Genomic DNA, 238,734 nt, shown 5'->3' on the forward strand with positions numbered 1-238,734 from the left:
GAATGACATTTCATTTAAGTGGATTTCAATAGAAAATTAAATAAGTTGAAAGGACTGTATAAAAATGACTATATTTATACTGTTTGTCACACTGTGTATTCACATAGACCTACTGTATTCTTCACATAGCTCATTGTAATTTATCTCGGGCTATTGCTTTACATTGATTACATTTTGTTACACTGTTTATTATTTATACATTGGATTCTCGACATAGCTCACTGTATCTACTGCTGTCCGAGGTGACACCACAGGTCCCAAAGTAGCGTGGCAAAAATATAATACAATTCTGAGGCCCGTAGTTTTACCTGATCTGGTAACCTAAGCAGGTAAAACTCCGGACCTTAAATGGCATGACGTAATTCATCTGTTGTAAAAAGGTTTCATATGGGCTATGATGGGACCAGAGTTTTTCTAATCATGTCAAAGGGTTTTAAAAAAACTCCTGGAAAAACTCCTGGCCTTGATGAGTATGAAAACCCTGTCAAACTACAGCAACCTTGTATTTGTTCATATTAATTATACATTAATTACGTTTTAAAGGACTAGGGGGGGGGGGGGGGGGGTTCCTAGACACAGACACAGAGAAAGCAACATGATTGGACAATAAAACTCACATGGCTGAGCTTGCTTTAGGCAGGTTTGCATCGTGTAGTACTGCCCAGTGGTAGGCATAATTAAACATGTATTCACAGTCTATGACAGCTATTGTGTTAATTAATTCCCGTTAATCCTTTTGGATCGAAAAAGTATAGATAGCCTAGTCAGCCCAGGTTTGAAGATAAACCAAATGTAATCCCATTCACGTTCTCACAAACAAATGGGCTATACATATACAACGTTTGATAGCGCTTCGTTTACCCTGGCCAGAGAGACAGGGCGCATAGTAATGTTAATGTTTAGGTATTTAGACTGCTTTATTTATGTAACAGTTAATGCTTGTGTCGGCATTTATGTAACAGTTTTTGCTTGTGTCGGCATTTATGTAACAGTTATTGCTTGTGTAGGGGGAGTGATGTGTTATCAAGCTTGCTAAGTACCAGAGGAAAGTAGAGAGCGCGCCTTGAGCTATCGCGCGACCTGCGATTTTCGTGAATCAAGACACGCAAAGCGCTGCAGCAGCACTCCGATATGAAGGACATAACAATTGTGTGCGAGTTGACAAATCTTTTTAATGCTAAGCGTCGATATATTTTATTAAACTAAATCAGTTGCCTCTACACTTGATTAAAAAGTGTTGTGGCAAATACCGCCTCCTCCTCGCCGCAAGTTTTCCTGTGGCCCTGACTGCTGTAGGTCTCTACATATCATTCTAAGTAGTCTATATATTTATGGTGTATATAGGCATAGATTGCATTTGGATTACTGATACTGTGTTATTTGGGTTGTCAACTGGATTCGTTCTTACGTTCGTGATTTCTTCTTTTGAATATTATTTATGTAGACCTACTTGTTAGACATTTTTGCTGCACTGTTAGGCGCTATAGTAACACAAGCAATTCCCTGCACCCGCTAACATCTGCTGCTGGGAAGCAATCACTTCAAAACATTTCAGTAATCACACACATACTCATTTATATCTTTCATAAAGACAAAACAACATCTTCCGATTCTACACTTCCTAAACAAACACATCCAGAGTATCACACACCAATAACGTAAGATATGTCTGGAACGCAGTCCTTCACAGTCAACACCATAAACTAGTAATGGCAAAGGCCCAACTATGTTGACTCAGTGTAACACCTCATACTTTGCTCAGGAATGACCACAGCTGTCTCTTTAGAGAAGAGGAAAGGTGACGGATGACAATTCATGCTAATACACATTGAGGAAACAAGCAGAGAGAGCTGGAGTCACCAGTTTGTCGGCATTATGACAGCTCTCTCACGACATCACGTATCTCAGTAGCCAAGACAAGGAGGGACCCAGGGTGCATTCTGCTACCCGTGGTGTGTGTGTTTGTGACTTATTTCTGGTTTGCTTTTTATGTGGTTGTGTAAACATGGGCTTAGCTGATAAGAGAAAAGGGAGGGTAAGGTAAGGTATAAGAAAGTAAATACTTCCCAGTTACAGTCGGAAATCATCAATCAATTCATAACCAGTTTCATAACGCCAGATTATGAAAATTATTAAACAGTCCATCAGCATTTCATAACATTTTGAAAAAGGACAAATAAAAAAAAAAAATCAGTTTCCCCATCAAATTGTTGTTGATATTTCAATTCAGAACAAATTCATCAAGTAAAAACATATATATTTTACTAGAGACTATGACGATGGCATCAACATCTAATCAAATCAAAGTTTATTGGATACAGGTGTACAGTAGTGAAACGCTTACTCTAACTCTCCTCGACAATTAAGTACAATATCAATATCAATCAAGAATCAAATGCCAAATAAAAAGTCAAAAATAACAACTATTAAAAAAAAGCTGAAGGTGAAAAAAGCTATTAAAAACTCTTTGAGATGTATTATATACAGTAGGATTTATAAAATATGCTATGTCAAATTATGATGACTTTTATACAAGTAATAAAGTGAGACGTGACTTGGTTTCTCTGTGTACATCAATGATGTTGCTCTTGCTGCTGGTGATTCTCTGATCCACCTCTACGCAGACGACACCATTCTGTATACTTCTGGCCCATCTTTGGACACTGTGTTAACAAACCTCCAGACGAGCTTCAATGCCATACAACTCTCCTTCCGTGGCCTCCAACTGCTCTTAAATGCAAGCTAAACTAAATTCATGCTCTTCAACCGATCGCTGCCCGCACGTCTAGCATCACTACTCTGGACGGTTCTGACTAGAATATGTGGACAACTACAAATACCTAGGTGTCTGGTTAGACTGTAAACTCTCCTTCCAGACTCACATTAAGCATCTCTAATCCAAAATTACATCTAGAATCGGCTTCCTATTTCGCAACAAAACATCCTTCACTCATGCTGCCAAACATACCCTCGTAAAACTGACTATCCAACAGATCCTTGACCTCGGCGATGTAATTTACAAAACAGCCCCCAACACTCTACTCAGCAAACTGGATGTAGTCTATCACAGTGCCATCCGTTTTGTCACCAAAGCCCCATATACTACCCACCACTGTGACATGTACGCTCTCGTTGGCTGGCCCTCGCTTCACATTCGTCGCCAAACCCATTGGCTCCAGGTCATAAAACGCTAGGTAAAACCCTGCCTTATCTCAGCTCACTGGTCACAATAGCAACACCTACCCATAGCATGCGCTCCAGCAGGTATATTTCACTGGTCACCCCCAAAGCCAACTCCTACTTTGGCCGCCTTTCCTTCCAATTCTCTGCTGCCAATGACTGGAACGAATTGCAAAAATCACTGAAGCTGGAGACATATCACCCTCACTAACTTTAAGCATCATCTGTCAGAGCAGCTTACCGATCATTGCACCTGTACATAGCCCATCTGTAAATAGCCCACCTAACTACCTCATCCCCATGTTATTTTTTGTTGTTGTTGCTCCTTTGCACCCCAGTAGCTCTACTTGCACATTCATCTTCTGCACATCTATCACTAAATTGTAATTATTTTGCCACTATGACCTTTTTATTGCCTTACCTCCCTAATCTTACATTTTCAGACACTGTATATAGACTTTTCTATTGTGTTATTGACCGTAGTACGCTTGTTTATCCCATGTGTTGTTTGTGTCGCACTGCTTTGCTTTATCTTGGCCAGGTCGGAGTTGTAAATGAGAACTTGTTCTCAACTGGCCTACCTGGTTAAATAAAGGTGAAAAAAAGAAAAAAAAAGTAGCTTACATAAAGTTATAATGATAATAATAATAATACAAGGTAACACAACAAATAGCAAGAGGGGCGATACAATCTATTTAATTGACAAAAGGATACAGCAGGTGTAGAAAACTGTTGTTTAGTGGAGATATTCTATATTTGGTCCAAAGTGCAAGGGATATGCAAGAGGCACTCCCTGACAAAACAAACCAGAATTTTCATGAGCATTCGTGAGACTGACTAATGCATGCGTGCATTCATGAGGCGAGCCCGCACGCCAATGTACACCATAGCTAGAAGCGTTCCCACCCACATCAACTTTGATACACATCTGAAGACTGCATGAGGACACAGGTGAATGTGAACTTCCATAACCTACAGATGTAGGATCTTAATGTGAACTATATTGGTCACAGCAAAAATAATCTGTTGTTATTAGCTTGCCAAAAGTAGGCTACATGAAAAGTGCAAAACTGTTAATATAACAGTGTGTTAGTGTGTATTTTCAGTGAATTTATGTAAATCACAAAGTTCATCTGCATTTCCTAAGGTGCAGGAAAATTCTCAGCAACAAAAGTGATCAAATTAAGATACACTTGTAGGATGAGATTACTTATTAAAATCTCAGACAACTCCTGCTGAGAAACTGATGGTCGAGGTTGTCCGATTCCTTTTTCCAGGTACAGCAGCTGCTCTTGACTATTGATTTCAACCTGCTAGTTTCTCCTACCGCCCATAGTTTCTTGTCAAGAGATTCCTACCTCCAATGGTTCCAATCGACACTCATGTCACTAGCAACAATAGTGACATCTGCTGGACAATAACGTTGGAAAATGTACATAAATGAAGATTTATTTTCTTCATATTTCATTATTTATTTGGATAAATATTCAACTGTCGACCACATGGACATCAACGGCATGCGAGAATAGGAGTGACAGTCCATTAAGCATTGACAGTACAACATGTACTAGAGCTAGACACTTCTAGTAGAAACAGAAGAGTTGAAAGGAATAGGCACACAGAGGTTCAGCTGAATATGGTTATACACTACAGCAGGGTTCCCCAACAAGCAGTAGTTTTATTTGCCCCCCCCAAGCTCTGAGCAAAAATACAAATATATACATTTTTTATTGAACATAGACTGTACAATTTAAGAAAGGTTTGCAAGGTTTGAAATTATGTTTTAGTCAGACATATTCTTGCGGTCAATTTGCAGACTACAAATGATTTGTAATTATGTTCCGCCCCCCCCCCCCCCCCGACCATACGCTCACGATAACAATCAGCCCCCAGCTGAATCTAGTTGATGATCCCTGCACTACAGTATACAACATGAACAATCTGAAGTAAAATAGACATAATAAAACCAACAAACATGTAGGAAGGCTGGTGAGAAACTTAGTATGCAAGATTTTAATTATGAGAACTCGGAGGAAACTAATACTCATTACAAATGGAGGATAAATAGATGTTCACATCGTGAGAGAACCGACAAACAAACAAATTGTGTACAAGGAAAACCTAAAATGGTGGATAGATACATTCATGGATTGTAGATACTCACATTCACGGTAATATTTAACAGTATAGCTGTTACATGTACATAAGTATTCCTGACTTGGATAGACAGCAAAAAATACAACTGTGGCTTTAATGCACATCAACGCATAATCACCTTATTGTGTGCATGTAACCTTACTCATTGTATGCCATTTAGCAGACGCTTTTATCCAAAGGGACTTACAGTCATGTGTGCATACATTTTTCATATGGGTGGCCCCAGCGGGAATCAAACCTTTAGCCTTGGCGTTGCAAGCTCCATGCTCTACCAACTGAGCTACAGAGGACTGTGTCTGTGTGTCTGTGTGTCTGTGTGTGTGTGTGTGTGTGCATGTGCATGCATGTGATGAAACTCCCATTAATCATCCACTAGTCAATTAGTATCACTAAAACTTGTGCGTTTGGGCATGTTTCAAGGTGGAAGCCTGTGTGTAGAATACATGAGAGTGTGTGTGCATCTTTGAAAGTGTGTGTTTGTCTGCTTGTGTCTGTGTGTACATGAGACCAAAGGATCCACTAACTCCACTCACTTGAGGTCCACCAGTATCTCCCTGGCAGTGTTCTTCCTCTTGCAGAGCGGTCCAGTCTTCAGCTTCACCTTGTACTGGATGCTGTGGAAACTGACCGTGGAGCCCCGGGGCTGCAGCTTGTTCAGCTCCACCATGGTGCTGCTGGTTATGACCTTGGTCCTGGGCGTCCCGTTGGTGGATGTGACGTCTTCAGTCATGGCAACGCTGATGTGATTGGCTCGATCGGTCATTATCTGCAGGGGTGAGACCTGTGGGGATTGGTCAAGGGATAGGTCTGAAATTGATACACTATTTTCCTCGTGTAGTGCACTACTCAAATCAAATGTTATTGATTGCGTGCACATACTTTGCAGATGTTATCACAGGTGCAGCGAAATGCTTGTATTTCTAGCTCAGACAGTGCAGTAATATCTAACAATACACACAAATCTCTCAAAATAAAAAGAAAGGTATTAAGAAATATCATGACGAGCAAGTCAGAGTCCGGAATATAAATATATATGTATATGATAGTGTGTATAAACATTATGGACAGTATATGAATAGAAAAGGTGTGTACAGCAGTAATTATATAGGATGATCCTTGACTAGAATACAGCATATACATATGAAGTAGGTAAAACTGTATGTAAACATTATTAAAGTGATCAGTGTTCAATGACTATGTACATAGGGCAGCAGTCTCTAAGGTGCAGGGTTAAGTACCGGGTGGTAGTCGGCCAGTAACAGTGACTTAAGCTCAGGGCAGGGTCCTGGACAGAGGCTGGCTAGTGGTGACTATTTAATAGTAAAAAGGTTTCATATGGGCTATGATGGGACCAGAGTTTTTCTAATCATGTCAAAGGGTTTTAAAAAACTCCTGGAAAAATTCCTGGCCTTGATGAGGATGAAAACCCTATCAAACTACAGCAACCTTGTATTTGTTCATATTAATTATACATTAATTACGTTTTAAAGGACTAGGGGGGGGGGGGGGGGGTTCCTAGACACAGACACAGAGAAAGCAACATGATTGGACAATAAAACTCACATGGCTGAGCTTGCTTTAGGCAGGTTTGCATCGTGTAGTACTGCCCAGTGGTAGGCATAATTAAACATGTATTCACAGTCTATGACAGCTATTGTGTTAATTAATTCCCGTTAATCCTTTTGGATCGAAAAAGTATAGATAGCCTAGTCAGCCCAGGTTTGAAGATAAACCAAATGTAATCCCATTCACGTTCTCACAAATAAATGGGCTATACATATACAACGTTTGATAGCGCTTCGTTTACCCTGGCCAGAGAGACAGGGCGCATAGTAATGTTAATGTTTAGGTATTTAGACTGCTTTATTTATGTAACAGTTAATGCTTGTGTCGGCATTTATGTAACAGTTTTTGCTTGTGTCGGCATTTATGTAACAGTTATTGCTTGTGTAGGGGGAGTGATGTGTTATCAAGCTTGCTAAGTACCAGAGGAAAGTAGAGAGCGCGCCTTGAGCTATCGCGCGACCTGCGATTTTCGTGAATCAAGACACGCAAAGCGCTGCAGCAGCACTCCGATATGAAGGACATAACAATTGTGTGCGAGTTGACAAATCTTTTTAATGCTAAGCGTCGATATATTTTATTAAACTAAATCAGTTGCCTCTACACTTGATTAAAAAGTGTTGTGGCAAATACCGCCTCCTCCTCGCCGCAAGTTTTCCTGTGGCCCTGACTGCTGTAGGTCTCTACATATCATTCTAAGTAGTCTATATATTTATGGTGTATATAGGCATAGATTGCATTTGGATTACTGATACTGTGTTATTTGGGTTGTCAACTGGATTCGTTCTTACGTTCGTGATTTCTTCTTTTGAATATTATTTATGTAGACCTACTTGTTAGACATTTTTGCTGCACTGTTAGGCGCTATAGTAACACAAGCAATTCCCTGCACCCGCTAACATCTGCTGCTGGGAAGCAATCACTTCAAAACATTTCAGTAATCACACACATACTCATTTATATCTTTCATAAAGACAAAACAACATCTTCCGATTCTACACTTCCTAAACAAACACATCCAGAGTATCACACACCAATAACGTAAGATATGTCTGGAACGCAGTCCTTCACAGTCAACACCATAAACTAGTAATGGCAAAGGCCCAACTATGTTGACTCAGTGTAACACCTCATACTTTGCTCAGGAATGACCACAGCTGTCTCTTTAGAGAAGAGGAAAGGTGACGGATGACAATTCATGCTAATACACATTGAGGAAACAAGCAGAGAGAGCTGGAGTCACCAGTTTGTCGGCATTATGACAGCTCTCTCACGACATCACGTATCTCAGTAGCCAAGACAAGGAGGGACCCAGGGTGCATTCTGCTACCCGTGGTGTGTGTGTTTGTGACTTATTTCTGGTTTGCTTTTTATGTGGTTGTGTAAACATGGGCTTAGCTGATAAGAGAAAAGGGAGGGTAAGGTAAGGTATAAGAAAGTAAATACTTCCCAGTTACAGTCGGAAATCATCAATCAATTCATAACCAGTTTCATAACGCCAGATTATGAAAATTATTAAACAGTCCATCAGCATTTCATAACATTTTGAAAAAGGACAAATAAATAAAAAAAAATCAGTTTCCCCATCAAATTGTTGTTGATATTTCAATTCAGAACAAATTCATCAAGTAAAAACATATATATTTTACTAGAGACTATGACGATGGCATCAACATCTAATCAAATCAAAGTTTATTGGATACAGGTGTACAGTAGTGAAACGCTTACTCTAACTCTCCTCGACAATTAAGTACAATATCAATATCAATCAAGAATCAAATGCCAAATAAAAAGTCAAAAATAACAAGTAGTAAAAAAAGCTGAAGGTGAAAAAAGCTATTAAAAACTCTTTGAGATGTATTATATACAGTAGGATTTATAAAATATGCTATGTCAAATTATGATGACTTTTATACAAGTAATAAAGTGAGACGTGACTTGGTTTCTCTGTGTACATCAATGATGTTGCTCTTGCTGCTGGTGATTCTCTGATCCACCTCTACGCAGACGACACCATTCTGTATACTTCTGGCCCCTCTTTGGACACTGTGTTAACAAACCTCCAGACGAGCTTCAATGCCATACAACTCTCCTTCCGTGGCCTCCAACTGCTCTTAAATGCAAGCTAAACTAAATTCATGCTCTTCAACCGATCGCTGCCCGCACGTCTAGCATCACTACTCTGGACGGTTCTGACTAGAATATGTGGACAACTACAAATACCTAGGTGTCTGGTTAGACTGTAAACTCTCCTTCCAGACTCACATTAAGCATCTCCAATCCAAAATTAAATCTAGAATCGGCTTCCTATTTCGCAACAAAGCATCCTTCACTCATGCTGCCAAACATACCCTCGTAAAACTGACTATCCTCCCGATCCAACACTCTACTCAGCAAAATGGATGCAGTCTATCACAGTGCCATCCGTTTTGTCACCAAAGCCCCATATACTACCCACCACTGTGGCCTGTACGCTCTCGTTGGCTGGCCCTGGCTTCATACTTGTCGCCAAACCCACTGGCTCCAGGTCATCTATAAGTCTTTGCTAGGTAAAACCCTGCCTTATCTCAGCTCACTGGTCACCATAGCAACACCCACCCGTAGCATGCGCTCCAGCAGGTATATTTCACTGGTCACCCCCAAAGCCAACTCCTACTTTGGCCGCCTTTCCTTCCAGTTCTCTGCTGCCAATGACTGGAACGAATTGCAAAAATCACTGAAGCTGGAGACATATCACCCTCACTAACTTTAAGCATCATCTGTCAGAGCAGCTTACCGATCATTGCACCTGTACATAGCCCATCTGTAAATAGCCCACCTAACTACCTCATCCCCATGTTATTTTTTGTTGTTGTTGCTCCTTTGCACCCCAGTAGCTCTACTTGCACATTCATCTTCTGCACATCTATCACTCCAGTGTTTAATTGCTAAATTGTAATTATTTCGCCACTATGACCTTTTTATCGCATTACCTCCCTAATCTTACTACATTTGCAGACACTGTATATAGACTTTTCTATTGTGTTATTGACCGTAGTACGCTTGTTTATCCCATGTGTTGTTTGTGTCGCACTGCTTTGCTTTATCTTGGCCAGGTCGGAGTTGTAAATGAGAACTTGTTCTCAACTGGCCTACCTGGTTAAATAAAGGTGAAAAAAAGAAAAAAAAAGTAGCTTACATAAAGTTATAATGATAATAATAATAATACAAGGTAACACAACAAATAGCAAGAGGGGCGATACAATCTATTTAATTGACAAAAGGATACAGCAGGTGTAGAAAACAGTTGTTTAGTGGAGATATTCTATATTTGGTCCAAAGTGCAAGGGATATGCAAGAGGCACTCCCTGACAAAACAAACCAGAATTTTAATGAGCATTTGTGAGACTGACTAATGCATGCGTGCATTCATGAGGCGAGCCCGCACGCCAATGTACACCATAGCTAGAAGCGTTCCCACCCACATCAACTTTGATACACATATGAAGACTGCATGAGGACACAGGTGAATGTGAACTTCCATAACCTACAGATGTAGGATCTTAATGTGAACTATATTGGTCACAGCAAAAATAATCTGTAGTTATTAGCTGGCCAAAAGTAGGTTACATGAAAAGTGCAATACTGTTAATATAACAGTGTGTTAGTGTGTATTTTCAGTGCATTTGTGTAAATCACAAAGTTCATCTGCATTTCCTAAGGTGCAGGAAAATTCTCAGCAACAAAAGTGATCAAATTAAGATACACTTGTAGGATGAGATTACTTATTAAAATCTCAGACAACTCCTGCTGAGAAACTGATGGTTGAGGTTGTCCGATTCCTTTATCCAGGTACAGCAGCTGCTCTTGACTATTGATTTCAACCTGCTAGTTTCTTGTCAAGAGATTCCTACCTCCAATGGCTCCAATCGACACTCATGTCACTAGCAACAATAGTGACATCTGCTGGACAATAACGTTGGAAAATGTACATAAATGAAGATTTTTTTCCCTTCATATTTCATTATTTATTTGGATAAATATTCAACTGTTGACCACATGGACATCAACGGCATGCGAGAATAGGAGTGACAGTCCATTAAGCATTGACAGTACAACATGTACTAGAGCTAGACACTTCTAGTAGAAACAGAAGAGTTGAAAGGAATAGGCACACAGAGGTTCAGCTGAATATGGTTATACACTACAGCAGGGTTCCCCAACAAGCAGTAGTTTTATTTGCCCCCCCCAAGCTCTGAGCAAAAAAACTAATATATATATTTTTTATTGAACATAGACTGTACAATTTAAGAAAGGTTTGCAAGGTTTGAAATTATGTTTTAGTCAGACATATTCTTGCGGTCAATTTGCAGACTACAAATGATTTGTAATTATGTTCCGCCCGCCCTGACCATACGCTCACGATAACAATCAGCCCCCAGCTGAATCTAGTTGATGATCCCTGCACTACAGTATACAACATGAACAATCTGAAGTAAAATAGACATAATAAAACCAACAAACATGTAGGAAGGCTGGTGAGAAAATTAGTATGCAAGATTTTAATTATGAGAACTCGGAGGAAACTAATACTCATTACAAATGGAGGATAAATAGATGTTCACATCGTGAGAGAACCGACAAACAAATTGTGTACAAGGAAAACCTAAAATGGTGGATAGATACATTCATGGATTGTAGATACTCACATTCACGGTAATATTTAACAGTATAGCTGTTACATGTACATAAGTATTCCTGACTTGGATAGACAGCAAAAAATACAACTGTGGCTTTAATGCACATCAACGCAGCGTTACATTACTTATAACAGCCTGGAAGCACCAGGTGAGATATCCATGCGAATTACAGTCAAGTTGTGGTTAGCTTCGGTCACTGTTTGTGCTCTAATTTTAGATCAAGTTGTTCTACACCTTCTTGCATGAGTCACTGACGGCATTTTAAAACAGACATTCACATTTCACATATTTGTTGGTTAGCTGTCTCCTTTGTTCATTGTTGCATATAAAGGTTCCCTATGAAAAAGCATATTTGATTACAAGTGCAATACTTTATTTTATATTTTAGCCACTTCATTTCAATAACTAGAGGACAAGGAACAAACTATAAAATAGTGAGCAATTTTAGATTTCTTTCTAAAAAATTTAATATATTTGAACTGTAACACTTAAAAATAGTACACTGACGGTTTTCCTGCAATCAAAACATATACATAAATATAACTATGTACAAAACTCACAAAATACAAATTACTTCTGTACCCAAGTTGAGAACATCTTAAATGCCAGTATGGTTATCAGATATACACCATTTTACACTTTCTTCTGTTGTTCCAAGTCCCTATCACCAAAATAAACAAAGGCTCTCCCGCGTTAAGTTGTTTGACCTGTTTGTTGTCAATAAAGATCATCTTTTGGAATGCTATGGGTTGAAGTCATTTTCGAGCCAAACGACCATGAACTGTGTTTACACTAAACTACTATGTACCATTAGAACACAGCTCAATAGATATTCTCTATAGCTTTACCTCAAAGTGATGCTCCAAAGGCTTTGCATAATTTCACCCAGTAGTTTTGAAAGAAGTGATCACGAGCCAAAACGGGTCACTTAAGATTGTGCACAATTGTGTACAATGTCATCGTACAATCTGTTACGAATTTCTAAGTGCTTAAGATCTATAACTGCATCTTTAAGGCTTGTGCAACTGGGGCATCAATGCATTCTGTGGCTCCCAAGGGCCCAATATGATTGTAGAACAGGGAGAACTAACACATTACATACTGCATGTGCCCATCTATTACAAGACTTTGGGCTTTTGCCATCATTTGGCTGGCTCTCTTTCTCTGTGTATTACAGCTTTTCCTTCTACCATGCTGAAATTATAGAAACGTAGAGATTGAAATAGTGGTCCTTTTAACACGTCTTTACTGCAGTGTGTGTGAGCGTTTTCCTATTAGACGGATATGAATTTGTACATATTGGTCAATGATAACCCTGTACTACAAGCAGCACCTTACTGTACTCAAAATCCCCATTCTGAGAAGTTTGTCCTGAACTCAATACTGACAAGTGCTTCACGCGAAGAGACGACAGACTAAAACTGTTGTTCAGAACAAAACAAAGAAGCACCACAGCACAGTGATATCCACTAACAAGTACAGAGGATGAATTAGACACATTGAAACAAATGAGTTCAACATCATCTGGAAATTAAAAAAGTGCGTTGTTGATTTCTCAGAATAACTTCCTACCAAAAACATTATCCATGACATGCAAGTAAGAAGCACTCTTCCCCAAGTTTTCACAGACAAAGCTAATTAACGTCTGGTTTGCCTTACTTGGCACAATGCAAACTCACTTACACACAATGAAGAATAAGGTAAGTTCTTAGGCTTCAGGCTTCCACCAAGTCGATGGCTTTCTACTGCAACCTGGTTTGCGTCCAAAATGGCACCTAATTCCCTATGTAGTGCACTATGTTTGGCGGTCAAAAGTAGTGCACTACATAGGGAATAGGCTGCGATTTTGGAGGAAGTGAAAAGGACGTGTTCCTTGTTAAGTGCACATAATGAGTCAACAGCCTTTCTGTAGAACAGGCTCAAAACTACGGGATTATTATCAGTAAAATGGCATGTCATTGTTCCTAAGGCATCGGTTCTTGGTTAGCTGTGCTTTTCCCCTGCATGTCTTGAACAGGCCCGCCCTGTGTGGAGACTATTGCACATCGATAAGGTCCACAGGAATATCCCTCCCCATTCCCCTTCAAGTCTGCTTCGATCAAAGTTATCCATAACCACAGAGCTCAGATCAGATTACGCTCCCCAAGCACTAACCTTCACTATTAGGGGTGGGAAACATAAACTGACACTAGATTAGTGTCTAGGGGTAACTTCGTACTAATGACTACCCGGGTCCACCTGTTTAGGCCCAGCGGCCGCTGGACACGAAGCTGCGGCTGAAGGAGTAGCTGGTCTCTGAGTTCTTCTGTTTCCCCCAGGCTCCGAAGGGAACCACGATAATGGTGCTGTTGTCCTCTGAGCCGTACTGAAGCGCCTGCGAGAGGAGAGACACCGCCACCAATAATGAACATTTGTCTCAATGTTTAACGGTTTCTTTAAATAGCCAGGAGACATATTTATTTGACAATCCATTGAGATTACTATACCGTGCCATGGAGTTCCTTTGAACTCATTAATTTGCTAGACTTACGTTACATATCTCTGCTTCAACAATTTCAAAAATCACTGCTGCTCTTTGGAATAGATGTTACCCCTACACCCTAAGTCAGTATTTCCTAAACTCAGTCCTTGGGACCCCAAGGGGTGCACGTTTTGGTTTCTGCCCTAGCACTACACAGCTGTTTCAAATAACCAACTAATCATCAAGCTTTGATCATTTCAATCATTTACATTTACATTTAAGTCATTTAGCAGACGCTCTTATCCAGAGCGACTTACAAATTGGTGCATTCACCTTATGATATCCAGTGGAACAACCACTTTACAATAGTGCATCTAAATCTTTTAAGGGGGGGGGGGGGTTAGAAGGATTACTTTATCCTATCCCAGGTATTCCTTAAAGAGGTGGGGTTTCAGGTGTCTCCGGAAGGTGGTGATTGACTCCGCTGTCCTGGCGTCGTGAGGGAGCTTGTTCCACCATTGGGGTGCCAGAGCAGCGAACAGTTTTGACTGGGCTGAGCGGGAACTGTGCTTACTCAGAGGTAGGGAGGCGAGCAGGCCAGAGGTGGATGAACGCAGTGCCCTTGTTTGGGTGTAGGGCCTGATCAGAGCCTGAAGGTATGGAGGTGCCGTTCCCTTCACAGCTCCGTAGGCAATCACCATGGTCTTGTAGCGGATGCGAGCTTCAACTGGAAGCCAGTGGAGAGAGCGGAGGAGCGGGGTGACGTGAGAGAACTTGGGAAGGTTGAACACCAGACGGGCTGCGGCGTTCTGGATGATGACAATCAGCTGTGGGCAAAAAACAAAACGTGCACCCCTTGGGGTCCGGAGGACTGAGTTTGGGAAAAGCTGCCCTAGGGGCTGTGGTGGCTCAAAGTGACCACCCTACCTGCTCTGAGATCCTCTGGGCGGCCTCTTTGGGGTCGTGGCACTGGTTGATGACATCACAGATCTCCTGGCTGTTCATGATGAAGTTGATGCCGTCTGTGGTCAGTGCCAGGAACGAGTCGTGGACGTGATGCAGCTAGAAAAAAATTCAGTTAATACCTTATTGTCAGACGTCTACAGACAGACCATGACACAAGCCAGAGACTAAGCCAGACAGGCTCCAGTGATAAAGAGGAAACACATTTGCCCTTCGGAGCTTAATCTGTCATTGTTCTGCGCACCCGCAGGCTAAAGACGTGATAAACCCTGCCAAGATGACCCAAACACCTCGGGGGACAAAATGACCCAAACTGAGTGACAAACACTGGCTAATTCCAACCTATTCCCCATACAGTGGACTACTTTTGTCCAGCACTGTGTGGATCTGGTCAAAATGAATGCACTATATGAGGTTCTGGTAGAGCTGGGCGATATGGACAAAAACCCATATGATGATAAATGTACTGAATTTTCACGATAACAATACATTTAATGATAAGTTTATAACAATGTGCACCAGTTACTTTTTTACATTACCCTTAAAACTACTACTACTACTACTTTCAATGTTGTGGCCATGACTGTCCCGTTAGCAATAGCCCATATTAGCAGAGTTATTTTATTTCAAACGTCATATTCCTCTAGTAACGGCTACTTATCGTTATTATCAATATCAGTAACATGCCCTCCAGAAATGGTCGGTATCGATAATTGTCGGTTTTTCTTCCCAGCTCTAGGTCCAGGTCAAAAGTAGTGCACTTCATAGGGAACAGAGTGTAATTTGAGATGTATACACTCTGATACTGCACAGTAGATCATTTCTCCGAGGTGGTGACAGCAGACACTCACTGATATTCTCTTGGTCTCTGGCTCAGCGATCACCCCGGTGCTCTTGAGGTCAAAGTCCCCGATGGCGCGTGTCATGGCTAACCTGCCGTTGACGTGGGGCTGCCCCAGACTGTTCCAGGTCACCCAGCCACCACTCTTCTTTATCCTGGAGGTAGAGACAGACAGACAGGTGGTTTTAAAGCACGGGAGAGGGCTCTTAAATGACTTACGTAGAATTGTTAAAACTTATAGTAAGATCTTAATCCATAGTACTTAGCACATTTCTATTAGTGTCCGATGTGATGGATAAAGCATGCCTCCTGTGACTCCCAACCTTACAGCTACCAACAAATGAATATCAGATCAAGTCTTTCTTGAGCCTGGATATCTGCCGTACCTCTCCTTCTCGTCCTTCCTCTCGGGGGTGTGGTCCGAGGTGAGTTTGAGGGCCTTGGCCTTGCGGCAGAGCATGGCGCGGCTGTCCCCCACGCTGCCCACCACCAGCTCTATACCGTCCCTCAGCAGGGCCACCGTGGCCGTGGAGCCAGCGCTCACCACTACAACACCAGGAAGTAGAGGGAAACACGTCAAGGGGGAAACACATCTGAAGACCACACACACACTCTACACAACAGTAAGGCCAGACACACACAGCTAACAAGCAATACACAGAGTTGACAATCATCATATTATGGTAAACTTGTTTCTCAAAACACACAATGAATTATTCAGATACATGCTCAAAATGTATTCTCACACATTCACAGCATAGGTGGCACGTGACACACACTCACGAGTCATACTCCACAACATGAGAACAGAATGGAGGGGGAGGTTACTAGTCTAAACAAAAAGGATGGCTGAAGAGAGACAGAGAGTCAGACAGACATGCATGTCACACTGTTTTAGGGTTACAGAAACAGAATGAGAGGAACTACAATACAGTCAGTGGAACTTTGGATCTCTGACCAGTGGTGTCATACAAAAATGTCAGAGTTACAATGAGTGACCTAATATACAGTCCTATATACAGTGTACTGGCCCATGGCAGAATACAGAAAGCAGCAGTGACAGACGTGCATCCTTTAGAATCAGATAGCGCTTATCAGGACTATCACCATGGTGATCAAATCTATAGGTGAGAGCTCTAGGCTAATGCCTCTTTCAATAATTACGTGTATAACACTTCAAATTTCACGACTAAGTTTCTATGTGTCATGTTTTGTACACATGGTGATTTGTGTTTTGTTCCCTCTTGGGTGTCCTTAGCAACCATTTGCATGGTAACAGCCTACAGTTTCTGATTTTACAATGATCCTTATACAGCTGTTCAAATCAACTTGTGTGAGAGAGAAATAGAAAAGGAGAGAGAAGAGAGAGAGAGAAAGATGAGGAACCTTCCAGTAGTCCAGGATAGGACCCGCTGGACTCTCCATTATCTAGCCCCCCTTCTCCTTCCAAAAAGGTGCCTGGTGCCTCCAGCTCTTAGCTGGCTCCGCTGCTGTCGTAAATAACATGCACACACACACACACACAGGGCATATTGGGACATTTCACGCCGTCTGTGGTCGACATTTTGGCCACACACTCAAGCTAAACTGATTGACTGTCACCGTCTTGGCGGTTAAACTAGGCCTTTCTCAGAGAAAACGGTCGACATTCTACGATTGCTAACATCTGAGTCTCCAGGCGACCTTTACAAAAGAAAATGGCTGCCAAAGGAACTGAAGGTAAACTTGATCCAGTATCTTGGAAGGGTGCATGCACTACAAGAGGACAACCCTGATTCTTATCTGCAGGACATCCAGTGGAGTTTTTTGTTTAGAATGCTTGTCTGCCACATGCATGTCCTAACCTGTGCTTTGCAGTCTGAGAAAGGTGACCCTGGGTATTAATGTTTAGCTTTCACAGCACTAGAGGCAGCGACTGAAAATTCCTGTTAGCTCCATTTAGGATCGGTTAAGTCATCAAAGCTCTTGGCAGAGCAGTCACATTGATAAGTTAGGCTATTCGTTAATATTTCAACACAAGCTAAAGACTTTACCTTCAAGTTTAACATAAAAACAAAAACTCAGTGCGGTCTACGTACATTGTCAGTACAGAGACAGTCTATCTACATTCCCTGACGTGTAACATCACAGACGGAACCTACCATGAGGGAAGAAGTGGAGGTGTCTTGCCAAGCCTTTGTCCAGTTCAAGGAATGCTTTAGTAAGAACAACTTCCAGATTGTCCTCCTCTGCTACAAGATCCCTGAAATAACACCAAAACACATTCAATCAATCAGATTCATTACCTGCTATCTCAATGGTCTCAGCCTGACCTCTGAAGAGATTGTGCAAGTATAAAAAGGATAAAAACTAAATTGAAGTGCATTTTTTCTCCAGTCCATTCAACAAACATTAGGCCCTAAACTGATCCTACAGGCCAATGCCCTGACTAAACACAGATCATAAAACCCAGTCAGATGACTTACTTAATGTACTTCTCCATGTACTTGTCGCAGAAGTCTGCCGCCTCAGGCCCTCCGTGGCCGTCGAACACGGCAAAGTAGAGGATATTGTCTGTCATCTGAGAGACCTGGAAGCGGTCCTCGTTCTCCCGCCGGTGGCCGATGAGCGAGGCGCAGCCCACCTTGGACAGGCTGACCTTGGGGATGGGCTTGCCGTACTTGATGGAGGGCGACAGGTTGATGGGCTCGTCGATGCGGTTGTCCCAGATGCCGAACGAGTCCCAGGTGGTGGGCTTGCCGCTGCTATCCGGGTCGAAGCGCGTGTTGCTGGCCCGCAGCACGCCCAGGTGGAGCGGCCGTTGGAGGTCATCCTGCAGGGGTAGGACACTCACTAGGGCTGTCTGGAGGAAACCCCTCTGTCGCATGGCCTGAGTCCCCCCCGACCGGGCCAGGTGAATGAGAGCGGAGGCTGACATGGTCACCAACAGCAGCAGACGACTCCTCGCGGGGAGAGAGATCCTCTGGCCAACAACACAGGTTACCCTAGAGCAGAGGTTTCTGGACTGCAAATAGGCTAACAATTGGGGAAGAAGGATAGATAGCTATTAGATTGAATGTCAAGTCAACAAGAGCTCCTAGATAGGTGCTGTAAATTGAATAGAAGAGTTGGACTTGGAAACGTCAGCCAGTTTTCCTAGGCCTGCTGTGTTCTGCCAGCTGCAGAGTGGCTGAGTTCCAATAGATGTCACAGGAATGGATGGTGGCTGGATTGATATTTCTATGTTTGTTGATGCAGGACACTCGCTCTCTCTGTCTATCTTCCTGTGTCTCTCGACTCCATACAACAGAAAATGCATGTGAAATAGCCTACTTAATTAAATCAAAATGTTCTTCTCTATTCCATATGTAGGCCTAGCCACATCTTAAGATATGTCTTAAAACTGCACTATAAAGTTCCAAGTAACCTCGGTCATCATTGGTCTAACATGCCAAGCTGTAAGTGCCAGGATACTTCACTTGCTGTGTTGCCTACATTTCTTATTTTTCACACCTGTCCTGAAGCATTCTGAACATTTGTCAGAATCAGTTGATAAAATAATGCAGTTATCACTTATCGGTAACTGGTGCAGCTAAAGAGCATGAACACTAGACAGGAGTCAACAGCACTTGTTATTTTATTACAGCTGAATAAATAAATATCTAATTATTCAAAATGTTTCAGAAGGCTCATTAACAGGCATGCACAAAAGTATACATAGATTGAAAAAAAAAAAAAGATTGACAATGTTAACGTTAGTCCATTACTGCAGCGTATTTTTCTAATGTCAACACAAACACTTCTGCGAGCAGGCCTTTCTAATCGACCTGGCCGGGGTATCCTGAAATGACGTTGACCTCATCCCGTCAGTAGATGATGCCTGGCTATTCTTTAAAAGTGCCTTCCTCACCATCTTAAATAAGCATGCCCCACTCAAAAAAATGTAGAACTAGGAATAGATATAGTCCTTGGTTCACTCCAGACCTGTCTGCCCTTGATCAGCACAAAAGCATCCTGTGGCGTACTGCATTAGCATCGAATAGCCCCCGTGATGTGCAACTTTTCAGGGAAGTTAGGAACAAAGATACACAGGCAGTTAGAAAAGCTAAGGCTAGCTTTTTCAAACAGAAATTTGCATCCTGTAGTACTAACTCAAAAAAGTTCTGGGACACTGTAAAGTCCATGGAGAATAAGAGCACCTCCTCCCAGCTGCCCACTGCTCTGAGGCTAGGAAACACTGTCACCACCGATAAATCCACTATAATTGAGAATTTCAATAAGCGTTTTTCTACGGCTGGCCATGCTTTCCACCTGGCTACCCCTACCCCGGTCAACTGCCCGGCACCCTCCACAGCAACCCGCCAAAGCCCCTCCATTTCTCCTTCACCCAAATCCAGATAGCTGATGTTCTGAAAGAGCTGCAAAATCTGGACCCATACAAATCAGCCAGGCTAGACAATCTGGATCCTCTCTTTCTAAAATTATCTGCCGAAATTGTTGCAACCCCTATTACTAGCCTGTTCAACCTCTCTTTCGTATCGTCTGAGATTCCCAAAGATTGGAAAGCTGCCGCGGTCATCCCCCGTGACCCTCTAGACCCAAACTGCTACAGACCTATATCTATCCTACTCTGTCTTTAAGGTCTTCGAAAGCCAAGTTAACAAAAACAGATTACCGACCATTTCGAATCCCACCGTACCTTCTCCGCTATGCAATCTGGTTTCAGAGCTGGTCATGGGTGCACCTCAGCCACGCTCAAGGTCCTAAACGACATCATAACCGCCATCGATAAGAGACATTACTGTGCAGCCGTATTCATCGACCTGGCCAAGGCTTTCGACTCTTTCAATCACCACATTCTTATTGGCAGACTCAACAGCCTTGGTTTCTCAAATGATTGCCTCGCCTGGTTTACCAACTACTTCTCTGATAGAGGTCAGTGTGTCAAATCGGAGGGCCTGTTGTCCGGACCTCTGGCAGTCTATGGGTGTGCCACAGGGTTCAATTCTCGGGCCGACTCTCTTCTCTGTATACATCAATGATGTTGCTCTTGCTACTGGTGATTCTCTGATCCACCTCTACGCAGACGACACCGTTCTGTATACTTCTGGCCCATCTTTGGACACTGTGTTAACTAACCTCCAGACGAGCTTCAATGCCATACAACACTCCTTCCGTGGCCTCCAACTGCTCTTAAACGCAAGTAAAACTAAATGCATGCTATTCAATCGATCACTGCCCGCACCTGCTCGCCCGTCCAGCATCACTACTCTGTACGGCTCTGACTTAGAATACGTGGACAACTACAAATACCTGGGTGTCTGGTTAGACTGTAAACTCTCCTTCCAGACTCACATTAAGCATCTCCAATCCAAAATTACATCTAGAATCGGCTTCCTATTTCGCAACAAAGCATCCTTTACTCATGCTGCCAAACATACCCTCGTAAAACTGACTATCCTACCGATCCTCGACTTCGGTGATGTCATTTACAAAATAGCCCCCAACACTCTACTCAACAAATTGGATGCAGTCTATCACAGTGCCATCCGTTTTGTCACCAAAGCCCCATACACTACCCACCATTGCAACCTGTACACTCTCGTTGGTTGGCCCTCGCTTCATACTCGTCGCCAAACCCATTGGCTACAGGTTATCTATAAGTCTCTGCTAGGTAAAGCCCAGCCTCATCTCAGCTCACTGGTCACCATAGCAGCACCCACTTGTAGCACGCACTGCAGCAGGTATATCTCACTGGTCACCCCCAAAGCCAATTCCTCCTTTGGTCGTCTTTCCTTCCAGTTCTCTGCTGCCAATGACTGGAACGAACTGCAAAAATATCTGAAGCTGGAGACTCATATCTCCCTCTCTAACTTTAAGCACCAGCTGTCAGAGCAGCTCACAGATCACTGCACCTGTACATAGCCCATCTGTAAACAGCCCATCTATCTACCTACCTCATCCCCATACTGTATTTATTCATTTATCTTGCTCCTTTGCACCCCAGTATCTCCACTTGCACATTCATCTTCTGCACATCTACAATTCCAGTGTTTAATTGCTATATTGTAATTACTTCGCCACCATGACCTATTTATTGCCTTACCTTACCACTGTATACAGACTTTTCTTTTGTTCTACTGTATTATTGACTGTATGTTTTGTTTATTCCATGTGTAACTCTGTGTTGTTGTGTGTGTCGAATTGGTATGCTTTATCTTGGCCAGGTCGCAGTTGCAAATGAGAACTTGTTCTCAACTAGCCTACCTGGTTAAATAAAGGTGAAATAAAAATAAATAAAATAAACTTGACAAACGGCGCATGACGCAACACCATAACCCATAATTAACAAACTAGCTTGCTAACTAGCAACCAAACAAGCTACTGTTTAGCTAGTTAGATAGCTGCAGTGCTGTGCAGAATGTAAACTAATGGTTTCGCAAACGACCCCTGTTTATTTCATCACACTAACGTTAAATAGTAAGGATAGACGATTAAGTATTCCTAATTTGACACTATTTTTTAGCTCATTTGATAGGTAGAACTATGCTAACAGCAGCTAGCAAAATAATCCATGATTTGCGCAGCCTATCTCCCGCCCTTGGACAACAATCACATTTCTTCGGTATTTCTCTGCAGAAAAGGTTGTATTCTTACCTTTAACTCTTTACAACGTCTTCGTATATGTTGCAAAAGCTGCACAGCGTACAGTTAAATGAATCAAAAGTGTCCTTGTGTTGAGTGCCGAACGCTATCAAACAAGAGGAGGAACTGCGCCTGTCACCCGCGCAGCGCGAATCAGCATGGTGGAAACAATTACGCCTCCTTCCCTCCCGGTTGTCACTAGTTACCACAGCCACAAAGTCATGTCTAAAATTCATGAAAACAGAGAACAGCTTTTTGGTCTTAATTTAAGGTTATGGTTAGGTATGAGGTCAGCAGTGAGGTTAAGGTTAGGGTAAGGTTTAAAGTCAGATTTTACGTAGATAAATTGTAGAAATAGTTGGGATTTAGACATAATTATGACTTTATGGATGTGGTAACTAGTAGCTCGCTCTCTCTCTCTCTCTCTCTCTCTCTCTCTCTCTCTCTCTCGCGCACACACACACACACGTAGAGCCCAATATAGCCAACCTATGTGGACCACACGTTAGTCATCAGTCAATCATCACATCATCATGTTCTGCTGGGGAGACGGTTCGAGTGGACAGTTTGGTCTAAACTTTGAGAATGTGTCTGTTCCTACAGCAGGGAATATATTCTCTGATAAAGTCACAGAAATTACTTGTGGGGAGCAACACACTTTATTTCTCACGGTAGATGGCAGGATCCTATCATGCGGGCGCAACTCAAAGGGACAACTTGGTAGACAGAAGAACAGAGATTCAAAATTACCAGGTAAGACAATTTAATTATATCTGACTATTTGGGTGCAAGGATCGCTATGTAGGCTATTTAGGATTAAAGTACGGCTAAAAGGATGCTTGCATTAGAATTATTTTATTCTTTATCATTATGCTAACATTTTCTGTTCACAATATTGTTCATAATTACAGATTTTATTAAAATGCATAGTAGCCTATATTTAGCCTAGTGAGCTTTACCACAACTTTCAGAAATGGGTACGCTATCCCTCAATAAAACTACAACATAGACTCACAGTTGGGTTTCAGTTTCGTTTCTCAATCAAAATTAGAGGAACGAAAGTTAACTGTTGTTATGTAATTTACGTCATCCTCAAGATTGTGAACTTTCATTTAGTCAATGGTGCCCTGAGGACATAAAATATAAAACTACAAGATACAAGATACAGTAACAAGTACATTACATTAGAACATGTAACATCACAGGTATCACAAACAAATTATTAAAGTCAATCAAAACAATTGCACACCTCGGTGAACTCATTTATCATCAGGGTGTTAAACTGCCCTAGTGGCACCAGGGAATCCAAATGTAATGGTATTTAACCCTTTCCAAGACAGGACTTCCAAATAAAACTGTGTGTTCTACCCATTTCAGCCCCAGTGGAGGGTCTGGGGGCAGTGGTCTCTGTGGCTTGTGGTCAGGACCACTCTGTAGCTGTGTGTGCGTCAGGACAGGTCTACTCCTGGGGGGCAGGGGGTGAGGGACAGCTGGGCATCGGCCTTACTACTGTCTCCAAAGTCCCCAGGCCAAGGCAAGGAAACCTCAACTTCAACTTGAAATAGATCTTGATAGTGAAATATCATCCATGATTTACATTGTCAAGTAATGAGAGCCCTCTTGGATTCCACTGATCACTAACAAAGACAATATGTACTAGATGTCTCCTTTTTTTTACAGACCAGTTCCAATACCTTCGCCCTTGCCGATAACAGTGATACAGGTTGCTTGTGGAAATTCCCATTCTTTGGCCCTGACTAAAGGTATAACGTACTGTACCTACTGATGTTCCTCACACAGACTACATTCCATCTAAACTATGATAACCACATGCATCAGTTAAACTACACTTAGAAAAAAAGGTGGTCTTAAAACTAAAATGCTTATTCAGCTGTCCCCATTGGAGAACGCATTGGATAAGAGTTTTTGGTTCCAGGTAGAACCCTCTGGTTCTACATGGAACCCAAAAGGGTTCTACCTGGAACCAAATAGGGTTATCCTATGAGGGCAGCCGAAGAACCCTTTTGAAACCCTTGTTATAAAAGTGTACATCAACAGGACAGTGAGATTATAATTATTAGGAAAGAATGTAACTCTGGAATTGTGATGTAATTGTAATGTAATATGTAATTTCTTTGTCTTCTACAGGAGGACAGGTGTTCTCATGGGGTTTTAACAGTCATGGACAGCTGGGCCTGGGGAAGGAAGTAGCTCTGCAGCCCATACCTGCCCTGGTGCGCTCCCTCACAGGGGTCCCAGTGACCCAGGTAGCAGCCGGAGGAACCCACACTCTGGCCCTCACCCTCCCAGGCCTGGTCTACTGCTGTGGGGCGAACAAGGCTGGGCAGCTGGGACTCAACCGTGTGGATGAGAAAGGTACTACGTCACTCTACCTCTCTTCGTATGCTACTTGTATAAAAAGCTAATCAGGCTTATCCACCAGCATTTTCTCATTTGAACTTGGATTCCTTTGTTATAACCACTAAGTCATTTTACAGATGTATTATAATGAGTGGGAACATTGCATGATGCTTGTATGATGCTTGTTCCCCCTGCCAGGCCGGTTCAACATCTGTGCTGTGCCTGCTCTCAGAGTCTTGGGGGTTTCCTTCATCAGCTGTGGAGAGGCACATTCTGCTGTTCTCACCAAGGTATCATACTATTACTGTGGAGAGGCACATTCTGCTGTTCTCACCAAGGTATCATACTATTACTGTGGAGAGGCACACTGCTGTTCCCACCAAGGTATCATACTATTACTGTGGAGAGGCACATTCTGCTGTTCTCACCAAGGTATCATACTATTACTGTGGAGAGGCACATTCTGCTGTTCTCACCAAGGTATCATACTATTACTGTGGAGAGGCACATTCTGCTGTTCTCACCAAGGTATCATACTATTACTATGGAGAGGCACTTTCTGCTGTTCTCACCAAGGTATCATTCTATTACTGTGGAGAGGGACACTGCTGTTCTCCAAGGTTTCATACTGTCACTGTGGAGAGGGACACTGCTGTTCTCACCAAGGTATCATACTATTACTGTCTTTTTACTGAAGGCCCCAAGGAAGATGTTGGTGTGAAAGGAGACAAATACTACGGCAGTTCATTAAGTTCAGAAAAAGTATTTAACGTCCTAAACAGTGGGCCCACTGGGAGATAGTTCTGCACACAAAGTCAGCAACCTCTCGAAGGTACAATTCATCACATGTTGGTAAATAAAGCCAGTTATACAAAATGACCTTGAACAGAGGTGAAAAACAAATGATCAAGTGTCTGGTGGGTGTCTGGAAGAGGTAGGCTACACAATGAACCTGTCACGACTTCCACCGAAGTCATTTCCTCTCCTTGTTCGGGCGGTGTTCGGCGGTCGGCGTCACCGGTCTTCTAGCCATCGTTGATCCACTTTTCATTTTCCATTTGTTTTGTCTTGTTTTCTTACACACCTGGTTTCCATTTCCCTCATTAATTGTTGTGTATTTAACCCTCTGCTCCCCCCATGTCCTTGTATGGAATTGTTTGTTTGTAAGAGCTTGTACTCTATGTTACTGGTGCGCGTCGGGTTGTGTACCCATGTAGGTTCTTTTTGTATTCCCGTGGGTTTTGTTTTAAACTGCTCCGGCTATTACCTATTTCTGCTCTCCTGCATCTGACTTCACTGCCACCAGTTCCACAACCCTTACAGAACCATACAAGTTGTTATCATACTAAATGAGAAGTAACAGTTTATTACAGAATGGAATATCACAGGTAATACAGAATATGTCCTGATTATGGCTGTTAATACAGATCAAGCCTCAGGGCTACGAGAGTAAAGGTAAATCCAGTGTGTCGACCCTTATATACCATTAGACTGTCTCTTTAAGAAGTGATATGGGCCTTGACCTGACTAGACCAGGAACAACTCTGGGCCTTGACATGTCAACAACTGGTTCTGGTTCTTTGTGGTCTTTAGGGTGGACAGGTGTTCACCTTTGGAGAGGGAAGCCGAGGCCAGCTTGGGCACAACGCCTCAGCTAACGAACTCCTACCCAAACTGGTAGAGGGTATGGATGGACTGGTCTCACAGATAGCATGTGGCAGGTAATGACCAACAGCATAATGCTACTTATACACATATATACACATATAATAAACAGATAGGAAACCAATCTTGAACATTCTCAGTCTGACTGTCTTTTTGTCTTACTGTAACTCTGCCAGCCATCACACCCTGGTGCTGGGGTCCTCAGGTCAACTCTGGGCCTTTGGCAGTGGGGTCAAAGGTCAGCTAGGGACTGGCAACACAGAGGGCTGCTTGCAACCCACCTCAGTGCTGCTGAAAAGGGCTTCTGGTGGGGCAGTGACAGTCATACACAATGGTACCGGATGCAATGTTTATTTTATTGTCTTTTATTCTCTTTTGTATTTGATTCTATTCAATTATATTATGCAGCTACATACTATGTAGTGTTTGTGTGACTGAATTAGAACACATACTGTTTAACGAGACTTGATGTCCCTTGTGGTGGCTAATTTCTGCATTACCAAATGAAGAGAGTTAAACACACCAGTCTGAGTTAACTACATCTTTAATACTTAAAATACTTTTGCAAAAGTACTTGACCTTCAATAATTCACTCTCTTGAATGAACCATTGAATAAGGTGATTACACAATGGCTACAGAGATATTTTATAGCAAAGATACACCCCCTTCAATGTACATTGACAAACCACAGATACATAGAATTGGTCACAAAGGTTAAGTTTTGTATGACAGATATCCATAAAACACAGCAGGCAGTAACTGCTATGTCAACAGGGTTCATTGTATAGCCCAGTATCTGGTCCCCTTAGAACCGTCCCTCCCTGGTACTTCATAGAACAAAAACACCATTTCACCCAATGGCATATATCAATTGTCAACTCTAGATACTCCCATCTCAAGCAAACCCCCTCTTGACCCCACTCCTGGACAGGCTCACTGGGGGGAGTGAGCCTCTAGGCCATATACTATCACAGGATAAGTGCGATATCTAAGAGAGGACACACAATTCCCAGACACTACCATAAACCTCCCCACAATAAAGAAAAGGAGGGAGTGACTTGCTCACAGACATTGTGGAGACAAGTCATTGGTTCCCCATTAATCACGCCATCCCTTCACATGGTTTAAGAATAGGTAAAGACACATTCCCATGAAGACAAGTCTGACCTCTCCCCTCTCTGGGCCCCAAGTGACTGAGCCCCAGCTAAGGGAAACGTGCAACTGAAACATACCAGAGTCCAAAGGACATTTTCTAATGACAAGTATCTCACATAAGCATATTATACTAATAAAACATCTTAATTATCTATGTTACCCAACTAATTCTGATTCATCCACGACACCCTACAACCTCTTCTTTTCTTTTTTTTACCAGACATGAAGATATCAGTGGGATGGAATTCAAACTTCATTTACACTGCTGAGGTAATGTTTCTGACCTTTTATACCTCTGTAAAAGGGAGACTGGAACATTCTAAATTTCTCAAGCAGCTAATTCATGTTTGAGATATGTGCATTTATTATATTGCTTTATCTGCCTTTGTAGAGTTCTGAAAGAGAACAGCCAATCGGGAGGTTAGATAAAGCCAAGCTGCAAAAATGGCTGACGATGGAGCAAGGAAATGCAGAGGCGGAAAGGTTCATTTATTATTATTTACATTGAATATTAAAACATACAATCCACCATAGACAAAGGTTCTTTGTTAGTTTAAAAAAAAAGATTTCTAGCAAACTCAAAATTAAATAAACAAACATTTATTTTACAGTTGTATGTCTTATAGTATAATTGTACTGAAACATCAAATATGTCCACATTTGTTCCAACAGAGGAATATCCTTGATGTTCTCAACAAGTTCAAGTCTTGTGGCCAGTTTCACCAAAACCAGGTAAGCGATTTTAAAATGGAAGGTTTGGATAGTTTATAATGAACACTGTGTGTGTACAGTATGTTGTGTCAATGATAATGCTATACCCATGCTATTCCCTCTACCAGTGCGTCTCCATCAACTAAAGCTGCAGGAGCTTTGAGAGTGGACCTAGAGGCTGCTAGCCAGGCATTTGATCAGCTCTTCAACATCCCATGGATCAGGAAATCAGCTAAGATTATCTCACTCTTCAAAGACTTAAACCGATATCAACAATCCATTAAATATCAATATATATTTTGAATGGAGGATCATGATAGCATAATGTTACTCTCTTCATGTCTATATATATTCTCCATATAGGTAAATATATTGCCACTGGTGGACACTCTTCGCGATTCAGCAGCTGTCATCAAGTCACTAGAGATCTTTATGATACTACCCACAATCCCTCTTCTCCACGATGACCAGAACGTCATGAACATGGTCATGGCTTTAGCAATAGTTATCGATGAGGATCTGAATGAAACAGCCATGAACAGTTTAAGTAAATAACCTCTGACCTTTTCAGTTTATCAGCAAATTTGGCATCAGTATCATTTTACAGAATTGTATTATAATAGAAGCATAGCTGACACTATGACACATTACCATATATTATAAGATCATGTTTTTTTTGCTCAGGCAATATCATTTACATATTTTGGACTTTTGTATTCTTGTATCATGTTATAGAAGAGTGGTGGTCCTCAATGGAGACAAACATCATGACTAAGCACATTCTGATGTGGAAGAATGCCCTGTCATTCATGCTGAGGAACGGTCTTCTGGTTACCCACAACCCCGGAGTCAAATTCCTGCTGGAAGCCCTCAAGTACCTCCACAGAGTCAGTGTCTATGTCAATCATTTTTATAATCCTTCTGACCATTTTCTGTAGTTGCCGTCTATCAGTATTGTTGATCATGCCCTAACATACTTCATACTGTGAACTGTTCACTTCCTCATGTGCAAGGGACATGTGCTAATCTATTTTGATACTGACATTGTTATTTCAAAGGCAAACAAAAGGGCCGGAAGAACCCAGGAAGTTCCAGCCAGTACCTTTTATGTGGAAGAGATCATTGATAGGGTAATTCCTATGGATGATGTGGAGCTTTGGCGTTTTTGGTCAACAAGGGAGGTAATAAAATAACAAAATCATCTGTAAATTACTAAAATGTTAGAATGATAAAGTGGTGGAATCTGGTTTGACTTGTCCAGTTCTTTCAGTGCAGATTGATGGAACGAGACAAAGAGATGGAACCCATGTAGACTATTGAGATGCACTTTCATTTTTCTTTTGTGTCACTTCTAGGATACAGAGGTGACACCAGTCATCTTTTGCCGTTACCCATTTGTGTTGAATCTGATCTGCAAGATGGCGATTTTCAACAGTAATGCACTTTTTACTAAGGTATACTGTGTTATTCCACTGGCTGTTTTATATCCTTTTATTGAATCTTTTGTTTTCAAGTATACCATAGCCTACCCAGTGGTTTCCAAAGACCAGTCTGTATATCACTCTAAATAGAACCTGGAGCTGCCCCTGTATATACCTTACTTACTTTCTCATGTTCTTATTTATATTTTTTGTGTGTTTATGTTCTACTTAACTTTAAAAAAAAAAAATATATATATATATATATATATATATATATATATATATATATATATATATATATATATATATATATATAGTACTACTGATATTGATTACTGCATTGTTGGGAAAATGCAAGCAGGAAAGTTATTTCACTGTACTTGTGCACGTGACATAATTTTTTTTTAAAACTAGTGTATATTTATATATTGCAGGTGGTTCACAAACTCACCCACTGGCAAACAGTGATGTATCCTTCTGGAACGTTCCCAGACAACCCAGAATCTCCCCCTGCTCCAATCTTCCAGTTGGCCTTAAGGCGCCCGTCACTCATCAAAGACACCTTCAGACAACTGGGTGCTGCAGATCATGATTACTTCAAGAGAGAACTTGTGGTAAAAAATGTTTTTGTCAATTCAAAAGGGACAATAAAGTAACATTCAAATAGTTATCCCTGAGACTGAATGTTACAACTCAACTAATCTTTGCCAAATCAAACCAAATCTCAGCTACTCGATTTAACATTTTAATGTTAGACTTTCACTACCCACTGGGCACAGACTGGTTGAATCAACGTTGGTTCCAGTGAAACAACGTGGAATAGACATTGAATTGACATCTGTGCCCAGTGGTAGAGACTAGAACTCAACCTAAATGTGGCCTATCTTACTGTATCCATCAGGTGCAGTTTGTGGAGGACATGAAGCTGTCGCTCGTCAACATAAGGGACTTTTTCCTCCATGTGTTTGAAGAGCTGTTGGCAGCAGAGTCTGAGATGTTCATGTACAACGACACCAAGACACTGGTCTGGTTCCCTGCCAAGGTAAGAACTTGAATTAGGGAATTGCGATTTCATTACTGTATAATAAATCACTTCACTCTCAAGCAAATTAAAATAGGTGAGTAATGGAATAATATTCTAAAAACAATCAAAAATACTTTAGTCAGTTAATAGCAACAAAAAGAGATTCAACCACTACAGTAGTGCCACTATCTACACTGTATCAATCAATATAGCATTGTGTCCAATTATAATCACTATCACACCCTACTCTCCCCCTGATGTACCAAGGTTTTATAATTATACACATTCACAGCTAAAAGCTGAATTTCAGTACACAGACAACAACATAATACAACAAAGGAGATAGAAGTTAGTTGAAGAAGAATGGTGCCTGCTCTTGTTTATTCTTGATCTCTGCCTTGACTCATGGGCCACCTACCCTTACTACCAGCCCAGAGTGGAGGAGAAGAGCTACTTCCTGTTTGGTGTCTTGTGTGGCATGGCCCTGTACAACCACAACATTGTACACCTGCCCTTCCCTCTGGCCCTGTTCAAGAAGATGGTGGGGGTCAAGCCCTCACTGGAGGACCTGAGAGAGTTTGACCCTGTTGTGGGAGGGTACGTTTTGTATTTTAGAATGTACATTTTAGCATTGAATTGGTATCCCTTAGAAATGGATTAAAATGTTTCAACATTAATTTATTTTCATTGTAATTGAAGGAGTTTGCGGTACCTCTTGGAGGACTACACTGATGATGATGTTGAAGAAAACCTAGACATGACCTTCACCGTATGTATTGTATTGCATTCAAACTTGAGCTGTGAAATATCACTAGATACAGTATGTGAATAGTGGTAAAACTGTTTATTTTCATCAGGTGATCTGGGATGACCAGAAGGTGGAGCTTGATCCCAAAGAAACAGGAAAACCAGTCACAAGTACTAACAAGTAAGTCTACAGCAACATTTACTCCTACAGATGTAAGATCTGAATTTGATCACTCTGTTGCAGGAGAACTTTCCTGCAATGCAGGACATTTTAAAAGTGTTGAATATATTTCAGGTTTAAAAAGGCTTCAGACTTGATTTTCCCTTCCAAAAAATGTGTCAACCCCTATAATTCACATTTCCTGTTGCTGCAGGATTATTTTCCTGCTGTAGCAAACTGGCTCATATTACAGTCTTACATCTGTAATGCATAATACAAGATTGCAATTTTAGAAGTTAGAAATTACAATAAGCTTGCTTTCTGCTTGTTCTGTTTTTTAAAATATTTAAATACAATTCATTATTTTGACAGGAAGCAGTTTGTTGATGCCTACGTGAACCTCGCCTTCAACCGATCAGTGGAGAAGGTGTTTGAAGAGTTCAGGAGAGGCTTCTTCAAGGTGTGTGACAGGGACGTGGTGGAGTTGTTCCAGCCTGAGGAGCTCAGGGGAGTCATGGTGGGGAAAGAGGACTACGACTGGGACACGCTCAAACAGGTCTATATACAACCATCATTCATTACTCAGTGTGGGGCTGGGTGCTGACTTGAGAAATTAGGGCAGAAATCAATCAATGTGTTGATGCATTTATATCGATGGGGGATTTGCTTTGATGTTCAAGTTATGGGCACATTTCTCAAGTTAGGACTGGAACTAGGAGATAATGTGCTATACATTGCCTAGCTATACATGGTGCTTTGTGACATACTGTGTGACGTTGAGTGGTGAATCGTTTAAATGGCGTGTGAGTTTAATATTGTTATATTATTGCTGCCATTTGTTTGGTTTGTATGCCCAGAACACTGTGTATGTTGGAGAGTACCATGCCAGACATCCCAACATCATCAACTTCTGGGAGGCTTTTGAGGAACTGACAGACAACCAAAAGAAAGCTTTTCTCCGTAAGTGTGGCACTAAATTGCTCTCGGTTGAGGAAAACTGGAGGAACCATACAGTCTTTCATAATGCTGGTTCAGGGGTTTGTCTGCATATTTGAACTTTGTGTTCTACAAGAGCATTTACAAAGAAAATGTGTCTGAACACATTTTACATTTTAGTAATTTAGCAGATGCTCTTATCCAGAGCGACTTACAGGAGCAATTAGGTTTAAGTGCCTTACTCAAAAGCACAACAACATATTTTTCACCTAGTCGGTTCGGGGATTCAAACCAGCTACCTTTCGATTACTGGCCCAACACTCTTAATGGTTAGGCTACCTGCCGCACAAAGACATTCACTATGTTTCTTCCCATTCAGTCTTCCTTTCACTCTCTCTCCCTTCCTTCTCAGTGTTCCTGACGGGCTGTGATCGTGTTCCTATCCTGGGCATGGACAAGATCCAGATGACTGTGGCAGTCCTGCAGAACTCTACTGAACTACATTTCCCAGAATCCCTTACCTGCCACTTCCTACTGCTGCTGCCCATCTACCCCTCCAAGGAGATGCTGCTGGCCAGGCTCAAAGAGGCGGTGGCCCACAACAGAGGCTTCTGGAAGGAGTAATGGACACTATATATAGGCTACTGCTGTGTTCATCATTTCATTCAATGTGTTTCTTACATGTCAATATATCTATTCAGTTTAGCATAGGATTTTGGTTGTGTTGATATAGCCTTCATCTAGGTTCAGATTTTACACTTTTTAAAAAACTTTTAAACCGTGGCTTTTTCAAGTGAACATTTTAAATTTACAAATGTTTAGGCTATGTATAGGCTTACCATGTTATTGGAAAAAACTATCCTTGACTTAAAGTCCACTAATTTTGAATGTGAGTTATTATTTTGGCATTTTATGTAATTCTGCATGGGAACATCCTTTTTTTCTGGACACATGTCTGCATCATCTTTGACATTCATGTCTGTACCTTGCGTTCTTTTAACAGAATAATTATTTATGTATCTAAATAATACAGATATTAGTTTCACCTTAAAGTGTTTTCTTTTATAATTGAGTATTCCCTCGAATGCAGAGCAGTCGTGTGGTTTCTCCAACAACCTGCATAACCTTCCTAGCCAGCACATAACGTTCTGAGAACTATATGTTTCTTCTTCGTTTTGGATACAACCTTCCCATAACATTTCCTACAGGATTCCTTATGGTTCTATTTAAAGTCAATTGTTCTGAGATTGTTAAGAATCAACGTTCTTCTATGGGAATTACCATACCTCAGCATAATGTTTCCTACAGGTTTTCTCATGGTTCTATTTAAAATCATGTTTTCAGAACATTAAGAAACAACCTTCTTCTGTGGGAATTTCAGTATTTCAGCATAATGTTTTCTGCAGCTTTCCTCATGGTTCTAATTAAATCAGGGATGGGCAACTTTGATGGGGGTGGGGGCCACAAAAAAAAAACAGAACTCATCATGAGGGGTGACAATTCTGCACATTTTGCCATTGGGCATACAGAAAATGTTGCCTTTTTAACGCAAGTTTACTGCAATTCTACACATTTTGACATGGGGCGGAGAGAAGATACATTTTTTTGATCAATGGGCCCCATCCCGGTCGGTAATTCGACCATACAGTTGAAGTTGGAAGTTTACATACACCTTAGCCAAATACATTTAAACTCAGTTTTTCACAATTCCTGACATTTAATCCTAGTAAAAATTCCCTGCCGTAGGTCAGTTAGGTTCACCACTTTATTTTAAGAATGTGAAATGTCAGAATAATAGTAGAGAGAATGATTTATTTCAGCTTTTATTTCTTTCATCACATTCCCAGTAGGTCAGAAGTTTACATACACTCAATTAGTATTTGGTAGCATTGCCTTTAAATTGTTTAACTTGGGTCAAACATTTTGGGTAGCCTTCCACAAGCTTCCCACAATAAGTTGGGTGAATTTTGGCCCATTCCTCCTGACAGAGCGGTTGTAACTGAGTCAGGTTTGTAGGCCTCCTTACTCGCACATGCTTTTTCAGTTCTGCCCACACATTTTCTATAGGATTGAGGTCAGGGCTTTGTGATGGCCACTCAAATACCTTGACTTTGTTGTCCTTAAGCCATTTTGCCACCACTTTGGAAGTATGCTTGGGGTCATTGTCCATTTAGAAGCCCCATTTGCAACCAAGCTTTAACTTCCTGACTGATGTCTTGAGATATTGCTTCAATATATCCACATAATTTTCTTTCTTCATGATGCCATCTATTTTGTGAAGTGCACCAGTCCCTCCTGCAGCAAAGCACCCCACAACATGATGCTGCCACTCCTGTGCTTCACGGTTGGGATGGTGTTCTTCGGCTTGCAAACCTCCCCCTTTTGGTCATTATTGCCAAACAGTTCTTTTGTTTCATCAGACCAGAGGACATTTCTCCAAAAAGTTCGATCTTTGTCCCCATGTGCAGTTGCAAACCGTAGTCTGGCTTTTTTATGGCTGTTTTGGAGCAGTGGCTTCTTCCTTGCTGAGAGGCCTTTCAGGTTATGTCGATATAGGACTCATTTTACTGTGGATATAGATACTTTTGTACCTGTTCCCTCCAGCGTCTTCACAAGGTCCTTTGCTGTTGTTCTGGGATTGATTTGCACTTTTCGTACCAAAGTACATTCATCTCTAGGAGACAGAACGTTTCTCCTTCCTAAGCGGTATGATGGCTGCGTGGTCCCATGGTGTTTATACTTGCGTGCTATTGTTTGTACAGATGAACGTGGTACCTTCAGGCGTTTGGAAATTGCTCCCAAGGATAAACCAGACTTGTGAAGGTCTCCAATTTTTTTCTTGGCTGATTTCTTCAGATTTTCCCATGATGTCAAGCAAAGAGGCACTGAGTTTGAAGGTAGGCCTTGAAATACATCCACAGGTGTCATGGGCGTCGTAAGGAGTGGACCAAAATGCAGCGGGTAAAGTGCTCATCTTCTTATTTATTAAAGGAAGAAACACTTAAACAAAACAAATGATGAAAACAGTCCAATAAGGTGCACAGACTATTCTGGAAACAACCACCCACAAACACAAGTGAAAAATGAACACACTTAAATATGTCCTCCAACTAGAGACAACGACAACCAGCTGCCTCTAATTGGAGGTCATTGAAAAACACAACATAAAAATAGAAAACTAGAATAAACATAGAAATAGAAAATATAGAACATAAATCAAAAACCCCGAAACACACAAAACAAACACCCCCTGCCACGCCCTGACCAAACTACAATAACAAATAACCGCTTTTACTGGTCAGGACGTGACAACAGGTGCACCTCCAATTGACTCAAATGATGTCAATTAGCCTATCAGAAGCCTCTAAAGCCATACCATCATTTTCTGGAATTTTCCAAGCTGTTTAAAGGCACAGTCAACTTAGTGTATGTAAACTTCTGACCCACTGGAATTGTGATACAGTAAATTATAAGTGAAATAATCTGTAAACAATTGTTGGAAGAATTACTTGTGTCATGCACAAAGTAGATGTTCTATCCGACTTTCCAAAACTATAGTTTGTTAACAAGAAATTTGTGGAGTGGTTGAAAAACGAGTTTTAATGAATCCAACCTAAGTGTATGTAAACTTCCGACTTCAACTGTACTTACGACACGTTTAGATAGCTTGCCGCTATCGGCGTTTTTTTTTTGCTGACATGGGCTAAGTGCGTGACTGCTGATGCGAAACCAAATTTCAAAGTTGCACCTTGTGTATTCTATTATTCTATCTCCCAACAGTAAGTTGAGACTGAGTGAGCTCATGTATTTTTTATTTTTTATATATACATTACTGTTCAAAAGTTTGGGGTCGCTTAGAAATTTCCCATTTTTTGAAAGAAAACCTTTTTTTTTGTCCATTAAAATAACATCAAATTGATCCGAAATACAGTGTAGACATTGTTAATGTTGTAAATTACTATTGTAGCTGGAAACGGCAGATTTTTTTATGGATATCTTCGTAGGCGTACAGAGGCCCATTATCAGCAACCATCACTCCTGTGTTCCAATGGCACGTTGTGTTAGCTAATCCAAGTTTATCATTTTAAAAGGCTAATTGATCATTAGAAAACCCTTTTGCAATTATGTTAGCAGAGCTGAAAACTGTTGTCCTAATTAAAGAAGCAATAAAAATTGCCTTCTTTAGACTAGTTGAGTATCTGGAGCGTCAGCATTTGTGATTTCAATTACAGGCTCAAAATGTGTCAGCAAAAATGTACGTTCCCTCAACTGCCAAGGAACCAAATGGGCTAGCTGGTGTGTTTGTTTGTTTAAAATACTTTATTTACCTGGCCCTTGTCCCACTGCATATGTGTCAGCCTGATATTTTAGTTTACTCAGGCTATGCCCATTGTGGCATAAGTTTCTGTTTGGAGGAAAATGTCAACTGAAGTTTCGTTTTCTTTTCATGCTGTGTTGCTTTTACAGTTGTGTCCAGTGGCGTAAAGTACTTAAGTAAAAATACTTTAAAGTACTAAAGTATTTTTGGGGGGGGTTATCTGTACTTTACTATTTATATTTTTACTTTTACTTCACTACATTCCTAAAGAAAATAATTTACTTTTTACTCCATACATTTACCCTAGCACCCAAAAGTACTCGTTACATTTTGACTGCTTAGCAGGACAGGATAATGGTCCAATTCTGTATACACAAAGATTAGCATGTTAATGTGTTTGGTTCTCTGTCGTTAATAGTTGGTATCTTTTAAAGAAAAGTAGTACATTTGATATGTTTGAAGTAGACAGTATGAGTAGATCTAATCATTTAATGTCAAATCATTATTTAGTCAAAGATTTAAAAAAAATATTTAAAAATCAGTGAAATCTATTTTCTACAGACAGACCTGCTCCAGCTCCTATTGATTGCCTGAATCTAAAGAAGACAATTGCTGTTTCCTGTGGAGTGGTGCATTCTGCCGTTCTGACAAAGGTTCAGAATTTTTTTTAGTAGTAACTGAGTTTCAACTTCAGACCTCACTATGACCCTTAAATACCATTGCAGGCTGTAAGACAAAAAAAAAAAAAAAACACACACACTTTAGCTTTGGGGAAGAGGGTTTCAGGTGGGCGGAACGGGGCAGGCTATGGGGGGTGATCAGTGCCGGAATTAAGCCAGGTGAAGCTACTGATATCTCTCACGAAGTCACCCAATGTCTTCCTAGTGCCATAAAATACCGTCATGAATTAACATGGACTGCCAACGGAGACAACTTTTTTTCTAAGGTGTCAAACTGCCGACACGTTCACGTCACACGTTATGTATACGTAGTGTTCACGTCGTGTAACGTGGCGCTGACACGTCACCTGTCAGTTCGCTTGTAGGTCTATTATGAACAATCTTACCACGAACGCCTTAAAAATGTCTACATGTTACAGGCGTCAAGTTTAAGTGACTGTTTAGTTTATTATTAAAGATCTCAACATGAACGCCTTACAAACATCTACATGATTTAGTAAAAAACATTTTTCATTGCCGGAGTAATCTAATCAATTAAATTTGTCGATTTAGCTAAAATAGGCGCATCACATCAATAGGCTAGTTGATATCGCAGCCAGCCACCATTACTGTGTAGATATGCCTATTTCTCAAATCAATACAGACACAAGTGCTTCTTTGTTGGAGGTGGCCCTATTCAGAAATAAGAGGTAGTCTAGGTCTCTAGTGGCACATTCAAAACAACTCGGAAATCTCTGACTTCCGACTTCAGTGCATTCAAGACAACTGGGAACTCTGGAAAAAAATTTGCTCAGACTGGGAAAAATAGTTTAGAATGGTCATCCAACTCGGAATTCCAATTCAGAAATTCGGGCATCTTTCTCTGAAAATCACTGATGTCATGATTCGACCTCGTTCCCAGTTTAACGGTTTAACTGACACCATGCAATCCTTAGGGTATACATTTCCGTGGAGATATCTTACGGTTAAAAGCAGGGCTTGAATTGAGGGAGTATGCGAGGTTATGGCCTAACCTTTATTATAGAGACAGGTAAAAAGCATATGCTACCCCGTAGAAAAACAACGGTCCAGATTATGTAAAGTGATCTAGGGTATTAACGCCACGATTATTTCCACATAGTCTACTAGCCTATTGAAGGTCTTGCTCAGCCTCAACATAATTTATTGGTAGACCTATAGGCTTATGAAAACATTCACTTTTAAATGAAAAGCAAGTGTTTCTTTCACAGGAAAATATGGTTGTTTAATTAAATGCTCTGCCATGTAGAATATTAGTGGTAGGCTATGCTTACAGCAATAGATCAAAAATATAAAATCGGTATGGGTCTATCCATAGACCAAACAGTAACAGAATTGTATTATATAACACTTTATTATTCAGGAGAATCACATTGAATAAGGCTATTCATTCCAGTGCAGTTGCGTTCTTACTCATAAGCTTAGTCTAAACGGAACCGAAAACACTCCAGCCTGTTTTGATGACAGATCATGAAGCCTGAACATTTCAGCTGTATTTGTCATTGATTTAGTCCACAATCGCCTTCAGATTTGATACACATGAAGGCCTAGATTTTCTATGGATCTGACAAGCAATAGATTGATTAGGTTCCTTTGACTTTCCCCCACATTATATTTGTTCCCAATTAGACTAAATGTAGTCCTATTAATTAGTTTAGAATGTTTTCCTATTAATTTGCATAGACGAATCATTGTGATTAATGATATTTACTATCATCTGCTTTATGAATAAACAGGCATCGGGTTAAAATAAAAATATCATGTCGATGTCCTCCCCACACATTGTTACTTACCTTAGATCACAGTCAGCTAATTTCTACTTCATTCATATGCAATACATTTGATTGTTACATTTACACATTTCAGTAATTTAGCAGATGCTCTTATCCAGAGCATCTTACAAGAGCAATTAGTGAATCTCACATTATGTGCCCAGTATGATAGCGCAAGAACATTTCTTAGCAGATAATGACATGACAATAACAGTAGCTGTAGATGATGTAATGAAAAGTTGCTGGATGGTTGGTAATGAAGGACATCAGGTAGATCCATTTCTGGGTGTTAGGCAGAACCCCCAGGTCCCAGAGAACAGGAGCAGAGTAAAGCGAACAGGGTAGGAGGCAGACGTAAACAAGCAAACAGGTTACAGGCTGATCAGGTATGCAAAAATAGTTATTATATTATTTAATTTAAACGTTTGATTAGACATCCAATATTGTTATTTGCAGACAGAAAAGAAAGGACACCCATCTAATTTTTTATGTCAGTGGGGTTGATGAGGGAGGTAAGGGATGGTCCCTGGAAAAGATGAGGCGAGTTGTCAGAGAAACTCTGGGGTGGTGTCTTCCACCTTAACAGTACCTGGCAGCGGAGGTTACTTACTGTGTCCCAGTGGTTAGCCTTAAAATGGACTATTTGGAGAAACCTCCTGGCCAGTGTTGGTACTGCAGACAGCATGGCGATGCCGCCCACTGTGAGGAGGCAAACGCAAATAGTTACCATTGAGATTTTTATATTCACCTTAACAGATGGTGAACCCAGCTAGGAGCGAAAGAGCAGCAAGGTTTCCCAGGTCTCGCCTTCCTTTCATCCTTCTTCCAAACCAAGTCATTCGCCCGGATGTCTAAGCTCTTGGTCCCCTCCTTGATTTTCCTCCGGTAGCCCTCCTTCTGTTTCTCCTGTGCCTTGTCCATGTTCAATGTCACCTTGATTGATAATATAAATAAATGCAATTTCTATGTCATATTATTACAAATACACTTACATATTTCTTGGAGGGCCAGAAATTAAATTAACAGCGGACAATACATTTTAACCTGGTCAAAAACCTCCACATCCTTCTCAGGCCGTGCCTGAAGGTGGTCCTCCAAGGCCTTCTGATCTGTTTCCACAACTTCCACATCAGGTGGAGTTTCAGTGATCTGAAAGTACATTATACAATAACAGCAATAGACAAACACTAAGGCCATACAGCTGCAGCGCCAGTCCATACAGCTGCAGCTCCAGTCCATACAGCTGCAGCTCCAGTCCATACAGCAGGCGATAGGGTGTGTTCTCTGGAGGCCTGGACGCTGCTGTTCTGTGCAAAGAGAATGAACTTCAGGTTCCCCTCCCACCATGCCTGGAACCCGTCAAGGGACTTGGTGTGGTTGGTCCACTCATCCAAACCTGGAGGGGGTAGGAAAGGGATATCTATTGACAATGGAAGATAAAATGTCGGATTATGTCAAATCATATTTTATTTGTCACATGCTCCAAATACAACAGGTAGACCTTACCCTGAAATGTTTACAAGCCCTTAACAATGCAGTTCAAGAAAACGTTAACAAAAATATTTACTAAATAAAATAACTAACACAATAAAAATAACAGGCTATATACAGGGGGTACCGGTACCGAGTGGAGGTACAGGTTAGTAACCCCATGGAAGTCCTGAGTTCACTGAAACCAGGAGAAGTGTGAAGACAGATGAAAACGTGAATCAACAAAATTAACGTTACTGTGTGAACTAAATTGCCATGTTTGGATTGTTCAAGAGTTCGTAAAGAACTATGAATTTAGATACATTTTATTGTACTGCAGATGCTATGGATTTATAATTACAGGGAAACTGCGGATAGTTCAGAGGGAGCAACACAAGGGTGCGCTCCTATAATTTAAATATAGTTGATTAGATTAGAATCTGGTTGTGTTTTCCCTTTCTTAAATTTTTCCCTGAGCCGCATGTGTACCTGTGACAATATTGTGTTTAGAGGTAGGTGAAGGAGTCAAGCGCAAGAGAGCAGAGATGTCCGAGATGCGTTAATTTAATTGGCAAGTCAACAAACATACAGGCCAGGTACAATACCAAAGTAAACGCCCTTGACAGAGAAACCAGTTACTCACAAAAGGAGAAAAACAGGAACAACGCTCCTAAACTTATACACACTTGGTATAATCCGTGAACCCAACTAAGGCTCAACATCACATGAATGATCCCGCAGGAGCCTAGGCAGGCAACAGGGGTAATTATACACACAGCAATTAAAGCAAATGAAACCACATTATTATTGTAGACTGTAGGCTGTGGTCTATCTTGGTTTAGTTAGAAAAATCTTTGTTTGCGCTCTCTCCCTCGGAGAAGGAACAGTCGCCAGCGCGCCGAAATATACTTTTTGTGGACAACTCCAAAATGACTTTGGAAAGCCACTTTGACTCCGGCTCCTAAAGTGCCACCGTACACATAACTGCTGGTTTTAGGCAGCACTAAAAAGGCAGGGCAGGCCAGGGCTCATGTTTGGAGTATTCATTGCAGCAGGTCAAAAGACTCTGGGCTGAGATAAAATCAAAGCCCGGGTTTGGTGACGTCAACGGTTTAGACATAATTATGACTTTATGGATGTGGTTACTAGTGACGACCCTCGGAGGCTTGGACCCCTCGTTCTGTGCTGCTGATTGGCCAAAGAATGATAAACGAAATTAATGAAAGCGAATCATACTTTATCGATCAGATAGCTGAGCGTTCCTCAGATAAGGTAATTGGGGCCAATCAACGCAAACTGTTTACATTTTCATTATGGGGGTCCAATCAATTATGCAGTGCATACAATCTGGTAAATCAGTGATCATTGATAACTACTGCAAATCGGATTTAATGCCTTCTGATATTTTACTAAAAGTAGCTCACACACAGGCATATGCGCGCGCACACGCACACAGGTAGTGCCCTATATAGTCAACCTAGGTGGACCTCACTTTAGTCATTCATCAGTCAATCGTCACATCATCATGTTCTGCTGGGGAGACGGTTCGAGTGGACAGCTTGGTCTAAACTTTGAGATTGTGTCTGTTCCTACAGCAGGGAATATATTATCTGATAAAGTCACAGAAATTACTTGTGGGGAGCAACACACTTTATTTCTCACGGTAGATGGCAGGATCCTATCATGCGGGCGCAACTCAAAGGGACAACTTGGTAGACAGAAGAACAGAGATTCAAAACTACCAGGTAAGACAATTTAATTATATCTGACTATTTGGGTGCAAGGATCGCTATGTAGGCTATTTAGGATTAAAGTGCGGCTAAAAGGATGCTTGCTTTAGAATTATTTTATTCTTTATCATTATGCTAACATTTTCTGTTCACAATATTGTTCATAATTATAGATGATATAACAATGTATAGTAGCCTATATTTAGCCTAGTGAGCTCTACCACAACTTTCAGAAATGGGTACGCTATCCCTCAATAAAACTACAACATAGACTCACAGTTGGGTTTCAGTTTCGTTTCTCAATCAAAATTAGAGGAACGAAAGTTAACTGTTGTTATGTAATTTACGTCATCCTCAAGATTATGAACTTTAATTTAGTCAATGATGCCCTGAGGACATAAAATATAAAACTACAAGATACAAGATATAGTAACAAGTACATTACATTAGAACATGTAACATCACAGGTATCACAAACAAATTATTAAAGTCAATCAAAACAATTGCACACCTCGGTGAACTCATTTATCATCAGGGTGTTAAACTGCCCTAGTGGCACCAGGGAATCCAAATGTAATGGTATTTAACCCTTTCCAAGACAGGACTTCCAAATAAAACTGTGTGTTCTACCCATTTCAGCCCCAGTGGAGGGTCTGGGGGCAGTGGTCTCTGTGGCTTGTGGTCAGGACCACTCTGTAGCTGTGTGTGCGTCAGGACAGGTCTACTCCTGGGGGGCAGGGGGTGAGGGACAGCTGGGCATCGGCCTTACTACTGTCTCCAAAGTCCCCAGGCCAAGGCAAGGAAACCTCAACTTCAACTTGAAATAGATCTTGATAGTGAAATATCATCCATGATTTACATTGTCAAGTAATGAGAGCCCTCTTGGATTCCACTGATCACTAACAAAGACAATATGTACTAGATGTCTCCTTTTTTTTACAGACCAGTTCCAATACCTTCGCCCTTGCCGATAACAGTGATACAGGTTGCTTGTGGAAATTTCCATTCTTTGGCCCTGACTAAAGGTATAATGTACTGTACCTACTGATGTTCCTCACACAGACTACATTCCATCTAAACTATGATAACCACATGCATCAGTTAGACTACACTTAGAAAAAAAGGTCCTGTCTTAAACCTAAAAGGCTTATTCAGCTGTCCCCATTGGAGAACCCTTTTTGGTTCCAGGTAGAATCATTTTGAGTTCCATGTCAAACCTTAGTCTCAAAGTTCTACATGAAACCCAAAAGTGCTCTACCTGGAGCCAAAAAGGCATATCCTACGGGGACAGAAGAACTCTTTTGGAACATCAAAAGGACAGTGAGATGATATTTATTAGGAAAGAATGTTACTCTGGAATTGTGATGTAATTGTAATGTAATATGTAATTTCTTTGTCTTCTACAGGAGGACAGGTGTTCTCATGGGGTCTTAACAGTCATGGACAGCTGGGCCTGGGGAAGGAAGTCGCTCTGCAGCCCATACCTGCCCTGGTGCGCTCCCTCACAGGGGTCCCAGTGACCCAGGTAGCAGCCGGAGGAACCCACACTCTGGCCCTCACCCTCCCAGGCCTGGTCTACTGCTGTGGGGCGAACAGGGCTGGGCAGCTGGGACTCAACCGTGTGGATGAGAAAGGTACTACGGCACTCTACCTCTCTTCGTATGCTACTTGTATAAAAAGCTAATCAGGCTTATCCACCAGCATTTTCTCATTTGAACTTGGATTCCTTTGTTATAACCACTAAGTCATTTTAAAGATGTATTATAATGAGTGGGAACATTGCATGATGCTTGTATGATGCTTGTTCCCCCTGCCAGGCCGGTTCAACATCTGTGCTGTGCCTGCTCTCAGAGTCTTGGGGGTTTCCTTCATCAGCTGTGGAGAGGCACATTCTGCTGTTCTCACCAAGGTATCATACTATTACTGTGGAGAGGCACATTCTGCTGTTCTCACCAAGGTATCATACTATTACTGTGGAGAGGCACACTGTTGTTCTCACCAAGGTATCATACTATTACTGTGGAGAGACACATTCTGCTGTTCTCACCAAGGTATCATACTATTACTGTGGAGAGACACATTCTGCTGTTCTCACCAAGGTATCATACTATTACTGTGGAGAGGCACATTCTGCTGTTCTCACCAAGGTATCATACTATTACTGTGGAGAGGGCCACTGCTGTTCTCACCAAGGTATCAAAATGTTACTGTGGAGAGGCACACTGCTGTTCTCATCAAGGTATCATACAATTACAGGCTTTTTACTGAAGGCTCCAAGGAAGATGTTGGTGTGAAAGGAGACAAATACTACGGCAGTTCATTAAGTTCAGAAAAAGTATTTAACGTCCTAAATAGTGGGCCCACTGGGAGATAGTTCTGCACACAAAGTCAGTAACCTCTCGAAGGTACAATTCATCACATGTTGGTAAATAAAGCCAGTTATACAAAATGACCTTGAACAGAGGTGAAAAACAAACAATCAAGTGTCTGGATACACAATGAACCATACAAGTTGTTATCTGAGTGCATGAATACAGTCTCATACTAAATGAGAAGTTACAGTCATATTACAGAATAGAAAAAACAGGTAATACAGAATATGTCCTGATTATGGCTGTTATTACAGATCAAGCCTCGGGGCTATGAGAGTAAAGGTAAATCCAGTGTGTCGACCCTTATATACCATTAGACTGTCTCTTTAAGAAGTGATATGGGCCTTGACCTGATTAGACCAGGAACAACTCTGGGCCTTGACATGTCAACAACTGGTTCTGGTTCTTTGTGGTCTTTAGGGTGGACAGGTGTTCACCTTTGGAGAGGGAAGCCAAGGCCAGCTTGGGCACAACGCCTCAGCTAACGAACTCCTACCCAAACTGGTAGAGGGTATGGATGGACTGGTCTCACAGATAGCATGTGGCAGGTAATGACCAACAGCATAATGCTACTTATACACATATATACACATATAATAAACAGATAGGAAACCAATCTTGAACATTCTCAGTCTGACAGTTTTTTTGTCTTACTGTAACTCTGCCAGCCATCACACCCTGGTGCTGGGGTCCTCAGGTCAACTCTGGGCCTTTGGCAGTGGGGTCAAAGGTCAGCTAGGGACTGGCATTACGGAGGGCAGCTTGCGACCCACCTCAGTGCTGCTGAAAAGGGCTCCTGGTGGGACAGCGACAGTCACACACATCGGTACCAGATACAATGTCTATTTTATTGTCTTCTATTCTATTTTGTATTTGATTCTATTCAGATCTATTATTCATCTACATACTGACTATCTAGTATTTGGGTGACTGAATTAGAACACATACATAACGAGACTTGATGTACCTACAACCTCTTCTGTACATTTTGCTTCTTTTTTTAAAAATCAGACATGAAGATATCAGTGGGATGGAATTCAAACTTCATTTTCACTGCTGAGGTAATGTTTCTGACCTTTTATACCTCTGTAAAAGGGAGACTGGAACATTCTAAATGTCTCAAGCAGATAATTCATGTTTGAGATATGTGCATTTATTATATTGCTTTATCTGCCTTTGTAGAGTTCTGAAAGAGAACAGCCAATCGGGAGGTTAGATGAAGCCAAGCTGCAAAAATGGCTGACGATGGAGCAAGGAAATGCAGAGGCGGAAAGGTTAATTTATTATTATTTACATTGAATATTAAAACATAAATCTACAGTAGAGAAAAGTTCTTTGTTAGTTTTTATTTATTTTCTAGCTAACTCAAAATGAAATAAGCAACATTTATTTTACAGTTGTATTTCTTATAGTATAATTGTACTGAAACATCAAATATGTCCACATTTGTTCCAACAGAGAAATATCCTTGATGTTCTCAACAAGTTCAAGTCTTGTGGCCAGTTTCACCATAGCCAGGTAAGCGAATTTAAAATGGAAGGTTTGGATAGTTTGAAATGAAAACTGTCTGTATACGGTTAGGCCTATGTTGTGTTCTTGCTAATGCTATGCCCTCTGTTTCTAATGCTATGCCCTCTGTTTCTAATGCTATGCCCTCTGTTTCTAATGCTATGCCCTCTGTTTATAATGCTATGCCCTCTGTTTCTAATGCTATGCCCTCTGTTTCTAATGCTATGCCCTCTGTTTCTAATGCTATGCCCTCTGTTTCTAATGCTATGCCCTCTGTTTCTAATGCTATGCCCTCTGTTTATAATGCTATGCCCTCTGTTTATAATGCTATGCCCTCTGTTTATAATGCTATGCCCTCTGTTTATAATGCTATGCCCTCTGTTTCTAATGCTATGCCCTCTGTTTCTAATGCTATGCCCTCTGTTTCTAATGCTATGCCCTCTGTTTATAATGCTATGCCCTCTGTTTCTAATGCTATGCCCTCTGTTTCTAATGCTATGCCCTCTGTTTATAATGCTATGCCCTCTGTTTATAATGCTATGCCCTCTGTTTCTTATGACCAGTGAGATTCCACAAGCAGCTGGAGCTTTGACAGTGGACCTAGAGGCTGCCAGCCAGGTTTTCGACCAGCTACTGAACATACCTTGGATTAGGAAATCAGTTAAGATCAACTTACTCTTTAACCCCATATGTTAAATGAATATATATTTAGAACAGAACTAAATGTTACTCTCCTAATTTCTCTGTTATTTTTCCAAATAGGTCAACATTGTGCCACTGGTGGAAAATCTTTGCATTTCAGCAGCTGTCATCAAGTCACCAGAGATTTTTCTGATACTACCCACAATCCCTCTTCTCCACGAGGACCACAACGTCATGAACATGGTCATGACTTTAGCAGTATTTATCAACAACCATCTGAACAAAACGGCCATGAAAACTTTAAGTAAATAACCCCTGACCTTTTCCAATCATCAGCTAATAATCACATTTGGCATCAGTTAAAAATGACTAGAATATTATTATAATTGAACCATGGCTGACACTACATAACCAGTGTATACACTGAGAGATAATCATTTTTTGGCAATATCATGAAATGCAAACATTATTGTAATTTACAATAAGGTCATATAATGCACTTCATTTTCTACTGTATTCTAGAAGACTGGTGGTCGTCACTGGAGCCTTCCATCATGACTAAGCACATTCTGATGTGGAAGAATGCCCTGTCATTCCTGCTGAGGAACGGTCTTCTGGTTACCCACAACCCTGGAGTCAAACTCTTGCTACAACTCCTCAAGCCGCTCCACAAAGTCAGTGTCCATGCACCTTGCTTGTCAATCATTTTTATGCATTTGATCATTTTCTATATTTCTGTCAATAGTTGATCATCCTCCAACATAATTCATTAACCGTTCAGTCCTTCATCGTAAATAATTCATAATTATTGCAGATAATACATTTGTGATGGAATGTAGAAATGTATCATTATGTTATATCAAAGGCAAACAAAAGGGCTGGAAGAATCCAGAAAGTTCCAGCCAGTACCTTTTATGTGGAAGAGATCATCGGTAAAGTCATTCCTTGGGAGGACATGAAGCTTTGGCGTATTTGGTCAACAAGGGAGGTAATAAAATAACATAATAACCATCTCTAAATTTGAAAATGATAACTTGGCCCTCTCAGTTTGTTCTTAAAAGATGAGGGGGAAAAGCCATATGGTGGCTCCCCACTGGGCATCAGCTTTGACTTCAGAGCATATGAAAGAAATGAGATCCATATCAATTGTTGCGATATTACCCCTTTTTTTTGCTGTGTGTCACTTCCAGGATACGGAGGAGACGCCTGTCATCTTTTGCCGTTTCCCATTTGTGTTGAATCTGATATGCAAGATGGCTGTTTTCAACATTCATGCACATTTTACAAAGGTAAACTATTATTCCACTTAAAATGAATATGTCTTCTTTATAACATTTGATTGACCCTTATTTATGTATACCTTACATAGTGGTTCCCCAAGCTGGTATATAATTCTATATACTTAAAAGAGTGTATGTTTATATATTGCAGGAGGTTCACAAACTCACCCACCGGCTAACAGTGATGTGTTCTCCTGGAACGTTCCCAGACAACCCAGAATCTCCCCCTGCTCCAATCTTCCAGTTGGCCTTAAGGCGCCCGTCACTCATCAAAGACACCTTCAGACAACTGGGTGCTGCAGATCATGATTACTTCAAGAGAGAACTTGTGGTAAAAAATGTTTTTGTCAGTTCAAAAGGGACAATAAAGTAACATTCAAATAGTTATCCCTGAGACTGAATGTTACAACTCAACTAATCTTTGCCAAATCAAACCAAATCTCAGCTACTCGATTTAACATTTTAATGTTAGACTTTCACTACCCACTGGGCACACACTGGTTGAATCAACGTTGGTTCCAGTGAAACAACGTGGAATAGACATTGAATTGACGTCTGTGCCCAGTGGTAGAGACTAGAACTCAACCTAAATGTGGCCTATCTTACTGTATCCATCAGGTGCAGTTTGTGGAGGACATGAAGCTGTCGCTCGTCAACAAAAGGGACTTTTTCCTCCATGTGTTTGAAGAGCTGTTGGCAGCAGAGTCTGAGATGTTCATGTACAACGACACCAAGACACTGGTCTGGTTCCCTGCCAAGGTAAGAACTTGAATTAGGGAATTGCGATTTCATTACTGTATAATAAATCACTTCACTCTCAAGCAAATTAAAATAGGTGAGTAATGGAATAATATTCTAAAAACAATCAAAAATACTTTAGTCTGTTAATAGCAACAAAAAGAGATTCAACCACTACAGTAGTGCCACTATCTACACTGTATCAATCAATATAGCATTGTGTCCAATTATAATCACTCACTCCCTACTCTCCCCCTGATGTACCAAGGTTTTATAATTATACACATTCACAGCTAAAAGCTGAATTTCAGTACACAGACAACAACATAATACAACAAAGGAGATAGAAGTTAGTTGAAGAAGAATGGTGCCTGCTCTTGTTTATTCTTGATCTCTGCCTTGACTCATGGGCCACCTACCCTTACTACCAGCCCAGAGTGGAGGAGAAGAGCTACTTCCTGTTTGGTGTCTTGTGTGGCATGGCCCTGTACAACCACAACATTGTACACCTGCCCTTCCCTCTGGCCCTGTTCAAGAAGATGGTGGGGGTCAAGCCCTCACTGGAGGACCTGAGAGAGTTTGACCCTGTTGTGGGAGGGTACGTTTTGTATTTTAGAATGTACATTTTAGCATTGAATTGGTATCCCTTAGAAATGGATTAAAATGTTTCAACATTAATTTATTTTCATTGTAATTGAAGGAGTTTGCGGTACCTCTTGGAGGACTACACTGATGATGATGTTGAAGAAAACCTAGACATGACCTTCACCGTATGTATTGTATTGCATTCAAACTTGAGCTGTGAAATATCACTAGATACAGTATGTGAATAGTGGTAAAACTGTTTATTTTCATCAGGTGATCTGGGATGACCAGAAGGTGGAGCTTGATCCCAAAGAAACAGGAAAACCAGTCACAAGTACTAACAAGTAAGTCTACAGCAACATTTACTCCTACAGATGTAAGATCTGAATTTGATCACTCTGTTGCAGGAGAACTTTCCTGCAATGCAGGACATTTTAAAAGTGTTGAATATATTTCAGGTTTAAAAAGGCTTCAGACTTGATTTTCCCTTCCAAAAAATGTGTCAACCCCTATAATTCACATTTCCTGTTGCTGCAGGATTATTTTCCTGCTGTAGCAAACTGGCTCATATTACAGTCTTACATCTGTAATACATAATACAAGATTGCAATTTTAGAAGTTAGAAATTACAATAAGCTTGCTTTCTGCTTGTTCTGTTTTTTAAAATATTTAAATACAATTCATTATTTTGACAGGAAGCAGTTTGTTGATGCCTACGTGAACCTCGCCTTCAACCGATCAGTGGAGAAGGTGTTTGAAGAGTTCAGGAGAGGCTTCTTCAAGGTGTGTGACAGGGACGTGGTGGAGTTGTTCCAGCCTGAGGAGCTCAGGGGAGTCATGGTGGGGAAAGAGGACTACGACTGGGACACGCTCAAACAGGTCTATAAACAACCATCATTCATTACTCAGTGTGGGGCTGGGTGCTGACTTGAGAAATTAGGGCAGAAATCAATCAATGTGTTGATGCATTTATATCGATGGGGGATTTGCTTTGATGTTCAAGTTATGGGCACATTTCTCAAGTTAGGACTGGAACTAGGAGATAATGTGCTATACATTGCCTAGCTATACATGGTGCTTTGTGACATACTGTGTGACGTTGAGTGGTGAATCGTTTAAATGGCGTGTGAGTTTAATATTGTTATATTATTGCTGCCATTTGTTTGGTTTGTATGCCCAGAACACTGTGTATGTTGGAGAGTACCATGCCAGACATCCCAACATCATCAACTTCTGGGAGGCTTTTGAGGAACTGACAGACAACCAAAAGAAAGCTTTTCTCCGTAAGTATGGCACTAAATTGCTCTCGGTTGAGGAAAACTGGAGGAACCATACAGTCTTTCATAATGCTGGTTCAGGGGTTTGTCTGCATATTTGAACTTTGTGTTCTACAAGAGCATTTACAAAGAAAATGTGTCTGAACACATTTGACATTTTAGTAATTTAGCAGATGCTCTTATCCAGAGCGACTTACAGGAGCAATTAGGTTTAAGTGCCTTACTCAAAAGCACAACAACATATTTTTCACCTAGTCAGTTCGGGGATTCAAACCAGCTACCTTTCGATTACTGGCCCAACACTCTTAATGGTTAGGCTACCTGCCGCACAAAGACATTCACTATGTTTCTTCCCATTCAGTCTTCCTTTCACTCTCTCTCCCTTCCTTCTCAGTGTTCCTGACGGGCTGTGATCGCGTTCCTATCCTGGGCATGGACAAGATCCAGATGACTGTGGCAGTCCTGCAGAACTCTACTGAACTACATTTCCCAGAATCCCTTACCTGCCACTTCCTACTGCTGCTGCCCATCTACCCCTCCAAGGAGATGCTGCTGGCCAGGCTCAAAGAGGCGGTGGCCCACAACAGAGGCTTCTGGAAGGAGTAATGGACACTATATATAGGCTACTGCTGTGTTCATCATTTCATTCAATGTGTTTCTTACATGTCAATATATCTATTCAGTTTAGCATAGGATTTTGGATTTTGGCCGCCTTCTAGGTTCAGATTTGCCGCTTTTTTTCAAACTTTTACATTTTGCCTTTGTCCTTGGCTTTTCTATTGAAAATGTGAAAATTGCAAATCTAGGATATGTAGGCCTACCCTATTATAGAAAAAACATTCCTTGAGTTAATGTCTACTAATTCTGAGTGTGATATATAAAAATAACATTCTTATTCAGTAATATACATTCAGTAATATACATTCAAGAGCCTACTTATTTATGCATGTTTTCTTTATTGATATAGTGTGGCGTTTTATGTAATTCTACAATAGTGTGGCATTTGATGTAATTCTACATGTGAACATCCTTTTTTTCTGGACACGTCTGCATCATCTTTTGACATATGTCTGTATCTTGTGTTTTATTGACAGAATAATTCTTTATGTATCTAATAAATGGAGATGATTAGTTTACCTCAAAGTGTTAGTTTTTTTATCAATGGGAACTGCAGTCAGCACTTCGATGCAGAACAGTGGTGTGGTTTCTCCAACAACGTGCATAACCTTCCCAGCTAGCGCATAACGTTCTGAGAACCATATGTTTCTTAGAGCTTGGTGAGAGCGTGGTTGCCCTATGGTTATTTTGCATACAACCTTCCCATAACGTTTCCTACAGGTTTCCTCAGGGTTCTATTTAAATTAATGTTCTCAAATGGTTCAGAGAATGTTAAGAAACAACGTTCTTCCATGGGAATTTCAGGACTTCAGCATAACGCTTCTTACAGGTTTTATCATGGTTTTATTTAAAGTCATGTTCTCAGAACATTCAGAGAATGTAAAAAAACAAACATGTTCTTCTGTGGGATTTTCAGTACTTCAGCATAACGTTTTCAACAGTTTTCCTCATATTCTATTCAGTCATGTTCTCAGAGGTTTAGAGAACATTAAGAAACAATGTTTTTCTGTGGGAATTCCAGTACTTTACATAACGTTTTCTGCAGGTTTCTTCATGGTTATATTTGAGAACATTAAGAAAACTTTCCATAAAAACAACAAGAACACATAGTAACATTCAAAGAACGTTGGAAGAATGTTATTTAAAAACATTTACATTCCATTCCCAGCATCAACAAAATTCTCTCTATCCTCTTTAAGTGTGTTCGGGTGTGTCGGGTGCACCCACTAATTGGCCACACCTGATCTTAATGAGTGCTTGTTTCCTTTGAAATGGGGTCTGTTTGACTAGACTAAAATGAACAGCTTTCTATGAGTTAAAAAAACATGGCATGCTTGCTCCATCCTAGTGGTGCAGTGGACTAATTCCATGGCTAGAGAGCAGAAGATCATAGGTTTGAATCTCACTGACACCATGCCACATAAAATAATTTATGGGTTTGCATGATTAATGCCTAAGTAAATGAATTGTGCTTGGAGTTCAAAACAGTTAACTTAAACTAGCAGTGTCATTAAAAGTCTTATTGAAACAGTCTCAGGACATGATTTAATTACCCTATAATATCTGTTCTCAGAACGGTAATAAAAACAACCCAGGAACATTTTCAGGGAACCATAGAAGAACCTCCCTGCAACCTAAAAATGAAACTTAAGTTCCTGGAACAGGCAACATTTTCACTTCCATTCTCAGAAAGTTTAAAAAACATTCCTTTTCACTGTCAGGAAACATATGGCTTTGGCCCCAGGACCAATGGGAAACAAAAAAAGTACTTTCGAACAACTTCCAAGGAACCAAATGTGCTAGCTGGGTTGTTTGTTTGATTAAAATACTTTACCCTGTCCCACTGCATATGTGCCAACCTGATATTTTCGTTTACTCAGGCCATGCCCACTGTGGCATACGTTTCTGTTTGGAGGAAAATGCCAAGTTAGGTTTCGTTTTCGTTTGTTGCTGTGTTTCTTTTCAGATATGTCATATGGTGGCGTTCATCACTTTCAGAACGCACTGACTCCCAGGGCGCAGAATGAACGTCATGTGTTCGTTTAAGATTAGCTGATTATGGTTTGCTGATTATGGATACGTTTAGAAGGCGATAATAATAACACATTTACAATGTTTTCGTGGGGAGAGAACACCCGTGATGGCTTCGGTTTGGTAAAGGCGAACACAGACGGTTGCGTAAATTTCAAACACATGAAACCTCCAATTACGCATCTTTCTGCAGGTAATAAAGTGGTCGCGTTCATCAGAAATAATGGGAAACAAGTGTCCGTCGCTCGGATGCAAGAGGACAAAGATGGGAGAAGGATCACAGGAAAACTGAGTAAGCACCTTTCTATATGTTTTTCCACACCACCAGAGCCCACTTCTTCACAGAACTGCTTAAACAAAATGTTTAAAGCGGCAATCAGCAGGTGAAACAATAACAAAGCGTTCTCCCCACCAGTTTCTGTAACAAGCTGAGGCATGGGGCTTGAGAAATGTAACCACTCTCAAATTCATAGATAGCGCTATTGAAGGATTAACCATCCATGGTATCAAAAGTATAGTTTAACAATGTTTTGAGACTATACAGTGTTTGTTTACATCTACATTGTTTACAAACATTGGTGTAAAACAAGCTTATATTTTGAGTTCTGATGGTGTATGACTGTTGAACTAAGCTCATGAGGCATTTCTAAGTTATATTCTTCAAGAATCAATGGGTACATATTATTAAAAATGGATGAAGTAACTGCTGATTGCCCCTTTAAGCTAGATAATACATTTAATTAATATTTCATGTGTGTAGAGGATGTGGAGTGCAGGGAGAAGATTCTGGCTCTGAGTTGCAGCGATGCCCATATTATTTTACTGTCTGAAGAGGGCAGAGTTTTCTGCCTCACCCAATCATCCAATGTTCCCAGGTGGGTGCTTGGCAGACATGACACATCTCTTGGCTTAGGCCTATTCACATTTTAGTGGATTCTGTCAATTGTAGTAATTGACCATATTGTAATGATTACTTTTGGTTGTCTGTGTTTTCTCAGACCTGTGGGTAACTTGAATCAGGTAATTCAGGTTGCATGTGGAGACCAGCATTCCATTGCACTAACCCAAGGTAAACAAACACATTCTAAATCACTCAGTTTGAGAAGGGATATGATAGGAGGCTGTCTGTGCTCTTTGAATGTCCTTTATACCAAATAGTCTCTGTTCCAGGTACATAGATATCAACATGAGAATACTGGAAGATATGGAGACCCGCACGTTGTCCATTTTTTAAAATAAAAAATAAACTGAGGCTTTAATGCTAAAATAGAGATGTTTTATTGGGACATCATCATGCCCAAAAGTTCATAGTGCAGAAATAAAAGGTGAAAAAAAAACAAATGAGTTTGAGAAGTTTCACAATAGACATTTGAAATAAACTACATTTATCACATACCAAGAGAAACTCTAACAATGCAGCACAAAGTGTCCTGTGAGATTTCCTATGTACAAATATTATTTTACCTTCCATTATTTAGATGGTAAAGTGTTCACGTGGGGCCAGAACTCCAGCGGACAGCTGGGTTTGGGGAAGGGTGAGCCCAGCACCTTGTCTCCCCAGCCTGTCAAGTCTCTGTCAGGAATCCCCCTGGCTCAGATCACCGCTGGGGGAGACCACAGCTTCGCCCTGTCCCTCTCTGGAGCCGTGTTCGGCTGGGGAAAGAACAGCACCGGGCAGCTGGGACTGGGGGACACAATAGGTACCGTATACACAAATATTAGGCTGTTACTGTGTTTGGTTTTCATTACTAGTTGGTATCTTTTAAAGAAAACTAGTACATTTGATATGTTTGAAGGAGACAGTATGAGTAGATCAAATAGTCAAATGGTGTATATATAGATTTATTTTTATAGATTTTTCTTTTTACAGTTGTCAAAACAGAAAGACAAGCAAAGAAAAAAATCAGTCAAATCTATTTTCTACAGACAGACCTGCTCCAGCTCCTATTGATTGCCTGAATCTAAAGAAGACCATTACTGTTTCCTGTGGAGTGGAGCATACTGCCATTCTGACAAAGGTTCTGACGTTTTTTACACAACAATATTTCCAACTGATACCATGTTTTTTTCTCTCCCAGTACCATTAAGATCTAAAGAATGTTTGGACCAATGATGTCTTGCTGGTTGCCATCACACACAGTAGAAACATTCATATCAACAACAGGAGCCGAACACATCATCATGATAACTGTGTGAATGGGTTTTGTTCTAGGGAGGTTTAGTGTTCACGTTTGGCTCAGGTCGATATGGACAGCTTGGACACAACTCTCTCAGAAATGAACTACGACCTCGACTGGTGGCCGAACTCTGGGGGGCAAAGGTGACCCAGATAGCCTGTGGAAGGTATGTAGTTACTAGATTGATATGTCATGTGAATCTCTTCACAATCATATATAGTCAGACAAAGATCAATCTTGAAGTGACACTGGGTGTATTCTGGGATATATCCATTCTTAGGGATCACAGTTGATTTGTGATTTTTTTTCCTTTACCTACAATCATGTTTGTCAAATTAGAAACCATACATTGGCGTTTGTGGGCTCCTTCAAAAAGATCTACTCATTTGGGCGTGGAGAGCAAGGGCAGCTGGGAAATGGAGTCAAGATGGATCAGTCTGTGCCTCTGCCAGTACAGCTACCACAGGGTAGTTAAGTCATTTATTTTCCTCTGCATAACGTGACCCATTTCAAACTCAATACAGTACTTAGGCAGAAATGTTGGTATCTCTAAAATGATAAAATAACAGGTTCATAACATCATAACTGTTTTGGTTAACTTTCAGACTGCATTGATGACCAGCCAATTGAACAAACCTTTGCTGGAGGAAACCATTCTTTTGCCTTGTGCAGCTCCGCTAAGGTATTGCGTTTACAGTTAGTTCGTTTTTCTGAGTTAGTCCTTAGTATTTAACATTGTTTTAATACAGTGCATCACATTGTTATTACAGGAATCAGGAAACGGGTTGAATGACTCCCATCTCGGAAAAGTGACTCAAACATTAGACAATGACATAATTAACAGATGGATCTCGGAATGTGACTCAAAATCATGGAAGAAGAAGATACAGAAGTTAGTATGATACAAATAAACCTTGTCCCCATGCGCAGTACAAATACGCAACTCATGATGGTTGATAATTGGACAAGGCAACACAAACATACATGAGTCAGTGACACTAAACAACTACTGAGGAGATGAAGGTCTATAAGAACTATAAGATTCTTCACTTTTATTTTCAGGGAAATCACAAAAACGTTCTCTTCTGCGTCATGTTTAAATGGGAGCTTCCTGGACAAAAGGTAAGAACCCACTGCCTATCCATGAATGTTTTATCACATTATTGAATACTTTTTATTGTTTTATTGTTGCATATTTAATAGTATTTCTTGGTTTTATTACTCTAGTCATGATAAACACTACCAAACCTCACTGAAGCACTCTGGCGTGGACTTGTCATCCGCCCGACTGGCTTTTAAAAAGTTTGCAGAAAAGGACAAAGTCCTGGCTAAGGTATCATTTCCTATATTATATTTATGATCAAATACTTATTTTCAATACTTGTTTGTTGTCCTTGATATTCAATTTGACCAGTCATTGATACTGTAAGCCACGATAAGTCATTTAGTTGTGACCCATAAGCACTCCTTTGGTTCAAGGTTGAAGATGTCGTCCAGCGCATACTCCTTCCCTCCCTGAGTAAGGATCCCATTGGGGTGGAGGGTCTGAGGGTGTACCTCATCGTCCCTGAGCTCCTGAGAGTTATCCTAAAACAACAACGTGGCATAGATGTTACTGAGGCCTTCGCTGCTGCCATCCTCAGACTGAACCCAGACAAGTTCCAGGTCCTTGGTAAAGTCACCATCCAACAATATACTTTTTTTCTTTCTTTTGTCTTGTCTTGTCTTTTCTTGTCTTGACTTCTCTCCTCTTCTCCTCAATTTTTTTTTTTTAGATATAGCAGGTTCTGTGTGCTGTTGTATTAACTAAACTCTTGTCTAATTCCAACAGTGGGCCTATGGTCGACACTTCCAAACAAGTTCTTCAGAACTCTGGTGAAAACATTCCATTCTGTGTCACCAGAGTATTTCTGTATGTTGGAAAAGAAGGGCTATGCTGTTAATAAACAATTTGAAGGGACTGTAAAGGTTATGGAGAGGCTATATGAGGTAAATATCCATTGCCATAATTGGGTGCTTTCAGAAAGTATTCATACCTCTTGACTTATTCCACAATTTTGTTTTTACAGCCTGAATTCAAAATGGAATAAATAGATTTTTTTCCCTATACACACACACAATACCCCAAAATGACCGTGAAAACATGTTTTCAGAAATATTTGCACATTTATTGAAAATGAAATACAGAAATATCTCTTATATAAGTATTCATAATACTTTGTAGAAGCACCTTTGGCAGCAATTACAGCTGTGAGTATTTCTGGGTAAGTCTCTAAGAGATTTCCACACTTTGATTGTGCAAAATTTGCCCCTTATTATTTTCAAAATTCTTCAAGCTCTGTCAAATTTATTGTTCAGGTCTTGCCATGAATTTTAAAGTAGATTTAAGTCAAAACTGTAACTCGGCCACTCAGGAACATGTCTTCTTGGTAAGCAATTCCAGTGTAGATTTGGCCTTGTGTTTTAGGTTATTGTCCTGCTAAAAGGTGAATTTATCTCCCAGTATCTGGTGGAAAGCAGACTGAACCAGGTTTTCCTCTAGAATTTTACCTGTGCTTAGCTCCATTCCGTTTCTTTTTTATCCTGAAAAACTCCCCAGTCCTTAACAATTATAAGCATACCCATAACATAATGCAGCCAACACTATGCTTGAAAATATTGAGTGTGGTACTCAGTAATGTGATGCATTGGATTTGTCCCAAATATAAGACTTTGTATTCAGGACAAAAAGTTAAATGCTTTGCCACATTTTTTTGGCAGTATTACTTTAGTGCCTTGTTGCAAACAGGATGCATGTTTTGGAATATTTTATTCTGTACAGGCTTCCTTCTTTTCACTCTGTCAGTTAGGTTAGTATTGTGGAGTAACTACAAGGTTGTGTAGTTACAGCCTTATTCTAAAATTGATTAAATATTTTTTCTCAATCTACACACAATACCCCGTAATGACAAAGCAAAAACAGGTTTTTAGAAATGTTTTGAAAATGTATACAAATAAAAAAAGATACCTAATTTACATAAGTATTCAGACCCTTTGCTATGAGACTTGAAATTGAGCTCAAGTGCATCCTGTTTCCATTGATCATCCTTGAGATGTTTCTACAACTTGATTAGAGTCCAATTGTGGTGAATTCAATTGATTGGACATTATTTGGAAAGGCACACACCTGTCTATATAAGGTTCCACAGTTGACGGTGCATGTCAGAGCAAAAACCAAGCCATGACGTCGATGGAATTGTCCGTAGAGCGCCGAGACAGGATTGTGTCGAGGCACAGATCTGGGGAAGGCTACCCAAAAAAGTCTGCCACATTGAAGGTCCCCAAGAACACAGTGACCTCCATCATTCTTAAATGGAAGAAGTTTGGAACCACCAAGACTCTTCCCAGCGCTGGCCCCCTGGTCAAACCGAGCAATCGGTGAAGAAGGGCCTTGGTCAGGGTGACCAAGAACCTGATGGTCACTCTGACAGGGCTCCAGAGTTCCTCTGTGGAGATGGGAGAACCTTCCAGAAGGACAACTGCATCTCTGCAGCACCACACCAATGAGGCTTTTATGGTGGAGTGGCCAGATGGAAGCCACTCCTCAGTAAAAGGCACATGACAGCCCACTTGGAGTTAGCCAAAAGGCACCTACTGTAAAGGACTCTGACCATGAGAAAAAACTCTGGTCTGATGAAACCAAGATTGAACTCTTTGGCCTGAATGCCAAGCATCACATCTGGAGGAAACCTGGCACCATCTCTACGGTGAAGCATGGTGGTGGCAGCATCATGCTGTGGGGATGACTTTTCAGTGGCAGGGAGTGGGAGACTAGTCAGGATCGAGGGAAAGATGTACGGAGCGAAGTACAGAGAGATCCTTGATGAAAAGTGCTCTGTAGCAGGTTAGGACCTCAGACTGGGGCGAAGGTTCACCTTCCAACAGGACAACGACCCTAAGCGCATGGCCAAGACAACGCAGGAGTGGCTTTGGGACAAGTCTCTGAATGTCCTTGAGTGGCCCAGCCAGAGCCCGGACTTTAACTCGATCGAACATCTCTGGAGAGACCTGAAAATAGTGGTGCAGCAATGCTCCCCATCCAACCTGACAGAGCTTGAAAGTATCTGCAGAGAACAAATGGGAGAAACTCCCCAAACACGTGTGCCAAGCTTGTAGCGTCATACCAAAGAAGAATCAAGGCTGTAATCGCTGCCGAAGGTCTGAATACTTATACAAATCTGAAATATCACATTTACATATTTAGTACATTTGTAAAATATCTAAACCTTTTTTTGCTTTGTCATTATGGGGTATTGTGTGTAGATTGATGAGGAATAAGGTTGTAACGTAACAATGTGGAAAAAGTCAAGGGGTCTGAATACTTTCCAAATGCACTGTATTGCATGAAAAACAGCAATGTATGCTCCAGTAACCTCTGTTTTGTGCAGGTCAATTGCAACAGACACATCAAAATTTCGGCAAGCAATTTCCACGTCAACCGAGCCAATCGTATGCTTGAGAATGTGAGTAGCCTATCTCATAAAATGACTACAGGTTGGTATCAAAATGGGTAATTATGGGCATGATGTCACTGAAATCTACAAAGAGTGGAAAATGATTTAGTAATTTCTAATCCTCTTTAGATGCTCAACACATTTGCATATAATGACTACAGAAAACTTTCTGAGGTAAGCAATGAAAGTCAACACCAAGCAATTCAAAATAGATTCTTTCACAATGTATTTGTGTGTGTGTGTGTGTGTGTGTGTGTGTGTGCACACACACACTACTGTTCAAAAGTTTCGGGACACTTAGAAATGTCCTTGTTTTTGAAAGAAAAGCTAATTTGATGTCCATGTAGACAATGTTGTAAATGACTATTGTAGCTGGAAACAGCAGATTTTTTTTTTTCATGGGATATCTACATAGGCGTACAGAGGCCCATTATCAGAAACCATCACTCCTGTGTTCCAATGGCTAATCCAAGTTTATCATTTTAAAAGGCTAATTGATCATTAGAAAACCCTTTTGCAATTGTTAGCACAGCTGAAAAGTGTTGTGCTGATTTTAAAGAAGCAATACAAGTGGCATTCTTTAGACTAGTTGAGTATCTGGAGCATCAGCATTTGTGGGTTTGGGCGAAACCTGGAGGGGGGTGGAGATAAGCACAGGTGAAACAGATCAAGGCGTGACACACCTGTTGTATTCGGCGCATGTGACGAATACGATTTGATTAACTGATTTCTTTCTTATACCAGGACTTCTTTTATTCATTTCACCGGCAGTCCTGCGTCTTCAACATAGAGGCTAAATATCTAGTTTATCAATTGGAATGGAAGTACAGAGTAAGTTGTTTTACAAAATGTGGTGTTTATTAAAGTACCACGTTAATTTACTACATTGCTATCAGATGTGAAAAATGAAGGCTGAATGTTGCCATATCTCAAATGTGTTCCTTTTTTTAGGTTGTCCTCTGTGGACCTTTACCCTTTTGCGTCCCTACAATACATGTGAGCAGAGAGACAGCACTGGAAGATGCTTTCCAGCACCTTCGACAAAGTGGGCACAACTTCACAATGCCTTTGAAGGTTGTTGTTAGCTAGGTTTTATAGTTTGTTTGAAATGTTTAGTTTTACTTTGTAGCTATAAAGGAGAACTGAACTTTGAAAAGGGTAGTGATTGAAACAAGTAGTACATACACAAGGACTTTGTACTTACTTTAACATCTACCTCTGTATTAGGCAAAGTATTTTCACTTTCGAGTCCTTATTCAGGAGTAAATAGTGTATTTTTTTGGTCTCCAGGTGGAGTTTGAAGCAGAGAATGGTGTTGATCAAGGTGGTGTTTCACTGGAATTCTTCAGGCTCCTGGGGAGGGAACTTCTCACAATGGAACCAAAGACACTGGAGGTTTACGAGTCTGGACTTGCATGGTTCACAACAGATGTATGTTCCATATTCAGTTCCATAGTGTTCCCAGATTCAACTCAATCTTTCCCCCACAATTTCGTTTTATTTATTAACTTAGAAATATAAATTAGAAATGTATCTGTTATACTGTTAAATATTGAAAGTATTGAGTAGTTTTTTTTAGTTTTTTTTTCATCCATAGGATGGCGGTATCAATGACGAATTCTACTTACTTGGGCTGCTCTGTGGGAAGGCCCTGTTTAGTCAGTGTGTTCTGAACCTCTGCTTCCCTCTGGCTCTCTTCAAGAAGCTTCTGGGTTTGACTACAACATTGGATGACCTTAAAGAGTTGTCTCCATCTGAAGCAAGGTAAAATTATTCTAAGGAAAAAGAAACGGGTAACTGCCAAAATAAAGGAAACACCAACATAACGTGTCTTAAAGTTCCAATGCAACTGTTTTTTTTTTTATCATCACACTATCAAATAATTTCTGGATAACAAAGAACCTTACTGTAATTGTTGGTCAAAAAGAAAGAAATTGCTGAGGTGGGAGGGGAAAACTGAAAATTTGCTGTTATTGGCTCTCTTTCTTATTGGACTATTAACTAATTTACCTCCAAGGTGACGTCTGATCATCCGAGGGAGTTTCGGAAGGCCAAATTTCAGGCAGCCTTTTCAAATAGCTCTTACACTAAATAATATGATGATGTTCACAATTTCACAGTATTATTCACACTTTATAGTGTGGAAATATATTTAACACAGGAAAATCATGTTTTTGACTGCACTGGGCCTTTTAATAGGGCTCTGAGCCACCAGATACAGCCTTGGCATACATTCTAGAAATGTTTGGAACTCTATTGGAGGGATGTGACACCATTCTTCCACGAGAAATTCAATAATTTGGTGTTTTGTTGATTGTGGTGGAAACTGCTCTCTGTTACCACCCTAGAATCTTCCATAAGTGTTCAATTGGGTTGAGATCTGGTGACTGATGGACGCACTGTTAATTACTTAACTCAGGAACCACACATGTGAAAGCACCTGCATTCAATATACTTTGTATCCCTCATTTACTCAAGTGATTCCATTATTTTGGCATTTACCTGTATATGTTCATGTCTTCAACTGCTGGCTGTTGATTTAAAGACTCCCTACTACTGTATCTCAACATTTCAGGAGGATGTTTCAATACTCCAGCAAAGTTAAAGTTTCATCTCCTTCAAGTTGGTGGCAGCTCAGTTGCTACTAGTTTGGGTGTTACAAAGCACTTTATTTTGACAGTTGTTTTATAGATATACTACACCATCTCCTCATATCACATTTATACTGTTTTATTTGTTTAAAATTAGCTGCTTGCAGTATGTGTTGGATGAAGATGAGGTTGAAGCGCTGGATTTGGTTTTCATGGTAAGAGAGAATTGATACCTTTTAGTTGTTTTTGGTAGCCTACACAGGTAACCCCAGCTGACACAGTAATCTTTGTCTTTCAAAGGATAAAGGGCAAGAACTGATACCAAATGGAGAGGAGGTCCCGGTTACCATGGTCAACAGGTATATTTGATGATAGTAATCTTATCAATGTATAAATCTTATGAACCTCTTGAATTAACGAAAGGATTCCACAGGATGTGTTTTATACTCATAAACAAACATTGTTCTGCCATATATCATTCACAGGAAGAACTATGTTGACTTGTACGTTGACAGGAAGCTCAACAAGTCGGTGCAGAGCCAGTTTGCAGACTTTGAGAAAGGCTTCCACAAAGGCTGCCCTATACAAGCATGGAGGATGTTTCTACCTGAGGAGCTGATGACACTTCTACAAGGAGATGACAACTATGAGTGGGACAAGATGAGAGAGGTACAATTCTACCTGTTTAGATAAGTCATTAAAGTACATAAACAATAATAATATGAAAGTTCATACATGTATGGTAGCCTATAAGCAGCTCTACGCTCCCAGTGGTTAAATCTGGTCCCATACTGTTTGGGTTATAGTCTATGGCTATAATACAGTGGCATGGTCTACTGTACATGTGGTTGTTTCATTATGTTTTTCTGTGCACTAACAGAATGCCAAGTATGAAGGATATAGGCCCACCGATGACATTATCCAGAACTTCTGGATAGTTTTCACGGAGTTCTCTGAGGCGCAAAAGAAGACGTTCTTAAGTGAGTTAACAGTCATGAGTTAACTAACTTACAATTATTTATTTTAACATAATTGTATCGCTCCAGAAATGCTTGGTCGGTGGATAATTATTATCCTCTAATTTCTAGCTTTTCTGACTGGAACGGACAGACTGCCCAGAGGACTTAGTCTCTCTAAACTGCAGATGCAAATCACGTCCATGGGCAGTACTGATGCTGATGAATGTTATCCGAAAGCACAAACCTGCTCTGTGACGTTATGCCTCCCTAACTACAGCAGTATCGACATTCTGCGGGAGAAACTTCTCCATGCGATCACCCACTGTGACGTGTTTGGAGATTTGTGAAATGGTTACTGGGAAGCATGTTATATTTTTTATCCTTGCCAGTCAACAATATTATTATTATTATATTAATGTTAAGTCAATGAAACCCATTCAGAGCTAACAACTGACAATCTTCATATTAAGTAGTCTTAAATATAGTTTTTCTATTTAAATGACTTTATTGCGCAATGTGGACCAATATAATTATGTATTTCTTGACATGTACTACTCGTGTTTCCTTCATGCACTAGGATAACTGGATACGTGGAGACCTCTGCTATTTGAATATCTGAACGACGTGCTGTCTTTGTAAATAAAATGGTTTATAACTGCGAATGAGTGCCATAGTAAAAAGAGCCACTGTTAATAAAGATTTGTGGAAGTTCTAGTAAAATACTGTTTTTAGGTAGTTATGCAAATACTAACATTTTGTGCAAATAATTTAGAATGCCCATTGCAATTAAAACGTTGTATATGCCTCTATAGTTGGTTTATTCTATTTTACATATTATATTCTGTACATCGCATGATTGGGCTAGATTTTGCTGACATCAGTCATGCTCGTCACTAGATTCTATACCCACAGTCATAAACCACGCCCGTTTCTGAAATGTCTCTTCATAAAATGTGATTTAAAACCTTACCCTAACCACACTGCTAAACGTATGAAGACAAATGTTTTATTTTCCCATATTTTGTGTCTGTGGAATCTGTGGGTATAGACGTGTAAACCCAAAGTCACATGTTGAGTGACGAAGAGCATCAACCAGCATCACAACTTCCTTGTTATTGTCGAAACGACCAGCTAGTGGAATTCAGGAATGCATCTCTACAGGTAAAACGCATGCTATGTTTTTGCTTTAAATCACGTAGCTACGTTTTGTGCAATTGTTTACATGTCTATATGTGAACGTTGAAGAGTCTGAAATACAGATAGATTCACTAGATTGGCTAAATATGTCACGCTTGCTAGTATTCTGAGAAATGGACGCATTTGTAAATCTCGTTAAGCCCTACCCGTTAGCTGTCGTTTTTATCCGTATAGCTAGTTACCGACCGCTAGCGGAGACGATGAAGTGACACGATTGACTAGCTACTGTAACTATTTTACATAGTTAGAGGCTATAGCTAACTATATAACTATATACAGTAGCTATACAGCCATATGGTGGTCCCGTCCAGACGATATTGGATGTAAGTATAGAGCAATAGTTGGAATCTTACGTCAGCCAAAGTATACCCATCTGCAAGCGCAAGCTCGGGAATCATCCCTTGCACATTCATTCATTGTCAATGTAACACCCTTTCTGCCGTAACCATCAAACTATCATCATCCATAAGGCCTCTATCTAGCTATAAGCCACATAGGTAACTATGACACATGCAGAATGAATGATGTGTCTTGTCTGAGCATGACAGATTGTATTTGCATTTGTAAACTGAAAGTGCCACTTGACTTCCAAGGAAAGGATGTCTCCATGTTTACTTCCAAGAGGGCACCGAACCTTTAGAGCAGTCTCTCTCTCCTCTCTCTGCCTTCACCTTGGCTAACTCTGTCCATAGCATGCACGTTGGGAGTGGATTGCGTTAAGGCAGGACAGTTGGTGCTGCTTAAACAGGGATTACAGAGGCACTGGGCTTATTTAAACAAGCTGGTGGTGCTTCCACCTTTATCTTTTCAGCGCTCATGTCACACACACGCACACCCAGCGCCAGGCTCCACCCCAGGCAGAGTGTTTACCCAGCCTCGCTTCATTTTTAAAACATGATCCAACATATCAGATGATGAGTGCACTGTAAGGGCCAATGATGTGATCTGACTACCATCTGTCACCCTTCTCCTCCTCTCCCCTGTTTCTCCCTTCCAGGCTTGTGATTTACACCAAGGGGAGAAGGCAGGGCCGCCTTCTAGCCTGAAGCTCTCCTCCTTCTTCCCCTCCTTCCCACTGTCTTTCACTCTCTCCTTCCCTCCATCGCTCTCTCTCTCCTTCCCTCCTTCCCACTCTAAGCCATGATGCTGTGCTGGGGCAGTACTGTGGAGGGCCAGCTGGGTATCGGCGGAGCGAGGGACCCCGTGTGCGAACCCCGGAGCTGCCAGGCGTTCAATGGGCGCGGCCTGAAGGAGGTGGCGTGCGGCGGGCGCCATTCGCTATTCCTGTTGCGTGATGGGAGAGTGTACACGTGCGGCTCCAACCGCTGTGGGCAGCTGGGCCACGACAAGCCGGGGGACTCGCCAGGTAAGCTGCCAGTACCAGCCAATTAGCAATCTGCAGATGTTAGCTATCAAGCTAACACTGTTTGATGTTTATTTGTGGTACAACCTGTGTTTGTTGATATTGTGGGTGGATAAAAAAAAATCTGCTATACTGAATTCCCAATCTAGTGGGATATTACGTCTTATTGTACTTGGCTGCAACTCTAACGTGTAAGCGCAGGGAAATCTGCCAATGAGCAGATTGGCAGATTTGTTCTCTACTATAATGAAACGTTATACCTGTGTCACAACGTTTGTTTAGATCCCCCCACCTCTTAATACTACAGTAGCATTTCATCTCTTTTGCAATGCAGACTATATGAATTCATGGTGGATTAGGTTCTATTTACTAAACAGAGGGATAATGCCTGGGAGGAAGGAGGAATGACAATCTTAAAGCTCATGTCATTTATGACATTTAGGAGGCGTCCCAAATGGCACCTTATTTCCTATAAAGTGCACTACTTCTACAGTGTAAAAGTAGTGCACTATAAAGGACATAGGGAGCCATTTGGGATGAATCCTTAATGGTAGCTCACTGGCTCCTAGGCTAAGCCAGGAGAGTTGATAGGTTGGAGGAGCACCATTTCCAGGACTCAGGAGTGTGCTGTCACTCATATGGCTGTTTAATGAGATCTCAGGCACCAATGATCTGCTGTGTGTGTGTGTGTGTGTGTGTGTGTGTGTGTGTGTGTGTGTGTGTGTGTGTGTGTGTGTGTGTGTGTGTGTGTGTGTGTGTGTGTGTGTGTGTGTGTGTGTGTGTGTGTGTGTGTGTGTGTGTGTGTGTGTGTGTGTGTGTGTGTGTGTGTGTGTAAGGGTCATATTTATGTTTAGCCATACAACCATACGCTTGACGACTGCTTCTGGAAACTGCCATGAAACGTTGATTATTGTTGGAAGCACTCCCTTTGCCACCAGTCATTCTCAGAGCACTATTTCATTTAATAGGCCTATTTATTGACCAGTTGGGCCGATAACACCAGCCTTACCATACGCAAGGATACCGTTCTTTCTCTGTACTGAAAGGGATCAGTCTTAACTTGACTGGTGCCATTTTATACTTTTTTCGGAATTATATTAACTGTGGACGGACTAATGGACAAAATACTGAAATATTGTTTTTGAGTGAATTAGCCCTTTAAAGCATCAACCCTTAGTTGAAACAATAACAAAGCAGTCACCCCACCTCTATTTTGGTAAAAAGCTGAGGAATGGGCCTGGAGATATTTAAACCCTCTCAAAATCACAGGCAGAGCAATGTATGAAAGGACTGACCATCCAACATTTTCAATTTATAGTTTTAAGCATGTTTAGAGGCTATACAGTGTTTGTTTACATTTACAATCTTTGCAAACATTGGAATAGAACAAGCTAATATTTTGGGTTCTGATGGGGTTTGACAGTTGCACAAAGCTCATGACTTATTTATAAGTTATATTTTTCAAGAATCAGTGGGTAGGTCTATATATAATTTACAAGTCCAAAAATGGATGCAGCAACTGAAGATTGCCCGTTTTTAAGGTTTCAATGTTAAACTGAGCCAATTTGTTATTTTGTAAATAATCCATTATCAAAACAAGAAAAAAAAAATGTAATCCTTATTTTACCAGGTAAATTGACTGAGAACATATTCTCATTTACAGCAACGACTTGGGGAATAGTTACAGGGGGATGAATGAGCCAATTGGAAGCAGGGGATGATTAGGTGACCGTGAAGGTATGAAGGCCAGATTGGGAATTTAGCCAGGACACCAGGGTTAACACCTCAACTCTTACGATGAGTGCCATGGGATCTTTAGTGACCATAGAGAGTCAGGAAACACGTTTAACATTCCATCCGAAAGATGGCACCCTACACAGGGCAATGTCCCCAGTCACTGCCCTGGGGCATTGGGATATTTTTGTGGGGGACCAGAGGAATGAGTGCCTCTTACTGGCCCTCCAACACCCCTTCCAGCAGCATCTGGTCTCCCATCCAGGAACAACCCTGCTTAGCTTCAGAGGCAAGCCAGCAGTGAGATGCAGGGTGGTATGCTGCTGGCATATAAGACTTTGAGACTAAATGCCCTATAATAGTATATTTCTGCCGCACAGGTAGTTTGTATGACGCTGCAGTACAATACTGTATGCTGTGAAATATGTTTCTCCTTTCATCTTATGACTGGTTTCTACTGTGCTGTGCGTGCCCGCATTCCTATGAAGCTGCTGCTCACTGTTATATCGCATGCAAACCACCACCACCCAACCACTCTCTAGGCTACACGGTCGGCCACACAGATCTGTGTACTGGAACTGAGGCACGGCAGGAGGAGACTTGTTGGGATGCATTATTTAGTCATCACACATGTGTTCTTGACTTCCAATTCTCAGATGATATTTAACTGTAATTATAGGTGCTAAAGTGCTGAGTTAAAATGTATAATGTTAAGGTATATCATTTTTAAGACACAAATGAAGTAATTGAATTTGAAAGCAAAGCAGTCTGATGCTGAGGCCTAATGCTGAAACATATTGTTTTTCTAAATAATAAAGAAGTATTTTTCTCCAAGAGTGATTGAAAATATCAGATAAGAAATGACCGACAGTAACCCATGTTTATTTTGCTCTCAGTTCTTCCTAACATGCCTCCATGATAAGTGAAACTGAAATGTTGAGCTAGATAGTTAGAAAGCACTGGGACATTCCAGAAGATGGTTAGTCAGATAGTGTATCCACACTAAATACTCAAAGTGGGTTTGGTCTTTATGGCTTCCAGACAAAGGCCTAGCATACCCTTCTAGAATGCTCATACCAGCAGAACAGACAAGAGGATACATTGAGAAAAGACACTTCCTTTTCTCATCCACAGTATAGTCTAAGATGCACCCGTCCTAAAACTGGTACAGGTGTAAGATCTTAATTGGACCAGTTTCTCATAGCAGGAAAATAATCCTGCAGCAACCGGAAATGTGAATTATTGTGTGGGTTATAATTAATGGACATTTTTGTAGTGGTTGATACGTTTTTAGTTAGGGCAAATAAAGTCAGACATTGTAAAGTGGAAATGATAAACTTTAGAAGCCTTTTTAAACCTTGAATAGACTACAAGTTTGTGTTTCCTGCAATGTAGGACGTTTCCTGAAACAACCGGGTGATCAAATTAAGATTGTGGATCATTCATTCTAGACACTAGTCTTTCTAGAGAGCCTGGCTAAAGTCTGTCATACCCTCCCCTCCCTCCCCACTCCTCCCTCCCCCTTCGTCCCTCCTCCTTACCCTCTAGAACTGGTGGTGGCCCTGGACACCCAGAAGATAGGGGTGGTATCGTGCGGCCAGGCCCACTCCATGGCGCTGAATGAACAGGGCCAGGTGTTTGCCTGGGGGGCCGGTGGAGGGGGCCAGCTGGGTCTGGGGACCGCTGAGGAGACCGTCCCAATCCCCAGGTGACCTAGCATGCTAGAACATACATTATTGAAGCTTTGCTGAGGAATAGCCTACTGGAAGAGGTACATGAAAACCAATGGAATTGTGAGAACTGCATGTGATGGCTAAATGCTAGGAGCATAGACTTTTTAAAACCAGAGCCGCAACATAGCGAGACTTCCAGGAAGGCTTATGAAACAGACCAGGTTGGGTTTGAGGAGTCAATGAGAGAAGTGAGAAATTCTTGGTGGTTAATTTTCTCGAAATCTAAAGGCACAACTGAGATTTGAGCCAATGTCTTCAGTAGTTGAGCATGTTATTACTCCAACCTCGTGAAAGTGACAAACTGCCGTTTTAATTTTCGTCAAAAACAACTTTATATCGAAGGAGTGCCTTTGATTTGACGGCCTGCACAGTTCGGCGCTAGATGACCGTTCGACCCGATGACGTGTTTCTGCGCATGGGCTTAGCTAGCCAACGTCGCCATGACATCACCTACAGTGTGATTGGGGGTTTCTATTGGAGAAGCAGTTTCTGCCCATCTTCATACTGTACTGTCTTTGCTGGGAGGGTTACAAAGGCTACAACACGTACGGTGTTCTAGATGTTGATTATACAGGGATTGTAAAGCTAACTGTACATTGCATGTAGTTGGTTAAAATCTGCCCAATACTGCACAGTTGTTCAGGCATTGGCCTCACAACTCAATGCAGCTCCTGCATTTCTCAGGTTGATCAAGAAGCTGTGCGAGCATCGCATCTCTCAAATAATGTGTGGCAACAAGCACTGCATCGCCCTCTCTAAAGGTGAGAATGAAGCCAACAGCAACACCTCACACACTTCCACTGATACTGTAGCACTACACACCAAAGTTACTAGCTTAACAGCTAATGCTAGGTTAATGCCAGGCTAATGCTAGGCTAACCCCCTCTTTTCTCTCCCAGACGGTCAGCTGTTCACGTGGGGCCAGAACTCCAGCGGACAGCTGGGTTTGGGGAAGGGTGAGCCCAGCACCTTGTCTCCCCAGCCTGTCAAGTCTCTGTCAGGAATCCCCCTGGCTCAGATCACCGCTGGGGGAGACCACAGCTTCGCCCTGTCCCTCTCTGGAGCCGTGTTCGGCTGGGGAAAGAACAGTGCCGGACAGCTGGGGCTAAATGACAAACAGGGTAGGCTAACTAACTAATACGTCGATGAGACACACGTAGAGAGAAGTAATGCACCCCAATAGACTGAGGAAGCCTGTTGGACTACAGACCCATAGCTATATGGGTCCAAATGCCCAATCGTTTCTCCGATATGTGATTAAATGAATGATGGCTTGTAAGCAGTTCATAAGCAGACCTTCATATAAAGCAATGTGATGTTCTGAAGGTAACACGGAATATGTGTGTGTGTGTTACTTCCTTTCTACAGACCGGTCTGTCCCTTGCCACATCAAGTTCCTCAGATCCCAAAAAGTGGTTTATATCAGCTGTGGAGACGAGCATACAGCTGCCCTCACCAAGGTGAGCAACACAACGGTCTTCCTGTGTATCTGTCATGTGTTTATAGTCACGTAATGAAGCTGTCATATAGTCTTCAGGTGATGGTGGTTTTTCAGAAAGCACAGTACTGAAAAAGGACCTGCTGTCTCGTAAAACCTTTAATCCCTGAACGTGTTCATGCCTTTGCAGAATTCTCATGTTTGTTTTGGAGGGTGAGGAATATGCATGTGGAGTTGTGTTGAGCTATGACAGACTGTCCTTCAGCATTCCTCCTCACATCCTTTATTGTAATTGAAGCCTCGCTCTGTGTTTGATTGACAGGATGGGGGTTTGTTTACGTTTGGGGACGGCTCTCGTGGTCAACTGGGTCATGACTCCACCAACAACGAGCCTCTACCCAGACAGGTGCAGGAGCTGATGGGCAGCGAGGTTTCCCAGATTGCCTGTGGCAGGTACTGCACAACCTAGCCTGGTCAGCATAGCATAGCATAGCATAGCAAAGCATAGCATAGCAAAGCATAGCATAGCATAGCATAGCAAAGCATAACTTAGTAAAGCATAGCCTAGCATAGCATAGCAGTACAATCGAGTACAGGTTTACATCAGATAAGTTATGGTATGACTACTTGCCCTTCTCTGTCCTAGATTCCTCATACTCTCTCTCTATCTTCTCCGTCTCGGTTTCAGACACCACACCCTGGCGTTTGTGCCTTCCTCCGGTCTGGTGTATGCTTTCGGTTGTAACACCAATGGTCAGCTGGGCACCGGGACACGAGGTGACATCAAAAGCCCACTTCCTGTCAAAAGCAGCCTCACAGGAAGTCCTCGTCATATGTCAGGTAACTGGATGACTCACGACACCTGTGGCTCTCAAGTCAGTTATTGAGAAGCCAGCCATGAGATATGATCCTAAACTTTAGATACTATGTCTATTGAACCCATGGAGACGTCTTATGTACAATTGTTCATACTGAAAGTGACTATAATTGGATTTTAAAGAGAACGCATACTAGGACGTTGAAAGGAACAGCACACGAGTGCAAGGACTCGTTCAGATACATCTACAGCTTGTTCAGTGATTCATATAATGTACTGTATATAAAACTATGACTGGAGGGAGAAAGGTCACTAGATCACTATAATACGCTTATTAACCACGCGTATTGAAAAGTATATGAATGGGATAAATTCAATGTTCAAAGAATGAAATAGTATCAAAATATCCCCATGTGGTAAAATGTTTGACATTATTTCAGCAACACGGATGTTTCTAGAGTGACCTGTATTAGGTTGTGAGTGAGTTAGAGGTCTATGAAACAGGATTCTCAGTGTTTAACACACTGATTGGTGGTCTTTGAGGAGGATTGCTTAGTTTGTATTGCTTTCCTGCCATCTAGTGGACTAAATCAACATGTATGGAGCTTCTCGGTGTAGGGCAGCGTTTCCCAAACTGGGGAACCCAGGGGGTGCACATTTAGTTTTTTGCCCTAGCGCTACACAGCTGGTTCAAATAATCAACTCGTCATCAAGCTTTGATTATTTGAATCAGCTGTGTACTACAGCAAAAACCAAAACATGCACCTTTTTGGAGTTTGGAAAATGCTTGTGTAGGGTGAAGATGCCCCTAGACACTGATCTTAGGTTAGCATTTTTCCCCACTAATAGTTAAGATTAGAATTGGGGGGGAAGGTAAGCTGATCCTAGATCTGTCCCAAAGGGAAACTTCACTCAGGAGCTATTTTCTATAAGCATAAACTGTTCCCTTAAGTCACCACAATGCTGTTGAGCTAGCCAATTTAAACCAACAGTCAGTAACTCTTTCCTTTCCTCTTTCTAGGGCCAGATCATTATGCCATTACAAAAATCAACTGTGGAGGGGACCATAACTTCCTATTGTACTCAGATGACAAGGTAAAGGACCTCACATAATCGTTTCTCAGCTTTTGGTCATTAACTGATGTAATAGTACAGGGACCGTATTCATAAAGCATCTCAGAATTGGAGTGATCTGGGATCAGTTTAGCCTTTTAGATCATAAAAATAAGATCACATGCACAGGGGGGGCCCTGATCCTAGATCAGCTCTCTTACTCTGAGACGCTTTATGAGTACAGGCCCAGACATTGAATTGAAAGACATTAGATTTTCTCTTTCAGGGATGGGAAGAATATGCTTTAGACCAGGGTTCTCCACCCTGTTCCTGGAGAGCTACCCTCCTTTAGGTTGTTTATCCAACCCCAGTTGTAACTAACCTGGTTCAGCTTGTCAACCATTTCATTAATAGAATCATGTGTGCTAGATTAGGGTTTTAGTAAAAACCTACAGGACGGTAGCTCTTCAGGAACAGGGTTAGAGAGCTCTGCTATAGACCTAGTAGTGAGGAAGGATGCTAATGTGTTTTCATTAAGTGAGTCAGTTCTAGTTTTCTGCCATTAGGTGGAGCTGTTGCTCCAGTTATTGACCAGCTGGAATGTCTGGACGGTCTCTGCTCTACGGTCTCTGCTCTGGACAGAGAGATCTAAGACCAAGGCTGTGTCCCAATTATTTGTCCTACCTCCCAGAATGTGCACCTGTTAAGTTCCCTTCACTGGTTCGAAAGAAAAGACTGGTATAATAAATATGGTGGAAACTCCCTCTAGCCGATGCCTCCACCAATCCAATGCTTTTAGATTTGTGGGAAGTAATGAATGAGATATTACTGTGATGTAGTAAGCCAAGTAGGCTACATCTGTCTACAACGGATATCCTCCTGTTGATTGCCAGGAATGTGACTTGATAACACCAACACACAGATAGATACTCTCCCTACAATGTACTTGGACCTCTGAGTATTTTATCTGCAAGAAGGAAAGGGAATGAACCCAAAACACACGTCTCTGGATAGCCTTGTAATGTCTACAGTGGAAGCGCTATCGAGAATAACGTTGCTAAATGTAGCCGACTAGCTGACGTGCTACGTTACCTTGACTCCCCCCTGACCCCCTTCTCTCCTCTAGAGTTCCACCGCTCCTGAAGACTTCCGTGTCACTAACATCAGCAGAAGCATCTCTTTGATAAATGATGCCAGTTTGAATACGTGGAGGATGAAACTCCTAGACAACACAGATTCCACTATCACCAAGTAAGTCAGTGATATGACTTATTTGGGGAATCGATTCGATTTATCTTGGAAATATGTTTTTGTGAACAATTGTTTATCGTTTCCTATGCAGAGAATGACATTTCTTTTAGCAGGACGATGATCCTGTGGTGCCCCTTTTTGGCTTCAGCAGCTGGAAGCTCTATACCACTCTGAAGACTGGTATACGTTTTGATCTTGTTTCAATTGATTGATATAATGTCCTGCATTTATGTCTTGGTCTCCCTCTGCTTTTAGTGACGTCATTCTCCTGCTGTCTTCCGCCGCCTGTTGGAACGCCAGCTTCCTGGATGAGAGGTGAGCGTTGATCGACAGCCTATCCAGTTCTTTCACCTGTTTGGAAGGAGAACAGGAAAGGAAGCCATGAGTATTGTGTCACACCCGGTATCTCTCTCTTATGTCTTGTGGGAAAAGGCAGAGCGTTCACAGAGGACAAAATCATGTCCTTGTCCGACCAACACTCATTCCCATCATGTGCCTACATTTCAAAACTGCTGACCTTAGGGGAAGAGACTCCAGGGGAAATACTCCTATCTAGACACACTGTACAGACACACTGAGATTCCATTAGAGATCCGTGCGGAGATAAAGCGCAGATGGAGTGTATGAGGGAGGGGTGGCCATTTTGTGCTGATTCTCCGCCAGATGCCTATCACTTCATGGGAACGACCCCTAGTTCAGAGCCCATCAGCGTAATGGTGTCCTCTAGACTAGAGAAGACCAATAAGCACCTTACTGTATGTCCTGCCCTCTCTGCTAAAGCAGCCTGTCCTAAAACCTACTGGATTTAACAGTTATATAAAACACTGGCAGGTTAAGCCGTTAGCTCAACCGAGAGGGAGAGAGACTATGTATTGCTGGTAGTATGTTATGTTCCCAGTCTCACATCTGTTATTGTTTGTGGAGGTCACTCATTTGTGACCGTGCAGCCCAAGAATGGCTGCATGGTGTTCCTAAAACTAATTTGCTCAATTTGGACCCTTAGAGTATGAAACACACACACAGCATGCCACAAAGCTGCCTGATTCCTGTGGGTACAGAAGCACTGTTCCCTAGCTAGCATAACGCCTCTCTACTTGTTAGTGCTTATCGTTCCGGTCGGAGTTTCTGTTTACCAAACAGTCACACAAAGCCAAAGCTGGTTTATTATGGCTTAATTATTATTTCTTTATCAATATCTGGAGGTTGTCTGTAAATAGTCGCTGTCCTTCATGTGTTTTGTGTTTTCTGGGCTTTGTGGTGTTTCTCTCTCACACACACACATCACCCCTGCAGAGTTCACAAGATAAAGCAGTGAATGTGGTTTGGAATGGGCTTAAATACCTGGGAGGCTCTGACTAGACTTAATATGTGGTCCCTGTTCATCCCTGGGGGGGGTTCTGTTTAGGTCTTACAGCTACTATACCCTGCAGTGGGCTCACACAACATGCCCAGTTAGAATATAAACTAGAGACTATCTAACCCAGAGGAACGTGTTGTGTGTTCTATTCATCAATGGTTCTACACAAAGACATGGATTTAGTCCAGCCATTTATTTATATCTCTGCTGATGAGTTTTAAAAGGGATGTTCTTGTATTTTGAGCAGAACTTCCTTTTTAAGCAACACAGTTAAAACTGATAAAGTCTGGGTAGTTTATCATGGGTTTTTCTGTTAGGTCATTTTTTGGTGGGTTTGGTCTTAAAGGCTCTTTTGTTCTTTGTTTGTTCCCCCAGTGATGACAGCCATTTTAAGACCAACCCTAAAGTCCCTGGCATCGATCTCAACTCAGTCCGCCTGCTGTTTGAGACACTCAGTAAACCGCCCTTCGCCAGACTACTGGAGCAGGTAACAACTCTTGTGTACTATGTCTTATCCCAATACCTGAAAACGGGACCCTCCCTATGCTCAAAAACCTGGGTATGCGTAGTTAAAGTGGCCTCCTCCTTCCATCATCTGCACTGATATGAAAACACAGTGAAAGCAATATGAACGATGACCACTGGGTTTCAGGTCTTTGGTTCTTTCACATAGGAGCAGGTGAAGGAAAGGAGATAAGGAGAAGACACTTTAGACACTAAAGATGCACTATGTAGAAATTGCTCAGCCATTTCCTGGTTTCTAAAATTCAGATAGTTTGCCTGATTTCAGTTTACGTGACAAAACAAGCAAGTATAGTGTAGGTAATCACTGTACCATCTAAACCGCTGTGAAATATATTTTCCATAACCACAAATATCGGTATTTTCAGCTTTTTGAAGCGTGTGTACAAAACCAAAAGTAAAAGAGGCAAAAACTCAACTTAAAAACGGGAAGCATATAAATAGTGCACATAGATCTACCGCTTCTTAACTTGCTTACAATGACAGATCTATAACTCACATTTATATGTACATTTGGTTGGGTCGCCCAAAAAGTTACATATTGTAGCTTTAAAGATGGAATCTGCAATAGGGGGAAGCAGCGCCACTGGCCACTCCACCACCTTCGTTTATTTTGTTGAGCTGAGGACTGTCGTGCAGCATGGTAAAAAAATAAAAATGAGAAAAAGAAGTACATGTGCTCTTCTATCGTGCTTGCAGTGTTGTCTTGATGGGAAAAAACTGTGTTTGCAGTAACTCCTTTGTTGTAATATAGCAAACGGACGTGGCTGTTTCACCATTAAATATTCTAAATTTAATTGAGATGTACCACGGGTTTTGATTGTTAAGCTACTTGGTTCTATCCATCTACTCATAAATGTGTTATGGTTGAGGCCGGTAGATTTGAACTGAGCGAATAATGGCATTTACAAATCCCCTTTACAGGGTCATTGTCATGGCAACCCTATCATACAGAGTCATGGTTTATGTTTTGACTCAAATGCAATATTTGAATCGAAGGACACAAAGCCATGTCTGTCTGTCAACATACTGACTCAATTCTCTAGCCACTTTAATAATAAAAAATGTGATGCAATAAACGTATCACTTTAAACAATGCCACTTTATGTAATGTTTACATACCCTACATTACTCATCTCATATGTATATACTGTACTCTATACCATCTACTGCATCTTGCCTATGCCGTTAGGCCATCGCTCATCCATATATTTGTATGTGCATATTCTTATTCATTCCTTTACACTTGTGTGTATAAGGTAGATGTTGTGAAATTGTTAGATCACTTGTTAGATATTACTGCACGGTCGGAACTAGAAGCACAAGCATTTCGCTACACTCGCATTAACATCTGCTAACTATGTGTATGTGACCGGGGCGGCATTGTAGCCTAGTGATTAGAGCGTTGGACTAGTGACCCAAAGGTTGCAAGATCGAATCCCCGAGCTGACAAGGTACAAAATCTGTTGTTCTGCCCCTGAACAAGGCAGTTAACCCACTGTTCCTAGACTGTCATTGAAAATAAGAATTTCTTCTTAACTGACTTGCCTAGTTAAATAAAGGTAAAATATATATCTTTTTATTTGATTTGTCTGGTTTTGGAACACCCTTTGACCCGTACACTCTTAGAAAAAAGGGTTCCAAAAGGGTTTTTCGGCTGTAGGATAACCCTTTTTGGTTCCAGGTAGAACCCTTTTTGGTTCCAGGTAGAACCATCTGTAAAAAGAGTTCTACATGGAACCCAAAAGGGTTATACCAGGAACCAAAAAGGGTTCTTCAAAGGGTTATCCTATGGGGACAGCTGAAGAATCCTTTAAGGTTCTAGATGGCACCTTTTAGAAGAATGAAAAAAGAGTGTACAGCGTCTGTTAGACCTAGCCAGCAGCACTTTGGACTGAGCTATGTAGTGGAGTAAAATAGGGGTGTTCAGGGTACACCGCCCCCTACGCTTTGTTTTGATGGCCATAGAGTATCATAGGCAACGGCATTGAATTCCCATGCCACATATGAACTATGTCCCCCGTTGACTTCTGAAATGGTACAGCACACATTACACATCATCTCAGTAAGATCAACACATACTCTGCTGGGTTTTGATGGTTTCACGCAGAATGCCTACTGGACTGAGGTCATGAGGTTCAGAGCTAGCTAGCCCACTAAAAATATGTTAGGGATTTTGGGGCTTCTCAACCTATCTTGATTTATTGCGTTCTATAAAGATCAGGCAGCGTTAGCAACCAGCCAGTCACAGGAGGCCTCTCCCAAAACATTTTCCTGTGATGTTTTTGTCCTTTTGCCGAGTCCATCTAATCCTTTCGATTTTGTAAAAAGCTATCCTTGTTCCGACATTTTTTTTTCAAATATATTGTAGCGTTTTGGTACAGTATTGCAAAGTTGAAAATACATTTCTTAATGTCCCAATTCTTCACCAACGGTCAGTTATAGTTTAAATTAAAAAAACTTCAGGTACTCTACTTAACTCCTATCATGATATACTCATTTAGTTAGATCTCCATTAGCAAATGAAAATAACAAGCATTGTGATGTACAGTTAACCGGTTGTACGGACAGCTCTTAGGGGATATTTTGATGGATGATTTTAAAGTGATGTATCCATCTCTCTCTCCCTCTATCCATGTGTCTCTGTCCTGCCAGGCCACTAAGAGTTTTGAGAGCCTGCTGATCCCCCAGCTGCCCTGCTCTCCCCCTGACGTTGAGGCCATGAGGATCTACCTGATCCTGTCGGAGTGTCCCGCCCTGCACGACTCCAAGAACTACATCACCCTCACCATCCCCCTAGCCATGGCCATACTCCGCCTGGATGCCAACCCCAGCAAAGTGCTTGGTAGGGGGGGAACATAGTTGCATTTCAAGCACACACACATGCACTTCAAGCACACACACATGCACAGTCACATGTTAATGTACTATGTACATTGCATGCACACAGACACCCATACGTGCGCACGCACACACACACACATGGACAGGGCTGTAGTGGAGCAGGTCGAGAGCTTCAAGTTCCTCTGTGTCCACATCACTAAGGATCTATCATGGTCCAAACACACCAACACAGTCGTGAAGAGGGCACGACAACACCTCTTCCCCCTCAGGAGGCTGAAAAGATTTGGCATGGGCCCTCAGATTCTTAACGTTTTTAGAGCTGCACCATTGAGAGCATCTTGATTGGCTGCATCACCACTTGCTATGGCAACTGCTTGGCATCCAGCCGCAAGGCTCTACAGAGGGTAGTGCGTACGGCCCAGTACATCACTGGGGCCAAGCTCCCTGCCATTCAGGACCTCTATACCAGGTGGTGTCAGAGGAAGGCCCCAAAATTGTCAGACTCCATCCACCCCAGTCATAGCATGTTCTCTCTGCTACCACACGGCAAGTGGTACCGATGCACCAATTCTGGAACCAACAGGACCCTGAACAGCTTCTATCCCAAAGCCGTCAGACCGTTAAATAGTTAAATAGTAATCAATAGCTACCTGGACTATCTGCATTGACCCTCCTTTGCACAAGCTTTTTTGATTCATCACATACGCTGCTGTTACTGTTTATTATCTATCCTGTGGCCTAGTCACTTTATCCCTACCTATATGTACATATCTACCTCAATTACCTCGTATCCCTGCACATCGACTCGGTACTGGTACCCCGGGTATATAGCCAAATTATCCTTACTGATTGTATATTTACTCCTTGTGTTGTTATCTTTCTATTATTTATTTTTTTCTCTCTGCGTGTTGGGAAAGGCCATAAGTAAGCATTTCACTGTTAGTCCACACCTGTTTATGAAGCATTTGACAATTACACTTGATTTGATTTGACACAAACATGCACATACACGGGCGCACAGACAAATACCCTCATGCACACAAATGTGCTGAACAGTGTTTGATACTGTATAAACTGTACACCTCAGTCTACCACAAATACTCTTTCTCCGTACTGCACAGTCAGTCCCAGGAAAATGGCAGTTATTCAACCGTCATAATGGTATACACTTCATGTGTACAGTGCATCACATGGCACTTCTGCCATACTTCTAAATATACAATGTCACTGCAGGTTCCCTTTAAAAGATGCTGGAATGTGATGTGTTGTCTTGTTTTCTGTATCCCATAGATAACTGGTGGCGTGTTATATTCTGGATCCCCGTAGATAACTGGTGGCGTGTTATATTCTGGATCCCCGTAGATAACTGGTGGCGTGTTATATTCTGGATCCCCGTAGATAACTGGTGGCGTGTTATATTCTGGATCCCCGTAGATAACTGGTGGCGTGTTATATTCTGGATCCCCGTAGATAACTGGTGGCGTGTTATATTCTGGATCCCCGTAGATAACTGGTGGCGTGTTATATTCTGGATCCCCGTAGATAACTGGTGGCGTGTTATATTCTGGATCCCCGTAGATAACTGGTGGCGTGTTATATTCTGGATCCCCGTAGATAACTGGTGGCGTGTTATATTCTGGATCCCCGCAGATAACTGGTGGCGTGTTATATTCTGCATCCCCACAGATAACTGGTGGTGCTTGGTGGACGGCGGTGTGTTCTCCAGGCTGGTGGACATGTATAAGAGCATCGTGGTGTTCCTGTTAACCGGAGGAAAGGCCCTGCTCGTCCCTGTCTTCCTAGAAAACTACACCAGTGCCACGCTAATGCTTCTAGAGAAACTTCATAAGGTAACGTTTCCTGCTAATGCTCATGGGGAAATTTCATTAGGTCATTCTTTACATAAAAGTTTCTCTAGATACTTCACAAGTTAAAGTTTTATACTAAAGCTGGTGGAGAAACTTCAAGAGGTGTTATGATTCCTGGCCTAAAGCATAGGACTACTGTGTGAATAGGATCATTTTTTTAAAGGTTAGGAACACATGAGGTGTCCATTTTTTTTAAAGCATGTCGGTAATGCAAAAAACAAGTTTACAGAATTGTGGGAAAATATCAAGAATATGCATGATATCCTTTTATATATAAATGTATCAAACCGCAAGAGACTTCCTGGTATAAAATAAAGGTAAACAATCATAATGATGGGTGTGTGTGTTCTGAGCAGGGCTGTTGTGCTGCTGTGTGTGTCCAGGTTAACCTGAAGGCCGGGCATGTGGAGTACAACCGCTTCTATATCCCTGACATCACCACCCTGGTGGACATCCAGGAAGACTACCTCAAGTGGTTTCTGAGTAAAGCAGAGATTGTGAGTACTGGAGCTCTTTACGTCTCTCTCTCACCGTCTCTCTCTCTCTCTCTTCTTGTGATGATGTCGTCCTGTGGAATTTTGTGTGTGTGAGTGAGTGAGAGAGTGTCCAATGATCTAATTCTCATCCTAATCCAATGGGATGCTACTCTCACAGACGAGCCTATACCTCTTCCCTCTCTCTCTCACTCCCTCTTTCTCCCTGCATAGTAGAATCTGTCGAACTGTGTAGGCCCTTTCTAGGACGAGCACAGAGACGTTGTTGTCCCCACCCCCATATTTTCACCTTTGTGCTTATAGCTCTGGCCAATGTCTCAGTAAACTGGTATAGCTAGACAGCCATGCCCCTGCCACCAGCTGTCAATCTGAATACACTGTTATGATCCTCTACAATATAGTTTTCATGGGTAAATTGGACAAAACTGAGTTGATGATTATAATTTTGTTTTTCAGAAAATGAGAACACCAGCAGTACAGGTATACAGGCTGTTTTCTAATCAAATGAGCGTAAATGCCACGTTATCTAAATGCTAAGAAAGACATCTCTTCAAACGATAACGTTTCTATTTTCTTCCATTCAGAGCTCAGTGACTTTATGTGCCTACCCGTTCATACTGAACGCCCAAGCCAAGACCACCATGCTGCAAACTGACGCTGAGCTACAGATGCAGGTAACAGCCAGGATTGGAAAATATATATGTACATTTTTACAGATGCTCTTGTCCAGAGTGACTTATAGTAGTGAGTGCATACATTTTCATCAGTAATGGTCTCTCGTGGGAATCGAACCCACAACCCTGGCATTGCAAGTGCCATGCTCTACCAACTGAGCCACACGGGACCATTTATATAAAAGTTTCCCACTGTTAACTCAAGTTTGAAACTGATTTATGTTGACATTTGCCATGATAAAATAACTCGTTTTTACAGACAATGTAAGAATGAATCATGTCCCTTGGAGACCATTTAATTGCACTTGTTTTTTTTAAACACTATGTAAAAAAATAAAAAATAATTTCCATCTCTCCTACACTGGAGAGTGGGGTGGGACATATTTTTGATCGTTTCCCCTGTCTGTGACCTTTTCCAAGATGGCGGTGAGCGGAGCCAACATGCATAATGTTTTCATGCTGCTGACGCTGGAACCCCTCCTTGCGCGGAACCCCTTCCTGGTGCTCCACGTACGCAGGGACCACTTAGTGAGCGACGCCCTGAGAGAGCTCACCATCTACTCTGACGTCGACCTCAAGAAGCCCCTCAAGGTCAGAGTTCAGCACCTCTCAGGGTCACAAAGGTCATGTAGTGTGTCGTAAATAGACATGGAGAGATCTTTTTTAGGAGAGATCTTTGTAATCAAAGAGAAATAAGATAACACCACCAATCATCAATTGTTTGTCAACGGCTGCACATATCACTGTTGTTAGTGCCACTTGAATTACAGGAACTGAGGCCATATCACTGTTGTTAGTGCCACTTGAATTACAGGAACTAAGGCCATATCACTGTTGTTAGTGCCACTTGAATTACAGGAACTAAGGCCATATCACTGTTGTTAGTGCCACTTGAATTACAGGAACTGAGGCCATATCACTGTTGTTAGTGCCACTTGAATTACAGGAACTAAGGCCATATCACTGTTGTTAGTGCCACTTGAATTACAGGAACTGAGGCCATATCACTGTTGTTAGTGCCACTTGAATTACAGGAACTAAGGCCATATCACTGTTGTTAGTGCCACTTGAATTACAGGAACTAAGGCCATATCACTGTTGTTAGTGCCACTTGAATTACAGGAACTAAGGCCATATCACTGTTGTTAGTGCCACTTGAATTACAGGAACTAAGGCCACATCACTGTTGTTAGTGCCACTTGAATTACAGGAACTAAGGCCATATCACTGTTGTTAGTGCCACTTGAATTACAGGAACTAATGCCATATCACTGTTAGTGCCACTTGAATTACAGGAACTAAGGCCATATCACTGTTGTTAGTGCCACTTGAATTACAGGAACTAATGCCATATCACTGTTAGTGCCACTTGAATTACAGGAACTAATGCCATATCACTGTTAGTGCCACTTGAATTACAGGAACTAAGGTCATATCACTGTTAGTGCCACTTGAATTACAGGAACTAAGGTCATATCACTTGAAAATGAGAAAGTGATTGACAGAGTATTTGGGCTCAGTTAGTGCCACATTAATTACAGGAACTAAGGCCCTCTCTTCCCCCTCTAGGTGATATTTGATGGGGAGGAGGCGGTGGATGCAGGAGGGGTAACCAAGGAGTTCTTCCTACTGCTGTTGAAGGAGCTGATGGACCCTGTGTACGGCATGTTCACCCAGTACACCCAGTCCAACCTGCTCTGGTTCTCTGATAAAGTGAGTCATGTACCACTCAGTGGAGGATGGCTCATAATAATGGCTGGAACGGAGCGAATGGAATGGTATCAAACACATGGAAACCATGTGTTTAATGTATTTGATACCATTCCACTTATTCCTCACCAGCCATTACCACGAACCCGTCCTCCCAATTAAGGTGCCACCAACCTCCTGTGTGACCGCTTCTACTGCACAACACTGTACCGCTAACATATGACAAAACATGTATTTTTACTGTTCTAATTACATTAGTAACCAGTTTATAATAGCAATAAGGCACCTCCGCGTTGCGTCGTGCCTAAGAACAGCCCTTAGCCGTGGTATATTGGCAATATACCACAATCCCCCGAGGTGCCTTATTGCTTAAATATAGTGCTGATGTTACTCATAATACTGTGTAAAAAAAATAAAATGCCAAATAAATTAAACACTGTACTTGAAAAGGGATGTAGTATTAAATATTTCTTGTAAGTGCGTTGGAGTATAGTACATGATTCAAGAGAAGTGTATTAAATGCCTTCACTGACCTTAGCAACGGTTGCTAGAGGAATAAAATAAAAAAGGGAAGTGTTGCAAGCGAACAGTGTAGTAGTCTATTGAATAACTGTTTTTTTTTGTGTGTTTTTTTATTTTTTTATGTCTCCAGGTAAGAACACATTCTCTTTTACAGTAATGACAATAAAACATGTCTAACCGTTAATGGGGTACTGTGACATCTTAGAATTGGCTCTGTAGAAAACCAATGTTAGTCTGTCTGATTGCATCCTAATTGGCACCCTATTCCCTATATAGTGCTCTATGCCATTTGGGACACAGGCCATATCTATTGTATGAAGCAACACCAAGGTCATATTAGTTGTCAAATCCCTTCTACTCATGTTTTGGAAGCCAGCCAACCACCTCAACATGTCAGAAGGGTCCATTTCATTATCTTCTAAATCTAAACAACATTATGTGTTTTCAAAGCCGAACAAGGTCACAAACAACGTTTCAAAAATATTTCCAAATGCTCTGAATAGACACGGTTGGTCTTGGTTACCTGCGTGTTTAGCTGTTTACCGGTGTCTCATAACGTCTTTTGTCTGTATTTCAATGACCTTTGTTAACCCCCGACCCAGGCTTGGCTGTGTGGCCTGGCCATTGTGCTGTAAGTTGGATACCTTCTATTGTGTGAAGGGACATACCACTAGGCCAGAAAGGTCATATTTGTTGTTGTGGTTTGTTGAGGGTAGAAATAATTATTGTATTGAAATATGAACCGCTTATGTAATGAGAGCTGTCCTATCGGAGTGAGTTGGCGTAGGTCAGCGTTTTCCAGGAAAAGGGACACCCCATGCGAGGCAAGGCGACATCGGGAACGTTCACTCAATAGCAACCTGGGTCGTGGGAAAATGAATGAATGTCTATGAACCCTTTGACACTCGCAATTGACAGAGAGTAGTGATTTGAAGGAGGAACTCAAACGGGGCTGTAACAATAAAATGAAGTGGAATAGGCTCAGAATAGGTTTGTAGGGTTCATCAACAATATTTTGTTAGAAAGGCATAATAGGTAATTATTCATATGTAGCTTGTAGTTTCAATCAGAAACACAAATGCGTAATGAATGAACAACAATTCTGAGTAGCCCAGTAATACATTTCCCAGATGGTGAACATTATAGAATGAAGTGGTTGAATAAAAACAAATGAAATCTTTGGATGTAAAAACAGACCTTTGGTGGTATGCCAGCCTACATTTCCATCATAAACAAGGTGTACATCTCAATAGTTTCATGTCCTTTTAGTTTTTTTCTCTCTTAATAATGATAAGCAGTTATACAACACTTTCAGTAGGCTTCAATCTTGTTGCTTTCACCTCTCCTGTATTTTCTGATCAGCGAGGAACGAGCAACAAGAAGAGGACGGCTCTTAAGACTATTGCTATGCACCCAACAAAGCATTGCCTCTCTATCTAACTTCCTTGTTGTGTCTCTCCCTGTTTGTGCCCAGTGTTTTGTGGAGCACAACTGGTTCAATCTGATAGGGATCATCTGTGGGCTGGCCATCTATAACAGCACCGTGGTGGACCTCCACTTCCCCCTGGTCCTTTACAAGAAGCTACTGGGCGTAGCACCCACTCTGGAGGACCTCAAGGAGCTGTCTCCAACAGAGGGCAGGTAATGTGAATTCATAGCCCAGCCACGAGGCCTCTAGGCTGGGATGGACTTGCATGCTAACTCCCCCTAGCCACATCTTGTTAAAAGTTCTACATGGAAAGTGAGTGATCTTCATTCATTAAAAACGACTTAGTGTTGAACAATCTTTTTACTGCCATTAGGGATATTGATTGTCCATGCTGTTTGTATAAATGTGTTTTCCTCTTAGGTGCGGAGAGATTTCATACTGGGTTTATTTTTTAAATTCCCCCTTCCCTCCTTATTTGAAAACGTTGTGTAAACTCAACATTTCTTCAGAAGGCAATACTTGAGTGTTGGGCTTAGGGTTGGGCAGCATCCAGATCTTCATACCGTTCCTGTACCATACTAGGGTATATGGTATTACCGGCAGTGCACACTGTTTCTTTCCAAATGCACAAAACAAATTTAGGCAGCAGGGATCTTGATCCAGGAGGAGATTGTTTGTCTCTGCTGTAACTGCTGTGTCAGCGATTACAGCTGGGAGTCTTTCTGGGTAAGTCTAAGAGCTTTGCACACTTGGATTGCACAATAGTTGCACATTATTCTTTAAAAAATTCTTCAAACTCTGTCAAGTTGGTTGTTGACCATTGCTAGACAGCCATTTTCAAGTCTTGACATAGACTTTCAAACCGATTTATGAGTAAAAACTGTGACTAGGCCACTCAGGAACATTCAATATCATCTTGGTAAGCAACTCTGGTGTATATTTGGTCTTGTTTTTTTAGGTTATTGTCCTGCTGAAAGGTGAATTAGTCTCCCAGTGTCTGTTGGAAATCAGACTGAACCAGGTTTTCTTCTAGGATTTTGCCTGTACTTAGCTTTATTCCGTTTCTTTTTATCCTAAAGTCTCTATTCCTTGCCGATGACAAGCATACCCATAACATGGTGCAGCCACCACCATGCTTGAAAATGTGGTACTCAGTGATGTGTTGTGTTAGATTTGCCACTAGCATAACGCTTTGTATACAAGACATAAGGTTAATTTCTTTGACACATTTTTTGCAGTATTACTTTAGTGCCTTTTTGCAAACAGGATGCATGTATTTTGCACTGGCTTCCTTCTTTTCACTCTGTCATTTAGGTTAGTATTGTGGAATAACTACAATGTTGTTGATCCATCCTCAGTTTTCTCCTATAAGAGCCATTAAACTCTGTTTTATAGTCACCATTAGCCTCATGGCGAAATCCCTGTGCCGTCTCTTTCCTCTCCTGCTGAGTTAGGAAGGACGCCTGTATCTTTGTTGTGACTGGGTGTATTAATACACCATCCAACGTGTAATTATTAATAACTTCACCATGCTCAAACGTCTTCTTTTATTTTTTTTACCAATCTGGAAAACCTCTCTGGTGTTTGTGGTTGAATCTGTGTTTGAAATTCACTCCTCGACTGAGCGACCTTACAAACAATTGTATATGTGAGGTACAGTGATGAGGTAGTCATTCAAAAATCACATTAAACACTATTATTGCACACGGAGTGAGTCCATGCAACTTATTATGTGACTTGTCAAGCACATTTAGGCTTGCCATAACAAATGGGTTGGATACTTATTGAATAAATAAATATTTTTTATTAATTTGTAAACGTTTCCAAAAAATTCCACTTTGACATTATTGAATATTGTGTGTAGGGCAGTGACACAAAATCTCAATATAATCAATGTTATATTCCGGCTGTAACACAAAAAAAATGTGGAAAGAGTCAATGGGTGTGAATACGTTCTGAAGGCACTGTACCGTCCGTAACCCAGCGGTTAGCGGTTGGCCTAGGGTCTAATGGTCTGCAGAGGGTCTAATTGTCTGCAGATGGTCCGGAGGTTAGTGCTGAAGCTTTTTATCCTTAGATTACCAGTCTGAGGGCTACAATTAGGGCAGTGCATCGGCCCTTGAGCGTGTCACAGTAAAAGACAGCCTTCTTTAAGGAGTTGGCTCCCTTGGGAGTGTTGGGCCACAAAACAACCCAGACGATGAATAGTGTCTTGTTGTTTTGTCATGGGTTGTGTTGTTTTCTTGGCTTGACCTTTGGGTACGCTTAAGACCGAGGCAGTAGAGAGTCGACACAGCTGTGGGTTTTGAACTAAGTGGTGGTGAAGAAATGAAGAAGGAAGAGAAATGAATGACAGTTGGTTAGTCATTTGGTGTGTTTCTTTACTATAGTATTTCTGTGTACTCCTAGTACTCTGAGTTGAAATAAGATTTTTAAATGTATTTAACTAGGCAAGTCAGTTAAGAACAAATTCTTATTTACAATGACGGCCTACCCCGGCCAAACCCGGGCCAATTGTGCACCGCCCTATGGGACTCCCAATCACGGCCGGTTGTGATACAGCCTGGATTCGAAACAGGGTGTTTGTATTGACGCCTCTAGGACTGAGATGTAGTGCCTTAGACCGCTGCGCCACTCGGGAGCCCAAAGATAACTGGATATCAAATACAGTTGAAGTCGGAGGTTTACATTCACTTAGGTTGGAGTCTTTAAAACTTGTTTTTCAACAACTCCACATATTTCTTGTTAACAAACTATAGTTTTGGCAAGTCGGTTAGGACAGCTACTTTGTGCGTGACACAAGTAATTTTTCCAACAATTGTTTACAGACAGATTATTTCAATTCACTATCACAATTCCAGTGGGTCAGAAGTTTACATACACTAAGTTGACTGTGCCTTTAAACAGCTTGGAAATTTCCATGATGTCATGGCTTTAGAAGCTTCTGATAGGCTAATTGACATCATTTGAGTCAATTGGAGGTGTACATGTGGATGTATTTCAAGGCCTACCTTCAAACTCAGTGCTGACATTTTGGGAAAATGTAAAGAAATCAGCCAAGACCTCAGAAAAAACATTGTAGATCTCCACAAGTCTGGTTCATCCTTGGGAGCAATTTCCAATTTCCAAACGCCTGAAGGTACCACGTTCATCTGTACAAACAAGAGTACACAAGTATAAACACCATGAGACCACGCAGCCGTCATACCGCTCAGGAAGGAGACGCGTTTTGTCTCCTAGAGATGAACGTACTTTGGTGCGAAAAGTGCAAATCAATCCCAAAACTACAGCAAAGGACCTTGTGAAGATGCTGGATGAAACGGGTACAAAAGTATCTATATCCACACTAAAACGAGTCCTATATCGACATAATCTGAAAGGCCTCTCAGCAAGGAAGAAGCCACTGCTCCAAAACCGCCATAAAAATGCCAGACTACGGTTTGCAACTGCACATGGGGACAAAGATCGTACTTTTTGGAGAAATGTCCTCTGGTCTGATGAAACAAAAATAGAACTGTTTTGCCATAATGACCATCGATATGTTTGGAGAAAAAAAAGGGGGAGGCTTGCAAGCCGAAGAACACCATACCAACCGTGAAGGACAACAAAGTCAAGGTATTGGAGTGGCCATCACAAAGCCCTGACCTCAATCCTATAGAAAATCTGTGGGCAGAACTGAAAAAATGTGTGCGAGCAAGGAGGCCTACAAACCTGAGTCAGTTACACCAGCTCTGTCAGGAGGAATGGGCCAAAATTCTCCCAACTTATTGTGGGAAGCTTGTGGAAGGCTACACAAAACGTTTGACCCAAGTTAAACAATTTCAAGGCAATGCTACCAAATACTAATTGATTGTATGTAAACTCCTGAGCCACTGGGAATGTGATGAAAGAAATAAAAGCTGAAATAAATCATTCTCTCTACTATTATTCTGACATGTCACATTCTTAAAATAAAGTGCTGATCCTAACTGACCTAAAACAGGGAATTTTTACTAGGATTAAATGTCAGGAATTGTGAAAAGCTGAGTTTAAATGTATTTGGCTAAGGTGTATGTAAACATCCGACTTCAACTGTACCTACTTCACAGACTACTGTAGTTGAGTACTTTGTGCAGAAAAACTCACCTCCACAACCCATAAGAACACCAATCCAATACACAGCCCATACAAAGCAAGGCAGCATACTCCCATCCTCCCTCCAACTTCAACAGAATGTGAGACATCCCACTTGGCTGCCCTTTGGGTCTAGAGAGAACGAGGAGTTTATTTTCCGCTTGGCACCCTATCCCTGGCTCTGTTACTCCATGCATACTTCCTGTGTTGTGGTAGGGTTGGCTAGCATTTCCCTAGCAAGCATAGCTTAGCGTAGTCCCCCTCCCACACTCTCCATCACTCACGGTCTGTTATTGTCTCCCAGCGTTAACATAGCATAGCCCCAATTCTCCATCACTGTCTATTATTAGCTCCTAGCATTAGCATAGCATAGCCCCCATTCTCCATCAGTGTCTATTATTGGCTACTAGCATTAGCGTAGCACCCATTCTCAATCACTGTCTATTATTAGCTGTTAGAATTAGCATAGCCGGCATTCTCCGTTACTGTCTATTATTAGCTGCTAGCGTTAGCGCTCAAACAGGCTAGCACTACAGGAAGCCTTGTTGTTCCCTCTTCTGTTCTATCCCAGATAATCCAGGTGCTTTGGGGACAGAACACAGCTGGCCACCAGGGTAAGCGCTAAAATGTGACGTTAGCAATGTCACTAAATGCTACTGAGGGCAGAGGCCGTAAAATGGAGAGTGTGTTATCCCCAGCTAGGTTAGGGAGAAAGTCTTTAGCGATGGCTGAGGCTGCCAGGGAGGGATGCCGTCCGTGTCAGTGATGAAAAGTGTGCTAGATGAGTCTTTACCTCAAGACGCAGCTATGTGGGAGGAATTTTGATGATGGCATTGGGCTTCTATTTTTCTGTCTTGCGTTCCCTGTCTCTCTCCCTCTCTTGCATTCTCTCTCTCTAGCCCTCTCTTTGTTTTCTCACCATAGTGAGACAGAACATTCTCTACGGTCATGTGTTAGTGAATACGTCTCTCTTTCTCTCTCTAGGAGTTTACAACAGCTCCTGGACCATGAGGAAGATGACGTTGAGGAGACATTTTGTCTAAACTTTGCTGTAAGTCCTCACAGGGCCCCCCTGTTGTGAATTGTACCAACTCTTGGAGATGTCTGAACCCCACACAAAACATAAACCCACTCCCTCCTGGAACGCTACGTCATCACCCATTTAAAAGATGACTGTACAGAAAGATGTTCACAACATTCAGATGCCAAATCAGATGCTGCAGTAGAAATGGATGATATTTAGTTGCCTGACTGGGTGATATCTAACCCCCCTCCCCCACTGTGTCCATCCCAGATCACCAGAGAGTACTATGGTCTGACGGAGGTGAAGGAGCTTATCCCTGGAGGAGACCGCATCACTGTGGACAAGAACAACAGGTGGGGCCCCTTATATATACCCAACTATAACTATATCACATTATAACAACAACACTGACTTTAAAACAGCACTGCAACCGTAAGCTTCTTCCTCTCTTTTACATCACGGTCCCCAGATCATGTTTTATTTCACATTTTAAGAACAAATTCTTATTTACAATGACGACTTGTCAAACACATCAATAAACAACATGTCAATAAACAATAATTACACTATTATATCTACAAGTATGTGGTCACCTGCTCGTCTAACATCTCTTTCCAATAGCATGGGCATTAATATGGAGTTGGTCCCCCCTTTTCTGCTATAACAGCCTCCACTCTTCTGGGAAGGCTTTCCACTAGATGTTGGAACATTGCTGCGGGGACTTGCTTCCATTCAGCCACAAGAGCATTCGTGAGGTCGGCACTGATTTTGGGCAATTAGGCCTGGCTCGCAGTCGGCGTCCCAATTCGAGGGGGTTGAGGTCAGGGTGAACTGCTTAGAAGGCCAAAAGTATTGGGACAAGTTCACTAATGTGAATTAAAGTAGCTAACAGTTAAGTATTTGGCCCCATATTCCTAGCACTATATCAAGCTTGCGACTATAATAACCTGTTGGATGCATTTGCAGTTTGTTTTGGTTGTATATCAGATTGTTGTGCCCAATAGAAATGAATGGTAAATAATATATTGTGTCATTGCAGTCAGTTTTATTGTAAATACGAATAGAATATGTTTCTCTACATGAATGTGGATGCTAACATGATTACGAATAATCCTGAATGAATTGTGAATAATGAGTGAAAAAGGTAGACGCACAAATATCAAGATATGCTAACCTCTCACCATTACAATAACAGGGGAGGTTAGCATTTTTTTCTGGGGGTAGCAGAGTGCAGAGCCAAAACAACCAAAAATGTTTCGCTGTCCCAATACTTTGGAGCTCACTGTATTTTGAGGCGGCCCTTCTGTCACTGACACAGAGTTAGAGCAGCTTATGGAGGAGTCCATTGAGGTAACAGTACGGGGGTGTACTGGAAGCTTGTGTTGAACAGATGGGGATGTCCCCAACTGGGATTGGGTTCAGAACAACAGCAGCCCACATCTCTCCACAAATCCTCATTATACTTTGACTAGCCATTTGGCCGTGGGGCCAAATCCTCAGGGCCTCCACCCAGGGAGAGAGAGCAAGCGAAAAACTAACCCATTCATCCTGCCAAAACAGTCAGACTACGAAGGCCATTTTGAAGGCTGTCTTTTATGACTTGAAGTGCAGGCATATCTAGAATTTTCAAGTGGCAGATAGCCTAGTGGTTAAGAGCACAGGACCAGTAACTGAAAGGTGACTAGGTGAAAAATCTGTCAATGTACTCTTGAGCAAGGCACTTAACCCTAATTGTTGCTGTGGATAGGACCGTCTACTAAATGTAAATAAGTGAAAACATAATGCCAGGAGTTTTTCCTACTTATAGACTATAACTGCAGCCCAGAGTTTTCCTGGACAGGTCACATGGTCAGGAAAAACTGGGAAACAATGAGTTGAGTCACCTTTCCTCTTCATTACACCGAGGGTTTGTTTATTGTGAGTGGAGTTGATTGGCGTTTGTCAGATCGAGTGTTTTTATTTCTGGCTGTGGGGCTCGCCAGTTAAATCTCTGGAGGGAGAGGCTGGGGAGTGTGTGTGTGTTTGAGTGTGACTGTGTGAGTGTATATTAGCCACGTGTGTGTGTGTTAGTAAGAAAGGGAGAGTAGGCCGAAGAGCAACGTTCCTATTCCCCTGCAGCTCTCCTGACGTCTCTGTAGCTGGCTGCTACAGTATCTGTCAGGAAATCAGGTGGGTGGCCAACCATGTTGCTACACAGAGTTCACACATCCTCCCTGGGCCATGCTGTGCTGAACTCCAGGCCTGACACACACTGCCATCATCATCTTATCCTCCTTACAGGAACCTCACACACCCTCACACAGGGACAGATTGTGTGTGTGTGTGTGTGTGTTAAACATCCTATGTGCAAGGGCACAGTTGACTCTCTCTATCCAGTCATGTGCTGTTTTAAAGATAAAGTTCTTTACCAGTTAAATTCCTGACTAAATGAGGCATGGTTGTTTATTACTAGGATGAAAGTGTTAATGAGTAGAGCTCCAATCCACACTGCAGAATGCACAGTACCCAGCCCCTTAATAGTGACTAAATTCAAGATGGGTGTCTCAGTCCCATGTCATCTGGTAAAGCTTTGGATCTCAATTATAGATGGTTATGGTGATGGGTTATGTATGGTCTATTTTAATCTGTTTTGATTGGCCGGTGCCGTGGCCAAGGGTCTCCGGGTCTCCAATCTGCCCAGTAGAGCGTGTCTCCAGAACACAGAACACCTCCCCTGTGACACCTCCTCCTGGGAGAGACAGTTAGACTGCCTCACAAATGGCACCCTATTCCCTTTAAAGTAGTGCACTATATAGGGGATTGGGTGTCATTTGGGACACAGGCTTAGTGCTGCTCTCACTGCTTTTCTCTATCCGCACAACTCCCTATTCCCCTCCTGAGGGGATAGGCCTGCCATGAGAATGAAGCTATACTGACAGTCACAAGAACAACATGTACAGTCGCAGCCTCAAAGGAAAGCTTTTGGGTGAAACTATCTTTTGGTATTTGTTTCATCCGTCCATTGTTGACATAGTCCCAAAATGTTTTGCTTGTCAGCAATCAAGTTTTCAAGATATGTAATGTTCAAAATACAGAAATCATCCCTGTACGATGAATTTTGCATCATATGATTCATTTTAATAACAAACTTGTTAATCAAATAATAGAGTAATGACAAACTAAATCAAAAGGCCTAGCACTGTCAGAGTATAACTTATTCAATCATCAAACTGAAGCAAAGTCCTTTGTTTAAACAGTTCTACGGCGCTTGGATAGTCTTCAGCAGCTCCTGCTGCTCTCCATGTGGGGAAACCATTCATTTAAACCATAATGAGGCCACTCAGGCCAGCTGACCTGTAGAGCAGTGGGTTATGGGCCATGTAGTCTTCACCATGATGGCCATGTTAGGGCTGATAACCCCTCTGTGTGGCATGGCCGTAGGTGGAGGGGCTTGTCACATCACGTGTGTGTAGTATTAGTGCAGCAACATGAGACAGGCAGGGGTTTAAGCAATAACAAATGAAATGGTTACAAGGAATTACTCTCACTCAAAAAGCATATGAAGATGGCATAAGTCACGGCAAAATGTGCAGAATATCAGTAAATTAGCTTTGAAACTGCAAACGTTTCTATCCACCCCATCGCAAAATGTGTATACGTGCCGGAAATTGGCTTTAAAACTACAACATTTTCTCTCCGTCCCAGGTTAAATAGTAGAATTGCATGAAATTTGTTTCACAACTGCAAAACGTTCTCTCTGCCCCATGGCAAAATGTGTAGAATTGCAGGAAATTATTAAAATGTCAAATGTTTCTATCTGCTGCCAAGAGTGCTTGCATACGGCCCACAAAAGGTTAGGGCTGGCCCTGGCTATTAATTGGATCTCCAAAATTAGGATGGTAAACAGTATGGCCACTCAATATTCTTTGTGTTATGTCTGTCTGTGTGTCTCTCTCTGTGTCAGGGAGGAGTTTGTGGAGGCCTACCTGAAGTACATGTTCAGGGACTCGGTGAGCGAGCTGTACCAGGCCTTCTCCTCTGGGTTCCTGAAGGTGTGTGGTGGGAAGATCCTATCGCTGTTCCAGCCATCCGAGCTTATGGCCATGGTGGTGGGAAACAACAACTATAACTGGGAGGAAATGGAGAAGGTGAGCTTTAAAGCTAACGCTCATGCTAATGGTAGGTGATACGAAGCTAACCCTAATGGTAGGTGATGGAGAATGTGAGTGCTAATGCTAAGCTAACCCTAATGGTAGGTGATGGAGAATGTGAGTGCTAAGCTAACCCTAAATGGTAGATGATGGAGAATGTGAGAGTGAATACACCCCAGGGCAGTCAATCACGAAGTCAAACATCCATGGAAAACACTGGTGTTAACACTACATACTGTTACCAGAGAACATCAAAATGGGAGGGTGTGAAATATAATAAAACAGTTGATACCATACTGCAAAGCACAGTGTCAAAACTAATCAAAATAATTGTTTAAATTGTTGACCCATCACTAAAACGAACCTGCCTTGACCAGGCAGTTCCCGAGGACATAGCCAATTAGACAAAACCCCAGTCAGAAACCAGGAAGTTTGAGCGTCTGCCTGGTCAAGTTCGAACGTCGGGACATGTATGGCTCGCTGAGGGCGGAGCCGGGGAGGGCATGGGGATTAGCCATTGGCTAATGGAGGAAGTTAACAAGGTCAAGGTCACCGTAAGAAATGTGCTCTGCGCTTCTCCTGGATTAGTTTGTTTTTAGCGTGTTGATGTCTTCAGATGATTGTAAGGGGCCTGTGATCTATGTTTACTGCGAGTGTCGTGTGCAGGATATTGACAACATGATGGGGACTCTTGCGTAAGCAGGGTGTTTTCACAGCACTGCTCAGAATGTGGGAAATGTGTATGAAGTTTGAACGCTGGGGTTAGGTTAGGCTAGGTAAAGGGTCTGCACATAAGTGCGTGAGTGTATGCACCACACACACACACACACACACACACACAGCTCTGTGAGGAATTCCACAGGCTGTCACATATGAAGGAATCATGTTCTAACTCTGAATAACACTTAATGATAGTGACGAAGTAAAATGCTTTATAGAAGTCATAGCAGTTGGCCAACTTCAGTTACATAACTGTCCCTAATATAATATAATCATATTATGTTGTTTTGGCTTTTCTACTACAGAATGCGGTTTACAAAGGAGAGTATTCAGCCACTCATCCGACTGTGAGGATGTTTTGGGAGGTATTCCATGAGTTCCCTCTGGAAAAGAAGAAGCGGTTCTTATGTAAGTACTAAGTAGAGCCCTCGGTTCTTAAGTAAGTACTGAGTAGAGCCCTCGGTTCTTATGTCAGTACTGAGTAGAGCCCTCGGTTCTTATGTCAGTACTGAGTAGAGCCCTCGGTTCTTATGTCAGTACTGAGTAGAGCCCTCGGTTCTAATGTCAGTACTGAGTAGAGCCCTCGGTTCTTATGTCAGTACTGAGTAGAGCCCTCGGTTCTTATGTCAGTACTGAGTAGAGCCCTCGGTTCTAATGTCAGTACTGAGTAGAGCCCTCGGTTCTTATGTCAGTACTGAGTAGAGCCCTCGGTTCTTATGTCAGTACTGAGTAGAGCCCTCGGTTCTTATGTCGGTACTGAGTAGAGCCCTCGGTTCTTATGTCGGTACTGAGTAGAGCCCTCGGTTCTTATGTCGGTACTGAGTAGTGCCCTCGGTTCTTATGTCGGTACTGAGTAGTGCCCTCGGTTCTTATGTCGGTACTGAGTAGAGCCCTCGGTTCTTATGTCGGTACTGAGTAGAGCCCTCGGTTCTTATGTCAGTACTGAGTAGTGCCCTCGGTTCTTATGTAAGTACTGAGTAGTGCCCTCGGTTCTTATGTAAGTACTGAGTAGTGCCCTCGGTTCTTATGTAAGTACTGAGTAGTGCCCTCGGTTCTTATGTCGGTACTGAGTAGAGCCCTCGGTTCTTATGTCAGTACTGAGTAGTGCCCTCGGTTCTTATGTAAGTACTGAGTAGTGCCCTCGGTTCTTATGTAAGTACTGAGTAGTGCCCTCGGTTCTTATGTAAGTACTGAGTAGTGCCCTCGGTTCTTATGTAAGTACTGAGTAGAGCCCTGGGTTCTTATGTCGGTACTGAGTAGAGCCCTCGGTTCTTATGTCGGTACTGAGTAGAGCCCTCGGTTCTTATGTCGGTACTGAGTAGAGCCCTCGGTTCTTATGTCGGTACTGAGTAGAGCCCTCGGTTCTTATGTCGGTACTGAGTAGAGCCCTCGGTTCTTATGTCGGTACTGAGTAGAGCCCTCGGTTCTTATGTCGGTACTGAGTAGAGCCCTCGGTTCTTATGTCGGTACTGAGTAGAGCCCTCGGTTCTTATGTCGGTACTGAGTAGAGCCCTCGGTTCTTATGTAAGTACTGAGTAGTGCCCTCGGTTCTTATGTAAGTACTGAGTAGAGCCCTCGGTTCTTATGTAAGTATTAATACGAGAGCCCTCAGCCAACACCTCGTTAAACTTTCACAATGACAATCTGTAGATTTACTCAAGGTCTAAATAGGCACTTACTAGTGTTGGGACTTAGCCAGTGTCTCAAGCTCAATGTTATCTATTTATAACGCTACAAGGAAAGAAGACGAGGAAAGAAAGCTGCTGGAGTATTAGTACTCTCAGCCTCAATGATACTGTACATCTAAAGCTAATGCTATCCCTCCCTCTCTCAACTATAATACTATACCTAATGCTAACACTAGCCCTCCCCTTTACTGTCCCCTCTTTCCCAGTATTCCTGACGGGCAGCGACCGCATCCCCATCCATGGCATGGAGAGCCTCCGCATCTCCATCCAGTCCACATCGGCTGAGGAGCACTATCTGCCTGTGGCCCACACCTGCTACAACCTGCTGGACATGCCCCGTTACCAGACCAAAGAGACCCTGCACCGCCGTCTCACCCAGGCCGTGGAGCAGTACGAGGGCTTCAGCCTGGTGTGAGACCCAGTGGCTCCCCCTAGAGGCCTGGAGGACCAGGGGGAATTAGCATGGTTGCTAATGCTAATGTGTTTAATAACAACGCCCTGTGAATGGGGGTGGCTGAATGGACGGATGGGTGGTGGGAAGGGGGCTGCTATTCCATATCACTTTCCCTATAAAGTTTACCGTAAGAGATGATATATTTTGAGTTATAATTGTCTTCTATGCAGATTGATGTATATAACTTGAACAGTTTTAATTAAACCAGCTTTTTTGTTGCTTTAAGATAAAAAAATAAAAAAATGATACATGTCAGAGGTGAACATTGAAGCCCTTTACCTCGGATCTGGCCTTTTACCGTTGATCTTGGGTCAGTTTGAGGACAGATGATACCAGATTAATACATCAGTCTGGCCTTTTACCGTTGATCTTGGGTCAGTTTGAGGACAGATGATACAAGATTAATACATGAGTGAACAGCAGGCAGACAGTTCCATACTCAAGCCCAATAAATACATGGCGTTCTAATGCCATACCCACAATACCAGTCTATTTCTACATTAAAAAGACTAACTGACCGACTGGAGTTACTTACATGTCCTCAATCTTACATTTATCAATATTTCTTTGATTGCAATGCCGTTGGAGTGATTTTATTACAGTAGTATTGAAGTGTCTTTTTTTTAATGGATGTTAAAATGTCTGTGTGCATGTTGTCGAGAGGAAACGCTAAATAGACACCTCGTTACATTATAAACAAAACACAAAAATACAGCTAATCCAAATTTCTTTGATCCCTGTAACCCCAGATTAGGAATAAATCATCTCAATCTGGGAGATCTATTGGTGCCACGAGGTCAGAATGAGCGCACATTCGTGGCCTTGCGGATAATAGGTTGACTTGCAGAATATCCGTTCATGGTTCCCACCGGTTCCTTCTATGGTGAGACAGCATTCGGAGCAACGACATTAGGATTGGTCAATTTGACCTGCAGAATTAGTCTTGGGTCATTGATTAGGTTTAAGGAACAGATTATATTGGGTCATGTTATTAGCAATAACGAACTGAAGCAAACAGCTCAGTAATGTAATGACGTTTGGATGAGGGTCAGGTGACGCTGCACTCTGAACATCGCTCTGCATTGTTTCCCGGCCGTTACTTCAATGACTATTCTCTCAAGTGTATCTGGATCGTGTGTTGATATGCAAGTGATAACTTTGTCTGTGCATTCTGCCTATTCAGTCCTATTACCGAACGTCTCAGCCAATGGAGGTATTGTATCGTATACCATTTCCTTTCTTAAGCCATGTCTTTCTCCACTGTAACTGGGGTTAAGACAAACATGTCGTAATCTATAGGGATGTCTGGTCTCCTTGTTTGTTTTAATACATCAATAGCCACAAATTCTCCCAAGGGGAATAATTACTATTATTTTGATTTATAACTCTGTCGCCCTTAGTGTAAACAATGACATAATAAACAAAAAATGTCATAGTGACCTTTTTGTTTATTCAAAGCTGAGCTAGGGCAATACCTGACGGAGGCTCAGTGTGTTCTATTATAGCCTGGTCCCTAATCCATTTGTGCCATTTTGCTGACTAAAGCAGTTGGCAAGACAACAAACCGATCAGCGACCAGGCTAGGGGAAAAGCCTATTCATTCCTTATTATTCTTATTTCACCACAGTAATGGCGACAATTCCAAATCATGGGGGTCAATGTATGCAAATAAGGGCTTATTAGTGGATCTATAACTGGATTGTTTCAAGTACATCATATTTAATTTTGTACCTTTTAAATGGATGACATTTCTTTATTTTTTTCCTGAACAAATAAACGTAATTCCAGCTTGAACTGTAGTTGTGATTTATAGATTGGTCTGGGAATAAGGATTTGCTTGTTGTGGATAAATGAGAGGTGCATATAGGGGGACTTTGTGTAAAGAAATTCATTTTGCTGAAGAGTTTAACCAATATCTGAATGAAATTGCCATGTTCTTTGGTCTTTACATGCATGACATTGATGTGTTCTTGTAGTATTTCCCTGTGAAATGTGTTGAGATTCATCACACCAATTTAGTACCAAACACACCAATGAAAACCCAACACCAACAAACTCAGTAAAAATATGTTTGGTTTTATATTATATATACAAAATACATATACAATTTATGTACTAAAATGTACACACCCATAATTAATTATGTCCACCAGTGTTTTACATTCAATAAAAACGAAAGTCACTGTTAAAATGATCCATTTTGGAGAAAAAGGAAAAATGTACTTGCTCACTTAGCAATGTAAACATAGATCTGGATCCATATTTACAAGGAACAAATAGGCTATGATAAAATACCTACATAGAGAAAGAAAGCATGCCTTGGTTGAGTATTGAAGGTTCTGCGTTGGGGATTGGCGGCCATTTTGATAGTTATTGGGACTTTTCTTTAAGGATGGATGTTCCACACAAAATGGCCCTTGTCGGTGTTGAAAAGTGCAAGCAAAAATATACCACTGATTTCAAGACAGGATAGCTTATTTTCACACAAAGTGAATAGGAAAAGATAAAACACAACAATGCAAAATAATATACAAGCAGTCAAATTCATAAGTGACTGATGAATATGATCACAATAATTAATTAAATTGTATACATTGATCCACTACACTATTTTGGTATGCAATCAGTCATTTTCTTTGGATCATAATAACACATCATAGACTATTTGTTTTGTATTCTAGTTCTCAGTTTAAACAAATGTACGCTCCTCTGACATTTCCTCATAGTTATGCTAAAAATACACACCATTTCTGGAAACAAACAAATATAAGCATTGATGATGACGACAACTGTTTTTTCCTAGGTTAATGTCGAGATTATTGCCACGTTCACGTGCTAGTCGGAACTAGGAACGTCGGAAATGTTCGACTTGCTAACTGGTTGTAGTTATACATGTGCAGCGTTCAACCAGTTTGCAATTCGGATATTTCAGAGTTTCCTATTTCCGACTTACACATGAATGTGGCATATGGCACCAATCATGAGTTACATTTAAAAAAATCCATCCATTGGCTAAACTCTGCTAGACTGGTTCTCTGATTGGTTGTTTGCAAGCAGATTGTAACTGTCTGTCTCCCTTACAAAAATACACAATCCCCTCATTTAATTTTTCTGATTACAAAATCTTGTTTCTCAAAATGGCAATACCTTAAAGTACATAATTCCAAATCTAATGTTATACTCCACATTTTAAGACTTTTTAAAAATCCAATATAAAAGTCTATATGAACTACCATATAAACATTCAAAGGAAGAAAAATAAATTAAATCAATACAACACTTCGTAAATGTATCCTTTAAATTAGTGATGACTATTCAATGTAGGGTAGATCTTGGTATCAATCAATATCAAGATGCACAAAAATGTTTAAAAAAAATCTTCCTTTGAAAAAAGGTTGGTTTTGGTCCACTCTCTGCGAAGGCAGGAAAATGCGGATGTTTCCGGTTTTCAGGGATACAGTATTTTCCTCCACTTCCCCTGAAAAACCGATGTGGGGACTCTGCTCAGGCGTCTTTTAAGGCCTGCTACGTTAGGTTAGTATTCATTCAAAGATGCCCGACATTTTGAGTTCCGGGGTTCTTCTTCTATACGAGGGAAACAGACAAGATGGAGTAGCCTCCGAGGCAGCACCTACACATGTCAGTTCCAACACCTCTCAGGTCAGTAACTAAGCCATACCGTTTCCCTTCTACAGTTGGGATTAATCAGGGGGCAACATGCTGGCATCTCCTGAAGCCAAATGTGTCTATGGCACAATTGGCACAAGAAAGAAAATACAAATATTGTGAGGGATGATGAGGTGTATCTGTTTTGCTATGGATGGTTTTCCTTTCCATGGGCTGGTGTGGTTCATCTCTTATTGAGACTGAGCCTCATTCATTCCTCTGTCAGTCTGTGATGTTTTATTTTCTTTAGAGGAACTTAGAGGCATCTCCTTTGCTGATGAGAACCTCTATCAGCCTAAGCTTGGCTTTGATGTGCTTGTATTCGTTATACTCTACCGCCAAAGGAGAGCGGTCTTCCTTCTGCACGTTTCTATGGCAACAGCAAGTGGGAGGAAGCAAAATACAAACATTAGCTGAATGGACTACAGTCAAAATGGCTGTGCAACCAAAGATGAAGGACAGTACATCATGAGTCCTCGCATCATCTAATTGTTTACATTTAGTCCAGCTATGACACGAAACAGAACCGGAAATGTCATCTTACCTGCCGTTTTGCCTGAAGAATTGATCTTCAAACTCTCTTAGGTTCTTGCGGATTCTCTTTTTTTCCTCCCGGGCCTCTTGTAGCTGCTCCACTAGTTCCGGCCTGTGTGTGGGGGAGAGACAAACACATCTTTAGGCATCTGAACCTCAAAGGTTGTTTTGACTCTAAAAGGCTTTTAAAGTCCTTCAAGTTGTTTCAATCTTAGTTGTTTAAGAAGTGAACGTTCTTCTAAACACATGAAATACCACAGCTAACTTTAATTGATAAGACATCAACAATAACATGAGACTAAGGATAGCAGTACTTTAATTCTACAATCTAAACTACAATGTCCATGTTATTCACCCATCTAGATTCTTTAGATATAGGTCAATTATATTTAATCCAATTCAACTTAATTTATCCCCTCAGGGGCAATTAAGAAGAGGTCAGTGTCGGTTTGGGTGCTTACATGGTGGCCGAATGCAGGTTGGACAGACGCATGTCGGTGGTGTTCTTGGAGGGCGAGAGCTCGTCGACGGGCGAGATGAAGCCGTCCGTCTCCTCCTCCAGCTGGTCCAGGAAGCCCAGCATACTGAAGTCTGGACGCACTGTCCCTGTGATCTGGCACTGGGGCTTGTTGTTGGACTCAGAGTCATCCTCAGAGCCATCCTCCTCTTCCTATGGGGACAAAACCAGCGACGGGGGAGGTCAGTGGAGGGTTAAGGGGGGAAAGGTTGAGCGATGCTGGGGTGAACTGATCGTAGCGCCATGGGGCTGTCAAGGGATCCCCAGGGTCAAGAGCTAGGTTAATGCAAGAGAATCAAGTATTGTGAATCTAATGTTACTGGAATCAGAGCACAAAGACACATTTATTCAGTCATTTTTCAGGCACAGGCCAGTTTGATGAGGTTAATACATGTCTATTGTTAATTTTTCCACTTTGAATTTCTTTTAGACGGTCTCAATCAAAACTATTCTAATACATCCACAAATAGCAGCACACACGTGATGAGCATCTCAAGACCAGAGTTGATTTGACGATCTCCCTGTTTTTGCTTGATTGGATTATTTGATTATCCGATTTATTTTTGGTGTACACACACATTGACACACACCATGCACAGGCAAGTCGCCTTGTTAGTCCTCCTCACACACTATCAAGTTGATCCCAAAGCAATCAATCTACCAAGTCATGAAGCAGCAATCTAAGCATCAAAAACCAAGTTGATATTGAATCAAAACCGCCCTCCACGAGTGCTATGGGCGGCCACCCAATCCACAGGCTGCAATCAGGTTTGGTTGAGAGGTGAGGGAGTAGGGGATTGGAGGGTGCGAGGGGGAGGGAGTTGCGTTCTGATCACTGATTAGTCGAGCACGAGCAGCAGTGTGTCTTCACCTTGATGTCGTCAAAGAAGAGCGCGGCTTCGCCCTCGATAATGGGCTGAAGTTGAGGACCTCTGCGTTTGCTGGAGGGGGAGGCCTGAGGGTTAACAAGGAGGAGTTACCACTCGAGAACTGACCCCAGTTCAGCTCTGACTACAGAGCACATAGAGAAACTGACTGAAAAGCATCCACTACAAACTGATCCTGGATCAGGTTTGTCACTGTAAGAATTTCTGCTGAACACTACCATGCTTCTTTTGGAACCTGTACCAAGTACTAGGATCAGAATGACCTGCTCTTGTTTGTGGGACCTTTTCACGACCATAATAGGCTTCTTCAGTGAAAACAGCACTAGGCTCTCGTGTGATTTTAAGCCTCTGGAAGGCAGGCTGTGTAACAGGTTCTTAGATCAAACAGATAAGGGTATCACGAGTCAGCTCTTTAACACAATGAATTCAGCAGTTGACATAACCCTATATGCCACCGTGTACATTACATCTACCGTACATAAACGTTTGCTAGGTCTCCAATTTATATAATGAGGATTAAATCTATTATATAAAGTGTGTTCTGTACAGTACATTAGGTTCATAACATATTGCGTAATCAAAGTGTTCACACAAGAAATTAAAGGGGAAAACTGGGACAAAACATTAAAATGTTCTTTGTATACCCGTTACATAAACCATATGGAGATTAAATTTATTACAATGGAAAAAATATATTCTAATAACCTTTAATGCATTGGTGGTTAGAGGTTATTGTGAGATTATATATATATATATTTTTTATCCCCTTCTGGTTTGAATCCAGCCTCAGCGAATCCTTATATCTGATGAGAATCTGAACTCTTGAACAGTGTTTTCTGCCCCTCCGTACCCATCTTTCTAGTCTAGAGGGAGAGTCTGCACAGCTGGGGTGTGTATGTGTTCGTAGTTCCCTGTGGCCAGCTGAGTTGCTGTGGCCCCAACTTGTCACCTTTGAGCTCTGTTAAGAACCTGTGGATCCACTGAGCCGCTTAAACCGAGTTTAGGCTTAGGGCATTGGCCTTGAGGCTAACCTAGCGCTACGGCTAGCCACTACATACAGTCCTGCCTATGGACACTAATGCTAACATTAGCGTTGTTAGGATTAAGTGCCCACGTAAAGGAGCTTGATCTTCAGCCAATTCTATGTGGTAACCTTTACCACCAGCTCCTCAAAGAGCAACCCAGGAACAACTCTGCTGTGGAGAAAATGAAGGGAGAGAGCGAAGAGAGCTATCTATACTTACAATGACGGGGATGGTGGAAGCTCTGCAGAGGATCTGTTTGACCAGGCGGTATCTGTCGTACAGGGGCTTCATGATCTGTCTCTCAGTCTTGGTAACCTAGAGAAGAGGCAGAGAGAAAAGGGAAAGGCACATTGTTAGCAATAGCACACCGCTAGACTCCCCTGGGGCGCTACAATAGCACTCTGCTAGCTAGGGCTGACACACAACAACATGCAAGGTAACAGATTCCATCCCCATCAACTCAAATGTTTTTTATTTTTTTGTTTTTTTAGTACCTCAGAGGACAACTGGCCATAAACTAGGATAGAAAGTCACACAGGGAAGGCTATGGGTGTCAGAAGCGACACCTTTCCACTTCCTGATAAACAACATTAACGAGGATTAGCCCTTGCAATTAGTCCAATCAAAAAGGGAGTCCCTGTCCCTTCCTTTACAGTTCAATTAAGACGTTAACTGGCTTTTTGTCCTTTAGCCATTGTCGTCGCTGAGACGACAATACTCGTTATAGCTGTCTAAAGACGTTTGGCCTGCCAATAAAGATATATTGCAGTGCAGAAGGTCATGTTTTCATTGGTATTTCATCCTTTTAATAATGTATTGTTGTATCTGGGTCTCTATGGCTGCATTTATACCAGCAGCCATATTCTAATATTTTTTTTCATTAATTGATCTTTTGACCAACCAGATCAGCTCTGAAAAAGATCTGCTGTGAAAAGATCTGATGTAAATTGGTCAAAAGACCAATTAGTGGAGAAAGAAAATCAGAATATGGTTGCCTGTGTAAATGCAGCCAACGTTGTATCTAGGTTGCATGAAAAGATTGCATAGTTCAAAGCACACATCTGTGTGCACTCAACACACACACAAACAGCCTGGTTCAAGACATTATTCACTCTTCAGTTGTGATCTAGGTCAGGTTTTCCACTGTACAGAGACTGATTTAATGCATTTGTTGGAATTTCTTTTGCTATCAGTTACTATTCAGACAGATGGGTGGGCTATCTAGAAGGCTCTATGAAATAGTTTTGGGGCAGGAAAGGGACAGTGGACAAGACACTCACCGGTCTACCGTGGATGCCTTCGTAGTACAGGAGAGCCTTCTGTAAGGCCACCTTCTCAGCGCCGATCTGCTCCCGGGTCATATCCTATCAGAGGAGGAAGACACTGTTAGCCTTTAGACGTTAACCACTAGCATTTAGCTATTAACAGTGGTCCGGCATGTACAATAAGCGGCTAGGCGGCTCCTATCTCACCTTGACGTCCTCGGGGCGCCCCACCTCGTCCCTCTTCTCCTGCAGCTTGTTCTGGACGCCCTCCAGGGTGTTCTCTACCGGGGGCTTGGGCGCCTTCTCCTGTTGGGGCTTCTTCTCCAGCTGGGAGCCAAAGCTCTTGGGCAGGGTGTTGCTGCGCTGGCGGGTCAGCGGAGGGAGGTCCTCCTCAGACTTGTGGAGCTTGTGCTCTTTCAGGTCTTTGCGGAGCTTGGCCAGTTCATTCATCCACTTCAGGACCTCTGAGTTGTCAGCCTTGTCACTGTGTGAGGGCTGTAAACAACAACAACATGATTTATCTTAATCCACAAACTGCAGCAGTGGGTAGTTTGACGTCTTCCCACAACATCTTGACTTCATCAATTGACCCCATTCCTGACACGCCTCCCATCAGCTGAGTCTCATTATGAACTCTCTAATCGTGTTTACTTTGAAGGAAGCCAGTCGTGTCTTATAAATGTCATTTTATATTTCTGTGCATTTCTTTGGATGCCTTTGCTATATCTGCTAATAAGCTTGTTGTGCTGCCCTGCTTTCTCTGATATACTGTAGCTACTTTAGAAATCAATCAGAAAGTGGCTCACAAATTTTTCCTTGCTGTCCAATGTTTCAGCTACAGAGGGTCTACTACTTACCCTGTATTTGCGCTCCTCCTCAAACTTCTCCTCGTACTTGTGGATCTTCCTCTTGAGACCGTGGATCTTCTTGGAGAGCTGGGCTGAGGTCAGCTCTTGCTGGTCGTCGTCACCGCAGGAGCCCAGAGAGGAACTCCTCCTCCGACTGCAGGATAGAGATACAGCCATAGAAATAGAAGGACTGCCTGTTGCTATGGACACAGAGTCACGTTGGACGTATGCACACGCCTTCACTCTAAACACACAATCTGATGGCCACCCGTTGTAAAAACACACATGCATGAACACACATCTAATCACACATTATGTGACTCCCATATCTTGTAAATAAAACAGTGCCACACAAAAACAGTAACACATACTCAGTCACACAAACAAACCTACACACACACACACTACTAGTCCCCAAAGTCAACAGTACTGTAAGTCCATGTTGGTTCCTCACCTGGCAAAGGAGTGTGCATTGGGCGGCGAGGGTGGCACCTCAGTGTCATCTATGTACTGCTGGCAATGACCGTAGGCGTGGAAACGGGGGGACAGCATGGGGTCGCTGTCCTCTTCAATCAGCTGGCGAATCAGGCGGCCCCCCACTTGGGGCGAAATGCACGCCTCCTCGCTGTCCATGCTCTCCCGTTGCCACGACGAGTAGGCCGGGACTGGCTCTGTGGAACACACAGAAAATAACACAGGTTAGTCTGATAATGACAGAACCTCCATGAAAACACACACAAACACACTAAATGTGGGTTAGACTACCATGGACCACTCCAAAACATACTGCACTCTGCACACGTTGATATCCCAAGGCTTTGTAATCCAAAAGGTGATGCAATGAAAAAAAGGCAAGTGACAAAAACAGCACACACACACACGGCAGAGACATGACCGTGGGCAGGGATGAGGGAGTGACCTGTGGAACTTGGCCGGCTCTATCAGCAGTCGACAAACACTGGCTTATCTCTCTCTCAAACACAGCTAGAGCTCAACATGGGCCCTGCTTGGCTGCAACATCTGAACCACAAACACCACTAAACATAGACAAAGTGTAGTCTAAGTAGAACACATAAAAATAATGGCTTGCCTATCTGATTGGCGTCTCAAGGGACGAGGCAAGCAGTAAGCAGCAGGAATCCAACTGATTGGATCCAAATGAATCAACCCCCACTTTAAGTCTAAACATGGCGGTCGCTCGTCACCTCGGCAACACCTTCTTGGCACCCGCATCTGAGCGCCCTAAAGGTCACTGCGGCATTGCATGATGAAGTTGTTCGCTAAAACTTTCACCACTAACTAATGGCTTACAGAACCATTCGTCTGGTTTCCCCAGGCCCTGGCCTCAGTTCAGCCCCAGCCAGAGTCCACTCCGACTCACCAATAATTACACTGTGGTGAAAATAACCATGCAGATGTCTCTGACCATCCCAATTCCAAGCTATAAATAAATTGGACTGCTCTTTGATGCCTCTGGTTGGGATAATGCAGGAGCCATGGCCTCCCTGGTAGAGGAATGGAACGGCTTTGACTCCAGGGTCAGCCTTGTCCCACATCGGTTTGTGATGACTTCACAATTCCTATGGTCATTGTCATCAATTTGCAAGACAGCGCAAGCAGATATGGGACCAGGCTATACAGAGAGTGACTGGCATAGGAAGAATATTGTTGGACTGTGAATGTGAGTGAGAGAGAAAGACCACGGCATTGTACCCACAGCAGGACTTGTACTGTATCACAGATCAGTGGAGCACACCGGCTGTTGTTGCTAGGAGAGGAGGGAAGGCTTCACTTCAGATAGCCTAAGCCACCACCACACAACAGCATTGTAAATACAACACTCAGCCAAGGATTGTTCTACTGACTGTGAATGTAGCCACCTGCACGTGCGTTTGTGTGGACGTGAGAGAAACCATGTATTGTACCACAGGAAAAAGGAGACCATGTAGGATACACTGCACACTGGAGAGGTAACATAGCCAGAAGGGAAGGTGAGAGCAATAACAACGTCAGGTTTCCATATCACCAATGTAAACATTTAGAAGCATCAGAATTCAGGAATCACTCTTTGAACACATGCACACCCACCCTGTAGCTGCAAGTGTATGTTTTTCTAAGAAGGGGGTCGGGATTTGGGGCTCATATGGGAAGTGATTTAGGTTCGATAAAAAAAATTGTTTTGTTGGTTTAACATATCTCGAAATGGATAGATAAAAGCTTAAATTTGCCATTTGTGTCACTTCAAAGTCACCAAAATGAAGTTTTTACCAATAGTAGTCCTACAACGGTTTAGTTTACAAATTGCAGGTCGAATTTCCCCGGGTAATTTTGACGCATATTGTTGATATTCTCTCGCGCACATAGGCCTATCTGCTGGTCGTCACTAGTTACCACTGTAGTCGATTTTTACTTTGTGGTTGTGGTAACCCTATCCGTTCCTCTGATCCATACGACTACAGCAACACACCAACAATACAAATATCTACTGTATGTCCCAATATTATACGAGTTGAGTTATACAGAATAAAAGTAGTGGCATCTTTAGCTGACAAATGCATGTAACGGTGAATATTGGCTCCTGGTTGTCGGTCCGTCTTATCTGTCTTTGCTACAGCAGCACACATTTTAAAACACCAGAGGTCTGTAACAAAGTTGCTTTCTTGAGTTTCTGAATTAAAGGAATTGTGTGCGATTTTCATTCACTAAGGGATTGAGAATATGTTCCTATCGTGTGTAGCCTAACACTTGGTATCTGGACAGTGTTACAGGGTGAGTTCGTAAATTCACTCTAGAGTGCCAGAATACACTCGTAGTGTGCTCTGGACGTTCGTAAATCCCGACCGTTTAGCTCTCGTAGCGTTCAGATCGCACACACTGGACGCTCTGACGGAGGAGTAGGATTAATCTGAGCGTTCTAACCTCACAACGGCTGTCAAGCACTCACGCTAACTGGCTAAAGTTAGCTAGCTTGCTAGTTACTTCCAGACATAAATGAGAGAACACCTCATTCTGACAATTTGTTTCGCCCTAGCAGAGCTGGTTAGGCTGAATTCATGTTATCCGGAGCGTTGGTGACTAACTGTACTGCTGGCAACAATTTACTTACGATTTGTTTTGCCGACGTTTACTGTCACCAGCCATATTCAACGAGTGTTGAGCGTTCATAAATAAATTCATCAGTTATTCTGCACTCTGGCAAACAGCCGAGAGTGCTCTGAAATCGGAGTTGATTGCCAGAAGGAATTTACGAAGGCACCCATAGACTCCTCACTCAGCACGACTAGTAGTGCATGCTGGACTGTAGACGGTAGATAATATTCACGAAAGCCAGTTAACGTTATCTGTCTGCTGCTGTAAGGCTAGTTGTTTAGTTGGCAAGCCAACGCGCATTGCTAGCAAATATTGAGACTTTGCCGGAGTTAGCTGACTACTATAATTTTTTTCGTCTTAGATGTTAAGTTTACAATTGCAACTTTTTGATTGCGAATTTTCCGGACGAGTGTTTGCACTGCAAGTGATAAAGCAGATAAAGGCGCTATACATATACCGCAGTATAGTTGTGACTGTAAATTATAATTACATTTTACTGCTGTAACGTTCATAGCTAACGCGACTTGTAAAATGCATTTTTTTATAATAGTATGTACTAGGTTGCCTTAGATCGTGTAACTACATACCAGTAGCTGTCTAATACTGACCAACGACCTGAGTTTGTTTACAAAAAAAGGACAACTGTCACCCCGATAATAATTCATAAACACAAATTACATAACTGAGATTTAGGCTATGACGACCGGCTCGGGTCATGGAGGTGCTGGCTTGGAAGGGTACTTAGTGTGTGCGTGGTATGCTACTATAGGACTACGTGCGGTTTTACACGGTCTTTCAAGGCATGTCGGGACTGCCTGGGGCGCGGGAGGCGCGGGAGCAGTAGCCTAGTCTCCCTAGGCAGAAGGTTGCCTCACACAATGTATCCAATCATCACTGCTGCGTACGGGTTTACTAGATGACAGTGAGCAGCAGGTCAACCTCTCAAACAATTCAACGTGTTTTAACCTATTATGCCAGCTTACACAGCCAAGCAGCCAATAGGGCATTCACCATGGCATTTCAAATGAGGTCTTTAAATCAACCAGCGCAGCATCCAGCCCATTGTAGTTGAGGTATGCCATGCTGTCATGCCCCTAAAGGTTGGGATGTGATTGGTTGGGAGCAGAATATGCCCAATCACTGTTTAGTGATGTTGCCATGCAGTAGTAAAAGGTCATGCAACAGGCATTTGGCCTTTTTCCTCTCTGTTCTGTCTCTAATGGGTTATTTGTATCAAGGCAAGACAAGTCCCGGTTCCAATGCCAACCAGAATGCCACTTACCCTCATAATAACTCGACTGGAAAACACTTTTGAAATCAAGGAACGGAGCGCTAAAGAATAGGGAATCTGGAGGGCAGAGAAGAGATGGGATAGGGGCAGGGAGGGAGGTAGGGAGGAAAAGAGAAAAATAAGGTGATAAGAACAGAGATGAGATGGAGGGAGGAAAAGAAGATAAGATCCAGCCCGGTCACTCTGTTGAATGCGAAAGGTGAAGTGAGAATCATAGTGCATCATTCCCAATGACAGAGACATTACACAGTAGTAGACAAGTCCTCTACTCTAACTAGCTCTATGTACGTGGAGCTGGCACACAGCAAATATCTGCTCACCATGACTGTAGTTGGCACAGGCTGCACTGGGTAAAAGGTCTCATGCCACTGTACCATTCACCGTCCCAACCATCACTACCTCATCCATTCCTATTGCAACAACCTCATCTGTTTTCCTGCTTACCCCCTCTACAGGACACAGGTACTTACAGATACCTTACGCATAACAAAAACGCTCGTAGTCTCATTTCTCTATATTTAAAGGGGAGAGAAAGGACCTACTGCCAGACAAAAAGACTCCGAACATCACTCAAGTTCACTGCTGTTTAATCAAACACTCAAAACCCAAGCTCTGACTAGCCTTGCTCTTCCTCTGGCTTCAAAAGATCCAAGCGTTCCGATTGCCTTGCCTGCATCTAGGAGAAATGCTTCTTGTGATATGGGAACGCCATGTCACAGTCAATCATAAGCACTCCCCTGGGAGTTGTAACTCTCAGTAGCTCAGAGGAGTCTAAAGCATTATGCCTTTAAGAAGGTACCTCCTGTAGCATGGGATTCTTTTGTGCCAGGTAACATGCGGAATGTGACTTCAAAACTGAACAAAGTCTTGTTTTTGTCCTCCCTCACCTCTCCTCATCCCTCCATTCCTGGCTGTGAGAGAACAACACCTGGTGATACCTCTCACTCTTTCTCCAGAAAACACACACTATGTGCGTACACACACACACACACACACACACACACACACACACACACACGCGCTGCCTGCACTGCCAAAACCCCTAACACCAAACTCACATTGGCTGCAGCCCTGACTGACTGCATAAGTTAGCATTTCTATGCAGACAGACACTACCTGAATATTTATCTGTCTATCACACTCACTTTGGAGCAAACAAGGACTAAGCACCAGGCTTAACACAGTGCTCCTTAGCTGAATAGGACAAACATGTCTCAAGCCCTACCACTAGAGGGCGTCTTTGAGTGCTTTTGCGCCGTTGGTACTGCACTGAACTAGAGACACAATTCAAGACAAACAGTGCTGTTTGAGTTAGAAGAAATACTGAATCCAAAGGAAATGTTTGAACAATATTTTCCTTAAGGTGTGACCTATTTCCATTGGGGTTAGGCAGTTTGGGTTGGGCATGACCGCGGCCTGCACCGAGCAACCACACAGGAAATTATTTAGTATCCAATATTCAAGTTACTATAAAAAATGGTGCCCATGCATGTCCCTTCAAGTCTGAAACTGCAAGTGGACTTGTCTTTTAGGTAACTTGCCCTGTGCAAACAAACCTAAGCAATCTAACAACTCTGCATTCAGTCTCACTAGTGTACAAAAACACACTTTTTCAAACTCCACCCACCTCCGACCTTTCTTTCGCAATCTCTCACAAAAACAATCAGACAAGTTGTGCAGCATCTAACAGCCTTTCCTTCCTGATACTCCAACCCCACTCAACAACATGCTGCTAATAATTGTTGCACCATGGATTAAAAGCTTACAGAGAAAATAAAATAAAATATTCAAACTCTTTTCTGACATGGTTTAATCCCCCAGAGTCCACTGTATTGCAGTTATTTAACAAACATATTGAACATTTTGAATGGCTGCGAAAATCTTTCCAAGGTCCTTTTTGACTTACATTTCTTTCTCTCTAAAAAATAATAAGCAGACATGCCCATGATAGACTAATGAATAATAGAATACCTCTTGTCTATTTCTGTATAAACTATGCATGACCAATGAGATACGATACCTTGGCATGAATAAACAAATAGACACACTTCATTGCTTACATCCAATGCCATGTGCAGAGTTGAAATCCAACCGTAATGAACACACACACACACTTATTGTTCCTAGGGTTAATCTAATCATGCAGGCACACACACCATACGCACTTAAAAAACTAAACGCCAGGAGCGTTTGCAATATCAATGTGAAGACAATACATCCCGACCACATCAAACAAGATCAATGTCAATCCCTTTAAGAAAAGATTAAACCTCAACGCCCCTAAAACAGTACCGTATTTGTCACCTGTAATCTTCCCCTTTAATGATTGTTGTAAGCAATCTGGAAGCTATTCACAACCCACAAACTGCCCAATAACTGCCAACATGCCAGCAGCATGTGCAAACCGTAAAAATACTCACTCTTTCACTCTTCAATAACTCATGGTAGCAGCACGACAACACAACAAAAAAACTCCATGTGGTCTGATGAAACAGGAGCCACATTTGTCAAAAAGGCAATAAAAATATCTGCTATCTAAATGCAATATGCTGCGCCAAGCTGTGTACACAAGCACAACGCCTTCAGTAATGGTGCAGCTTCTCCAGATATAGAAGCCGAGAGACTAAGAGCATCTGAGTCCATAAATCTTCTTGAAGACACAGAAGGAGCCACCACAACAAGAGGAGGAGGAGAGGGAGCAGGAGAGTTGCAGCTGCCACCCAGACACCCATGTGCTGCCTAGAAGGAAGGGAAGGACTGAGGGAGTGTGTGGAAGAGGGGAAGAAAGGCTGGGGGGGGGGGGGGGGGGAATTGGACTCAAGATTTACCTCCCCAGTTGTTATCGTCGGTCAGCACCGACAGGTCCAAGCGGGGTACTTCCTCGCTGCATTCCTGGTCCGAACTCCGGACGATGACCCCCCTCCTGTCGGCCGTTTCACAGCTACTAGGCAGCTCCTGGATCTTCATACTACTGAGTCGTGTCTGCACAACCATGGAGAGACACAAAACAACAAGGGCTGGGAGTGAGCATGCTCCTTAAGTTCAGCCATACACTGCCTCTGCCTGGCCCAGCCTACCACAGCCCTTGCAGGGGGGGTGACAACACTCCTGATTGGTCCACCGTGCGTGTCTGTCTGTGTGTGTGTGTGTGTGTGTGTGTGAGGTTTAATGCTCCTCCTCTTTTCCCTTTGGGTTCCCACCCCTTCCTCTCTCTCTCTCTGTCTGTGCATATGCACTGATCCTTCGGAGTGGTTTGTCTCACAGTAGCCAGAGCAGAAGGGAGGGGGAGAAAGGGAGGAGGAAAAGAAGGAGGGAGAGAAGGAGGTATGGCAAAGAAAAGGAAGCAGATTATTCGCCAGACGCCAGCACACAGGCTGAGATTTTTTTTCCCCTCTCTTCTGCTGCAGAAAGACATCCTTGCCTTGGAGCATGGAGTTCTCTCTTCCTCTTTTGGCTACCACTCTCGCCTTTCCACCTCTCCTGTGCTCTCTTTCCCCATCGTTTTTCTTTCCCTCTTCCGAATCCCCCCTCTCTCCCAATCATTTTCTACCCTTTTCACCTTCCCTCCCCCCTTATCTACAAATACCATTATCTCTGTCATAGTACGTCTACTCTTTCAATATCTCCCCCCATTCTTAGCCCTTTTCAATGCACAACCAAATGGAAGCTTTTTTGACCATAGCACTCAAACATCCTATCAGATGCCAGCCTAGCAAAACGTTAACAATCCCTCACCATTACCGAAAGTGAATTCAGATGGTAGGTCATGCAGGCAGGGCATGCGTCCAAAACAGACAGGACTTTGTGCTAAACTGAGGAGGGGTGGGGGGGGGGGCTAGCTTCCCCTCTAGCCTCTGCCTAGGTGTGGGACAGAGTTATTTTAGGAACAGATCAGGGATTAAAACTGCCCCAGCCTCATAAATGCCACCTATAAAAGGAACTGCCATTGAGGGGCTGTTGTGTATGATTACAGGTAGTGGTATAACTGGGGGGGTGAAAGGTGAATGTTACTGTAAGGCCAATGATAGGGAGTTATCAAGTGCTCTCAGCTGTTGTCTGGCAAATAGCTTTGATGTAACTGATAGTGGGAATTTGTCCCAGACACCCAGCTGTCCAACGCTGGGGACCATAGATCATGTAACAATGGACATTTAAACACTCTGAATCTGAATCTCAAAATGTCCTTCCTTTTCGCTCTTAATCTCTCCTTTCCTACCCTTCAGTCAAGGAGCATACATCATTGTTTACTGGGAAAGTGAATTGCGGCCACACAGTGTGTGTGTGTGTGTGTGTGTGTAAGTTTTGCGCACATACGTGAAGCTGGAACACACACACACACAGTGTGTAACAGGACACTCTTAAAAGTAATCTAACCTGAGTTCTAAAAAAAAGTGAGACTCTCAGATTCAAAAGCACTTCATGTTACAGAATACAAGCAAACAAACACTTCAGAAGGAAAACAACTACTATTCAACCCCAATCAATCAACTCATTTAGGTTCATATGATTGATATGTGGCCATGAGCAGGCTGTTAGGTCAAACAATAGAAATCTCTTGACTACATCTCAAGTTGTGAAGAAAGAGCTGATTACCTTGAGAATGACTGGGGTCAAAGACGTCGAAAGAAGGACAACACTGCTACAAACATTTTCTCAAGTGTTCTGTGCCCTCTTTTCCTTCAACTGTTTCAAAGCACACTTCTTACACAACAATTCACCTGATGTCATTTCAGCAATGCAGATCTCTTTCGGGCACTGAAACTAGTCGCCCTTGATACCACCAAAGGGGTCATTGACATGCAAATTAGGACAATTTAATCAAAGACTTTCAAAGCATCGCCCCATTAGAGGTTATAGAGAGAGAAAGGACTAGAAATGTAATGTGATCAAATCACGTTTCACACATGGACGAGCTAATGATAGGTTTGATTCAATCTTTTTCAGTCACATTAATCATCATCATTCTTATTGCGGTTAATGATCACATTGCTGTAAGAATGACAAAATTGCTATAAAAACGATATGATATATAGTAGCAGTCAAAAGTTTGGACACACCTACTCATTCGAGGTTTGTTCTTTATTTTTACTATTTTCTACATTGTAGAATAATAGTGAAGACATCAAAACTATGAAATAACACAGATGGAATCATGTAGTAACCAAAAAAGTTTAATATTTAATATTTGAAATTCTTCAAAGTAGCCACCCTTGAATGTGCAAAGCTGTCATCAAGGCAAAGGGTGGCTACTTTGAAGAATCTCAAATATGAAATATATCTTTATTTGTTTAACACTTTTTTGGGTTACTACATGATTCCATATGTGTTATTTCATAGTTTTGATGTCTTCACTATTATTATACAATGTAGAAAATAGTAAAAATAAAGAAAAACCCTTGAATGAGTAGGTGTGCCCAAACTTTTGACTGGTACTGTATATATACACTGTATTACTTTAAAAAAAAACGTATTAATGTACCATCATAGTAGTCATTTTCAGCAAATGTTTCTATCAAGAAGTCTCTGGAAAATACTACACACAACAGAAATATAAACATCTGTATACAGTCCTAATCATTTCAGGATTAACCCAGACTCACTAGAAGACAGAACAGCTTGACCGCGGCTGTCACGACTTCCCCCGAAGTTGGTGCCTCTCCTTGTTCGGGCGGCGTATGGCGGTCGACGTCACCGGCTTTCTAGCTGCCACCGATCTACATTTTTTTTTATCCGGGGCTTTGGTCAGGTAGCGGCTCCCATTACCTCCTTGCTGAAGGGGGGAGCGGTGCGACTGCAGTGGTCAACTGGGGCGGACAGGGCTTTTGGTCACCTGAAGGCTATGTTTACCCCGGCTCCCGTGCTGGCTCATCCTGATCCCTCCTTGGCATTCATAGTAGAGGTGGACACGTCCGAGGCTGGGATAGGAGCTGTGCTGTCTCAGCGCTCGGGTACGCCACCAAAGCTCCGCCCCTGTGCTTTCTTTTCGAAGAAGCTCAGCCCGGCGGAGTGAAACTATGATGTGGGGGACCGGGAGCTGTTGGCTGTTGTCAAGGCTCTGAAGGCGTGGAGACATTGGCTTGAGGGGGCTAAACACCCTTTCCTCATTTGGACTGACCACCGTAATCTGGAGTACATCCGGGTGGCGAGGAGAATGAACCCTCGCCAGGCAAGGTGGGCCATGTTTTTCACCCATTTTGTTTTCACCCTATCCTACAGACCAGGTTCCCAGAACGCTAAGGCAGACGCACTGTCCCGGATGTATGACACAGAGGAGCGGTCCACGGATCCCTCTCCCATACTTCCGGCTTCTTGCCTGGTGGCACCGGTGGTATGGGAGGTTGACGCGGACATCGAGCGGGTGTTACGTACGGAGCCCACTCCCACCCAGTGTCCAGTTGGGCATCTGTACGTTCCGTTTGATGTCCGTGATCGATTGATCTGTTGGGCCCACACGTCACCCTCCTCTGGTCATCACGGCATCGGTCGGACAGTGCGCTGTTTTAGTGGGAAGTACTGGTGGCCCACTTTAGCTAAGGACGTGAGGGTTTATGTTTCCTCCTGCTCGGTGTGCACCTAGTGCAAGGCACCTAGACACCTGCCCAGAGGGAAATTACAACCCCTACCCATTCCACAACGGCCGTGGTCACACCTATCGGTGGATTTTGTGACGGATCTTCCTCCGTCACAAGGAAACACCACGATTCTGGTCGTTGTGGATCGGTTTTCTAAGTCCTGCCGTCTCCTTCCTTTGCCCGGTCTCCCTACAGCCCTACAGACCGCAGAGGCCCTGTTTACTCACGTTTTCCGGCACTACGGGGTGCCTGAGGAAATAGTGTCAGATCGGGGTCCCCAGTTCACATCGAGGGTCTGGAGGGCGTTCATGGAACGTCTGGGGGTCTCGGGCCAGCCTGACCTCAGGGTTTCACCACGAGAGTAATGGGCAGGTGGAGAGAGTTAACCAGGATGTGGGTAGGTTTCTGCGGTCCTATTGCCAGGACCGGCCGGGGGAGTGGGCGGCTTTCATCCCCTGGGCAGAGATGGCCCAAAACTCCCTCCGCCACTCCTCCACTAACCTGTCTCCGTTTCAGTGTGTACTAGGTTATCAGCCGGTACTGGCACCGTGGCATCAGAGCCAGATCGAGGCACCTGCGGTGGATGAATGGTTTCGGTGCTCGGAGGAGACATGGGACGCTGCCCATGTGCGCCTGCAACAGGCCATCAGGCGACAGAAGGTGAGCGCCGACCGCCACCGCAGTGAGGACCGGGTGTGGTTCTCGACCCGAAACCTGCCCCTTCGCCTGCCCTGCCGGAAGCTGGGTCCACGGTTTGTGGGGCCATTTAAAGTCCTGAGGAGACTGAACGAGGTATGTTATAGGTTACAGCTTCCCCTGATTACCGTATTAACCCCTCGTTCCATGTGTCTCTCCTCAGGCCAGTGGTGGCTGGTTCGCTCCAGCAGTATGAGGTGCGGGAGGTTCCTCCGCCCCCTCTGGACATCGAAGGGGCCCCGGGGTATACTGTGCGAGCCATCATGGACTCAAGGCGTCGGGCGAGGGGCCTTCAGTACCTCGTGGAGTGGGAGGGGTACGGTCCGGAGGAGAGATGCTGGGTGCCGGTGGAGGACATCCTGGACCCTTCCTTACTGCTGGAATTTCACCGTCTCCACCTGGATCGCCCTGCGCCTCGCCCTCCGGGTCGTCCCCGAGGCCGGTGTCAGCGTGCTGCTGGAGCCGTGTCTAAGGGGGGGGGGGGGGGGGGGTACTGTCATGACTTCCGCCAAAGTTGGTGCCTCTCCTTGTTCGGGCGGCGTTCGGCGGTCGACGTCACCGGCTTTCTAGCTGCCACCGATCTACGTTTCTTTTTCCATTTGTTTTGTCTTGATTGTACACACCTGGTTCCCATTACATTATAATTTATTCCCTATTTAACCCTCTGGTTCCCACATGGTTTTGTGCGTGTTTGTTCTTTGTTTAGTGTTCAATAATTCTGTTAGCTGGTGTGTTTTTCACTGCGTGGAAATCATTGTTGTTTCTTTTCGAGTAAAGTACGTATTTTACTCAGTTCTGTGTCCTGCGCCTGACTCCGTCCTAACCGCTGCACACTGACCACTTACCCTGGCTGTAAATATCACTGCCACACTGACTGTACTATAATCTTTTGTCCTAGCACAACTCAACTACTGATCACATTACATCATCACTAGTCGCCCTGGGTAGAGTGATGCAGAGGGAGACCAGGGTACTAGCATTCAGCATTGCAGATAGAAATTGTATGAATAAATATAGCTAGTATGATTCCTTTACTCTAAATGTCAGTAAATATATATTTCTATCTGAACGTTCCACAATGTTGTGCTCAGGCTTTGGGCTTGGATTTGTCCCACAGTGGGTGTTCTTTCCATTGTTAATCTGTGTGTTAGGGGTTTTATAGACAGGCTACACACAAACACATGGTGGATTTAGGAGGATGAGGCTGGGGTGGTAATGACAGACACAGACAGGGTGGAGAGAAGGGGCTCGTCTGGGAGGGTAGCATCACATTGGATGAGGAGGCTTGATACACAGCCACGTACGCTAGAACACGCACACACACACACACACATACACACACACACACAGCTGTAATGCATCTGATTTGTCGTGTGTATACTGAACGAGCAATAACCCTCTTCACCCAGATTTTTGTGATCCATTAGTACTACAGTACAATCCTGAGATTTTCACAATATTATACAGATGCAAGAAATCAGAATCTCCACCAAGTAAGCATCATGTTTTGTTTTTTTGAGGGGGGGGGGTGCTCAAATTTACATGCCGTCCAAGCTTTTATCCAACCAAATAAGATCCCTTTGAAAGTTGAAATGTCTTTTGCGGCAGGGTACTAAGCAGTACAGTACTGTAGGCATTATAGCTAAAGCCAAAAGAAAGACTTGTTTGTACAGTTACATTCCAGGTCCCATTGATCTGTACTGTACTGGTTTAAGTGGTCCATAATTGATGTGTGGAAGTCTTTAATCTCTTAAACCTGTCCTTACTCCCTGTACCTCCACTGGCCTTTGACTGTGTGTGTAGTATTGGGGACAGGGCTGGGAATGTGGTCACACACACACACACACACACACACACACACACACACACACACACACACACACACACACACACACACACACACACACACACACACACACACACACACACACACACACACACACACACACACACACACACACACACACACACAAGCTGGAACAGTGAGCTGTAGAAGCCATTCTAGGTGTCATCAGGTTAAAGAGGCTCAGGATTACCACACACTGATACAGTTCAGAGTGTGTGTACGTGTGTGTGGTGACCGAGGCCACCACTCACTAAAGCCAAGGCTGTAAAAGACTCTGTCCTAAAAAACGTTTTATGACGGTGTGAAAGCCAAACAGGTCAAATGAACATGTTTCTCACGTCGACTTGAGTTGCTTCTAGGATAACAAGCAAGCAATATATGGACGAAGAGGCGGTCCATCGTGCAAATGACTGAAACACTAAAAGGCTGTCTTTGTTTTGAATAACAGTAAACTTTAGTTACAGTTTAAACAAACAACATAAAACTGAGCTTCAACAATACCGTTAAAGATATGCTTTAAAACAATAAATCTAGTCATCCCAAATTCCCTTCATAGTTCACTACTGTTGACCAGCGCCCTTAGGGAACACAGCCTCTGTCTTAGTAGACCGATCAAGAGCACTAATCTCCTTAGTACACTAATTGGACCTGCTGTCAGTAGTACGCTCTGATGTCACTAGGCGCTGGGATCCCTCATGCCACCACCTCTGATCTGACACCAACAACCAGCAGAGAGGTTGGCACAATAACCCTTTACCCCGAGGACGCCGTGCCACCATGCCAGGCACAGACTGCATCTCAGTGGGTACAGCCTGTTCTGAGGTGGTGAATGTGGAGGAGGTGGAGACAGAGAATTGTGTCACTAAGACCCATCTGGACTGTGTGTGTGTGTGTGTACAGTTCAGTTGTAGAGTCACATTAAGTGTTACAGATTAGCCTACTGTACTAGAAAGCAGATGGACCAGTAGATTACATAGGACTGTTTCCATCTGTATACCACCTTAGCAACTATGACCTTATCACTATGCTAAATAGCTACAGCTGCTTCTGATGTTTTTAATAGCTACACAGTGCTTCACATTTCAAAGTGATACAGAGCTGCAGTGTAAAACGTTCACAGCATTTCCCATCAAGATGTGTGGATATGTCGTTTTTTTGTGTGGTGATTTTCATTCAATGAAAAGCTCAAACTTTGTTTTGGTTTCTTTTCTACTTCTCTTCTTTCCATATTGTGTCAATAGTAGTGATTCATTGTTGCTTAGCTGTCAATCTCTCCAAGGGATGTTTGCTTTTCCCCTAAAGAGAAGATGTTTGGCTGTAACATTTTCACCAGCAGAGATGTGGTAGTTCCACATTGCAGTGAGTGGACCAAAATAGTATCTCATTTATCTGCTCCAGTTGTTCATTGGTCAGGAACAAACTCTAGATGTTCCCTCAGACCCCTCCTCTTCCCTCAGACCCCTCTTCTTCCCTCAGACCCCTCTTCTTCCCTCAGACCCCTCTTCTTCCCTCAGACCCCTCTTCTTCCCTCCTCTTCCCTCAGACCCCTCTTCTTCCCTCAGACCCCTCTTCTTCCCTCAGACCCCTCTTCTTCCCTCAGACCCCTCCTCTTCCCTCAGACCCCTCTTCTTCCCTCAGACCCCTCTTCTTCCCTCAGACCCCTCTTCTTCCCTCAGACCCCTCTTCTTCCCTCAGACCCCTCTTCTTCCCTCAGACCCCTCCTCTTCCCTCAGACCCCTCCTCTTCCCTCAGACCCCTCCTCTTCCCTCAGACCCCTCCTCTTCCCTCAGACCCTTCCTCTTCCCATCAATCACCTAGGCTACTGAGAGACTCTGGCCCTATCTTCCGCAAGCAGTGTGAACACAGCATGCCTAGGAAATCTAGCATGTACATGCAGGGTATTTCAGTGAAAGAGGAAGAGAGAGAGAGACAGAGAGGAGATAGGAGAGGGAGAAGAGATAGGAGAGCAAGGAGAGCAAGAGAGAGAATAGAGAGAGAGAGAGAGAGAGAGAGAGAGAGAGAGAGAGAGAATAGAGAGAGAGAGAGAGAGAGAGAGAGAGAGAGAGAGAGAGAGACACTCAACTCACCCATGAAGGAGTTAGAGGAAGACTGGGGTCCTTTCTTTGACTGTCATTTCTGAAAGAGGGGTGAAAACATAAACATGTTAGGATCACACCCTAGCAAGGACACTGGTGTTTTCCACCCAGCCAGGAGCCCGTAGAACAGCGTGCCGAGTTGAGTTTAGGAAGGCTCTCTCGCCCCCTAACTCCCCAATGTCAGCAGCATTCTCTCAAGTTTATCAGATTATAAACTTTGTTGAATAAATGTTGCCCGATAAAGACAGGTGCTGTGACACAATGGGACTAGGCCTCAGGGAGTCCGTCAGAGCCTTAGCAACACAACAATCCTTTAAATAACAGTCTCACATTACCTTAGTACAGGGTTTCTCAAACCCGGCCCTCGGGGGCCCCAAGAGGTGCACATTTAGTTTTTTTTACCCGATCAGCTGTGTAGTGCTAGGGCAAATCTAAATGTGCACCTCTTGGGGTCCCGAGGACCAAGTTTGGGAAACCCTGCCTTAGGATCTAGATTAAGTAGTGAAAATGGTCGGTATTAGCTACTTCTGTTGGAGAACTTTGCTATCTAAATGAACAGGTGAAAAATGGTCAGTAGTAGTTACGAGCGTTTTAAAGGGTGTTCAAATGTCACAATGCTTACCGGTTATCTGATGACTCCATGTTGTTTGTCCCGGGTTTGTCATGTACTCTTGACATGCATTCTTTTAGCTGTAGAAAATAGAATACATAACATTTTATTACTCTCTCTCTAATGGAGATTACGGTATGTATCAAAGTGCAACGCTGATCCTGACAGGCTTCCATCAGACATCTATGTCTGGAGCAAAAAAATGTATTTCAGGGAAATTATGTTTCGAGAACATTTGACATAAAGTGTGCCGAGACCCGGTTTACACAATTACACAGGATGTGTTACTCTGCCTTGGCCATTAGATTAATAAAACACATATCAAATCGAGCAAAACATTTATATCACATTATTCATAAGTATCTATTTAAAAACACATTTCTCCAACATCAACGACAACCACGGCGAAGAAAAGCTGAACGAGTCAAATCATCAGTTGGTTATAGAAACAGGTTCCAGAACAGGTGGTGGAGTGGGTCACACCAACTAACGAGGGGGTGTGGTGTACAGCGTGTACTGTTCTATGGTGCTGTGGTGTTCTGTACACTATGACACCCCCGGGACTAACCCTCTGGGAGGCTTCATAGGGCCTTAATGACTCCCCATAGGCTTTGGGCACGCTCTGCTAGAGTAGCTTCCAGACCTGGGTTCCAATGTTATTTGTTTTCGTTAAAGTAGTTTCGGTGCACATGATTGAGCTTGCTTGGAGCAACAGAAGTAATAGAATCGTCCCAAAGGTGCAAACCCCACCCGCCTAGCGGTATTCGAGAGAAAACAAATGCTATTTGAGCCCAGGCCTGTTACAGTAGCTACCCTCCTGTTACATCAGCCAACCCCCTCTGTCAGTCACTCCTAACACCCCTGTCCTGCCAGCCAAGGTTAAGACATCGCCACTACAGTATGTATGTCAGGATTTCAGGTGTCTTCTCATCTCTTACATAACCCACCTGTGTTATCTTAACCCGGCACAGTCAGAAGAGGACTGGCCACCCCTCTGATCCTGGTTCCTCTCTAGGTTTCTTCCTAGGTCCCTGCCTTTCTAGGGAGTTTTTCCTAGCCACCGTGCTTCTACATCTGCATTGCTCAATCTTTGGGTCTTTAGGCTGGGTTTCTGTATAAGCACTTTGTGACATCTGCTGATGTAAAAAGAAATACATTGAATTGGTTGAGATGGCATGGAAAAGCCACTAAATGTCTAGCTATACCCGGTTTGTCCCTCTAAGTGTTTTTTTTAACGTGAAGCCGTGGAATCTATTTTCGTCCCTGGGATAACACACACACGTCAGCCGAGCTAGGCTATACATTAGCCTGGGATATTGATGAAACGAGTGTGTCTGTCGACGTAAATAATCAATCAACTTATATTCACAGATGAGGAAGTGCCACGACTACATAGAGTTAATGCAGTGAAGACAGCAGATCGGCCCTGTAGCCCATATTACTGGGGCCTGAGCCTATTCCAGCACCGCCCAAAGTCTTAGTGACTTTGAACTAAGATACGGTCTCTGTATTAAGGGCCGTATCATTGGTAATGAGCCACTGGGCATGACTTACTACCCTTTAAGCTGTTGGCAGGCAACGGTTTGCTGACAAAGGATTTTCTGCTGCATTTGATACATACCAAGGCTGCATCTCAATTAGCAATATTAAAATAGTGTGGAACCTGGTTTAGTCCGCCAGCAGTTTGGAAGCATAGTTCTGAGACAATGATGTAATAACTTGAGGTAGACAATACCATACCCTCCAGCATAATGAGACAATTCAATGGGAAACATACTAAAATGTGCAGTGAGGGCCTACGTTTTAAATATCAAATTCAGCCTTCCAAGAGTCCAATATTGCGACACACCTCAAATGGTATGTTTTCTTAATTTGCTATGGATTTATTTTGTGCACATAAACAACGTCACTGAGGTAAGCGGTTATTACCTTAACTCCGAAACAAAACACTGTTCTGAACATGACGGTCTTGAACCCTGAACGACAACAAACCCTTGCTACACAACAACACAGTACATGTGTTCCTTCCTCATCTTCAAAAGCAAATGCTAATTGAACCTCAGTGAACCTTGTTAACACGCTGCCCTGCAATTTAGAGTGTTCCAGGGAGGGAGGTTGCCTAGCATTTAGCGGAGCGCTAGAGCACGCTGCCTGGCCTATCACGTGCCTCTGTAGCCTATGTAAGATTGATTAGGAATCCAGCTATTGGCGGCTATGCTGATGTTTATACCAATGTTCTCTATCTACCTCCATCTCTCTGCTGACCCCGATTTAGCAGTTCTTGTGAAACATCACCAATTACTCAGGAGTGACTCATAGCAGCCATTAAGAGTAGACAGGGGTTGGTGGTAAGCCAGACGTCACACCAGCGAAGTGAAAAACACCACAGCGGCGTAGACCTTGTCTGCATCACAATGTTTTGTGGGAGAAGAAGAGGGAGGATTATGAGAACCAGGCTAGGGAACTTGAAGGTTCAGGTTGCTCTTTGGGAGTATAAAACATGACACTATGAAAATACATGATGAGAGTGCACCGCAAAATAAGTAAACAAGTAATTGTCTTAGATGTGCTGTTTTGAATGTTTGACCTCCACCTGAATTCAACAAGGGACCTGCAGTATAAATGAGCATGACATGGCAACAATAGACACACATCTGCAATGAGAAGGAGCGAGAGAGACACAGAGAAAGAAAGAGAGGAGGAGAGAGAGTGACTTACCGCGTGGGGGTCCTGGTTGTCACTAAGCTGGCCAAGCGTGGGGCTCTGGTGGCAGTGTTTAGGCTTCCTGGGTCTGGGGCCCTCGTGGTGGAGCCCTCCCTGGCTAGTCTGGTAGTCCCTCCTGACTCCTTCCTCACCCACACTAACGCCACAGCTGCTAGCTACGCTAACGCTGCCGACCGCTGGGATGTTCTCCTTGTTGATGTCTCTTTCCCTCAGAGACGATGATCTGTTTTCAAATGGAGATAAAGGAAAGAAGAGGGGGAATCAAACTGACTCTCTCTCTTTCTCTCTCTGTAACAAAGCGGCCTGGGTTACAAATGACAAGGTCATCGTACTTATACCTTGTACCCAGGCTAACGCCATGTTTAGAATTTGCGCTAATTCTATTTACAGAGTACAGTACTTGTCTTATTGACGTTGTATGGTGGGTGGCTGCACTAATGTAGCCCGCTAATCCATGTTTTCACTGCTTCTCCAGACTCCATCAGGTCTCTATCGACAAAGATTAGCTTGGTAGCACTAGGACCCCAGACTCCATTATAACCCCAGTGGACATGACCACTAGAGGTGAGGCCATTGGGAGCATAGAGTTTGAATTACTAGAATTGACATCGGATCATAATAAGTCACTGATATTGGTACATCCAATGGTGGAAACTGCCATTGTTGATGCCTAGAACTCTGAGAATGTCACTCTGTTCGCAATGATACTCACAAAGGATGACATTGACCAAACATACCAATCAACAACAGTAAAGGCAGATCCTACACCAATAGGGTGAGACAAATGCCCTATGTAAGGATTCATTCTATGGTCCATACCTGCTCCTGTCCCGGTGTCTCTGAGCCTCTTCCTGCTCCCTCTGGTGCCGACGTCTCTGCCGTGCCGTCGGGGTTACCTCGGGCGACGAGGAGCACCCGGTCGACTCGGAATCCTCCGTCGTACTTTGACCTCCTCCGCACATGTGCACATCGAAGAGATGCTGCTCCACTGCCGACCTGATGGTCCTCTCCAGAATACTAGAGAGAGAGAGATGGAGAGAGCAGAGGGAGAGGGTAAAAGAGAGAGAATGAGAGAGAGAAATAGAGGGGGAGAGAATGTTATTGAGAAATACGATATGCACCAGACAAAGCTTTTTCCGCAGCTGTCATTGAAACGACTGAAATAACTATGCTGCATGGTCACCACTTTGTCCTCCTGGAACAGTTCATCGTAGTGAGTATATAATATAACTATGCTGCATGGTCACCACTATGTCCTCCTGGAACAGTTCATCGTAGTGAGTATATAATATAACGATGCTGCATGGTCACCACTATGTCCTCCTGGAACAGTTCATCGTAGTGAGTATATAATATAACGATGCTGCATGGTCACCACTATGTCCTCCTGGAACAGTTCATCGTAGTGAGTATATAATATAACGATGCTGCATGGTCACCACTATGTCCTCCTGGAACAGTTCATCGTAGTGAGTATATAATATAACGATGCTGCATGGTCACCACTTTGTCCTCCTGGAACAGTTCATCGTAGTGAGTATATAATATAACTATGCTGCATGGTCACCACTATGTCCTCCTGGAACAGTTCATCGTAGTGAGTATATAATATAACGATGCTGCATGGTCACCACTATGTCCTCCTGGAACAGTTCATCGTAGTGAGTATATAATATAACGATGCTGCATGGTCACCACTATGTCCTCCTGGAACAGTTCATCGTAGTGAGTATATAATATAGAATGGCAGTGTACTCACTTAGTCAGGTCAGATCTACACTGGACAGATGAGAGGTGGTTGCTGTGGAGAGAGAGAGAGAGAGAGAGAGAGAGAGAAAATAGTGTGAGAGAGAGAGAGAGAATAGTGTGTGAGACAGAGAGAGAATAGTGTGAGAGAGAGAGAGAGAATAGTGTGAGAGAGAGAGAGAGAGAATAGTGTGAGAGAGAGAGAAGTGTGAGAGAGAGAGAGAGAATAGTGTGAGAGAGAGAGAAGTGTGAGAGAGAGAGAGAGAGAGAGAGAGAGAGAGAGAGAGAGAATAGTGTGAGAGAGAGAGAGAGAGAGAGAGAGAGAATAGTGTGAGAGAGAGAGAGAGAGAATAGTGTGAGAGAGAGAGAGAGAGAGAGAATAGTGTGAGAGAGAGAGAATAGTGTGAGAGAGAGAGAGAATAGTGTGAGAGAGAGAGAGAATAGTGTGAGAGAGAGAGAGAGAATAGTGTGAGAGAGAGAGAGAGAGAATAGTGTGAGAGAGAGAGAGAGAGAATAGTGTGTGAGAGAGAGAGAATAGTGTGTGAGAGAGAGAGAGAGAGAGAGAGAGAGAGAGAGAGAGAGAGAATAGTGTGAGAGAGAGAGAGAGAGAGAATAGTGTGTGAGAGAGAGAGAGAGAATAGTGTGAGAGAGAGAGAGAGAGAGAATAGTGTGAGAGAGAATAGTGTGTGAGAGAGAGAGAGAAAATAGTGAGAGAGAAAAAGAGAGAGAGGAGAAAGAAAGAAAGAAAGAAAGAGAAAGAAAAGAGCGAAAGAGAAGAGAGAGGAGAGAGAAAGAGAGAGAAGAGAGAGAAAGAGAGAAAGAAAGAGAAAGAGCATGTTTTAAGACAGCAGAGAGACAGGTGGTCTGAACAGGCAGCCCTCACAGGCCCCGAGGCTCTGTAGCTGACCCCAGGCAGTCAGAGTGTGTGTGTTATGTATGTACGTGTGTGCGCGTGTGTCAAAACGTCAGCCGTATTCAGCTCCTAAGGAGGCCCTCTGGGAGCAAAGTGGCTGGCTGCCATGGTGACCGGTAAGCTGTGATCGCACGTCTCCCCCTTAATATTAGTCTATTGTTACACATGCACGTGCACAAGCGCACGCATACACATACACACCTAATGAAGAGGACATGACAGGCCTTACATACAGTGAGTGACAGCAGCTCGCCAGCTCCTCTCTCGTCTGACGTGTGTCTGTGTGTGTCTGTATGTGTGGTGTGTGTGTTTGTCTGTGTGGTGTGTGTCTGCTAGACCAGGTGAATGTGATATGGCTTACTACCTCCTTCCCTTAAGAGATAGCATGCAGTGTCAGCACAGCTATTGAGGCCAGGCGTACAAGGTGATTTTTCAGTTCAACAAAAACATGAATATAGGTCGTTCATAATGGCTTTTGGCACCATACTGTAGATACAGTATCTTACTAAATATGAACATTACATCTTATTAATACAAATCTAGAATACATTAACATTTTAGTCATTTAGCAGACGCTCTTATCCAGAGCGACTTACAGTAGTGAATGCATACATTTAAAAAATATATATTTTGTACTGGCCCCCCATGGGAATCGAACCCACAACCCTGGCGTTGCACACACCATGCTGGCGTTGCAAACACCATGCTCTACCAACTGAGCCACAGGGAAGCCAGAATACACTCCTCAATCCATTTCAATGTCAATAGGAGGCTATTTGAGCTCCAACATTACCAGGAAAGACCAGAGGAATTCACAGAAATACACAAAAGCATGACTTCCTTCCTTCAGATTGTGTGTGGGGGTACTGAGCACCCAACAATACACAATATTCTCCTTACAGCTCATCCATCAGCATCAGTGTTGACAGTGATAGCATGGCTTTGTGTGTGTGTGTGTGTGTGTGTGTGTGTGTGTGTGTGTGTGTGTGTGTGTGTGTGTGTGTGTGTGTGTGTGTGTGTGTGTGTGTGTGTGTGGACAAATGAGAGAGCTGATGGAGGAGAGATGAGTAATTATATGGGATTAATAAAGTGATTATAGAACATAGGTGAAAAGTGTGTGTGTACGGTGCTAGTGTGTAAACAGAGCATAAAACAATGAACAGTCACATCAAACAAGAGTTTAATTGAAGCCAAGCTTATAGCTTACCTGATTATCGTGAGGTAATTCTGATGACTTTTCAAAATGTGTACAATCAACACATTTTTTAGTCTGGCATGTTCTATTCTCGTTCAGTTCTAGCCAAAGGTTTTATTTTAAACTGGGTTAACGGTAAATGTCGCAATGTCCCGAAAATAATTGACTAAAATGGATGACACTGTCGGTGTTAAAAAGCCAAATTGTCATGTCTTCCGCCGAAGTTGATGCCTCTCCTTGTTCGGGCGGCGTTCGGCGGTCGACGTCACCGGTTTTCTAGCTGCCACCGATCTACGTTTCTTTTTCCATTTGTTTTGTCTTGATTGTACACACCTGGTTCCCATTACATTATAATTTATTCCCTATTTAACCCTCTGGTTCCCACATGGTTTTGTGCGTGTTTGTTCTTTGTTTAGTGTTCAAGACTTCTGTTAGCTGGTGTGTTTTTCCCTGCGTGGAAATTGTTGTTTCTTTGAGTAAAGTACATCTTTTACTCAGTTCTGTGTCCTGCGCCTGACTCCGTCCTAACCGCTGCACACTGACACATGACACAAATATACATCTGGTACCAAATGCTAGGGGTTAAAATAACTAACATGTCTTAATGTGTCACCAAGATGTTATGGCCCATAATATGTCACCAAGATGTTGGACACAGTAATATTTTGAAAGGTTAAAATGAATGAATCAAATGTATTTATAAAGCCCTTTTTACATGAACAGATGTCACAAAGTGCTTATACAACCAGAAATAACTTATTATGTCACGAGGTACTATGGGTCATTTTGACACCAAAATATACACGCAAAGTGTTAGTTTCATGTTTCACAAGTCGAAATAAAATATCCCAGAAATCTCCCATACACACAAAAAGTTAATTTTTCTTAAATTTTGTGCACAAATTTCTTTACATCCCTGTTAGTGAGCACTTCTCCTTTGCCAAGATAATCCATCCACCTGACAGGTGTGGCATACCAAGAAGCTGATTAAACAGCATGATCATTACACAGGTGCACCTTGTGCTGGGGACAATAAAATGCCACTCTAAAATGTGTAGTTTTGTCACACAACAGATGTTTAAAGTTTTGAGGAAGTGTGCAATTGGCATGCTGACTGAAGGAATGTCCAGCAGAGCTGTTGCCAGAGAATTTAATGATAATTTCTCTACCATAAGCCGCGTCCAACGTTGTTTTGGCGTTTTAGAGAATTTGGCAGTACGTCCTCATAAACGCAGACCACGTGTAACCATGCCAGCCCAGGACCTCCACATCTGGCTTCTTCACCTGCGGGATCGTCTGAGATCAGCCACCCGGACAGCTGATGAAACTGTGGGTTTGCACAAGCAAAGAATTTCTGCTCAAACTATCAGAAACCATCTCAGGGAAGCTCATGTGAGTGTTCGTCGTCCTCACCAGGTTCTTGACCTGACTGCAGTTTGGCATCTTAACCGACTTCAGTGGTCAAATGCTCACCTTCAATGGCCACTGGCACGCTGGAGAAGTGTGCTCTTCACGGATGAATCCCGGTTTCAACTGTACGGGGCAGATGGCAGACAGCGTATGGCGTCATCTGGGCGACATTTTGCTGATGTCAATGTTGTGAACAGAGTGCCCCATGGTGGCGGTGGGGTTATGGTATGGGCAGGCATAAGCTACGGACAACTAACACAATTGCATTTTATCTATGGCAATTTGAACGCACAGAGATACCGTGACGAAATCCTGAGGCCATTTGTCCTATATTTTTATTTTATTTTTTATTTTAAATCCCAGCCCCCGTCCCCGCAGGAGGACTTTTTCCTTCTGGTAGACCGTCATTAGAAATAAGAATTTGTTCTTAACTGACTTGCTTAGATAAATAAAGGTTAAATAAATAAAATAAAAATTGTGCCATTCATCCACAGTCATGAAGTCATGTTTCAGCATGATAATGCACGGCCCCATGTCGCAAGGATCTGTACACAATTCCTGGAAGTTGAAAATGTCCCGGTTCTTCCATGGACCGCATACTCACCAGACATGTCACCCATTGAGCATGTTTGGGATGCTCTGGATCGACGTGTACGGCAGCGTGTTCCAGTTCCCGCCAATATTAGTGTGGCAGGTGGTTAGTGGTTAGAGCGTTGGGCCAGTAACCGAAGGGTTGCTTGATCGAATCCCCGAGCTGACAAGGTAAAAATCTGTCATTATGCCCCTGAACAAGGCAGTTAACCTACTGTTCCTAGGCCGTCATTGTAAATAAGAATTTGTTCTTAACTGATTTGCCGAGTTAAATAAAGCTGAAATAAATAAATATAATTTAAAAAAAATATCATTTACATTTACATTTACGTTATTATATCCAGCAACTTCGCACAGCCATTGAAGAGGAATGGGACAACATTCCACGGGCCACAATCAACAGCCTGATCAACTCTATGCGAAGGAGATGTATCGCGCTGCATGAGGCAAATTGGTGGTCACACCAGATATGGACTGGTTTTCTGATCCACACCCCTACCTTTTTTAAGGCATCTGTGACCAACAGATGCATATCTGTATTCCCAGTCATGTGAAATCCATAGATTAGGGCCTAACCCGGTAAAATCTTTGAAATAGTTACATGTTGCGTTTATATTTTTGTTCGGTGTATTTCGAGTAATTCACAAACCCCACAGAAAGAGAGCGAATTGAAAATCATTAACACCACGACTGCTGCAATAGCCACATATTCTAAGGTAACACTTGACAATGGATGTCAATGGAAGCCTCTAGATTAGTGCAGCCAGAAAAATACGGATCGGGAGAAAGGAGATATGATAACGGATATGACATTGGCTGAGGTTCAGTCATATTGGTAGAATCAAGCTCACTGTTACATATGAAGTCATAGTAATAATAGTAATTTCGGGGCCAAGAAGAGAAAATGGGATATGTTTAAGACAAGGGAAGGAACCTTAATGAATAAAGTCAAGGTCACCATTAGAGGGAGACAGCATGCGGATAGCCTAGTTACCTTGGGATGCGGTGAAACCCTTAGGACTTAGTATTTATCGAACATATGGTAATAAGCACATGATAAGCATGTTATGACAGGTCTTTAACATTTAACCCTATTCAAAATGCAAACGCTTCCTTAGCAAGATGGACAATAAAGTTATATTCTATTCTGTCTCCTGTTGTGTCTTTTGGACAGTGCCATATTTATCCTGCAACAAGGGCAGCAGTCGTTAGCCTGTTTACATGCAACCTAAACCTCCCAATGTGAAGTCTCTAGTCTAGTGTAACAACCAGGAGACTGGGAATGCCAACCCCATGCCAAGTAGCCTCTTTCCGGGCACAGCAGGGGGGTAAGTACCGGTAGGCTACCAATCCATTCCAGGATATGACATCACTGTCTGGAAAGGGATTATATGTACCACTGAGTTTAGCTATTAGAACCTTCCGCCCACTCTAGACACGTACATGTAACAAGTCTGGAATGAGGTGAGGCTTGGGCTGCGTCTCAAATGGAAACCTATTCTCTATTTAGTGCACTACTTTTGACCAGGACCCATAGGGCTATGGTCAAAAGTAGTGCACTAGATAAGGAATAGGGTGCCATTTCAGATGCAGGCTTGGTGTGTAATGAATATGCCCAGTGGGTCGTGAACTCTCAAACAGTCGGCCCCTGGCCATGACCTTCCCTTACCGCAAGAGGAGCATACACGGTTCTCTTGACGGTCAACAAAATAAGAGACTGTGACTCAGGATCCAGAACCTCCATCTTAAAACAGAGACAAGAGAGATATCCAAATCCAGGACTGAGAGCATTATGATATCATCAAACACTTATTTCATGTTAGATAAGTAATGATTCATTTAGGTCCATTTAAAGTTTTTCCATCAGCTGGCAAGCCAACAACAAGAAGAAATAGAAATAGTAGCTATCATTATAACTAGGCCTGGGGTAGGTATCATTATAACTCAAAGCAAACCACAGGGTGGAATTGGAGTCAGATAATCAACATGGTTACGATCATTGGAGACCTATTTGTGCTCCAATACTGTAGCCATGGTGACAGACCAAATCACCACAACAAATGTCCTACTGGGGATCTACTTCCATGGCAGAGCGCTCCATCGTTTCTTTATGTAGATGACCTGGCTAGACGGTGGGGTAGCGAGGCATGGGTCACAGAGAGGCTATAAGGTTGCATCCCAAACTACACCCGATTCCCTTTATAGTGCCCTTGTCAAAAGTAGTGCACTATATAGGGAGTAGGCTGCCATTTGGGACGTTCCCCAACTGTCTGTAATCCAGGTTACTTTTACTGTAGCTAACAAGTGAGTGAGAACGCTATGCTAAAAATTTTATAGGAGTGGGACAGAGGCGCTAGAAGTGCTAACGATCCATTAAAGCTGTAATATATAATTATCATTGAAAGCAAGTCTAAGAAGCGGTAGATGTGCTCTATGTGCACCATTTCTATGCTTCCCGTGCTTAAGTTTAGTTTTTGCGTGTTTTAATTTTGGTTTTGTACATCAGTTGAAAGTACAATATTTTTGGTTATGGAAAATATATTTCACAGTGGGGCGGCAGGTAGCCTAGTGGTTAGAGCATTGGACTAGTAACCGAAAGGTTGCAAGATCGAATCCCCGAGCTGACAAGGTAGAAATCTGTCGTTCTGCCCCTGAACAAGGCAGTTAACCCACTGTTCCTAGGCCGTCATTGAAAATAAGAATTTGTTTTTAACTGATTTGCCTAGTTAAAAAAAATACAAATATTTGTCACATAAACTGAAATTAAGCGAACTATTAGAATTTTAGCAACCAGGAAATGGCAGAGTGATTTCTGCATAGTGCACCTGTAAATAAGTATTTGCAGTGTTATGTTTATAGTCTATGGGTCAGAGAGTGAATGTGATTTTCTAGAAGGAATGGGTGACCCATGTTAAGCTAACAGTCCAAGTGGTGGGCTACCAGGCAACAGGCATCTCCATAGAGCCACACGTACAAACATTGACACACACACACACACACACACACACACACACACACACACACACACACACACACACACACACATACATACAGTGAGGGAAAAAAGTATTTGATCCCCTGCTGATTTTGTACGTTTGCCCACTGACAAAGAAATGATCAGTCTATAATTTTAATGGTAGATTTATTTGAACAGTGAGAGACAGAATAACAAAAAAATCAAGAAAAACATGTCGAAAATGTTATAAATTGATTTGCATTTTATTGAGGGAAATAAGTATTTGACCCCCTCTCAATCAGAAAGATTTCTGGCTCCCAGGTGTCTTTTATACAGGTAACGAGCTGAGATTAGGAGCACACTCTTAAAGGGAGTGCTCCTAACCGCAGCTTGTTACCTGTAAAAAAAAAAAACATGTCCACAGAAGCAATCAATTAATCAGATTCCAAACTCTCCACCATGGCCAAGACCAAAGAGCTCTCCAAGGATGTCAGGGACAAGATTGTAGACCTACACAAGGCTGGAATGGGCTACAAGACCATCGCCAAGCAGCTTGGTGAGAAGGTGACAACAGTTGGTGCGATTATTCGCAAATGGAAGAAACACAAAAGAACCGTCAATCTCCCTCAGCCTGGGGCTCCATGCAAGATCTCACCTTGTGGAGTTGCAATGATCATGAGAACGGTGAGGAATCAGAACCAGAACTACACGGGAGGATCTTGTCAATGATCTCAAGGCAGCTGGGATCATTGTCACCAAGAAAATAATTGGTAACACATTATGCCGTGAAGGACTGAAATCCTGCAGCGCCTGCAAGGTCCCCCTGCTCAAGAAAGGACATATACATGCCCGTCTGAAGTTTGCCAATGAACATCTGAATGACTCAGAGGACAACTGGGTGAAAGTGTTGTGTCAGATGAGACCAAAATGGAGCTCTTTGGCATCAACTCAACTCATAGGAATGCTGCCTATGACCTCAAGAACACCATCCCCCACGGTCAAACATGGAGGTGGAAACATTATGCTTTGGGGGTGTTTTTCTGCTAAGGGGACAGGACAACTTCACCGCATCAAAGGGACGATGGACGGGGCATGTACTGTCAAATCTTGGGTGAGAACCTCCTTCCCTCAGCCAGGGCATTGAAAATGGGTCGTGGATGGGTATTCCAACATGACAATGACCCAAAACACACGGCCAAGGCAACAAAGGAGTGGCTCAAGAAGAAGCACATTAAGGTCCTGAAGTGGCCTAGCCAGTCTCCAGACCTTAATCCCATAGAAAATCTGTGGAGGGAGCTGAAGGTTCGAGTTGCCAAACGTCAGCCTCGAAACCTTAATGACTTGGAGAAGATCTGCAAAGAGGAGTGGGACAAAATCCCTCCTGAGATGTGTGCAAACCTGGTGGCCAACTACAAGAAATGTCTGACCTCTGTGATTGCCAACAAGGGTTTTGCCACCAAGTACTAAGTCATGTTTTGCAGAGGGGTCAAATACTTATTTCCCTCATTAAAAAGCAAATCAATTTATAACATTTTTGACATGCGTTTTTCTGGATTTTTTTGTTGTTATTCTGTCTCTCACTGTTCAAATAAACCTACCATTAAAATTATAGACTGATCATTTCTTTGTCAGTGGGCAAACGTACAAAATCAGCAGGGGATCAAATACTTTTTTCCCTCACTGTACATACATTGACACAGACACAGACACACACACACACACACACACACACACACACACACACACAAGCTGGAACAGTGAGTCCTAGAAGACATTCTGGGTGTCAAAGTCAAGGGAAGTGAACAAAAATGTGTGTTATGGAATTCTAGAAGGCAGTACACGTAGAGGAAAAAACTCCCAGAGTCACTCTACACTCAGTGTGTGCGTGCCCAACATCCAGGGATTCAAAAGGAAATGAACGTCCGTTCAACTAATCCAGTATTACACCACAGTCACTGATTAGCCAGGATTTGATCAACATAGAAAGGAAACATGGTTGAAAGGTGAGCTCTGTTTCTGACTGGGAAAGGATTAAGCTATCCTGTGGTGCCCACGGTGTGTATGTGACGGAGAACAAGTAGATGCTGGACTTACTTAGAAAGCATGACTCTCTTAAGAAGGTTGCGTGAGGAAGAGAGAGAAGTACTGTGCCTGTGCAGGCTAGCACATAGGCAGGCTAGCACAGGCTGTGTAGTGGTAAACATCAGTCACTGTGGTAATGTTTCTCTCTGTAGTGTCAAGGTCTTTGGCATCAGGGGTGGACTGGGTACAGAAATCGTCCCTAGCATTTCTAACACACCAGCCCATATTTTTACTTGAGGCCCCCATACCGGCCCATTTTTATCCTCGAGGCCCGCACAATAGGCATGGGCGATATACCGTTTATACCGCATACCGGAGCATTTGGAAATACTGGCTGTGCTATACCACTGCTTATAATGGTAAGTTGAGTATAACTATAGAAACCTAAGATGTGTCAAATAAATTATATCCAGCTCAGGGCTCCAGCTATGCATTTGGTTTGTTAACTTGCTAGCTAATTGGCTAGATGTCAAGATCAAGCTTCTTGGTTACAGCAGAGCCATTCAATCCCCTCCTAGATCAAGATCCCTGTTGCCTAAATTGTTTTGTGCGTACTCGTTATGGTACAGAAACGGTATGAAAATCTGGATTCTGCCCAACCCTACCCCACACCAGCCCATTTGTCCCTTGAGGGCCCCGTTATTAGCCAGACAATTATAATTTTGCGCAAGAAAACTCCAGACAGGCCCACTGGGTCAGACAGGCCCACTGGGCTAAAAATGGACCAGCCCATCTGGCATTTGCCCGTAATGCCAGATGGCCAGTCCACCCCTGTTTGGCATCCTTCATCATCATATACATTATGGCCTCTGATCCATCACCATCGATCGAAATCATTGTGAAAATATCAGATGTATGCTACTGGTCACGGTCTTGAATACATAACTAGGTATATGTGAAGGATGAAACCTGTTTAGGGTACATTTCAAAGGAGAAACGGCCGAATGAGGGTCTGTGCCAAGGCTTATGAACTTACTATAGAGTTCAGCAGGTACACTTGCATTCAATGTGCCTCAAAGTACCTGGTGAAGGCGGTAAAGTTGACGTGACTAGAGTTTACAGTATCAGCCAAACAGGAAGTTAACAGGAAGTGATGCCATAAAATGTCATGGGGGGTGCCTGACTGGAGGGTGACTCATAGATCAGGTGTCAGAGCAGAATGATCCGGTTCGACCAGAAATTCCACTAAGAACCTTGTTCGTCTGATGTCACTGTATGGCAGGGTGTCAAACCAGAACGATCCGGTTCTATTAAGAACCATGTTGGTCTGATGTCACTGTATGACAGGGTGTCAAACCAGAACGATCTGGTTCCATTAAGAACCATGTTGGTCTGATGTCACTGTATGACAGGGTGTCAAAGCAGTTCATGATGTGTATGTGTTTTGGTGAATATTTCCATCAAGTGGAGGTGTGACAATTGAGTAGATTGTCAAACTATGTTGGGAATCTGGTTCCGCACTATAGATGTAGTAACATGAAATGTTCTGTTATATGATATATTTATATGATATATTTGTGAAGCTATGTACCTATTTCTTCAGATACTTTGTGAATACAGTGTTGGATCAATATCCAGATGTATGAAACAACGGGATGTACTGTATGACAATTTATCTAATTTGAGATGTTAAATTGTACAATTTCAGGAGTACAGTGTGTAGGCCCATTGGAGAGGTCAATATCCAAAATGACCAGCATGATAACAATAAACAAAGGTCAGTCTCAACCTCAGGGTTGACAGAGATCCCTTTCTTCTCACTACTATACAAATCAGGGAAATGTTTTGGTTTTTACAGCTTTACGGGAAGTATTGTTGGACCAGAGACCACGTGCTCACACTGACACCATCATAACAACGACAGCTTGCACGTGCACAGCATGCCCCCTCGCTCCTCTTTCGGGTGGCCCTATTGTTTCCTATGTTAATGCATTGAGATGGCATGAAATGCAGCGGATAGGCCCTATGACCCCACATCTCCATAATAACATGCTGTCGGCCTCTTTTCTCAGGACAAAAACAAGACCAGGACCTACCTTATGTAGAAAGGAGATATGGGTCTGCTGTCTTCCTCTTGGGAGCTGAAATGCAAAAAACAAACAAAACCAAAAAAAACGGTTAGGTTAGCCACTGTGGGGTGAGAGTGATGCGATACATATGAAGGCACACTGTTTTTCTCCCTTTCTCTGCACCTCAGTGTTTTTTTTAGGGGACACAATGTCCTTTTGTCTCTGGAACAATAGCCACCTAATGCTCCAGTCAGTTCAGTACGTTTTGTTAAAGCTTGTCTCTGGGAATTATTAAAGCAACAGTTGAAGGGCCATGTGTGCCCTCCTCTGGTATAGCTCTGGCGGGGCCTGGGCCAATAGTTACACATGACAGAAATGATGCAACAAGAACGGGAACTTCTTAATGTGGAGATTGCTTAACATGTACATGTCCTGAAAAATACTTTAACCTGCCGAGGGCCTTACTACCCTAAACATCATGTAGCCTACAGAAGCATGTGTGTGATTAACATAGTGTATACAATTGCTGCAAAAAGGCCTAAATATTGCCACGGAAAGGGTTACATAGCCTTCGTAAGGAAGCCAAACCTCAATCACCAGTCAATTTTCTCATAACCATGGGGTACAGTACGTGGAAGTTGGCAATTACGCCAATAAACAACAGCTAATAGTCTAATCATGGGTTGTAAATACAGTTAGACACTTTTGAAATAAACAATAGACTCACTAATACACACAAGACTGAATTGTGGTTAAATGGGCCATTGAGAAAATATTTGGACTGTGTTTTTGGGTACGTGCAGTAGCTCCAGTAGTCTAACGGTAAGGGGGGTGTGAGTATGTCACTGTCTAGGGCTGAGAGGGGAAAACATACCACTGGTTTAGCTGCCCGGGGTGTAAAGGCCGAACACCGCACCAAGTTCAAAACAGAGGATTTAGGTTTCAGTTTGTCAGGGACCGAAATGGGCCGAAGTTCATTCAACTTCAAAAGCTTACCATAATCACATGACCTGGCCTCTATCTTGAAGAATTCTGAATGAGAGTGTACGTGAGAAGTTTTTTGCGTGTTTGTCTTTCTTCCCTCACCTCCGCTAATACAACCTACGTACAGAGTCTATGAAATCCCCCTTCCGGATCAAGGTACCAAGCGCACCTCACAACAGCATTTCACAACGTTTACGTATTGCTAGTGGAAGCCAGCCGAGAAATGTTTCCCTATACTTAGGCCGTGTTAAACAGTCTGGCAAGCCTGTTAAAATAATGTGTACTGTCACGAATTGTTGCAAACGGAAATCCTGCTTACCCACTACCTTACTTAAGGAACAACAAGTGGCTTTGTTGAGGAGACTTAATCCTCTCAGAGGTGATGGAAAACTACCAAACAACTTGGCCAGGCTGGCAACCCTCCACCATTTTGTAGACAAATAAATCATATTTATTTAATTCAACTCAACACATTTTTACCATAGTGCCCTATTGACCAGGTTGTTAAAATAATGGTTTCTCAATACCCTATACCAGTATAAGGACAATTTGTTTGACATACTACCATTTTCACATTTGACACATTGGTCATATTCAAGCTCACAGAATTCCTTTCAGGTTCATAGCCTTGCATTATCATATGGATGTGACTACTAGCCTGGAATCTAAACATTGGTCGAAACAGAGCAATATTCAGTTTGGGTTTCCAGCCCCCCTCCCCCTTCTCCTCTGCGTCCGCCAGGCCTCTTCCACACTGCTTTAGTAAGGACGATAAACCATAGCCTGCTTCATGGTCCATTAGAACATTTGGAGAATAGAACCTGCAGTGTACCAAACCTAAAAAGCTTGGGCCGGTTACCTACTTGAGCCCCTATTGGTGTACACTCTCATAACCCAAGTCACAGACGGTACATTCGACCATAGACCAAGGTGTTAAGGTAAGGCTACCATAAACCCATCACGCTTCAGAGATTACAACGTTTTTGCCAAAGGGGCAACATGCTGGAACTGTGGAGAGAAAAGTAGCCAATTGTGAATGAGCAATATGGTTGGTAGGCAGCGTTCCTTAACCAAACCAGTTTTCAATGCATTTCTAGCATAATTCTAGAGTAATGAAAGGGAACAGCTGGCGAGAGCACAGTGATATACTCATATGATCATCCAGATTCATTATGTTTAGAGGTTCCAATGACCTTGACCTGTAGTTGCACTGTGGTTGACCGGTGTCAGCTCTTCACGTTGACATTATGGCCATAAACAAGGTCAATGGGGTTAAATCGCTATGGCAGCAGGAACATGGCTACTTCCTCTTACTAAGCCACACTGAACAAAAATATAAACACAACATGCAACAATTTCAACAATTTTACTGAGTTACAGTTCATATGAGAAAATCAGTTAATTGAAATAAATTAGGTCCTAATCTATGTTGGTCACAGATACCTTTAAAGGTAGGGGCGTGGATCAGAAAACCAGTCAGTATCTGGTGTGACCACCATTTGCCTTATGCAGCGCGACACATCTCCTTCGGATAGAGTTGATCAGGCTGTTGATTGTGGCCTGTGGAATGTTGTCCCACTCCTCTTCAATGGCTGTGCAAAGTTGTTGGATATTGGCGGGAATTGGAACACGCCGTCATACCCATCGATCCAGAGCATCCCAAACATGCTCAATGAGTGACATGTCTTGTGTGTATGCAATTCAGCTTTCATGAATTGTGTACAGATCCTTGATATATGGGTACATGTATCAAGGATACATGATACATGTTGAAACATGAGGTGATAGTGGCAGATGAATGGCATTACAATGGGCCTCAGGTTCTCGTCACGGTATCTCTGTGCATTCAAATTCCCATCGATAAAATGCAATTGTGTTTGTTGTCCGTAGCTTATGTCTGCTTATACTATAACCCCACCGCCACCACGGGGCAGTCTGTTCACAGTGTTGACATCAGCAAACCGCTCACCAACATGATGCCATACACGCTGATGTGATGGGCTGGCGTGGATAGACGTGGTCTGCGATTGTGAGGCCGGTTGGACGTACTGCCAAATTCTCTAAAATGACGTTGGAGGTGGCTTATGGTAGAGAAATTAACATTGAATACTCTGGCAATAGCTCTTGTGGACATTCCTGCAGTCAGCATGCCAACATGTATGTGTGAGACATCTGTGGCATTGTGCACGTGTGTAATGATCATGCTGTTTAATCAGCTTCTTGATATGCCAAACCTGTCAGGCGGATGGATTATCTTGCCAAAGGAGAAATGCTCACTAACAGGGATGTAAACAAATTTGTGCACAACATTTGAGAGAAATAAGCTTTTTGTGCAGGTGTCAAATTTCAAGGATATTACATTTCAGCTCATGAAACACAGGACCAACACTTTCCATGTTGAGTCAACACCAAAACACCAGGCGATAACCTTCTTACAATAGCAGAAAATGGCCATCACATCTACAGATGGATCTTTTGAGAGCGAAGGGTCAATGACAGACTTGGAAGTCAAACATGGCAGAAACCATGGCAACTAGCGTCTTCTTGACTAGTGCCATTGCAGTCTCATCTCTTCCTATACATTTCCGAACCCCCCTCCAAACCTATAGGCCGGTTCAGCAGCCAAAAACATTTGAGCCAAGTCTCTGACCCTCCTCTCCTATTGGCTGCTCAGGAGCCAATGACACCTGTTTGAATCAGAATTGATATCCTCTCTCTCTTTTTCTGCAGATGGGGACCATTGTACGAGTATCCTATAGGTTAGAGTGGGTGAGGACAGAACAGCTACTAGGGTTTTCCCACCTTAAATCCAAGCAGACTTGTTGGATCTGACTGATGGATGAGGCTCTCCGTTGGCCAACAATAAACTCCCCAGAGTGTCTGACACTCACACCACACCGTTACATTCCTCACCCAACCCCTCACACACATCCCAACCCGCTTTCAATGGATTTCTTTCTAAGAAAGATAATGGGTTACGTCACAAAAGTCAGTGAACCATGGCAACTACATACAACAACCAGCATGTGCATGTAGCCTGTATCTAGAAGAGACCCTATGAGTGCCTACGTGATGTGGTAGGTAGCCTAGCAGTTAAGAGCATTGGGCCAGTAACTGAAAGGTAGCTGGCTTTGAATCCCAGAGCCTACTGGGAGAGGGGGGGGGGGGGGGGGGGGGGGTTCACATGCCTTTACTATGCTGGCTTGTGCTTCTGATTTGAGACATGAGGATGAATTGATAGGAGCCTTTGTTATGATGAAGCATCCATCCTGGTTGCTAGACAGGATCAGTGTCTAAACCGTGCACAGACAGTGGGCAAACATTTCTTCACAGTCTCCTAGTGTTACAACGTGTTGATCTCTGATGATGCAATAGCTCTATGTAGTATCCTAGGAAACCCAGTGTAGTCTACACTCAATGAGATCTGGGGCCAGTTTGGAGAAATGCAGGCAGGTTCAATGTTAAACATGCACATGTGGAGTTTGCATAGCAGTGCCACCAGCAAACTGGTATTTTCCAAACCGGTGAGAGGCCGACATGTAAAGCGAAGACCACATGTGGAAAACGTAGCACTGTGAAGTGCAGATTAATCATCTGAATCAATTGGTGGAAAATGTGTAGTTGTAGTTATTTCATAAGGGGAGATCTGATAAAGACTAGCATAGAAGGATGAAAAACAGAAGTAGCGAGGGGACAGAGAAGTAGAGGAGGGGCCAGTAGGGGATATCCTAGCCCAGGGGTTACAATTTGACCCCAGAGAATTCTCAACTGATAACCTAAGTACGTATCTTCCAATGGCCTCGTTTTCACAGTTCAAGATTTAATGAATTGCAGTTCAACACCACTAGCATTCTACCCATCTCTCAGTTGAAATCCAGTTTGATCCAGTTTGTTCCTGCTTAGTGCTGGATGCTGTACTGACACAGATACTAACCTGACACATACCTATGGAAAGTAAGGGCAGCTTAATTGCACATGTATTTATATACAGTTCTAGTATTTGTACATAGTTTATGCTCAATGTTAGCCATCCTATACTCCACTGAATACATGAGGCAACTAGTAGGCTTTGGGTTCCCAGGCAGTGAAGTATGCGTTTCCAAATAGGTCTGGCAATCCTTCGCCAGCTATACCAGTCTGCTGAACTTTAGCTAAAAGGTTCATCACATCATGTGACAGCCGCAATCCAACACTGTACCAGTCAGCTATTAGCATAGCTACTAGCCTATTAGCATCCCAACAAGAGACATGGTTGCTTATGAAGGCTACAAGGGTCCCCCTGTCACCCGATCCCCAAATCGGCCATACGATACCCCAGACTAGGGTATTTTTAAGGTGTCGGAAAGATCCTCCGATAGATTTACTGTCCCTATGAAGTGCATGGCGAGGAAAGCTGTTGCCACTCAATGGGAAAGCACCTGTTGCTATTGCTAGGGATAATTAGGTAATGATATTTATTTGACATTTATTTAGATGAAAATCTCTTTAGATGCACAATGTCATTTTCAAGAGTGTCCAAATGAAAATTAACTAACACAAACAATGCTTAGTAACAATAATATGGCAACTACTGTCCTTTAATATTAACATTAAAATAATAATAATAATAATAATAATAATAACAATAATAGTAAAAAAGCCCTCTAGAAAGTCCCATTTTACAACCTAAAAAGGAATAGTGTTGATTTGTCAAAGATTATCTGTCACGTCCTGACCATAGAAAGCTTTTATTTTTCTATTATTTATGTCTATGTTGGTTCTAGTTTCTTTTTTCTATGTTGTTTTTTTTGTCTAGTTTATGTATTTCTATGTGGGGTTCTAGTTTTTGTATTTCTATGTTTTTTGGGTGGGGTGATCTCCAATTAGAGGCAGCTGGTCATCGTTGTCTCTAATTGGGGATCCTATTTAAGTTGCTTTTCCCACTAGGTTTTGTGGGAGATTATTTTGAGTAAGTGTATGTTGCACCTCTTCGTCACGGTTTGTTGTTTTGTTCATTAGTATGTCTTGCATAGTTTCACAGTTATAATAAAATATGGAATGATACACACGCTGCGCTTTGGTCCCATTCTTCAGACAGATGTGACAGAATCTCCCACCACCAAAGGACCAAGCAGCGTGGTCAGGACAAATGGACATGGGAGGAAATCCTGTACGGGAAAGGACCCTGGAGGCAGGCCGGGGAGTATCGCCGCCCGAAGGAGGAGATTAAAGCAGCGAGAGCAGAGCGGCGACGATACGAGGAACTAGCACGGCAACGACGGAAGCACGAGAGGCAGCCCCAATAATTTTTTTTGGGGGGGGGCACGGTGTCGCATGGTGTCTCCAGTGCGCATTCACAGCCCAGTGTGTCCTGTGCCAGCGCCCCGCACCTGCCGGGCTAAAATGAGCATCCAGCCAGGACGGATTGTGCCAGCCCTATGCTCCAGACCTCCAGTGCGCCTCCACAGCCCAGTACGCCCTGCTCCTCGCACTCGCCCTGAAGTGCGTGCCACCAGTCTGGGGCCACTTGTCCCGGCTCCACGCACTAGGCCTTCAGTGAGTCTCTCCAGTCCGGTGTGTCCTGTTCCTGCTCCCCGCACTCAGTCTGGCGCCATCTGTGCCAGCTCCATGCATCAGCCCTCCAGTGCACCTGCCCAGTCCGGGGTGTCCTGTTCCTGCTCCCCGTACTCGCCCTGAGGTGCGTGTTACCAGTCTGGCGCCACCTGTGCCAGCCCCACGCATCAGGCCTCCAGTGCGCATTTCCAGTCCAGAGCCTCCTGAGACGGCCTACAGTCCGGAGCCTCCTGAGACGGCCTACAGTCCGGAGCCTCCTGAGACGGCCTAATGGTGAACTTGCTAAATGATTGAGAGTTTGACTGTGATATTAGGTTGCTTCTTGTGTAAATATTTTCCGTCTGGATTTTAATGACATCAAAATTATTAAATAACACATATGGAATCATGTAGTAACCAAAACAAGGTGTTAAACAAGTTAAAATATATTTTAGTTTCTTCAAAGTAGCCACCCTTTTGCCTTGATGACAGCTTTGCACACTCTTTGCATTCTTTTTAATTTTTTTATATTTTTTGTGTAAATATTTTCCGCCTAGATTTTAAGGATTTAAAAGTCCGGAGCCTCCTGAGACGTCCCCCAGTCCGGAACCTTCAGCGACGGTCTGCAGTCCAGAGTCTCCGGCGATGATCCACGGTCCGGTGACACGAAAGCAGAGGGATCAGCTAGCGGAGCGGGGGCTACGCCCCGAACCTGTACCGCCTCAGATGCAGGAGGATCCGCGGGATGTGAAGGTTCTTCGACCTGCACCAGAGCCGCCACCGACATTAGACACCCACCCTAACCCTCCCTGTTTTTTTTGTTGTTGTTTGGGGTTGTGCGTTCGGAGTCCTCACCTTTTGGGGGGGGGGGGGGGGGGGGGATTTTTCTATGGTAGAGTAGGTCAGGGCGTGACAGAGGGTTTTGTCTAGTTACTTATGTCTATGTTGGTTCTAGTTAATTTTTTCTATGTTGGGGGTTTTGTCTAGTTTATGTATTTCTGTGGGGTTCTAGTTTTTGTATTTCTATTTTTTGGGGGGGGGATGATCTCCAATTAGAGGCAGCTGGTCATCGTTGTCTCTAATTGGGGATCATATTTAAGTTGTTTTTCCCACTAGGTTTTGTGGGATATTATTTTGAGTAAGTGTATGTTGCACCTCTTCGTCACGGTTTGTTGTTTTGTTCATTAGTTTATTTGTATGTCTTGCATAGTTTCACAGTTATAATAAAATGTGGAACGATACACACGCTGCGCTTTGGTCCCATTCTTCAGACAGACGTGACATTATCTGTCAAACATTTTACTATGGTTGTGTCTTGTTGATATGAAAAAAATACACACTATACAGTTAAAGTCAGAAGTTTACATACACTTAGGTTGGAGTCATTAAAACTAATTTTTCAACCACATTTCTTGTTAACAAACTATAGTTTTGTAAAGTCGGTTAGGACATCTACTTTGTGCATGACGCAAGTAATTTTTCAAACAATTGTTTACAGACAGATTAATTCACTGTATCACAATTCCAGTGTGCCTTTAAACAGCTTGAAAAATTCCATAAAATGTCATGGCAAATTTATATCATTTGAGTCAATTGGAGGTGTACCTGTGGATGTATTTCAAGGCCTACCTTCAAACTCCATGCCTCTTTGCCTGACATTATGGGAAAATCCAAAGAAATCAGCCAAGACCTCAGAAAAGTAATTGTATACCTCCACAAGTCTGGTTCATCCTTGGGAGCAATTTCCAAATGCCTGAAGGTATCACGTTCATCTGTACAAACAATAGCATGCAAGTATAAACACCATCGCTCTGTCTCCTAGAGATGAACATATTTTGGTGCGAAAAAAGCAAATCAATCCCAGAACAACGGCAAAGGACCTTGTGAAGATGGAGGAAACGGGTGCAAAAGTATCTATATCCACAGTAAAACAAGTCCTATATCGACATAACCTGAAAGGCCGCTCAGCAAGAAAGAAGCCACTGCTCCAAAAGCGCCATAAAAAAGCCAGACTACAGTTTGCAATCCTACTTTTTGGAGAAATGTCCTAGGGTCTGATGAAACAAAAATAGAACTGTTTGGCCATAATGACCATTGTTAAGTTTGGAGGAAAAAGGGGGAGGCTTGCAAGCCGAAGAACACCATCCCAACTGTGAAGCACGGGGGTGGCAGCATCATGTTGTGGGGGTGCTTTGCTGCAGGAGGGACTGGTGCACTTCACAAAATAGATGGCATCGTGAGGAAGGAAAAGTATGTGGATATATTTTAGCAACATCTCAAGACATTAGTCAGGAAGTTAAAGCTTGGTCGCAAATGGGTCTTCCAAATGGACAATGACCCCAAGCATACTTCCAAGCATACTTCCAAGTTGTGGACAACAAAGTCGAGGTATTGGAGTGGCCATCACAAAGCCCTGACCTCAATCCTATAGAAAATTTGTGGGCAGAACTGAAAAGCGTGTGCAAGCAAGGAGGCCTACAAACCAGACTCAGTTACGTCAGCTCTGTCAGGAGGAATGAGCCAAGATTGTTGTGGGAAGCTTGTGGAAGGCTACCCGAAACGTTTGACCCAAGTTAAACAATTTAAAGGCAATGCTACCAAATACTAGTTGAGTGTATATAAACTTCTGACCCACTGCGAATGTGATGAAAGAAATAATAGCTGAAATAAATCATTCTCTCTACTATTATTCACATTCTTAAAATAAAGTGGATGATCCTAACTGACGTAAGACAGCGAATTTCTACTAGGATTAAATGTCAGGAATTGTGAAAAACTGAGTTTAAATGTATTTGGCAAAGGTGTATGTAAACTTCCGACTTCAACTGTATATACACCTCTACTATTAAGGAGTATTGTATTGGGGGTATGGCCAGGCACTTATTTTTAGACGCTGTTATCTTATCTATTTTAAGGCAGTAAAAGATACAAATACTGCAAAGTCCACAACTTCCACATATTCATTTATACTGTATTTGTGTGTGTTTGCGTGCATGCACACGTGTGCTTGTGTCCAGATCAGCTGCTAGAGAGCTGTGCTACACAAGCTGCAACACTGCCTTGTATCTCTGTTCAGTTTAACATCCGTTGCTTGTTCCTACCATTTTGTTTGCTTAGCAAACATGCACTATTTGCTCCTGCGAGATGAGCTCTGCTTTCATTTTCCTAGCTGATACTTAGTATTGAATATCTAGTGAGAAAATTATTTCTTACAAGCCCTGTGTCAGAGGTCCTCTTCCAAGTAACACCACACAACATGAGGCCTGTACTCAGCAGTTACCAGTTTCCACTGAGCCATTTATTCATTGTGAATAAACATTGAATAAATATGTATTTGGGCTCCCGAGTGGCGCAGCGGTCTAAGGCACTGTATCTCAGTGTTAGAGGCGTCACTACAGACCCTGGTTCGATTCCAGGCTGTATCACAAACAGCCGTGATTGGGAGTCCCAGCGTAGTCCGGGTTAGGGTGTGGCCGGGGTAGGGTGTGGCCGTCATTGTAAATAAGAATTTGTTCTTAACTGACTTGCCTAGTTAAATGAAGGTTAAATATATAAAAAAAATATATATGTATTAGCAATTCCTATTAAAAGAAACTTGATTTTATGCATGCCCAATATGACCAGGCCAATATTTTGTCTTTTCCATTAACAACTACCTGCAGGAACCTTATTGTTTGATTGATTGATTGATTGACTAAGCCCTCCACAGACAAAAGCTCCATCTTAAATCTTACATCATAGTGACTGCATGCCATGCACTGAGGACAAGGCTATCTTGTTTACGAGCAACTGAACACTGGGTGTGCTAGCTAGCGCTAGGCTAATGCTAACATCAACCCTAAGGAGGCCTCAACAACCAACCAACACAGCTGTACACGTTATTTTGCAGACATGCTATTCCCAGACTGGGGACACTTGATCCGGACAGGGTCCAGTTTCAGCCAACTTATAATAAATATGTTTAGATGCCATTGGGATGCCACAGGAGCCGTGCAACCAAGATCGGCTCCCGGCTTTTTAGATCCCAAATGGCAGCTGGCTGTTTTGAGTTCCGCACAATCACCCTACAATGATGGGAACGTCTCACCAACGCAAACAGTGGTCATAAGATATTTACAACTAGTCTCTCGTACTGTGTTATTACACAGGGTTACTTTTATGTACCTCTAAACTCAACTCATACTGTACTATTACATACTGAAAATAATAATAACTATTTCTATAGCGCTTTTCAATAGAAGTAACAAAGTGTTTCTCATCATAAAATAAAGTACTAAAAAAGAAACAAAGACAGGAAAAAGGAGAACGAAACAAGACAGCTAATTTGAATCACACATGAAAAGCATCTTTATAAAATTGTCTTCAGCAGGGATTAAAAAGAGTCACTGAATCTGCAAGCCTGATCTCCTCTGGCAGACCCTTCCAAAGTCTAGGGGCCCTAATGGAAAATGTTTGGTCTCCTTTCGTTTTCAACCTAGACTTTGGAATGGTCAACAAGTCCCTGCCAGAGGATGTCAGGCTGCTTCCCGGCTCGTAGGGAGATAAAAGATCAGAGATATAGGACGAGGCTAAAACAAGCCTTAAACATGATTGCTAGAATCTGGGTTCTAGCAAGGTGGGGGCCAAATAAAATAACATGGGATTTCTTCTCACTGGGCTGGAGAAAATTGTCAGACATCCAACATTTGATGTAATAGTGCATGAATGTATTGTAATAACGTGTAACTCAATGTTTACTAGAATGTTTGTGCTTGGTTATCATATAACCTATGACCCCCACAAATGATAATCATAAAAGTTTGTTTTTAAGATCATTGCAGATAGATTGGTAAACTTTTAAGTGACTCCCATAAAAGCTGTGTTAGCAAACTAGGCTATACTTCAGATGTCTTGGCTGACAACCAGGACCTGCAAGCTGTGTTTCTTCTCTGTTATGAGGCAAGCTTTAATTATAAAGGGAAGAGGTGCTACATGGACTACTGAACCACAATACCATATGCACTGGAACACAGAGGTAAAAGTACTAAAGATTTTTTTGTTTTATTATTTAAGAAAATAAGCGTTTTACATACATTTTTCTGCACTATTTCTGCATTCGTAGCATTTTAATTTGCATTTAATAAAAATAATCAGCTACCTAATATAACCTCTTTCCATTGACAATGTGCCTCACCCCACTCTCTTAATAAGGTTTCACATTTGTGGAATTTTAAAATCCCAGACATCCTATTGTATTCCTGAATGAATACAAACATCATGAACTACTAACCTGTTAAAGACTACCTATTTGTAACTTTCCACCATACGGCCCCAAAATAACGGTCTGTTACAACACTACACACTGACCTGTTCAGAACCTCCGTGGTCTTGACCGCGATGTCGTCCCAGGCGTCCGTGGCTGGTCCCCGAGGGTCCTGTGGGGCCCCCGGTGGGGTCAGCTCCATCCTCTCAGGGCTGGGGCTCCTCACCTCCGGGGCCAGGGGAACGGGTAGGACCAGGGGCCTCACATAGGGCAGCCCAGGAGAGAGACTGGGAAGGGGCGCGGCTCGGAGCACCGTCGCTGTCTCGCGCTTTACTTTCCTCACCTGTGGAAAGAGACAAGGAGAATGAAGGACGGGTGAGGTGGGTGAATTCCCTGTAATACCAGAGCCCCGTGTGTAAAGCCAGAGATGTAAACGATACCTGCCTCAGCATACTGTCACAGGGACAATCAGATCAGCTGTGCTGACCTTTAGTTGGGTTACTACAGAATAAAACATGCATTGGAGGATAGGCTATGTACAGTAGAGACATGGAGGTTGGCTAATAAAATAACAACATATGAAGGGGGAAGGTTAGCCTTAAACTGGGTTGTATTCATTTGGGCACACCATAACAAAACAAAACATTTGGTGTTCAATGCAAAACGCTTATCGGAAAAGTTTAGATAGTAAGTAGCCATTTTGGCCCGTTTGCTTCTGTTTCATGCCTAGTGAATACCACCCTGTGGAAATGAAAAGGGTTAAACTCCTCTTTCTCTTACCGTGCTGACTTCTAGGGGGTATAGCTGGCGGTAGCCTGTCGTATCTACGGTGTACCTAAAGCACCTCATCCGTACCACTGCTATGTCACACCGACCTTTCTTCATGTCGATGGTGTGTGCACCACTAGGCTATACCGTTTCAGTTCTACTGAGAGGCGTGTATTTGGGGGTAAGAGAAAAGTGTGAATGAGAAACGTAAACTTATTCAAATGTTAGCAGTCCACTGTTTTGTAAGCCTAATGGGTCTGAAGCCTACAGCTCAACTATTGATCAAAGGCACAATAACCAATCCCGACAGGGTTTGGCTCTGGACAAAAGCCAATGCTAAACCATTTAATGATGAGGAATGGAAGTACTATATCAGTGAGCCACGTGAGCCACATTTATCAATGGAACATCCAGTCAGGGCTGGAATCGTTGTTTTTTTCTGTTACTAGGAGAGCCATGGAAAAGGTCTAGTAGTTGATGTTTTTCCGTTACAGAACAGTTCGAAAAGCTTCTAAGCCTAAGGGACTAGATTTTGCACATCGACGACAGATGTCAGGAGTTAAGTGACGTATTTGGCTTAATGTTGGGGGCGGTGCATCCAGAACGCCAGAGGGTGGCGAGGAGGGGGTGATGACCTCTCCAATGCTAGAAACACGACTTCCAATCTCTTAAAGCACCTGCAATGGCAACACGACCAACACACAACTCATAGCGAAAGACCCCCTGAGACCTGACCACTGCTGCTGAAGATGACTGTAGGCCGACCTCAACCAAGGCTTGATTTTTATGTATACTTGTGTATAGGCCAACGTAACGTTGACATTGTTTACACTGAGTGAGGATGCACAACGTTTTGGGGTGTAATGCAAAAGCAATATACCGAGTATTATAAACTGAGTGGTTTGAGCACTGAATGCTGATTGGCTGACAGCATTTATTTTTACTGCTCTAATTACGTTGGTAACCAGTTTATAATAGCAATAAGGCACCTCGAAGGTTTGTAGTATATGGCCAATATACCACGGTTAAGGGCTGTATCCAGGCACTCCGCGTTGCATCATGCTTAAGAACAGCCCTTAGCCGTGGTATATTGGCCATATACCACACCTCCTCGTGTAACTAATGACTTTTCCAGGGAGTAATAAGTAATTTGTTATTGTTGAAAGAAGTAATGAGTAACAGTGAATATATTCATTATTTTTTTGTAATGACCCCAGCACTGGTGATGTCAGGAGAACTATGGGTAAATAAACGCCATTCTGTCACCAAGAAAGACAAACTGGCAGTATGACAATGTGTTAATGGCAGAGTTTTTAGGCTAAACAGTTTCTTATTGTCCAATTGACCAAAGAGGTAACCTCATTTGAAAACAATGGCTTAACAATTACAAGTTGGATCAAAAATTCCAAAACACACCAAATACTGCCAAAAGAAATACCAACAATCTGTGATTTGACGAGGTACACTCCGTTCTGGAGTCATTCACAACCACCTGTGAAAACATGGCTTCTAAATCACCAACTCTACCTTTAGTTGTAGAGGCAGCGGCGTTGACAGACCAGTTGTCTAACCTCTTTTGGTGGAATGAGAGACATACCTGTTAATGTGTTGTTGGCCCTGTGAAGAACAACACCCACTTGGCTGAGACTCTCATCACAACACAATGATCAAAAAAACACAAGCTATTGTTTATAGCAGCAGAAACACTTTCACATAAATACCGGAAAAGGAGTGACATTAAAATTCCAATACCGCTGTTACCATAACAACAGAATGTTTGCTTACGTTTGGAAATGGAAATATAAATAAGAGCACAAGCAAAATAGACTACAGCAGTTGAATGATAATGTCACCATGGACTTTTTTTTAGCTGAGAAAGTCCCAGCTAAAATGGGGAAAGTCACTTGAACTCACTACAGGAGTGTTCACTGTGTTGGGTAACATAGCACATACAACAACAGGTGAACAGGTTCAGATATACTACATCATAAACATATTTAGGGCCCTCTGACCGATGGTGCCAATTACTCATCTCACATTTCCCAACACTAGACCAGAGCCTCGACAGATAAGCCGGCTCTACAGCCCGGCTCTACAGCCCGGCTCTACAGCCCGGCTCTACAGCCCGGCTCTACAGCGATAGAAATACATCTAAACTGAGCCTAATTTATGCAAAATGGAAACACTAAGATTCGATTAATCGATTCCATACGTCACAGCCCCTCTGTTGAACACGACAGATTTATATAGACATGCCAAACTACAGTGTCACTCTAAGGCCCCAAATGTGTGTGTGTGTGTGTGAGTGTGCTTACTGCACAATACATACATCTGAATAACTCTCAGCAGAAGAACCGTACCAATGGCTTTTCAACTATAGTTCCCCCTCCCACCATAAAGTCAAATTACCAGTAGCAAGCCAGCTAGCTGACTTATCTACACGCCATATCTTTGTTAGGTTATATATTTAAACAAGACCGTCATCCAAGGCCATCATGGGTAAATATCCCTGATAAGCATACATTGATTTTATTAGGCTACAGATTAAATTACACTATACCGTATATGGCTACAAAACTACAACTAAAACTGATCATTTATAAGAAAGATGTTTATAAAGGAACCCCATGGTGAATTACAGGATATGACTGTATTTATTATGTAGTGGGAAGTCATGCGCTTTATGTGACTGCATCAACATTAAATGAAAGGTAAATTCCCTTCATTTTCCATCAACATGAAATTAAAGGGGAGTTCCCTTCATTTTCCATCAACATGAAATTAAAGGGGAGTTCCCTTCATTTTCCATCAACATGAAATGAAAGGAGAGTTCCCTTCATTTTCCATCAACATGAAATTAAAGGGGAGTTCCCACCATTCTAAATGACCTTGAATTGTTATATTTACTGTTATCATTTGAATTACAATTGATATTAACACGTTTGTTTTATCCAGGGCTGTCACGGCTGTCATCGTCGTCAGACGATATAGCGAAATCATCGTCGGAAAAGGAGGACCAATATGCAGCAGGATTGAGATTGTTCATCTTGAACATTTAATAAACTCAAAATGAACATACAAAAATAACAAAACGAACTCACGATTTACAGACAGTCTTCTCAGGCTCACATACGCTAGACAAGAAACAATCTCCCACAAATGACAAACTAATATATGGGACTCTCAATCAAAGGCAAATAGACCACACCTGCCTTCAATTGAGAGTCCCCACCCCAATTAACTAAACATAGAACCATACTACCTAGACTAAACATAGAATTACATGAATCTCAAACAGTGCCCAAAAACCCCCGGAATACTTAAATCAAATGCCCTTACTACAAAAACACCACCCCGAACCACATAAACCAAATACCCTCTGCCACGTCCTGACCAAACTACAATGACAATTAACCCTTATACTGGCCAGGACGTGACAAGGGCCATATTATTTCAAAGGTCAACTGGCGTTCTAATATTTCCTGGAACGCTATCAAAGCTAACTTCACTGAAATGGCTCAAAATCTAATGAACAAGCAAACAAAACCAACATGTTTGTCAACAACAATATTACCAAGGAGCAACAACAATGTAGTACGCTAGCTTAGATCATGCTAGCGATGCTAAATATGAGCCTAATGCACAGGCTCAGTGACTTTACTGACTCATTTAACATGACATTTTAGTCGTCATTTAGCAGATGCTGTTATCCAGAGCATCTTACAGTAGTGCGTGCATACATTTTCATCCTTTTTCATACTGGTCCCCCGTGAGAATCGAACCCACTAACCTGGCGTTGCAAGTGCCACGCTCTACCAACTGAGCAACATGGGTCCTGGGGACTCTGCCAGGGATACGCCAACAAAAAACGTCCCTCATCAGCGATAACTTGTCTTATTTTTTGTCACACCATGCTACGCTAATCCCATTGTTAGCTCAATCAGCATTTCTCAATCTCTTCTCTGGCTTCTGTTCGGATATTAAAGAATATCCTATCGGCTAACTCTGCTAATTCCTTTATAGCCGTAGACAAACAATACATTCAGATAGTGTATGTAGGTCTATGAGTCACAATAATAGAATGGAATAAAATTCAAATTCTAAGTCAAGGGTTACAACTTTATGAAATATCTAAGAACGGAAGTCGGTTGGTGAAGGCTATTCGGCTGTCTGCATCATAATGCCACAGGAAGGGCAGGAAGGGCATTTAGCCTGCGTAGCTCCTGTGTGTCATTGTGAATTACCTTGATTGTTGTTGTGTTGTGGCTCGTCTGGCTTCCTCTCACTGATTTACCTGATCAAATCAAGTCATGTGAGCGAGGGGCTTGATCAGAGCCATCACTATCAGAAGCCCACGACCAGGGCCGGCTCCAGGCATAAGCGTTCGCTTAGGGGCCCGACCTTTACAAAAATGAGTCGGGGTCTCAACTTACTGTTGAGAGTTAGAATACACGAGGTGCAAGTTTGAAATTTGGTTGTGGATCAGGAGTTTTTCTCTTGTTTTGTCAGTCACTGACAGTCAATCAGCTAACAATTTTTAGATTGTTAAGTTAGTCTAGTCAGTTAGTCTAGTCAGGTATCTAAACTTGTAGTAATCGTGGCCGAATACCGACCGGGCACGCAGAGCCCCCGTTGATTTTGTTTGTCACTCTCACTCACATCACAAGTCATGGCAAAATGATTAGAACTGCAGAACACTTGCTTTAAAACTGCAACATTTTCTCTACACCCCATGGCAAAATGAGTAGGAAATGTACTTTAAAATGTTTGTTTTTCTTTCCACCGTCAGGAGGGGGCCCACTAAAATGCCTTGCCCACGACTGACCCTTGATGGGTATAATACAAAACAGGATCAATGAGTTAGCCAGCTAACTTTCCTAAATATTCTGAAATAACGTTGGATTTGTTTTTTAAAGATAAACTTGAAATGGGCGTGGTCTAATTGGCTCAACAACCAAAAACACATATCTAAGTTGAACTTTCTAAATGCACCAGAAAATCAATTGTTATTTCTGAGCGCGCGCACAGGCGCGTGTGTGTGTGTGTGTTTGTGTGAGAGTGTGTGTGTGTGTGTGTTTAGGGGAGATGCAAATACAGCCACAACATTGACAACATTAGGTAGTTTGTGGCATCAGGGCCCGTATCCACAAAGCCTCTTAGAGTAGGAGGCTCATAATGAATAAGACTATATGGACAGATGGAGATCTGATCCTAGATCAGCAATCCTACTCTGAACCAGAGCTAACCCACCATATATCAGATATAATCGATAACACATGTCTGTATTGCCATGGTTACGGTGCAATTATCAGGATTGGATGTCTATTTTAGGATGCAATCTTATTAAGGCAATCAAATAAACATTGTTAATGTTATTCAGAGAGAACAAGTCAATACTTGGATGTATTCACTGTACCTTCTTTTTCCTTGGAGTTATGATTGGATTTTCATTGGATAGTTCTTTTGAGGACTTCGTGTCATCTGGTGGACTGTTGGAAGCATTCTGGAAACATAGAGGAGGAATGACAAAGTACATATCACATAATTCATAGAACATGATGTATTTTTCTGTCAATAACTTATGACCGTTTATGCATCAAGGCATATCATAGTGCATGTGACTGACGGGGCATATTAATACATGGGCTACTAACAATATAACTATGGGTTGGGATTAGCCCAATAGCTCAAATGCAATATGACTTTGTGAATATAGGATGATTGCTGCAATAAACAGCTATGAGGGATCACTGTGTATCAGTCATTTCAACACATACTACATTGGATACCATATCTGTAGTGTCCTCACACGTGTTGACCTGGAGTAGCATGTATCACAGCTGAAACTATCACTATGAAAATATGATGCAGGGACTTGCACATGCATGTATAGGTGTGACGAAATATGTTTCATTTTACGTTTCAAAACCATGTCTAACTACTTCACGTGACCACATTGTTGGTATTAAAAGTACCATGTTGGGGATTTCTTAGTTAAAAGTACTCTGTTAGAATTTCCCAACAGTGTAGAATTCCCCTAAGAGTCGTAGTTCGTGCAGGTTAACACTGAGAATCCTACATGTGTACATTGGGCATAGGGAGACAGCCTGCATTCTCATCCTGACACAAACATACCTAAACCAGTGGAGGCTGCTGAGGGGAGAACGGCTCATAATAATGGCTGGAACGGAGCCAATGGAATGGCATCAAACCATTCCACTGATTTTGCTCCAGCCATTACCACCAGCCCATCCTCCCAAATTAATGTGCCACCAACCTCCTGTGCCCTAAACATTGCATTCCATGGTAGGTGCACACATGCAAACTAAAACAAGTATGCACTAGGCAGGCAACACGTACCCCTCGTACAGATACCTAAGCATTGTATTCCATGGCAGGGGCACACAAAACACACACACAACACACACAAAACACACACACCTTTTTCTTTCTGGGAACTGGAATAGGTGTCTTTTGAGTGTGTGTGGCAGTGCTTGGTGTGGTTCCGGGTGTTTTCGGTGACTCAGTATCTGTCCTATTCACCGGGGTCTCCTTGGCCTCCTAGGAAAAAGACAACAACAGTTTCACACACAATCCACCTATTGACCACTATAGAGCGGCAGGTCCAGTGAAGCAGCATGAGTTACTGTAGGCTTTTATTCCTTTTGTTATTGAAGGTACACCATTGCCTCATCTAATGGTGTGAAATATCATGCCAGCTATACATTCCAGAACAGACTTTAGATTAACATTTCTGTTGGGGTCAAGGGTAGGAATTGGAGCGTGAAAATCATTTGACAATGTAAAAATGCCTTCTGACTTAAATTCCCAATGATTTTGCAGTGGTGAGTTCCCAGGGTGATTAACAAGTCTCATAGCAGTGTATGTTCTACCTCCCACACAACAGTGTGTTCTACCTCCCACACAACAGTGTGTTCTAACTCCCACACAACAGTGTGTTCTACCTCCCTCACAACAGTGTGCTCAACCTCCCTCACAACAGTGCGCTCAACCTCCCTCACAACAGTGTGCTCAACCTCCCTCACAACAGTGTGCTCTACCTCCCTCACAACAGTGTGCTCAACCTCCCTCACAACAGTGTGCTCAACCTCCCTCACAACAGTGTGCTCTACCTCCCTCACAACAGTGTGCTCTACCTCCCTCACAACAGTGTGCTCTACCTCCCTCACAACAGTGTGCTCAACCTCCCTCACAACAGTGTGCTCAACCTCCCTCACAACAGTGTGCTCGATCTCCCTCACAACAGTGTGCTCAACCTCCCTCACAACAGTGTGCTCAACCTCCCTCACAACAGTGTGCTCAACCTCCCTCACAACAGTGTGCTCAACCTCCCTCACAACAGTGTGCTCAACCTCCCTCACAACAGTGTGCTCTACCTCCCTCACAACAGTGTGTTCAACCTCCCTCACAACAGTGTCCAGAACAGATGAGACAGGTCAAATGTGCTGTGCTGCCTGACCCTAACCTCTAACCCCAACCCCTCCACCCAAACACCCCCATGGTCAACTCACGCCCCACTCTTTCTTACAGTAAGAGGACAGGAGCACCTGTATCCATGGCTACGTGCGGAGACAAGCAATGAGGGGCATGTGGGAGGTCAATGGTCAAAAATCAGTCTCAGGAGGTGTAGCACCGGGAGGTAAGGAGATCCCAATAGGAGCTGGTCAGGCGGAGGGATATCCCACAGGTCAGCAGCCAACTGGGGTCTCGGGTGTTGTGAGGCCCCTAAGGCCCCCCGAGGCCCCTGGCTGCTACAGACATTTACAGCACTGGACAGAACTAGATATATCTTCACGTGAGGCCACCACACGCACACACAACATGCAATGATAAATACACTCAGCACTTCCTTTGAGGGCTGACTGACAAAATGACCACTTTGTCCTTTATGTAGAAAGTGATTGAGAAACTCAAAATGGAACTCATGATAAAGTGCTACTTCATGGAATTTAGGTATGTTTGACACATACTCTTAAAATAAAGCATTTATGAAGTCATGTACAGTATGCCTGGGGTAACAGTGTTAGTCAATTAACCAGACCCTTGTACGGTACCAGTCAAAAGTTTGGACACACCTACTCATTCAAGGGTTTTTCTTTATTTTTACTATTTTCTACATTGTAGAATAATAGTGAAGACATCAAAACTGTATGAAACTGTATAAAATGTATGAAATGTATGCATTCACTACTGTAAGTCGCTCTGGATAAGAGCGTCTGCTAAAATGACTAAAATGTAAATGTAAAATGTAAAACGATGAAATAACACATATGGAATCACATAGTAACTAAAAAAAAGTGTTAAACAAATCAAAATATACTAGATTTGAGAATCTTCAAAGTAGCCACCCTTTGTCTTGATAACAGCGTTGCATTCTCTCAACCAGCTTCATAAGGTAGTCACCTGGAATGCATTTCAATTAATAGGTGTGCCTTGTTAAAAGTTAATTTGTGGAATTTATTTCCTTCTTAATGCGTTTGAGCCAGTCAGTTGTGTTGTGACAAGGTAGGGGTGGTATGCAGAAGATAGCCCTATTTGGTAAAAGACCAAGTCCATATTATGGCAAGAACAGCTCAAATAAGTAAAGAGAAACAAGTGGCGCAGTGGTCATCATTACATTAAGACATGAAGGTCAGTCAATCCGGAAGATTTCAAGAACTTTGAAAGTTTCTTCAAGTGCAGTCGCAAAAACCATCAAGCGCTATGAAACTGGCTCTCATGAGGACCGCCACAGGAAAGGAAGACCCAGAATTACCTCTGCTGTTGAGGGTAAGTTCATTAAAGTTAACAGCACCTCAGATTGCAGCCCAAAAAAATGCTTCACAGAGTTCAAGTAACAGTCACATCTCAACATCAACTGTTCAGAGGAGACTGTGTGAATCAGGCCTTCATGGTCAAATTGCTGCAAAAAACCACTACTAAAGGACACCAATAAGAAAGAGAGACTTGCTTGGGCCAAGAAACACGAGCAAGGGACATTAGAGCAAGGGACATTAGACCACTGGAAATCTGTCCTTTGGTCTGACGAGTCCAAATTTGAGATTTTTGGTTCCAACCGCCGTGTCTTTGTGAGACACAGAGTAGGTGAACGGGGGATCTCCACATGTGTGGTTCTCACCGTGAAGAATGGAGGAGGTGTGATGGTGTGGGGGTGCTCTGCTGGTGACACTGTCTATGATTTATTTAGAATTCAAGGCAAACTTAACCAGCATGGCTACCACAGCATTCTGCAGTGATAGGCCATCCCATCTGGTTTGACCTGGCCTCCACAATCAACAGACCTCAACCCAATTGAGATGGTTTGGGATGAGTGGGACTGCAGAGTGAAGGAAAACAAATGCTCAGCATATGTGAAGAAAAAAAGTGTTCAGCATATGTGGGAACTCCTTCAAGACTGTTGGAAAAGCATTCCAGATGCAGCTGGTTGAGAGAATGCCAAGAGTGTGCAAAGCTGTCATCAAGGCAAAGGATGGCTACTTTGAAGAATCTAAAATATATTTTGATTTGTTTAACACTTTTTTGGTTACTACATGATTCATATGTGTTATTCATAGTTTTCATGTCTTCACTATTAGTTAACAATGTAGAAAATAGTAAAAATAAAGAAAAACCCTTGAATGAGTAGGTGTGTCCAAACTTTTGACTGGTACTGTAGTTAAAAACAGCATTATGGGTATACTGTAACAGGTCAAACTCACCAGCGGCCTTTTCTACACTGACCAATATTGGCCCTTTCTGACACTAAGGGCACAGGCCCAAGTCAGGAATGACAATTGGGAAATAATTACAACATTCTTGTTAAAATTCGACCAAAAATAATGGATTCTTAAAGCAGGTAAATAAATATATTTTACAGCTTGATGTATCTTCTTGTGCCTGTATGTGTATTCCCATTATATATTATTTTCTTCTCCTCAGCTCTCTCTTCTCCTCAAGCTCTTGAGACACATCAAAGGGTAGTCTAGACTCATTAAATATGGACCGATAGCAAGAACAGAACATCAAAACAAAGATGTTCCCTTGGAAGAGTCGTGACTGAGATTGCGTCAAGCCAAATCAATTCAAAGACGGGTATAACATCACTCGCAGGCAAACAAAATGTACCCCCCAAATAAATTCCGAAATGGCACCCTATGACCTACATAGTGCACTACTTTTGACCAGAGCCCACATAGGGAATAGATAGGGAAGACCAAACCAGCCCAGATCAGTATTACATTTTTTATCAAATACATGTAAAATACCAGTAACTCACTTTAACAATGATGATGTTAGAGGGTAGAGATTCCTGTATGTGTTCTCCTCTGTCTCCATCTCTATTGAAGACACAGTGCTCTTCTTTATGGTCGTCATCTTGGTAGTTGTTGTTGAATATGCTGCTGTAGTTCTGGATCAGCTTTGCCATGATCTTATTACAGATGTTCTGCTCCTGGATCCCATCGAACCCAGAGGACACACTGGTGACAGAGTCAGAGAAGATTAGAGATGGCATATAATGATACAAATTGTCACTATCATAAGTACAATATTGTAGCAACATTGACAAAAGGTTTGGACCTCTTGGCGTGGTAGTTTAGCCAGAGACAGAAGAGGAAGTGAGACACCCCACTCACTGTTTTTATCTGGCTCAATGAAAGTCAATGAACTAAGTAGACTAGACCCAGCTGCTATTGCATTGGTTTCTATGGGAGAGACGCCCAGTTAAGTAGACCGGAACTGACCATTATTTTCCAATGGTAAACGACCTGAGTAAATTTTCTTCATTTATCCACCATCTTTAGTTTAGCTACAGTGCCTTGCAAAAGTATTCATCCCCTTTGGCGTTTTTCCTATTTTGTTGCATTACAACCTGTAACTTAAATAGATTTTTATTTGGATTTCATGTAATGGACATACACAAAATAGTCAAATTTGTGAAGTGAAATGAAAAAAATAACTTGTTTAAAAAAAATTAAAAAATCATTGAAAACGGAAAAGTGGTGCCTGCATATGTTTTTACCCCCTTTGCTATGCAGCCCCTAAATAAGATATGGTGCAACCAATTACCCTCAGAAGTCACATAATTAGTTAAATAAAGTCCACCTGTGTGCAATCTAAGTGTCGCACAATCTGTCACATGATCTCAGTATATATACGTCCTGTTCTGAAAGGCCCCAGAGTCTTTCAGACCAAGGAGCTCTCCAAACATGTCAGGGACAAAGTTGTGGAGAAGTACAGATCAGGGATGTGTTATAAAAATATATCAGAAACTTTGAACATCCCACAGAGCACCATTAAATCCAATATAAAAAAAGAGCACCACAACAAACCTGCCAAGTAAGGGCCGCCCACCAAAACCCACAGCCCAGGCAAGGAGGGTATTAATCAGAGGCAACAAAGAGACCAAAGATAACCCTGAAGGAGCTGCAAAGCTCCACCGCGGAGATCGGACTTTCTATCCATAGGACCACTTTAAGCCGTACACTCCACAGAGCTGGGCTTTACGGAAGAGTGGCCAGAAAAAAAGGCATTGCTTAAAGAAAAAAATAAGCAAACACGTTTGGTGTTTGCAAAAAAAGGCATGTGGGAGACTCCCCAAACATGGAAGATGGTACTCTGGTCAGATGAGACTAAAATTGAGATTTTTGGCCATCAAAGAAAGCGCTATGTCTGGCGCAAACCCAATACCTCCCATCACCCTGAGAACACCACCATGTTTTTCACCGGCAGGGACTGGGAAACTGGTCAGAATTGAAAGAATGATGGGTGGCGCTAAATACAGGGAAATCCTTGAGGGAAACCCGTTTCAGTATTCCAGAGATTTGAGACTGGGACGGAGGTTCACCTTCCAGCAGGACAATGACCCTAAGCATACTGCTAAAGCAACACTCAAGTGGTTTAAGGGGAAACATTTAAATGTCTTGGAATGGCCTAGTCAAAGCCCAGACCTCAATCCAATTGAGAATCTGTGGTATGACTTAAAGATTGCTGTACACCAGCGGAACCCATCCAACTTGAAGGACCTGGAGCAGTTTTGCCTTGAAGAATGGGCAAAAATCCCAGTGGCTAGATGTGCCAAGCGTATAGAGACATACCCCAAGAGACTTGCAGCTGTAATTGCTGCAAAAGGTGGCTCTACAAAGTATTGACTTTGGGGGGGGGTGAATAGTTATGAACGCTCAAGTTCTGTTTTTTTGTCTAGATTCTTTTGGTTTCACAATAAAAAATATTTTGCATCTTCAAAGTGGTAGGCATGTTGTGTAAATCAAATGATACAAATGGAAAGAATATGGCACCACAAGAAACCAAAAATCTATTTTAATTCCAGGTTGTAAGGCAACAAAATAAAAAAATGCCAAGGGGGGTGAATACTTTTGCAAGCCACTGTAGGTGTTTGACTGACAGACATAGGGTCACAGGGTACTTATCATTCAAGCTCCACTCCCTATTTGCTCCAATACAACACCTTCCCTGCCATGACAAAGGGCATCGAAAGCTACAATAGATAATTTCTGCAGGTGCCGTTTGACACAAAACAAGGTCAACAAGGAAAACATGGTTCAAGGAAAACACAAGCACCACAACAGCTTTCACATCATAGCACAATAACACAACAGTCCATCGACAATGTGCTTATCTACAGACCTTATGGGGCTCTTATGGCGGCAAAACACGATGCCACATCATTAAATAGAAGACAGTAATATTATAGTGGATCTCAATGAGTAGGGCACAGGAGGTTGGTGCCACCTTAATTGGGGAGGAAGTGCTCGTGGTAATGGCTGGAGCGGAATCGGGTGGAATGGTTTCACATCAAACATATGGAAACCACATGTTTTACTCCGTTCCATTAATTCCATTCCAGCCATTAAAATGAGCCCGTCCTGCTATAGCTCCTCCCACCAGCCTCCTCTGGAGTAGGGCACATTCCAGTACCATGTCAGGCCAAGTCAGGACAATCCAGTAGCCCTTGATACCAGATCATGTCACTGAGTTGTTCCTGAACAGCTGTTTGACATGCCGACATGGCCTGGGCTCTGGGCCTAATTATACCCCTCTCTGATTGGTTGATGGAGGGAACAAACTGAGGACATGGTGTACAGTATAAGGCCCCAGCTGAGGTATGTCACTTCCACAGGAGGCTGGTGGGAGGAGCTATAGGAGGACTGGTTCATTGTAACACCTGGAATATAATCAATGGAATAGAATCAAACACATCAAACATATTGAAACCTCCGTTCCATTTATTCCATTCCAGCCATTACAATGAGCCCGTCATCCTATAGCTCCTCCCACCAGCCTCCTCTGGTCACTACCTGGTCCTGTTACTGTACCAAGGAGTTCGATAGAGGGCACAGTTGCCACAAAACCTATTTTAGCGGACAGCACCATTGTGGACGTAATAATGGCAAAGATAGGGTGCGTGCACTCTTTCCAACTCTATGACCTGTACAGACCCTCCAGTGATAGTGAGACGATGTGCCATCAGAGACGGATTCCCTGGCACGGACACCAGGGGTTATTATAAAATATGGCTGCCAATCAGGTGGGCAGGAAAGCGGGCAGGGGGGTATGAGAAGTTGGAACATAGTGCCCTCGATCACGGTGCAAGCTCAGTTGGTAGAGTTTGGTGTTTGCAACGCCGGGGTTGTGGGTTCGATTCCCACGGGGGGCCAGCACAGAAAAAAAAAAAAAAAAAATGTTTGAAATAAAATGAAATGTATGCATTCACTACTGTAAGTCGCTCTGGATAAGAGCGTCTGCTAAATGACTAAAATGTAAATGTAACAGGAGACAGAACACTTTGGTCTGTGTGTCTTCAGACACCGTTTATAAGCAAAGCGGGCAGGAAGGCATGGGCCAAGGATGACTGGGAACGCCCACTAATAACGATAGACGATAGATTGGACAGAGAGGACAGTAGTCTTTAAGGTGTGTGAGTACATATCAGACCACTTAAAGTCTTACCACCGACTAATGGAAATCGGAATGACCCAACAATATTGTTACTATATACTTTTTTGGTTAACTTTTGTGTGAGAAAGTCTGACTTCAAATAATATTCACCAAGCACTTCTGAAACCCTGTCAGTGAAATTTACAAGCAGGGATGAGTTTCCTTTTAGTTCCTCTCAAGTAGTGCCAGTACCACTCAAAGGGATGCCGGTAGAAGTGGAAGAGAATGTGAACAGTAAAGGAGAAATGTATGAGCTCTCTCTGAGTGAACGTGGTGAGGTTTCTATCACCACAACATTAATGGCATGTTAAGCCTACAGCCCTCCATGTTGGTTAGAGATGGAGTGTGTGTGTGTGTGTGTGTGTGGACGTGTTTAACTATTCTTGTGGGGACCAGAAGTCCCCCACAAAAATTTGACCAAATGGGGACATTTTGTTGGTCCAAACAAGGTCAAATGCTATTTTTAGGGGGTTTAGGGTTAAGGTTAGAATTTGTCTTAGGGTTAGAATTAGGTTCAGGGTTAGGAGCTAGGTTTAGGGTTAAGGTTTTTGAATTAAGAATGGGACTGAATAATGTGTGCCCACAAGGTTAGTTGTACAAGACTGTGTGTGTGTGTGAGTACACACGCATGGGCTTGTGTGAAATAGACAGAGAAGGTGAAGGAGGGAGATAGAGAGATGATTGAGAGACAGAGGGTGAGCCAGGAAAGCAAGCAACAGCATGTGCCTAAGCTCTCTCCCTTTCTCCCACCTACTCTTTCACATGACAACACAGATTTAGAATAGGACAATGTTAACGGAAACACAAACATCAATCAATCAACCTGATTCCAACTATTTAGGCAAGTCAGCCAAGAAGTCCCAGTGCATAGAGATAGCTACTGTATGTGTGTGTGTATGTGTTATTCAAAGTCTGTTATAGACAGGCAGGCAGGCCACTAGAGCCTAATCTCTCTGTCACACACACACACACACACACACACACACACACACACACACACACACACACACACACACACACACACACACACACACACACACACACACACACACACACACACACACACACACACACACACGTCCTCTCAGGCGTGATAACGATATGCTCCAAGAATAAATCAACATCCAAGCAGGTTTTAATACGCTTGTTAAGGAACGTTCTACCCTTTAAAACAGCAGGTGGTAAATAGAAAGGGATTAAACAATGTTGTTGGAGTGGAGACGCGAGGGACTAAGTCAGGACAACTCATTGGAGGTTGCTGGAGTTCTCAGGACCCGTTCTGTTATATTTTATTATTTTAGACAGGCATGTTTTGTCTTATAGAACAATTATTATATGGACATTTTTAACATGAATCAATCATAAATCAAACTATGAACTGACTATTTACACCTTAGAGACTATTTGCACAGACTCTCCACACAGCCAAACCTTACACACAAGCACAACACTGCTGTTCTATAATATACTATTTAATCAACTGCGCAACCAGCACACTATCCACTTTATATGGTAAATACAGTCATACTTGACATAGCACATACATTATCTATTCTGTATATCCTATTGAGTACATACCAGGATTTTACTATGTGGACCCCAGGAAGAGTAGCTGCTGTCTTGGCAGGAACTAATGGGAGAACCAAATAAAATACCGTTTTTTATTTGACTCTTTATTATTATTGATTATAAACTGGGTGGTTCGAGCCCTGAATGCTGATTGGCTGACAGCCATGGTATATTTAAGCAATAAGGCACGAGGCGGTGTGTTAAATGGCCAATATACCACGGCTAAGGGCTGTTCTTATGCACGACGCATTACGGAGTGCCTGGACACAGCCCTTAGCCGTGGTATATCGGCCATATACCACAAACCCCTGAGGTGCATTATTGCTATTATAAACTGGTTACCAACGTAATTAGAGCAGTAAATATACGATCTGATATACCACGGCTGTCAGCCAATCAGCATTCAGGGCTCGAACCACCCAGTTTATAACAGACCGCATACCACGGGTATGACAAAACATTCATTTTTACTGCTCTAATTACGTTGGTAACTAAGGGCTGTATCCAGCTTAAGAACAGCCCTTAGCCGTGGTATATTGGCCATATACCACACCCCCTCAGGCCTTATTGCTTAATTATAGTATTGCAATGTTGAGGTAGCTAGCATTTCACTGCACCTTTTATACCTGCTGTACAAACTGTGTACGTGACAAATAACATTTGATTTGATTTTGAACAGTTTCTGTGTATCTTTTTAAAAGGATATACCACTAACGCTCAAACCATTTTTCTCCATAACATCATGCATGACTCGTAACACATATACCATAAACTGGCTTTAACAAGGCCTTAGACATAATGACAGTCACCTGCCATTTAGACCCACCTTGCAACCCATCTGTCTTATTAAACCCATGCCCCACTAAAACCCCATCCCAAAATCCCATGAACATGTAATAAAACACACTGGAAGACATTGGACCAACATGGCAACCTAAGTGTGCTATACCACTAACTCACTGACCCACTAACACCAATCCCAGAGACTGGCTGCAAAACTTACTGGAAGACATTGGGGCCGAAGACAGTTGCCAGATTGAGAGCGGTCATGCGGTTCTCCCTGTGGCGCTGATCCACTTGGGTGAGGAAGAGACAGAGGTACTGTAGGAGGCTGTAGTGGACGTCTGGCAACTGGTGGAGTAAGACCCTCAGGTCTGAGCAGAAACCATCCTCACTGGACTCTGGAGGGAAACACACAGGAAGACCCATTTAAAAACTAGTTCACTCTGGGGAAAATAAAGCTGTTCTGTTCAATTCATGGCGGCAGGTCATTTTCCATTGTAACCGAAAGGTCGCTGGTTTGAATCCTCGAGCCAACTAGGGGGGAAATCTGTCAATGTGCCATTGAGCAAGGCACTTAACCCTAATTGCTCCTGTTAATTGCTCTGGATAAGAGTGAGTGCTGACTGAGGTAATTGTGTTCTATTGTAGACATTATTAGAGAGGGGAGAGACTGTGTTGTGCTTTGGTTGAACAGCTGTACACCTAGAAGGAAACCACAAACATCTAGAAACAACATTATCAACAATTAAAAGATTGGAAGGCATTTTGAGAGTACTGTACTTTAAAGCAATGCTCCACGAAGACCACGATGCTGGTAATACCTTAGCATCAATACCTTAGCCGAGTGGCGCAGCGATCTAAGGCACTGCATCTCAGTGCTAGAGGCTTCACTACAGACCAGCCATGATTGGAGTCCCATCGGGCGGCGCACAATTGGCCCAGCATCGGGTTATGGTTTGGCCGGGGTAGGCCGTCATTGTTTGGTTCTGACTTAGAATATGTGGACAACTACAAATACCTAGGTGTCTGGTTAGACTGTAAACTCTCCTTCCAGACTCACATCAAACATCTCCAATCCAAAGTTAAATCTAGAATTGGCTTCCTATTTCGCAACAAAGCATCATTCATGCTGCCAAACATACCCTCTAAAACTGACTATCCTGCTGATACTTGACTTCAGCAATGTCATTTACAAAATAGCCTCCAACACTCTACTCAGCAAATTGGATGCAGTCTATCACAGTGCCATCCGTTTTTTACCCACCACTGCGAACTGTACGCTCTCGTTGGCATACTCGTCGCCAAACCCACTGGCTCCAGGTCATCTACAAGACCCTGCTAGATAAAGTTCCCCCTTATCTCAGCTCGCTGGTCACCATAGCAGCACCCACCTGTAGCTCGCGCTCCAGCAGGTATATCTCTCTGGTCACCCCTAAAACCAATTCCTCCTTCGGCCGCCTCTCCTTCCAGTTCTCTGCTGCCAATGACTGGAACGAACTACAAAAATCTCTAAAACTGTATTATTGACTGTATGTTTGTTTTACTCCATGTGTAACTCTGTGTTGTTGTATGTGTCAAACGGCTTGCTTTATCTTGGCCAGGTCGCAATTGTAAATGAGAACTTGTTCTCAACTTGCCTACCTGGTTAAATAAAGGTGAAATAAAATAAATAAATAAAATACAATTGTAAATAAGAATTTGTTCTAAACTGACTTGCCTAGTTAAATAAAAGGTTAAGTAAAACATTACAATGAAAATGCAGTGAAAACATGATGATGCCAGTCAGGATTCATATTGGGGTCAGGGGTCAGAGGTGGATACAGGGACATACCTACTGGTCTTGAGTAAGGCGTGCGTCTATGTCGTGTGTGTGTGTGTGTGTGTGTGTGTGTGTACACAGCAGGAGGGCATCAGGAGCTCTGAGAGCACTCACAGCTGTTGCATGTCTGGTGAGGTGAAGTTCAGAGGTGTGTGTGTGTATTTGTGTGTGTGTGTGTACTCTCCCTTGCGTGCATGCGAGTGTGTGTGTGTGTGTGTGTGGGGAGAGGTGAAGTGGGATCAGATGGAGACGTCAGCCCTTCACTCTGCCAAGACCGCCCAGACACAGGCTTGTTCCTGGGTATTATACGACCATAGAGTTACTCAGTTGATCCACTGTCATTTTCTACCACACAACAAAACAGACTGACCCTAATCTCAGACTAGTGACCGCTATCACTAACGCGTCTCTATTGGAGTCTATGATAGTGACCTCTTCGCATATTTCCCTTCATTTCTCCAATGTAAGACATATCATCAATAACCAGGTAAACAATATCAAAGAATTTCAGCCTGACAAAGAGAGGAAAGACTGACATCGGCTTGAGGCTTAACAGTGAATATTGACCAACCCTAACCCTAAACTGAATATTCACAATAGAATTCATCACAATCCAGAATATTGTAATCTGCTTTATCGTTGCCATGGCAGTCACGCAGCAGAAAAGTCCCTCATGTGGCAAATCTGTCACATGCGGTCGCGTTGAACATTGCAATCTGCTAATGGGTGACTTTACCTGCCAGGGCAGTAAAATGTCAGCCAAACCACACTGGGTTTCCTGGCACCCATGATGCATCATCTGTGGCCATTCCAACAACACACACACACAACACACAGAGAGCGGGAACATTCAGATCCCCGTCCACCTCTCTGGGGGGGAATAAAATAGATCTGTGTGTCCGGTCCACATTTTTTCCCCTTTCTGTTGTATCTATCATTCTATCATTCCGATGAGGATGCATCTATTGGCCAATTCCTCTACCCATCTATTCATCTTTTTGTCATGCCCATCCATCCATCCATCCCTCACTTCTTTATCCCCTCCCTCAGTTTAACACTTTTCTGTACCTTTGGCACGGGGACTTGAACCAATCATATCGAGTCATTTTTCTCGCCAATCCAAGTCCTGCTTCTTCATTGACTTTTACCCAGCCAGGCCCACACTCTCTTAATGCATCGTCTGGCACCAAGCCATGACAAATATTCCTATTCATCCAAAACGTTTATAATATACACTCTCTGTCATCTCTGACAACCACAAGTCACTTTTAAACAAAACACAGGCCATGCCCCAAATGGCACCCTATTCCATATATAGTGCACTACTTTTGACCAGAGCAATTTGACCAAAACAGTTTACATCAAAATGAGTGCACTACATAGGGAATAGGGTGCTATTTGGAACTGTGACGAGATTCCCTTCCCTTTCCATCATCCAGATTGAACTAGATCATCATGGAGGTGAGTTAAGACCAGAGTTAGGCCAGTACAGTCTGTGATGGGCATGGGACTGGCTTGACCTTATATGGACTCATATTGTACACTGTAAGGACTGAGGAGTCCGTGAAGGACTCTGAGCTGAAGCCAATGCATCCCCTGCCTCTCTGCCTCTCCACTGCCTGAGTCAGCGAAGCGCGCGCGCGCGCGCGCGCGCGCGCGCCGCTGTCTGTCTGTCTGTCTGTCTGTCTGTCTGTCTGTCTGTCTGTCTGTCTGTCTGTCTGTCTGTCTGTCTGTCTGTCTGTCTGTCTGTCTGTCTGTCTGTCTGTCTGTCGCGTCGCGCGCGCTGGCCCAGACACTTCTGCTGTATTAAAGGTAAACTCCTGTCTCCTGTACAGTGTAAGGGCCAGCCAGTGACCCATGCAGACATCTAAACATAGCCTGTTTTGAGCGAATCAGAAGTCAGAACCGTGACCTAGATACGTAGAACACTGGCGAAGAGCTGCAGGATTTATAGGTGGGATTGGGAAACGGTTTAGGGCGAGTGCCAACTGGTATTCTTAGCTGTAGAATGTTCTGATAGTATCTCTGCAGAAGAACGGTAACACGGATTACACTGGTGTGGTATGTAGTATCTGGTAACGAAATGGAAGCACCGCTTGAGCATGATTATGCTGCTTAATGATAATGACCACGTATCATTACCGTCCATTTGTGACCTCGACACCATGGTTAAGGGAATGATCACTGATGTGATAATGGGAATGGGATACAGTCTATGGTATGATAGTCATATGACTAGAGAAGTGAGCTATCACAATTCTAATGTTGTGAATGGAGACAGTCATGGTCAGTCTGTTGACAGACTAGGATCAAATCGATCATCATTATCTGACAATTATTCCCCAAAGGACAAGTTCCTTCACAGTTTATAGACACACACACATTGTATTATTCCAAACAGGAACATTTCTCACCCTGGTGCTGCTGTATAAGGGCAGGCTGTACGGTGGAGTCTACCAGGCCTTCTGGCAGGTCCCTGAGGTACTGTTTGAACAAGCTGGCCACTGTACACACATCCGCCTCAACCAGGAAGTCCACGTCCTCACCGTTCTCCAGCCGCAGTTTCAGCCCCTCCACCGCCCGTACGTTACCGTTGACCCTGAACAGACCCTCATGATGAAGAGCTGGGGATGGAGAGAGAAGATTAAGGGAGAGAGAGGGGCGAGGTGATGGAGGGATGTGGAGGATGGGAAATGATGGCAGGTGGAGAGAGGGGTAGAGAAGCACAGTGAAAGGGGATAGAGAGGGGGATGACGAGGGACAGGGATGGCGAGAGTAAGGTAAAAGAGGGGGAACGTGGAAGGAATAGAAAAGAAGATGCAAACAGATAGAACGCATGAGGAGATAAGATGGAGAGGTTGGGGGAGTAACCAGACAAAGGAGAGGTTGGGGGAGTAACCAGACAAAGGAGAGGTTGGGGGAGTAACCAGACAAAGGAGAGGTTGGGGGAGTAACCAGACAAAGGAGAGGTTGGGGGAGTAACCAGACAAAGGAGAGGTTGGGGGAGTAACCAGACAAAGGAGAGGTTGGGGGAGTAACCAGATAAAGGAGAGGTTGGGGGAGTAACCAGACAAAGGAGAGGTTGGGGGAGTAACCAGACAAAGGAGAGGTTGGGGGAGTAACCAGACAAAGGAGAGGTTGGGGGAGTAACCAGACAAAGGAGAGGTTGGGGGAGTAACCAGATAAAGGAGAGGTTGGGGGAGTAACCAGACAAAGGAGAGGTTGGGGGAGTAACCAGACAAAGGAGAGGTTGGGGGAGTAACCAGACAAAGGAGAGGTTGGGGGAGTAACCAGACAAAGGAGAGGTTGGGGGAGTAACCAGACAAAGGAGAGGTTGGGGGAGTAACCAGATAAAGGAGAGGTTGGGGGAGTAACCAGACAAAGGAGAGGTTGGGGGAGTAACCAGACAAAGGAGAGGTTGGGGGAGTAACCAGACAAAGGAGAGGTTGGGGGAGTACCCAGACAAAGGAGAGGTTGGGGGAGTAACCAGACAAAGGAGAGGTTGGGGGAGTAACCAGATAAAGGAGAGGTTGGGGGAGTAACCAGACAAAGGAGAGGTTGGGGGAGTAACCAGACAAAGGAGAGGTTGGGGGAGTAACCAGACAAAGGAGAGGTTGGGGGAGTAACCAGACAAAGGAGAGGTTGGGGGAGTAACCAGACAAAGGAGAGGTTGGGGGAGTAACCAGACAAAGGAGAGGTTGGGGGAGTAACCAGACAAAGGAGAGGTTGGGGGAGTAACCAGACAAAGGAGAGGTTGGGGGAGTAACCAGACAAAGGAGAGGTTGGGGGAGTAACCAGACAAAGGAGAGGTTGGGGGAGTAACCAGACAAAGGAGAGGTTGGGGGAGTAACCAGACAAAGGAGAGGGTGGGGAGGAGAACAAGAAGAGAGGGACAGTCAATCTCTTCTACTGATGGCAGAATGGTTGTTTTATGTTTCTTATACACCTACTTAAGACATTACTCTACCCCAGGGCTCTCCAACCCTGTTCCTGGAGAGCTACCCTCCTGTAGGTTAACTCCAACCCTGTTCCTGGAGAGCTACCCTCCTGTAGGTTAACTCCAAACCTGTTCCTGGAGGGCTATCCACCTGTAGGTTAACTCCAACCCTGTTCCTGGAGTGATGCCCTCCTGTAGGTTAACTCCAAACCTGTTCCTGGAGGGCTATCCACCTGTAGGTTAACTCCAACCCTGTTCCTGGAGGGCTATCCACCTGTAGGTTAACTCCAAACCTGTTCCTGGAGGGCTATCCACCTGTAGGTTAACTCCAACCCTGTTCCTGGAGTGATGCCCTCCTGTAGGTTAACTCCAAACCTGTTCCTGGAGAGCTATCCACCTGTAGGTTAACTCCAACCCTGTTCCTGGAGAGCTACCCTCCTGTAGGTTAACTCCAAACCTGTTCCTGGAGGGCTATCCACCTGTAGGTTAACTCCAACCCTGTTCCTGGAGTGATGCCCTCCTGTAGGTTAACTCCAAACCTGTTCCTGGAGGGCTATCCACCTGTAGGTTAACTCCAACCCTGTTCCTGGAGGGCTATCCACCTGTAGGTTAACTCCAAACCTGTTCCTGGAGGGCTATCCACCTGTAGGTTAACTCCAACCCTGTTCCTGGAGTGATGCCCTCCTGTAGGTTAACTCCAAACCTGTTCCTGGAGAGCTATCCACCTGTAGGTTATCACTCCAACCCCAGTTGTAACTAACCTGATTCAGTTTATCAACCAGGTAATTATTAGAATCAGGTGCACAGTGTGCACACTATATCCAGTAACCTAACACACTGTACTACTCCCAGACATTGACAGGGAGTGGAACCTTTCATGTTCAACTTGGAGAGTCTCTCTGGATCACTGAGCATTGCTGCACACACACGGGTGACAAAGGGTCAAGTTGATGCGTGACAATAATGAATGCATTCATTTGGTGGGTGCTTATATTTGTCCTATTTCACAAATGTACAAGTGTGTTTTATATGCATGTGCAAATTAGAAATGACTTTTTGCATATCCCAGGTCCCCCTGAGACACCCTCGGAGAGGGGGGGGGTCACAGCTAGGGTAAACCGTTATCAACGGTGACCCTGGAGCAAGTAGTGTTAAGCGCCTTGCTCCTCACATCAATAGATTTTTCACCTTGTCGGCGCTAGGATTTGAACTAGTGACCTTTCGGTTACTGGGCCAATGCGGTAACCGCGAGGCTACCTGCCGCTGCAGCTGTGTGAGTCATACTTTATCAACTTGGACAGCAGTTTCTGGGATTACACGGCATAAAGTGTTGCTCTGCTGTTGTTGTGAACAGTCTACAGGGCCACATGCAGTTGTCTAACGTTGCAGACAGAAATGCCATGACGTGATTCCTTATTCTACATGTCAGAAAGGCATTTTTGCTGTACATACTGCAGCGTATTTCTTTCTGAACGTTCCAAAACGTTGCACATCCTACTGAATGCTACCAGACAAGTGGGCTGCAATGGCAACACTGCAGAGAACAAATCATTTAAACCAGAGATTGAAATGTAATTAAGAAACGCTCGTTACAGGCACATTTACTATTACCTAACTAAAACTGTAAAATAAAAAATAAAAAAATAAACAAAAACAGTTAAAAAAAAACAATACCCTCTGTCTTTGTCCACATGGCATTTTCTCCTGTCTCCCTCCTATTTCCTAGTCACAACGATGAGTGACCTGAATAGTCTGATTATTCAACCACACCCACAAATAAAGAACTATGTGCAAGGCCCAATGTATGATGTGGGTTTGTTGAGTTTGCGAGAGGACGTCACGTGGTCAGGAAGAGGACATCCTACTGCTGTATCATAGAACTACACTGACCTCTAGTGGGGAAACAAGGGAATTACTACTAGAAGGGCTAAATAGACCATTTGATAGCAAGATGAGAGTACAGAACAAAACCACAAGGATAAACTTATCCTGGTATGGAGCTTGTATTTGTATTTATACCAATCGAATGACACGTTTGCAAATCATAACAGTAACACATGTGATGTCAAGGAGTGTAAAGTGGTTTTACACAACACAAAGCCTACAGTTGGCAGTCTAATAAGTAATGACATGGTCTTTTCATAATAGAAACATAAATAAAAAATGATGTGTTATAAAATGATTATCTATAAGAGTCTTGTGGCAAAGGTATAGTGGAGGTTAAAATGTAACACATGATTTTGCATTGAGATGACTTATACAAAGCGTAACTAGCCAGTGAACACAGTGACTTTGGACTGAGGGCTAACACTGTCATTGTTAACCTTGTGTTGTCTTGACAGCAATCAGGCGGGTTATTGACTCAATGACAGAGAAAGATAGCTGTGGTCATAGATACAGTATAAAGCAGAGTTCTATATCTATGGATGTGGCTATCACAGTAGCAGCTATCACACCCGTCTATTGACAGTGGATTTGAAGTTGATCAAATCTAGGAAATCATGTCAGAAAAAAACTGATCGCATGAAATTGTTTGTTAATAATAACAAGTTAGTCTCGCTAACAAAATCTAGCCATCCCTACAACTCCTTCAGAACCAAAGTGGATGCACAATGACCATTAGAAAATGACTGTGTATTGAAACATTAAAGACCTCCCTATCCCCGCATCCGCTCTCATCCGCTCTCATCCGCTCTCATCCCCCCTTGAACCCCAACCTCCTCAGCTCACCATGTTCTCGGAGGAACTCTACCATTCTCCGCACCACCAGGGGCACGCCATCCTTCACGAGGCCCAGCTCCCTGAGCTCCAGCAGGGACACGCCGAACAGCCTACCGCCCCTGGCCTCCACTCCTCGAGGTCCCCTGGAGGTCCCCCTCAGCATGGGCAACTGGACCATCTTCTTCATGTCTTGCTTGATCTGCACCGCAGCCTTGTTGTGCTGGAGATAGGAACACAGCAGAGAGCAGCAGTCAGCAACGGGTACTACTGGTACTGTGGGCACTGCCATGTCCGGCACCTCCATAGGGGCTGGGGATGCCCTCTTCTGCCTTGGCACGGGCACAGAGTCAGTTAGTGTGTGGAAGGGATGGAGGGACCCTTTGGAAAGGGCCACACACACACAAGCCGACACACAGAGAAGTTGGGAGAGGGGAGAGAGTTAGTGTTGGGAGAAGAGAAGGGAAAGGGGAGGGGTTTGGGCTGTGTACCGGTTGCTACGACAAGGCTTTGGTTACCATGCACACCTGTGGCTGAGGGGAGGGGTGAAGGCTGAGGCGAACAGTGAGTGAGAAGAGAGCTGGCATGCACACACAAACACACACACACACACTGAAGTGGACTGCAAGCTGGGCTTGACAGCTTGGGATATATTGATAGAAAGGAAAGAGGCTGGAAATTCATCTGTTGTCAAGTGTCTGTTGACTTTCTACATTATACATGTAGAGCTTGCATTAAGTCATAAGGTAAACCATAGAAACATAATTCATTCTGTGGGGTTCTATGGGGTAAACACTCCCTGACTTAAAGGCGTTATTTTCCTGTGTTTTATACAGTGCCTTCAGAAAGTATTCATACCCCTTGACCTCCATTTTTAATTCAGGCTGTAACAAAACACAATGTGGAATATATCAAGGGGTGTGAATACTTTCTGAAGGCACTATATGTACTATGTTGTGCACACGTTCCTTAAAAAATACTTAATCTATGAATGAATTAGTTGTGTACACATTTTAAAACAGTTTAGGGAACTATAATGTCAATATAAATGGAACTGAAACTCAAGCATGCAAGAGATAGTAATGACAGGTACATGTTGTTATCTGTGGCTATACAGTGGCTATACAGTGGCTATACAGTGCAAGTTAGTGAGACAAAAACTCATTTTCATTTTCTAAATACCCATGTTAACCCATCATCCTCTGAGTGCAAACGATGTAAGCTTCTCGTACTAGAGTTGGCCTGGCACACACACACACACACACACACACACACACACACACACACACACACACACACCTGTTACTGTGAGATAGATTAGGCCTTGTGTATACAGAGTGTATGTGTGTGTGTGTGTGTGTGTGTGTGTGTGTGTGTGTGTGTGTGTGTGTGTGTGTGTGTGTGTGTGTGTGTGTGTGTGTGTGTGTGTGCGTGTGTGTGCATGTGTACGTGTGTGTGTGTGTGTGTGTTTGCGTGCGTGCGTGCGTGCGTGCGTGCGTGTGTGTGCATGTGTACGTACGTGTGTATTTGCATCAGCTGTTGGCTATCTACTATGACCCACTAAACTTGCCACCTGTTCTAACTCACACTCACCGCACACCCTCACACACACTCCTTTCACAGGACCAGATTACTGATACTAACGTGTAAACTCTTAGTCTAACTCTTAAACTAACTCAGTGTGACATTAGTAATTACATGTAATTACAGTAACACATTTGTTGAGTGACATCAAGGTCCAACAGCATCACAACAGAGGAGCTACTACTTCTCTGTTCTACACAGGATCAGAGTAGGGCTTTGTTTCACACACTGGCTGGGCACAGCATCAAACTGAGCATGTGACATCCAGTCACCCTAGAGTGCACCACTTCAAAAGAGACAGAACAGAGAGAGAGAGAGAGAGAGAGAAAGAGGAGAGCAAGAGAGAGAGTGCGAGAGAGAGAGAGAGAGAGAGAGGCCTTACTATATCACACGGGAGGCCCTGTATGACACAATGGGATCATTGTATTATGTAGTTATTAACTAGTAGTCAAGTGCCTTCACAAGAAGCATAACTCACTTAAAACATTCTTTATGAACCTGTTAATCTAGATAAGAAATAATATTTATTACCCGTTCTATCTGGACACTTTTCATTTCTACTTAATGTGATTAAATGAGTCTATGCATGCACACAACACAGCAGCAAGCACTGATGAACAAAATGACAATACCACCACACCCTCCAGGCAAAAGCCATCACTACTCTGTATTAAAGAAAAGGGAAGCACTATTACACTGATCTCCGCATATCCCCAATCCATTCAACACTAGACTGGTCCCAGATCTGTTTGTGCTATCTTGTCAACTCATATGGTCAATGTCTGGGACCGGGCTAATTCAACACAACCATCCCACTCTAAGGCCTGATGTCACTTTTGGATTTAACCATTCGTCTTCCACTGATTCAAACATATGTCTATAATCTCTTCCTGGCTATTTGGGACCCGTCTCCCAGATGGTGCTCAGAGGGTTAAGGAGAGGGGAGCTGGACCATGGCAGATGCCATAGCATTAGGACCCCATGTACACACACGCACACACACACACACACACACACACACACACACACACACACACACACACACACACACACACACACACACACACACACACACACACACACACACACGCACACGCACAGCTCTAAGGGTTCACAGGTTTATTAGAGCAAGGTGATAGCAGATAGGAGGACTGTCTAATAACTATGTCTCCCAGTTTGACATTTTAATAATGAAGTTACACTTAATAATGAAGTCATCTTGACTGTGTGATTACACCTCACCTAGTGATGCTTTCTGAGGGAGTAGGAATGTATTACGGGATTATTCTGTAATTGGCTACATATTTTGACGTTCTTGTCACTTACAAGGGAGGGTGAACATTTTGGGGAATCAACTTAATTAATTCGAAATGAACACAGAGATTTTATATGAGCTGTTTTATAAAGTGAATAATGTAATAGTTATGCATTAGAAACAATAAAAGATTAAAGGATTTTCATTCAACATTAAACTGCTAGACTGTGTACATATCATTGCCAATTTCATCAACGTCTACAGGGAAACATTAGCAAAGCTAAGGTTTGTTCTATAGAGCAGCGGTTCCCAAACTGTGTAGCGAGGGCAGGGGTGACGCGGTCCCCCCCCACAAAAAAAAACATGGAAATGCAATTTATTTTGTTTTTTTTAAAGGAACTCAGTGCGGTTTTAAATTTACACTTGAAAGTTGTAATAGTAGAATGCACAAAGTGCAATTTGTAAATGGGGTAGTGCATCATCACTTCCTCTTGTCATGTCAGTCACTGCAGACCTTAGAGTCCTGTTTATAAATGTCCAGATCAACTAGCACGTCAGCTAACGTTTTTTTATTTAGGTTTTTTAGTCTACAGATTTTATTGTAATTTCTTTGTCACTCAAATATCACATGAATACTCATTAGACATGGAAAAACGTATAGAATTGCAAGAAAAGGAGCTATAAAACGGCAACATTTTATTTGCACCCCATTAACAAAATGTGTAGAATTGCAGGACATAGGCTTTAAACCTGTAAAATTCTCTCCACCACCAAGAGGAGTGTGAACAGTTTGTGTCATGAACAGTGCTTGTACCCATAGAAATAGACGTGGCGCATGCTGGCTGTTCCCCAATGCTGCAAGGGGAGCCCCGAGTGAAAAAGTTTGGGAACCTCTGGTATAGAGGATTAAATAGTCAGAGTTGGAATATCTCCAGTATGTCTCCAGTACGTCTCCAGTATGTCTCGACTCACGTCGGTAGTCATGAAGTGCTTTGAAAGGCTGGTCAGGGCTCACATCAACACCATCATCCCAGAAACCCTAGTGTCTCCAGTACATCTCCAGTATGTCTCCAGTATGTCTCCAGTACATCTCCAGTATGTCTCCAGTACATATCCAGTACATCTCCAGTATGTCTCCAGTATGTCTCCAGTATGTCTCCAGTATATCTCTATACGTTGGTTCATTTCAGTAGTGCTCCTGTGCAGGTGTTTAAGAGCTGAGCCTGTCTGAGCTACTCTGCCTGTCAGTGACACAAGCCATTGCAAGCAGATGTCCCCTAGATCTGCACACACACACGCACACGCACACATGCACACACATGAACACACACTGGTGACTCACTGAGACAGAGACCTAGAGTAAGGGATAAGTGTACTACTCACTCAGCTTATAAAGTGGCACAATCAAATACAACTCTTTAACCTCTCTCCCCCCTTCTCTGTCCCTCTCTCCCTCCCTCTCTCCCTATATCTCTCTTTTCCTCCCTCTCTATCCCCTTCTCTCTCTGTCCCTCTCTCTCCCTTTCTCTCTCTCTCTCTCTCTCTCTCTCTCTCTCTCTCTCTCTCTCTCTCTCAATTCAAGGGGCTTTATTGGCACGGGAAACATATGTTTACATTGCCAAAGCAAGTGAAATGGATAAATAAAAGTGAAATAAACAATAACAATTTTACAGTAAATATTACACACAAGTTCCAAAAGAATAAAGACATTTCAAATGTCATATTACGTCTATATACCATGTTGTAACAATATGCAAATAGTTAAAGTACAAATGGGAAAATAAATAAACATAAATATGGGTTGTATTTACAATGGTGATTGTTCTTCACTGGTTGCCCTTTTCTTGTGGCAACAGGTCACAAATCTTGCTGCTGTGATTGCACACTGTGGTATTTCACCCAATAGATATGAGAGTTTATCAAAATTGTTTTCTAATTCTTTGTGTGTCTGTGTAATCTGGGCGAAATAAACTAGGCAAAAAAAAAAAACGTCCTCTCACTATCAACTGCGTTTATTTTCAGCAAACTTAACATGTGTAAATATTTGTATGAACATAACAAGATTCAACAACTGAGACATAAACTGAACAAGTTCCACAGACATGTGACTAACAGAAATGGAACAATGTGTCCCTGAACAAAGGGGGGGTCAAAAGTAACAGTCAGTATCTGGTGTGGCCACCAGCTGCATTAAGTACTGCAGTGCATCTCCTACTCATGGACTGCACCAGATTTGCTAGTTCTTGCTGTGACATGTCACCCCACTCTTCCACCAAGGCACCTGCAAGTTCCCGGACATTTCTGCGGGGAATGGCCCTAGCCCTCACCCTCCGATCCAACACGTCCCAGACATGCTCAATGGGATTGTGATCCGGGCTCTTCGCTGGCCATGGCAGAACACTGACATTCCTGTCTTGCAGGAAATCACGCACAGAACGAGCAGTATTGCTGGTGGCATTGTCATGCTGGAGGGTCATGTCAGGATGAGCCTGCAGGAAGGGTACCACATGAGGGAGGAGGATGTCTTCCCTGCAACGTACAGCGTTGAGATTGCCTGCAATGACAACAAGCTCAGTCAGATGATGCTGTAACACACCGCCCCAGACCATGACGGACCCTCCATCTCGATCTCGCTCCAGAGTACAGGCCTCGGTGTAACGCTCATTATTTAGACGATTAACACGAACCCGACCATCACCCCTGGTGAGACAAAACCATGACTCGTCAGTGAATAGCACTTTTTGCCAGTCCTGTCCGGTCCAGCGATGGTGGGTTTGTGCCCATAGGCGACGTTGTTGCCGGTGATGTCTGGTGAGGACCTGCCTTACAACAGGCCTACAAGCCCTCAGTCCAGCCTCTCTCAGTCTATTGCGGACAGTTTGAGCACTGATGGAGGGATTGTGCGTTCCTGGTGTAACTCGGGCAGTTGTTGTTGCCATCCTGTACCTGTCCCCCAGGTGTGATCTTCGGAAGTACCGATCCTGTGCAGGTGTTGTTACACGTGGTCTGCCACTGCAAGGACGATCAGCTGTCCATCCTGTCTCCCTGTAGCACTGTCTTAGGCGTCTCACAGTACGGACATTGCAATTTATTGCCCTGGCCACATCTGCAGTCCTCATGCCTCCTTGCAGCATGCCTAAGGCACGTTCACGCAGATGAGCAGGGACCCTAGGCATCTTTCTTTTGGTGTTTTTCAGAGTCAGTAGAAAGGCCTCTTTAGTGTCCTACATTTTCATAACTGTGACCTTAATTGCCTACCGTCTGTAAGCTGTTTGTGTCTTAACGACTGTTCCACAGGTGCATGTTCATGAATTGTTTATGGTTCATTGAACAAGCATGGGAAACAGTGTTTAAACCCTTTGCAATGAAGATCTGTGAAGTTATTTGGATTTTTACGAATTATCTTTGAAAGACAGGGTCCTGAAAAATGGACGTTTCTTTTTTTTGCTGAGTTTATGTGTCTCTAATATGGTCATACATTTGGCAGCTCCGTTTCCAACTCATTTTGTGGGCATTGAGCACATAGCCTGTCTTCTCTTGAGAGCCAGGTCTGCCTACGGTGACCTTTCTCAATAGCAAGGCTATGTTCACTGAGTCTGTACATAGTCAAAGCTTTCCTTCATTTTGGGTCAGTCTCAGTGGTCAACTATTCTGCCACTGTGTACTCTCTGTTTAGGGCCAAATAGCATTCTAGTTTGCTCTGTTTTTTTTGTTAATTCTTTCCAATGTGTCAAGTAATTATCTTTTTGTTTTCTCATGATTTGGTTGGGTCTAATTGTGTTGCTGTCCTGGGGCTCTGTGTGGTCTGTTTATGTTTGTTAACAGAGCCCCAGGACCAGCTTGCTTAGGGGACTCTTCTCCAGGTTCATCTCTCTGTAGGTGATGGCTTTGTTATGGAAGGTTTGGGAATCACTTCCTGTTAGGTGGGTGTAGAATTTAACGCCTCTCTCTCACACACACCAACTTTACTTACTTATCAGTGTAATGCTTTTAATGATTCTTGCCTACTACTATAATCTTTCAACTACATACCTTGTAGTCCATACACATGAAAGGAAATGCATGCTAATACCTAATGGCCTCTAGCTTGCTACTCTATTGTTGACTAGACCATTATATTGTGATTAGCCCTTTTAACCCCTTATCCCCTCTCCTCCCCTCCCACCAGAAGACCAGAGGGACATTATCGCACTACTGCTACAACCTCTTGACGCTGTAAAAGAATGGCTTCCTATAAACACCTGGAGGGCCGTGTCAGTACAGATGAAGGATGATAATTTGATCACCTGCAGGAAATTTAAAACATGTAGTGCATTTGAGGTTTTAAAAGGCTTCTGAAGTTTGTAATTTCCACCCCGAAATTTCAGACTTGATTTGAAAAATGTATCAACCTCTACAAAAATGTCCATGAATTATAATCCACATAATAATTGACATTTCCTGTTGCTGCAGGATTATTTTCCTGCTGTAGCAAACTGGCTCAAATTAAGATCCTACATTTGTAGCAACTGTTGAGTGTTGAAGAGAGTAGTCCATACACTCTTCAACTACTTGTGAACACTTGAGAAAGCATACTTCTTTTAAAGTCCACCATTACTCCTAAGTGTCTAGATGGGATGCGAGAGCCTATTCTCATTTCCGTAGCTTTTTGCGAATACATAAATTGCATGGTGATTTTAGACCACACAGAAGTTTGGCTGCCTCCTTAACTGACTCACAGAGGGGGATAGCATGCCCTAGCATGCTTCCACTTCTTCCCTCCCCCTCTTTGTCTCTCCCAATGTGGGTGACCGTAGGAGCAACTGGTATGGCAGCACCACAGGAAAAACAGTCCTAGCAGTAACAACAGCTGCTCAACTACAAGTCTGTAGTGGTGACTAGCTTGTATCACAGACTTCATACGATGGGTAGTTGTTGTCCTTATAAGGAAAGTAATCCTGAGACTATTGAGGGAATGGACTAGGGTTTACTCATAACATTCCTCAAATGTTCCTAGTGCAAAATATATATTTTTTTAGGAGTTTGTCATAATGGCTTTCATTACAGACTCCCATTTAAAAACTGAGTTACTGGATCATTGCTAAGGAACATAGACTCAGGTAGAGTTAGTTAGCATAAAGGTGTCCCTGTTCTGGTCATGCTGCCATGATGCCATCTCTACTGGGTTTATGTGTTGTAGCCCATTAGGGAAGTCTGACTCAGAATTACGTGATGTCGAGTAAGAGTTACCAAGGAGAGAAAAAAGCTTGGTCTAACTACTGAACACATAGTGCTAGAAAACGTACTTCACTGTCAGTAAACACATCTTGTCCCTGTTACTCTGATGTGTGTTTGTGTTCAGTAACCTAAATAAAGTTATTTTGAAGGTGGAGGGAGATGTAGAGAGAGAGAGGAAAGTGTTTCAGTGCCAGGAAGAAACAGACTGCAGAACTGTGACAGCTAGAAGACATTTTAAAAAGACTCCCTCTGTGCCCAGACCGATGTAAAAGCCAACTCTCGCTGTCACACACACACACACACACACAAGAGTGTGTTGCCTATGGCTGAGTGAACTGTAAGAGTGTTCCGTTATACATCCATAAAGCCCTTTGCCACCGAGATAGAAGCCCCTGTGCCTGCCAGCCGGGTCGGCTGAGGAAAAAGGCTTTGTAGCTACTTACACAGATGGTGAGCGCTCCTGCCCCCATTCTCTCAGGGAAATGCCTGCAGTCTGCAGAAAAGAAGGATGAAGAAAAATGACTATCCTCCCTCCTTCTCCTCCCTTCTTCTCCCTCTCTTCACTCTTGTCCCGGATAAACACCGCCTAAACCTTGCCCAAAGCTGGCAAACCCTTTCACCCAGACTAGTGCCATCCAAAAGTCCCCAATCAACAGCAAAAATAATCCAAGGTAGAGTGAGGAACAATGGGTAAAGACTCCAGTCTACACAAGAGATTCCTGGTTTTACAACCCCCTGTTCTGAATCACAGATTAGTGGCTGGCTGTCTCCTCCTGGGATGAAATCTGAGCCCCGCGCTCTCATTGGCTGAGGGAATGGGTCATGTGACTAAAGGAATATCATTTTGAAGAGTCTGCCTGTAGGATTTGGCTGAGTCAGAAGGGAGAATGGATAACAGTATACTAAGGCTGGGGAGGAAAGGGGGATTTGGAGGTAAAGCTGTGTTTGAAGTTAAACATCCTACATCCACACAAAGAGGATTTTATAAGCCTTGTAAGGTAATATGTAGAATCACATTAGTGTTCCAGAAGTGGGAAAATATGCAAAATAAGGATTTTATTCAAAGGTCCAGAATGGAAGCAATTGCAACATGAAACATGATCACATTACTTACAATATTTCTACATGGTGAGAATAGGAGTTTGATATACAGACATTATGCAAAAAGTATTCACTCAATCATCTGTACTGGCATACACAGTATAATCCTAATGTCCATAAGGTACTATGGTGCTGCAGTGTATTATACCTCCCTACTGGAGCGGCAGGTAGCCTGGCGGCTAAGAGCGTTGGGCCAGGTTTGAAACCCTGAGCCGACTAGGTGAAATACTGTATCAGCCGATGTGCCCATGAGCAAGGCACTTAACCCTAATTGCTCATTTAAGTCACACTGGGTAAGAGCATCTGCTAAATGACTAAAATATATTATGAAACCTCTTGGGGCCTGCAGTGTATAAATACTGTAGGGTTAAACCTTTATGAGTGTAGAAGGTAGGATCAAGCTGCCCTAACAGGATCAGATCATTCCCCACCTACCTAATAGATCGTGTTATGCGTCAGGTTAAACTGATCTGATCATAGCTCTGTGGTTAGGTTCCAATTCCAACCCACACTATCCAACCTGACAAAAGAGTTCTGAGATGAGTAATTATAATCTGATCCTAGATCTGTGGTTAGGTAGCAACTCCTACCGTCTAAATCAACATCCCCCAACAGTTCTGAGATCAGTGATTTCGCCTTAGTTTAGCGACTTCTCATAGATGAACCTCTTCCTGTTATCATCAATCCAGTTGTTGAAGGAGGACACTCTGGTGAACACAGAGGGTTTCTTGTCCTTGATACATTCGAAGGCGCCGAAGCTGACGATGCCGTGGACCTCCCAAGGGTCTGAGGCTGAGGGTTGGCAGGCGAAGGGGGCACCTGAGTCACCCTGCAGAGGAGGAGAGGAGAGAGGATGAGGAGAGGAGCGAGGGATGAGGAGAAAGGAGCGTGACCATTTTAATGTAATTATAGATGACAACTAAAATATTAAGAGGATTGAACAGCAACTGTCCCAAAAGACTTGGATTACTTTTATCGACATAGTCTTGCAAAGAACATAATCGCTAGTGAGTTATTTTCAGACATTAATTCACATCATAGGATATGAAGCACACGTACTCAACGTACTCAGGGTACTTATGCTATACGGTAACAAACTACTTTACAGAGGGAAAGAACAACACAGAGTAGCACAAGAGCTGCTGGGTAAAATGCATAGCAGCACGTGGCGGTCAAAGACTCACACTGCTGTCATTCATATGGACCTCATTATGACACACAACTATGTAGTTCCCATGCTCTTTGTCCTCTGTCCCACCACAACAACAAACTAATTAAACCATTATCAAGGCTGACTGATCACAAACAAACGCTATGTGCTGGGTTACATAATGCATTCCAATCAGGAGAAACCACTGGACTGTATTATCCTTGTGTAATATAATTACAAGCCACTTGGTCTCGGTAGAAGCCAAGGTGATACAACCAGCCTACCCCACATAACCTACCGTTACCTACCCCAAAACTAAGCACTAAAGATGGTTAGTTGGGTTGAACAACCAGGCTTTCTCCCAACCCCTCCTAGCGCAAAACGAGCCACTCTTTGGGTAATAGGTTGTACCACCAGGCTCTCTCCGTTCCTCCCCTTGCCCAAAACGAGGCACTGCAGCTGGGTAGGGGGTCCGTAGTCTACCTGGCAGGCTGACTTGAGCTCGTCTGGAGACTCGTATCCGGCACAGATCATGGAGGGTCTCAGGGTGTCCCACCAGTAGGCTGGCTTACTGCAAGTGGCGAAGGGGACGATAGGCAGGGCTGCCTGGTTCAACTTCTCCGATACAACAGGGAAGAGGCTACCTGGAGAGAGAGATGGGAGGAAGGGGGAGGGCCGGCGTGTTAGGGGAGTGGCTAGATAGGCATGCCTATGTAATGTTCCCATGCAAATGTCTACAATGACCATTACAACTGCTGTCTAATTCAACATGATCACATGGTCGCCATGCTAGCTAGCTTCTTAGCTTGCAAGCCTCGCTATCCTCATTGAACCCGTCGTGAATAGCCTTAACATATCACTCCTCCTTGTATCGCTATACATGACTGATCAATAATGGATATCCAGTATGTCTACTAGCTATGTTATAGTCCTATACTAGAGTAATCGCTGAGAGTCAATGGGAGCTCAGATAGATACAACAGAACAGAAGATGTTAAAGTCAGATATAGCATTGTATGTTTGTGTCGCTGCCTTGTTACTGTGTGAGAGGTTGAGTGCTCTCTGTCTCTCTCTCTCTGGGGTCATCTGCTGCAATGCTGAGTTGATTCAGACTCTATACGTGGTGTCAATACTGTGCTGAGTTGATTCAGACTCTATACGTGGTGTCAATACTGTGCTGAGTTGATTCAGACTCTATACGTGGTGTCAATACCGTGCTGAGTTGATTCAGACTCTATACGTGGTGTCAATGCTGTGCTGAGTTGATTCAGACTCTATACGTGGTGTCAGTGCTGTGCTGAGTTGATTCAGACTCTATACGTGGTGTCAATACCGTGCTGAGTTGATTCAGACTCTATACGTGGTGTCAATGCTGTGCTGAGTTGATTCAGACTCTATACGTGGTGTCAATGCCGTGCTGAGTTGATTCAGACTCTATACGTGGTGTCAATGCTGTGCTGAGTTGATTCAGACTCTATACGTGGTGTCAATACCGTGCTGAGTTGATTCAGACTCTATACGTGGTGTCAATGCTGTGCTGAGTTGATTCAGACTCTATACGTGGTGTCAATGCTGTGCTGAGTTGATTCAGACTCTATACGTGGTGTCAATACCGTGCTGAGTTGATTCAGACTCCATACGTGGTGTCAATACCGTGCTGAGTTGATTCAGACTCCATACGTGGTGTCAATACCGTGCTGAGTTGATTCAGACTCTATACGCGGTGTCAATACCGTGCTGAGTTGATTCAGACTCTATACGTGGTGTCAATACTGTGCTGAGTTGATTCAGACTCTATACGTGGTGACAATACTGTGCTGAGTTGATTCAGACTATACATGGTTTCAATGCTGTGCTGAGTTGATTCAGACTCTATATGTGGTGTCAATACTGTGCTGAGTTGATTCAGACTCTATATGTGGTGTCAGTGCTGTGCTGAGTTGATTCAGACTCTATATGTGGTGTCAGTGCTGTGCCACCTGGCCTCATGAGAACTTTATCAGCCCTGAAAAGAACATGACCCAGCCAGCCAGCCAACACCAGGCTTTGCGTTAATATTGTAGCCTGCTTATAATCCCTCCTAGGAGAGGAAAGCCCTGTTAATGTCAATCAAGTGTCAAGTAGAGTGGGGCTGGGTGAGATGGGCGGAGCTATCACTGTCAGTTTGAGGAGAGGTTCTTTGGGACTGATGTTGTTATAGCATCATAAAATAGTTAAAAGTTTAGTCTCAGCAGAGGTAGCTGTTGCTATGCAATATGTGCCGTGTTGTTAAAGGTGTATTTAAATGGTGTATTTTCAAATGTGTATTTGAAGTGGTGTGTCATGTATCTCAATTGCAAGGGTGTGTGTCTGTGTGTGTGCACCTACGAGTGTGCCCATTGATAAACTACAATTCCTAAAAACCATAAAAAAACATACCTTTCCCGAGCGCCGGCAGACACACGGGACTAATCTCCCTGGTCATGTTGACTGCAGAGCTCAAATGCACCAGGGCGATGTCGATAGTGATGTCCGTCTTGTACTGCTCGTACACGAAGCCCTTGTGCCTGATGATGCCGTCCACCTGGAGTCAAAGAAATCGAATCAAATTAAACTTTATTCAAAAAAAAGAAAAAAACGCATCCTGCTTTACAGTAAAACAATAAAAATGAAGGAGATAAAAAAACACTCAATGACAATACAGAAAGAGTGACATCATATTACAAGTTATACTTAGATATTACATGCTTAGATATTACCCAGAGGCCTGGATGGGGTTGGGAGAGAGAAGGGATTTTTAGTTAGAAAGTTAAAGGGAGTTTCTATTATTACTTGTTACTCACATTTTGGGATTGGATAGAATAATGTGTTAATGTGAAGTTTGTGTGTGTGTGTGTGTGTGTTTACACCATGAAGCAGTGAGCGGCCGTCAGGACCCATTCCTTGTGGATCAGGGAGCCTCCACAGCCATGCATGTAGGGGATGGGATTGAACAGAGTGGCCTGAAGAGAGAGAGATTCATCAACATACATGATTACACGCACACACACAAACATGTAGGCACTAGTTGCAAATAAGTCCTGCACATACACGCTAGTGCACACACACACACTTACCTGCATGGAGACTTGCCAGGGCCAGGAGTGGGGCACAGCCTCTACCCCGTTGACCACTCTCAAGGTGGCACTACTGGGGGGTACAGCAGGGCTGCCACACGTCTCAGGCCAGCCTATAGGAAGAAGAGAGACAGGTCAATATACAGTTAATAAAAATGTACTCATGAAAGTCTTTTCAAAGTGTCAGTCAGTGGGTAATGTCACCTTGCTGTTGGAAAGGGATAGCCACTTATAACTGAAGTCTGGTTGAGCTGGCAAGGCTCCAATTGATGTACCTAGAGACAATGCCTCTGAAGTAAAAATAGCAGTTGTCCAGATGAACTTCCCATGAGAAGGTAGAAGTTGGCCATTTTTATTTAATTTAATCTTTCTTTTGACAGGGAGTCATGCAGAGACCAAGGTCACTTTTACAGATGAGCCCTGTATACACATCAATACACATATCAATATTCACATCAATACACGAAAAGCAAAACACAATCATAGAAAAACACATTCTCAGTAAAATGGTCCTCAATCTGCATTTGGCACAGATCTAAGGTCAGATATTTTTATTCCCCCTAATGGTTCATGTTAGGATTTGTGTCAGGGTAATCTGATCCTCGATCTGTGGTTAAACAGTGGTTGTACTTACTGATAGTGATGTTGTCCCATGGGTTAGCGGGAGGGGGAGGCAGAGTGGGGAACACGTTGGGATCAGTGGTCCAGTAACCACGGAAACCCTTCTCGACATTGACTTTGTTGCTGAGGAAACGGACCACAGCCGTGTTGCCGACGACAGTAACCTCAGGGGGCGGGGCAAAGCCACAGAAGCGATCTGCACAGGTAACAAATCACAAATAAGAAAAGTATTATCGAAGTAATGTAGATTTATCACGTGTACTGTACTTAGTTACATTGATCAAAGTAATGCACCCTTGAAAAGATTACAATTTGTAACTTGAATCCACAGCAGTTTGCAGAAATCCAACAAAATATCCTCTAGGAATTCTATTTCAATGGCGTCGCTATAGTGTTATCGCTATGGTACCAACCTTGTGAGGTCAACCCTGCTCCACTGTAGATCTCCACGTAGTCCACACACTGTCCCAGCTGGTTCACGGCCTGCACCTCAAAATGGGTGAAGACAGTGTGGATGTTCTTAGCTGAGGGGATGGAGGTACACACAGCCTGGTCTAGGTAGTTGTTAGGCCAGTTAGGAGAGGTGACTTCTCCCTGCTCACTGCTGAAGACACCTCCACATGAAGCTGTAGGGGGAAGTGGGAGAGAGGAGGGTGGGGAGAGTCTGTGTGTAAAGACTTTGTGTAAATCCATAAGAATGTTAGGCTTAGTGGTGAAACTGAAGGTGCGCCTAAGCAATGATCTGAAGTCAGATATGTATTCCGCCATGGCCCATATGGTGAATGTTCACATTAGGAGGGTTGATAAAGGTGCTGATCCGAGAACTGTGCTTAGAGGCTTCTTCCACAAGGAACGTCTGTCCATTCACCCAGCTCCACTCACCCAGGCTGGGGTCCACAGCCTTCCAGGAGGCCCTGAAGCCCAGCGCCACTCACCCAGGCTGGGGTCCACAGCCTTCCAGGAGGCCCTGAAGCCAAGGGGTCCACTCACCCTGGCTTGGGTCCACAGCCTTCCAGGAGGCCCTGAAGCCCAGCTCCACTCACCCTGGCTGGGGTCCACAGTCTTCCAGGAGGCCCTGAAGCCGGTGTCCACCACCTTGTTGTTGGAGGTGAAATAGAGGCTCAGTCTATCACCGATACTCACTAGGTCCTGAGGGGGAATGTGACTGCAGTAGGTACCTGCAAAGGAGACATAAGGAGGTTATAAGGTGACATACTGAGGTTATAAGGTGACGTGGTGAGGTTATAAAGATACATTAAGGGGTCATAAGGAGGCATGCAGGGCATCACTTAATTGGTCTCCTCTCCTTCATATGTACTGACAGGATAGATAGAGAGAAGCAAGATCTTTCTTTCTTCTGATACGAGACAAATCAAGGGTTTCAAAGGCTAATCAAACATTGCTGGCTGAATCTTTTTGTGCAAACAGTCTCCTGGGCCTTAATCTACAACTGTCATTATGATAACGACAGTAATCTGTCTACTGTGATTAATGATATTCAACTACCCTATTATCAAGTCCATCAATATGTGTCCTGGCTGACAAAGCATATCAGTTGTTGAAGAGACAAGAGCATTCTCTGTTACAGCTTTCTTGTCAGTGTTTCATCTTGCCTTCCAGTCAGTTGTACGGCTGCCAAAGCAAACAACTTGACTCTGACATGTCATTTACTCTTAATCATATTGGAAAGTAATGACATTGACGTGTTTGAGGTGAGACACAATAAAGCACACAGTAATCTCATTTATCAGACACATGAGACCCCGCAAATTAATCGTCAGACAGGGTGTGTGTGTGCTCACGCAAGCCACATACATACGCACACACCCCATATCACCTACCCCCCCTCCTCCCTCCCACACACACCAAAGACCCTTACATACGGCTGTACTACCTAGGTTGGCTAAGCTGTCGTTAATGGTGACCTTGTCATTGAGACACAGCTGGGTGTCCTCCAGGGAGAAGTTGTGGAAGTGCAGGTGGACCAGTTTACCATCGGGCACCTTGATGTGCCACTGGCAGTGGGCACCGTTACTGTAGCTGCCCGGGTGCCCCATGCTGGACAACACGCCGCTCTCGCCAGTCATGTCCTTTGGCCCGCCGCAGCCAGATGCTACAAAGAGAGGAGGAAAGGGGATGGGGAGTAAGTTGAAGGGAGGACAGAAGGAGAGATGAGGAGGGAGAACAAGAAGGGACAAAGAGAGAAAGAGGGGGGTCGGAAAGAGAGGGAAAGAGAGAGAGAGAAAGGAGCTGAAAAAAAGATGTCACACCACTCCAAATCAACCAAAAAGCTTGATATTAGAAACCGATTTAGACCGGTTGGAACCAGTTCTCGAGTGGCGGAGCGGTCAAAGGCACTGTATCTCAGTGCTAGAGGTGTCACTACAGAGCCTGGTTCGATTCCAGGCTGTATCACAACCGGCCGTGATTGGGAGTCCCATAGGGTGGCGCACAATTGGCCAATCGTCGTCCGGGTTAGGGTTTGGCTGGGGTAGGATGTCATTGTAAATAAGAATTTGTTCTTAACTGACTTGCCTAGTTAAATAAAGGTTCAATAAAACAAACAACCTACTGTGCTGGTTGTTATGTCCCTGCGGATGACATTCTCCATCCAGGGGATGACATTCTCCATCCAGGGGATGACATTCTCCATCCAGGGGATGACATTCTCCATCCAGGGGATGACATTCTCCATCCAGGGGATGACATTCTCCATCCAGGGGATCCAGGGGATGACATAATCCATCCAGGGGATGACATTCTACATCCAGGGGATGACATTCTCCATCCAGGGGATCCAGGGGATGACATTCTCCATCCAGGGGATGACATTCTCCATCCAGGGGATGTAGGCCGAATCACGGGTGAACCCAGAGGGTTTCTTGTCCATGATGCAGCCGTTGGGACCAAAGCTGGTGATGCCGTGCACCTCCCAGGGACAGTTGGGAGAGTCCTGGTACACCAGGGGACCGGCCGAATCCCCCTGTGTCACATGACGAGGGTCAACAGCACTTCGTATTGATGACATCATCAACACAAACATGACATCATTAATCAAATAGTTTTTTTCTATCATGTTATCACTGCATAAGTCAATGGATAATTTTTTGCATTATACAGTATAATACTATGCGGGTATATATCCCACTTGAGTACCTGACAGACAGACTTGAGCTCGTCAGGCAAGGTGTAGCCCATGCAGATCATGGAGGTCTTGACCTGGAACCACCAGTAGTCCATCTTCTTACATGTGTTGAAGGGCACCACCGGCAGGGACACCTGGTTCAGGGTCTCAGCCACTTTGGCATTCATGGAATCACCTGCTTAAAAAAGATAGAACCGGTTCATTTATTGTTTGGTCCTCAGCTACTTTGGTATTCATGGAATCGCCTGATTAAAAATAAATGAGTTGCTCCAGTTAATTTATTGTTATCAACTGATAGTGCTTGACATTTATTTTAGCCTAATCCTTTTTAGAAGCTTTTTCATAGAAAACTAAGGCTGTGTTTCCACAGGCAGCCCAATTGCGATCTTTTTTTCACTAGTTGGTATCAGATCAGCTCTGAAAAAGATGTGATTTGAAAAGATCTGATGTGATTGGTCAAAAGACCAATTAGTGAACCCAAAAAAGATCAGAATTGGGCTGCCTGTGTGAACGCAGCCAAAGAAGTGTGCAAAGAGATCAAGGTTGAAATTCAGTGGATGTATTTTCAATTGTTAACCAACAGAGGGGGTGAAAGCACCGGAAGAACGAACCAGGTTTGGCAGTATGGAAATAGGAAAACTGGTCAAGGAATTAATTATGGTGGTTGGATGGATTGTTGTATTTTGTTGTAGCTTGTACGTGCTTGTATATATTTGTGGAAGGGAAGAGTCATATGTTTTTTTCTGATAGGATTGTGACCTAATTTTCCTATCTCGCTCTGACTGTATCCCACTTATCTGCACAATGCATATTGTAGCACCCTTAACCCAATCCCTAGCAACCTCGTCAAGAGATTTGGATCACTTTGCATAAGGTGTTGGGTTGATAGGCGCTGGTCTGGGCTACCCCTCCAATTGGCTCCAATATCATGGTGTCCTCCAATAGGAGTCACAATAAATAGCAGACATCACAAAACATCTCAAGCCCTGTCTAGTCTTCATCTCCACAGCCGGTGGCATAACACTGATTCTATCTGCACTACACAATGCCTGCATCCCAAATGGCACCATATTCCCTATGCAGTGTGCTACTTTTGACCAGGGTCCATAGGGCTCTATACAGGGAATAGGGAGGAATTTGGGACATATACAATTCCTCATATGAGACAAAAGAGGTCACAGCAAATCGTGGACGTCCCAAAGCCCCACAACCCCTCACCAGTCTCATCTCCCCATCCAGTGGCGTAACACTTCTTGCCCACCTCCAGGACCTCCTCCAGGGAGGGCAGGCAGGAGTAGGAGATCTGATCGCTGGGGGTCACTTCCCCACCCAGCCTGACGAGGGCGATGTCGAACTCCACCGTGGGCAACATAGGGTACTTGAAGCCCTCGTGGCGGTAGATGCCCGTCACGCCGAAGCAGCGCTCCGTGTCTTCTGTGAACGTCAGGTTGTGTTTACCCAGGCACATTTTCCAGCGCTGGAGCTCGTCAGCGTACCTGGAGAGAGTCACATATCATATATATCCTAATGTTTTGTACACTCATACAGACATCCTCCATAACACAACCACCTATAACTACATCATAGACATTTTAATATTTGACTTGGGGATATACCCTTTAAAGGATCTATTTCTATGTACAAAAGCAACCACCAACTGACAGAAAAACCTACAGTGTACAGAGTTTGCTGGCATTAGCAGCATACCATCAATTCCTATCTATCAGCATGGTTCTCTGTGACAGGGCAGAATTAACTCTGTGGGTCATTATACACAGTTGGAGACATTCATTGGACTAACAAGACCCAGCACCAGCCCTGTAACAAGCCTTAGATAAGGAACTAGGTAATGGTTGTGACAGACAGAGGCATAGGCGTCCCAAAGAACTGCCTGTCTGCATTAAGATAATAGGCTCCAGACACAGGGAGGAACATTTTCTCAACTTTCATGGTCTAAAAATACTTTTCTGTTTTGTTTACTTAACAAGACACAGAACAATATTACGTAATGTCAGCTCAGTGGTGTAAAGTATTTAAGCAAAAATACTTTCACATCCCAAGTACTACTTAAGTAGTTTTTTGGGGTAGCTGTACCTTTCTTTACTATAGATTTTTTTTGACAACTTTTAGTTTTACTCCACTATATTCCTAAAGAAAATAATGTACTTTTTAATCCATACATTTTCCCTGACACCCAAAAGTACTTGTTACATTCCGAATGCTTAGCAGCAGGGTAGGAACATTTTCCAATTCAAGTACATCAAGAAAACATCCCTGGTCATCCCTACTGCCTCTTATCTGGCAGACTCACTAAACACAAATGATCCGTTTGTAAATTATGTCAGCAAGAAAATCGTGCTGTCTGGTTTGCTTAATATTAGGAATGTAAAATTATTTATACTTTAACTTTTTTTTTTATACTTAAATATATTTTAGCAATTACATTTGATACTTAAGTATATTTAAAACCAAATACTTTTAGGCTTTTACTCAAGTAATATTTTACTGGGTGACTTTTACTTGAGTAATTTTCTATTAAGTTATCTTTACTTTTACTCAAGTATGACAATTGGGTACTTTTCACAACAGTGTGTCAGCTCAATCAAATGTAAAAGGTACATTTTAAAATCTCAAAAGGTAAAAATGTATGCCAAAATCGTCTTGTTTTGTGCACACCATAGGGACATGCTGGCCTACATGTACGGTGATATGTACCTGTGACACAGTCGAGGGGAGTGCACATTTATAGAAATAGAATTACCGCCCAACACGGAATGGACCGTTGACTTGAATGGGAATGTCTGTTCTAGTAATTCTGTCTCTATGTCCCAAATGGCACCCTTTTCCCTATATATTTCACTACTTTTGACCAGGGCCTATGCATCTCAAATGGCACCCTATTTCCTATAGGTCCTGGTCAAAAGTAGTGCCCTAAATAGGGTGCCATTTGGGACTCAACCTCTAGTTCATTCACCGTATGAAGCAATGGGCAGCTATCATGACCCAGTTCTTATGGATGAGAGTTCCTCCGCAGATGTGGAAGAACTTGGGCGTCCCCTAACTGCTAGGCCAAACCTGGGAAAATAAAACATCAGCTTTTAAAGTGATAGATCACCCAAATTATTCAATGACATGTTGGATTCCTTACACTGTAAGCAGTCTATGGACAAGGTAAGACACCAATCCATGCTATGGGCCATGTCCCTAGACTGCTCTCAGGGCAAGGAAACCAATATGTAATTTTGTAATTTGTTTGAACTATTCCTTCAATTGTGAGCCAGTCGTGCCTATTTGTCTTCTAAAGGCCAAACCTGTGAGACAGACAGTACGCAAACACACAACCACACATATGCACAAACAAGCATAGCGTATGACGATGCCTCTGATATAATCAAAGTTGATTTAAATAATGATGAGGTTGAGCTGAAGGGACTCATCTCATTAAGTTTTATTAGCAGTGTGTGTGTGTGTGCAGTCTCAGGGTGTGTGTGTAATCCGATCCATGTAATGATGATGTCAATTAACAAACATGTCCCAACTGAAAGAAGTCTTGCCCCTGGGGCTAGTGTAGCTGCATCATGATAACAGAGAATCTCATTCAAAACCTATAGGTGATATTGCCCTTGAGAGATGAGATGTTGAGTAAATGAATTCACTTGTTATTGTAAAATAGTTGACACATTTGTGATGTTCCCTGATGGATGATCACGTGACTTGGTTCTGGGTATATGTCTAAGACATGTTGGCAACCAGGCAGCCATTTTGGATTTGATTCTAGAATAACAGTGTTTGATGGATCTAAATGATCCTAAATAGAGTTTAGACAGACAGTGTCTCACCTGCATGGACACCTGCCAGGGCCAGGAGTGGGGGTTGGCTGGTTCTCCATTGACGATGCGGGTGTGGATGGTGGGGGGAATGGTGGGTTTGCCACACGTGGTTGGCCATTCTAGAGTAAAGGACAGAACAGTTGTTATCTTATCTGACATCAGTGATAAGACTACAGGGTTATTGTTTTGATAGCAGTAAGAATTTTTCCCACAGTCATCCCCTCCCCCCCTCCCCTCTCCTCCCCTCTCCTCTCCTCTCCTCTCCTCTCCTCTCCTCTCCTCTCCTCTCCTCTCCTCTCCTCTCCTCTCCTCTCGGCTGTGCCCGACCAGAAACCCCCCCCGAGGCAGCACGATGCACAGTCCATCTGTAAAACTCGATTTCAGAAATTGGCTTGGCAGGGGCCCGGCCACCTGGGGCCCATCAAAGGGTAAAGAATAGGGCAAAGGGTAAGAGACAACCAGAAGGCAACTGCTGCACTAAGGGCACTTCATACTACACTGTCTGAATCCTAAAATGGCACCCTATTCCCTGTACAGATAATAGTATATTAATTTTGACTGGAACCCTATTGGGCTCTGGTCAAAAGCAATGCACTATAGAGAATAGGGTGCCATTTGGAACGTACTACGGTGTTTACAGCTTCACCAAATAATCTAGTTTTACTACACATCTGGGCACGGAGAATTGAACCAAATGGATGAGCAGAAAAAAGACAGGATTCTACTGTGATCTACAGACTGATCAACTGAAATAAAGTCAGGAGTCTACTGTATCCTACAGACAGATCAGCTGAAATAAAGCCAGGATTCTACTGTACTCTACAGACTGGCCACCTGAAGGGCTTTTGGGGGGCGTTACATGGTCTTAGGGTCATTGTCCTGTTGGAGGGTGAACGTTCGCCCCAGTCTGAGGTCCTGAGTGCTCTCGCGCAGGTTTTCATCAAGGATCTCTCTGTACTTTGATCCGTTCATCTTTTCCTCAATCCTGACTAGTCTCCCAGTCCCTGCCGCTAAAAAACATCCCCACAGCATGATGCTGCCACCACCATGCTTCACCGTAGGGATGGTGCAAGATTTCCTCCAGACGTGACGCTTGGCATTCAGGCCAAAGAGTTCAATCTTGGTTTCATCAGACCAGAGAATCTTGTTTCTCATGGTCTGAGAGTCTTTAGATGACTTTGGGCAAACTCCAAGCGGGCTGTCATGTGCCTTTCACTGAGGAGTGGCTTCCGTCTGGGCTCTCTACCATGAAAGCCTGATTGGTGGAGTGCTGCAGAGATGGTTGTCCTTCTGGAAGGTTCTCTCATCTCCACAGAGGAACTCTGTAGTTCTGTCAGAGTGACCATCGGCTTCTTGGTCACCTCCCTGACCAAGGCCCTTCTCCCCCGATTGCTCAGTTTGGCCGGGCAGCCAGCTCTAGGAAGAGTCTTGGTGGTTCCAAACTTCTTCCATTTAAGAATGATGAGGCCACTGTGTTCTTAGGGACCTTCAAAGCTGCAGAAATGTTTTGGTACCCTTCCCCAGAGCTGAGCCTCGATAAAAACCTGTCTCGGGGCTCTACGGATAATTCCTTTGACCTCATGGCTTAGTTTCTCTGACATGCACTGTCAACTGTGGGACCATATAAACAGGTGGGTGCCTTTCCAAATCATGTCCAATCAATTGATTTTTACCACAGGTGAACGCCAAATAAAGTTGTAGAAACATCTCAAGGAGTCTCATAGCAAAGATTTTATACATTTGCAAAAATTCTCACTTTGTCATTATGGGGTATTGTGTGTAGATTGCTGAGGATTGTTTTTTTAGTTTTTTTACATTTAATACATTTTAGAACAGGGCTGTAACGTAGCAACATGCTGAAAAAGTAAAGGGATCTGAATACTTTCCAAAGGCACTGTATACACCTACAGTGATGTTGTCCCAGGGTTTGGGCTGTATAGGGGGCTCAGTGGGAACAGGCTGGGTAAGGTACCTACCTACAGTGATGTTGTCCCAGGGTTTGGGCTGTATAGGGGGCTCAGTGGGAACAGGCTGGGTAAGGTACCTACCTACGGTGATGTTGTCCCAGGGTTTGGGCTGTATAGGGGACTCAGTGGGAACAGGCTGGGTAAGGTACCTACCTACGGTGATGTTGTCCCAGGGTTTGGGCTGTATAGGGGACTCAGTGGGAACAGGCTGGGTAAGGTACCTACCTACGGTGTTGTTGTCCCAGGGGTTGGGCTGTACAGGGGGCTCAGTGGGTAGAGGCTGGGTGGTGTCTGTAGTCCAGTAGGCCCTGAAACCTTTAGCCTCCACGAAGAAGTCAGTATAGAAACGTATCACTAACTTGTTGCCCTTAGTTGTGATGGTGGCTGGGAGTCGGTCACCACACCATGGACCTGGTAAGTAAAAACAACAACACCAAAAATCACTTGCAAGTCAGTTGAGCTACTTCTGTAACACTACTAGTGCTGCTGCTACCAGTGCTGCTACCAGTGCTGCTACCAGTGCTGCTACCAGTGCTGCAGATGTAGGATCTTAATTTGTGTCAGAAGGTGGGTGTAGCTGGTGCATGAAGTCAGGCGCAGGAGAGCAGAATGAGTGAGCAACGTAATTTACTCAAAATAAAAGGCACAAGGTAACAATACACTTGACCAACAATAAACGGTAATCAATTACGCACGGGTGAAAACAGCACCCGTCGAAAACCAGCCATAACGTACCGAATGAACATAGAAACCATCACGCACAGAAACATGGGGGAAACAGAGGGTTAAATACATGAACATGTAATTGGGGAATGAAAACCAGGTGTGTAGAAAACAAAGACAAAACAAATGGAAAATGAAAGGTGGATCGGCGATGTTACGCTCGTCGTTTGAATGAGGAGACCAAGGTGCAGCGTGGTAGGCATGCAGCGTGGTAGGCGTACATCATTTCCTTTAATAATGAACACCAACAAAACAAGAAAATGCAAAAACCGACCGTAAGGTTCTGCAGGGCTAGACAGCACAAAAACAAGATCCCACAATCTCAGGTGGGAAAAAGGGCTGCCTAAGTATGATCCCCAATCAGAGCCAACGATAAACAGCTTCCTCTGATTGGGAACCATACTAGGCCAACAAAGAAATATAAACATGGATTTGCCCACCCAAGTCACACCCTGACCTAACCAAATAGAGAATAAAACAGACTCTCTAAGGTCTGGGCGTGACAGGCGATGGCTAGAAGACCGGTGACGTCGACCGCCGAACGCCGCCCAAACAAGGAGAGGGACCGACTTCGGCCGAAGTCCTGACAATTTCATCACCCTATTCCAGGAAAAATGGATTTGAGCTGTATTTGGAGATTTAAAAAGGCTTCGGAAGTTTGTTATTTCCCCTTTGAAATTTCAGACTTCATTTTCCCATATGGAAAATGTATCAACCCCTACAAAATATACATTCATTATAATCCACATAATAATTCACATTTCCTGTTGCTGCAGGATTATTTTCCTGCTATAGCAATCAAATTAAGCAATCAAATTAAGATTCTACATCTGTACTACTACTGCTTCTTCTACTACTGCTACTACTACTACTACTAGTGTTGCTACTACTACTACTACCACTACTACTAATACTACTAGTGCTGCTAGTGCTACTAATACTACTACTACTCTGTAACTTATCATTTTATTTATAAATAACCTTTCATAAAATTGGGTAACAATGTGTTGATGGTACACTAGCTGCAGCACCATTCAATCAACATTCAATCAAATGTTTAAAATCACCATAGTTTGTACTCACCGTGTTTTGTACTCTCAGCTCCGTCATTATAGATGTGGTATGCCACCATGTTATCCAAGCATTTGGAAGTGAAAATGTCCTTGGCTTCCACGTCGAAGTGGGTGAACGTCAGGGTTATGGTCTTCCCTTTGGGTACCTCCACACTCCACATGCACTCGCTGGCCGCCTTGTAGTTCGTAGGCCAGTTCTGAGACTTAATAACCCCTTTTAACTCATGGGAGGCCCCTCCGCATCCCTGGATCGCTGTGGAATGAAGGTGGGGGTTAGTGTGTGTACATACTGTATGCATGCGTGTGTGTGTGTGTGTGTGTGTGTGTGTGTGTGTGTGTGTGTGTGTGTGTGTGTGTGTGTGTGTGTGTGTGTGTGTGGTGTGTGCGTGTGCGTGTGCATGTCCATTCATGGTTCAGTGCGTGTGTGTGTGTAAGTGCATGCATGCGTCCTTGTGTGGGTGTGTGTGTGTGTCTGAATGATGATAGTGAGCAGACGGGAAATAAACAGATTAGAGTAGATGAGCTGCAGCCTCCTCAACATTAGCCAGAGAGCAGAGTAGAATTTACTCAGTAGTAAGCACAGTGTGTCACAGTGATAAACAGCCAGTGCAAGCCTATGCAATACACCCTAATGTAGCTGGTCGATCAGCCCTGGTATCTGGCTCTCCCTGTTTATTTAAAGATGGAGTGTATGTCTGTTTACTCAGATGGAGCGGGTCCGTGGAGTTTGTAACGGAAATAAACGTTTAATACATCCACTTACCATACATCTTGATATCTCTTTAAATGTGGGCGTTGACGTCCAAAACCTTGGGTGTTGACATCCATAAACTGAAATGTCTGATAACTCAAAAAACTGTAGTATAATGCCAAAAAAACGCCAAGGTAAAACAGCAGTTGAAAACGTTAAAGCGACCACATCAGAACAAATGACTTAACAAAAAACAAATCCTCCTTCTGGCCTCCTCAGCCCTTTCACAACTGAAATGTCAAGCCCTCTGATTGGTCAATTCTAATCATGATCAAAGCATTTTCCCTCGTTTGACCAGTGTACTCTGACCTGTGCTTTCTCAGTACTTACCGCTCATACTTCTCCTTCTATGACGTCCCTCCTGTCATAAATACGTCCCGGGGATCTAAAGTTCACTTTATGGCTGGTCATTATTAGAGAGTAGTGGAGCTGCCTCAGCGATATAAGGTGCCTCAGGTGTGTATGTGTGTGTGTGTGTGTGTTTTGTGTGTGTGCGTACAGATTTACATGTGTGCACGTTTGCACGTGCATGCGCATGTGTGTGCATGTTCGTGTGCGTGTGTGTGTGTGTGTGTGTGTGTGTGTGTGTGTGTGTGTGTGTGTGTGTGTGTGTGTGTGTGTGTGTGTGTGTGTGTGTGTGTGTGTGTGTGTTTGTGTATTCGGAGAAAGCTGGGATTGTTACCGGCAATGTCCTTAGGATACACGGCCTCCCACTTGGTCAGAGAGACGGGAGTCGGACAGGAAGCTCAGGGACATCTTGTTATTGGCACTGACCACCACAGGAGGAAGGACGTAGCCACAGTGTGTGCCTGGGATGGAGAAGGAATGGAAATGAGGAGTATTGGATTGGAGGAGAGGGAGAGAGAGAGAGAGAGAGCTATTACTAATATAGAAACATAAGAGTAGTAACCAGAATTTCAAATACACAAAGGTTAATTTCCATGCATACCAATGTTGGTCTAGCAAAGATGTGAATCATTAGACGTTCAATAGACATTACAGAGAACAGACAGATTTCTGATGAGGCACGGTACTCTCATCGATAAAGGACATGGCAGTCATAATGTAAACATAACCTTGACAAATAAGACACATCAATCAAATGGTTTCACGTCACCAAAAGGTCTAAGGGTACAACATCTCAGAAAACATACTCCTCCGCTTTCAACGTTTACTACCATCTACGCTACCTCAGTAACTATAGATTTTTTAAATGGAGGAGATCAGAGTTCTGAAATGACAGCACCTCCTACAATGGAGGAGTCTGTATTTCTATTGCCCTTTGTCTGCCTGGTGTTTTGCTCCTGTACTTGTTAGGTTTAATGTGTGCTGTCAGGGGCCAACCATGCCCTCCTGCTGAGCCCTGCTCCCCCTGGCAGGGGGTCGCGCCTGTTCTGATAGTTAGAGCTCCGACAGAGACCTCTGGTGAGGAAGGAACTGACCGCTGCTCACACACACACACACACACACACACACACACACACACACACACACACACACACACACACACACACACACACACACACACACACACACACACACACACACACACACACACACACACACACCGAAGGAGAGCGAAAGATCTGTCATCCTAAATGTTTTGACATCAGCTTGAATACCACACTGAATAGGGTGTAGGGAGAAGTTGCACGAGACGTGAATCATGGGTCAGTTAAAACATTTCCTCACTAATGCTCAAGGTTAGGATTGGGGGAGGGAAAGCTGATCCTAGATCTGTACCTAGGGGAAACTTCACCCCAGAGCACTAAATAGCGTTCTTTGGATGGTGTTAGGTTCCAAAAGGAAGTTTATGACTTCAGCGTCTTCCAAGGGATGCGTCTTCTTTAACGCAGAAACAAAGCTGTTTCCGCTCTCTCTTTCTGCCCCCCATTTTCTCTCAACTTCACACACACACACACACACACACACACACACACACACACACACACACACACACACACACACACACACACACACACACACACACACACACACACACACACACACACACACACACACGCCGCAGGTGTTATTGTCTCCACTCTGCCTCTGCTCCAGAGTGTTGTGCTAGAGATAAAACTATCAGATTCCAGCTCTCTGATGTGAATAACAAGGAGGTCACATTTACAGTTCCCTAGCCTCGCTCCTTCTCTGGGGAGAGATCCTAATCAACAGCTTTACAGCCCTGAGGACAGGAGACAGGCACTGGCACACTCAGCACACTAGCCTAGCTTGGTGCTTGGCGCTCTGTCCAGGAGTCAAAGTCCCCCCCCTTTTCATTTCAAGTAACGGGGCACATTCTGCTCAGCATATGCTTATCTGCTGTCTCCTGCTACTTGATTTGTTTGTTGTGTGTTTATGGGTATGTGTGTGTGTGTGTGTGTGTGTGTGTGTGTGTGTGTGTGTCCCTCAGTCGACAAACAGCTCGTTTGGGAAATACGAGGGCTAGTGGGTCATAGTGTCTGTACTCTATGAAAAAGTGTCTGTACTCTATGACACCATTTGGGGCCATTTTGGATCTCCATAATAACACATGAACAGGGGATCCAGGTTGGGTGGACATACTGTAACTTACCAAGCGCCTGGAGGCTGTCAGAAACTACAAGCTTGTCTTCGCCACACTGGCCCGCCTCTCCCGTGACGGACATGTCTGTGACGTGCAGTTTGACCAGGAAGCCTTCCGGAGCTGTGATGTTCCAGGAGCAGTGAAGATTCCCGGGATACGCATCTGGGAATCCCATAGAATGGATCTCTCCTTTACGGCCAGAGTCTGTAGCAGAGAACATGAAGCTTGGGTTAGTGATGAATGGACAAAGCTTAGGGCTATGGGAGACTCCCTCGAGCACACACACACACACACAAAAACGACACACCCACCCTATTGTTTTAGCTGCATTCATTCTTATTTAAAGGACAACTCCACCCAAAAACGATATTTCGGTATTTGTTTAATTAGTCCATTGTTGACATAGTCCCAAAATGTTTTGCTTGTCAGCAATCAAGTTTTCAAGATATGTAACTTTCAAAACACAGAAATCATCCCCGTATGATACATTTTGCATCATATGATGCTGCGTTTTGCTTCATATGATGGGATGATTTCTGTACTTTGAAAGTTACATATCTTGAAAACTTGATAGCTGACAAGCAAAACATTTTGGCACTATGTCAACAATAGACTAATGAAACAAATACCAAAAGATAGTTTGGGGGTGGAATTGTCCTTTAAGCTGCCTGTCAGCCTCTTATCATTGTGTCTATGTTAGGAGAAAGGCAGCGATAACCATTATGCCAGCATATCACACCGGTGATTATTTACCAACAAACACTGCTCATCAATCAGCTGGTTCACAACATAGCCAACGATTTACAGCCATTATCCTGCGTCCCAAATGGCACCCTATTCACTATATACAGTAGTGCACTACTTTTGATAGGGCTCTGGTCAAAAGTAGTGCACTATATGGGGAATAGGGTGTCATTTGGGATGCACAGTTAGAGTATGGAAGTTGCTAGAGGCAAAGTTATGCCTGCTATGTATGCCTGCTGTGTGCAATGTGGACATAGTTTAGCAATTTATCTTGCTGATGAAATCAATCATTCTATATCATTTAAACAAATGAAAACTAGAAAAAGAGGCAAGTTTTGAAAAAAATGTTCTGGTGAGGAAGGTTTAACAACATCGATACTGTTGCTGCTGCAAGCCACTGAATTCCAATCAATTATACCACGGAGAGAGCTCACATATTTCAATTGGAGTCAAGAGGAGGAGGAAGGAGGGCTACCTGCAGAAAGTCAATACAGCTGTAACTGTGGCATACCAAGTACTTAGGTCTATATGAAAATCACAATTATAAATACAGGCTAATTCCTAGAAGGGGCATATGACCTCTGAATGCGGCAATCTGACTGGTCCACTCATAGATATAGAACTGATATATTGTCTATGGGTACACTCATAGATACAGAACTGATATATTGTCTATGGGTCCACTCATAGATATAGAACTGATTTATTGTCTATGGGTACACTCATAGATATAGAATTCTATGTTATTCTATGGTTTTCCCCGTAGTGTACTCACCGGTTATAGCTGGTGTTGTGGGCATCATGGTGGTAGGTTTGACCGTGGTCGGGATGAGGTTGGTGAATGTGGCACTGAAACCCTTGGAGGTGAGAGTGGAATCGGTTTTGAAACGCACCACCATCGTGTTGCCGCTGGAATCCACGCGGCCTGGATTCTTACTACCACAGAATCGACCTGTGAGAAAACAACATTTCACTGTTCAGAAACCCCTAAAGAGTTTGATTAGGCCACTAATCAAACTACACAGTTAGTTATAATAACCCAAACTCCAATTTGTGGTACACTGATGTAAAACCTGGACAGGCCTTATGCACCACTTGAACTGACCAAACAGTGACACCAATTATTATTTGATTAATTCACAAAAGTATTGTACAGGTCTCCACATACATAGTAAGCTCAATAATAACTATAAATGCTGCTATTTTGCATAATTTCTGTTTGTAGAGATTACATTTACATGCCAGTCTAATTTGAGAACCTCTCTCTATTTTTCCATCTTCCTACCCCAAACTTTTAATGAACATCATATCTTATTCATGCAGCCTGAAGTGAATTTGAGTGTTGCTGTATGCATAGTTGATTTCACTCCCCACAGCCTGTTTCAACTGCCAAGTGCTCCCGCTGCATGTCGATCAAGATACTATACCTCCTAAAACAAGTTCATTAGTGAAGTTGCTCAAATTGTGAGACTTAAGAATATATTGATTGTGGGTTTGGAGGACTGAAGATGTTGCACTTGTTGTCACAATCTCTGTTCTCATAATTGAAAATCCATGAACAAAAGTAGCCTATTTTAGAAAATGTATATTTGAGTGTTGTAACGTCTGTCTTCGGTTAGAGAGGACCAAGGCGCAGCGGGTTGCGTGCTCATCATTATATTTATTTTAAATAAAGACTGTGAACACAGAAAAACAATACACAACGACAGGAAACAGTTTAGCAGGCTATACACATAACAGCAGTGCTAAAGACAACTACCCACAATTAACAAACAAAACACATCCCTATATATAGGACTCTCAATCAAAGGCAACTACAACCACCTGCCTTCAATTGAGAGTCCAACAGCCAATTACCTAACATAGAAAATACTAAACTAGAAAGAACATAGAAATACAAAAACCTAGAACATAACCCAAAACCCGGAAATAATAAATCAAACACCCTTCTAAACAAACCACCACCCCGAACCACATAAAACAAATACCCTCTGCCACGTCCTGACCAAACTACAATCACAAATAACCCCTATACTGGTCAGGACGTGACAAGTGTAGCCATATTATGAGGGTAGGGTATAATTAGGGTATTTTAACACATTATGAGACTAGTGAATAAGTACATTTTGAGTGTTGGCCTACACATGTTCTGCAACAGGTGTGTAGGCCTAAGTATATCTGTACTATACGTATCTATACTAGTCCAACTGCTGTATACCAGAGTTAGCATAACACAGAGTGATGTCTTACCCAACATGGCGGAGCCGGTTTTGTGACCATCGTAGACATCTACGTAGTCTCTACAGGCCTCAGGGACCAGGTCGAAGGAGGAGAACGTCAGTCTGATCTTCTCTCCCTCCGGTACAGTGATCCTCCACTGTGGACCACATACACATACTATTTCATTTCACCACCAAATTTCATACACAAACAAATCCATTTCGTTTGACCACAAATATCCATTTCATACAAAAACACATCCATTTCATTTGAATACAAACGTCAATTTTATTTCCATTACTTCATCAAACATTCAGTCAATTACAAAGATTTAATCAATGATCAAAGATCAACGATTCAATCAATGTCAAGATAAATCCGTTGGTAGAGTTGATATAACCATATGCACCAACATGAGTCTGATATTCCTTCTAGTAGATTCTGGTGGGGGCGGAGTTTTGGCACACAATTGAACGTATTCATATTCAAAGGCAGGGGCTTTCTAAGTAAGGCACAACCTTAAGAAAAACATTACTGATAGAAGTTACAGCTCTAGAATAGACACAGTCACTCGTCAGCAGGAAACAGGCAAGGGTGTCCTTTCTCTACATTTCATTTCCATCTACATTGCTTTAAGCATAATTTCTCCTCAATGTTCCCATCCATCTCTTTCTCTCTCTTTCTGCCTGGAGGGTGCCCAGGTTGCAGATGGCTGCATGCGCTGCATATTGACACGAGTCATGAATAAAAATCATCCAATATCTCCTGGGCTGTGACGGTTTGGACAGGAGCCCATCTGCCTCAACATCCAAGCCAAGAAGGAGACAGAAAGCAACATGAGCAAGCCAGATAATACACAGCCAAACAGGACCAAGCATGAGTCCCTAATGGCACCCTTTTCCCTACATAGTGCGCTACTTTTAACCAGAGCCCTATGGGACCTGTAGTGCACTATAAAGGGCTATAGGGTGCCATTTGTGATGCAACCCAATGATCTAATGATCCAAACCAAGCAAAAGCTGACGTCAAAGCGCTCAGCCGTGCTCTGAGCCAAAACAAGACGCGAGTTGCTCCCCAATCTCGGTGTTCAGATGGTGCCCAGTGACCATAGATTTACTAAAGGGGCACCTCATTTGAAAACACCCCAAAATATAGGAGTCCGTTTCCCCATTGATTGTTATTGATGCAGCTTAGCTCCATACAGCACACGACATGACGGACCATGTTATTATTATTCACTTCCTCAGACAGAGAGAAAGGTGCTATTGATTGTAAAGTACCTCACAGAAAGACTGGGGCCATATGAACAACGTGCTGTGGATAATACACGACTTGGTAGAGAGGTGCTGCCGTGTGTATGGCAGATTGTGTGTGGTACCATGGATGGCATGTCCTTGTGGAGGTACCTGGTGTGTTAGTGTGTGTGTGTGAGTGTGTGTATGTACCTGGTAGAGAGCCCCGTTCTTGTAGTTCTGTGCTGGAAACCCAGGGGTCAGTAGATCCCCGCGGTCACCTTGGAGAGCGCCACCAGCCCCGGCTATTTCTGGAAGCAGGGAGCATGGAGATGGAGAGTACTTCAGCTGAACAGACACCTCAAGGATACCCACCATCCATCCATCGCTTTCTCTCTGTGTCTCTCTCTCTCTCTGTCCTCCTTCTCTGTTACTCCTATGTCTCCTTGCCCCTGTCATTCTCTCTCTCTCTCTCTCTCTCTCTCTCTCTCTCTCTCTCTCTCACTCTCTCTCTCTCTCACTCTCTCTCTCTCTCTCTCTCACTCTCTCTCTCTCTCTCTCTCTCTCTCTCTCTCTCACTCTTTCTCTCTCTCTCTCTCTCTCTCTCTCTCTCTCTCTCTCACTCTTTCTCTCTCTCTCTCTCTCTCTCTCTCTCTCTCTCTCACTCTCTCACTCTTTCACTCTCTCTCTCTCCCTCTCTCTCCCCTTCTTCCTCCCCCTCTCCCTCTCTCTTTCCCCCCTGAAAAGCTCTGAATGTTCATAATTCTCATCACTGTTGATTGATAATGGTGTTATTTACCTAAAGTACTCTCTGGTGTCACAGCTTGGTACTTTGCTTTGAATCCCTTGTCTGTATTTCTGTCATTGGTGTCAAAGAACAACAACATAGAGTTTCCCAGTGACACTATGGGCCTGGGTTTGGAGCGCCCACACAACCTCCCTGCAGAGCCAAACAGAACAGAAGAGAAAGAAGAAAACAATATATGGATTACTGTACATATAGAACCATTTATGTCAAATCAATAGCTACTGGCCATACCTACATGTACAGTACAGTATATCTATATACCATTGATATGTTCAATACATTCCAATAAATGCATGTATGCATTTTTGTTGCGATGTTACAAAAACAGTCGGGTAATGTCAAACATCAATCTGACATTCCGCAGTGCAGTTAACCTCCCTCTGAAAGTCTGTAATCTAGTTAGGGGCTGTAACTTAAAGTGGAGTAGTGAAGAGGCAGGCCAGCCAGGCTTATAGGCTGTGTCCTCCGTGGACGCTCTAATTTGGGTTTGACATCAAAGCTCAATCCCCTTATAGCCTTGGAGTGTGGATGGTCCTGTGGGGCTGTGTGTTGAGGGTGTGGGGAATAGGGGACACTGTGTATGGAAGGGAGAGAGAGAGAGACAAAGAGAGAGAGAGAGAGCGTGAGTGTGTGAGGTGTGTTGTGCTCCAGCTAAGGGGCAGAGGAAGTGAAGAGCCAGAGGAGGTGTTGCAATAACACTGCAGGGTTAGTTATGTGTGTATGTGTGTGTGTGTGTGTGTGTGTGTGGGTGTGTGTGTGTGTGTGTGTGTGTGTGTGTGTGTGTGTGTGTGTGTGTGTGTGTGTGTGTGTGTGTGTGTGTGTGTGTGTGTGTGTGTGTGTGCATGTGCGTGTGTGTCTGTATCCATTTGTGAAAGTAGAAGAATGTGTTAATGTGTGGCACAGTGGGAAAGTGTAACAATTGAGAACGATGGTGTGGCCTGCCTCACATCTACATTCAACCAATCTCTAACTATACGGGATAGAAAGTATAGAAAAGTACAGAACAAAATGAGTCCTATCCACAAGGTTTAAACATCAACGCTTTTGCACAGTCACCTTAATAGTTCACACCACCTCACACTCCACCTCCAGACCCCAGCTCCCTTTGCTGTGCCAGACATCCCAGCGTGTCAGCTAAGAGGTGAGAATGGACAGTTGGAGAGACCAGGAGAGAGAGAGAGAGAGAGAGAGAGAGAGAGAGAGCGAGAGAGAGAGAGAGAGAGAGAGAGAGAGCGAGAGAGAGAGAGAGAGAGAGACAGAGAGAGAAGAGACAGAGAGAGAGCCTCTGGACTGGGTGTCTGATTCTCCCATCCTGTCAGAAACAGTCTGAAGAGCACACACCATCACCTACGGGCGTAATAGAATATCATAAGCAGAGTAAATTAAATATTTAAATGTAATATGTTTGCTCAAGTAAATGAGCTTGTAATAAAACGGGGAAACGGGAAAAAGCTAGTGATGGTGGGGAGAACCCTGGTGGTTTGAGTTGTATAAAGTCAAGGAGGAAAGATCTGAGGATAGATCAAACAACTGAATATGAATGTACGATGTGCTGGAGACTGTATGGTACTGGTTTTGAACAGGCTCAAAGGACAGAAATGGAATTACATTCCTTTGAATTGAATCCCTTTGTGCCCCACCATGTGAGATGTGACACATACCTGAAGACATGCCAAGGATGGATCCCCTACCCTACACCTGTACCCCACCTCTCAAAACCCTGTGTGGAGCAATATCTGATCTGTATAGCGAGATATTTGAGAACACACACACACACACACACACACACACACACACACACACACACACACACACACACACACACACACACACACACACACACACACACACACACACACACACACACAACACACACACACACACACACATACACACTACCCCCCACTCCGACACACAAACCTTCCCATATGTCTCCCCCTCAGTTTTCAGTAATAAATGTTGGGCCTACCAAACCCTTTGCCTGGATGTATTGGCCTTAATCCACTTAATTAGTCTGGCTCCAGTGTCTCCAGTGTCTTACCGATGACTCCCAGGTTGTCCTGTATTGTAAAGTAGTCTGCTGTGCACAGGTCTGTTGCCTCCAGGGAGAAGTCTTCAAACCACAAATGGATCACCTGGAGTAGAGGAAAACAAACAGGCAGGTTTTTATTATTCACTGTCTTAGAGACTGGAGCAGTAGACATACTGCTACTTAGTAGGAGGCTTGACTGTGTGTGTGTGTGTGTGTGTGGGTGTGGGTGTGGGTGTGTGTGCGTATGCGTGTGCGTGTGCGTGTGAGTGTGAGTGTGAGAGAGAGAGAGAGAGAGAGAGGAGAGAGAGCAGAGAGATTAAAATCGAGACGACAGGGAAAGAGAGAGAGGGAGAGAGAAAGAAAGAGAGAAAGAGAGAGAGAGAGATTAAAATCGAGACGACAGGGAGAGAGAGGAACACAGAGGGAGAAAGAGAAAGAGAGGAACAGAGAGAGAGGAGAGAGAGAGGAAGGAGAGAGAGAGGGAGAGAGAGGGAGAGAGAGAGAGAGGGAGGGAGGGAGGGAGGGAGGGAGGGAGGGAGGGAGGGAGGGAGGGAGGGAGGGAGGGAGGGAGGGAGGGAGAGGGAGAAAAAGAGAGAGGAGAGATTAAAATCGAGACGACAGGGAGCGAGAGAGAGGGAGAGATAGAGGGAGGAAAGAGAGAAGGGGAGAGGGAAAGGGGGAGAGAGATAGACAGAGACAGAGACAGAGAGAGAGAGAGAGAGAGAGAGAGAGAGAGAGGAAGGGGAGGTAGGGGAAGAGAGAGAGAGAGAGAGAGAGAGAGAGAGAGAGAGAGAGAGAGAGAGAGAAAGGGGGAGAGAGAGGCAGTCTCAGTCTGGCTTGCTTGGCAAAGTGAAAATGTTTTTTGTTTTCCTGTCTCCTCTCCTTCTCCGGATGTCGTAGCTTGAGAGAATGAAAGAGATGGCAGAGCAGCCATCTGTCACGGTGTGGAGCTGTGTTTACCCATGTCTCATAGCTACATCTGATCTAAGGGCTTTCTGTTCTGTTCGCCTTCCCTACCGTACTGTTATACCCTGGTGTCTGTCTATGGTTGCTTCCTAAATGACACACTATTCTCTATTTAGAACTATGGGCTCTGGTCAAAAGTAGTGCACTACACTAATAGGGTTCCATTTGAGATGCAGTCTTATGGCTACGCCTGACATCCTTCCAGCTCAGAGACTCATATCAAAAGCACTATTCCAATGAAAGATCATTGAAATGATGATCTGTTTTGGTGGTGACGGTGATCGAAAGCATTGTTCCGCTGCAGGTTTTGTTCTATATAAGTCAACCAAGCATTCTGGTTTAGAGTTGGTTTTTAAAGTGCAATATCTTTCAAAGTTAGTGATGCGGTTAATTTGATGTTTTTAGTCGTTATCTTAATGGTTTCTGCACCTGCCAAACATTCGCCCTAGCCGCTGTGCATTAATAAAAGATAAGGGGATCCCTTTGATGAATATTTATCAGGCAGACACAGAATATCCTTTAAGGACAAGAGACCCTGTTCCTTACAATTTGACTGGGTTCCCATTTTCCAATTTCCAAAATGGCCGCCTATCCTTGTGTCCTCTTCTCCTCTGTATGTGCACTGATGGGTGAAAGGACAGGGCATGGAAAGGTGTCTGGCGTGTTACTTCCACCCTTCAGCTCCTGTCAGATCAGTGGTCGTCATGGAAATGACATGAGGCTTTTTTAGAGTATCTCTTGAAAGTTTAGAATTCTTAAAAATGCATCCATTCTTCCTTTCTCTCTTCCATGAGGTAGTCAATGATCCAACCAGTGACTACTTCAATTAAGGAAGGAAGGAAGAAAGAAAGAAAGAAAGAAAGAAAGAGAGAAAGAAAGAAAGAAAGAAAGAAAGAGAGAAAGAAAGAAAGAAAGAAAGAAAGAAAGAAAGAAAGAAAGAAAGAAAGAAAGAAGAAGAAAGAAAGAAAGAAAGAAAGAAAGAAAGAAAGAAAGAAAGAAAGAAAGAAAGAGAGAAAGGGAGGGAGGCTATTCAATGACTTTTGAACAGAGCCTATGAGACTTAGTTGTGTTTTGACATGTATACTGAACAAAAATATAAACGCAACATGTAAAGTGTTGGTCCCATGTTTCATGAGCTGAAATAAACGATCCCAGAAATGTTCCATACGCACAAAAAGCTGATTTCTCTCAAATTTGGTGAACAAATTTGTTTACATCCCTGTTACTGAGCATTTCTCATTTGCCAAGATAATCCATCCACCTGATCAGTGTGGCATATCAAGAAGTTGATTAATCAGCATGATCATTACACAGATGCACCTTGTGCTGGGGACAAGAAAAAGACACTCTAAAATGTGCAGTTTTGTCACACAATACAATGCAATTGGCATGCTGACTGCAGGAATGTTCACCAGAGCTGTTGCCAGAAAATGTAATGTTCATTTCTCTGCTTTAGAGAATTTGGCAGTACGTCCAACCTGACTCACAACCACAGACCACATGTAACCACGTCATCCCAGTACCTCCACATCCGGCTTCTTCACCTGCGGGATCGTCTGAGACCAGCCACCCGGACAGCTGATGAAACTGTGGGTTTGCACAACCGAATCATTTCTGCAAACTGTCAGATAGCGTCTCAGGGAAGCTCATCTGAGTGTTCGTCGTCCTCACCAGGGTCTTGACCTGACTGCAGTTCGGCGTCGTACCCAACTTCAATGGGCAAATGCTCACCTTCAATGGCCACTGGCACGCTGGAGAAGTGTGCTCTTAACGGACGAATCCCGGTTTCAACTGTACCGGGCAGATGGCAGACAACATATATAGCGTTGTGTGGATGAGCATGTTGGTGGTGGGGTTATGGTATGGGCAGGCATAAGCTTCGGACAACGAACACAATTGAATTTTATCAATGGAAATTTGAATGCACAGAGATAACGTGATGAGATCCTGAGGCCCGTTATCATGCCATTAATCTGCCGACATTACCTCACGTTTCAGCATGATAATGCATAGCTACATGTCGCAAAGATATGTACACAATTCCTGGAAGCTGAAAATGTCCCAGTTCTTCCATGGCCTGCATACTCACCAGACATGTCACCCATTGAGCATGTTTGGGATGCTCTGGATCAACGTGTACGACAGCGTGTTCCAGTTCCCGCCAATATCCAGAAACTTCACAACGCCATTGAAGAGGAGTGGGAGAACATTCCACAGGCCACAATCAACAGCCTGATCAACTCAATGTGAAGGAGATGTGTCGTGCTGCATGAGGCAAATGGTGGTCACACGAGATACTGACTGGTTTTCTGATCCATGCCCCCAACTTTTTTTTAAAGTGTGGAATCCATAGATTAGGCCATAATGAATTTATTTCAATTGACTGAGATCCTTATATGAACTGTAACTCAGTAAAATCTTAGAAATTGTTGAAAATTGCATTTATATTTTTGTTCAGTGTATTTGTTTGAAGGAAAGAGCACAGTAAAAGGAAAAGAGGTTACTGTATAAAAGTCTTTGTGTTTTGAATGTGTTGCATTGTGGTACTTACCATGCCTGGGTCCACAGTGATGTGCCAGCTGCAGCTCATGCCGTTGTCGTAGCTACTGGGGTGATTCATGCTGGTGAACTCCCCCGATGGGCCCTGGAGTGCCTGAGGACCCCCGCATCCCGAATTGACCTCTTGTCCCACGCATGCACACGCACGCACGCACACACACACACACACACACACACACACACACACACACACACACACTCACACACACACACACACACACACACACACACACAATTGATTACATGAACATTCAGTTGATGTGACAGCTGCAGGGGAACAGCTTTGGGTAATTTTGTTCTGGAAAAACAATGTCTACTGGCAGAATCATTTGTTTTGATTATAACCCTTGTTATTGGGCTGTTATGTATAACATGGAAGGGTAACACAATGTCATTATTGAACATCCTGCTGCGACAGATTGTTTGATGACATAGTGGCGCTACTTACGTTAATAAGAGCATTCGAATTGAGGATTGCTTCACCAGTCCCATTAAACAAAAGCAATTGGTAATTGGTAATTAAAGCAATAACATACAGCAATAACATACCCTCATACAATGGTATGGCCAATGACAACATGGTCAGCAACTACCCTATACAACCAATACAGTACAATTTTTTTTATATAATTTACACACATATACACTGAGTGTATAAATATTAGGAACACCTTGCTAATATTGAGTTGCACTCCTTCTTTTTGCCCTCAGAACAGCCTCAATTCGCCAGGTCATGGACTCTACAAGGTGTCGAAATCGTTCCACAGGGATACTGGCCCATGTTGACTCCAATGCTTCCCACAATTGTGTCAAATTAGCTGGATGTCCTTTGGGTGGTGGGTCATTCTTGATACACATGGGAAACTGTTGAGCGTGAAAAACCCAGCAGCGTTGCAGTTCTTGACACACTCAAACCGGTGCGCCTGGCACCTACTACCATACCCTGTTCAAAGGCACTTAAATATTTTGTCTTGCCCATTCACTCTCTGAATGGCACACATACACAATTCATGTCTCATTTGTCTCTAGGCTTAAAAATCCTTATTTAACCTGTCTCCACCCCTTCATCTACACTGATTGAAGTGGATTTAACAAGTGACATCAATAATGGATCTGGTCAGTCTATGTCATGGAAAAAGCAGGTGTTCCTAATGTTTTGTACACACATATATCTATCCATATGTTGACTAGTGGTGTATATACGGTGCATTTGGAAAGTATTCAGACCATTCAAATTTTTCCACATGTTATGTTACAGCCTTATTTAAAAATTGATTCAATTGTTATTTTCCCTCATCAATCTACACACAATTCCCCATAATGACAAAGCAAAAACAGGTTTTTAGATTTAAAAAAAATTCACAATCGCATAAGGATTCAGTACTTTCTAGAAGCACCTTTGTTGAAGCAGTTTGGAACCACCAAGACTCTGAGCAATCGGTGGAGAAGAGCTTTGGTCAGAGAGGTGACCAAGAACCCGATGGTCACTCTGACAGAGCTACAGAGTTCCTCTGTGGAGATGGGAGAAACTTCCAGAAGGACAATCATCTCTGCAGCACACCACCATTCAGGCCTTCATGGTGGAGTGGCCAGACGGAAGCCACTCCTCAGTAAAAGGCACATGACAGCCCGCTTGGAGTTTGCCAAAAGGCACTTACAGACTTTCAGACCATGAGAAACAAGATTCTCTGGTCTGATGAAACCAAGATTGAACTCTTTGGCCTGAATGCCAAGCGTCACGTCTGGAAGAAACTAGGCACCTTCCCTACAGTGAAGCATGGTTGTGGCAGCATCGTGGATGTTTTTTAGCGGCAGGGACTGGGAGACTAGTTAGGATTGAGGGAAGGATGAACGGAGCAAAGTACAGAGAGATATATCCTTGATGGAAACCTGCTCCAGAGTGCTCAGGACCTCAGACTGGGGTGAAGATTCACCTTCCAACAGGACAACGACCCTAAGCATACAGCCAAGACAACACAGGGGTGGTTTCAGGACATGTCTCTGAATGTCCTTGAGTGGCCCTGCCAGACCCCGGACTTGAACCTGATCTAAAATCTCTGAGGAGACCTACCTGAAAATAGCTGTGCAGTGACACTACCCATCCAAGTTAACAGAGCTTGCAGAGAAGAATGGGAGAAACTCCCCAAATACAGGTATGCCAAGCTTGTAGCATCATAAGAATACTTATGTAAATGTGATATTTTCAGTTGTATCTTTTTTACAAATTTGCAAACGTTTCTAAAAACCTGTTTTTGCTTTGTCATTATGGGGTATTGTGTTTAGATTGATGATAAATGTTTTTTAGTACATTTTAGAATAAGGCTGTAATGTAACAAAATGTAGAATAAGTCAAGGGGTCTAAGTACTTTCCGAATGCACTGTATAATGTAGACAGATGCTAGACAGTATTTGGCCTTTCAATACACCACTAGCTACGACCATTACTTTATAGTGCAGACATTATTCCTGGGCAAGTTTTATTGAATAAGGGATTTTGTAAGGACGAATAAAAAGGGAGAGAGTGAGAGAAAGAGAGAGAGAGAAATAGAGAGAAAGAGAATGAGAGTATTTGCATTATGCTAGACCAGTGTACTGTGTGAGTGCTGTCTCTGGAGTCAGCCGCGTCTCCTAAGGCTGTCTCACTCATAGAAATGGATGAAAGCCATTATTCTTAGGAACGAAATGACTGATTTGGCTAACCGAGCCAAGGTAGCGTGGGACAGTGTTAATAACATCATAGATTTTCATAAGATTTAAATGCATTTTTAAGGGGTGGGGAAGGCTGTATTTTTTGGGAACCAGCACAGAACTGTAAAAAGGCACCAAGATATGTTGCAGATATGTGGACTATCTTATATGATAAAACAGATCATCATTGACACCTTGTCAGAAGCCAAAATAACATGCATGTTATATCACATTTTAACTCAGATGATTTGATGGGTTGTTTTCTAACTATAGATGAAATAGAATGACTCATAACGGAGGGTTGAAAACAAATGCAGACGTGACAAATTGAGGACGTATTTGTCATGCTTTCTATGGTGACAGAGTGACACTATATGAAAAATACGTCCAGCAATCCATAACAGTGCTTGGAAGTGCACCAGTGCATCAGTAGCCAGTGGTGAGACCAATGAGATGCCAATGTCCAAGGGGACCAATTAGACTTTCAGATATCCCTAACGGTTCGCAGGAGGTTTGTCTATAGACGTTCCCTCAACGTTAGAGGAACCTTTGCCTTTTGTTGTCGTTCTGTTCCTCCACAGCTGGGTCTCAGCTCGGACTGTCTGTCTGCCACACTGTGCAGCCAGTGGCAGGGGACGTCACTGTGACTCACGTCACAGAGGTACCACAAAGACACAGAACCCCCTTAGAATATAACTCTCTGTCTAGCCCTGTAGCCAGAATGGATGCACATTCAATGCCAGAAGTATTCAATGCCATTATTACTGCAGCAATGAATGCCGTTGGTTTGTTATTGCGGTATACAATGACCCAGATCATTCTTCTATGCTTATCATTTATTGCTGATATGAAAGTGTGGCTTAATTTAATCATAAATAATAAAACATCTGTCAGAGACAGAGATACATTAAGAGCACAATGTCCAGTGATAGAAATTTCAACAAAATAGACAACAAACATAACTTTTCATCTTCTTGTCAGCAAACTCACCACCAGCCGACAGCCATTACCCACCCACTCCCCAGACGCTTAGCTAAGCCTGATATTATGGTAAATGTATAATGGTCCATCAATCACAAGGGTCCATAAATCACTGTTTCATAGTCCTGCTGAGAGGCGGTGAACTTCCTGGTGTGAGTAGAGCTATAAACTTTCATTTGAAAGACATTTGAAGGGTTTAAAGTTTAGTACTCACACACCTCCTTGACAGTGATGAAGTTTGGAGAGATAGTACAACTCCTAAGTGTTTACAATATATACAGTAGTACTAATCATCTGGCCTACATGAATGTGTTTAAAGTATATAGCATCTCACCACCAGGTAGCCTAGCAGTTAAGAGCATTGGGTCAGTAACCGAAAGGTAGCTGGTTCCAATCCCTGCGCCGAAAAGGTGGACAAATCTGCAGTTCTGCCCTTGTGTAAGGCAGTTAACCTCCAACAACAACTTCTCCCCAGGCACCGATGACGTGTATATGGATTAAGGCAGCCCCCCGCACCTCTCTGATTCAGAGGGGTTGGGTTAAATGCGGAAGACACATTTCTGTTTAATGCATTTAGTTGTGCAACTAACTAGGTATCCCCCCTTTCCCTTCCCTCCATTTAAACATACAGGCAGTACACTACTCACCTTCATCAGTGGAGACGCTGTTCTTGTCAGTGAAGTAGATGACCACCAGTCCGATGCAGGCGCCAGTCAGAGCCACAAACAGTAGTACCAGGCTCTTCTCCAGGGTACTCAGACCCCTGGACTTGGGCCTCTGCTTTAAGTCTTCCTCCATGCTCTCCGTTCACAGTGGTAGAGATGTGCAGGTGTGGAGCAAATGTGCTTTGCCTCTGGTGCACCAGCGTCTCACGGTCTGGTTCGACCTTTGGTAGACTGGCTGTACCTTGGACTCACCTGAACCTGGACAAGGGATACGGAGCGTGTCTGTGCGGAGAGTTTTTGACTGTTTAGGATTTTTGGACATGTTGTAAAACGTCTTATTGTGTGCATAGGGTAAATTAGTTGATGTCATTTTGAGTGTCAAATAAAACCATTATGATTTTGTACATAGATTCAGTAGGGGCAATGGTACCTCTCACCTATAACTTAACCTGTTGTAGGCTACTATAGAACCGTTATACACACTGTTGTACAGTATAGCCTATAGCAGGGCTATTCAACTCTTATCCTATGAGGTACAGAGCCTGCTGCTTTTCTGTTCTACCTGATCATTAATTGCACCCACCTGGTGTCTCAGGTCTAAATCAGTCCCTGATTCGAGCGCAACATTGAAAAAAACACAGTGGAACTGGCTTCGAGGTCCAGAGTTGAGTTTGGGGGGACTATGGTATATGACCTGTGTTTACGCAAGCCTTGTTTATATTATTAACTTTGTCCCTACACTCGACCCCGAATCTCATTTCAAAACATTTACTGTCTCAACCTCAGCTTTTATAAGAGGAGCGGGCCCGTCACGCAGTGCACTGCAATTATCGTCAAGCTTACTAATTGATTGATGTAGTACAGAGCACTTCTGGGCTATGGTTAAACTCTTTAATGTGGCTTAAGTGCCAAAGCACTTAGCACTAGCGATGGATTTGATTAAAGTAAAAGGAACGATGGGGACTAGGCTCATGGGAACCTACTGTTTAGTCATCTATGCCTCATAGGAGTCCCACAGACGCTACCTGGCAATCAATTACCGTTTGTTAAGCTAATGGATAATGTGCTAGAAACAGGCTTGTAATCCTGCCTGTTGGAATCAGGGGTCCCTTCCCAGGATGCATCTAAAATAGCACTTTATTCCCCAAATAGTGCAGTACGTTTGACTACTGCTCTATGTTCCCTGGTCAAAAGTAAGGCACTTTCTAGGGAATTATGGGCCGGGGTCAAAAGTAGAGCACTATGTACGGAATAGGATGCAATTTCGAACACTTCGTTGCAAATTTCTAATGGTTCTCTGTACAGACAGCCTGGCTCATGCTGCCTTGCTGTAATACTGCCAGTGTGTTTGTAGCAGGGGAGAACGACTCCCCCCTCTGATTGATGCCATGGAAGTTCAAGGCCAACCGAGGTACTAAAGGCATTGTTAGCAGAAAAACAGGATCCCCCATTATAGTGAATGGAAAAACGGCAATCTTCATGGCCAATCTTTGAGTAAATAAAACAATTTAGAAGACAATCATGGTGCCAACAATTGCTTCTAACACACCAGATGTATGTCCTTGAACCGATTATTTTAAAATCGCACACAGAAGAAGTTATAAGGATAATTAAGTTGCTAATGGCAGCCTGCAGTACTCCGGTCGGCCTTCAGCTTCAGTTACTCAATGAGAGGGAGCAGCACTTCCTGGAATAGCTCAAACTGCACATGTTATGTCTCCATCAGACACCATTTTAACAGACTTCACTTGGCTTCTCTCTGTGGAGAGATTCATTTCACCACACAAATATGAAATATTTATACAGCACAGAACAGTACAATGTATTATCAGATAATGTTTTATTATCTAGGTGAAGTGTGAGTTACACTGTAGCGGTTATCTATCTGGCTCCCCAAGGTCTAATTTAGAGGGTTAGATGTTCTGAACCTGTGGTGCGGTGGTTAGTGTTACCATAGAAACCCTGGACCTAGGATATGGGAAGTAGCACACTCACATACAACAGCACTGTGTCTGAAATGGCACCCTGTCCCTTATATGGTACACTACTTTTGACCAGGGCCCTACTATGAGTGGGATAGGGTGGAATTTGGGACTCAACCTGTGTTACAGTACTATACAGCACAGGAGGTTGGTGGCAACTTAATTGGGGAGAACAGGCACGTGGTAATGACTGGAGTGGAATAGGTGGAAAGGTATCAACAACATCAAACACATGGTTTCCATGGGTTACACACACTGTTGTACAGTATAACCTATAGCAGGGGTATTTTTTGCTGTTTTTTACTGTGTCAAAGTGAGGCCATCTTGTTTGAATTTAATTACCAAGAAGGATGATGAAGGCTGAAGGATGATGAAGTATGAAGGCTGAATCACTATTTCTCAACACGTGAGTGTGTGAGAATCAACTCTCAGCTACGGGCAACGTCCGGCGAGACAGGACGCTCCTCCTCTGACCGACAGGTTTTTAATTGGACTTTTAATCAGAGTCGACTGCAGGAGAGTTGAGGAATCTTGATGTCATCTGAGGGGGCGATAATGATAAGGGACAGTTTGGCAACCGCAATATTCACGCTCGCCATTCGTCATTACAAATTAGGCCGCTCAATAATGACCTACGTCTTCATTCACACGCTCCTAATCGCGGATTGGAGATTAAAAATAACTTTAGGACAGATTTGCATACAATGTGGAAGTGATACCAGAGGTTTCTTCACAATAACTTTGGAGTCAGGGTTAATGAGTTTCATAGAGGAAGTGCTTCAATTTTGGTTAATCTCCATGGAGATTGAATGGTTGGAATTACCTCATCATATAAAGACCTATTGGATTCAGCCACAGTCTGATTAGACATAGACACATTCACTATGGTAACCAGTCACTTTAAATACCTAATCTATCTCTAGGAGATAAGGACTTAGGCCTGTACATTCCCTCCAATTCTTCCCTTTGGGAAAGACAGAAACAAGTGGTGATATACTGTACTCCCACTGGGCACACACTGATTGAATCAACCGTGTCATTTCAATGAAATTACGTTGAACCAACGTGGAATAGACATTGAATTGACGTCTGGGCTGAAACGGAAGCTTCTTATCTCTCCTTGGCAGCACATTTAGGAGCATATCATTACTTAAGAGAACTAAATTAAATGATTTAAGATATTATACAGTCGATAGTGATTTTATATAATGTCTTGCATTTTTTTGTTGGTTGTGGGTCAATTCTAGTAGGTGGTTGAGATATTTTCTCAGTTGCTTTCCATTTCAACCCAAGGGGGAGAAAGCCCCTTCATCCAAACTAAGATGTCTGTGAAGTGACCCATTAACAACTCTCATTACAACTCTACCCTCCAAACTCGCTCACAACTAACTGCACACCACTCACCCCAATAACATCCGTTCACAACAATACTAGTAAAAGTCCTACAACTACAGGTCAGTATATCAACCCTGCTGCTGCTGCAGGTCTTTCAATACATCAGCCGCAAAACATTTTAGTGCATCAAGAATGGATTGGATTTATATAGCAGTTTTTCCAGTTGCTCAAATCGCTTTATTAGATGGTGTGTGTCAATGTGGGGGATATTTTTCTCACCCATGAGTGTCTCTGGGAGGGGGGAGGGAGAAAAAAGGAGAGGGATAGAGTGTTGCTGCAGTGTGTGTGTGTGTGTGTGTGTGTGTGTGTGTGTGTGTGTGTGTGTGTGTGTGTGTGTGTGTGTGTGTGTGTGTGTGTGGAACCTCTGTCCACTGGGGGACCAATGATTTATAGAAACATCTGTCAGTCGTTATAAAGCAGTTTCTAGTAAAGACAGCCAAGGTGACCTTAGTGTGTGTGTTTGTGTGTGTGTGTGTGTGTGTGTGTGTGTGTGCGTGCAAGTATGTGTGCACCTGTGCTTGACCTTCAGCATGTGAAAGGTTACGTACGTGCGTTTGTGTGTGGAACGGCGGGGTGGTTAATGACAAGCCGCTGTAAAATGCCCAGGTCTGCAGTCTGTAATGTTACACAGTGATGGAGTACGCTGGAGTGGAGAAGGGAGAGGGATAGGAAGAGAGAAAAAAGTGTGTGTTCCCCTATAAACAAGAGCACATAGGGGAACACACACACACACACACACACGCATAAACGCGTGCACACACACACACACACACACACACACACACAGAAGCGCACACGCACACACACACCTCAACCCTTCCAAACAACGCTTCCCAACAATGCGAAGTAATGTAGGCCATGTATTCCTCAGGGGCCTGAGCAGCAGACGACATCGGAGGAAGTTCCTTACTGTAGCGCTGCCGGTGATTTAATACAACAGTGAGTAAACAAAACAACTGGAGCAGTACTGGGGAGGTGCTATCAGAGCTGTTCTGGGGTCAGGGAGAGAAACAAAAGGACTGAAGCAGTACTGGGAAGGCGCTATAAGAGCTGTTCTGGGGTCAGGGAGAGAAACAAAAGGACTGAAGCAGTACTGGGGAGGTGCTATCAGAGCTGTTCTGGGGTCAGGGAGAGAAACAAAAGGACTGAAGCAGTACTGGGAAGGCGCTATAAGAGCTGTTCTGGGGTCAGGGAGAGAAACAAAACAACTGGAGCAGTACTGGGGAGGTGCTATCAGAGCTGTTCTGGGGTCAGGGAGAGAAACAAAAGGACTGAAGCAGTACTGGGAAGGCGCTATAAGAGCTGTTCTGGGGTCAGGGAGAGAAACAAAAGGACTGAAGCAGTACTGGGAAGGCGCTATAAGAGCTGTTCTGGGGTCAGGGAGAGAAACAAAAGGACTGAAGCAGTACTGGGAAGGCGCTATAAGAGCTGTTCTGGGGTCAGGGAGAGAAACAAAAGGACTGAAGCAGTACTGGGAAGGCGCTATAAGAGCTGTTCTGGGGTCAGGGAGAGAAACAAAAGGACTGAAGCAGTACTGGGAAGGCGCTATAAGAGCTGTTCTGGGGTCAGGGAGAGAAACAAAAGGACTGAAGCAGTACTGGGAAGGCGCTATAAGAGCTGTTCTGGGGTCAGGGAGAGAAACAAAAGGACTGAAGCAGTACTGGGGAGGTGCTATCAGAGCTGTTCTGGGGTCAGGGAGAGAAACAAAAGGACTGAAGCAGTACTGGGAAGGCGCTATAAGAGCTGTTCAGAGGTCAGTGATGAAGACGCTTCAGTGGGGAGGCAGGGGCTTTAGCCGCCCTGCTGTTGCTGACTTATATGGTGCTTTTATGATAGAGAGAAAGTGAGAGAGAGATAAAAAGAGGGGGAGAAAAAGAAAGAGAGAGAAAGAGGGAGAGAATGAGAGAGAGATAGTGCTTTTTTTTTTACATGATCATCGAGGGAGAACATAAAGCTTGACATGATTCATTACATCACCCAGTGCTCCAGAATCAACCCGTGTTCCATCTATGGAGAATAGCTAAGCATCACTAAGATCACCAGACCCTTAAAGAGATTCATAATCACATACTTACCAATCTCAAAATACAATCAGTAAACAGCAATTAACACAGATACTGATCCCCATGATAAGATGGAGTCTGAGTGTGTCTGATGTGCGGCTAAAGATCCGACAGGGAATTATTTGTGATTTGTATTGGTAATTGTAACGGCTTGTGCTCAAGCTGCGTCTAGGCTACACGAGTCCTCTAAGGATTCTCTGTGTAGCTGAGAGGAGTCTGTGTGTGTGTGTGTGTGTGTGTGTGTGTGTGTGTGTGTGTGTGTGTGTGTGTGTGTGTGTGTGTGTAGCTGAGAGGTGTGTGTGTGTAGCTGAGGTGTGTGTGTGTGTGTGTGTGTGTGTGTGTGTGTAGCTGAGAGGTGTGTGTGTGTGTGTGTGTGTGTGTGTGTGTGTGTGTGTGTGTGTGTGTGTGTGTGTGTGTGTAGCTGAGAGGTGTGTGTGTGTGTGTGTGTGTGTGTGTGTGTGTGTGTGTGTGTGTGTGTGTGTGTGTGTGTGTGTGTGTGTGTGTGTGTGTGTGTGTGTGTGTGTGTGTGCGTCTGCGTGTGTGCATGTGCGTGCGTGGAGCTAACTGGGTCATAGCAGGAGGTTTAACACATTTTAACTATGTTTCTGAGGTGGACATTTTATCTGGAGGGCTAGAGGGAGTCTTGATATAGACTCTAACTAACACGCAGTCGAAGCACCACGCCAAAACCTGATATTCAGTTAAGCAAAGAACGGTTATGTAGTGGTGACTTTAGAGGAATTTCCATAGAGAGGGGAAAAATGCCCCGTGAGAATATAACAGAACCGTATGAGACGACACAACAGTGACATTCAGAGAAATTCCCTCACCAAGATAGAATGTAGACTCTACTAATCTGTTACATCGCTAGAGCATAATTTGATTTCTTAAAGCGCACTGACACATTAATGTTAGATGATGATAGACTGGCCAACTGTTGATGAACACGGGCTCTCAGTTTAATTAAGTTTCTGGGCCCCGCACAATTTATTTTCATCTAAATCAATGATCATCTGCAAGTCAATAGCCTATATCTATTTTTAAGGCAGGGATTTCATTTTCCAAACCCTAAGATTTATAACTCTAAAATAAAACTCAGTTTCAATTCCACTCCCTAGATTTCTTATCCTGCCAGAGAGGAGAACAGCAGCACTCATTTTACAACATTACAAAACAACCTTTCCATTTCAAACAGGTACATTCAAAACAGCCCCCTACCTGGAACCAAAAGACTGTGGTCATGACCGGATTGGATATTAGACAAGACATACAGCACAGAGTGTGATTTTAATATTGAATAATACAGGCTGCTAGTTACTATGACAGAGTGAGAGCCTCCCTCCCTCCCTCCCTCCCTCCCTCCCTCCCTCCCTCCCTCCCTCCCTCCCTCCCTCCCTCCCTCCCTCCCTCCCTCCCTCCCTCCCTCCCTCCCTCCCTCCCTCCCTCCCATCTCTGTTTCTCTCTGTCTCAGTCTCTCTCATCTCTCTATCTTACAGTCTTTTCATCACAATGAATCTCCTCTTGTGTTTAACACCCACCGCCTATGGCCACATCTAATCTGCACTTTCAAATGGGAACCAGTCGCAGGGACACGGGGGGGCGAGGGGGACATTAAATATTGAAACACCAGCTAATTAAGGCCGGGGTGAGGGAGTCAGCATTAAGGCTGGTGAGTCGACTGCTGCTGGTCGTGATCTATGGACAAAGAGATGGAGAGAGAGAGCGCGAAGAGACAGAGAGAGAGAGATGGGGGAACATTGAAGGAAGATGGAGGAAGAGGATCAGGGGATGCTTTGTAGCTCTACACACGTAGAAAAAGTGTCAGTCCAAATTCAATACATCTCCTCCCAAAGGTAGCGGCACGACAAAATAGGTTGGTGATGCACTTCACTGTGGCAGCCCCTTCAATCAGCAACTGAGATGACAGTCTGGTTGTGAGTGTGTGGGGGGTGTGATTCTCGTCTTAACACCTTGAATACCAGGGGGATGGAGCTTTGTGTGTGTGTGTGTGTGTGTGTGTGTGTGTGTGTGTGTGTGTGTGTGTGTGTGTGTGTGTGTGTGTGTGTGTGTGTGTGTGTGTGTGTGTGTTCTTTTGACTGGGATCAGAATAGCCCAGGACACCTAACCTAACAGCCCACTGTGACGAATGCAGTGATGAGTGGTGACACACACATACACCCAGACACACAGGAAGTGACAGCACAGTCCTGTGAAATCAGTGTATCACACTGAGACAGAGGGTGTATTCAAACAGACAGTTAGTTGTAATTCCCAAACAAAGAAGACTGGCTGTGAATATTCCCCATTCCACAGTAGGATGTGATGGTAAGCCTATATAAACACATTGAGACTATATTTTCAATTGTTTATAATTTAATAACTTCATTACTCTTAATAACAATGTGGAGAAAACAAGGTTTATGTAATATTTTTAAGCGGATATTTTTTCCTAAGGAAATAAAGTGTGTTTCAGGTGATTCTGAAAGAGACTAGATAAATTGAAAGTTTTAATTAACTTTATGGAAGCAGACTCATAGTTTAATTTTCTCTGCTTAACCCATACATTTCACATCACTGGATTCGGAATGTAGACCTACCTACGTCTTACAATGATTGGCTTTGGAGTATAGATGCATCCTAAAAAAACAAATGGTGACTTACATTTTGAACATCTGTCTTATGTACTAATGGACTTACACATAAAAACATGCATTTTGAAAAAAAATCTTACTACTAATTTGTCTTCTCTAATAGAAGCCCACAGTAATTCACAGATTTTGTGATTTTTTACTTTAACTGTGCCTAATCCAATCAAAGATGTAAAACCCAGAATTCAACTAATCTAGCAAGTGAACGATTCTAAATTTAAATGATTTTGAAAATAAACTGTTTTTAAGTCTTTGATAGAGACTATATTTCCCCTTCTCAGCAAATATTCAACCATCTAATTTTGAAGTGGTTCTTTTGTCCTAGCTTTGATAAGTATTTTAATTGAATCTAATTTTAATGAGAGATTATAGGGAGAGGAAAAGGGCTTGAATAATGTGGAGTACTGTATACATACACTAATTTGTGCGTTGGGTCAATTTCACCACTGTCTCAAGGACATTATTTTGGGAAAAGACTGTATAAAGCCCATCGACAACTAATCCACAAGGAGTACACATCTCCACTCCTCTACTACTGCCTGCTGATACATGCTGAACAACGTCCCCTGTGGTTTCAAACAGCCTTCTACAGCAGTTTTCAGATGTACTTATTGAAACAAAACACTGTACCCGATGATACAGTGTGTACAACTAAGCATATACAACATCAGAATATTTAAGTTTTGAATCAGAGCAAGTCAAAAAGCTGACATTTCATATAGTATACGAACAGAGTCAAAGCAATGGTTTAAAAAAAAAAAAAAAAGAGTATTATGATTCCATAAAGGACATGACAAGCTGGGTGTTTCGTGAGGATGGTTCACAGACCAAATGGAAGATGAATTGAAAAATAGAGACCTCAGAGCTCCTCGGATTGGCAATGTCTCTACTACTAGACATTACTCACGTGCTCAATCATTTCCGGTCCCCGTAGATCAGCTATCAGCTGCAATATTGCTTCAAACAGACCTTTTACCCATCCTCAAGCAACGTCTGATAACACATTGTAACTGAGGAACTCACACTGTGGGGATGCGTGCCTCTAACGCTCTCTTCAAACACCTGTCAATGAATTCAGAAAGAACTGCTCGGCTGTAGATCACTTTTCGACCTTGAGGTTTTTTTTAATCCAAAACGAAGAGAACAGAGACTAAATATAGAGCACCTAAATGCACACAGGCCCAGTGTTATATTGTATATAAGACATATGGAAATGAGCACAGCAGAGGTTTTCTTCTTCTTCTTTATCAAGACAAAATAAGTAGTTACCCATTCAAAATAAAATCTGCAACAAAAAACAAAAAAAGAATATATTCATTTTAGAAATAGAGGTTGTTCAATACACCCGGAACGTTATCGTACTGTATATATACCAAAATGCACCCACTGCACTGAGAAGTAGTGATATTTAGTTGCACATCTGTAAAAGGTATGATACTGACAGTAATATGTATGTATGCCCAAAGATCAGAGCCATGTACTGTATACACCAGGACTTCATAGTGGTAAAATGAGTTATGACTGCCATAAGTACTAACACACATGCGTTTCACTAACATATTATTATTGCCATTTTTCATTAAATACCGTTAGAATCTCTCTCATCTATAAAATAAGTTGTCCATAACAAGAACCTATTTTAGTTTTTTGTTTTGTCCTCTTCCTTTGATAATCATCAACCCTATCTAAGGTAACATTGTATACAACAACATCTGACCAGTAGGGTTAGGGAGAGATCCCAATATCCACACTTTGCTTGGCATCGGAGGAACCATAACAAGGGGTGAACCAGCCTGCTTTATAGGGGACTCAGCTGATGGTGTGGGCTGCATACAGCCCGCTGCTTCTCCTTCTCACTCCAGCACGGCGGTAGGGGGAGGGTGCGCGCAGCACTTGGGCCGTCTGACATTTTTCAGCATGGACCTGAAAACGTTCTGCTGCCTCCTCTTGTTTTTCCTGCTGTTGGCGTCGTCCACGGCAACGGTGGCGGGCGAGTCGGGCACCACCGGCGGCACTGAGATGGACTTCCTGAGTGATGACTGGGTCACGACCTTCTTCTCTTGTTCTTTGATCTTACACTGCAGGTGGCTCTGGATGGCAAAGCCAAGGGACTCGGGGTCAACGGATGCTCCGTACACCTCCCAGGTCATCCCCTGCTCGTCCCACAGCACATCGTGAACGCTCTTCTCTCCTTTCTGTTTCCCCTCCTCGTCTTCTTCCTCCTTGTCCTTCCTCTCCGGCTCCAGCTGCTCCTGCTTCTTCTTGCCCAACAAAGCCTTAACGCCCCCAACCCCCTTAACAATGCTCTCCTTCGCCGCTTTCACTGCCGTCTTGGGTTTAGTGTCCTCTGCTTTTTTGGAGGTTGTCGTTGAGGCCTGGCTGGGCTTGGCAACGGAAGAAGTTGACTGCGAAGGAGGAGGAGCAGCCTTATTGTCGGAGGATTTGGTCTTGCTTACGGCAGTTGGCGACAAGGGGGACGGAGCTTTAGCAGAGGGAGGCTTGGCAGGCTGCGTTGGCACGGTCTGCACTTCATTAGACACCGTTGGTTTCTCTGCTGCATTGGGCTTGGATTGGGAGTCTGCCACTGCCTTCTCGCCTCGATGCTGGTGATGATTCGCTTTAGCTACCTGCTCGTTTTGGCCGCCGCACGGCTCGATGTTGATCTGGTAGACGGGCTGCAGAGGCGGGAGTGCTCCTCTCTGCTGGATGTTGCATAGCGCTGCTGCCCCCCCGACTGCCAGATCTTTAGGCTTGGCCCCCAGCCTGGCGACCTCTGCATGGAGGGCCGCCACCGCCTCCTCTGCATGGAGCACCACGCCGGCACTCTGACTGGAGCATGACCCCGCCTCCAGGGTCAATCGCTCTGACCCGGACCTGAGACCTGCTGTGTAGTTAGGTGGCGGGGGGCAGGATGGACTGCTGCCCATGTGAATCTGGTGGAGGGGCACCTGGTAGACCACAGACAGGCTCTCAACTGCTGCTTCCTCCCTCAGGGCAGCACCTCTGTCAGTGGACCTGTAGGGCGGGGGCAGAGGAAACAGGCTGGGGCTGGTGGAGACCGCCCGGCTGCACATGTTAGCCACTGCTTGGACCTCTACGTCCTGGCCCTGCTTGCTATGGGTGGGGGTGGCGGTGGGGGTGGCGATGGGGGTGCGGGTCATGGTGGAGGCCTCCCGGTATAGTTTACAGTGGGCTTTCTGTTGCATCTCCTCCGAGACCGAGGCAGTCTGGACGGCTTCGTCTGTCACCTGTGCTGCATGGTGGGCAGGCTGCTGGTTCTGGCCCTGTTGGGCCTCAGACTGCTGGTTCTGTTGGGCCTCGTTGGGTGACGAGGGAGAATCCTTCTGTGATGAAGACTCTGACGATGCCGCCAGCAGGTGTTTATTTAAGCAGATCTCTGTCTTTGCTACTGGAGTAGGTTGTAAATCCTTCTTCTCGGGGGGTGTCGGACTTGAGGCCTTATTCCTAAGCCCTACGTTTTCCTTGCTGTCTGATGATGGAGGTGTGGTGGTGATGGCAGCATTAACAGGAGCTACTGCAGTCTCCCTGGTCTGTTCCGGCTGCGATGTAGCTGCCGTTTTATTATATTCCGTTTGGGAAGGAGGGTTCTGAGAGATTGTCTTGGGCGTATTTTCTTTAGAGGCCTGTAGAGGACGTTCTGATAGAGTAGGGTTGGTGGCGGTGGCTGGGCTAGGTAAAGGTGAGAGACTCTGTGTTGTCGTACTATTATCAGCCTCTTTTGATTTGTAAGGAGGCGGAGCAACCTTGTTTGTAGTCACTGCAGCTCCCTCTGCCTTACCTTGTTTGGGAGTCGTCAGAGACGTCAGCACTTCAGAGGCTGAGGTATGCTTTGGATCACAGGTCTGAGGGGGATGTTGATTTGGTGTGGTTGCGTTTTTGTTGTCTCCTGCTAGTAGTGACTCCTCTTTAGCTACTGCAGAAACTCTGACTGTAGCACTCGGTACTGCTGTGGGCTCTGGCGATGGCTTGGCTGCACACCCATTCCCTGCCCCTGCTCCACCAGGCTCTTTCTCTCTGCAGTAATTCGTATGCACGTCAACCTTTGATGATTTAACGGCGGACGACAGGCCGGCCTTACAGATATGCTTCTCCTTCTCCTCGGCGGCGGCTGTGGGGGTTAACGCTGTCAAATTGGCGTTGCCGTCCCTACGGCCCTCTGCCGTCGCCTCGGTTACACTCACACCTCCTCGGCATGTCAATGCCATCTGCTGCTCTATTCCAATCACATGCTCCGTTGGCGATTTCCCTCCGTTGCCATTGGTCGAGAAAGGTGTGTTGGTGTTGGACCCCACCCCGCCGCCAACCGGTTGTCCATGGCCAGTTGATTGGATCCTGGAGGTTGTGTTGGGGGTTGTCAGACACAGGTTATCCTGTGTGTGTTCTGTAGGGAGAGGGGCAGGGGTAGTGGTGGGGGCAGGGCAACCCTGGGTGAGGTTCAGGTTAGGTTCTTTAGCCCAGTTGGTGTTAGACTCCTGGTTTCCCAGAGCTTCCACTCCAGCCAGCTGAGGGACCATTTGGACTGTCACTGTCCTTTTTGGGTTGGTTCCCATCCTGTATTGAGACAGTCCTCTTAGCCACTTCTACTGTAGGGATCCAAAGTCGAACCAGGTGTCCACAATCCTATCCCTGTCTATTTGTGTAATTCCCTATAAAGTAGGAAAATAGAATAGTTTTAGTTTCAAAGAAGAAGTATGAAGAATACATTAGATCATTCCATGTAGATAATGGTATTATACTATAAGCCTTTATATTAATAGAGGATGATGATCTTGGTAATGTCTTTCTCACCCTTGCATTTTACATCCTGACCTCAAAGGTGATATCGAAACACCAAAAAAGACGTGAGACTTTATTACAATTTTTTTTGAACATAAAGACATTTTAACTTCAAATTAGAAAACTAACACGATGAGTGATGAATCTGAATCTGTAAACAAAGCAACAGACAATAGCAATAACTCCAAATTACTAACAATAAGCCCAAGACAATGCTGCTTCAAAACTGACCTAAACTGTTTTGCTGCTCAGAGATCGTTGGCCTTTCCTCTTTTCATTCCAGTAAGTACATTTCATTTTAATGTGTCTCTGATGACTGCAAACTGATTTGAAATGATGGACCATGAGCACTCCGAGTCCCTTTGGAGCAGAGAAGATAAAGCAATGCCAAAACTAAGATTAACTATGCCACAAATGATTTTTGCTCAAAAACTGATGGAATTTGAAAGACTACAGCAATCAAAAACACTTACCACACACTTCAACAAGCTTGAGTGAATTAAATAATTCCTCTTAACCCAGGAGGAAATCTATTGAATTATCCTTAAGTGGGGACAGAGGCATTGACTTTGCAATCGCAACAAGTGAAAGCAATAGTGTAGCCTTAGTTCCATGTTTGACTTTACCATTAGAAAAAAATATATATCCCAATGCCCCAGGGCAGTGATTGGGGACATTGCCCTGTGTAGGGTGCCATCTTTCGGATGGGACGTTAAATGGGTGTCCTGACTCTGTGGTCACTAAAGATCCCATGGCACTTATCTTAAGAGTAGGGGTGTTAACCCTGGTGTCCTGGCTAAATTCCCAATCTGGCCCTCATACCATCATGGCCACCTAATCATCCACAGTTTACAATATGTCTCATTCATCCCCCCTCCTCTCCCCTGTAACTATTCCCCAGGTTGTTGCTGTAAATGAGAATGTGTTCTCAGTCAACTGACCTGGTAAAATAAGGGTTAAATAAAGAGCTATCAGACACTGCAGCCTACAGATGTAGGATCTTCATTTGAGCCAGTTTCCTACAGCAGGATAATAATCCTGCAGCAACAGGAAATGTGAATTATTATATGGACTATAATAAATGGACAGTTTTGTAGGAGTTGATCAATTTTCTCAGCAACAAAAGAGTGATCAAATTATGATCCTATATCTGTATGCATAAGTCCTTTTAAAAAGGTCTGAAATGAGCCATCTGCTAGCCTCAAACACAGACCTCTGTGTGTTTGTTGGTCTCATCTGTTGCAACATCTTCCCTGAAGCTACAGCAACAGAGCTGTTCATTGTGGACATCGATAAGACATTGAACCAATTTGGGGAGATTTCAAATGCACTTCAATTAGCCCATTGGATTTTTCCAATAGGCTTCATTCATCATAGAGTCTGTTCATTTTTGACTCTGTGATCTTATTTTCCTCATCATCATTCTACAGGTTATGGCAATTAAAAAGCAGGTCTATTGCCATTAATAACAAAGTAAATGTCTCGACGGGTTATCCTTATCCTTCTAAAGCAGACACTTCTAGTTCCTGAATGTCCTAGCCAGGCTACTAAATATTCCATTTGGAATTGTAAGCTCAAATACATCACAGTGTATTGGCTTATATGTAGGCCAAACGCACACACCCATCCGAAAATAAATCTCAAGCAGTGTCTAAGCCTGCAGCTGCAGACTCCAGACAGAGAGAAGTAGAAAGAGTGAGTGAGCAGCGGCCCACTCAAAAAGAGATCTGATTTCTGAAAGGTACGAATTAATGGCTTTGCCATGGTATTTTTAGTACAGAAGGAGAATAGGATGGCTTGTATAGTCCTGAGTGCTTGAGTTGTGATTTGTCAGATTGGATTTTCCATGCCACACAGTTGGCAAACGTGTACAGTATATTCACACTATAAGAAAGTGACCTATTACTACGGCACCACTCTCTGGCTGCCTTGACAAGTGGCTCTGGCTGTCGGACGAGATCACATCCAACCCCTTGGAGGTGTGAAGTGAAATGATGGTTCCCTATGAAATTGTTCTTCAATGGCCGACCACGCTTTCAGCAATCAACTCGACCGCAATAATTGAACCAGGTGTACAGGGGCGAAATGAAGAAAAGGAAGCAGAGCAACTCAGCACTCACACAGACACACTGTGTGTGACTCCTTGAACTGTCATCCCAGGACGTTCACATCCTATAAAATGATGTGTTTCCTATGTAGTTTATCTCAATCAAAATTAGATGGTGACTTAAAGCATCTGTTGTTCTGGAACTTTGTGTCCTAGGGTGTTGTTTTTGGGCCTCACTATTAATCATCCTCATCATTAAGTTTGTTCTCAGCCAAGGAAAGGTTAGTCTTCTTTTTGGGCATATCCAAATAGCCAGAACCTGTGACATTTTATTTTCTGCACAAAACAATGAATAGGCCCGTATTCATAAAGAGTAAGTGTGAGAGTAAGAATGCTGACCTAGGATCAGTTTAGGATCAATATTCCATATAATAGAACTGTGGGTTTAAGTTACTCTGTCAGAGTACATTTTGAGGGGAGAGGCAGAGGGATAGACTAGTCAATCCTTTATTCAGGGCCCGTATTGATTCATAACGCCCCTCAGAATAGGAGTGCTGATCTAGGATCAGGTCCCCTCTGTCCATCTAATCTTATTCATTATGATCTAAAAGACTACACTGATCCTAGATCAGTATGTTTACTCTCACGCTTACTCTTTATTAATAAGGGCCTTGGTTACTTGAAGCAGGAGGTGACCGTATCCTACAGGAAGGGGTCAGTGTGTCCTCTGCCTCATGTAGGGTAGCTGTGGGGTCTCCCATCAGGAGTTCCATCACGCCATGTTAATATCGAAGATGAGCGAGAGGCCCCCAAGCTGTTCATTTGAGACACAGGAGCATATAAATACGACTTTGTAATCAGATTTGTCTTGTTTCTTACTTCGATGGGAATTCAGTGGAATAAACCAAGCAGATGAATCAACAAGGTTGGTATATAAGATCCAGTGAGGTACACTACATGACCAAAAGCATGTGGACACCTGCTCGTCAAACATCTCATTCCAAAATCATGGGTATTAATATGGTCCCCCCCTTTGCTGCTATAACAGCCTCCACTCTTCTAGGAAGCATTTCCACTAGATGTTGGAACATTGCTGCGAGGTCTTGCTTCCATTTAGCCACAAGAGCATTAGTGAGGTCGAGCACTGATGTTTGGCGATTAGGCCTGGCTCCAATTCATCCCAAAGGTGTTCGATGGGGTTGAGGTCAGGGCTTTGTGCAGGCCAGTCAAGTTCTTCCACACTGATCTCGACAAACCATTTCTTTATGGACCTCGCTTTGTGCACACGGGTATTGTCGTGCTGAAACAGGAAAGGGCCTTCCCCAAACTGTTGCCACAAAGTTGGAAGCACAGAATCGTCTGGAATGCCATTGTATGCTGTAGCGTTAAGATTTACCTTCACTGGAACTAAGGGGCCTAGCCCAAACCATGAAAAACAGCCCCAGACCATTATTCCTTCTCCACCAAACTTTACAGTTGGCGCTATGCATTGGGGCAGGTAGCGTTCTCCTGGCATCTGTCAAACCGAGATGGTGAAGCGTGATTCATCACTCCAGAGAACGCGTTTCCACTGCTCCAGAGTTCAATGGCGGTGAGCTTTACACCACTCCAGCCAATGCGCATGGTGATCTTAGGCTTGTGTGCGGCATCTCGACCATGGAAACCCATTTCATGAAGCTCCCGACTAACAATTATTGTGTTGACGTTGCTTCCAGAGGCAGTTTGGAATTCTGTAGTGAGTGTTGCAACCGAGGACAGACGATTTTTATGCACTTCGCACTTCAGCACTCAGCGGTCCCGTTCTGTGAGCTTGTGTGGCCTATCACTTCGCGGCTGAGCCATTGTTGCTCCTAGACGTTTCTACTTCACAATAACTGCACTTTCAGTTGACCGGGGCAGCTCTAGCAGGGCAGAAATTTGTTGGAAAGGTGGCATCCTATGACGGTGCCTTGTTGAAAGTCACTGAGCTCTTGAGTAAGGCCATTCTACTGCCAATGTTTGTGTATGGAGATTTCATGTTGTATGTTCGATCTTATACACCTGTCAGCAACTGCTGAGGCTGAAATAGGCAAATCCATTCATTTGAAGGGGTGTCCACATACTTTTGTATATAGTGTATATTATTGCTAATCAATACAATATAGCGGTCCAAACAGGACGTAGATTGTGTGAACACCCGACAGCATCATTCATTGGTAATAAGTTAGGCTAATACTGATATTACTGATAAAACAGGAGAAATACTGCTTTAAAAGCCCAATGCAGTAAAGAAAAGTGACGTTCCTGTGTTTTATATATATTTCTACACTATGCGGTTGGAATAATACTGTGAAATTGCGAAAATTCTGATAATGCCCTTTTAGTGTAAGAGCTGTTTGAAAAGTCCACCTGAAATTTCTGCCTGCCTGGTGACATAACCATGGGTAAATTAGTTAATAGACCAATAGGAAAGAGTTCCAAACCTCTCTGCCAATAAAGCTGCATTTAAATTTTCCCCTCCCAACTCAGACCACACCCAGACAGTCCTAACAAAAGTATTGCTTTAGAAATGTATCTTTGCTAAGAAGCAATATTTTGTTTATTTTTTACAATTAGAATTGAAAACAATCACAGTGAGGTACTTAAATTGTTACCCAGAAATGATTTGATAACTAAATGAAAACTGCATTGGACCTTTATCACAAAATAATTGCACATTCTACATTTGAAAAAATAAATACATTAAATATTTTGAAAACCATTTTCAAAAAGCTTATCGTACAGTACAGTAGGATCAAATATATCTAGGACTACTGAGGTTTCCCCCCTCTTGAGTTGACTGACATATTACATACATATCACAACGAATCACATGATACAATAGGTGAGTTGGGGGAATGGACCCTGACAATTGAATGGTCAAATCATATCTCACCTGAAATAGTAATTCGTAGGTCTGTGTGTTTCCCTGGAGATACCATATATTTAAAATACAATTTTATACAGTCAGTGACCGGCGACTAGAATGCATGGACTTAGCGATGGAGATAATGTAGCCTAGACATACATCAACTTTACCATTATGACATGAATTCCTTTAGAAGCATCACACAGTAGAGAATATCCTTCTTTCTCATCTATTTCACGTTTCACTTCTACTACACGTTTAGTAGGCCTATAGGCTACCCAATCCGTATGTAGCTGTGAACGTGTCTATGCATTCGTCATATTAGGGTCTCCTCTCTCGAAAAAAACATCCCCACTGCAATTACAGTTTTAACCCCAGACAATTATCTCATGATGTAGCCTACAAGTGAATTGATATAGAAAATACAACAATATCGTAGCCAAGACAAAACAAAGGGCTGTGCGGATGAATGCGATGAAAAGATACAGTCAGGTGAGAGAAACAACATCATAACCATGTCAATTGACGATGCACATCCGAACCCCACTCCTAATAACCAACACATCAACACATAGGAATTTCAGGACCCCCCCCCCCCTGCGGCTTTACAGTCATATTTGACCTTGCGGAGGAATTCATTATCTGTACACTTATTATCTTAACGACACTTTATTCAGACAAAGAGGAGACAGCTTACCTGGAGCGGTGTAGTCCCCGTATCATATCATATTCAGGGGGTTGATTACTGCGCTATTTAGCCACTGTTTGTTTCCACCGTGCGGCTGAAGCACCCGGCTGAATATCAATGAAAGAATTTCAAGCAGGTCTCGGTGACATGAAGCCGCGCCTTCGATCGGAGCGGTTCAGGATACAGGTCTGATCAGAGGAGGTAGCCTAAATGATAATTGGGTCAAGCATGTAATATCGATTTTCTTCCGAGGGTCTAGCGAAGATGTGGCTGTGCGCTATGACTCACGCTTGTTCGGCTGGGTCCTCCTCCTATACAGACAGTTATCATATCAAACTTGCTGCTACGCTTCACGGAGCAATAGGCTACATTGTCATTGGAGCTAACAAATCGTGGTGTCACCTCTCTCTTTCTGCGAGATCGTGCTGTCCCAGGGGATGTCCACACTGCATTGTTTTCGGGATGCTCAATGACTGTAAAAGAGAAAAAGAAAAAAGAATGAGGGAAAAAATGGTACGAAAGAAAGAGAGGAGGACACAGAATGGTATGAAAGAGAGGAGGGCACAGAATGGTATGGAAGAGAGGAGGACACAGAATGGTATGGAAGAGAGGAGGACACAGAATGGTATGGAAGAGAGGAGGACACAGAATGGTATGGAAGAGAGGAGGACACAGAATGGTATGAAAGAGAGGAGGACACAGAATGGTATGGAAGAGAGGAGGACACAGAATGGGATGAAAGAGAGGAGGACACAGAATGGGATGAAAGACAGGAGGACACAGAATTGCAGGGACATCAGATATCAAACATAGAGAAACCGCATTTAATTACATATGATAGGCTAGTTATTTCCTGCTCTCCACATAAAAAAGAAATGCTGTTAAGCATTTGGACCATTGGGCATTATATATATTATCCCTGTAGACTACATTCGGCATTGCTTGCTGAATGGGAACAACAATCTATAGGCCACAGACAGTGTCACTGCAACACTGTCTGTAGTGTTGTGTTGAGGCAGTGGCTATACACTGTCTGTAGTGTTGTGTTGAGGCAGTGGCTATACACTATCCATTTCCATCACTGGATATGGATGTGACTATGCATGCACTTGCACTGAAGGGGAAAAGCACTGTAATTATGCCCTGTACTCAGTGGTGGTTCTAGCTTGTATGGCTCCCTGGGCGAACCTCCCCAAAAACAAAAAGCACCATTCTGCACTAACTGTCATTTTTATTCAGACATTTGGTACAACACAAATACATAATCATAACATTTAAAACTATATAAATATATATACAAAAATAAGACTCCTAAATATCAAAAAGAAGT

General features: G+C 43.2%; 8 protein-coding genes across 14 annotated transcripts; 4 read left to right on the top strand and 4 right to left on the bottom strand.

The window, feature by feature from the left end:
* Window positions 1-11,426: 11,426 nt before the first annotated feature.
* Window positions 11,427-22,638, bottom strand: LOC123732783 (protein phosphatase Mn(2+)-dependent 1K). The gene is made up of 7 exons (XM_014194868.3): window positions 22,481-22,638; window positions 18,310-18,859; window positions 17,986-18,086; window positions 16,231-16,390; window positions 15,855-15,999; window positions 14,968-15,102; window positions 11,427-13,953 (listed from the first exon to the last, which is right to left on the bottom strand). Exons 2-7 carry the CDS (start codon window positions 18,759-18,761, stop codon window positions 13,822-13,824), a joined length of 1,125 nt encoding a protein of 374 aa, XP_014050343.1. The 5' UTR covers window positions 18,762-18,859; window positions 22,481-22,638; the 3' UTR covers window positions 11,427-13,821.
* Window positions 22,639-22,912: 274 nt separating this feature from the next.
* LOC106591921 (putative E3 ubiquitin-protein ligase HERC6) lies at window positions 22,913-33,701 on the top strand. 2 transcript variants are annotated; one of them, XM_082974157.1, is made up of 23 exons: window positions 22,913-23,221; window positions 23,846-24,002; window positions 24,149-24,231; window positions 24,617-24,844; window positions 25,028-25,119; window positions 26,423-26,550; window positions 26,671-26,828; window positions 27,871-27,920; window positions 28,042-28,133; window positions 28,323-28,382; window positions 28,490-28,592; window positions 28,725-28,908; window positions 29,097-29,248; window positions 29,420-29,542; window positions 29,717-29,815; window positions 30,217-30,396; window positions 30,684-30,824; window positions 31,237-31,403; window positions 31,506-31,575; window positions 31,664-31,734; window positions 32,086-32,269; window positions 32,571-32,673; window positions 33,062-33,701. In XM_082974157.1, exons 1-23 carry the CDS (start codon window positions 23,002-23,004, stop codon window positions 33,271-33,273), a joined length of 3,057 nt encoding a protein of 1,018 aa, XP_082830283.1. In that variant the 5' UTR covers window positions 22,913-23,001; the 3' UTR covers window positions 33,274-33,701. The 2 variants fall into 2 exon arrangements, with proteins under 2 accessions (XP_082830283.1, XP_082830284.1); XM_082974158.1 differs by having other exon boundaries at window positions 22,991-23,221; window positions 24,129-24,231.
* Window positions 33,702-42,350: 8,649 nt separating this feature from the next.
* Window positions 42,351-52,176, top strand: LOC106593843 (putative E3 ubiquitin-protein ligase HERC6). Its single transcript, XM_082974159.1, has 23 exons — window positions 42,351-42,652; window positions 43,277-43,433; window positions 43,580-43,662; window positions 44,044-44,271; window positions 44,455-44,546; window positions 45,430-45,557; window positions 45,678-45,835; window positions 46,021-46,070; window positions 46,192-46,283; window positions 46,468-46,527; window positions 47,082-47,178; window positions 47,281-47,464; window positions 47,683-47,834; window positions 48,026-48,148; window positions 48,351-48,449; window positions 48,592-48,771; window positions 49,059-49,199; window positions 49,610-49,776; window positions 49,879-49,948; window positions 50,037-50,107; window positions 50,459-50,642; window positions 50,944-51,046; window positions 51,435-52,176. Exons 1-23 carry the CDS (start codon window positions 42,433-42,435, stop codon window positions 51,644-51,646), a joined length of 3,051 nt encoding a protein of 1,016 aa, XP_082830285.1. The 5' UTR covers window positions 42,351-42,432; the 3' UTR covers window positions 51,647-52,176.
* A 1,416-nt stretch (window positions 52,177-53,592) lies between these two features.
* Window positions 53,593-64,718, top strand: LOC106602323 (putative E3 ubiquitin-protein ligase HERC3). Of its 2 annotated transcripts, none has more exons than XM_082974161.1 (24): window positions 53,593-53,981; window positions 54,450-54,564; window positions 54,688-54,758; window positions 55,168-55,389; window positions 55,616-55,707; window positions 55,902-56,032; window positions 56,206-56,333; window positions 56,472-56,548; window positions 56,637-56,758; window positions 56,929-56,988; window positions 57,094-57,199; window positions 57,346-57,538; window positions 57,698-57,855; window positions 60,294-60,368; window positions 60,489-60,533; window positions 61,104-61,190; window positions 61,311-61,433; window positions 61,650-61,790; window positions 61,957-62,123; window positions 63,108-63,165; window positions 63,251-63,309; window positions 63,466-63,619; window positions 63,831-63,930; window positions 64,039-64,718. In XM_082974161.1, exons 1-24 carry the CDS (start codon window positions 53,771-53,773, stop codon window positions 64,254-64,256), a joined length of 2,913 nt encoding a protein of 970 aa, XP_082830287.1. In that variant the 5' UTR covers window positions 53,593-53,770; the 3' UTR covers window positions 64,257-64,718. The 2 variants fall into 2 exon arrangements, with proteins under 2 accessions (XP_082830287.1, XP_082830286.1); XM_082974160.1 differs by having other exon boundaries at window positions 53,595-53,981; window positions 63,436-63,619.
* A 97-nt stretch (window positions 64,719-64,815) lies between these two features.
* LOC106610289 (putative E3 ubiquitin-protein ligase HERC3) lies at window positions 64,816-99,838 on the top strand. Of its 2 annotated transcripts, none has more exons than XM_045716533.2 (25): window positions 64,816-65,070; window positions 66,104-66,472; window positions 69,752-69,911; window positions 70,621-70,697; window positions 70,836-71,057; window positions 71,305-71,396; window positions 71,697-71,827; window positions 72,063-72,214; window positions 73,213-73,286; window positions 74,371-74,495; window positions 74,751-74,810; window positions 76,228-76,339; window positions 79,030-79,219; window positions 80,905-81,068; window positions 81,443-81,583; window positions 82,037-82,060; window positions 82,165-82,254; window positions 82,675-82,845; window positions 83,824-83,967; window positions 85,961-86,127; window positions 91,013-91,079; window positions 91,323-91,405; window positions 94,996-95,179; window positions 96,208-96,310; window positions 97,797-99,838. In XM_045716533.2, the coding sequence occupies exons 2-25, from the start codon at window positions 66,247-66,249 to the stop codon at window positions 98,003-98,005; spliced, it is 3,168 nt and encodes a 1,055-aa protein (XP_045572489.1). In that variant the 5' UTR covers window positions 64,816-65,070; window positions 66,104-66,246; the 3' UTR covers window positions 98,006-99,838. The 2 variants fall into 2 exon arrangements, with proteins under 2 accessions (XP_045572489.1, XP_045572490.1); XM_045716534.2 differs by having other exon boundaries at window positions 64,817-65,070; window positions 81,470-81,583.
* Window positions 99,839-100,099: 261 nt separating this feature from the next.
* On the bottom strand, window positions 100,100-184,729 carry LOC106610290 (protein FAM13A). Of its 4 annotated transcripts, XM_045716528.2 has the most exons (25): window positions 184,421-184,729; window positions 175,934-176,144; window positions 171,681-171,890; window positions 167,668-167,845; window positions 161,416-161,617; window positions 157,581-157,700; window positions 156,556-156,642; window positions 150,476-150,714; window positions 138,641-138,685; window positions 127,471-127,512; window positions 126,531-126,728; window positions 125,706-125,934; window positions 123,000-123,067; window positions 122,369-122,417; window positions 113,996-114,149; window positions 111,159-111,224; window positions 107,241-107,457; window positions 106,796-106,940; window positions 106,146-106,433; window positions 105,954-106,037; window positions 104,893-104,988; window positions 103,633-103,716; window positions 102,706-102,914; window positions 102,255-102,356; window positions 100,100-102,080 (listed from the first exon to the last, which is right to left on the bottom strand). In XM_045716528.2, exons 1-25 carry the CDS (start codon window positions 184,445-184,447, stop codon window positions 101,957-101,959), a joined length of 3,474 nt encoding a protein of 1,157 aa, XP_045572484.1. In that variant the 5' UTR covers window positions 184,448-184,729; the 3' UTR covers window positions 100,100-101,956. The 4 variants fall into 4 exon arrangements, with proteins under 4 accessions (XP_045572484.1, XP_045572486.1, XP_045572487.1 ...); XM_045716530.2 differs by lacking the exon at window positions 111,159-111,224; XM_045716531.2 differs by lacking the exon at window positions 103,633-103,716.
* A 289-nt stretch (window positions 184,730-185,018) lies between these two features.
* LOC106602340 (ovochymase-2-like) lies at window positions 185,019-219,123 on the bottom strand. The gene is given in 27 exon segments (XM_082974162.1): window positions 185,019-185,907; window positions 186,712-186,872; window positions 188,647-188,791; window positions 189,117-189,209; window positions 189,324-189,436; window positions 189,958-190,140; window positions 190,358-190,570; window positions 190,988-191,122; window positions 191,839-192,057; window positions 192,522-192,549; window positions 192,775-192,927; window positions 193,101-193,264; window positions 194,308-194,585; window positions 196,064-196,164; window positions 196,929-197,038; window positions 199,112-199,297; window positions 200,693-200,935; window positions 202,116-202,147; window positions 202,149-202,242; window positions 204,012-204,206; window positions 205,522-205,698; window positions 206,997-207,123; window positions 208,412-208,509; window positions 208,998-209,138; window positions 211,048-211,141; window positions 214,556-214,686; window positions 218,880-219,123. Coding segments are annotated over 27 exon segments (3,957 nt in total). The 5' UTR covers window positions 219,031-219,123; the 3' UTR covers window positions 185,019-185,715.
* A 7,350-nt stretch (window positions 219,124-226,473) lies between these two features.
* On the bottom strand, window positions 226,474-238,196 carry LOC123742420 (uncharacterized). The gene is made up of 2 exons (XM_045716537.2): window positions 237,414-238,196; window positions 226,474-231,652 (listed from the first exon to the last, which is right to left on the bottom strand). The coding sequence occupies exon 2, from the start codon at window positions 231,554-231,556 to the stop codon at window positions 228,839-228,841; it is 2,718 nt and encodes a 905-aa protein (XP_045572493.2). The 5' UTR covers window positions 231,557-231,652; window positions 237,414-238,196; the 3' UTR covers window positions 226,474-228,838.
* Between the last annotated feature and the right edge of the window lie 538 nt (window positions 238,197-238,734).

The sequence above is a fragment of the Salmo salar genome, chromosome 04 (assembly GCF_965601325.2).
Source record: "Salmo salar chromosome 04, fSalSal1, whole genome shotgun sequence".
Lineage (NCBI taxonomy): Eukaryota > Metazoa > Chordata > Actinopteri > Salmoniformes > Salmonidae > Salmo > Salmo salar.

Excerpts from the sequence above, each read along its gene's own strand:
- LOC106610289 (XM_045716533.2), top strand. The coding sequence starts at position 66,247 with ATGATGCTGTGCTGGGGCAGTACTGTGGAGGGCCAGCTGGGTATCGGC. Across the intron at positions 83,968-85,960 it reads TGCTCTGGTTCTCTGATAAA|TGTTTTGTGGAGCACAACTG; the intron begins GTGAGTCATGTA and ends GTTTGTGCCCAG. Across the intron at positions 86,128-91,012 it reads CTGTCTCCAACAGAGGGCAG|GAGTTTACAACAGCTCCTGG; the intron begins GTAATGTGAATT and ends TTCTCTCTCTAG.
- LOC106610290 (XM_045716528.2), bottom strand. The coding sequence starts at position 184,447 with ATGGGGGCAGGAGCGCTCACCATCTGT. Across the intron at positions 157,701-161,415 it reads CTAACATCATCATTGTTAAA|GAGGCCAAGGAGACCCCGGT; the intron begins GTGAGTTACTGG and ends TCTTTTTCCTAG. Across the intron at positions 107,458-111,158 it reads CCAGTCGAGTTATTATGAGG|AGCCAGTCCCGGCCTACTCG; the intron begins GTAAGTGGCATT and ends TGTGTTCCACAG.
- LOC106591921 (XM_082974157.1), top strand. The coding sequence starts at position 23,002 with ATGTTCTGCTGGGGAGACGGTTCGAGTGGACAGTTTGGTCTAAACTTT. Across the intron at positions 28,593-28,724 it reads TCCCATGGATCAGGAAATCA|GTAAATATATTGCCACTGGT; the intron begins GCTAAGATTATC and ends TTCTCCATATAG. Across the intron at positions 30,397-30,683 it reads ACTTCAAGAGAGAACTTGTG|GTGCAGTTTGTGGAGGACAT; the intron begins GTAAAAAATGTT and ends TGTATCCATCAG.
- LOC106602323 (XM_082974160.1), top strand. The coding sequence starts at position 53,771 with ATGTTTTCGTGGGGAGAGAACACCCGTGATGGCTTCGGTTTGGTAAAG. Across the intron at positions 55,390-55,615 it reads GGGACTGGGGGACACAATAG|ACAGACCTGCTCCAGCTCCT; the intron begins GTACCGTATACA and ends TATTTTCTACAG. Across the intron at positions 60,369-60,488 it reads CCAATCGTATGCTTGAGAAT|ATGCTCAACACATTTGCATA; the intron begins GTGAGTAGCCTA and ends AATCCTCTTTAG.
- LOC106593843 (XM_082974159.1), top strand. The coding sequence starts at position 42,433 with ATGTTCTGCTGGGGAGACGGTTCGAGTGGACAGCTTGGTCTAAACTTT. Across the intron at positions 47,179-47,280 it reads TACCTTGGATTAGGAAATCA|GTCAACATTGTGCCACTGGT; the intron begins GTTAAGATCAAC and ends TTTTCCAAATAG. Across the intron at positions 48,450-48,591 it reads TTCATGCACATTTTACAAAG|GAGGTTCACAAACTCACCCA; the intron begins GTAAACTATTAT and ends TATATATTGCAG.
- LOC123732783 (XM_014194868.3), bottom strand. The coding sequence starts at position 18,761 with ATGTCAGCCTCCGCTCTCATTCACCTGGCCCGGTCGGGGGGGACTCAG. Across the intron at positions 18,087-18,309 it reads TACATGGAGAAGTACATTAA|GGATCTTGTAGCAGAGGAGG; the intron begins GTAAGTCATCTG and ends GTGTTATTTCAG. Across the intron at positions 16,000-16,230 it reads AGGAAGGACGAGAAGGAGAG|GATAAAGAAGAGTGGTGGCT; the intron begins GTACGGCAGATA and ends CTCTACCTCCAG.
- LOC123742420 (XM_045716537.2), bottom strand. The coding sequence starts at position 231,556 with ATGGGAACCAACCCAAAAAGGACAGTGACAGTCCAAATGGTCCCTCAG.